The sequence below is a fragment of the Anolis carolinensis genome, chromosome 1 (assembly GCF_035594765.1).
Source record: "Anolis carolinensis isolate JA03-04 chromosome 1, rAnoCar3.1.pri, whole genome shotgun sequence".
Taxonomy (NCBI): domain Eukaryota; kingdom Metazoa; phylum Chordata; class Lepidosauria; order Squamata; family Dactyloidae; genus Anolis; species Anolis carolinensis.
In genome coordinates, this window is record NC_085841.1 from 72,094,612 (window position 1) to 72,363,189 (window position 268,578).

The 268,578-nt window shown below is 39.4% G+C and overlaps 5 protein-coding genes across 16 annotated transcripts in view; 1 reads left to right on the plus strand and 4 right to left on the minus strand.

The window, feature by feature from the left end:
* The window catches only part of tulp4 (TUB like protein 4), a 114,444-nt gene extending 94,379 nt beyond the window's left edge, over window positions 1-20,065 (minus strand). Inside the window, exon 1 of the mRNA XM_003215770.4 lies at window positions 19,881-20,065. The gene's annotated coding sequence lies outside the window, so the exon portion shown is untranslated. The remainder of the gene's footprint in view (window positions 1-19,880) is intronic.
* A 22,806-nt stretch (window positions 20,066-42,871) lies between these two features.
* gtf2h5 (general transcription factor IIH subunit 5) lies at window positions 42,872-47,113 on the minus strand. 2 transcript variants are annotated; one of them, XM_008123483.3, is made up of 3 exons: window positions 46,963-47,113; window positions 44,315-44,370; window positions 42,872-43,794 (listed from the first exon to the last, which is right to left on the minus strand). In XM_008123483.3, exons 2-3 carry the CDS (start codon window positions 44,347-44,349, stop codon window positions 43,614-43,616), a joined length of 216 nt encoding a protein of 71 aa, XP_008121690.2. In that variant the 5' UTR covers window positions 44,350-44,370; window positions 46,963-47,113; the 3' UTR covers window positions 42,872-43,613. The 2 variants fall into 2 exon arrangements, with proteins under 2 accessions (XP_008121690.2, XP_003215819.3); XM_003215771.4 differs by having other exon boundaries at window positions 46,933-47,101.
* Window positions 47,111-85,226, plus strand: serac1 (serine active site containing 1). 5 transcript variants are annotated; one of them, XM_062976831.1, is made up of 18 exons: window positions 47,174-47,233; window positions 50,175-50,266; window positions 50,366-50,417; window positions 51,809-51,845; window positions 53,265-53,401; window positions 56,923-57,012; window positions 58,108-58,239; window positions 60,433-60,554; window positions 62,378-62,506; window positions 65,688-65,801; window positions 66,477-66,639; window positions 69,830-69,980; window positions 71,135-71,276; window positions 74,578-74,678; window positions 78,407-78,504; window positions 79,577-79,759; window positions 82,379-82,522; window positions 83,781-85,226. In XM_062976831.1, exons 3-18 carry the CDS (start codon window positions 50,378-50,380, stop codon window positions 83,918-83,920), a joined length of 1,923 nt encoding a protein of 640 aa, XP_062832901.1. In that variant the 5' UTR covers window positions 47,174-47,233; window positions 50,175-50,266; window positions 50,366-50,377; the 3' UTR covers window positions 83,921-85,226. The 5 variants fall into 5 exon arrangements, with proteins under 5 accessions (XP_062832909.1, XP_008121656.1, XP_062832901.1 ...); XM_008123449.3 differs by lacking the exon at window positions 50,366-50,417 and having other exon boundaries at window positions 47,112-47,233; XM_008123456.3 differs by lacking the exons at window positions 47,174-47,233; window positions 50,366-50,417 and adding an exon at window positions 47,492-48,658.
* Window positions 85,227-88,659: 3,433 nt separating this feature from the next.
* On the minus strand, window positions 88,660-163,006 carry synj2 (synaptojanin 2). 4 transcript variants are annotated; one of them, XM_062976818.1, is made up of 27 exons: window positions 162,435-163,006; window positions 154,883-154,969; window positions 144,040-144,310; window positions 140,911-141,136; window positions 128,182-128,265; window positions 126,896-126,957; window positions 125,032-125,128; window positions 121,228-121,400; window positions 120,381-120,462; window positions 120,029-120,178; window positions 119,846-119,945; window positions 117,773-117,964; window positions 116,412-116,493; window positions 115,509-115,649; window positions 114,284-114,476; window positions 110,883-111,041; window positions 109,481-109,637; window positions 107,375-107,492; window positions 102,695-102,913; window positions 99,745-99,823; window positions 96,257-96,425; window positions 95,385-95,543; window positions 94,303-94,437; window positions 93,664-93,770; window positions 93,010-93,118; window positions 91,984-92,195; window positions 88,660-90,848 (listed from the first exon to the last, which is right to left on the minus strand). In XM_062976818.1, the coding sequence occupies exons 1-27, from the start codon at window positions 162,556-162,558 to the stop codon at window positions 90,057-90,059; spliced, it is 4,479 nt and encodes a 1,492-aa protein (XP_062832888.1). In that variant the 5' UTR covers window positions 162,559-163,006; the 3' UTR covers window positions 88,660-90,056. The 4 variants fall into 4 exon arrangements, with proteins under 4 accessions (XP_062832888.1, XP_062832875.1, XP_062832884.1 ...); XM_062976805.1 differs by having other exon boundaries at window positions 107,375-107,489; window positions 119,780-119,945; XM_062976814.1 differs by having other exon boundaries at window positions 91,996-92,195; window positions 119,780-119,945.
* A 13,284-nt stretch (window positions 163,007-176,290) lies between these two features.
* snx9 (sorting nexin 9) lies at window positions 176,291-241,149 on the minus strand. Of its 4 annotated transcripts, none has more exons than XM_008123505.3 (19): window positions 240,938-241,149; window positions 212,758-212,844; window positions 210,946-211,020; window positions 209,220-209,333; window positions 201,465-201,548; window positions 198,512-198,665; window positions 198,062-198,212; window positions 196,409-196,493; window positions 195,712-195,837; window positions 195,428-195,545; window positions 191,075-191,205; window positions 190,301-190,404; window positions 186,682-186,785; window positions 184,744-184,821; window positions 184,275-184,351; window positions 183,218-183,307; window positions 182,139-182,253; window positions 180,972-181,063; window positions 176,291-178,222 (listed from the first exon to the last, which is right to left on the minus strand). In XM_008123505.3, exons 1-19 carry the CDS (start codon window positions 240,947-240,949, stop codon window positions 178,175-178,177), a joined length of 1,845 nt encoding a protein of 614 aa, XP_008121712.1. In that variant the 5' UTR covers window positions 240,950-241,149; the 3' UTR covers window positions 176,291-178,174. The 4 variants fall into 4 exon arrangements, with proteins under 4 accessions (XP_008121712.1, XP_008121707.1, XP_003215821.1 ...); XM_008123500.3 differs by having other exon boundaries at window positions 198,062-198,215; XM_003215773.4 differs by lacking the exon at window positions 201,465-201,548.
* Window positions 241,150-268,578: the final 27,429 nt, after the last annotated feature.

Here is a 268,578-nt window from a genome sequence, read left to right on the forward strand (position 1 = left end):
TATCTTTAGCTTCCTCTAACTTTACACATACACACATACAGTAAAACAAAGCTTTGGTTTAACCCAGTTTTTATAAAATATCTAGGGTATGAATATAGGTAACCAGAAAAGTGCCGACATTGGTAAGTGGCAGCCTTCCAAAAATGGCAACTTTACACAGGAACTTCTACATATAAGTACTCTAAGAAATGATACCATGTGTAGCTGAGATGATGTCCCATCGAAAAATCTGCTGTTATTACACATTATATACTTGTTCCCACAACTTATAAAAGATGCAACAAGCAGTAATATACAGTAGAGTCTCGTTTATCCAATGTAAATGGGCCGGCAGAACGTTGGATAAGCGAATATGTTGGATAATAAGGAGAGATTAAGGAAAAGCCTATTAAACACCAAATTAGGTTATGATTTTACAAATTAAGCACCAAAACATCATGTTATACAACAAATTTTACAGAAAAAGTAGCTCAATACACAGTAGGCTATGTAGTATTACTGTATTTATGAATTTAGCACCAAAATATCACGATGTATTGACAACATTGACTACAAAAATGCGTTGGATAATCCAGAACGTTGGATAAGCGAGTGTTGGATAAGTGAGACTCTACTGTACATGAATCATAAGTTTGTTATAATCACAATAATAATTGCTATTTCTTTCCTGTAGAAGGGAGTTTCCAACAATTAAAACAAACTTCTCTTTCATTGTATATTACTGCTTGTTGCATCTTTTATAAGTTGTGGTAACAAATATATGTTTGTGATACCTTTATTATTGTAATAGTGAATTATTGTTTTGCTGATTCTTGGGCATCCATTTTCTTTATATTGCACATTATATCTCATTACAGTAATGTCAATTTTTGCTCCGTCTAAATAGAGGTCCCCTATTTGCAATCATTCTCTTGCTCTTTCTCCACTACCAAAACATTTTTCCTTTGTTTACTACTTTCTGTTGAAATGCAATCCTATATATTAATAGTGAACTCATTCTCCAAGTGCCTGTAATGGGATTATATATGCACAAGACACGTATCAGGAAGCAAAAACATTAAAAAGAAGTTCAGAAGGAAGACTAACTGTGTGGAAGAGCAAACAGCCCATTGAGAAAAGAATATTCTCGGTGGGGAAGGGGCACTGACTGTTGGTGTTGCTACTCGGCAAATGAGGAGAGTCCTCATCCAAACTGTGAATGCAATGAGTAGTCCACACACAGTGCAACATTTTACTACAGTTCACAATTCTTAAATTCTAGTCCTCATTAGTGCCAGTTGCCTTTTCCAACATTACACTTTAAATGTTGAACATGTAACAGATTTAAAAACAAAATTGTTACTGTTACATTGATTTTTTAAATCTCAATTTATCTTTACAATACAGTCCTGGCTTCTGGAATGATTCGTTTTCTATCTTTTTATTTTTGTACATCTGAATACTATTTTGTGTGTGAGTTTATTTGAAAAATGTGATTCGTCTTTTTTGGGTCAATACCTCATGCATACAGATCCACGAGAGCTAATTGTTCTAGATGAGCATACAATTGGTAAGGGAACAGTTTGCAAGGTCAAAAACTAAGTTGCCAAATAGATTTAGTGTCCCAAGTGCTTTCAATTGGAGCAGTGTTTTCTGTCTTTTCTTGTATGCAGAACCAACAGCGTACTTGGGGGAGCTATTATTCTGACTGCACCATGAAAGAGTCCAATCTGTGCATGACCTTGACATATAATTGGAATTCTAGTCCAAACAAAACACTCAGCAGGTGTCTTCTTTTAAATGAAACTACTCAACAAAAGGGTTGTTGTATGTCTTTCGGGCTGTGTGGCCATGTTCCAGAAGCATTCTCTCCTGACGTTTCGCCCACATCTATGGCAGGCATCCTCAGAGGTTGTGAGGTATGGATAAACTAAGTAAGGAAAGGAAAGAATATATATCTGTGTCCAAGGTGTGGCAAGAGTCCTTTGTCACTGGGAGCCAGCATTAATGTTTCAGTTAATCACCCTAATTAGCATTGGAGATGTTTTGTCCCTTGCCTGGGGGCATCCTTTGTTCAGTCAAGCCTTCATTGTGTTGGTTCCCATCTACTGTTTTGATTTTGGAGTTTTGTAATACTGGTAGCCAGATTTTGTTCATTTTCATGGTTTCTTCCTTTCTGTTAAAGTTGTCCACATGCTTGTGGATTTCAATGGCTTCTCTGTGTAGTCTGACATGATAGTTGTTGGAATGGTCCAGCATTTTTGTGTTCTCAAATAGTATCCTGTGTCCAGGCTGGTTCATCAAATGCTCTGCTATGGCTGATTTCTCTGGTTGAATTAGTCTGCAGTGCCTTTCATGTTCTTTGACTCTTGTTTGGGCGCTGCGTTTGGTGGTCCCTATGTAGACTTGTCCACAGCTGCATGGTATCCGGTAGACTCCTGCAGAAGAGAGAGGATCCCTCTTGTCCTTCGCTGACCGTAGCATTTGTTGGATTTTCTTCGTGGGTCTGTAGATAGTTTGTAGGTTGTGCTTCTTCATCATTACTTAGTTTATCCATACCTCACAACCTCTGAGGATTCATTACTTAGTTTATCCATACCTCACAACCTCTGAGGATGCCTGCCATAGATGTGGGCGAAACGTCAGGAGAGAATGCTTCTGGAACATGGCCACACAGCCCGAAAGACATACAACAACCCTGTGATCCCGGCCATGAAAGCCTTCGACAACACATACTCAACAAAAGTTCAGAATTTTCCACAGACCACTTTCCTTGATGAAACCCTCACTCAACATCCATTTGTGCCCTAACTTTATTTGTGATTGTAAAGAGCCCCAAACCTAGTCATCTATGGTGAATAAGTATCACACATAGGTGACCAGAGTAGATTCTGTATATTTAAAAGTTGTTTCTTTTTCAAAATCTCTCACTACCTGTATTCCACACAAAAAAAAAAACCCTCTAGTAAACATGTATTTAGATACGAGCACTGTGGAAAATGGAGCCCCCGGTGGCACAGTGGTTAAACCCTTGTAACTGTAGGACTGCTGATATGAAGGTTGGGTTGCTGACCTGAAGGTTTGCCAGTTTGAATCCAACCCAAGGAGAGCGCGTATGACCTCCCTCTATCAGCTCCAGCTCCATGTGGGGACATGAGAGAAGCCTCTCACAAGGATGGTAGAGCATCAAAACATTTGGGCGTCTCCTGGGCAGCGTCCTTGCAGATGGCCAATTCAACTCCAGAAGCAACTTGCAGTTTCTCAAGTCGCTCCTGACACACACACAAAAACCTGCGGAAAATACGTGTTTTTATAGGCATTGTAGGAAGCTGCCTTCTTTCAACTCTTCTAAGAAGACTTGATACCACTTCTGCGTTGAATTTCATTTTAGCACGTTATGCACACTAAAGGGAAATTAATATACCAGGCTTCCTATATCTATCAACATCCCCTTCATAGATTACCGGTATACAGTGTGGGTTTCAATATTTAATATCTCCTTCATTTTTGTTTTTAATTTACAATACCGTAGCATCATATACAGTATATATGGGGAACATAACACTACATTATATGTAAAATCTTTTCAAAAATATTTCAGGAAGTTATTAAAACATCAGACACTTTTGTGATTTGGGCCCACCCTGTATTAAGCAGGATCAACTGTAAACTGTTATATTTAAAGAAAGGTGATTTATAAAATAACCACTGATTCTGGGGTTTTAAACCCAGAGGAGGCACAATGTAAATATAGTTGTTACAAGAAGATCAAGTGTATTTGAATATAAGCATGCTAATTAAAAAGACCAATAAAATGTTAGATGGAAACAGATACACAGAAACAATGCTTGATGCAATAAGCTCTTTTAAAGGACCAAAGGTACCTGTGCTCCAATTATACATTATAGGAGAGGAGCTTAATGAAATGTACAAGTTACGCATGGGGACCCCCCTTAATTTTAATCAAATCAACTCTTCTAAAAGTAGCAAAGGGCACTGCAACAGAAAGCAGGGATGCTTCCCTCACCCACCCCACAATTTGAGAGCTTGGCTCTAGCCCTCTAATTTCCAGAGTAGAGATATCAGAGTTCTCCACACACCTCTCTATCTTGATAAATGCCTCCTCAAAAGAAAACAAACCAATAGAGTCAATGGCATAGGGAGGGAGGCGGGGGCGGGGGGGGGGGGGAATGAAATGCACAGATATAGGATGGGTGACACTGGCTTGAAAACAGCCCATATGAAAGGGATACAGGACTCCTAGTAGCCCACAAGCTGAATGTGAGTCAACAGTGTGATGCGGAAGCTTTAAAAACCAATGTAATTCTAAACTGCATCAATAAGAATCTAGTACCGAGATCAAAGGAGGTCACTCTATTCTGCTTTGGTCATACAGTAGAGTCTCACTTATCCAAGCCTCACTTATCCAAGCCTCTGGATAATCCAAGCCATTTTTGTAGTCAACGTTTTCAATATATCGTGATATTTTGGTGCTAAATTCGTAAATACAGTAATTACAACATAACATTACTGAGTATTGAATTACTTTTTCTGTCAAATTTGTTGTATAACATGAAGTTTTGGTGCTTAATTTGTAAAATCATAACCTAATATGATGTTTAATAGGCTTTTCCTTAATCCCTCCTTATTATCCAAGATATTCGCTTATCCAAGCTTCTACTGGCCCGTTTAGCTTGGATAAGTGAGACTCTACTGTACCTCACTTGGAATATTGTGTTCAGTTATGGGCAGCGCAATTATACTGACAAGCTGGAACATGTCCAGAAAAGGGCAAATAAAACAATCAAAGGTCTGGAAACCAAGCGCTATTGGGAACGGCTGAGGGAGCTGGGTCTCTTTAGCCTGAAGAAAATAAGGCTGAGAGGGGACAGGACAGCCATATTTAAATAGCTGGAAAAAATGTCACGTCACATAGAGAAGGAGGCAAGCTTGTTTTCTGCTGCTCTGGAGACAAGGAAATGGAGCAACTGATTCTCTGAAGTTTTATTTTAAAAAGGCTGGATGGCCATCTGTTAGGAGTGCTTTGATTATGTGTTCCTGTATGGCAGGGGGTTGGACTGGATAGCACTTGGAGTCTCTTCCAATGCTATTATTCTAATTTAACATTTCAAATCATTTCTAATCTATGGCGACCCTAAGATAAACATATCATAAGGTTTTCTTGACACGATTTATTCAGAAGAGGTTTGCCATTGCCTTCCTCTGAGGCTGAGAGAATATGACTTGCCCAAAGGCAACCAGAGGGTGGCCATGCCTGGGTGGAGAGTCAAAGCCTGGACTCCAGAGTCATAGTCCAGTCCTCAAACTATCATAGCACATTGGCAGCTACCTTTACCCACCTAATTTTTGCTTCTGAGAACCACAAAGACGTCAGCTGTTTATTCCCTCAAGGTCCTGCTCCATTACCACTAGAAGCAGATAGCACAGTCTGAAACAGCTATGTTTCTCTCGAAATCAATAAAATTGTCCTTGCAAGGAGGGAGGAGGAAAGAGAGGCTGAGAGACTGAGCCTCACTGGCTCTTGGGGAAAGAGCTCACGTCAAGCAATTGCTCAATGCAAAAAACATATAGCAAATGCCAAAACAAATCATCCATTCCTGCCCTGCCTTACCAACCACATAATGAAGGCATAACCATTTGCCTAAAGAGCCCACACATACATACACACAGAGGGAGAAAAAAACATGTGCACAGCTAATTGGGTTATCCGTAATTCATCATTCTCCCAATGAGACACTCACTGTCTACTTTTTTTAAAAAAGGAAAAGGAGTGACATTAAGATCAGAATCCAATGGTAAAACTGATACTAATTAGATATTTTCAAAGGACTGAATTCCAGTAAAAGGTGGCTCTATTTCAGTGAAGACTTTTGATGTAGCTATAAAATGTGGAAGCTGGTGGCTGAGATTCACAGACAATACATGATCCAAAGAGGTTGCCTATCATTATCACTCTCTCTAATCTATCAGTCCAGGCTCAATCAAGCAAACCAAAGGTGCCTCGGACTATCTTTGGCTTGTTAATTTCTTTTATTCTTTCCCTACTAATCATTCTGTGAACCACTTGATCGTTTGTTTATTGTTGGTCGGTTCTCTACAAAACTATGTTCTTCTATCTTTTAAGTGACACACTAGAATCAAAACAGCTTCCACGCCCTGGTCCTTAATTCTCATTTCCAGCAATTAAAGATTGTTCTTACTGATTAATATTGGTGTTAAAAGCTTTAGCTGTTTTAAACCAATTAAAGCTTGCAAGCTGTAGTGAAGATAGGAACTTGTAGACCTAGAGTGTCAAACAAGACTTCAACATCCAGGCCTCCAGCTGTCCCAAATTCCATCCCATGGGAGTTTCTTTCCTTATAACACTATTTTCTCTTGTTATTTCAGTGTTTGGCTGCTGCGTTTTGTTGTACCTGTGGGCAGAGAGCAGCACCTGCCGAAGCAGCAGGGGCACCTGTAATGCAGAGTAAAAGGAACCCATCACATGCCCCATTTGTTATGAATGCAAGAAAGGAAAACCTGATTGCATTGTTCACTGGCATACTACCAATACAGTACTCCTATTTCTTTCTTCCCAAAAATCGAATAAGTGGACTATCATTGCAACCTTTAATTCGTTTAATCAGTGGTTTAGTCAGGTAATGCTTTAGGACTACTTTTAAACAGTAAAGGCACACAATTTACTGGTAGGTTTGACCATGAAGGAGATGATTTCTAAGACTAAAACTGGCCCTCCTCGCTTGTGGATTTCACCTTCACAAATTTGATGATTCAAGGATTTGATTAATATGCTCTAAGAATCTCTAGGTCCTCCAACACGACTCTACAGTCAATTTCTATCATATAGCTCCAATCAAAAACCTAGAGATTCTTAGAACATACCGTATTAATCAAATAAATATTTTACAAACACCAGCTTCAGGAAAATGTATTTTAAGCATATGATCAGCTTATATTAATATTCTTAAGTACCTCTTGGGCCTTATTTTTCTTGCCTTTCTTTTTTGTCCTTTCTTTGTATCCATGCTTTTTAAAAATCTAACAAAAGTGTGGGGGAGGAATTTACTTAAAAAAATAAACAAAGTGAAAGCAATCTTGATTTCTCCACAAATCCTCTGGTCAAATATTCTCCATTTCAGTTTTAAAAGCTGCACAACAGGCAAGGTTCTCTAAAGAACCACATATAAGAAAGTTAATAGTAATTATTACTCAGTCTTCAAGCATTTAGGTGTTTGACAGTCACCTTCCACAAAACTCAGTTCCTACATAGCAATTATTTTCTGAATCACTAAATTCAAATTGTTCTATGCAGTATTTATGAAACAAAGATTACCCATCATAAAGCTGATACTGAAAAAGTCAAGGTGTATCTTTTATTGGACCCATAAATTCAGACTTTTGCAAGAATCCACAACTCTTTATGAATAGCTTTTCACAGGAAAATAAGAGGTAAGACTTTATTACCTACCCAAGTGATAGGCTGCCTACGTGCTTAGGCTGGCCCATGAGCAAATGTGAGGTTGGTTACATGAAGGTTATGTTACATGAAGGATACTAATTGTGCATCTCACCCACCAAAGAAGTACAATAACTCAGAGAAAAATCACCAGTTCAATGTAGGAAGCCCACATGGCATATATGAGATTTTATTAAACTGTCCAGACTCTCCTAGAAAACCGCAGCTTCTATGTGGAGTCTCAAGGCAAGAAAGGTAGATAGAGGAGGCAAAAGAATGGTTTACCTCAAGGAAGCGTTCTTGCACCAACCTTGTTTAACATCTTCACAAACAATCAGCCCCAACCACCACTCACAAAGAGCTTTATATATGCTGATGACCTTGGCCTTACAACACAAGCAAAAGATTTTGAAACAGTTGAAAAACAACTCACTAATGCCTTGAAAGATCTCTCCAGCTACTACAAAGAGAACCACCTGAAGCCTACCCCCGCCAAGACACAAATGTGTGCTTTCCACCTATGTAACCGTGAAGCCAACAAGAAATTGAAAATTACCTGGGAAGGCCAAGAGCTCAAACACTGTTTCCATCCTAAATATCTTGGTGTCACCTTAGATCAAACACTAACATATAGGAAATGCTGCATGAACACCAAGCACAAAGTAGCTCCACGCAACAACATCCTGTGGAAACTTACTGGTAGCGCATGGGATCCAGACCCAAAAGTAATAAGAACATTAACCCTGGCCTTGCCAGGAGCCCCCCGTGGCATAGAGGGGTAAAGCCTTGTGACTTGAAGGTTGGGTTGCTGACCTGAAAGCTGCCAGGTTCGAATCCCACCCGGGGAGAGCGCGGATGAGCTCCCTCTATCAGCTCCAGCTCCATGCGGGGACACGAGAGAAGCCTCCCACAAGGATGGTAAAAACACCAAAACATCCGGGCGTCCCCTGGGCAATATCCTTGCAGACGGCCAATTCTCTCACACCAGAAGCGACTCAGGTTGCTCCTGACACGGAAAAAAAAAGCCCTGGCCTTGTCTTACTCAACTGCTGAGTATGCTTGCCCTGTTTGGCACAAGTCTGTCCACACGAAGCAGGTGAACATAGCACTGAACGAAACATGAAGAATAATCACAGGATGCCTTAAACTTACACCTGTTTATTAACTCTACAAGCTAGCTGGCATTTACCCCTGCCCCCAATGTGCGACAGGAAGTTACTGCTAACTGTGAGAGAAGTACGGTTGAACACTGTGAAAGCCACCCACTGTATGACTATTAGCCTCCTCCCAGTAGACTCAAATCAAGGAAAAGCTTCATGAGAACCACCACTCCTCTCAATGTTCCCCCAGCAGAAGCAAGAGTATCCCTCTGGGCAACTAAATCAGGCAATTCCAACTGGATGGACCCCCACAAGGGTCTTTCTCCAGGGGCAAACCAAGAATGAGCAATTTGGAAGTCCCTGAACAGACTCAGAAATGGAGTGGGCAGATCAAAAGACAATCTGGCAAAATGGCACTACCTAGAAGAATCCTCCACCTTGTGCGACTGTGGAGCAGAACAAACAATTCAGCACCTGTATGCTTGCCCACAATGCCCTGCCTCATGTACAGAGGAAGAATTGTTGAAAGCTACAGACAATACGGTCGCTGTTGCCCATTTTTGGTCAAAAATAATTTAGCCACTTGTGTTCCCTCTATTTTTATCAGTTTTATGCTTATTTGTGCAGTGCTTTTGACACGAAATAAATAAATTGAAGACAAGATGATGTGACCTTAAAACAGTTCATCTGCTCTCTTTTTTAAAGAAAGTATTCTCAAGATTGTATTTTTTTAAATCCCTGGGATAACACAACCTGAGAACGCACAGCAATTGAAATTTTATACCAAGAACTTGCTATCAATGGAAACAGCCAAAACTTGCCACTGGCAAACACTGACATAGGCAGGGCTTCCTTCCTAAACCAAATTCACTCCTCAATAGCCCAGGTTGCACTTCCTATCCAGTACAAGTTTAACAAATAAACCCTATGAAAATCATAGCCATAAGAAGCAGAGCATATATTCTGCAAAGACAAAAAAAAATCAAATCATCAATTTCCTAGCAACTCAGGTAAACAATTTCAATTTAGCAGAATTATAAGGTTCCACAACTGAGATCCAAGAGATGGGGAACCTCCAAATGTTGCTGGATCCCAATTTACACCAGTCTCAACCAGCAGATATAATGCGAGAAGACAGATTCTCCACCTTTTCTTAGGGACCTGGGATCCTTTCAGACTACACAATGTTTTGCAGTTCATCTGCCATGACAATATCCTATGGAATTCTGGGCTCTGTAGAGCAGAAGAGAAAATCCAAAGAGCAACAAAAACATTTCTCTCAAAAGCAAAACAAAGCATACCCTCAGGATCACATTAGTATGCAAACCAAGTTTCAGAGATCTAGGTTTCATGATTTTGCAGCTGTGATGAAGACAGACAGTTACAGGGGAGTCAGTACACTGTGGAAGAAGAAACACCACTGTTTCCAGAGAAAAGACCGTACTGTTGCTTGATGCTTGTTGCGTTTATTGCCTGCTGCTCCTCTCTCATCTGAACCCCTGCCTGTGTGCAACACAGCTCACAAATTGTAGTAACCCAATTTCTCTAAGAGTGAGCCACCATTTTCATGATCTATACTAAAACTTCTTAAACTTTGTCAACCCCTGATCCTTTTTCACCAATATATAGGTATATAAAATAGGTATTCAAATTTTTTTTAAAAAAAATTGGATGGTTAAATCCACTAGCCCAGGGCCATGAATATGGGGGTCATGAAAATCAGTGTATGTCTAAGTTCCAAGTATATAAAAACCAAATCCCATAGGTGGGCCGGGATTTGGTTCCAAGACCTTCCATGGGTACCAAAATCCATGGATGCTCAAGTCCCATCATATACAAGGGTGTAGTAAAATGATGTGCCTTATATCAAAAGGCAAAGTCATGGTTTGGTTTTTGGATGGATATCTATATCTATTGCTATACACATACACACACACACACACACACACACACATATACTCATACACTGTATTTCACCACATAATATTTGCACACACACCCTTTCTCCCCCAAAAGGAGGGAAATGTGCTATTATGTAGGTTGTAATCATGTCAGGAGCAACTTGAGAAACTGCAAGTCACTTCTGGTGTGAGAGAATTGGACATCTGCAAAGATGTTACTCAGGAGACACCCGGATGTTTGATGTTTTACCATCCTTGTGGGTGGCTTCTCTCATGGTCCATGTATGGGGTGATGCAGCTGACAGAGGTAGCTCATCCGCTCTCTCAGGATTTGAACCGCCCCGGCGGTCCTGCTGGCACAAGGGTTAAACCCATTGCGCCTCAGGGGGCTCCACTATTATGTAGTGAAATGGAATAATGCTTTCAAGCCGTAAATGGTTAAATCTGTGGATATGAAGGGTCCATACTAATCCAAGCCAAGTTCTGCGGTATGATCCTTAAGGTATTTTAAGGTATGCTCCTTAAAATAACAACAACAAAAATAGATTTCCTTCAAGCAAAGGGAGACAGTTGGGGAGAAGTTAGGGCAATAAATGTCTGGAGGGACTGGCAGGGATCTCCTTCTCGGCACTTATGTATTTCCCTTGTCTTTCCTACAATCCGTAATGCTAGTGTGTCCACAAATCGATTTAATTTATTATGTTAATCTACATGTTTTTATTTTAAAAGACTAATATTAATGACATATTCATTTTTAAAAACTAATACCATACTGAGGGGATGTGGTGCATGCCATGGGGCATCTTGCAAGCTGCCCCATTTTGTTATAAATAACAACTTACTGTATGTACTAATTGTGCATTACAGTATAAAATGGCTTACAACTGTAATTTCAAAAACAAGGCGCTTGGAAAAACCAGACAAAGAGGGGGAAAGAATTTGATCTGTCCTTAAACCTCATCACCCATACATTTGGAACATTCAAGGGTAACTTGAGGATTTTGACATTTCTTCATCTTGTTCAAATCACTGACACGCAGTAAAGTATGTAGTTTTAGCTTCAAGTACTAAAAACATTCCTTATTGTTTTTGTAAGTATTTTTGTGCAAATATTGACTGCAATCTACATGCACTTAGGTCAAAGAAAGCGACCCCGAATTCAATGAGATTTAGGTCAGAATAAAGATAACAAGCAGGATTCATACTAGAGACTATGAATAAATTACCAGAACATCTCAAACATCTTCATGTTTTATATAGCACAATTTTTTCTAGGTTTTTGAATAGTGACTCATCTATCACCGTGGAGTGCACCTCCCCTTCAGTTCCCTTCCACACTCATTTTTTTGATCTAGCCTTAACCTTTCTCTTTCCTCTTATTATCAAGACTGCCTACTAGATAATCTAATGCTTTCCAGTCCCCTCCTTTATTTGGTAGGCTATGACGGCCATCACTATAGAAATTTGATTGCTGTAATAAAACCAAGAAAAATCTTAATCATAAAAATGGCTATCTTTCCATAAATGTATGTACAGTATAATGTTTTCTTGCTATTTGACTTCAATAGGTATTATGAAGTGTCATACACACTCATATTGCTTTAAGACAGCTTTTTAAATAAGACCACAAAAGTTACACAAGCAAAAGATCATTAGCCAACAGAAAAAGCTTCCTAGATGTCTATCCTTCAACAACCCACACAAAAGAGAGTATGATGGTAGGGAGGGGCAGAGTACAGCCATTGATTACTGTGGCTCAAGGTCCATGTGAGCCAAATTCCCCAAAGGAAAATTTCCAGGTTCTGGGACAGAACACCCCTTCCCTCTACAACTGGCCCACTCCGCTGCATTGAATCTTTTGTTGTTAACAGCTAGTGGGCAACTGGTAAAATATTGTACACACTCGACTGTAAATTGACAAATTTTCATACAGAAAAATTAACTCTGAAAACCCAGGTTGACTTATCCAATGCTGAAATACGATCCCTGGGGAAGGTAACAGCAACCCACCCCAGTATTCATGCCATAAAAACTAAATGGATCAGTACAACCAGAGAAATGTCGGTATATCATCAGAAGATAGGACTCCCAGGTAGGAAAATGGTCAAAATGCTACTGGGGAGGAACAGAGGACTAGTTCAACTAGCTCCAGATGTGATGACGCAGTTAGCTCAAATCTGAAAAGAAAGGTAACGGCCAACAGTGCTGGAGGAGAACGACAAATCCGATGTTCTAAAGATCAAGACACTATAGGAACCTGGAATGTAAGATCTATGAGCCAGGGCAAACTGGATGTGGTTATTGGTGAGATGTCAAGATTAAAGATAGACATTCTGAGAGTCAGTGAACTGAAATGGACTGAAATGGGCCACTTCACAACAGATGACCACCAGATCTACTACTGCGGACAAGAAGAACACCGAAGAAATGTAGTAGCCTTCATAATTAATAACCAAGTTGCCAAAGCAGTGATTGGATATAACCCAAAAAATGATAGAATGATCTCAATTCGAGTTCAAGGCAAGTCGTTTAACATCACAGTGATAGAAATATGCGCCCCAACCACAGCTGCTGAAGTAGAATTAGATCAGTTCTATGAGGATCTGCAACACCTACTGGATAATACACCTAAAAGAGACATTATTTTCATTATAAGAGATTGGAATGCTAAGGTGGGCAGTCAAATGACAACCGGGATCACAGGCAAGCATGGTCTGGGACAGCAAAATGAAGCAAGATGTAGGCTGCTAGAATTTTGCCAGGAAAACTCACTGTGCATAACAAACACTCTCTTCCAACAACCTAAAAGAAGGCTTTATACATGGACTTCACCAGATGGTCAACACCAACATCAGATTGACTACATCCTTTGCAGCTAAACGTGGTGGACATCCATCCAGTCGGTGAAAACAAGACCTGGAGCTGACTGTAGTTCAGATCACGAACTTCTTATTGCACAATTTAGAACCAAACTAAAGAGAATGGGGAAAAGATGCAGACCAATTAGATATGATCTCACAAATATTCCTAGTGAATATGCAGTGGAGGTGAAGAATAGATTTCAGGAACTAGATTTATTGGAGTCCCAGAAGAACTATGGACAGAAGTTCACAACATTGTTCACGAGGCGGCAACAAAGTACGTCCCAAAGAAAAAGAAAACCAAGAAAGCAAGATGGTTGTCTGCTGAGACACTGGAAGTAGCCCAAGAAAGAAGAAAGGCAAAAGGAAACAGTGATAGGGGGAGATATGCATGAACTTGAAGGAACTGGGGGCAGCGACTGCCAACAGAGAGCTCTGGCATGGACTGGTCCATGAGGTCACAAAGAGTCGGAAACAACTATGTGAATGAAGAAGAAGAGATTCCTTATTCCTATTCCAAAGGAATACAGGCAGTCTCCTAGTAACAAACATCCAAAATACGAACGAAACATAGTTAAGAATGGGGATTTTTTTTTTATCATGTCATAAGCAAATTGAGAACATACAGCAAGTTGCTTTTGGTGTGAGAGAATTGGCCGTCTACAAAGATGGCACCCAGGTGACGCCCAGATGTGTTACCATTCTTTGGGAGGCTTCTCTCATGTCCCCTCATGGGAAGCTGGGGCTGACAGATGGAAGCTCACCCCATCTCATGGATTCGAACCCCCAACATTTAGGTCAGCAGTTCAGCCAGCACAAGGGTTTAACCCATTGTGCCACCGCAGCCCCAAGAATAGGATGAGACAACAGGAAAGAGGGAAATTCACTCCTGGGAGAGTTATCATGGGAAAAAGAGGTCTCCACTGAAGCTTACTCACCAATACTTATTTCCACAACAAGACAATTTTTTTCAAAATCCAATTGTCACAGGGACAGAAAATGAGGTGAATACTTTTTAACAGGGGCACAGACAGTAAAACAAACATCACAGGGGTGTTAACCCATATATATGTATTTGGCTGGAGTTCTTAAAAACGTACCTGTTCCAACTTACAAATTCAACTTAGGGACAAACCTACAAAATCTATCTTGTTCAGAACTTGGGGGCTGCCTGTAAACTGAAGAGTACTGAAGGGGTCTCTTAAATCTCCTTGCAATTGAGGTAAAAGCACAGTGCATACCAGTTTTAAGGCAGTGGCAAGTCCACTCCCATATTCCTTCGGGCTCAGACTGCTGGTGGCCACCCCAGGCTTCTGGCCACCCCAGGATTATGCGGTGAAAAGAGGTGGCAGGCAGTTTTTAAAGCAGGAAGTTTTAAAGTACAAACCAGACAGTGCTGCATAGTGTTTTGATTATTGTAAGCGTTTCTACTTGTTTAATTGATTTATTATTAATTGTAATAACTATAGACTTAATTCTAGTTTATATGTCACAGGTTTTTAAATGAGTTTTTAATAATGAGAGCTGCATTAGATTTTGTTCCAAGAGAAAGAAACAGGATATAACAACAATAACGACAGCAGCAGCAACAACAACAACAACAACACTGGCCAACACACATTTTGGTGCCTCGAATGTTAGCTCTGTTTCTGAGTGTATTTGACCCAATGATTCAAAAATGGCACCAGTTTTCTCCTATCAACACTAGTGTTTGGAATACATAACATATGCCATCTATCAATCGCCATCTGCTTACCCACAGAAAACCATGATAACACATCAAGAAACTAGGGCTGGTGCAGTCTAATTCAGTTATCAGTGTCCCAAGTAACTCTAGGAACAGGCCTAAAAACCAAGACACCAAGATTTTTTTTTATTTTGGGGGGGGGGGGGTTGAGCTGTGTAACAATAGGATGTGGTGCTCTTGACTGTCATCAAAGAGGCTCCTGAAGAGCTCCCAGGACCTGTGAATGGACCAGGTGCATATGTCTCATTAGACCAATGCCCCCCACAAGCTGGGCTGGAGATCAGAGGCACCCCCTTCTCCTGGGGTAATGCAGGCGGTGGCATTTCTCAGTGCTTGGAGCAGGAAGTATGCACATTGTCTCTGCTTTTTCTAGTCAGTCTTTCTTAACGCCTTTGTAATGTTGGGTGTGCGCTTGTGTAAAAGAAGAAACAGCACACTCTGTTCACGTTCTGTTATGATTTATATGGCAGCCATGTTGTGTTTGGATGGTGTTCCTTGGCAGGATGAACATGCTACATGGCCTCTGTTGTGCTCTTTCTGCAAAGAGAGACTGTGTAAAAGTTGCTTGCAAAAGGTCTCCCATTGCACTTCTTGATGCATGGTATTTTCATACAAACAGCACCAAAATATGGAAAAAAGAGAAGTACGTAAATCACTCCTTGACTCCCAAATCTTGAGGACTTCACTGTCACATAAACATTGAAAAAATCTTAGTGAAACTTTGTACAGCTCTATCTTAGGATAGCCCCTATGCTGCCTGTCCTTTTCAACAATTTTTTTACATTATTTGTTACATGCCCTACGTTTTGCCTCCAACATATTCACAGGTCAAAGCAAATTCCATAATTTGTGGCCTAAAACTTACCCAGAGCTACCCAGATTAATTTACAATTGAATACATATTGTACAAGACTATTTTAAGATGTATACAAATACATATTATCTTGTTAAATTACTCTTTGTTCAGACCTATCCTATTTATTCTTGAATAGTGCTCACTGCTTAGTGGATAGCTTTTACTTCACACTAGGGTACAGTTGTTATATTCAGAGTTACAAAGGAACCAAGATTTTACCATCAAATCAAATGCAGTACATTACTGTATTTTCATTGACAATGTTTTAATTTACCAAACATGGGAGCCACACCATGGTTCAGGTATTATGCAAAACACCATAAACAAGTCTTGCAGCATCTTAAGCTTCTGCAAATTAGTGCCCATTTCACCAGGTGGACCTGTTTTGAACTCTTAAACCCCAATAAGGTAATTTTAATGTTCTGTGACACAAGACTGTTTAAATATTACAGTACTTGGCATTTTTGAAAAAGCCAGATTAACTTCATTCTAAAATGAAACCCATGATGCTCTATTAAAAAATACACTCAGGGCATTTGTGGAATCTGTGTCTATCTATAAAGGTAAAGTTGTCCCTTGACACTAAGGCGAGTCATGTCCAACTCTGCGGGGTGGTGCTCATCTCCATTTCTAAGCCAAAGAGCTGGCGTTGTCCATAGACACCTCCTAGGACATGTGGCCAGCATAACTGCATGGAGCGCTGTTACCTTCCCGCAGAAGTGGTACTGATCCACGCACATTTGCATGTTTTCAAACTGCTAGGTTGGCAGAAGCTGTGCCTAACAGTGGGAGCTCATCCCGCTCCCTGGATTCGAACCGCTGGCCTTTTGGTCAACAAGTTCAGCAGCTTCAGCAGCTCAGTGGTTTAACCCGCTGAGCCATCGGGGGGACGCGTCTATCTATAAAAGACAGTAAATCGGGTTTTTTTAATGGTGTTCATTGATATGATGTGAAATGTGGGGGGCTACGTTTTGCAGTTCAACATCTTAAATTTCACAAACAAGCCTCGAAAAGATGACATTTAAAACCAATCTTAACCATTTTTTGGTTTGTTGCAAACATTCACCTTCTTTATCAGACACTCTCATTTAAAACAAACAAACAAACAAAAAAGCTTATGACTCAAAGAAGGGTTTGCCTTGAGCTGACAGAGGAAATGGGCCTGGTAGTACAAGATATGGTATAGAATTGTTTTCTTTTTAAAAGAAACGTAATGGTTCTCACTGAATGACTCCTTATATCCCACTGGCTACTATACAGCCAAACTACTTCACTTTTTTCTGAGAATGTAACAACACTGATACTAACTGAACTGGAATAAATATTATCTGCAAACAAAAGGAGGACCTACTCTAGCCAACAAATTACCATTTACCTTAAATGATAGGTTTTCATTAATGGTGTTAAATGAGAGACAAAAGCCAACATCAATGCCGAAGCCACAAATATCACTCGCTATGCTTGATCTGGGAATGTATCAAAACACCATCTGTAGCAACAGGAAAACCATACAGAAGAGGGCCTTGGGTGGATCTACAATGTAGAATGAATGCAGTCTGACACCACTTTAACCACCATGGCTCAATCCTATGGTAATTCTGGGAGTTGTAGTTTGGTGAGGCACCAGCACTCTTTGGCAGCGAAGGCTAAAGACCTTGTAAAACTATAGCATTGAGTCGTGGCATTAACTTTGTTCGTGGTTTTACTATACATTAGAACTGTATTCTCAATTCGCTTCTGACACGATAAATAAACGAATAAATGGCATCAAACTGCATTCATTCCACAGTGTAGATTAACCACTTCTCAATTCCAGATTCCGTTTCCTCGGGGTACTAGTGTTCAAGCCTTTTCATACCTGAACCATCCAGAATCACCAGAAAGAAATAAAAATACAAAAACGTCTGGCTCAAAAGACTAGGTGGCCTTTCCAGGAGGAGTGAGGCCCCCATAGGTCAATGAGACCAGCCACTTTTTCAAGCAACACATCTTCCCTTCTAGTGTGACAGTCGCCACCAGGTACACCTTTGTAACACTGGAGAGTCCATCCCTATGCAAGGTTAGAAAACAACATTTCTCAGCCGGCTACAAGCTCTTGGAAAAAGAGACCGCTTTGCTGCAAACCCCAGCCCTCCATTTCCCCGCCAAACAAGGGGCTTCATTCCAGACACACACTCTCCTCTTCTATACATCTTTTTAGATTAGAGGCTAGACAAAAACACAGATGTATGGGGAGGGAGGGAGGGAAGGAACCAGGTGGTCCAGCAGAACAAAAGAACATGAAGCAGAAGCCACTTGGCTCTTGGTGTGAGTGTGCATTTCCCTCCCCCCCCCCCCAATCCACCCACACAAACATACACAAAAGACCAATTTCTTCCTTCTTACTCATTGGATACCCTTCAACCTACCAACCCACCCCTCTGGGCAATCTGGTCTCCATATTCCCATACACACACATAGATAGATATAAATACACACACACACACACACATATAAATATATACATAAACACACACACACACACAATACCCATCTCTTTAGTCTTCTCATTAGACACCCTTAGACCCTTCAAACCCACCCACTCCCCCCTCTGGGCAAACTCCATATTCCCATATACAGACATACATATATAAGTATACACACACATATACATACATACATATACATACATACACATATACAGACATATATACTATATATATATATATATATATATATACACACACACACACACACATACATATACAAATATACATATACATGAACACACATATATAAACACATATATTGTATCTAGAAACACAAATGAATATATAGGTACTGTTCCATAATCTGGGCGGAGGTATGCCTATATAATATATAGAAATATAAACACACCCAATATTTATGTATGTTTGTATATATAATATATGTGTGTATATATGTGTTTGTATATATACACACACACACATATTATATATGCAGACTCACAAATAAATATATAGGTATTGTTTCATTGTCCAGGTGGAGGCATACCTATATACTATATATAAATATAAACATACACAATATTTATGAGTGTTTGTATATATGTGTGTGCATATGTGTGTTTGTATATACAAACACATACAAATACAAATACACACATATTATTATATGCAAACACACAAATATATAGGTACTGTTCCATTATCCAGGCAGAGGTATACCTATATTCTATATATAAATATAAACATACACAATATTTATGCGTGTTTGTATATGTGTGTGTTTGTATATATACACACAAAAACACACACATATATTATGCAAATACACAAATAAATATAGGTACTGGTCATTATCAGGGCGATGGTATACCTATAAATTATATATAAATATAAACAAACACACATATATTGCATATGCAAACACACAAATAAATATTGGTACTGTTCATTATCAGGGCAGAGGTATACCTATAAATTTAAAGAAACACAATATGTAGGTGTGTTTGTGTGTATATGTGTGTGCGTTGATACACACATTTTATATATGCAGACACACAAATCAATATATGGGTACTGTTCCATTATCCGGGTGGAGGTATACCTATATACTATATATAAATATAAACACCTATAAACATATATACATATATCCTACGCACACACATTTCTATTAAACAGAGAGAGAGACAAACAACCCATTGCCAATCCTCGGTGGAGCACAAAAGAGACAACAAACCAATGCACCTGGATGTGCACAAAACAGCAGAGGGAAAGGAGAGGGGAGCATAAAGACGTCCAGGTACACACACACAAAACGCACACGATCAAAGCGACCCTGCATCTTGCAAAAGGGAAGCAGGAGAACGGGAGGAGAGAAAGAGATGAGGGAAGGAGGGGGGATTGCAAAGAGCTGCTGCAATCCGAAGGCGGGTGGGAAGGAAGGGAGGGAGGGAGGGAGGGAAGGAAGGAAGGAAGGGACGCCTGGCTGACCTCTCTCTCTCTCTCTCTCCAAGGAGGCTGCTTCCCCTCGCCCAGGCTGCCTTGCCTTGCCTTGCCTTCCTCCTCGCCAGCTTGGTCCCCGTTCCCGACAAGCCCAGCCTGGCTCTCCCGGCCGAGCGGCGGCGGCGGCGGCTTCTGCTGCTGCTGGGCCTGGCTCCCTTTCACGTGACGCAGCCACATGATCTCACAGCTCGCCTTTCGCTCAAAGCCCCGCCGCCGCCGCCACTGCTACGGCCACCGTCTCGCCCGCTCCCTTTCTGGAACGCCGGCGAGCAGCGCGGCTCTTGAGCGCGTGCAGAGTGCGCTTTGGTTTTTGCCCCGGCGTCGCGTGGATTGGCCTCCTAGGATGCAGCAGTTTGCAGTTTGACACCACTTTCAATGCTATATGGAGTAATGGGAGTTGTAATTTTACAAGGCCAGAACTACACCTCCAGTGCTCCTATAGCATTGAGCCAAGGCAGTCAAAGACCCCCTTCCCCCCAAAGCTACATATAGAATCATGGAATCACAGAGTTGTAAGAGACCTCATGGGCCATCCAGTCCAACCCCCTGCCAAGAAGCAGGAAAAATCATTCAAAGCATCCCCGAAAGATGGCCATCCAGCCTCTGCTTAAAAGCCTCCAAAGAAGGAGCCTCCACCACACTCCGGAACAGAGAGTTCCACTGCTGAACAGCTCTCACAGTGAGGAAGTTCTTCCTGATGTTCAGGTGGAATCTCCCTTCCTGAAGTTTGAAGCCATTGTTCCGCGTCCTAGTCTGCAGGGCAGCAGAAAATGAGCTTGCTCCCTCCTCCCTATGACTTCCCCTCACATATGTATACATGGCTATCATGTCTCCTCTCAGCCTTCCAGCTTGTCAACATCTCCCTTAAATTGCAGTGCCCAGAATTGGACACAGTATTCCAGGTGTGGTCTGACCAAGGCGGAATAGAGGGGTAGCATGACTTCCCCTGGATCTAGACACTATACTCCTATTTATGCAGCCCCAAATCCCATTGGCTTTTTTGCTGTCACATCACATTGTTGGCTCATGTTTAACTTGTCAACGAGGACTCTAAGATCTTTTTCACACATACTGCTATCAAGCCAGGCATCATCCCCCATTCTGTATTATTGCATTTCATTTTTTCTGCTGAAGTGAAGTATCTTGCATTTGTCCCTGTTGTCTGTCTAGTTAAGATCATTTTGTCTAGTTTGTTAAGATCATTTTGAATTCTGCTCCTGTCTTCTGGCGTGTTAGCTATCCCTCCCAGTTTGGTGTTGTCTGCATATTAGTCTGGCGTGGCTTGTTTTTGACAAATCCGTGTTGACTATTAGCGATGACCGCATTTATTTCTAAGTGTTTGCAGACCCTTAATGATCTTTTCCAGAATCTTGCCTGGTATCAACATGAGGCTGACCAGACGGTCATTGTTTGGGTCGTTCTTTTTTCCCTTCTTGAAGATAGGAATCACATTCGCCTTCCAATCTGATGGGACTTCTCCCATTCTGCAAGAACTCTCAAAGATTATTGCTAGTGGTTCTGAAATAACTTATTTATTTATTTACTGTATTTATACCCCGCCTTTCTCACCCCAAAGGTGACTCAATAGTTCCTTCAGTACTCTTGGATGTAGTTGGATCTATACCAGGCATGGGCAAACTCCAGCCCCCCAAGTGTTTTTAACTTCATCTTCCACAATTCCTAACAGCTGGTATCTCCCTTCTAACCTCCGCTGGAAAAATCCTCATAAGAATCCTTGCAAACCTTCTACTTGTCTCAGAAGATACCCTCCCAAAATCTCAGAACGGCTTCCGCCCCTCCAGAGGAACAGTGGACAAGATCTTCACTGCACGACAGCTCCAAGAAAAATTTCAGGGAACAAAATCAATCTCTGTACACAGCATTCATTGACCTTGCAAAGGCTTTCGACACAGTGAATCGCAGTGCCCTCTGGACCAGTCTCTAAAAAATCGGATGCCCTGACAAATTTGTGAACATCCTGCAGTTCATGAAGGCATGAACGCAACAGTCTTGGACAGCAATGGCTCCCAAAGCAACCCATTTAAGATGGAATCAGGTGTCAAACTGGGATGTGTTATTGCCCCAACCTTATTTTCCATTTTCATCGCTATAATTCTTCTTGTGGATGGGAAGCTTCCCACAAAAGTGGAAATTATCTCTCGGACAGATGGCAAGCTATTTAACTCAGCAGATTGAAAGTCAAAGTAAGGTCACAACAACATCTGTTACAGAACTCCAATATGCCAATGATAATGTAGTCTGTGCGCATTCAGAAGAAGACCTACAAGCCACTCTAAACACCTTTGCAGAAGCATATGAGAAGCTCGGTCTCTCATTGATCATCGGGGGGGAAAAACAAAGTACTTTTCCAGTAATCACCAGCCAATCCCTCTGCAATACTAGAAATACTGCTTAACGGTGTAATGTTAGAAAATGTTGACCTTTTCCACTACTTTGGCAGCCACCTCTCCAAAAAAGTCAACATTGACACTGAAATACAACACTGCCTGAGCTCTGCGAGTGCAGCATTTTTCCAGATGATGCAGAGAGTGTTTGCGGATTGGGACATCCGTAGGGACACCAAGGTGCCTGTTTATAAAGCTATTGTCTTCCCAACCCTCTTACACACCTGCGAAACGTGGATGGTCTACAGACATCACACTCAATTCCTGGAACAATTCCATCAGCATTGCCTCCAAAAAATCTTGCAAATATTTTGGGAAGACACTCAAACAAATGTCAGCGTGCTGGAAGAAGCAAAGATCACCAGCATTGAAGCAATGCTCCTACACCATCAACTCCGCTGGACTGGCCACATTGTCCAAATGCTTGATCACCATCTCCCAAAGCAGTTACTGTACTCTCAACTAAATAATGGAAAATTGAATGTTGGTAGACAGGAAAGAGATTTAAAAATCGGCTTAAAGCTAACCTTAAAAACTGTGGCTTAGACATCAAGAACTGGGAAACCCTGGCCCCTGAGCTCTCTAACTGAAGGTCAGCTATGACCAGCCATGCTGTGGAATTTGAAGAGGCATGAATGGAGGGCAAAGGGGAGAAACGTGCCAAGGGGAAGGTGCGTCAAGCCAACCCTGACGGGGACTGCCTTCCACCTGAAAACCGATGTCCTCACTGTGGAAGAACATGCAGGTCAAGAATAGGGCTCCAGTCACCTACGTACCCACCGCCAAGACACTACACTTGGAAGACCATCATACACGGACAACAAGGGATCACCTAAGTAAGTAAGGAAGGAAGGAAGGAATTGTGGGAGTCCAAAACACCTGGAGGGTTGGAGTTTGCCCATGCCTGATCTATACTATAAAATTAATGCAGTTTGACCCCACTTTTAATAGCTATGGCTCAGTGCTATGGAATCCTGGGAGTTATGGTTTGGTGAGATTCCCAGGATTCAACAATATTGAGCTGGGTCATTTAAAGTGGTGTCAAAATTAATTCTACAGCCTTGGGGATGCTGCCAGACTGTAGAATTAGTTCCAAAAGAAACCAGGCTAGCCTGATTTCATTTATTTTTTCAATGCAGCAGTCTTTTTATAGAAACAAGCCTTCATCTTTTAATGGGTTCTTGACATGCTTTCATGGGGGCCTAGTAGATTTTTACCCTTGGTTTGTCTATTAAGTTTTTATTATTACAGTATATATGGTCTTAGTTGTCAATTGGTTTAATTTGCATGTAAGGCACTTTCAACTCCATACTGGGAGAAAAGTGGTATATATATCCATAAATAAAAATTAAATAATATATATTTATAATGATACATAACTGTAGTGTATTGTTACAGTACTGTTAGCCCCTTGATAATTTTCTTAATAGTATTGTAATGTGAAACAGCTCTAAACTTTCAAGGACTCTGCGTGTACCAAGTAATCCCTTTTCAGTGTGTTTTAGTGTACAGTAATGTGTTGTGTTGTTTATAGGCTTTTCATTTTTTCTGGAGATTTAAGAGCATCACCTTGCTCCCTATATCATTACAATGTCGCTAAATCTGATGACACATCTAAAGATTAAACTAGTTTATCTCAGCCTTCATTGTTGTTATTGTCTTGGAGGAACTCCTGAAATAATTTTCTAGTCTTAGGGAACCCCTGCATAAAAATTATATCCCATAATTTAAATGTTTATATTCTTTCAGTTTCCTGCAAAACCCCTAGCAAACCCTCACAGAACCTAAGTTGAGAAATCCCTTTTAAAATATTACATAAATATAATGGTGAAATTGACTTCCTTTGAGGAGAAAAGGCATTTCCTCTTTCTCCTAGTCGGAGTCACTCTGCCTAACCTCACAGAATTTAAGGAGTCTAAATTGCAAACCATGTCCAACATAAGAATTCTGAGGGGGAAAGGACACTTTTAAATAAATGGCAAATGAAAAAAGAAAACATTGAGGCAATGACATATATTTTCACGATCTCAAGAATTTTCTTGGCCAACCTTCATGGAAAATAGACCAACACCCATTGAAGTTTATAGCGAGATACATCAGTAGGTAAATAAATTCACTAATCACAGTTGGAATGGAAAAATTCAGACTTCCAAAGCCACAAGCAAAACTTGGCAGTTGTGGAATCAGAGGAGAATTACAGAACCAGTGCTTCAGGTTGTTATATTCATGACTTGAGTTGTATACAGATTTGCTGCTTTGATAATCTGGATTATATGTCAGTGTAGAAGGAGCCCAAGTCAGCCTGTCATTAGGACTTGAAAATGCAGGACTCTTGCCTCCTTAGTTGGGCCTGTCCATCTGGAATGCAGTCTTCCTTTTTTCCTGCTGCCTTCTGCCTTACCAAATTTATTGTCTTTTCTAATGAGCTATGTCTTCTTATGATATGACCAAAGTATAGCTCTCCTTGTTTAATAATCTTGGCTTCTTGAGAGAACTCAAACTTGATTTGCTCTAGGACCCACTTATTTGTCTATTTCGCAGTCCATGGTATCTACAGAACTCTTATCCAGCCTGGTTTATTTCATTCACTGTCAAGCTTTCATAACCATACATAGAAATTGGAAATCATGTTATATTGCAATGTTGGTTTTATTGTTTATGTATGGTTGATCTGTATTGTTTTAAAATGTTGTGAGCCGCTTTGGGTCCCTCTTAGGGAGAAAAGCGGGATAATAATAATAATAATAATAATTATTATTATTATTATTATTATATGGGGGAGTGGGCAATCTTAGCTCTTGTATTCAATGATATAACTTGATACTTCAGGAACCATTTCCTTCATAGCGGCACTTTCAAATCCTAGGCCCCTTCCACACAGCCTCGGTATCCCAGGATCTGATCCCAGATTATCAGATTATCCCAGATTATCTGGCAGTGGAGACTTGTCTTATCTTGTTTAAAGCAGATAATCTGGGACCAGATCCTGGGATATAGGGTAGTGTAGAAGGGGGCAACGTCTTCTGATTTTGTAACCGCAGTTTCCATTCTGACGAATGACTGAGCCAAGGTATGGAAAATCTTTACTTCAATGTATTCATGATATAATTAAGAGGTATGTTAATCAACTCTGGTCATTATTTTTGTTTTCTTAATGCTTAATGATAAACCTGATTTTGCTCCCTTTTCCTTGATTTTTTTCAGTAATAATTCCAAGGTTTTCTTATTTCCTACCAATAGTATGGTGTCATCTACATATCAGGTTCCTTCTTCCAGTTTTCATATTTGCTTCCGCTGAGTCTAATTCTGCTTAAGATATAATGTGTTCAGCATATAAATTAAACTGATAGGGAGGTAAAATGAAACCTCACAAGATTCCCATGCTAATTGGAAGCATTTCCATTTCTCAAGATTCTGCCTTGACAACTGCTTCTGGTCCAGAGTAGAGGTTGCACAACAGGATAATCAAATGTTGTGGCATACCTATTTATTATTTCATGATATACACAATCAAAGGCTCAGATTATACTCTATAAAACCCAGCCTGATTATCATCTTAAATTGGTGTGTTCTATTGAACTAATCTGTCATCCTTTCTTTTTTGTGTGTGTGTAGTTCTTCGGTGTATTCAGTTTCATATTCAGGAACTTGTTTCATTTTGGATAGCCTCATCATAGGGGTATTGTGGTAAAATATGTTCAAAAGGAAGTTTACCCTGCCTCTCTCTGGGTAGTACTAAGAAGTGTGAGCTATGGTACCACTGCCATCAACTCAGAGATCCTCTGCCAGTGTCAACCTCCACTACCGCTGCTCTCTACTAGCAGTTTGCCACAACTGGATCCTCAACAGAAGCCTGACATGCTGACCCTACCAGAAGCATCACATCCACCAGCATAGTATTATTAGACATCTCTAATAATAATTGAGCCAAAATTTATATCATTCTTTATAGCTATTTAGGTCATTCTTATATGCTGGAGATGGGATTTATATGGCCCTCCAGATGTTGCTGAACTCCATCTCTTAGCATTGTTCACTGTTAATTATACTGACTAGACAAGGAAAATAGGATCCAAGAACATCTAGAAGCCCTCATAATTTCACTCCTGTCCTAAATACTTGTTTCTGCTTTTCCAGAAGCTTATAGTGGTACAAAAACCTGTAAAGCTGGCTTGAGTAGAGTTGTTATGGGAGAAAAAATGAGTACAGCAATATACCATAGGCAATGACAGCTGCAAAGAGTTCTTACCAACTATGCCATCAACTGTAATCTAAATAGCATAAAGCTTCCGACTCTGTATATGTAAGTCCTGGGATTTTGCTGAATCAAGATGTATGAATTACATTGAATATTGGATTTTTGTCTTCTTTATACAGTATTTTCTGCATAGGATGCAAATAACTTAAAGGTACCTGTTCCAGCAGGAGCCCCTGATAGCACAATGGGTTAAACCCATGTGCCGGCAGTACTGCTGACTGAAAGGTCAGTGTTTCGAATTTGGGGAGCGGGGTGAGCTACTTTCTGTCAGTTCTAGCTTCCCATGCAGGGAGATGAGAGAAGCCTTCCACAGGATGGTAAAACATCAAATATCCAGGCATCTCCTGGGCAATGTCCTTGCTGACGGCCAATTCTCTTGCACAATAAGCGACTCGCAGTTTCTCATGTTGCTCCTGGCACACAAAAATTTTGATTCTGTCCAATCTTGGAACAATCAGGTCTTGTTAGTCCTTGTGTTTAAAATAATCTTTATTAACTTTTAGTTATTAACAGATGTTAAAAGAAAAGAAGCAAAAAAGAACTGTCCATGGGGGTTGTGAATAGATGGGGTAGGTATGGGTAAGGATAGGTATACTGGGGGGGGGGGGAAGAGGGTGCGGGTATGGATGGGGTCAGTGTGCGGGGGGAGGCATTTGATGATGTGTACTTCCAGGACTGCTCCGGGGTCATTTTGCATTCTACCTTTCTTTTCTTCTTCTTATCCGCTGTCTTCCATTGTCTCTTCTCTGGTTCCGGTCCGGTACTTCTTCCTAAGGTTAATTCTTCCTCATGCATTATAAGATTTTCTTTCTATTTAAAAAACTTTCTACTTTATTCCAATCCGTTTCCTTTCTTGGTCTTCCTTGTTGTTTGGCCAATAGATAGGTCAATCTGTCCATATTCTTGATTTCCGCTACCTTTATTAGCCATTCTTCTATTGTAGGACCTTTGCTCTGTCTCCAATATCTAGCAAACACTATCCTGGCTGCAGTCGAAAGGAATGTTAAGATCTTTTCATCATTCAAACCTGCTTGGATTCTTGATATATTTAATAAGAATATTTCTGGCAGTTTGGGTAGCTTCTTGCCTAATATTTTTTGGGTGTATTCGTGAATCTTTATCCAGAATTCCTTTGCAATTCTGCAAGTCCACCACATATGATGGTATGTTCCTTCTGTCTCTCCACATTTCCAACATTTTGTACTATTGTTTTTATTTATTGTGCCTAATTTATTAGGGGTAAAGTGCCACCTATAAAACATCTTCCACCAGTTTTCCTTCATACTATAAGCGTACGTGAATTTGATCTTCCTATTCCAACAATCTTCCCATTCTGCCATTAAAATGCTCCTTCCAATATTTTTAGCCCACTTAGTCATGCAGTTTTTCACTATTTCAGTTTCAGTATTCCACTCGTTTAGATATTTATAAATTTTTGAGAGAGTTCTATTGTCTGAGATCCATACTTTGTCCCACTTATTCTCCTTATCCATAAAGCCGTGACTTTTATCCTTATTAAAGAATTCTTTTAATTGCCAATATTGCAACCACGTAATATTACTGTACTTATCTTTTATTTCTTGTTGTGATAATAGCTCATGTTCTTGTCTCTCTTTCTTTATTATTTCTCCATATCTAGGCCAGTCTGTCCACCCGAGAAGTCTTCTCTGGGATGCTTCTAGGGGGGAAAGCCATCTGGGTGTTCTGTTGTACATTCTCAACTTGTATTTACTCCATGTTTTGATTAGCGATGATCTGAGGAAGTGATTGTTAAAGCTCTTCTCTTTTTTAGTTTTCTCATACCATAAGTATGAGTGCCATCCGGAACTAAGGTCCCATCCCTCTAAATTTAGTAACTTCCTATTTTTTAAGAGTATCCAATCTTTTATCCAAATTAAATTGCTGGCTTCGTAATACATTTTTAGATCTGGCATCGCGAGGCCTCCTCTTCTCTTATCGTCTGTTAGACTCTTCATTTTTATTCGGGGTTTCTTTCCCTGCCAGATAAATCTGCTTAGATCACTTTTCCAGTCTATAAAACTTTTATTAGATCTCAATATGGGGAGGCATTGAAATAAGAATATCATTCTTGGAAGAATATTCATCTTCACCGCTGCTATTCGGCCTAATAATGATAATTTCTGAGTTTTCCAATTCTCTAGGTGCTTTTTTATTTTTTTCCAATTAGTTTCATAATTGTTCTTTAATAATTGTGAATTTTTTGCGGTGATATTGATTCCCAGATACTTAATTTTTGAGGTAATTTGGATACCTAATTGATTTGCTATTTGGTCTTGTTTTTCCTTTACTATATTTTTTGGGAGGGCTTTAGTTTTGGTCGTATTAATTCTTAGACCTCCTACGTCTCCGTATTCCGTAATTACTTCAAACCATTTTTTGCTATTTTTTTCGGGGTCTTCAATAATACAGACAATATCGTCTGCATAAGCTCTCACCTTATAGCTTGTTCCTTGTATTTTTGTTCCTTTGAGGTCCTTGTTTTCTCTTATATTATTTAATAATATTTCTAATGACATTATAAAGATGAGGGGTGACAGAGGGCAACCTTGTCTCGTGCCCTTTCTAATTCTTATTTTTTCAGTATCTTGCTGGTTGATTGAGATTTTTGCAGTTTGATCTTGGTAGATTGCCTCTATAGCATTTTGAAAATAGTACCCTATGTCCAATTCTTTTATTAATAATTTGAAGAAGTCCCAGTTGACCCTGTCAAAGGCTTTTTCTGCGTCTATGGTTAAAAATAATACTTCTTTCCCTACATTTATGTCGTAATATTCTATTAGGTCCAAAATGATTCGTACATTATCTTTAAGGTGTCTGTTTGGGAGGAAGCCCACTTGATCATCTTTTATCTTGTTAGTCCTTGAATAGAAGGTCACCAACAAATAGTTGGTGCTACAGGAGGAAGGAAATGGCCAGACCACCTCTGAGTATTTCTAGCCTAAGAAAACCTTATGAAATTTATAGGATCATCATAAATCAATTAGTGACTTGGAAACACATTTTTTTTACATATTTGCAGACCTATCTGAAACTGCGTAGAGGACCACTGGAGTGAGGTTAGAAAGCATGAGATTTTCACTCTTGGTAGCTTTTCTCCATTACTCTAATGGCAATTTTCTCTTCTTGTCTGCCATCCTTTTGATGTTTTACCTATCACATACTTTTTAAGGCTTTGGACATGCAATACATTTAGCATCAAGGACTCATTTTCAGGTGAGTATCCATTAGTGTTGTGCATTTGTATGGAATTTGTTTGTTTAGTTTAGTTTCATTAGTTTGTTTAATTTTTGTATTTGTTCCCGTTTGTGAAAACGGGGTGCCTATACAAATAGAATTTTTTTGTCTTGCTTATGAAAAAACAATTTTTTGTGCCATTGGTGGCAATGGGAGGGCTTCTGGTGCTTGCCTCCTGCTCAAATTTAGGGCTAGAGGGGTGAAAATCGCCACACATGAAGGGCATATTGACCCCTTTTAGCCCACCAAATTGGGTCTTCTCTCAATTTATAGCAATTGTTTTTCCTTTTTATAAAGCATATGTTTTATGTTTTATATTTTATACTGTATTTAATTGGTTGTAATATATTTTTATATGTTGTTGTTTTTTATGATGTATCGGCATCGAATTGTTGCCAATTGTACGCCGCCCTGAGTCCCTCCGGGTGAGAAGGGCGGGATAGAAATATTTGAAATAAATAAATAAAAAATAAATAAATAAAAATATATAATTAAGGCAAGCAGTCAGGCAAAAACCCAAAGCCCAAAATCCCAGTCCCCACCAGTGCCCTTACTAGCAAGGCAAACAGCTACGGTAGGCAAGGCACAAAAGAAAAAAAGGCAAGTCAAGCAAAGACACAGCAACCGCAACCCCAGCCAGCCCCAACACCGAGCAGCAGCAGCAGCAATGGCTGCTTTAGGGGCAGTTCCCCTTTTATATACCCTCTCTGCCCACCCCACTTCAGCGATTCCTTGGCCTCCGACTGGCCAAGGATAACCTCCTCCCCACCTCCTTCTCTGACGCATGAGGACATGATTGCAGGCATAGAGGCCATGTGGCCAGAAAACGAAAGCAAGCACGATGACTGTGCGGCTTTCATTTTTGTGTAATCTCCTTCCGTACAAAAATGTAGTCATTCATTTCATGTAGACAAATGGTCAACACAAAACAAATGCACAAAGGAAATTAAGGAAACATATACTGCGCACATCCCTAGTATCCATGCTACTATAACAAAATCAGTAAAGAGTCCTGTTGCACCTAAAACACTAACATAGGCATGTTATTTGACATAGGCATTTGTGAACTCTTCAGAATGACATTAGCCCTATTTGCTCATTTTACAAAGTGTTTTATTGCAACAATACACAAAGAGAGGAGTCCAGCAGCTCTACCGTTCACCATCTCCAGCTCCCTTGTTCTCTTCACCTAAAGAGTGAAGACAGCTTCCTCTAAACATGATGCTATTCAAATAACTGGAACAAAAAGCAGTGCAAAAAATTAACGTTATCCTTGTGAAGAGAGTAATGGAATGGGAGAGGCGTGGGGCTGGTTATGTTCACCTCTTTTACTCATTTCAGCACAATTCCTGAATAAGTGAGCATGGCTTTTAACACCTCTAACCAAACAACCACTGTTTAGATCAGTGGTTCTCAACCTGTGAGTCCCCAAGTGTTTTGGCCTACAACTCACAGAAATCTCAGCCAGTTTACCAGCTGTTAGGATTTCTGGGTGTTTAAGGCCAAAACATCTGGAGACTAACAGGTTGAGAACCACTGTTTTAGATCATCACCTGCTAGTATGTTCTGGATTTCCGTTTCCCACACATCTATCACACAGCAGCTTATATATTAATATTTACCAACTGAAGCTATACTCCATGGATCTGAAGAAATAGTCTAGAATCCATGAATCCTTAGGCAAATAAACACATTAGGCTGGAATCCTGTTGAATAATTACAATGTTATGAAGTAGACTGATGACATAGTAAATATTACAATTCACATTTACAGCTGTGCCACCATTCCAGTGACTGCAAACGTCTCTACCTCCTGGTCAGCTACATCAACCAAAGATGTTCTGAAATACTAAAGAGTAATAGATCCAGCCCCATCCCACAAGCAAGAATTAAAGTGATCCTAACAGCAAGAGACCTTATGATAGGATCTAACATGCCTTACTCACCATGCCTTGTTGGCAGGAGAGGGTTGCTGTATTATTGTCCAGCATCTCACCTTCAATTGATGCAGCTACTTAGCTTCTTAAGTTTGGTTTTGGAGGGTTGAATTGTCAGAGCTCTGTTGTAATAGTTATGTCTGACAATGGAGGAGCATGTCCGTTAGATTAAGATATCACAGCACAATTGCATCATGTTACGATTTCTGATTCTGAAGTAAGACCAAAGTTAAAAGTTTATATCCAAAGGAGAAAAACTCGTTTGGCATAACAACAAAAGAAGAAGAACAGCAGTCTTCACTTAGTAGCACAGAAAAGTCTTGTCAGCACAGATTTGTACATGGGCAACAGAAACATAGTTCTTCAGTGATTACTGTTGCTTCATGGAAATGGTTTGTGAGTGCCCTCCTGTGAAAGTAATGGGTACTATTGGTGTCTGAGTTGGTGTCCTAATAAATTAATTGTAAAAGATCTTTGTTGGCCTTGTTTCAGGGCCACTGCTGAACTGATTTTAGTAATTATATTCTACCCTGAGATCTGCTGCTTTAGGGCAGATTAGAAATGTTTAATTTGATGAATAATTTCCCTTTTGCAAACAAGAAGAAAGCCAGTATAGTGTAGGTGAAATATGTTTCCCCTTTCCTCCTTTTTTGAGCAAATTGCTTTTACCAGTGCTGCTGATTTAAACACATAATGGAGAGGAGGAGAAAATAAATGTTCATGTCTTTATTCAAATGTTATTTTATCTTTTCAGTTAACTTTTTTGTTAAACCCCTTTCCTACCAAGTATGAAATTGCTGTAGCATCTTAGTATTACTGTATATGAGGGGAGATTGCATAGCCTATAAGAGCCCCTTCCAACTTCCTTATTCCATTTAGTACCTGGATGGGATACTAATGTCAGGTGCTATATATCAGAAGAAAGCATACCATCTCGGAATATTCCTAGCATAAAAAAGCCTTTTGAAATCCACAGGGTCATCACAAATCCTCAGGCAACTCAAAGGAACATGCACATGCATGAGAATTATACAATTACAGTGTGATTCCTGTACCACAATTTCATTTATCTGTGTCTGGCAAAATATGTCCTGTATTTATTTATTCGTTTACTTTGCTTTATTTATTTATTTAACTTATATGTATACCCTGCCTTTCTCTACCCCAAGGGAGGCTCAGGAGGTTCGAACACACAAAAATGAAAACACAAAGGTACTGTGGAACTTCCGAATCCAGACTGACAAAGTTCTGGAACACAACACACCAGACATCACAGTTGTGGAAAAGAACAAGGTTTGGATCATTGATGTTGCCATCCCAGGTGACAGTCGCATTGATGAAAACCAACAGAAAAAACTCGGCCGCTATCAGAACCTCAAGATTGAACTTCATAGACTCTGGCAGAAACCAGTGCAGGTGATGTTGACAAGCTGGATAGCGTCCAGAGGAGGGCGACTAAAATGATTAAGGGTCTGGAGAACAAGCTCTATGAGGAGTGGCTTAAAGAGTTGGGCATGTTTAGCCTGCAAAAGAGAAGGCTGAGAGGAGACATGATAGCCATGTACAAATATGTGAGGGGAAGTCATAGGGAGGAGGGAGCAAGCTTGTTTTCTGTTGCCCTGCAGACTAGGACATGGAACAGTGGCTTCAAACTACAGGAAAGGAGATTCCACCTGAACATCAGGAAGAACTTCCTCACTGTGAGGGCTGTTCGGCAGTGGAACTCTCTCCCCCGGGCTGTGGTGGAGGCTCCTTCTTTGAAGGCTTTTAAGCAGAGGCTGGATGGCCATCTGTCGGGGGTGCTTTGAATGCGATTTCCTGCTTCCTAGCGGGGGGTTGGACTGGATGGCCCATGAGGTCTCTTCCAACTCTACTATTCTATGATTCTATGATTCTATGAAATGGCACTTATATAGTGCCTTGAAGCGTAAAAACGTAAGCTTGAGATAAAGTAGGATTAAAATTATTACATACATAATAGCACAATTAAAATACATTCCAATGTTAAACACATAACCCAAAAGCAAAATAAATTTGTTTTATACCCCCTGGAAACATATTCCCAACAGATAAGGGGGTTATGTAAGAGAAGGTCAATGAACTGCAAAAGTGTCTTAAAAGGGACAAAGCCAGCTTGCCGTGGAAACTCAATAAATACAATTACAATACAATTAATAAAAGGCTCAATAGATAATAATTCCCAGGACTGATCAGTATGGTCACAGAAGATGCTTTTGACATTGTACATATAGCCAGGTGCTTCTCCACCATCTTTCCTTCTCTATCAGCCATTAAAGGGTTGTGGGGCGTGGGATCACAGAAGGTATCCGCATTATCCCCCCAAATAACATTTCTGTCCTCAATAAAAATTTCTTTCAACCTTAAAACTTCTAGCACTGCAGAGAATGAAACATTTAAAATAATTCACTCCAAGTATTCTTTTGGTAACTTTGGATGCCTGAATTGTATTTCTAAATAGTCGACGGATGTTTTAAGTTTTTGCAATCTTAGATATTTGGGGGTTGGATAAAAATTCCATTTGAGATTGTAATTGCCCTCATTTTGCCCCTCTGTAGCTGTATTCTGATTGGGGAGGAACCGAATAGGGAGGAACTAAGCAGCTTCTCCTACTACTAGGACTACTAGCCGTCAAACAAAGCAAAATAACTTAAGATTTATCACATTAAAAAGTGCTTTGGTACACTACACAGCACATGTGTTTGAATTATGAAGTCCACACCCAAAAAATATGGTCTTTAAACCAGTTCCTGGGAATTAAGATAAACAATCAGCACTTCTCATGTTTGCTATAAGCTCCTATAAGAATTAAAGAACTTCCCTCCCAAAAAATCCTGTTGCTGAGGTTGTTGACCCAATATCCAGCTTGTGATCTGCCCATGAGCAACTGGTTGGCTGCTTTGGGAAGAGAAGGCTGGCAAGGCAGAGTGTCTAACTAAGAAAGTTTCTGCTTGTGCTCATAGAAGAGAGCTGTAGGCAAGTAACACAAAGGGAATAAAAAATAAGCCAAATTAGGTCTGGGTATAAAGAGAAGAATAGACACCGCTGATGGTTAATGAGTGTGGACGAAAATAAGACTGCTAGCTAAGAAAGGAAATGAAAATGATAATTTTTGCATCTTCTGTTCAAGCATTTCAGAGCAGAATAATTATACACACACACACACACACACATATATATATACACACACCATATATGTAACCTGCAATCTGCTCTGAGTCCCCTCAGGGAGACAGAGCGGAATATAAATAAAGTATATTATTATTATTGACACAACGACACAGTATGACACAACAAACAAGATAGACATGCTGGATTTCGTATCACAAAATCACAAGTTGAACACTTCCCAAGTGTTTAGGACTGTGTGATGTATTTTCAGATGATGCGCGCAGATCCCAGTAGGGTGGCTTTTTGCAGTTGGCAGATCGTAATTTTGTCAATGTCTATTGTTTCCAAATGTCGGCTGAGATCTTTTGGCACGGCACCCAGTGTTCTGATCACTACCGGGACCACCTGTACTGGTTTCTGCCCAGAGTCTTTGAAGTTCGATCTTGAGGTCCTGATAGCGGCTGAGTTTTTCCTGTTGTTTTTCATCAATTCGACTGTCACCTGGTATGGCGACATCAATAATCCAACCCTTTTTCTTTTCCACAACTGTGATGTCTGGTGTGTTGTGTTCCAGAACTTTGTCAGTCTGGATTCAAAAGTCCCACAGTATCTTTGTGTGTTCATTTTCTATGACTTCTGCAGGTTTGTGATCCCACCAGTTCTTTACTGCTGGGAGGTGGTACTTGAGGCATAAGTTCCAATTAATCATTTGGGCCACATAGTTGTGCCTCTGTTTGTAGTATGTCTGTGCGATTTTCTTATAGCAGCTGAGGATATGATCAATGGTTTCGTCAGCTTCCTTGCACAGTCTGCATTTTGGGTCATCAGCTGATTTTTCGATCTTGGCCTTAATTGCATTTGTTCTGATGGCTTGCTCCTGGGCTGCAAGGATCAGGCCTTCTGTCTCCTTCTTCAGTGTGCCAAGATGATGATGATGATGATGATGATGATGATGATGATGATGATTATTATTATAGAAGTAAGACCAACTTGCTATCAGTGGCCACTATAGTCATATTGCACTTTTTTGCATTTTATGGATGAATAGAACAATACAATTTCGAACCCCCTGTACATTATTATGCCACCAAATATGAAGACATGCTAAACAATAAAGCATAAATAAAAGATTGCTACAAGATTAGCAATTTCACATTTGATTTCTTTCTCAGTGCTTGGGTGGAATGTTTCCTAGTGATTTGTTAATTTCTAATTTGTCAAACTCTAAACCTTTATTTGTAGTTCATTCTGTTTTGATATTAGAAAGTAATAACCATGTCACAGTCTATTTGATAACATGGGGCAGATGCCTTGTTGACTTTCATGTGTTCAGAACGGGTGAGCAAAACTGTGTCTTTTAGCCAGTGGTTAAAGGGGCCCTTTTTGTCCTACAAACTCCAGCCAAAGAGCCAGTGTCCATGCTGGCTGAAGAAGCAGTAGTCCAGGGAGTTATAGTCCCCCCCCCCCAAAAGTTCATTTTCTAAATTTTGTTTTTTACTTGATTAATCTTCCTTTTTCATCCAACCATGTCAGGACCCAGGCTGCAGAGCACCAATAACCTTACACAGAGGCCAGAACCTATCTAATATCTTTATTAAAGAAATATATAAAGTCAATAAAAACAAGTGAAGAATATAGTTCAGAAGCAGACCTTTCAGATGAGGTCAATTATAGTCCATAAATGTATTGTCCAATATAAGATATTAGAGTTCAAAGTTTTAATCCACTTGACCGAAACACACACTTTGCCAAGCAATAGTGTGGGGAAATGACAGAGTCTTTAAAGTCCAATGTAGCTTGACAACAAGGCTGGATAATAAACTTGATTCTTGGCTAGATCAAAGACTTGGAACGAGGCAAACATGAAGCATGAAGCAAGGTCCGTGGCAAAACGCGAAACAAGGCAGGCTTGGAACTTGATCCGGGAAGCAAGGAACAGGGGTTACGAAGTCCACACACGATCTCTCTCTTCAAGCTGATCAATTGACTCCGCAAAGTTCCCCTTGCGGCAAACACCTATATAGGGTCTCGTTTTCCCGCCAACAGAACACTTTCCCTAGAGAACGAGAAGCGAAACCCAACTCTGTCCAGATGCATGACTCCTTAGAATTTCCCAAGGGAAGCAGACCTAATCAGCTAGTTGTTTGGCAGCGATTCTCAGGCTCCGGCGATTAGCCTCTCTGACTCCTCTATCTCTATTATAATTGTCCCTCCGGGGAAACGGGGGGGAATTCTGCCCAAGGCCTGTTTGGCTAACTTCTTGAGGGCAAACATCCTCCAGGTGGAGAGGCTCCGACTCTGGTTGAAACGGCGGAAATCCCATGTTTTCCTCTTCATCTGTCACCATAGTACTAGGAACAGGACTACAAGGCCCATGAGTCATCACAAACCATGATGTAGGAGAATCTTAGCCACAAGGACGGTGATCATTTGAAGATACACCTTGGGTGTACAACTCCTATGAAACATTGCCTTGAAAATCTAAATGCATTTAAGCATTAGCCATAACTATATCAGATCTAACTGGTATTGCTGGAGTCCAAAGAAATCAGGAAAGGCTATTCTCCTGTTTTCTACACAGTCCTTGTAATATCTGATTTTCCTGCTTAATTACTGCTGAGCTGAATATCCTGCCTCACTGAATTAGTTTCCTCTCATTTGTGTTCTAAGTAAATCATTAGTGTAATATAATACAGAACTTACATACACGAAAGCAATCTAATATTTCCATTAATATATGTTTCACAGGTTGTTGAATTTTAAGCATCACTTTGCTTGCATGAGGAAATGGCAATGGATTAGTGGTAACTGCAATGCCTGGGCTTCTCCTTTGGGATTGGAATGTATATTGAATGCTTGCAATTTGTTTTCCATATCTGTTGGCAGATTTTAGTTAAAACTAGAGTAGATTCTGTCTCTTTAGCTTGAAGCAGTTCTGTTGGTATGTCATCATTCCTAGCATTTCATTTTTCCCAAATGTCCCAAGTACAGTTTCCATTGCACTTTGTTAAACAGGAGGTTCATCTTTAAATTATTCTTTCGTCAATCAATCTGTCGTCCTTTTATTGTGTTTATATTTTTACTTAGTCAAATATTGTGTTTGGCCGGGTTTCTTCTTTTCTTTTTCTTTTTTTTAAAACAAGGAAATATGTTTCATTGTGTCTATGTATGTGTGTGTGTGTGTGTATGCGCATGCATGCACACACACACACACACGCACACACATACTTTGCAGCACCTATTACCTAGTTAGGTTTATCAAAACTTATTACTTTTTTAAAATTATAAAACATATAAAACATACACTTTCACACATTGCACTTGCCCAGCTCCATAATATCAATTCTGATCTATACATTTTATTTACTTATTTACTATATTTATACCCCGCTCTTCTCATCTCCAAAAGGGACTCAGAATGGCTGAACCATTGCACCCGAATAATGAAATACCGAAAAGGCAGTTACTGTTATTACATTGTCATAATAGCTCATCTTCAATGCCTCCCATTGTTAATATTAATATTAATGACTTCTGGATTACTAAGACACTCATAAAATTAAATTGATTACTAGGTTTGAAGTTTTGCTTTTTAAAAAGCTTAAATCTTCTGAGGATTGTAGTTTATTTTTAGAACATTGTGTGTCATATCAGTGGGTAGGCTTCTAAATACTTTAACAGAGAGGGCAATTAAACAAATCTGCTTTCTTCTGTGCAAGTTGCAATAAATACCATACTCAAATTAATACAATTGTCATTGTGGAAGGGGGCATCTGAAAGGCTGGCATAAAATAAATTACTCAACATTCATGACACCAAATAAAAAGGAGGATAAAAAGACAGAGACAGTAAATGCACTATCAGAATCTCAAATCAAATCTGCAAATAACTGACTATAGCATATTTTATTCTGTTTTAGCATGGATGGTTTACAGAAAGAATATGTAACTGCACAACCATTCTGTTGTAGTGGAATTATATTCTGAATCTCTCAGTTGTGGGATGTCTCTCATTTCATATGGTCATTGTTTTTATAACTCTGATGTTCTATAAAATACTGATGCTTGGATCAAACTTTATCTCTCTCGTCCAAAGCTGTGAGTAAGGTTGGACTGAAAGTAGTGCTGGGACTTAGTAGATCCTCTGGCCAAATTTGTTGTTTGTTGTCTGTTTGCCTGCCTGCTCAGTTTTGGGCTCATCTTATGTGTGTGTCCCACCTGGAAGAATAGCATTGGATTGATACTGCAGTCCTGCCTAACAATTATGCCATTACTTCCATAACTTGTTGTTTTTTGAACTACAGATAATTTCAGTATAAATGAAATCCTAATTCAAAATAGCATGAAGCATTAATTGTATATATAGTACGCAGCTGGTCCTCTTTTCACATGCAAGCAAGTGTACAGGCTTCAGTCCTGCCTGGGATCATTATCTATATCAACCTTGCACAACATATGGCCTGCAGACTGTATGTGGTCCGCACAAGGCATTGGTGTGGTCTGTCAAGTGCCATTGCCTGTCCAGCTGCCTATTTTCCTTGCAACAGATGTCCACTTTCCAGCTGCCCTTTTCCCTCACTGCCACTTGCCCCAGCCACCTGCTCGCCATTGCCCACCTGTCTCTGAGAAGGAAGGAGTAAGGGAGAAAAGGAAAGGGAGAGAGAAAGAAATAAAGTAGGGAAAAGAGAGGAGAGGAGGGGCGGAAGAGGAGAGAGAGAGAGAGAGAGAGAGAGAGAAAGAAAGAAAGAAAGAAAGAAAGAGAAAGGGAGGGAAGGAGAAAAGGGATAAAGAAGGATCAGTAGGGAAAAAGAGAGGAAAGGAATTTGTAAAGCATGGTGTTGTGGTTTGAACCTCGGACAATAGGTCTGAACCTACTGGGTAACTTTAGGCAAGTCACACTCACTCAGCCTCAGAGGAAGACAAACACAAATCCCCTTTGAACAAATCATGACAAGAAAACTTTTTGGTAGGGTCACCCTAAGTCCAAAACAACTTGAAGACACACTAAACAATCTTAATTAATCATTAATTATACCTTACTTGGAAAGTGAGGTGCTAAAAACCTGTTTGCGGCCCCAAGAGTCTTAGCCTATATAATTGTGGCCCCTTACTGCTCACAAGTTGTGCAGGCCTGGGTTAGCCTATACAGTTTCCTGGCACTAAAGAAAGATTCTCTTCTGATACCTGACTAGGTTACATTTTCCAAATTAAACTTTGTCGTGCATATGATAAGTAAAATTGACCAAGTTGGAGAACATCGTATAATTGATGAAAACAAGTGAAATATCTGATAGGACCATTCAAAGATAATAGTAATAAAACCAAGATCATGCAAGTTATCCATGGTTAAAAGAAAAAGTTAATTCCTCTCCCTGGTTTATATTCTACATATTAAAAAAACCAGAAAATATATCAAATACAGACTTACTGTATTTTTTAATTTTCTCCTAAAATGTAGCAAAAGCTCCCCTTACTGGCATATGCCCTTTAATAAGACTTTGAGAGAAGTATGTGATTGTTTGACTTGAAATAACAAAATATTTGAAATATATTTAGGGATATGTCATGCAATGGAGATTAAACTTTAAAGTCTTATTCTTATTTCCCTTATCTATGGGAACAAGATCAAAATGCAAAGAACATATTCTGGGGCAAAATGATAGGAAGAAAGGAACTGGTAATATGAATTATTAAATGAAAGTGCTGACCTTGGATCTTTATTCAATGCCAATATCTATGCAGTTTGATAAAGTGGTCTTAACTTTCAATGAAGTTATTGTAATGGTGTTATTATAATTTCGAATGAGAGTACCATTGACATGTGACAGGCTATGCTGATTTTTGGAATTTTGTTTGCCTGATTTAAGTTCTTTTGGCTGTAATACTTAGGTATTATAATGGTGTGTTATGCCATTGGAGGTGGACTAGTTCCAGGCCTGCAACTAACCTAATTATAAAGATAGGTTTGAAAGCTTGAGATAAAATTAAACAACTGGCTTATAAAAAAAATCCATCATTATTGGGTTGTTGGCTGATGCAATCAGATGGAAGAAAGCCAAAGAAAACAACCAGATCCAGAGCGACTTATCTAAGATCTCTGCTTTGTTTGGATGACATGATAGGTAGTGTTGAGATCTTTTAGCTGATTGCTAAATAGAGGGTGGACAGCCTTTGAGTAGCAAAGCTAGCCCTCCTACAGGCTGCAGCAGCCTAATAATATATAACTAAAATTCTTACAAGTGACACACTCTCTTCCTTTCTTTAAGCTCCTTATCCAATATCGAACAAAATAATAATAATAATAATAATAATAATAATAATAATAATAATAATAATAATAAACTTTATTTATACCCCGCCACCATCTCCCCAATGGGGACTCGGGGCGGCTTACATGGGGCCATGCCCAGAACAATACAATATAACAAAATATAATAGAACAACAAATCATAGCACATTAAACAACACAATAAAAGAAAATATACACTACATTAAACAAGGTCAAAGAACAATAAAACCAAGGGCGGGCCACATGAACACTAGATTAAAACTCGAGGTGAGAAAGGAAGTAGGAGTAAAAACCACAGAGGACAGGATCATAAAGTGGCGGTGCGATCTGGAGGACAAATATTGAAGGAGAGCAGCAAAAGGAATGTATGAAGTGATTACTCTCCAAAGGCACAACGGAAGAGCCAGTGTAGAACTAATTGTAAACAGACGTGCTTATAGTGAGAGAATTTTGTTTTTCAGTAAGAATATGCATAGACTGATTAAAGGTCTTTTGAAGCTGGGGAGCTCATGACAACATGTTTATATTTTTTTATCTGATAAATATTAGTAAAACACTACAACTCATTCTTCAGTTGATTTCCTAATAGGTCAAGGCTTAAGGATACATAAGAGATATACAGATATATGTTAATCCATCTATTGGAGAGAAAAAAACATTTTTTTCCAACCTTGGAAGCTTAGCTAAATATGGCAAATTCCAGAAAACAAACATCTTCAGACCGACAGCTATAAAGCAGATAACCTTCAGAACTAAAAAAAAAAGAGGAGCCGGAAGAACAAAACATCATGCATTATTGCATGAGGCTATTAATACCTTAAAATAATGGGCATTTTAAAAGATATGAAATGTTATAACTGCATTGCATAATCATTATCACCACTTAACAACTGGCATGCATTAAATTAATGGGAAAATATTTGGCTCAATGGAACCAGGTGAAGAGATGCATATTAACCACTTCAGAGCTATGACTGGAAACTTGTTTAATTTGTTTCTCTATCATTTCTGACATCAGAAATTAGCTATACAACTCTTCATTATGATACTGATCCAGACTATGAATCAGGAACTGTTTCATAATCCAGTTACAATGCAGTTTGTATACAACATAATCTGAGTTAGAAATTGAGGAATATATCACAAATAAACAAAAGCCTTTTGTCCACACATTAGTAGTTATGCCCTCTTCAAAGAAATCCAGTCAGGCTCCTACAGATATTGGGTGTACAGCTTGGATGAAGTACAACATCATTATTTTATATTTTTTCACTGCATTATTATAGTGTACAGTATAAAAAACCACTGTACTAAAAAGTGAAAATAAATGCAGACAAGATAAGTTTTGTGTTTTAATAGTATAAACGATAGCATAACCTTATATCTGTATTTTATGCTTCTAGTCACATATTCACATGTAATATTTATGTTGATATTGTACATTAATTATGCCTCTGGATGATCAAAAATACTAGAAAAGGCTCTTTGTTTCATGATTATGCTACTTATTAGCTATTTATAATTACAGACTGTTCCAGATAATTGTGAGCAGAATTTAGTGTTAACGATTAGTGAAAGAAAGGGTATAAAGACCAAATCAAAATGATTCACAAGAATACTCTTTCTAAGGCAGCAATCCTACACGTATTGACAATGGAGGATGCTCACTGAATTCAAAGATATTTTTCAGAGTAAACAGACATAAAGCTGGGTATAAGCACTTTTATTATTCAGTATGAGTTTGTTATCAGGCTTTTCAAAACAGCAATAATTGCTGTAAATATCAAAAGAAAATAGCAACAAATGTTTCAAAATGATGGTGCAGTTTCAAAGCATTTTTTTTACAATGTCAAAATGTTACAATTACACAAAAAGGTAGAAACAGTATAGGCAGTGTTCAAGATTTCCTCTGAAATGCATGGCAGCCTGTTTCTTCAAATTGTGAAAACTCTTTGGCATTGGTGGTTCAATGACTAAAGCTAGGGGTTGTTTATGGCCTGGGAGAGGCATCTAGCAAGAATCATTTGAAAGTCTATGAGCCACCCTTTCAAGTGGTAAAGGTTTCATTTAGGGGCAGTTTGTAGTAGCAGAGATATAGCAATTTCAAATTGAGTCCATCTTTTTGAAACCCTGTAATTAAAAACAAACTTCTAATAATTGCAGAGAGCATTGTTCTTCCACTTCACTCACTCCATCTCTGGCACACAGAAGAGATTAATAAAATGACATGTAATGACAGTCACTTTATTTTCACCAGAACTGCAAATACTTCACACATTGAGGGGGAAAAAACCCCCTAAACACACAATCTAAATAAATAACAGCAGATTTATGAGAGGGACCACATCTATCCAGACTGTCCCAAATCAGTCACCAGGAAAATCTATACAGAGAATTTCAGTTCCACATCATAAGTACACTGTGGAAGAGACAATACTTAACCCACTGTCTATTTCTGTGTAATGGGAAAAGAGTTCTGGTCCATTAACTCTCCCACTTTCTCCTGCAGGCAGTTAATCATCTCAGCTAACACGAAAACGTGTGTTTCATCCAAGTCTTGTATGATGAACTTCTTCCCCAGGGCATTTGACTCATCCAAGTACAGCAGGAACTGCTTCATGGCTGGGTCACTATGAAGATACAAACACATATAATGTCTTACCATATGACATGTCAGTGAAGTAAGCTGACAAACCCTTAGCACAACTAAACTTCTGCATGCTCAGAAGGAATTATTATTCAATAGTAGTTTGTCACTTCACAGTCATGAACTTTAATCCACTCTTTGGAAGAATGACTGAACAATCATTTATGCAAACAATATAATCTTGCTGTCAATAATGACGTCTTCTGAGATTATTGAGAGAATTGTTAAAAATTGTTAAACGAGAACTGTTAAGGCAACATAGTAGTTGATAGTTATCCCAAGGACTATGAATGGCTAACAGCCAAGACTGAGAAAACTCTTAACATTTTTATGTCAAGGGTTTTTTTTTCTGAAGAAAGAACTTGGCATTATCACTGTAAAAAATACTTCCAGTATTCTGATGAAATCCTTATGAAAGGTTTTCCTATCAAATGTAATCATCCACTTCTTATAGGCATTCTGCATGTTTGAAATATGACTGATTACAAATATGTTGCGCTTACCATTCTATAAGTATTCCTTTCAAAACATTCACCATCTTCCCAAAGGTGTCAGGTTCCTAAAGCAACAAGTAGGAAAACATTCAGTGCGGAATAAAAAAAACACTACACATTTATACATTGAACATTCCATTTAAATCCTATACATGCTTAGAAGTGAACTTATTTTGAATAGCTCTATGGCCAGGAAGTTCTTCCTTACCACAAGGATTCAGGTGGAATCTCTTTTCCTGTAATTGGAACCCATTGCTCTGAGTCTTTGGGCAAGGGAAGGAATCTCAAGGTAAGAGCTCTCCCTTGAAAGGTGTCCCTATTTCCCTCATTTATGAGAGTTGATGTTTTTTAAGTGAATGCTATGCTCTGTCCAACTGTAGTGGATGCTTAAGGCACACTGCACAGTAACATCTCCAGGGCCCACCATCCTGTGTCATCGAAAGGGGCTGTCCTTATAGCTCTCATGGTTTGGGCCAAAAATCTGGGAGTGTGTTTTCAGGAATACAGCCTGCAGAATTGTTCATCAAGGATACCCACGGATTAGATAGCCTCTACAAAACTGAAACACTGCATGTAATTAGGATTTTTTTGTTTCTCATTTGACTGGAGATGGGTGAGATCCAGCAATGCTACCAAAAACACTCTTCTGGATTTACTAAAGCCAACTGAAAGGGCAATCTCTCATCAGCAAAAAAAAACCTCAAACTGCAATACAAGTTGAGATTCCCTTATCCAAAATGCTTCGAACCAGAAATGTTTTGGATTTCAGTCCTGTCCCTGTCCCCATATTTTGAAATACCTATGTATATGTACAAAAAGTTAATAATAAATAAATAATAATAAACTTCATTTGTATCATGTCCTATCTCCCCAATGGGGACTCAGGGAAGTTAACAACATAGTTACAGTGGCAAACATTCAATGCCAGTAAGGTGCAACCAACAAATAATATTACACGGCTTGGGCCCTACCTATCTCCGTGATCGCATCTCCTCCTATGAGCCAGTGCGGACCTTGAGATCTTCCGGCGAGGCTCTTCTCGCACTCCCACCACCGTCTCAAGTGCGGCTGGTGGGGACGAGGGAACGAGCCTTCTCGGCAGTGGCCCCCCGGCTCTGGAATGCATTGCCAAAAGAGATCAGGCAATCCCCTACATTATCCAGTTTCCGTAAGGAACTGAAGACCTGGTGGTGTCGGCAGGTTTTTGAGTAATTATATTGGACTACCGCCGATTTCTGAGCCTGAATATATTGCACAAGATTTCCCTAGCCTAAAATGATACATTTTAATATATTGAGTTTATGGTTCCCGTCCCCTTGATCTGGTCATGTAAGTGTAATTTATTGTTATAATTGTATTATTTTACTTTGTTTAATAATGTGTATTATGTTGTTATGTAATGTTTGTGTTGCTTTTATGACTGTAAACCGCCCTGAGTCCCATCTGGGAGATAGGGCGGTATATAAATAAAGTTTTATTTTTTATTATTATTATTATTATTATTATTACAATAAATTAAATAATAACACATTAAACATCAACATCAGACAATAATAAAACATTACAGCAAATTAGACAGCACAAGATTGTTAACTAATTCAACTCTTAAAACTAGACTTAGATTAAATTAAGATTGTGTTGCTGAAGGCTTTCATGGCTGGAATTACTGGGTTGCTGTGGGTTTTCTGGGCTGTATGGCCATGTTACAGAAGTATTCTCTCCTGCAGTTTCAGTCACATCTATGGCAGGCATCCTCAAAGGTTATGAGTTGTGTTGGAAACTAGGCAAGTGGGGTTTATATATCTGTGGAATGTCCAGGGTGAGAGAAAGAACTCTTATCTGAGGCAAGTGTGAATGTTGCAATTGATCACCTTGATTAGCATTGAATAGCCTAACAGCTTCAAAGTTTGGCTGCTTCCTGCCTGGGGAAACCCTTTGTTGAGAAGTGATTAGCTGGCCCTGATTGTTTCTTGTCTGGAATTCGCCTGTTTTTGAGTGTTGTTCACAGATATATAAACCCCACTTGTCTAGTTTCCAACAAACCTCACAACCTCTGAGGATGCCTGCCATTGATGTGGGTGAAACGTCAGGTAAGAAAGCTTCTGGAACACAGCCATACAGCCCAGAAATCTCACAGCAACCCAAAAGATTAATAAAATTTTAAAAAGATTAAAATAACAGAGTAGCAGCCATTGCCATGTTCCAATCCATTTTGTTTATGCCAAATATTTCATATGTCCTTCTCTCTATATGCTTGTGAGCATTAAAAAGTTTTTAATTGTTTTTTAAAAAGAGAGCAAGGAGGGGACCTTTAAAGAAAGGTCTCCATGTACATTGCAGAATCAATGCAGCTCGACATCACTTTAACTGCCACGGCTCAATGCTATAAAATCATGGGAGTTGCAGTTTTATAATGTCTTTTGCCTTCTCTGCCAAAGAGAGTGGCTGCCCCTTCACAATACAACTCCCATGATTCCACAGCACTGAGCCATGGTGATTAAAGTGGAGACAAACTGCATTAATTCTGCAGTGTAGATACACCCATGTACGTAGAAGCCGCTTCTACGGCAAGGAACAACCAAGCTGGTGGACAAAAGTGGGATGGAATCACAGGGCCGACAGCTCACCAAAGCGAGGAGACACGAAGCACTGCCAACCTGCTCACGCTCCCCCCGACGGGCGGCGTCGCCTTGACAACGGAAAGGCTCAGGCGCGCCTGCTGTCCAGAAACCGGAAGTGGCCGGAACGGATGTCCACCGCTGCGATAGAACAGTCGACACTTGCGCATGCGCCTTGTCGATTCGCCATCGGATTGGACGGGGCCTGATTGGCTGCGCGTGCGTGGCTGGCTGTCCTGTGGGCGTGGCCGCTGGCCGGATTTACGCCTGAGGAGCTTGGTAGCCTGCGACTGGCGGATGAGATGGACAGGTAGGAGGGAGGGACTCGCCCTGAGGAAGGCCCGGGCTTCGGGGCCTTAATGGCTCACTAGCACAGCCCAGAGGGGAGCCAGCCACCTGGGAGTACTGCAATTTTTATCCTTTTATTATTTTAGACCAGGCATGGGCAAACTTGGGTCCTCCAAGTGTTTTGGACTTCAATTCCCATTATTCCTAACAGCCTACTGGCTGGTAGGAATCGTGGGAGTTGAAGTCCAAAACACCTGGAGGGCCCAAGTTTGCCCATGCCTGTTTTAGACTCTACTTTTCTGCCCTGGGGCACTGTGTGAGGCAAGCTAGTCCTCTAGGTGTTTTGGACTTCAACTCCCAGAAACCTCAGCTGCCTCGGCCAATTTTATATATATATATACAATATAATTTACAATAAATATATAAAGTGGACAGGGCGGGGGCTAGTCTAATCTTCTTGGGAAGAGTTCCAGTATTGGCTGGGGCTGGGCTGTGGCGCAGGCTGGTAAAGCAGCCTGCTGCAATAAATCACTCTGACCAGGAGGTCATGAGTTCGAGGCCAGCCCGTGGCGGGGTGAGCACCCGTCAGTTAAAAATAAAAAATAGGCCTGCTCGTTGCTGACCTAGCAACCCAAAATATAGTTGCATCTATCAAGTAGGAGATAAGGTACCACGTATAAAAAGTGAGGAGGCAAATTTAACTAATTTACAACGTTGTAATGAGGAAGTGCGGTCAGAGTGGATTATGAAGCAGCTGCTCCCCCTGTGGCCAGAATCGAAATCCCCTCAGGAGAAGGTTAAATTGCCTCTGCATCTGCCTGTCTTGGTTCTATGTATATGGGCATTGAATGTTTGCCCTGTGTGTGTATAATGTGATCTGCCCTGAGTCCCCTTCGGGGTGAGAAGGGCGGAATATAAATGCTGTAAATAAATAAATAATAAATATTGGATCACACATATACTTCCCAAGTGTCTAGGACTATGTGGTGTATCAGCGAATAATGTGTGCAGATCTGAGTAGAGTGGCCTTTTGCAGCTGACAGATGGTAAATTTGTCAGTGCAGATTGTTTTTAAATGTAGGCCAAGGTCTTTATGCACTACACCCAGTGTGCTGATCACCACTGGGACCAACTTTACTGGCTTGTGCCAATAACAACAACAGCAACAATAACAATTATTATTATTATTAGTGTATACATTTTGAGATAATCTTTCTATAGTGAGGATGGGTGAATCTACCTTCCTTGTATATATATATCGGATGAAAACATGTTGAACCCAAAGGTAGGGTGAGGAGCATTCAGTAGAAGTCTTTCTCATTTCACCTGGATAAAATCTTCAGTCTGTCCAATGCAAGATTTTGAAATTAGCCACCACACTGCTGTGCGTGGGATGTGTGTCCTTGGGAGTGTTTGCTACAGAGCAGTTAATCTGGTTTATGTGCTGGTAAGTGAAGGTTTACAAAACTGAAATGTTGCATTCAAAGAGATGTGTTGTTTTGCTTTGAAGACAGTGGCACCTTTCATATGAAGCTTAATCACCAACCTTTTTGGATGTCATGTCTCAGATGTAACCTGTATGAAAAATATTTATTTATTTATTTATTTATTGGACTTGTATACCACTACTCCCAGTTTGGCTTGGAGCGGTTTACAGAAATAGATTAAAACAATACACTTAGCTTTAAAATAACAATAAAAACAATAAAAAACAACAATAAAAACAGACATAGCCCCGAGTTTTTCACCCATTGAAAGCTTGTCGGAAGAGCAAGGTTTTGCAGGCTTTCCGAAAGGCAAGTAGATAGTTCGAGTTTCAACTGGCAAGGCATTCCATAAATGAGGGGCTACAATCGAGAAGGAAACAGCTGCTTCCAACTATCTGTTGTGCTTATGAGACAAGGGGCCCTTCCAAACAGCGACACAACCCAAAATATCAAAGCAGACAATGCACAATATCTGCTTTGAACTGGATTATCTGAGTCCACACTGCCAGTCCACAGTTCAATGTGGATTTTATACAGCTGTATGGAAGGGGCCACGGTTACTGAAGCAGATGGGCTTTTTCCAGCCTTATCTCTGTGTACAGACAGGTTGTTTGCCTTTGCTTGACGAGCTATACCTAGCTAGATTTACTTAGGGTACTCATTCAGGTTATCCAAGCTACCCAAGGTTTAAGCAATTGCACTGTCTTTACCCTTAAGAAAGTTTAAGCTTTGTACTTTCTGAAAAAAATGTATTACAAGGAAATAAACTTGCAGCTTTATGTCTTTAGACATCCATTTTATATCAAACAATCAGCTGTTACAAGTATATTCTTTATGGCCTTTACAAAGAAGTAGCAGTGTTAGTCTCTTGTATCATAAAAAGAAAGGAAGAGAGAGGGAAAAGATTGTAACATCACCTTTAAATCTAACTTTTTTGTAAAATAATTCTCATGGGTTTTCATGAATGTAAATCCACTTCTTTGTACTGCATTCAAAGAATGGGGTTTTATATCCACGAAGGCTCGTGCAAAAATAGAAACCAGTTAGTCTTAAAAGTGATGCTACATTTTTCCGTCCCCTCTGCTTCCTCTTTTTTACGCTCCTCGTTATTATGCTTCTTATTATAGAGGTCTATCATATCACATAGACATATAATCATCATCATCATCTTTATTTATACCCACCCCCTCTCCCCGAAGGGACTCGAGGCAGCTTACAGCATTGGGATGCCTTTCCATATACATGGAAAACTATGTTTAAAGTTCCTTAAGATGTTTCACATCCTTGGGAATACTTATTGTTATAAATAAAACATTTCATACATTTCGTTTAAACATTTCTAAAATGTGATACTTGTAAAATGCTATTCTTTAAGACACACTAGGGCAAACACAGGAGACGAATGGGACTAGGGCATAGGAGAAAGACATTTGGATGTGGACCTACTTGTTAAATTACCATTTCAAACTTTTGCAGAATGCCACTGGTTTCTTGTTGTGGGAATTGCTGTAGAAAGATAGGAACTCTGGGTTCAGCCTGGAAACCTGACCAATCATGGAAAAATATCAGTAAGTGCAAATCAATTATTATTATTACCCTGAAGCAGGGGCCAGAAAATGCCCCTATCTCCACACAAACCAAGCCCAATTGCTGTTTTTCTTCTACAGCCACTTTCAGAAATGGTGACAGGAAGAGAGGACATTGGCAAAAGAAGTAAAGGTATTTTTTCTTTTCACCATTTTGAAAGTTATTGCAGAAGAAAACAGAGGTATATGGGATATTTGTGGACAATCATTGTATTTATTATTGATTTATTTATGACACTTCTATCCTGCCTCTCTCATTTTGCATATTTTCAAGTGTGGGGGAGGTTTCTACATTATTATAGGAGGCTTTTGAAGACTAGTGAGAAGCTTCAGCACTCAGAAAAGTTGGACCCAGGGGCTGCATCCTGGTCTCAGAGTAAAATATCATTAACTATTTTATGTGAAACTGTCTTAGAGGGAGATGTTCCATGTCCTGGTAACTTTACTTTTCTGATGGGAAACATCAAGGAATTCAAGGAATATTTTGTAGTCATAATTGTGTATTTATGGTATTTTCATTGCACATGCTTTAACAATGGAGGACATGTGTCATTTTGACCATTGAAGTTTTGGCTTTCATTGTTTTCTGCTGCTAAATAGTAAATTCACAATCTTTGTATATGCCTACTGTAACTATCTGGGGAATCTTAATGTATTTTTTCTGAATAAAGCAATATTTTAAAAAAAGTAGCCACAGTTATTCGGTAGTTCTGATAACTTATGCTAGAAATGAACAAACTTCCCTTTTTGTTACACACTGTGGAACTGTAGCAGTATGAGGAAAAATGGAAGAATGCTAAAAATTGCTTAATATAAAGTTTCGTTCAAAATAATCTGAAAGTGGTAGAGCCCTTTCCATATCAGAATAAATTGTTAACAGTTACTATTAATTTAAAACTTTTCAAAATGAAGGTGGAAGAGGCATACATGTGAAAAAACAACAAAATAAATTATTGTAATAGAAATAAATAGCTAATCCTATAAACATTTACTCAAATTAAGTCCCTTCCATTTGATTTGGTGAACTTCATTGTTGAGCTCTAATACCTTTATAATGAGGTTTTTTTTAAAAAAAAACACAACAACAACAACATTGGATTGCATACTTACAGAAACTGCACTCCTATGCTCTCCAATCTTTAATCCTAGGAGTAAACACCATTGAATTTGGGAATATTTACTTTGCCATGAACACTCTAGGACAGTGGTTTTCAACCTGGGGTCCCCACATGTTTTTGGCCTACAACTCCCAGAAATCCCAGCTAGTTTAACCAGCTGTTAGGATTTCTGGGAGTTGAAGGCCAAAAACATCTTGGGACCGCAGGTTGAGAACCATTGCCCTAGAATTTTATTGAAAATTAGCTATACTTGTGTTATAACCTTCAGATATTAATTTTAGTGGGATCTAGGAATAACTAATTAGCCTCTACCACTGCTTTGTCATTTCTGATGTCATGGGGAACTCATACTAAAATCTGCCTTTTTTGCATGTATATACTGATGCTGAACATTTTATTTTTTAAGGTAAAATTGTAAAGGTAACTGGATCACTTATTCTTGGGTAAGTGTTAATTAGAAAGTATCTATTTTCATTCATACAGTTCAAATTGAAGTGATATTATCTTTGTCCCTCTGCCACTGAATTTTAAAATGTTACATATATTCATTTTTCAGCTTTTACTATGTAGTACAGTCAGTTGTAACCAATAATGAAGGCCGTTTCCAAAATAAAAGAAAAACAATCATCATTTTACACTTGATCTGCTTGAACAGTTTTCACATTTGTTCAGTCAGATACCCTTTGAGCCCGACTAGATATTGCTTTTTGTTTTCTCCAAAGAAATGTAGTGCTGGGTCTCATCTAACGCTTAATTCTACCAGATGTCTCTACTTATCTCTACTTCAGCTTGATTTCCTGAGCCCAGGGAAGTCCATCTTGGTTTCTTCAGTTATACAGCCATATCAACACCTTGCATGATGCCTCCAGCAGTGTATGGGAATTAACAGTGACCTGCCTATAATAGATAGAGATTCCTTCTTTCACCCTGCTCCCCATATAGATACTTTGATCAACACCTCCCTCCCAAGTTGTGAGAGAAAATATTCACATGCTACTGCAGAAAGATGACTTAAAAAGAGTAGCATTTCACAAAAAGAAAAAAATGGGTCACTTTGATTCTCAGTGTGATTTGAGTGAATCATTGCATCAAACCAAAGAACTTTCAGATTGTAAATTTGTAATTTATTCTTCCTCTGATTTATTATAGTAGGTTTTCATGATACTTACTTCCACATTGAATCTCAGGTCATTAAGATTTGCAGTGGAATCCCAGTTTTTTCTGTACAAAATACTCTTTTGGTCTATTTATGGTCCCATGTGTTTTCAAAAGTTCTGTGTTAGAACTGAGAGTTTGAAAATCTTCCCATATTTGGACAATTGCTGTTTATGACATCATCTAAGCAATGTTTATATGGGATTTAGAAAGAACTGTGGCACTTGAAGTCAATCAAAAGAGATTAGTCAATAAATTAATTAAAATCAAAGATCCCATTCACAGAGGAATTTGCCCGCTGCATTTTTGCATAATTCCATATTCTATCTCTGAGTCAAGATCTAATGATAATTTCATCTCTTGGTTTGGATGGGACCCTTACAATGCAGTTGCCTGGTTCAGTTGTGATGGGAAAACTCTGGTTTAAAAACCATTATAGCTTTATTGAATCTGACCATTAAAGATAAGAAGAGCAGTGGAAGACAATGAAGGAGGGTGTGCACATGCACATTGTTTGTTCTGGTTTGATAAACTATGGTATATTGGACAAGGACTGCTATATCTGAACCAAGTTATTACATTGAACATTCAAAGAACTGTACAGTACACAGAAATGACTTTAGTTTTCACTTAAGAGATCATCTGTTTTAAATTTGTACATTATACTTGTTATAATATATTTTGTTCTTTCCGCCTGTCTTTTTAAGCGGTTGTATGTTTGCTGCGTATGAAGTTCTGGCTTTAAAGAAATCGCTGTCTTTTGATACTCAAGTTGCACAGCAAGAAAAACTGAAGTCCTACATCTATTTACCATCAGTTTCTTTAGATACCAATGGATATCAAGGTAAGGGACTATTGTGCTACTGCTTCAGCCAGAAAGATTTGAGAGAGCAGCTTAAGAATAACAGTGATAAGAGAGGACTAACTTTATTGGCATTACCAAAGAGTTTTGTCACACTGAGATTATTGGAGAAATGTACTATATATACTCATGCATAAGTCTAGAATTTTTAATCAAAACTTTTCCCATAAACCCTGAATTGACTGATCCATGGATCAATGTAAGTAACACTTATCAATAAAGGAACCACACCTTTCTCTTGAGTAGAGTGGTGAAAGACGAGAGCTTAGTCTATCTCAGAAGAACTTAAAAGGAGCACCAACCCCTCTACTCTTTCCACTGTGGTGCCACTTTTAGTTTTTTCAAATGCCTGGGCAGGAAAAGAGTGGCAGAAGTGGCTTTTGGCGCTTTCCCTTAAGTAAATGGCAATAGAATAGAGCAGTGCTTCTTTTAGGTTCTCCATGATGATAATGCTGTACCTTGACTTTAAAAAAAGGAAACATCTGTTTTCTGACTGAATAGTAAAAAGCCTTTTTTGAATACTTGGGGAGGAAAATGGCGGCAGCAGCCATTTATGTGAATTTTGAAATGGTGCAATGATAACTGGAATGGCCTGGACTATGATATTGGATTATGTGATTTAATCATTTTAATGTCGAGATGTTTTTCATGGTTTTAGCAATTGTTTTAATGTATATGTTTTATTTGCTGGGATATAATAATAATAATAATAAAACTTTATTTATACCCCGCCACCATCTCCCCAATGGGGACTCGGGGCGGCTTACATGGGGCCATGCCCAAGACAATACAATAAACCATAACATAATACAATTAAATAATACATTACATAAAATAAACAGTACAACATAAGATCAAAACAGCAATATAACACGAGCGGGCCGCATGAATACTACATTTAAAAACTAGATTAAAAATTAAAACTCTGGGTGAGAAAGGGATCAGAATAAAACCTCGAGGGACGGGACATCAGATAGTGAACCAGTCTAGAGGATAAATATCGGGGGGGAGTAGCATAGAACATTTACTCTCCGAAAGCACACCGGAAGAGCCATGTTTTTAAATCTTTCCTGAAGGCTAAAAGGGTGGGGGCTTGCCTGATTTCAATGGGCAGCGAGTTCCACAAGCGAGGGGCCACCGCAGAAAAGGCCCTCTCCCTTGTTCCTACAAGGCGAGCCTGAGATATAGGTAGTGGCGACAGGAGGGCCTCCCCTGATGATCGGAGAGGTCGGGCAGGTTTATGGTAGGAGATACGGTCACGAAGGTAGGCGGGTCCCAAACCGTTTAGGGCTTTATAAATGATGGTCTGCACCTTGAATTGGGACCGGAAGATGAACGGCAGCCAGTGGAGCTCCTTAAACAGGGGAGTAGATCTCTCCCTGTAACTCGCCCCCGTTATTAGTCTGGCGGCCGAACGTTGGACCAGCTGTAACTTCCGGGCCGTCTTCAAGGGAAGCCCCACGTAGAGCGCATTACAGTAGTCCAGTCTAGAGGTAACTAAGGCATGCACCACCGTGGTCAAGTCAGACTTCATGAGGTATGGTCGCAGTTGGCGCACAAGTTTGAGTTGTGCAAAAGCCCTCCCGGCCACCGCCGACACCTGCGCTTCAAGCGTCCGCGCTGAATCCAGGAGGACCCCCAAACTGCGGACCTGTGATTTCAGGGGGAGTGCAACCCCGTCCAGCACAGGTTGCCACCCAATACCCCGATCCGACGAGTGACTGACCAGGAGGGCCTCTGTCTTGTCAGGATTGATCCTCAGCTTGTTTCTCCTCATCCAGTCCGCCACAGCGGCCAGGCACTGGTTCAGCACCCGAGGGGCTTCCTTGGAGTCAGGTGGGAACGAGTAGTGGATTTGTGTGTCATCTGCGTAGAGATGGCAACACCCTCCAAAAGTCCGGATGACCTCTCCCAGCGGTTTCATGTAGATGTTAAAAAGCATGGGGGATAAAATAGACCCTTGCGGGACCCCACAGGTCAAAGGCCAGGGGTCCGAGCAGGTGTCCCCCAGCTTCACCATCTGGGAACGGCCCTCCAGGAAGGACTGGAGCCACTGCAAAACAGTGCCACCGAGTCCCATCCCGGAGAGCCTCCCCATGGTCGATGGTATCGAAAGCCGCAGAGATGTCCAGGAGAACCAGCAGGGTCACACTCCCCCTGTCCAGTTCCCTGCGGAGGTCATCCACCAAGGCGACCAAAGCCGTCTCAGTGCTGTGCCCAGGCCTGAAGCCAGACTGCGAGCGGTCCAGAAAATCAGTGTCATCGAGGAACTCCTGGAGCTGCGTGGCCACCACCCGCTCCAGAACCTTGCCCAAAAACGGGAGGTTGGAAATTGGTCTGTAGTTGTTACATACAGATGGGTCTAGCGAGGTCTTTTTTAGTAACGGTTTTACCACCGCTTGCTTAAAACAAATATGTGTTGTATCACATTGAATTATGCCTTTATGTGCGCTGCTCTGAATCCCCTTTAGGGTGAGAAGGATGGGATATAAATATGCCAAATAATAAATAAATAAATAAATAAATAAATTGACAGCTGGCTCTCTGAAGCAGCTCTTGATGCTTCCTCCCCTCACTCCATGGTATGATCATATCCATGGATCATACAAAAATCCATAATTTTGGCTCAAAAACCTGTAGTCAACTTATACATGAGGTCAGTTTGTACAGGAGTCTAAATGGTGTTCCATTAGCAATTCTCAACATTTGATCCTCCACGACTGTTTTTTTATAATGCTATGAAAGTAATGGGAATGTTAGTGGACAGGGTACAGATCTGGGAAAAGAAGGTGAGATGACAGATTTCTATTGTATTTTAAATGTTTAAATATAACTAATTAAAATGTAAAAAACACACAAATTTGATCTTCCAGATGTTTTGGATTTCATCTCCCAGATGTCCCAGGCAGTATAGGCCAGGAATTTTAAGAGCTGAAGTTCAAAATATCTGGCCAAAGGTCAAGAACTGCTGTACTACAGCCAGGGTTATTCCTGTGTCATTTAAAATGTTAACTGAAGAAATCTTTTTGTTCTCTTACTGGAATTCAAAAAAACAGAGCCTAGAGCAGCCATGGGCAAACATCAGCCCTCCAGGTGTTTTTGGACTTCAACTCTCATAATTCCTCACAGTCAGTAGGCTTTTAGAAATTGTGTTGAAGTCCAAAACACCTGAAGGCTGAAGTTTGCCCATACTTAGTCTAGAGGCAAAAACTCTGATGAGTGCTCTATTGATATTATATCCTCCTTCCTCTCTATTCCAATAAACTGAGACAAATAGACAAGTCTTGGCTGAAACTGGCAGTATTTGGCTCATAGAGCTGATACTGGTGCCAATAATACCCTTTCCCTAGGGTTGTCACAGTCATGCCCAGAGGCTTTATAAGGGAAACAAAAGCTTTAGCATTTTTTAAGGTAAAGCCAATATTCTATTCATAATAAGTATGTTCAATGAGATAGGACCTTAATGTATTTTGGACTGTCTCTAATGTATATTGTTTTTGTAGGCATTACCTACCAGGTGAGAAAAGAACTTCACAGAGCAGCAAGGAAAATTCTAGAAACAACTGCTAGAATTTTTCGAAGACCATTTGATGGTACGTTTTACAGAAACAAGTGAATTTTCAAATCTACAATACAGCTGACTACTGTTTTTATTTCTATAATGCCCTGAGTACTTTATAATTAGGATATTATTGTGAAGACTTAAATCCCACCTTCTGTGTCTCTTTTGTTTTGAACTAATCTGAGCACACCAAAACCATACCTTTCTTTCCTGTTCCTTGATCACTGGGCTTCACCTTGCATCGTGGATTCTTTGTAGAACTTCTGCAGTGCAACAGAATCACCTTGTATAGCACTCTTTCCCCACCTTTCTATTTGTACTATCTAGCTTGCCAATTTGCTATGTGGCCTCCCTTTTTTATTGCAGAAGCTTTAGCTCCATAACAGAACTAGCTGGCCAAATTTATATATTTTTGAGGATAATAAGTTGATTTACTGAAATGTGTATCTAGAAGAAAGTTTCAGACACCATGCCCGTATAATGTCTGGCTACCCTCAGCGAGGAATGTGGCAACCATAGCAGTTTATGCAATGCTTTCTTCATAGCTGGTCATCTGTAAAGCAGCTGGATGGAGTGAGCTGTTAATTTTTGTGAAGCATTGTAAAATAATAATGAGAAAGACATTTATTTGTGTGAGATTGATACTGGAGCTATACTTATGATACATAGTTTCTTCTTTATATAGTGTGAAAGGCTGGATCTTTTAAGGACACAGAAGGGAGCAATGCTAACAGTTGTAACTGAAAACAAATATTCACTTACTTGGTTGGGATGGCATGTGATGATAAATTCAATGGTAGTAGATTATTCCTAAATGAACATCACAGTAAGTAAATTTCTCAACTTCTTTGGTGAAGAGACTGCCCATACTGATAAAATCACAGATTTTCAAAGTGTTACTAAACAAGGAATATTGCCATTATGGTTCTGCTGTCTATAGAACACTTTATTCTGTTTTGTTGCATTTTGTGTGCATGCCTATGTACTTGTTCATTCCAGAAATAATGCCATTCCTTATGCAGTATGTTTTGAAATTTTCTGGAAGAGATTATGTTTGATTCCTGTTGGTAATGTAGAGGAAGTATAATAATCTCAAATTGTTTTTGTTTATTTTGTGGTGGTGAAGAACGCTTCAGCACATTTGATGCAGAAGAGCATGAGTGTGCCTTGTGGTTGCTTGTGAAAAGAAGTCAGTCAGGAGATAAAAAGGTCCGATTAAAAGCTGTAGAGGAACTGGCCTCCAATCAGTATTGGCGTGGTAACGTATTCTCTTAAAATAGGTTTAGTATTTTATCTCACAACTGTTAACTCCTAAACAATGTCATGGAAAGAACTCTCTGAACAAGAATAAATTGAAGCACTGCAGTAGCATTTACATTTTAGTGGAGCATATACAAGAGAATTTCCAGTCGATTCAAGAGTTATATCCCTTGGAACAAATAGATGTATAAATATTCGTGTTTTATGGAGTTATTGTTTGGCTAGAACTCAGTAATATCAGATGCAACTTATAGTTATCATTGCCGCCACAATGTTAAATTCAGGCACAACTCAATTGTGTGTTGCAATTAGAGTTGACCCAAAACTGATATTTCAGATTTTCTTTGAACTTGAACCTGAATGAAAAATAGTGTGGGGATTGTTTACATTTTGACAAAAAGATTGGTTATTGCTGCATGTGAAATTATAACACATTTTCAGCTTTATTCTGTTTTTACAAAAATTAAATATAAAAAACAAATCTTCACCTCAAGGACAATTTCAGTAGTGTATATAAAAATTATATTTCTGTACAATAAAAATGCAACCTAAAATCTTAAATTCAATATAATAAAATCAAAATGCATTAAAACTATTTTAACCAGTTCCTGTATCTACATATACATGAATTTAGATTAAAATGTCTTGGCAGATTAAAAGAAATAACATTGTGCCGGGGAGGAAAATAACTTTGGTGCCATGCATGTTTCAGTGTCAAGGTATTTCAGACTGACTGTCATCTCATGGAAGATGCTGTTTCCTTGATAAGTGTACTCCTTCTGGTGTCTTTTATTATTGTAACACTGTAGAAGATTGAGTTGGACCCCATCTACATTGTAGTTTGAAATTGCATTACAAACTAATAAATGTGATTTTGATTTATACTGGTCAGTTTTTATTAAATATGTTCTAGAAAGTGAAAAAGGAAAACAATACAACCTTGTTGGTCAGGAATTTTGGATATGACATTTGTTTAATGGTTGACTTATAAATTTTATGGTAAAGGAAATGATACTTGTTCAGGCCTTGGTGGTGGGGTTATGTGTTTATAAAATGTTCATTGTTTTGTGTTCTGTTTCACTGTAAGTTGTTTGTGTAAATGAAAATTAATTAAAACATTAAAAAAGAAGGCAGATGTCATCAAAACAAAACAAATGAAATTGTATTACATGGCCCATTAAACTGCATTATCTGAGTCTACATTGACCAGATAATGCAGTTTCAGCCTATATTATCTGGCAGTATAGATGGGACCTTGGGAGAAGATGTGAACATTAGAAGGAACCTTTTAAGAGTAAGAGTGGTTTTACAATGGAACCAATTACTTAAAGAGTATGTTTTTGTGGACAAATATGAAAAGAAGCTGAACAGTTACCTGCTGGGGGTGCTCTTGCTGGAGTTCCTGCATTGGGCAGAGGGGTGGATTTAGTGGTATATGGACACTTTCCAACTCTATATGATTCTATTATTTACCTTTAAATATATGTCTCCCAAGCCCTGTAAGGCTTTTAAAATAAATACCAACACCTTGAATTGTGTTTGGTAGTAAACTGGCTACTAATATAACTCCCCAAGAACTGATGCAAATCAGTGACAGCTCTAGTAGTTAATGTTATATGGCTTGGAATTTCTGGACAAATCTTCAATGTGTTCACATTTATATTTAATGTATGGAGAATTAAACTGCCCTCAGTCTAAGTGCCTGGTTTCTGAGTTTTTAAAAATATTAATTTGCTGTTCCAATTTTAATATACTAAAATCTAGTACTATTTATTGCTGAGTTTATATTGTTTCTGACTTCCATTTCACCCCTACTGTCCGTAATCTGTAAAACCTGTGACTTACCTCTGTCTCTTTTCTTATCTCTGCTTACAATTGCCTCTAAACCAGTGGTTCCCAACCTTTGGTCCTCCAGTTGTTTTGGAGTTCAACTCCCAGAAATCCCATCCAGCTTACCAGCTGTTAGGAATTGTGGGCGTTGAGGTCCAAAGCACCTTGAGAACCAAGGGTTGGGAACCACTGCTTTAAATAGAGGGATGGTATATTTTCCCTTTTCCTCCATCCATTGTCAATGATCTTATACCCCCTTTACAGTTATTAATTACAACAATTGTTTGTTTGGACTTTAGAAGAATTTTTAAACAAGGGAAAAGATTTAAAGTTAGCTGTATCTTTGTTTATTTTAACACAGATTATCAGTATAGAACAGCTGCCCAAGCCATTGATGATAGAACAGCTGTTGGATTAGCACGAACTAAAGATGTTGACCTGCGATTTTTCCTGTCACCTGTTCTTTTACGAAGACCAAAAGGCGTATGTATAGTAGTAACCAAATAGTAAGCAGATGATAGCCCTTGTTCAGCAGTGTCTTTTTACTGAAATATTTCAGAACTAATGCTAAAGAGTTAACCAGAGGCTGAATATACATGTTCATATATGTCAACAATGTATTTTTAAATTCAAGGATTTAATTTGACACAATTGTTGATAGCCTTCATTAAGAGCTGGTCCTGAAGAGCCAGAATGCATTAGATGTTCTTGAAAGTTATCTAACCACATTCTTTCTAATCTTCCTTCTTTCGGACCACCTATTGAATTGAAATATATAAATAAAAAGTTAGAAGCCTAAACCACTTAAATTTTTTAACAGTCCTAATTGTGGATTTGCATTATTTGCCAACTACAGAAATGTCTGCTATGTATTCAATTATATTGATACTAAGTGCAATTACTGCGATTTTTCAGGATTTTACTTGAATGTAACTTGAATGTAATTATGTACTGTCTTCTTCTAAGGTTTGAATCTTAATTTTATTGATATTTGTGTTTCCTTCTAGCCTCTGAGGAAAGCCATTTAATTCAGTATACAGGCCAAAACATGTTGGGCTTTCTTCAGAATAGAACAACCATTAAGGTTTTTTTTATAGTACAAAATATACACCATCAATAAGCATGTGGATATTGTCTCTTCCTTTGCTTGTGGGTAGCCTTGGTTATCTAGTCTCCATAGTTATTGGTGACTAAATGACTAGGAATTAAATGAAAAAGCAAAAACAAGGCCCAGGTTGAAATAGCACAATGAATGTGTACACTGTAGAATAAATGCAGCTTGACACCCCTTTAACTGCCAGGGCTCAGTGCTAGGGAATCCTGGTATTGGTAGTTTAATGAAGCACCAGCACTCTTTAGCAAAAAAGCAAATGCTGAAAATCTTGTAAAACTACAATAATTCCATAGCATTGACCCATGGCAGTTAAAGCGATGTAAAATTACATTAACTTGATTGTATAAATGTCCCCCTGGAAGCAGTTACATCCAATAAGTTGCATTAAATTTAGAGGACAATCAACCTATAGTAAAGGCTCCTCCTTCAGATTTCCTGCTTCTGTATTGTTGCATCATAGCCTTGCATGTTGGATGCAAAGGAACACAGATTGTGTTGGAGTCTATAAGACTACTGAAGAGGGACCACTCTGGTGTTTTGTTCCCAATAAGATGGTTATGGCTACACCAGAAGGTTCTGATGGCAAACATGAGATGTTCCAGGGTTGATATTGTCCTGAGACTTGTGTACAAATACTCTCATTGCACATCTGTATTCCTTCTGCGCTCCCATTACTCTTGACCAGTCTTAGCCCAATGCCAAATATTCAGCCTAAACACATGAGCTTCAAAGTGAGGCTGTTGAGCAGAAAAATCTGCAGGGGCCTTCTACTCACATGTGCTCTAAAATGGCTCCATGAAATCAAGAATCCAGATTTTTGCTGAGGGTTCTATTTACATCCCAGCAAATACAAGTAGAAACCTCCTTCAGACCTGAGATCAGAGAATGAATGGGACTTGCTTTCATGCTCTTCGCCTTTCCCCTTTCCCCATTTTTTAACCTCATGGAAGTAGGATGAATTCCCCTATATAAGGGATTCTTGTACTCAGCAAGGCAAGAAAGCACTTGAGGAAGTTGGCTGTAAGAAATGTAAAACCCCTGACATTAAGGCATAGAAAGACCATTTTTGAAGGACTAGCTTACTTTCATCAAGTAATGTTATATCTCCAGTCCAGCATTATCGCATCATTTAATGACATGTAATATCACAAATGATGTTAACAGGAGTGTGCTTTTTTGCTTTGTCTTATAGGTGTGTTCTTTAGAAGATGAACTTCGTCTACTGTTAGCAGCTTTACCTCAGACAGACCTTGACCAATGTGTACAATATTTTACATCTTTAGCTTTAAGAGAAAGTAGTCAGACTATTGCTGCACAAAAGGTATATCCCTAAATTTGAATGATGTTTAAATAAATCAATGACTATATATATTAAAAATCTGTGTATGTTGTGTACAATTATTCCAATTTGGTGTGAGCAGCAACTTCTGTAGAGGGATAGCAAACAGCAACTTTGCATGAGAGTTCAGAAAGAGGTAAACAAAGTGAACTTGTATCTTTTAGTTAACACTCCCTGTTTTGAGGAGCAGCTGAAGATTACTTTACCAAATGTATAAAAAATAGAGTAATACTCTGTAGTATCTGTTGAAAAACAAACTCTGCCAAGATTGTAAGGTCTAATGAATTCCTCCCTTCTCTTCTGGACAATTACAGTTACCATGGTCAGAAATAAAAAAGCAAGTCTATGATGGTTGGAAGTTTCTTAAAGTTGAAATATTGAAAGCACAATAGCAAACAAATTAAATAAGAAAGAAAAGTTGGAGCCAACTGAAGAAACAAGCATGACTTGAATAAGAAACGGAGATGAACTTACCTTTAATTGTTTTTACCTCCTTTGTCAGATTTAGCACACTCTAAACTTCATCTTTAACACACTCTAAACTAACCTTCTCCCTAGAGTGTGCTAAATCTTATAAAAGAGATTAAAACAATTAATAGGGTTTCCCCAATTAAGTTCTAGAGGAACAGGAAAAACTAAGAAGCATTAGATCCACTACACAGAAAAGATATGTTCAGCCACTTCAGTTGTTGATAATAGAAAAGGTTTTAGAACAGATATTTGATTGTTGTTTTAAAAAATAGAATTACAAGCTTGGTGAAAGTGAAGGGTATTGTGGCACTGAGGCTTTCAATATATGTCCCCAAGTGATATTATTTCATACATGCTGGGACAATGTGGGCTGTTTAATAATGCTACTTGTGGGCAGATTTGCAGGTGGGTGACATGGTCAAACTCAGATAGTGCTTTATTTATTTCATGTCAAAAGCATTGTCAAAAGCAAATACATTTTAAAATGATGAAAAAAAAGGAAATCACAAGCAACTAAATAGCTTTAGACCAAAAACGGGCAACAGCAACCGCATTGTCCGTAGCTTTAAACAACTCCTCCGCCGTGCATGAGGCAGGACATTGTGGGCAAGCATGCATATGCGGAATTGTTTGTTCTGCTGCACAGTCACACAAGGTGGAGGATTCCTCCAGGTAGTGCCACCTTGCCAAGTTGTCTTTAGATCTGCCCACTCCACTTCTGAGTCTGTTCAGGGACTTCCAAGTTGCTCATTCTTGGTTTGCCCCTGGAGGAAAACCCTCATGGGGGGCCATCCAGTTAGAATTGCCAGGTTTAGCTGCCCAGAGGGACACCCTTGCTGTTGCTGGAGGAATATCAAGAGGAGTGGTGGTTCTCATGAAGCCCTTCCTTGATTTGAGTCTGGTGGGAGGAGGCTGATAGTCATGCAGTGGGTGGCTTTCACAGTGTTTGACCTTATTTCTCTCACCGTTAGCAGCAGCTTCCCGTCGCACGTCAGGAGGGGCAATGCCAGCTAACTTGTAGAGTTTATCAACAGGTGTAGGTTTAAGGCATCCTGTGATTATTCTGCATGTTTCGTTTAGTGCTATGTCCACTTGCTTCGCATGGGCAGACTTGTGCCAGACAGGACAGGCGTACTCAGCAGTTGAGAAAGACAAGGCCAGGGCTGATGTTCTTATTACTTGTGGGTCTGCACCCCATGAGCTGCCAGTCAGTTTCCGCAGGATGTTGTTGCGTGCAGCTACTTTGTGCTTGGTGTTGATGCAGTGTTTCCTATATGTTAATGTTCGATCTAAGGTGACACCAAGATATTTAGGATGGAAACAGTGTTCGAGCTCTTGGCCTTCCCAAGTAACTTTCAGTTTCCTGTTGGCTTCACGGTTACGTAGGTGGAAAGCACACACTTGTGTCTTGGCAGGGTTAGGCTTCAGGTGGTTCTCTTTGTAGTAGCTGGAGAGATCTTTCAAGGCATTAGTGAGTTGCTTTTCAACTGTTTCAAAATCTTTCGCTTGTGTTGTGAGGCCAAGGTCATCAGCATATATAAAACTCTTTGTGAGTGGTGGTTGTGGCTGATCGTTCGTGAAGATGTTAAATAAGGTCGGTGCAAGAACGCTGCCTTGGGGTAAACCATTCTTTTGCCTCCTCCATCTGCTTTTCTGGCCCTGAAACTCCAGATAGAAGCTGTGGTTTTCTAGGAGGGTCTGGATAGTTTTCGTAAAATCAAAGTCCCGGGTAATATGGTAGACTTTCTACAGCATTTTTCTATGTTGCACCGTGTCATAGGCTGCCATAAGGTCCACAAAAACTGTTCCCGTAATGCAGCCTTTCTCATAGCCTTCCTCGATATGCTCAGTCAGATGAAGAATTTGACCTGTACTCAGATAGTGCTCACCAAGGGCTTCTTGTCTACTAAAAAGCTTTTGCTGTAAATCAGTGGTTCTCAACTTGTGGTCCCCAGGTATTTTGGCCTACAATTCCCAGAAATCCCAGCCAGTTTACCAGCTATTAGGATTTCTGGGAGGTGAAGTCCAAAACACCTGGAAACCCGTAGGTTGAGAATCAAGTCGCTCCTGACACGAAAAAAGTCAAAACTTCGGTAGATCCTGCACTGGCAGAAGTAAATGGCAACATTTCCAGCTCTACTGTTCTGTAATGTTGAAGTGGAGGGCAGAAGATTTTTAAATTAATTCTATCTTTATGTCTTTGTTCACCTGCATTACAAATAAGTTGAGAATCTATTCAAAACTTTGGAGACTCACTTCTTTTTAACTATTTTGTATTGGCAGGAATTACAGTTTGTTAGTCAATTATTTCGTTACTGTAATTTCAGATGTGTATATGTCCTGGTCATGGGACATCCCTTAATCTAACTTTCTGGCAATAATGGTTCCTGTCACACAAAACAATATTTTTAATGAGATTACCTTTTGTCAAATAGATAGTTACATTTTCTGGGTTTTTTTAAAGTTAAATTAATAGTAAATATTCTCATAGGTTGCCTAGGAAATGCTTTTAATAGCAGAGGAGATCCACTGAGTGCTCTACCAACACTAGTTGTAGCAGTTAGTGAAAGTTGGAAGTTGTGGCCCTGTTCCCTTTACTTAAAGGCTTTGTTATAAACAACAGTGTCAATGAGGATTACTTTACTGTTCTGAAGTGAATTGAAATTTATTTCTAATTCATTTTTTTTTTCAGGGCGGGTTATGGTGTTTTGGTGGAAATGGGCTTCCTTATTGTGAAAGTCTCAGTACTGTTCCTGCAAAGACAGTAGAACTTTTCTGTCTGCAAGCTTTGGTACAACATTCCAAGGTAATTCATATGATAACACCAGACCTAAACTTGGAGATGTTTTTTTTTTTTAATTTGGATGTTACTATCTTGCTTTTCATGACCATGGATGGCAGGAAGAACAGTCTACCCCGTTCCAATCTGTGGCTTTATCAAAAGTCAAAAGATAGATAGATAGATAGATAGATAGATAGATAGATAGATAGATAGATAGATAGATAGAGACAGGATTAAGTTGTTAAGACTGAAACTAAAGAAGAGAGGAAGAGTGCCAATAGACCACTGGTTCCCAACCTTTGGGTCTCCAGGTGTTTTGGACTTCAGCTCCCACAGTTCCTAATAGCTGGTAAACTGGCTGGAATTTCTGGCAGTCAAAGTCCAAAGCACCTGGAGGCCCAAAGGTTGGGAACCACTGCAATAGACAGATAGAGTTTAGACTAGAGAGCCCAGTTTCATCCTTCCTCATTGTTACTGTTTCCGAACTCAGGCTTAAGAGATGTCAGATACTTATTTTACATAATGTATTTCTTATTTCAAATTTTGAATGTCACTGAATGTATAATATATTTTCCATCTGTTTCCTGCAAGACTCTTAATGATGAACAAATTGCCCTTTCATTATCATTTAATGTCGCAGTATAATTTTATAATTATGGATGTTTATAGATCATTACTGTGTTTCCCATATAATTTCAGGTCCCTAGTCATTGTGATGGAATTGAATCAAATAGAGGGCTTCAGCTGCTGCAGAAACTATACTGTCTTCGTAGAGATTCCCCCAATATTCAGAGGAATATCATTCACATAATTGGAAACATGGCACTAAATGAACAACTTCATTCTTCTATATCTCGTGCAGGTAGTGCCAAAGCTAATTGGTCTCATCAGGGATAGAAATCAGGAAAACATAATTCTCTCTGCATTTTTCTTTGTTATAGATTGAGGTGCTTTTAATCGGCCTAAATTCAAGTGTGAAACTGTATACAGTAGAATCTCACTTATCCAACATAAACGGGCCGGCAGAACATTGGATAAGCGAATATGTTGGATAATAAGGAGGGATTAAGGAAAAGACTATTAAACATCAAATTACATTATGATTTTACAAATTAAGCACCAAAACATCATGTTATACAACAAATTTGACAGAAAAAGTAGTTCAATATGCAGTAATACTATGTAGTAATTACTGTATTTACAAATTTAGCACCAAAATATCACAATGTATTGAAAACATTGACTACAAAAATGTGTTGGATAATCCAGAACATTGGATAAGCGAGTGTTCGATAAGTGAGATTCTACTGTACTTGTCAGGTTACCTTTCCTTATCCTGGGGTTCCTGTTCCTTCACTGGAACCCATTCGGGGTTGTTTTAATATCGTGGTTCTAATAAGGGACTGTCATCTACATTTTCAGGTCTTTAGTGGTTATGGTTGGGACGCAGAATATTCCCTGACAGTAATAGGCTGAGATAATGTTTAAACACTAAAGAGTAAAAGGCCTCCCTTTAACTATAAGTCATTTGGTTCATTCTGTTAGAAACATATTCTTCTTTACGCTTCCTTACACTTTTTTGTGCTGTTCTGAATCTCAAATACCTCAGTGCGATGCATGAGGTGTCTGAGATTAAGAGCGGAGTTGTTACAGACTATAACGTGAAACATGAAAAGTGGTGATTGGATAACCTCAATAGATCTCACAGATCTGAAATAGATATCCATATACCATTGATTTATTCAAACAGGAAATATTTGAGATTTCAAATATCATATAGACATAATGAGTTCAGAGCTCTGCCATTTGGCCAGATTTCAGTCCTGAAGATTTTAATACCCATAGTGGCTTTTCTACAACAAAGCCATAGTTTTTTCCCATATCTCGCTGCCAGTCTATTTGGAGAGAAGATACATGCAAATGCTTTAGTTATTTCTTATAATGCCAGAATGTTGTATCAAAGAGCTTCGAAGATGTTGATTGCTAAGTGGTTAAAAGCATATGATTGTGAAAGAAAGTTAAGACCAGTGAATGTGTGGCCACATTCAACAACAAATATATCTGTAATATATGTGTGATGCTGCAGGATGATCTAAGGGCCCTTCTAGACCGTCCCTATGTCCCAGGATCTGATCCCAGGTTTTCTGCTTTAAACTGGATTATATGAATCCCCAGATAATCTGGGATATACATAAAACCTGGGATTAGATCCTGAGTTATAGTGCCTGTCTGGAAGGACTCTGAACCTTCCACTTTTGTCAGAGATTACAAGTTGGATAAATATTATTCAGTGCAGGCATCTTTTGGCAGAATTTTGCCTCAGACAGTAATTAACAGAAAGTAGTTCTACCTCAAAAAAGGATGACTTGTATTAGTCTTAATCATGGTGAACCTTGCTTCTGTGCCATCCTGAGATTGAGAAGTTGGATTTATCATGAAGATTCATTCCAGAATGGCAGGAAGAGCAATCCACCCACTAAAAATGAAAGAAAGAAATTAAAAACAGATTTGTGTGGAAAAGTTGGTTTGTAAAATAATTTGTTTTTGTTTTTTGTGTGTGTGTGTCAGGAGCGACTTGAGAAACTGCAAATCACTTCTGGAGTGAGAGAATTGGCCGTCTGCAAGGACATTGCCCAGGGGACGCCCCGGATGTTTTTGATGTTTTACCATCCTTGTGGGAGGCTTCTCTCATGTCTCTGCATGGAGCTGGAGCTGATAGAGGGAGCTCATCCGCGCTCGCCCTGGGTGGGATTCGAACCTGGCAGCTTGCAGATCAGCAGCCCAACCTTCAAGTCACAAGGCTTTAACCCACTACTCCACCGGGGGCTCAAAAAAAAAAAACTTGAAGGTTGGGTTGCTGACCTGAAGGCTGCCAGGTTCGAATCCCACCCGGGGAGAGTGCAGATGAGCTCCCTCTATCAGCTCCAGCTCCATGCTGGGACATGAGAGAAGTCTCCCACAAGGATGGTAAAAACATCAAAAACATCTGGGCGTCCCCTGGGCAACATCCTTGCAGACGGCCAATTCTCTCACTCCAGGAGCGACTCAAGTTGCTCCTGACATGAAAAGAAAATTTTGGTTAGATAGGGGTAGATAATAAAACTTTCAGACAAGAGAGGGGGTCAGGTCCTAATGGTCACAACTGAAAAGAATATGGTCTCTTACCTTGTTTAAGATATAGCCCAGTCATGGAGGAGTGTTCCTTCTGTCAACTTTTTGGTTTTCACAGTGATTTTTTTTTTAAAAAAACCCACCAATGATTGTCTCCTTATTTTAAAAAAAAGTGTTACAGGTAATGTAACTAGTATCTCAAAATTTGGGAAGTTGCCTATTTTAATGCTCCCTTCTTAGTAAAGAAAGGCCAAGTTGCATACCATCTCCATCCATGAAAAATATTGGAATATACATTGCACGCCAATATACAGAGTTTGATGTACTACTGGTCCAACTTACTTGTCTGAATGCATTTCCTCTTATGAGCCAATGAGAGCTTTAAGATCTGCTGAGGAGGCCCTGCTCTCGTCCCCACCCCCCTCGCAAGTGCAAGTGGGGATGAGAGACAGGGCCTTCTCAGTGGTGGCCCTTCGGCTGTGGAACTCCCTCCCCAGTGACGTCAGGCAGGCCCCATCACTTCTGGTCTTCAGAAAAAAAACTAAAGACCTGGCTCTGTACGCAGGTGTTTGGAAAATAATGTATTGCAGATTTCGACTACAGCAATCTGAATATTATAAGGACTAGAAATTAATCAATAAATATGAATTTTAATCTGTTTTTATTGTCCTATGGATTTTATTTGTTTATAAGTTTTAATTGTTTTTTTGTTGATGGGGTACATTTTTATTGTTATGTTTATATGCAGCATTGAAATTTTGCCGGAGTTTGTAAGCCATCTTGAATCCCCTGCGGGGTGAGAAAGTTGGGTATAAATGAAGCAAATAAATAAATACTATGGCCCAGGAAAAAACTATATCACTTGAATCTGCTTGAAGATTGGCTACTATCAATCGCTGATCATTTGATGTAAACATTTGCTCATTTTGATTGAACTCTAGGTTGGATTTCAGTATTAGCACGTATGATGAAATCTCCACATGTTATGGAATCCTCTCATGCCGCCAGAGCCCTGGCCAATCTAGATCGGGAAACAGTGCAAGAGACATATCCAGATGGAGTATATCTTTTACACCCACAATATCGAACTAGGTAAGGATGCCTCATATTCTTTCCCCTTTCTGCTTCATTAGGTACAGTGAGTCCACCTGGTCTAAAGATATTTTGAAATTACGTATTTAATTTTTCAAAGCATATTTCACTCTTCAGTCGAAATAGTTTGCTGGAATGGCTCACAAGAGATACAAGACATATGCTAGCATATTGGCATGGGATAATTAGTTCCCCAGGCAGCCAAATAGTTTATAGTCTGGTTCTCTGGGGAAGGGAAGATTGTTGGTTTTCTACGATTGAGACCTCACATAGGGAAGATTGAGGATTAGGAACAGGGCCCAGACTGCAAGGAACTAATAAAGGAAAACCTAGAGGCAGCTGAAGGGATACTGCAGAGCAGACCTGCGGAAGGAGAGTGAATAAAAAGGGTAATCAAAGAGGACACTTAGGGCAGTTCTATACAGACACTTTAATGCAGTTCCAAACCACCTTGAGGACAGGGTGTCCACAAGACATACCCCCCAATGCATATTGCAGCACACATCAAATTGCAAATAGAGCATTTAAAAACCCATTTTAATGAGACTGCAACAAGCCAAAGAATTTGTTGTAGCTGATCAGAGTATATCCTATGCAAGGCTTGAAACTGGGTTTGGCTGTAGTCATCTGCAGTGCATCAGCGCATCATAGTGAAATTATTAAGAAAAAACATCCCTGCATTTTCCAGGAGCTGTCTAGCTGTGAGTATTATGATTCCTGGATCTGGTTCCAATCTACAATCAGCAGATATGGCTACTGTACCAGCCTTGAACCAGTTCCTGGAGTGATTGTGTTGCTGCTCTGCAGTAGAACCGGTTCCTTTTAACTCAATTTAAAGGGGCTGTTTAGAACCAGCCAAAGGAGAAATTTTGCTATACTAAATGCCATGTGAGGCTGTATCCTATGGAAGCAGATAGGAAAACCTGCCCAAAGGGAGTGATTGATCGCTCTAGAATGTAGCTTCCATCAGGAGAGCTCAGTCAGTTGTCGTTTCTATACTTACAACATTATGAAGATCTAGCAACCATAAGGGCCCAGTTAAGGCTGGAAGGTGGTAGCAGGCAAAACATAACGTTATTAAATAGATTTGATAGGAAGTTTGTTGTTGCAAATTTCTAGTAATATCTGTTCTTAAAACTTCTCTCCATTGTCAGCGACCCCATTAAAGCAGATGTCCTTTTTGTTCATGGCCTTTTGGGAGCAGCCTTTAAAACATGGAGGCAGCAGGATGTTGACCAGCTTGCCTCTGAAAAGGAAGTGGATACAGAAGATGATTATAGTGAATGCTGGCCAAAGGTATGGGACTTTATCATTACAGGTCAATGGTTTTTTTTTCCTATTTAAGGAAATAGAGGAGAGTGACTGAAATCATTTTGACATCCTGTTAGCTACCAATTGTCACAATCATGAAGCCCATTTTATTGTGGGAGATTTCAATAGCCATAGCTGTGTCTGGGGCTATGACAAAGATGATAGAAATGGCGAAGCAGTTCTAACGTTAATTGCTTATGTTTTATCTTTTTGTATTGTAGATTGGCATTGAATTTTGCCAGATTGTGAGCCGCCCTGAGTCCCTTCGGGTGAGAAGGGCGGGATAGAAATGATGGAAATAAATAAATAATAAACGTGGGCTGACAATAGTAAAATGAGCCTCCTCCATGACAGTAAATTACCACCATCTTTCAATAGCGGCCAATGGAAGCATGATTATAACCCTGATCTGATTTTTGTAAATAAAAGCATAATCCACCAATGCATTAAAAGGGTATTAAACCCGATACCCAATACTCAACACAGACCAATATGCTGCGTAGCCTATGCAGCTGTAAGACCAAAAAGTGTCCCATTCCGCAGAAAATATAACTTCAATAAAGCTAACTGGACAAAGTTTACAGAGACCTTGGAAGCAGCTATTTCTGATATAGAACCTTCTATAGAAAATTATGACCTGTTTGTAGAAGCTGTGAAAAGATCCTTGAGGCTCTCAATCCCTAGAGGATGTCGCACAAGCTACCTACCAGGCCTAAATGAAGAATCGCTAAATCAGCTACAGGATTATCTCAGAGTATTTCAAGAGAATCCATACAGTGATGTGACTATAGCAGCAGGCAAAAAACTATCTACAGCCTTAGCTAATGCTAAGAAAGACCACTGGATAGTGCTGCTTGAGAACTTTGACATGTCCACGAGTAGCTGAAAAGCCTGGCAATTGTTGAGACGCCTGGATAGTGACCCTCTGGTCAACCATGGACATGCAAACGTAACACCATACCAGATAGCTCACCAGCTAATTCAGAATGGGAAAACCAACTGCAGCAGAGTAAAGATGAAAATCAACAGGGTGCCAGAACTTGAAACCCACCAGTTGTCATCTCCTCTAAACCTGAAAGAACTTAGAGAAGCCATCAAGCGATGTAAAACTGGTAAAGCACCTGGCCTAGATGACCTGATGATGGAGCAAATCAAACACTTGGGCCCCAAAGCTGAAAACTGGCTTTTGAAATTCTACAATCAATGCTTGGCACACAAACAGATTCCCAGAGCATGGAGGAAAACTAAGATCATTGCCATTTTGAAACCTGGTAAAGATGCCTCCAATGCCAGGAACTACCGACCAATCTCCCTCTTATGTCATCTATATAAAGTTTATGAGAGGATGCTATTAAATCGATTAGGACCTGTCATCGAACCTAAGCTTATTGCACAACAAGCAGGTTTCAGACCAGGGAAAAACGCTACCAGGGAAGGCTATGAGAAAGGCTGCATCACGGGAACAGTTTTTGTGGACCTTACGGCAGCCTATGACACGGTGCAACATAGAAAAATGCTGCAGAAAATCTACCATATCACCCGGGATTTTGACTTTACAAAAACTGTCCAGACCCTCCTGGAAAACTGCAGCTTCTATGTGGAGTTTCAGGGCAGGAAAAGTAGATGGAGGAGGCAAAAGAATGGTTTACCCCAAGGCAGCGTTCTTTCCCCAACCTTATTTAACGTCTTCACGAACGATCAGCCACAACCACTAATCACAAAGAGTTTTATATATGCTGATGACCTTGGCCTAACAGCACAAGCAAAAGATTTTGAAACAGTTGAAAAGCAACTCACTAATGCCTTGAAAGATCTTTCCAGCTACTACAAAGAGAACCACCTGAAGCCTAACCCTGCCAAGACACAAGTGTGTGCTTTCCACCTACGTAACCGTGAAGCCAACAGGAAACTGAAAGTTACTTGGGAAGGCCAAAAGCTTGAACACTGCTTCCATCCTAAATACCTTGGTGTCACCTTAGATTGAGCACTAACATATAGGAAACACTGCATGAACACCAAGCACAAAGTAGCTGCACGCAACAACATCCTGCGGAAACTTACTGACAGCGCATGGGGTGCAGACCCACAAGTAATAAAAACATCAGCCCTGGCTTTCTCAACTGCTGAGTACGCCTGTCCTGTCTGGCACAAGTCTGCCCATACGAAGCAGGTGGACATATCACTGAACGAAACATGCAGAATCATCACAGGATGCCTTAAACCTACACCTGTTGATAAACTCTACAAGTTAGCTGGCATTGCCCCTCCTGACGTTCGACGGGAAGTTGCTGCTAACTGTGAGAGAAATAAGGTTGAACATTGTGAAAGCCACCCATTGCATGACTATCAGCCTCCTCCCACCAGACTCAAATCAAGGAAAAGCTTCATGAGAACCACCACTCCTCTTGATGTTCCTCCAGCAACAGCAAGAGTGTCCCTCTGGGCAGCTAAACCAGGCAATTCCAACTGGATGGCCCCCCATGAGGGTCTTCCTCCAGGGGCAAACCAAGAATGGGCAACTTGGAAGTCCCTGAACAGACTCAAGCAGAGTGGGCAGATCAAAAGACAACCTGACAAGATGACACTATCTGGAGGAATTCTCCACCTTATGTGACTGTGGAGCTGAACAAACAACTCCGCATATGTATGCTTGCCCACAATGCCCTGCCTCATGTACGGAGGAGGAGTTGTTTAAAGCTACGGACAATGTGGTCGCTGTTGCCCGCTTTTGGTCTAAAACTATTTAGCTGTTTGTGGTTCCTTTATTTTATCACTTTTGGACTTGTTTGTTATGCAATGCTTTTGACATGAAATAAGCTACATGCCATTAACATGGTTAACTAAATAATTCCATGGAAAACCAATTGTTTTATAATAACATGGAGAAGGGGTTATTTTATAACTATAGATATAACAAGAAACAAGTAGAATCATAATGCTATAATTGTGGATTCCCAAGTCCTAGACTCATATCACACTAGTTCTATGACATGATGCAATGTTCTCATTAATATCAGGAAATATTAGTCAAGGGCCTTGCAAAATCTGCCTTACCTTGGAGGATCAAGAACATTAAAAGCCATTGTTAGCTTTATGTGGTTTGACCAATACCCTTCAGGTCTCACCAGAAAAATCTCTCACAAACATATAGAGTTCGGTATAAGACAGAATAACCCCCTCCCTGCTGACCTTTCTGTACAGGCTAAAGTTTGAATTGTTTTATATAATGATTACCTATTAATGCGTCGGTTGTATTGTGTTAATTTTGTGATTGTTTTATGTTTAGACGTGGTTAGCATCTGACTGCCCCTCACTTAGAATTATATCTGTGGAATATGACACCCACCTGAGTGACTGGAAAACAAAATGCCCTGTGGAGAGCTACAGGTAACAAATGAAGTGAAAAACAATGTAATAATTTAGTAATAATTGTATTTGGGATGGCCACTATTTTCCAAATATGTAGTGTATAAGCTTTTGCATTCTCTGAAATTCTTCATCAGCCTAACTGGTATAAACCAAGAAAGAAAGGAAGGAAAAGATACCCAGATGCCTTTATTCTTCAGCTGGACATACTCCAAGCACACAGATAACAATTTTAAGGGAGACTGAAGAATGTTCATTTTGTAATATGTGACTGAGTAGGTTTTCTTTGGTAATAAGCAATAAGAAAGGGGGTAAAGTTTTTGAATAGACTTTCAAAACATTGATTCACTTATATGAAACACAAAATCTGAAATACAAAAATCTGTTCAAGAGCATTGAAAGAAAATGCACTGAAACATTACTGTTTACACTTCATCAATATTTAGTGACAGTACAAAGTGGCCTACATACAAAGAAATGTTGATAAAAGTAAAAGACTCTTTAGAACTAAGGAAACACGAAGATATAAAAACTAAATACAGTAGAGTCTCGCTTATCCAACGTAAACGAGCCGACAGAATGTTGGATAAGTGAATATGTTGGATAATAAGGAGAGATTAATGAAAAGCCTATTAAACATCAAATTAGGTTATGATTTTACAAATTAAGCACCAAAACATCATGTTATACAACAAATTTTACAGAAAAAGTAGCTCAATACACAGTAATGCTATGTAGTAATTACTGTATTTACGAATTTAGCACCAAAATATCATGATATATTGAAAATATTGACTACAAAAATGCGTTGGATAATCCAGAACGTTGGATAAGTGAGTGTTGGATAAGTGAGACTCTACTGTATAAAGTAGTTACATGGCTCCAATATCTGCAAATCAAAGAATATTATAATTTGGACAGGAAAATTGGATTTAGTGAAAAGGATTACTTTTGGGAAAAGTTACTAAAATCAGAGAAAAAATTAATTGCAAAGTTGTACAATAAGTTGTTGGAATGGGCAACCGAAACAGAAGAAATAAAGAATTCAATGTTGAAATGGGCCAGAAATATAGGGAGACCAATAATGCTGAAAGAATGGAAAAAGATTTGGCAAAGAAAATTGAGAATTAACTGCAATGGATTTACAGGAAAATTGGCTATAAATGTTACATAGATGGTACATGACTCCCAAGAAATTAGGATTAATGTATAAAAATTTGGATACTAGTTGCTGGAAATGCAAAGATAAAGAAAGCACATATTTTCATATGTGGTGGTCATGCGACAAAACAGTGGAATTTTGGAAAACGATACATAAAGAAGGTAAAAAAATATTGGGAGCCAAATATACAATGCGACCTGAAATATATCTACTGGGAATATACGAAGAGGAACTCACTTTAGATGTAAATAAAGAAAAACTACTTATTTACTTAGTGACAGCAGCCAGAATGGTTTTCGCAAAAGAATGGAAAACAGATAGCTTACCAACTAAAGAGTTATGGCTAAATAAAGTCATAGAAATTAAAGACATGGACAAGTTAACTTTTTTGCTAAAGAAGAATAATGCTAAAGGTTTAAAAATGACAGACTGGACACAATTTGAAAAGTATATTAAAGAGTCCTATCAAGTTTAGGATTTTGAACTAAAATTACTAGACCTACCAAAAGGGAAAGATGGACTACAATTAAGAGACTTAATATTCACCCAAGGAAAAGAACAATGGAAGTCAAAACATCCCTTTTAAAAAATATTTTTCTTTTTTATATTACTGTATATACTCGAGTATACGCCTAGTTTTTCAGCCCTTTTTTAGGACTTAAAAAAACGCTCCTCGGCTTATACTCGGGCGAGGGTCCTGGTAGGCTTATATTCAGGTCAGCTTATAGTATATATGGTATATTTACTATTTTTATCTATTATTGTTGCTATTGTTACATTTATTATTTTACTCTATTAATTATTATTATATTTATTATTTTACTCTATTATTGTTGTTACTTTTACATTTATTTTACTCCATTTTTATTATTATTAATACATTTATTATTTTACTCTATTATTACATTCATTATTTTACTGCATTTATTATTACATTTACTATTATTACATTTATTATTTCACTCTTTATTATTAAAAGGATACATAAGCACATTTACATTGAAGAAGATGAAAATAATGATTTAATCAGAGTTGAACAGTCATATCTTAAATTACAGTTTGATGTAAAGATTCAAAAACATTTACACTACTGATGCCTCAGTTAATGTAATTTTATTGGTATCTCGGCTTATACTTGAGTCAGTGTTTTCCCAGTTTTTTTGTGGTAAAATTAGGTGCCTTGGCTTATATTCGGATCGGCTTATACTCGAGTATGTACGGATATATATATATATATATATATATATATATATATATATTATTATCCTTTTTATTATTATCCTTTTACTTTTTCTACTTTTTTATATTTTTTCCCCTTTTCTCTTCTTTCTATTCTTTCTATCCATCTTTACTATAAAATCATATGTTCCTACTCTATCATTGTATTCTATACCTAAAACTCCAATAAAAATCTATTATAAAAATATATATTTAGTGACAGCTGAATTATTAAAATTTATGAATTTGTGAAAGTATTATATGTGTACATCTTATTGTACTTTTTGAATTTAGCACCCAAAAATACATTAAAAGAAGCTACAATATTGAAAAAAGTGCTGCTCTGTGTGATCTAACAATCACCCAGTTCTTTTTGGGACTGCTGAAATAAAGGAAGGGAAGCACCCCAGTCCTTTTAGAGCCACTGTTATAGTTAGATGACCCAAAATAGTATCTGAATACTGCATAACAGGATCAGAATAACTAAAAACTCACAGAATTGTAAAACAAGTAACTTAGGGCAAACCGTCGCAATTTAGTACATTGACTTCTGTGAAATCTTTCATGGATTTAAGACTAAAGTCTCAAGCACTTCTGGGAAGTTTCTAGGATTATTTTTGGCATGCTAGCTTTTAAAGACTGAATTTATAATGACCCATGAGACAATATCTAGAAACTCTATTGAGTTGTAGAATTTCACATGCACTTTTGCTGTGGCTTTTCAGATGGAACAAATCCCCATTGATCTCTGGAAGCCCTGACAACTAAAAAAGAACCTTTGAATATGGGCCAGCTCAAGCTGCTGTCTTGCAAGCACTTATCTTGCTTGAATCCCACTGGGAATGAAATATCTTGACTATAGGCAGAATTGCACCCCAAATCTCTTTTATTTGTGGTGTTTAAATTGAATGTGAAGTAGTTGCCTGCTACAAGCATATGCAACCTAAGTGTAAGATATTGTATTTCATTTTGATTTCTAGAATACTTCTTACACATTCTGCCTTTCCACATATTATATTGTCTTTTAAATAACCCATATATATCTCTCTCAGACCCTCAGTGTTTTCGAGAGGGTTCTAATTAATGAAGTTCATATGTGTTTGAACTTGTGTGTTCTAATTTGTGAAGTTCATGTGGAGTATTGCCCCAACCTGTGGTGCCTTAGGGTTGTCCTACTTGAATGAAATAATTCATCTGTCACTTCTCTTGTGACTCCATGCTGTAAGAGAAGATAGATCAGGCATGGCCAATCTTTGGACCTCCAGGTGTTTTGGACTTCAACTCCCGCAATTCCTAACTGCCTGGTTCTCAGAAAGCCAGAGCTCCTCAGAGCTGATCGCCTCTCCCTCTCCCCCCCCCCCTTCTGCAGGGAGTCTTTGGCCTACAGGAGTACTGAACTTCTGAAGAAACTGAGGGCTGCTGGTATTGGAGACAGACCACTCATCTGGCTATCACATAGCATGGGGGGCAAGTAAACAGGATGCTTTCTTTTTTATTTATATTTATTTACTCAGCTGTGATATTCCATAAGATGTAATGCAAACCTCCATGTTGAATGTGTGCATTACAAAAAAAAAAAAGGATTTGCTGTCAAATGTAATGTGAGGCGATGATTATTGTGAAAAGACTTTCCCACCAGCCTTTTCATGGTCACTGCTTCCTCTCCCTCCTCTGTCTCCTGCTGGAGTATTAACACATATGGGTTCAGGTGTGCGATCCTAACGTGCATTGAATCTAATGCACACCTCAATTTTAGCAATATAATCTAACCAAAAAAGGTGAGTGTTTGAAGTAAATATGGTACTTCCTTTTTTTACATTTTCATAAGTGTGGTTGATACAGCATTTAAGGCCTAAATCACAGTAAAAAATTAAGATTTGTTTTCCAATGAAGAAAAGATAGGCATTTTAGGGGGAAGGAAAGAAAAGGATGAAGTCAGAAAGACAGACAAAGAGTGCTCAACTATTATGGGCCAAGTAAAGCAAAATATTAACAGTTTAGAATAGTAGCTGTCTCTGAAAAATACCGTAGACTCCTGAGTAATCTTTTCCCTATATTTTTTTTCCTGATCTTCACCGTAGTATTTAATGAGGTTCCAGTGAAATTCATTTGGGGATGCTGGCATGAAAACCACATGTTGAAAGCCTGGGATTTGGTTAAATCTGTTTTACTTATATATTTGAAAAAATGCAGATAAAAATTTAAAAACCAAAGCCAAACAGTGTTTTAATTTGGCATATAAGGGCTTCCCTTGGCTTTCTTGAGATATTCTTACCTTCCAGCCTCATCTAACAAACACAAGCAAGAACTAAGATCTGTATTTTCCAGGTTTCCTGATAGTACACATATATCCATTTAGAGTGTACAGTTTTTTTCTTAGTTTCATGAAGGCCTGGGGCAAAGAAGAACCATGAAATTACGTGTGCCCTGTGAAAAATCGAATTCAGTTTAGGAGTGAGGATTGGCCCATGCACAGGGCTACCTTGTCTGTCTGGGACACACAGAGCTGACCTAACTTCATGAATACATTTGTCTTCAGGTCTTCTAGTCAAGAAAATGCTGTTGGATGCTTCCACGGACCCAGGAATGGACTGCATTATAAATAATACTCGAGGGATTGTGTTTTATAGTGTTCCTCATCATGGCTCCCGCTTGGCTGAATACTCAGTAAATGTTAGATTTCTGCTCTTTCCTTCTGTGGAGGTTAAAGAACTCAGCAAAGGTATACATGATTCAGAGTGCATAGAATTTGTGCATGCTTATGTCCACACTTGCCTTTGTGGATTTTCAACTAGCTCTGAAATATATTTGAAACGTTTATGCTTATTTTTTTCTCAGCAAGGCAGAAGATCACTAATTGTAGATAAAAACATTTTAAAATGATATAACAAAGCTTGAACTTAGTGAAAACTGTTAAGTGAGTGATTGAGTTGGAAAGCAGAAAGGAAGTGGGCATATCAACACTACAAATTTATATTTGTTTTCTAACAGTTCTTGTGCTTTCCTGTGTTTCCTAAGCCAATAATCTATATACAGTAGAGTCTCACTTATCCAAGCTAAACGGGCCGGCAGAAGCTTGGATAAGCGAATAACTTGGATAATAAGGAGGGATTAAGGAAAAGCCTATTAAACATCAAATTAGGTTATGATTTTACAAATTAAGCACCAAAACTTCATGTTATACAACAAATTTAACAGAAAAAGTAGTTCAATACGCAGTAATGTTATGTTGTAATTATTGTATTTACGAATTTAGCACCAAAATATCACGATGTATTGAAAACATTGATTACAAAAATGGCTTGGATTATCCAGAGGCTTGGATAAGCGAGGCTTGGATAAGTGAGACTCTACTGTATATAAAAGGGTAATGAAATTTCGGCCTAGGACAAAACAACAAAACTACACATCCCAGAAACACTAAACTTGGCAGCACAACCCCTCATCCATGCCTCTACGTTCATACAACAAAAAGAAAAGAAAAATAAAGTCCTAATTAGAGGGAGAGGAATAATTGTTTTTATCCCATTGCTGCCAGTTACAAGGCTAAGCTCCGCCCAGGGGACAGGCACAGGCCTCATTTAGGCCTCTTCCACACTGGCTATAAAATACAGATTATCTGATTTTAACTGGATTATATGGCAGTGTAGACTCAAGGCCCTTCCACACAGCTATATAACCCATTTATAATGGACTTAATGTCAGGGAAAGACCTTTACCCTTTACCTTAACTACCACCAATTCCTCAATACTTTATTTCCCATACCACCATACTTCGCCACAGCAACGCGTGGCCGGGCACAGCTAGTAATAATAATAATAATAATAATAATAATAATAATAATAATAATAATAATATATTTATATTCCGCCCTATCTCCCAGAAGGGACTCAGGGCGGTTTACAACAGTAATACACAGCATACAATACATAACAATATAAAAACAGATTATTACACAAAATAAAATGTTACACTAAAAATAGCAATCAATGATAATCACAACAGGTTCCAATTGGGGGGGGGGGGCGAGGGTCCATAATCCCATAGGTTAAACATGGTCCATAATCAGGAAAGATGAGACTATGCAGTATATATCGGGTCAAAGTTGGTGGGCTAACCAAAATGGATTCATTCGTACACCTGCTGAAACTACCAGGTTTTGAGCTCCTTATGAAAGGAATGCAGAGTAGGGGCCAACCTAATCTCCTTAGGGAGGGTATTCCAGAGCCGGGGTGCTACTACTGAGAAGACCCGCTCCCTTGTCCCCACCAACCTCGCTTGGGATGGCAGCAGGGGCGAGAGGAGGGCCTCCCCAGCAGATCTCAAGGATCACACTGGTTCATAGGGGGAGATGCGATCATGGAGATAGGCAGGACCTGAGCCATACAGGGCTTTATAGGTCAAGACCTGCACCTTGAATTGGGCCCGGCAAGTTATCGGCAGCCAGTGGAGCTACTTTAATAGGGGCGTTGTGCGCTCCCTATATACAGCCACAGTTAGAAACCTGGCTGCCGACCTTCGAACCAGCTGGAATTTCTGGACCGTCTTCATGGGCAGCCCCATGTTGAGAGCGTTGCAGTAATCCAGTCTGGATGTAACCATGGCGTGGACCACCGTGGCCAAGTCAGACTTCTCGAGGTATGGTCGCAGCTGGCACACAAGCTTTAACTGTGCAAAGGCCCTCCCGGCCACCGCTGACATCTGGGCTTCAAGCGTCAGCAATGAGTCCAAAAGGACCCCCAGACTGCGGACCTATGCCCTCAGGGGGAGTGCAACCCTGTCGAGCACAGGTTGCCACCCAATACCCCGATTAGTCCCACGACTGACTGTCTGGATTAAGCTTCAACTTGTTAGCCCTCATCCAGTCCGTCACAGCTGCCAGGCACTAGTTGAGGGTCTGGGCGGCTTCCTTGGAATTCGGTGGAAAAGAGTAGTAGAGTTCTCCCCACCTTCCCAGACTTGCCACTGAAGTCAAGGTTGAGGGAAATGACTGTCAAATGAATATGCTTGTTCATAGCACAGCTTCTCATATATGAGCATTAGTTTACAAGCTGGGTATGTACAATGGAAAGAATTAGCAACATCTCTCTCTCTATATATATTGCAAACTTCAATAAAACCAATGGAGATTGTACAGTGCATGATCCACAATGTATATGTTGCTTGCAGGTGCCCTACCAGCACTAATTCCCTGAAAGCAGAATTTCACATTGGATTTGTCTTACTGTACTGAAATCCATTTTTCCTAATACATTTTCTATGAAGGAATATTATAAATAGATTTTTTTTCAAGAAATCAATGAAGAAATATGGATTTAACTTGCTTTCTTGTTCCTCCAGATTCTCCTGCTCTCAAAGCACTGAATGATGACTTTCTGGCTTTTGCCAAAGAGAAGAATCTTCCTGTATTGAGTTTTGCAGAAACAATGCCAACACGAGTTGGTCGAATGCTGAGCCTGCATGTGGTGCCAGTAGAATCTGCAGGTCTGACATTCCCTGAATAGTTTCTTTAATTGCTCTTTTAAGGGTCCCATCTTTCCTATGAAGCAATAATCATTTTATTTTCTGTAATGCTGATTCTGCCCAATTAGTTTTTTATTGCTATTTATGGGTTACATCCAGATTCTGTCTGTTAGCGACAAAGGGACACTTTCCACGTGTTATCTGGTGCTAAAGAAGAATCCAAATGGGATAGAAGAGGCTGTAATCTTGTTGATTAGTCTCCCCCTAAAAATGTCCCCTACCCTGCCAAAGACCTACCTACCAAAGAAGGTGGGCCTCCAGGTGTTTTGGATTTCAGCTCCCAGAATTCCTGACCATTGAACAGGCTGGCTTGGGCTTCTGGGAGTTGGAGTACCAGCTTCTGGTGGGCTACAGGTTGTGCCGGCCTGATCTATAATATTCAGGGAGATGGTGTTATGGTTGCAGGGGGAAATGCAAATTAGCAGTTATCTTTCTGTTCTTTGATAGTGTTTTGGATGGAACAGTATATGTAGAAAATAATCTGGACCCATCCCATTAGGGAAACACAGGTCTTGGAAAGGCTAAATATTTACAAGAGAGATCTCTCATCCTTAAAACACCAGATACAGAAATTACACATTAATCTATAGAATTGTATTGGGTTTATTTCATAGACCTCATGTTTCATAGACCTTGGTCATATTTCATATTTCACAGACCTCATGTATACAAATTATGGTTTATTATTTGTGTATGTAGATTTAGTACCACATTTTTGGAAGGTGAGACTTAACTGCACATATATGCCATGGTGAATCTTTAAACCGATGCATGCTTATCCTGATCCAGAGATAATTGTGCATAATATCTTATTATAATTTACTATTAACAGACTTGTAGCCGTACACATATAGCAAATAGTAATATGTATGTACAGTTGCTGCCCCCCTCCATCATTCAGGAAAAAAATTCCCAAAAGGAAATCTTGATTTTGCCGTGTTCAGAGCACTATTCTGTTGTTGCCTTCCCCCATTTCACAGATCCTCAGGTTCCCTCTGATACTTGTTTGAGCCGTTCACCATTTTATATATGGGACATGATTTTACTACATCATTGTATATAACAAGACTTGAGCACGCATGGATTATGGTATCTGCAGGGAAGTCCTGAAAAATTCAAAACCTAGCAGATACTGAGGACTTACTGCATCTTCATACAGACGATTGTTGCTATATGTGATAAGCCTTGCCTTTCATATGGCTTTTCTCTCTCTTTTCAGATTTAGGCATAGGAGAACTCATCCCAGTGGAAGTGAGCCACTTGAATATTTGCAAACCAAAAAACAAGGACTCTTTTCTCTACCAACACACTTTAAAATTTATTCAAGACGCTTTAGCACAGGAGCTGGGCAAACAATGAACTGTATACTTTTTGCTTATTTTGATGAGATATCTGATTTAATTTTGAAAAACTCTTGTTTTGATAATGTGGCTGGACTGACAGAGATGCTTATGTTATTATCATTGTTCAGCTGAATGTTTCAAAAGAATTCCTAATAGCAGGCCCCTGGAGCATGAGCATAAATGCCGAGTGCCATCCATCTTAGACAATCCATGGCACTTTTCTCAGACAATCCATGGCTTCCCTGTGTACTGTGTATGTTTTCCTGTAATGATAAGGATCGATAAGGAAGTAGTTACTTGAGTTTCCTTTGGAGGCTTTGACTCTCTCCTAGGAAATGTACAAAATATTCCGTTAACACTTCTCTTTTCCCTTTGGGATCACCCTCATCATCCTTGAAAGCCAGATGTACAGATCACATGCATTCTGTTTGCCCTATTCTCTTTTGCTCTATTTTCATTTTAGTCATCTATGTAGAGCCAGCCTTCTATAAAGGGGTTAGAGCTGCAAGAATTCTGTGAAAGTGGACAAACAGTGAATTAAAAAAAGTTATTTTTATCTTAGGGAAAAAACCTCTCTTAAGAATCTCTAGATCCTCCAGTGAGATTGTGGCCCACTTTTGACATAAGTTGACCATAGGCTTGGGCTGGAGGACCTACAGATTCCATGAGAGAAATCACAATCAGATTTGTGAATAATCGAATCTACAAAGTTATATGACAAATGTAGAGGGTTGTCTGAATACTGATCAGGGACGAAACGAGTGAGTGCAAACCATTACTTTCTCTGCATATGTGATGTCGGTAGTCAATACACTGAAATAGTATACCTGTTTTACCCCAGAAAGTTGAAATCTTTTTAACCATCAGTGCTTCTGCACTGAAAATGGTAGACCATTTTATAAGAAATACATCAAAGTATAGTCTCTGTAGCACTATTCCCTTGGCACCTGATTTTTCTGCAGTCAACTAGAATCCTGTGTGAAGGAAAGAAACTTCCAAATGGTTTTATCCTGCATGAGAGGCTGCATTAATGTAAGAAGCATTAGAACTACTCCTTTGATTGATCCTCAGTGACATAATTCAGGCATTCCATCAAACTGTGGGATGTTTCAGATAATCAGGTAACTTATACTAAAGACCACTTCCCTTGTACTCCATTTGTTTAACACTCCCTTCTTGAGCTGCACTGGTCTCTACATATGAAGCAACAGCAGCCATAAATGATGGTCAACTGATAGGAAATCATTACAAACCATAACTCACTCTGATTGTTGTTGATTTGCCAGTTTCCAATAATAATAAACCATTATTCGGGCATTGCAGTAGGCCCTGGTGAAATTTCTCTCCACCATGACGTATGATATTTGCATTGAGCCAATTCCATATTTAAAATGTGCCTTTTGTTGTCAGAATAGAAATGGTCATTGATAACAACCTTCTGCTTCACTTTCTATAGAAGTCATTCATTTTTAACTGTTGGAGCTACTGAAAGCATGCATTTCTTCCCTTGTTAATACATAGTAGGCAACTTATACTGTAATAATATTTGTCCAGTGACTAACCACCATTATATATAATTTTTAAATAAAGCCAGAAAAAAATTAATCGTTGAGAAGCTGCAAAAATGAATTACACATCTTAAGACCTTAAAATAAATTTATTTGATCTTTAAATTATTGCCATTTGCAGTTTCAACATTATGCACCTAAAGGCAGAGCTGAGAGAACCGACATGTAATTTGTAACCCTTTGTAATCACAAGCTGGAAAAGAATTACTTTTTGCCTGTAATGGCTAGAGGTAATTGACTACTTTTTGGGGAGAGGAATTGGAAAATATTTTCAAATTAAAATGTTTCCCTGTGTTTTCCATCTTTATTTTGCCCAGAGGATGATGTCACTGCTGCCAGAAGAGAAAAATATATATGTGAGTGTCTATGGAGAATGAGAACGTCTGGCTGTCTTGCTCCATACATCAGTACAGGGAATGCATTTACATTGGTTGTGCTGGTATGAGCAGTGTATTTGGGTTTTAAGGAGGAAATGTTTTGTTACATACCTGAGATCTTCTCAAGCATGGTATTAGTCATTTTTGGAAGAAACTGAGATGGGGAAGCAAGAGGGATTGAGTGGTTGCTTCCATGAACCCACCCAAACCCTTTGTGTGCATTGCATGTGGTCAGTGCATAGTTTGCTCTGCTGTGACTGTGCAGGTGCAAGAGGGAAGGCATGATTAGAGATGGCAGGATTCAGAGAGCCTTTTCCTTGTTATTTTTCAGTGGAGTTAGCAACAATGTGGCGACCTTCTCTTAGGACTTTGGTAACATGTGATAATCACTTTGGTCACCAGGGTAATGAGTAACATTACCAGTTTTTAAAAAGTAGTTTCCAAGAATATAAAATACAGCTGCAAAATTAAAGCTATAGAATACTCTCTTATGTGATTAGCCAACATATGATGATTGAGAGCTGGATATGTAAATTGTTTTGTGTGAAAACTATACAAACAAAATATTTGAAAGCTATTGTGTCTTAAGTGTAGTTTCATTTGTGCTAGCTCATCTATATATGCAAGTAGGGGATATTATAGATCTGAGGTAGGAATCATGCAGCACTCCAGATGTGGCTCCCAGTGCCTACCACTGACTGCATGAGCTAAGGCTGCTGGGATTTGCAATCCAGCAACATCTGGAGGGGCACGTGCTTCTTGCCTGTGCTGTAGGTACTGGATGGACAAATCCACACACGAGAACTAGTTCTAAGCTAAAAGAGTAGCATCAGGCTTGAATAGGACTCGCGGTGGTACAGTGGGTTAAACCCATGTGCTGGCTGAACTGCTGACCTAAAGGTTGGGTTGCTGACCTGAAGGTTTCTGGTTCAAATCCGCGAGACGGGGTGAGCTCCTGTCTGTCAGCTCTAGTCTGTGGGGACATGAGAGAAGCCTCCAAGCAGGATGGTAACACATCCAAGTGTTCCCTGGGCAACGTGTCTGTAGATGGCCAATTTTCTCACACCAGAAGCGACTTGCAGTGTGTTCTCAAGTCGTTTCTGACATGTTAAAAAAATTAGGCTTGAATAAAAAGAGATATGGGTTTAGAGCATGACACCCCCTCCCCCCACTATAATTTTTTGGGTATCTCATCTGCAGTAATAATTGTCTATATTTAAATGTCATTTCTTGAGTTCTAGATTTTTAAGACTGGAAGATGCAATTCTGATTACTCCTCAATAAAACATTTTGAAAGCATACAAGCCATTTGGGATATCTAATCTTTTATTGTATGGCATATGGACTAGCTAGATAGTCTTGTTGCTTTTTTAGTTGTTCAGTATGAGTAGCATGAGCTGCAATTATTTGCACAAAGGATGCTACTGAAATTATGTATGTTTTAATGAGGACGCTTTCTGTAGTCAGCAGTTGTAGGATATAGTGCCGAAGGCTAATTCAAGTGGAGTAATTAAAAAAAATCATTTGCAATGTATCAACCCACTTAAATTGGCTTTTCTTGTAATGCTGTTCTTGTCATGCAAATGAGCTGCCACAAACCTGTTAAATTATCTTTCTTGCAGAGAATGTTGGCATTTTTTATAGGCCAGGCACCTTTTTTCCAAATAGGCCTTGAATTTTATGTTGAGATGCAGCCATAAATATCCGGAGATATTTTTGGTTTCTTTCTAGATGAGAGCAATTAGTGCTCTGCAAAATCTCCTTATCCACTTAGGATACAATACAGCATTTTGAAAGTTTGCCTTCTATGAAGTTGAAGGAATGAAAAAAAAAAAAGATGTGAAAAAGTAGAGAATAAAATGCAATGGTATTTCTGTACAAAGCCCTGCCACAGAAATACACCTGTGCAGAGGAGCTGAGAACAGGCATGAAGTAGTGGTTTGAGTGTTGAAGTTAGATTTTGGGAGAAAGAAAACAAATCTTGCCAAGAAAACCCTACAAGAGTACCATTTTAAGGAGAATGCGGGTTGGAAACATCTTGAAGGCATATAACAAAACAAAGAGAAAGGCTCCCTGTTCATAGAAATCAGCTGTCCAATACAGGCAGTCCCCAAATTATGAACAAGATAGGTTCTGTAGGTTTGTTCTTAAGTTGAATTTGTTTGTAACTTGTTTGCTGCCTGTACTTGGTTGGTACGCTCAGCTTTTGTTGTGTTCCTCATCCATTTGGAAAGACTGGGAAATTAAATGCAGATTGAGTCTCAATTGTAATCCTATAAGAGCTGGAGTCCTTTGGTGCTTTATGGCAGCACAGGGGTGTTATTCCTAAACAGTGTACTTTTTGCAGGGCTGCCCAATGGCAATTATGGGTTTGGAGGGAAAGCTAATTTGGGGTGCCAGGAGGGCAGCTTTTGTCTGAGCCCTGTGGCTTTCTTCGACTGCCTCACTTCATGCCATGATACTTGCTGCCATTTTACTCCTACCACCTACACTGGCCGTCATACTAGTCAACAGCATTTCCACCAATTTCTCTTAATTATAATATTTTTATCTTTATGACCTGTTTTTGTGTATCCCAGAATCACCCAACTAGCTTGTTAGAGAAGAAAAATAGACAAAGTGGACTTTTGGTGTCATCCAGCAATGATTGGTTCCATTCTTATATCAATTGTAATCAAGTAACAAAAATCAGGGAGGATTTTGTAGGTTTCTATAGCTCTTAATTCTGGGTTCATTATTGAGAGGCACAGGAGGAAGTAATATGCAACTAAGCTAAGTCTTTCCCCTTCTGTAAGGAACAAAGTCCTGTCTCTTTTTTAAAAAGTAGTTTAATAGTATTTACAGCTTCAATTCAAAACAGATACACAATACAGTCCCAAATACATAATACAGTCTCTGTATATGTATTATTTAAAACCAATTAAAAGAAATTAATTCTATATTGCTTTATTAAAATACGGAGTCCTGCCATTAATAAATTATCAGTCTTAGGTTTTATAACTTCACTGTGTGATTTCCTTGTAAAGTATTCCAAGTTTCTTTCTTATTTAATTAGTGTGCATAGCACTCTTTTCACTCCATATAATGTTCACACTACATTTTCCATTTGTTTCCCCAATGATCCTACTGACTGTGAAATAACCCGGTCGTGCTTTTAATATTGGGCCTATTCTTTGCTACAGAGGCCACTTTAATATCTCCATGTGACATTTTCTAAGCATATTATCTTTTTCTATAGCAAAGAGTGGCATGTAAGCAACATCAGCTCCCAAAGTCATTTTATCATCTCCAGGGCATTTTTTTTTCACTCTTGAATATCCCCAAATACACTTTAGAGAGAATGGAGAACATTCCCCTGTGTTTCAAAAACATTTTCACAGTTTTTCAAAAAAGAAGAAGAAGAAGAAGACTGTGTTGTGCTCTTAATTCAAAGCACAAGTGGAACTATGACCACAGGGCACAATGATAGGATATTACAGTAACATCTTATAATCAATGTGCTCTGAAATACAGTTTTCTGTTCATTAGGCTACTCAGGTCTTCTAGAAGGATAGCCTTCCTCAATCCTATGACTACCCTTGCTACACTTGTAAAGTAGCCAAGAATGACTTGGAAAAATCACTTTTACACCCACCATCTTACATACTGTAATCTCCAGGCACAATCAGAAAATGTTATCCCTTGCAGGAATTGATGTATTGCACAGAGCTTGCTGGACTGAGCCCATTTGTTTAAAACTTCTTCCCACACCACACAGACACGAACAAGCATAAAAAGAAAAGGGCAGGCAGGATCTCGGATATGTAAATTGAATCAAAACATGTTTACCACAATTAAATCGCATTTAGCTTAATAGAGTTCTTTTCCAGAATATGTCTTCAGACAAAAGAGTCGCAACAGACCATCTCGTCTAGGCTCTTCAACAAAATACAGAATTTTCTGCACTATTTTCCTGGCAAAGGAGCTGGAACCTCAGGCACAGCATGTAAGCAACGTGCAAATGAGAAATAATTGTTGCAGTAGCAGGTACTGCCACTGATTTTACCACAGGAATTAAATCAGAATTCACAGAGAGGAGGAGCATATAGTACCATAACATTTGTGTGCATCTTGTCTCTGAAAGTAAACTAAATTGTATGACAAAAATCTTGTTTCATTATTACTATTGTTGTTGCTGTTGTTATGCTGAAAAAGCAGGAAAACATGCTCATAATTTTGAAACCGAGTTTGTGTCTACACTGGAGTTCTGGGTTTGCGTGATGGAAAGTAGTTCATTTGGTCCTTGGGACCCAGCGTCACTGTTGCCATCTTCTCCAAATGTAACCCAGTGGCTGAAATCTCTTGAACTGGATAGTTTCAAGTCTTTTGGATCATGGCTGGGGCTGTCTGTCAAAGGCTGATAAACAGCAAAGTCAACTTCTAGGTCTAGCAGATTGGTATTTCTCATAAAACAATCACTGTCTGAAAGTTGCTGCGTGGTTGGGGGGACATGCTGACTGCCAACTAACCCTGAAGTGTGTGGCTTCAACATCTTGGAACCATTGTTGACTGGACAGGGTGCGACTGCTGTTGCAGGAACAGGAGAAGCACTGGGAGAGAGTGGGAGTGCGTCAAAATCTTGATTTTTACAGTAATACTCTGATGAGCTGCTGTTGTTGGAATTAAATGTCAAACCCTTAAGAAATAGGCTGTTGCTGCTCTGGAGTACCTGCAGATGAAAATCCGGGGGAGCAGATTTCTTCCTCCTTGGTGGAATTGATGGAGTGTCTGTGAAGGTCTGCGAAGGAATTGGAGAACTTTCCTCTAAAAGGCAGAATGCAGCCGGCTGCCTTTCACTGCTCCTCCTCTCCAGAGCTTTGTTAGGGGGAATTGTTCTCGGTTTAGGGACAGGAACTACCCTTGTTGGACTAGTAAGGACACTGGCTTCAACATGCGATTCTGGCAATACGAAGGACTGGTGGGCTATTGACTGCTCACATGTCTCTTCTGGAGATGAAGGCTATAAAAAAGGGGGTAGTAGTTAAGTCAATTACAATTCTACCAACTTCATGCTGAGGATTTTTCCAGACAAGCCAATGTTTCAAATGTTGGGCTATTATGTTCTGAATGTTATATTCTAGAATTTCTCAAACTATGCTCCTTCAGATGTTTTGGACTTTGGCTCCCACAATTCCTAACAGCTAGTAAGCTGGCTGGGATTTCTGGGAGCTGAAGTCCAAAACACCTGGAGGAGCACAGTTTGAGAACATCCACTCTAGTCTTAACACTTCTTTCCCTTGCATACAGTCACACAAAATTATGGGGGTTTACCAGCTCTTTTTTCTGCTTGATGTTTAGTTAAGTATAGGGTGGATGAGGTTTCTTTCCATGAATTCAATACCTTTTTCACATTCTCCATCTCTAGTATCCACATAACACCTTGTACATTTATTTTTATTTTAGTCCAAAAGTGTAACAGCAGTTTATCCCTATAAGAGGAAGAGGGGCTAGAAAAGTTCACTTTGGTAACTAGAAATGTAATGATGGAAAGAAAATAAGAGAAAAAGCTCCATGGCAAAGGCCATGGACATCATCATTAGGAACAAATCTGGTCAAGAAAATTCCATGAAAGGTTTACTTTAGTGTCTTCATGAGATAAAAATTACTTCAAGGCACATTACAACATAAGTAGACCCACTGAATCCACTAGATCAGTGGTTCTCAAAGTGTACTCCGTGGGCCCTTGGAGCTCGAAGCATACTGAGGGGTTCCGCAGTTTCCTCCTCCTCTCTCCTCCCCCTCTAAGCTTTCCCTTTCCTACTCCTTCCCTGCCCCAAAGCCTTTTTTCCCACCTCCCTCACTGCCCAAAAGCCTTTTCCCCTAGCTTTCCTTCCTTCCAAAATCCTATTTCCCTCCCACCACTCAGCTTTTGATTATGCTTTTTCTGCATGGCAGAAGGGAGTTGAACTGAATGGCCCGTGGGGTTTCTGATTCTGAAGTTTGGATCATGAATGGTAGTAGTGGGAGCGGGGAGGGCAGGTACAGAGAAAATTTCAATTCTTGGTTATATTGCCATAAAGAGTCTCCCAAACCATGCCACCTGAATGCTAACAGCTTTGAAGCATGAGCAGTATAGACTGATGAACAGATCTTACCCCAACACTTACACATCCAGGCCTCCCTCCCATTCTTTGCAAGGGTACCGGTTTCTTCATAGCTGGAATTTTGGGTGGAGGACGCTGAGGTATGAGCGACTGGGCAGATGGCAGACTGTGAAGCGGGGCTGTTTTTGAATTGCTGGGGACGGTGTCAGGTTTTGTGGCACTCTGAGCTCTTTGAACAGGTGCCACAGTTTCCTCTGGTGTTACTGAAATGCAAATATGATAATTGACAGGTCATTTAAATTGGGCATACCATCCCCCAATTTGTGTTATGTTAAACAATAGTTTTGCCCATTGTTAGTAATCTGGCACTAAAATGTTCGGCGGATTTATAGAATGCTATTATACTTGCTACCAATAAGTTTTTATAATCTTCCATAATAATCTGGACAAGCACAATTGCTACTATTAAGTTTTAGTAATTTTCCATGATCATTTGGCCAAAGACAGTTCTAACTGCAAAGTTCCCTATTTAATAATACGAGATAGAGCACATACTCTGTATGGTAAAGGCCTCCTCCCCCCTCCACTTCCTTCCATCTCTAAGTTGAGCTGAGGAAAGCTGTCTGAAACTCTGGAGAGCTAATGGTAGTGAATGTGGTTTGCAGCACTAGGCTACCTAGGCCAAAAATCTGATTCTCTAAAAGACAGATTCATTTCTTCCTCTATTTTTATACAAAAAAAGGTATGGAAAATACTAATGGCTAAACAGTCTTGTTCAATTACAGGAATTGTTTCCACTTAGTCTATTGCAATTTTATGACTTCAGCATTTCTGATCATGTGTAGAATATGAAAAAAAAACCCTTTAAAAAAAGATGTTTTATTTTCTCTCCACAAAGGAGATTGTACAGGGTTCTAAAGGTGAGCTATAGATTCAATAAATAATTAACAGGAAACCAAGTACAGCACAAATCAGACACTTCTGGGGAAGAAGCTTGTCACAAATATGGAAGAATGGTGCATGACCAAATAAACGATTGCCATCAAAGTCCTTAGTAGGGAGTTTAGTTTGCTTTACCTCCTTTTGCTTGCATCAGACATCGAATGGCTTCCTCTGCTTCCTCAGGAGTAGTTGTTTTGATTTGTTTGACATTATAAGGTTTACTGATTCCAGTTCGTGATTTTGGCTTGCAAGAGTTAAAAAGAAAACACAAGAGGGCAAAATTAGTTCAGAAGACAGCCCGGGCTGTGGCGCAAGCTGGTGAGCAGCCAGCTGCAGCCAGCTGAGACCAATCACTCTGACCAAGAGGTCATGAGTTCGAGGCCAGCTCGGAGCCTGCATTTGTCTTTGTCTTTGTTCTATGTCGAGGCATTGAATGTTTGCCCCTTCGGGGTGAGAAGGGCGGAATATAAATACTGTAAATAAATAAATAAATAATATATGCAATGCATATCTTTTAAGCCGAGTGTATCTGTTTCCGCAGAATGACTAGCTTTTCCTACTAGTTACACATTAATGCAAGTTCATCTGAGCCATATGAAGGATAGCTGTTCTCACACAGTTCTTTCTCCCATCCTTGTAAACAACCTCTATAGATGATATAACTTCACAATTTCAGTGGGAACTCCTACACAAACACTGCACTTGGTATATAAATTGGTGTGCTGTTCCTGGTTACTGGTTTTCATTTGTTTGTTTCAATGTTTGGGACAATTGTGTCAAGCTACTCACTGGCTGCTGTGGTGCCCCTGGAAGGAGCTTTGCTGTCTGCAAGATGGAGGGGAGGGAGTTTGCGCCACTGGAGGAGATCAAGCCATCTGATGAGGATTTCTTAACAGCTGCAAAAGAGGTGCATCAAACAGTTTTAGGGTTGAGGAGCAGGACATGCCTTCAAGTTGCCTATTAAATTATGTCAACTCCATGAACTTTATAGGGGTTTCTCAGGCAAGGAATAATCAATCAGAAGTGGTTTGCCATTGTTTGCTCTGAATATAACCTAGAGTCTAACACAAGAAATAGCAGGTGGAGTTGCCCATAATGATTAAGTGAATGGAATTATTAAAAAGATTCGTTTCTTAATCTCCAGGATGTCACAAGTCTCTGAGCTGCTATTGCTCACATAGTTTCTGCACATCTAAAGAATACAAATATGATGCAGGCCCCAAGAACTTGCACATTTTGCACAGTCACTAGAGCATGCAGCTTTTCCTGGCATAAAACTTTGATGCGACTGGGTGCAAAATTGTTTTCACACAATCTTGCTTGCTTCCAAATGAACATATTTTAAGACTATAATCTGAAGATTATGGTAATTTAGACAATGTTCATAGCACAGAGGACACTCTGTGGAGCAAAACCAAGAACTCTTACTTGGAGGAGGGGGTCGCTGTGGTGGCTGAGGCTGCCGAGGCCGACCAGGGACAGAAAGAGACCTGCTTGGAGAGTTTCGGCGAAACTCCCCACTTCCTTCTAGCTCTTGTTTTAGTTCTCCCAGGTCAGCATCATCTATGGAACATTTGATAAAATAAATCAACAACAGAAAACTACTGATGCAGAATGTTAGCTCACAAAGGGAAGTCAAATAAATAAATAAAAAACCTTTAATGACACCTGCTTGCTAAATAAGGAAACATTTAGTTACTCATTTTCAACCCAAATGCATCAAACCAAGCATCTGCCTTTGCCACTGGCCTGTGGTATTTCTAACCTGGGATGGGAATATCTAGTCACAGTGGAAATCTACTCAGCAGAAGTTCTAGACCAGTGGTTCTCATCCTGGGGTCCCCAGATTTTTTTGGTCTTCAACTCCCAGAAATCCTAATAGCTGATAAACTGGCTTGGATATCTGCAAGTTGTCGGACAAAAACATCTGGGGACCCCAGGCTGAGAACCACTGTTCTAGACGTTCATTAGCTTTCTATGCATTGAGTTTTGGCTATACAGCTTGTTCTGAAGATACACTGACATACAACTTTCTGAAAAAAGACTAAGTGTGTATTAAATGCATATCCAACTCCCATAAAACATACCTGGTGCACAAATGTTCCTGCCTATCTCACACAGCCTGAAAAAGTAGACTGGGGTAATGTGAAAGGGGTAAAGACAGTGGATCCCACCCATGGTTATGTGAAACCTCAGGAAGTTTTTAAACGGCTGGACGGCCATTTGTTGGGAGTGCTTTAATTTTATATTACTGCCTGGCAAGGGTTTGGACCAGATGGCTTTTGTGGTCTCTTTCAACTCTGATTCTATGAGTCTAAGTCTAATGCCAAACAAAGAGTTCAGCAAAGGCTGGCTCTTGACACCTTGATTATAACGGAATTGGCATTATGTGCTCATACACCTATTATCCATCTTCTTTCCATAGGACTATCAGACAGAAAGGCGTGTCTCAATTGTTCGTATTGACTACTATGGCTATACATATTCAATGCTGTATCTCTAAAGACCACCTTTATGCAGCTTTCTCCCAGAAGGATAAGATTTGTTTGCATGCGTCACACAATCAGGTCCATCTTGCAAATCGTCCACTATTGAAGCCATGTCTCCTGCAGAAGGATACTGATGCACCATGTCATCCAAATAATCGTCTTCATCATCTAGGATATCACCTAAAACAGAACACACAAAAAAGAAACGATTGACGGGAAACTGAGGGAGGTGTTTTCTGTTCTTGTTACCCTTGTTACAATTTCTCCCAAAAAGAAAAGCATCTAAAAGAGATTTGGGGTGGTATTGTTTCATATAGCTAAAAGGGATTAATGAACTTTCTTCAGAATGCCACCCTAACAAATCTCTTCTGAAACAGTTTATTAATAGAAGCAGCAGATAAATCCCAATTCATGCATCTAATTTAGGCTGCAGTGGCAGCAAATCCCACCTCAGGAAATGTAATGTCAGTGAAAGGCCTGGGCTTTGACTCAATCTGAAATACTTTAAGATCAGATTGAAGATTAGTCATCATGGCTACATTCATATAGACATTTACTTCTGTAAATTGTATTATGGAATTCTATAGGATTCACTTCTGGACAGATACACACAGGATCCACATCTTGCTAAAGTTAGTTTTTGAGATGGTATCTTCTAGGATTCTTTAGTCAACATGGACACTGGCCTTGCTGGTGGAACACTGCTGGGAGTTACAGCCCCAAAAGGTAATTTTTGCAAGCTTGATAGGATTATACTGGAAGTACTGCAGAATGGAACAAAGCTTTATTCTTCACATTTGTGATTCCCAAGATACCAGGTAAAAATACACACAAAGAAAAAGGCCGAGAGAAATCAAGTGTGCACACCTACATCTATTCATTGAACTATATACCTTCTGATTCATAATCTAAACTTGAAAAGTCAAAATTTTCCTCCAGTAGACAGGAATTTGCTGTGGGTGACATGGGAGCCATGCTGTCTCGCTTCCTGGTGATCTCCTCCTGCAGGCCCTTCAGCCAGTCCTTGGTTTTAGGCCAAATCTTCACAGTCTTGTCTTTAATCTGCATCACACACAGAGAGAGACAAATGATGAAATATTCTTGCATCTTGGGCAATCAGACTGGTATGGATAAATATACCACACATAGGACATTATTTCAACAAACTAAAGACAAAGACTTCAGCCATATGTTTGTTTGTTTTTTAAAAAAAAAAACAGGGTTGAAGCTTTTGATTCATTAATTTGGTAATAATTAAACTAGTATTTTATCAAAGGGACATCCTTATGACATACAATATTTTAAAAGATGTATTTTGGCTTGTGCGTTCAGACCAATATCCTATCCATGTTCATGATGATGTTAATACAAGGCACTAATATGGTATGCCATTTGCCCTCATAATTTCCTAACCACAAGCTTTTTGAGGTCAAAAATAGCAAACAAGATTAATCTTCCAAGGACTCCATGCAGTCACTTATTGCGTGTCTTCTTTCTACTCTAGACTATTTGGCCGACCGCATCCCCTTGTACAAATCTGCACAGATCTTCAGAAGAGGCCCTTCATCTCAAGTTCAGTTGGTGGGAATGAGAGAAAGGGCCTTCTCAGTGGCTGCCTCCTGCCTCTGGGACTCCCTTCTGCCCAGGGAAGCCAGAATGCCCCCCTCCGTGCTGTCCTTCAGGCAGCAGGTTAAAACCTTTTTATTCAGGCAGGCTTTTGAAAAAGGTTTTTAAGATCGCCAGGGGCTGCTGTGATTTTATATGCTTTTAATGATATTCAGTACTGTTTTAATACTTGTATATTTTAAGTTGTATTGCAATGCTTTAGTTGTGAGCCGCTTTGTGTCACCGTATGGAGAGATAAAACGGAACATAAACATAATAATAATAATAATTAGTAGTAGTAGTAGTACCGGTAGTAGTATTTTTGATAAACATTTCTTACCAGGAAATATGGCATGCAGGTCCACTATGTGTTGGAAGACAAAATGACGTACTTTAAAAAACTACTATGATATATTTTGTACCCTATAACTTAGAGAATGTCCAAAGTGTGGCCCTCAGATGATGTTGGACTACAGATCAGAACATGCTTTTCCATTCTTTATGATGAGTCTGACTGGAATTGCAATCTAACCACATTGGGAGAGTAATGATTTGTCCACTCCTATTATAGATGTTCTGTACAAACATAAAAAACCTTTATCAAATGACACTTTCTGAATCACTCCTATAACAACACATTCAGCTACAATTCTCCACTAATGCTTCTTTTTTCTCTGATGAAGAAACATAACATCTTTCAAGATTCTGTACATGGAGGTTACACCACACAACTGATCAATGTTATGCTTTTACCAGAAGTGGATCATGTACAAGGCAGACAAGGGAGCCATGCTTCCTGCATTTGAATATATCCCTACTGCCTATCTCTTACTTGTGAACAGCATCCAAGACTCAAATTAGGGCAGAGAGGGGTTCAACCCTTAACCTCCTGTTATTTTCCACTGAACATTTCTGATGGCAGAGTTACTAATAGCAGCACTTAGAGAGTGTTTAGTGTTTAGCATGACCTCCAAATGGTCAACAATGTTTAAAGCAAGAATGCATCAAAATTTACTCGGATAAGGGCACCATGACATTTCTAACTCTCTCTAATAAACACATGCAAATTGCTCCAATATTGCTTTTTTTCGATAGCTGAAGTAATATATATCTGAGGGCTTGTTACCATATCTAGATGGGGAACCAGGTCCATTCATAGAAATATGGTGTCAGATAGCACCACTTAGCACTATGAATCAGCAATATCATGTTGACAACTCTATAAGAACTAAATATTCTTAAAGCATTTCAGAAACCTGATTAAAATTAAGAGTTATTGCTGGCCCAATCTAATATGTACTCTAATATGTTGCTCCCTTCACTCTGAAAGAGAAAATGCCTTTGCCTGGAAAAGAATCCTTCCACCTGGAAGCCCTTAACGACAGTTTTCCTTTAAAATAAGGCATGCACACCACTCCCTGGGTTTGGCCCCTCAAAAAACACAAAGGACACTGGAACCAGCTTTATGTTGGGGGGTGGCATTTAGAGGGTTCAGGACTAGAAAATTAATTTTCTGTAGAATTTTCCAGAGCTTGCCAGCTCCTGGTTAAAAGCAATAAGGCCCAATTCTTCCATTATTTAGTGCTGCATCCTTCACCACCACCTGTAAGATGACCTTTCATTTATACGTGCCCTACATTTCCCAGCAGTAAGCTCATACACATGGGCTTTACTTTGTTTTGACAACTTTCTTTTTAAATAAGGAACTGTTGAGTGTTTGATAGTTATTGCTTGTAACATATACAGTAGAGTCTCACTTATCCAATACTCACTTATCCAACGTTCTGGATTATCCAACACATTTTTGTAGTCAATGTTTTCAATGCATTGCGATATTTTGGTGCTAAATTCATAAATACAGTAATTATTACATAGCATTAATGTGTAATGAACTACTTTTTCTGTCAAATTTGTTGTATAACATGATGTTTTGGTGCTTAATTTGTAAAATCATAACCTATTTTGATGTTTAATAGGCTTTTTCTTAATCTGTCCTTATTATCCAACATATTCGCTTATCCAATGTTCTGCCGGCCCGTTTATGCTGGATAAGTGAGACTCTACTGTACTATTAAATGGCTAAAAAGGAAAGCAGAGCCTGATTTTTGGGGCCGGATTAATGTCCATGACCTATGCTGCACCTTTAGAAGATTAATATCAAAGGCCTTGGGCACTGAGGTAGGGACAGCAAGAGAATCTCCCATTGGCTCCCTGTAGCAAAACTCTAAGAACTATTTCGATTCAACTAGAGCTCCATTTGGAACATATTCTTATCTGGACCCACAAAACTTTGAACAAAGTAACATATTAAAAATCATTTTCAATGTATGGGTTTTGTAGATAGATTTTGAGTAGTTGCTTAGAGTGTCATTCCAAATTTACCAGTATGCCATTGCTGACCAATTTGCCTTGGCATAAGTTTCGGACAAAGACTCTTTCCTGAAAAGGCTGTTTTAATACACATATTCCATTTTTCACATATGAAAGGTATTGTTTTGGTAAGTTATGATCTCTACCAGTCTGATTTCCAAAGTGTTTCTCTGGAGATCACTGTTGCAGCTGTGTCAATTTGGTCAATTTGAAACTATATAAGCTGTTTTTCAGAGATATACCATCTGTGTATGAGAAGTAATGTCTATAGAAAAAAATCTCACATTCAGTGGAATCAAATGGAACAGTGAATGTGAGCACTTAAAATCCAGGCATAAGGTTAAATGCTACCATTATACCCAAGTGTCTAAATAATTACAGTCAATTTTATATAGATTTTTTTTACCTTGACACCATCTACATCAAGAACTTGAAGAGCAGACCTGCTTTCTGCAAATGTAACCAACATCTGACCTCCATTGATTCTAACAAAAACAGAGAGAAAGAAGAGATGGCAAATCAGCTTTAAATAATGCTTATTGCCTTCAACATTTAATCTCATAAATAGCATAATGATGATCTCTAATGGTTTCCAATAAATAAACAGACAGATAGCTGGATAGACAAATAGATTAATGAATCAGTGCATGAATAGATGCTTTTTGGATGTATGGCACTAGGTTTATTCTCATGCTGATTAAGAGGGAACTACTATGCATTTGCATCTGCCAAATAGCTGATATACTTATTATTTATCATGTCAGAGGTGAATTGAAGATACAGTTATAATGTATTTAAAAACACAAAGCTAAAAATTTGGCATTATACTAGATTTCCTTTGACCAGAAGCTGGCCACTTGGAGTGCCTTGCAACTGATATACTAATAAAGTCTCATTGTTGAATCAGGCAGATTAAGCCCATAACCCAGAAGCAGGGGGAAAAAAAGCTCTTTTCATGTAACATCCAGTTTAGATACTTGTACATCTTGTTTAAAAATGGGGCACCCGTGAAAGTGAAAAACCACTTTTTTTTATCTAAGAGACTATCTCTCTAGGAATTTGTAAGTCTTCCAGCATGACTCTATTATCAATTTTTGCTGGAAGCTGACTACCAACCACACTGGAGCACCCAGAGATTCCCAAAAAGGTTCTCTCTAGAAATCTCTAGCTCCTCCAGCATGATTGAAAGAAGTTGAGTTGTACTGGAGAGTCATACTGGAGGATCTAGGGATTCCTAGGGAGAGCATTTTTAGTCAAATCTGTGAACATCAAAACCACTAATGTGAAATTATGCATGCATACAATGCTGCTTTGCAGTAAGCGGAAAAACTAACTCTGTTATACCTTTCAAAGACACAGACCTGATAGTCAGCCAACTCAGCTGGATCTAAGGTCTCATAAAAGTGCAATGAACTGTTATTTACTTAATTATTAGCCTGATTTAATGTATGAGATGGAGTGAAAGGTTTGTGAGAATTGATTTGTTTGCCTCATTTACCAAAATAACTTGGCTGGCTGTGGGTATTATGAACTTTGAACTGGGCAAGTGAAAGAGATCACCATTTATGATTCTTTCTCACAAATCAAAATATCTTGGACCATCACTTTAAAAACCAACATTTTTCTAGAAACACCATCAACTTTTTTAAAACATGCTGATTAATATGTGTTTCTTTGTCATTAGTAATTTTCCTATTTTTACAGGGCATGTAAACCCAGAATTCTAGCATGGCTCTTCACTATGGCATCCAGTAAAATGAGAGTTGGGTTTAGTAGGAAGGGAATAGCTTGTATGGAGAGTATATGTAAAACCCATACCCTATTGGCATTTAATACCGATTATAATTAAAATGGGTCATTTAACACATTTTTGTAACTGAGATGATGATATATTCAGTATCAGCAGAATGCATTTTTCTATTCCTTATATATAGCCTGTCAAAATCAAAATTCTACCCCATTCCAACAACAAGAAGCACAAATAAGATTATGGGAGAAAATCTAAGGCAAGTCAAAAAGAGTATATGGATGCTGTCTTATATATATTTGGAAAGTGTATTATAATTCTTTGAATTATTGGAAAAGTCTGTCCAGAGATATGGTTGCATATCTCTTGGCTAATGCTGGGAAAGTAAACAGCTCCAACAAAATGTTATTATCAAAGCATCCCACCAAAACCTCTTTAGCTGAGGCAGCTGAGAACACCATGTGTCGAGCTGGATTCACTAGAATTAGAGTGGAGTCTACTCAACATCAATAATTCAGAAATGCAGCTAGAATACAAGAAATGGTGTGCACATTTTAAAAAACTGACATGGCATGATATATTTTTGCCCTAAGGTATCACTCCAGGGCAATCCCTCAAGCTTGCCTGTCCAGATCTCTGTGGGTGACTGCCATCTCTCAGTTGAACAGACAGACATTCAAAAACACTGATCAATCATTTCTTAGGTATGGTGCCCCAAAATATAACACATAGTTTATTAGGGTGCTGAAATATCCTGTAACTCTTACTATATTAATAGTATGTCATTACACAGGAATGTTTTCAGCAATGAACACTGTCTAAATTCAATCCTGCTGTGCACACTTGGTTGTTATTGACCTATAGCCCAACATTTTGCTCAAGGAGCAAAAGAAGCTTTCATTCATAGAGACTTCTTCCATTTCATTCACAGCTGCCTTTTAAGTGATAAGGTGTAATTCTGTCTTTGTCTGATCTACACAGGACAGAGGTGTTCTTGGGTTAGGTGAAAGGCAGAATTCGGAATATGGATTCAACCTGTGCTAGAAGGATCATATCTCTCTACATGAGACTGGAGTTTTAAGGTCTTCAAGAAAGGCTCTTTTCTTTATCCCACCATCTTTTTAGGCTTGATAGATGAAGGAGAAGCCCTTCTTGGTTCATGCTGCTAGACTTTGGAACTGCATGCAGACTAGAATGGGTCTCTCGTTCCCAGAAAATGAAGGCTTTTAATGATCCTCTGAAGATGCCAGCCACAGATGTAAGTGAAACTCAGAAAAAAATGCTGCTTTTTGGCTGAACTCTAATGGCATATTTATGCTCTACTTTAATTAATTTTAAATGACTTTAATTCAACAGAAATTTACACAAGGTGCTTTGAATTCTATTATTGGAGAAAAGGTGGGATATAATTCAGAAGGAGGTGAAGGGGAGAGGAAGAAGAGGAAGAAGGTGAAGAAGAGGAAGGGGAAGGAGTGACGCAGGACCACCACCACCACAATCTCAACTACTACAACCCCTTTCTTCTGTGAACAACAGCAGATGCATCGTGCAGAGAAGCAAAAAGGTTGGATCCCAGCCACTATTCTCTTTCATGAAAACAGTATTTTACCTGACAAGGACGACAATGCCGTAGGTCTCAAAGATCTGCATAAGCTCAGTCCGCAGGTCTTCGGGAAATTCATCTTTCTCTTCAGGGGATGGTTCCAGCAGTGTCACCACTACAGTGGCATCTAAAGGACCTTGGATAGATGACACTTCCTGGAATATCCTCTCCCGAGCCACCTCATCAACCTCTTGGACTTCCACTTCCACAATAGCTAGAACAGGCCTATTCAGAGGGAAAGGTGAGAGCAATAAATGGTGTTTACAGGGGAGATACAGAAGGAATATCTGAAATAACACTTTAATATGTTAATTAAAAGCAGTTGCTTAATGTATCTGAGATCACTCAAGGCTATTTTATGCAAAGTTTTGTTGCCCAGTTTCTCAAAATATTAGATAACTTTACTTATGAAGTACTGTACAGACATTATTGAAGACATTGAAGTAGATCTGTTGAGTATTAGTTCTTAACAGGAACTTTGGTAATAGAAAAAAAAGAAAGAAATAACATGGAAAGAATAATAAGAATACCCTAGGCCACAAAAATAAAGAGTAGTTCAACATCTTTCAGCCATATTTTTCTTCAAAAATAACAATAAGATCACGAAACAACTAGGTCAGATATACTAACACATTTTGAAGCTTTTAGAAGCCACTTGAAGGCTTCTTCCAAAATGCATCCAGGGATTACTTCTTTCTCCAGACCCCACTTCTCTTATCTTTTTTGGTGGTCATAGTTTTAGATCTGTGCTTTTTTGTATGCTGGAAGGGAGATAGTGGAGCAGGTTTAGCCTTACTGCTCTCATTTTTTCCCTGTTTGGCATTCATGCATGCCTAGCAAGTGATTCTGGGAGAAGCCGTTGCTTATCTTGCTTACTGAATACAGCAACATGAAATTACAGAAGGATGAACCACAGAAGAGTAGAATCTCATTCTTTCCCACCTCAAGCTGAACTCTTTACTGCAGATACACTATTGCAATCCAACAAGGAAAGTTGGTGCTTCCCTAGCCCGCTATCCTCCCACTGCTGATGCTGCTGAACCAACAGGAACAAAAGGGTTGTGCAGGCAAAAGAAATCACAAAAAAAGAACTGCATCACACCTGTATAGTGAATCTTAGCTTAGATTTTAAAAGAATTTGTCAACTTAATTGCGCAAGAATACACAGAAGTATGTGGAGAAACTATAAACAATTAGTCATAGTAGACTGGTGATTCAGAAGCCTTTGTTTGCCGTATTGACAAGCAAAGTCCTGAAACCAGGAAATCCTGCTTCTGTCATTGCTGGAAAGTATCCATTCAAATACTTCCTGAGTCAGGAGGTGTTGTATGCTGCTACTGTGTTTCCCTGAAAATAAGACACTGCCTTATATTTATTTTTCCTCAAGAAGACACATTATGGCTTATTTTCAGGGGATGTCTTATTTTTGTATGATACAACAATATGCATTTATGGGATGACCCCTCCCTGGGCTCAGTAGCAGACTGCTTGCTGAAGCTTTTCCCCACTACCCTGGTGTTTGTATGAGGTGAGAATGACGCACAGACTGTTGCTGGTCAGTGTTGGAGAGCAGCAGCTTTACTGGTATTTGTGGGGGTGAGAGAGACCCACAGATTGTAGCTGGTTGGTGCTGGGGGAGAGAGACCCACAGTATTGAGTAAAATGGCAGCCACAGCTTTACTTCTCCCCCCTGAGGACACACAATATCTAAAACAGATATAATCTTGAAAGCAGATATAACTGATTTTAATGTTTATGTATATTTGTAATTATTGTATGTCCCGGCATGGAGTGTTTGCTGTATATATGTTGTGTTCTGCCCTGAGTCCCCTCCAGGGTGAGAAGGGCAGAATATAAATGTTTTACATAATAAATAAATTAATAAATCAGAGCCGTCCTGCTCTTCACTTCACTGAGGAGACTTACTTTCACTTTCTATGTCTCCCTCTATGCCTCAACTTGCAGCACGCACAGAACGACTGGGACCTGACAGGGGGAGCCAACCTTGTACACTACATAGCCACGCCTATCACTATGTCTTATTTTCGGGGTGTGGCTTATCTTGCGCAAATGCTTAGAAATCCTGCTACGGCTTATTTTATGGGTATGTCTTGTTTTAGGAAAAACAGGGTATGTGTATTTTAAATTGATTTTAATGGTTTTAATTATTCATTTTAGGTAGTTTGAGGTTTAATTCTATTTTAATGTTAATAGTCTGCAGGTTTCAAATTGTATACAAGGAGTCCCCAAGTTACAAACCTCCGACTTGCAAAGGACTCATAGTTAAGAACAGGAAAGCGACAATAGGAAGTGAGAGAAATCTACCCCTTGGAAGGAAAATTCACTCCTGAAAGAGTTATAGGAGGGAAAAGGGTCTCCACTGAAGATTTATCATCAATCCTTGTTTCCACAACAGGGCATATTGTTCAAAATCCAATTCTCACAGGGACTGAAATTTTTATTTATTTATTTACAGTAGTTATATTCCACCCTTCTCACCCCAAAGGGGACTCGGGGCGGATCACATTACACATATAAGGCAAACATTCAATGCCTTTTAACATAGAACAAAGACAGAGACAAATGCAGGCTCCGAGCTGGCCTCGAACTCATGACCTCTTGGTCAGGGTAATTTATTGCAGCTGGCAGCTGGTTGCTCACCAGCCTGCACCACAGTGAGGTAACGTCTTCTAAACAGGAGCACAGGCAGCAAAACAAACACCACAGGGGTGTTAACTCTTCCCTATGCTATCCAAAGATAGATATATAGATATAGATATACGGCTGAGATTGCCACAGTAAATATGTGCAGCATACATAAAACGATAAGCTCTGCTGACAGAGAGAAGTTTTCTCTATAGAGAAGCTTTCTCTATAGACTTAGGAAAACATACTCATATTTTAAATATAGACAATGCAAATCAGATTTGTGTTTTTGTTGTTGTGTGCCTTCAAGTTGTTACTGATCTATAGCAACGCAAAGGCAAACCTATCACAGGATTTTCTTGGTAAGATTTGTTCAGAAAAGGTTTGCAGAGACTCAGAGAATGTGACTTGCCCAAGGTCACCCAGTAGATTTCGTAACTGATCCCAAAAGCCTTAGTCCAATGCTCAATCACTACACCATACTGACTCCGTGTTCAGATGAATATAAAGCTCACCAGAAAAAAAATGAAGATAATGTGTTTTAGAAAGAAATTTGAGTTCTATTTGTATTACTATAGGAAAATTCACTTTTCACACTATGCAAAACTCTCCCATGAAGCAGCATGCAGCCTTATACCCATTAGGACTAAAAGGAATCCTGATATAATCTGAGGCCCTAGAAAATTACTACTATGAGCTAAAAGGATTCTCACTTTGTTTTAGGCTTGAAGAGAGTGGCAGAAAGGTCATAAACAAATAAATACAACACCACAACAGGGGTGTTTTGTGAGACCTTGTGTGTTTCCAGTTCTGGGGAAAATGCAAAGAAGGATAACAATGAAGAAAAAAAAATGCTAATGCAATGTCATTATTTTCACAGAACACAATTTGAATTCTCAAAGCAAATACTAAAATCTTTGCAAGAATGATTAATCTTCAAATTACTTTATGAAGAAAATAAATAACTGTAGAGAACAACAACTGTGGAGCTTTCTTCTCAGTTTCTTCCATTAATGTTTTAGATTATTCAATCCACAGAAGATAAACAAATCGTACATTTTCTCTCTGGGCCCCCCACTGAACATAACTGGATTACCATTATATAATTAGAAGAGGGAACAAGGACTCCTAGCAATTCCACAAAGGGATAATCACAGTTGTTGATTTGAGTCTCACGGGATAGGTAAAGGGAAGTAATTGGAAATAAATAAGATTCAATATGCTTTATTTGGAGCATTAATAGGTGAAAATCTAAGATTATCAGCCAAATGTGATCACTGAAATAAGCCAAATGTGATCACTAAGATCAGGGTATTTGTATTTCATTTTTCTTGCTCAGGTAATGATAAGGCATCCTAACTGTATGTCTTGGTGAAATTCCTTTAAAAAATGTTCAGTGCTAAACATTCAGTTAGCCTATACCTGAGCCCAAAATTATCTGCACGCATTCTTTATCCTATTATGCACAATCATTACTTATGAATATTTGCAGTCCCAGATTGAGCCAGATTGTTGTTTCATCTTGGTCAGTACTGTCCACTTTGCATGGCAATTAATCCTATTATCCTGAGCTAGTATCTAATCTGAGATCCCTTTAACTCAATTTTTTAAAATAATAATAATTATTTTATCATGTCAGAAGCAACTTGAGAACATACTGTAAGTCGCTTCCGGTGTGAGAGATTTTGCCGTCTAAAGAGATGTTGCCCAGGGGGCAGCTGGATGTGTTACCATCCTGCTGAGAGGCTTCTCTCAAATCCCCGCAAGCTAGAGTTGACAGACAGGAGCTCACTCCATCTTGTGTATTCGAACCGGCAACCTTCAAGTCAGCAACCTAATCTTCAGATCATTGCAGCATTGCAATTTTAACTCAAAATGCCAAGGATTGATTCAGCACTTTATGTAGGCAAAGAAGCATCTGCCCTACTGTTTCAGGTATGCAATAGTAATAAAACAAACATGCATACTACATACACACGCAGACAGTGAAAAAGCAAGTTTTATTTTACTAAGGTCACGCTTCCATTAAGAAAGTGTTACCTGTGGTCACTGGCCTGTAGTTCAGCTCTTCCATAATACATCAAGGCACCAGGAGACCAGATAGGCCTGATTTTGGTTTCAGCACTGAGATCAGTGTCAAAAAGATTGATTTCTCCTGCTTTGAAAATGAAAGAAAATCAAAGTTCAGATTCAGAATTTAAAACCAACAGGGAATATTTTAGAGAAAATGACCTTGCAATCACTTGTCTGTATGATGAAAATTTATGCAGCACCATATAGTACAGTGGGACATATCAGGATCCCTAATTATAACATCTAGATACCATTGGCTTTTTTATTCAATTTAAGGCAACAGGTGCAGGGAGCAGCCTAGCATTTTGCATATTAATAATTTGGGATCATTGAGGGTGGAGTTGCTAAATTGAAATCTACATAAGAAGGGGAGTAAATCCAGTAAAGGTATAACAAAATAGGAAAATTAGTCACACAATCATGGACAACTCTATTGACAGCATATACATGACTCAAAGCACATAATGTTAAGCCAGATTTCAGTAGTATGTGCATGATTCACACCACTTCCCATCTTGATTCCTTTTCAGTTTCCTAATTTTGATTATGTAAGAACTAGAAATCTTAATTTAAAATGAATTCCAGTGAATAGCTAAAGTAAACACATATATATTTTGACCTTGACAACACAAAGATGATGATCATAAAATTAAATCCTAGGCCAGAATTACATATAAACCAAGCCAAAGTTAGCTGGGGTTCTGATTTGCAGACAAAGATCTGAGCAAGATGAGACTTCCTTAATTATTTAAGTATCATAACAACTTGATGCATATGCATAGAGTATTCTTAGTGCTAACTCTGATAAGTGGAATCAAACTTTGTATGTACAAGAGCATCTCTATACACACCACCACCATGGCTTATGTCCTCCTTTTGGACCCCCTTCTTCCTCCCCGGAGGTAAAACAGTTTTCAAAAAGAAAGATAAAGGGAGCTGGCTGGGTCTGAGGCTTTTCCTCTCTTACTTCTGAGATGCAAAGCCATAGACCTAACCAGCTCCACTTGTATTTCTTTTTTTAAACTGCCTTATCTCTGAAGAAGAGACTAGGTCTGGGCTCTCCCTTCTCCATCCTTGGAAATATGAGAAGAAAAGCCCCGGACCCAGTCGGCACCACACAATATTTTCTTCACATGATGGTTGCACCCCGCCCTTTTTAAAGAAAAAAGTGTGACTATTACATGGTGAATTTTAAATAACAACTCAAATTACAAACTAAGCAGATTGTGTTAACTCAAAAATAAAACAATTTTTGGTTGTCTCTACGGCATTAAATCAAAGATTTAATGATTTTTTTGTTTTGCTTCAAGACTGATTAATAGCTCAGAATTGGAAAAACATTGATCACCTCTCAGTTTGAAGCCTGGCACTAAAAAAAAAAAAGGGGGGGGGGGAAATAGCGCTTATGGAAAAATTAATATCTACCATAGAAATGACCAGATGGGACCTTCTTTTCAACATTATTTTATTTTGTTAATTTCACTAATAACAGGGAATTTCCACCTCCTCCCCAATCATATTTGGACCTATGGAAAGATGTTTTAGTTGAATGACAAATTCACTGTTATTTTCCCATGTTGTGCACCTGTGAACCAAAGATTTCATAAATCCTGAAAATCCTTCTTTTGGGAGAAATAATATGCAATGCCTGGTGAATTTCTTGTTTATTCTATTTAAAAATAGTTATATCATTACATTATATTGTACTGTGAACAAAACCAAAAACCTAGAAAATAGTTTCGTGTTGAGTTCTTTCTTGTATCCCTACAATGTTTTAGAAGGAATTGTCGGTGTCATTTGTCCATATTTCACCGCTCCAATCAATGGAGGATAATATAGCATTGAAAGGAAGACACAACGGAATTATATTTTGGCATGGAAATTATTTAACTACTAGGCAAAGAAGGATAAACCCATGAAAATCATCATGTCTAGCTTCACCTTTTGACATTGGTCCCAAAAACCTAAAAGTATAGCACTCTACAACTACTGTGTGGTTAACATTTATCCTCTCTATGATGCAAATCATTTTTTAAAATGAGAAATGTATAAATCAATAATGATCCCACCTACCTGTTTTATCAATAGGGAGTTTCTTCCTCCACCAAAGAACCCTGTCAGTCCAGGCTGGAGTTCTACATTTATCACTGGTATCATAAGCCTCTGAACCAACATCATACTTGTATGTTGGCCCAAAGTTTATAGTTCCTTCATGAAAATCCCTAAAAATCTATGAAAGAAATCATTTGTTATTCTAAAAATTGTGTTACCATTCAAATATATTATTTTTAAAAAAATAGTTTGCAAAGGACTACAGATGCAAGGATAGTGACCAGTCTAATTTAGCAAGCCCACCACCCATATGTTCAGGGTTGCATTCTCAACAAAGCAGAGATGCAACTCCACAAAAGTCTTTTACTAATACACAAAAATTAGGATCAGGGAGCAGTGTGAGGATCAGGACAAATTCTGCCCCCCTCAACTCTTTGTGGACTCCACCTTCCCCACAAAAGACCAAATACAACTGTTTTATCTCCAGATCCCCTCAAAATAGCAACCAGAAGGGATACCATGCCCCCTCCTGTCACCATTTTGAGAGAGATTGTGAAAAGAATGGAAGTATTGAGTAGTTCTAAGCAGAAGGTGCTCCATGCAGTCATGCCGGCCACATGACCTTGGAGGTGTCTATGGACAACGCCGGCTCTTCGGCTTAGAAATGGAGATGAGCACCAACCCCCAGAGTCGGTCACGACTGGACTTAACGTCAGGGGAAAACCTTTACCTTAAGCAGAAGGCAGTTTTCATACTTTGGGGGACTTTCTGCATAATTTTCAGACAAAAACCATACAAAAACAGTGATTTTTTAAAAAAAGATGTAAGATTTGTGGGGTTGAGGAACTGGTGGGTAAACTGTAAGACTGCATGCAATCCAAGGGCTGAACTTTCTCCATCCCTCTTTGAAATTATCCTAGATTTAAAACATATATTTGCTGTTTAGCTGTTAAGGATTACATCTTTTAAATTTCTGTATTATTTAAGAAAGGTCCCATTGAAATTTTAGATAAAGTACCCTGATTAAAATATTTCAAAAGAAAGGCAAATATTGCAAAATAAACATACAAATAAAAGCAATTAGTTGTATATTATGGATCTACAGAATTCCAGGCTCTAAGATAAGTGTTATATCTGCTTTCTGATAAGTATCATCTGCTTTCCTTCCATCAGAAAACTAAAGACAGAACATATGGTGTTCCATAACAACTTTCTATTACACCTCAATGTTTAATTTAAGCTTTACATCCCTGAAGACCATGTCCCATAGACTGTCATCCAGAACCTGGAAAACACAGAAGTTCCCAGATTTTGGTATCTATAGTCACAGAAATGACTTCTGCCTTCAGCTTAGTTAAGTGAACGTCTTTTGGCTAAATGTCTGCTTCATAGTAAATGCTCTTAAAAATTACAATGCCCTTACTTTTCCATTGGATTTCTGCTGCTGCAGTTGGTCAAATTCCAGGAGTGTTGTCCAGTCTTGCCGTTTGAGAAAATAAAATACTTCTTCATAACTCAAGTCAATGCGATAGTTAAAGTCACCACACCAGAACACATAATCATGAGAAAACATATTTCTTCCCTGTTAGAAGAGACGAGATGATATTTTAACAGGCATGATAAACAAGTATATTTCTATCTTATTGATTGCTATGTCAGAAATGTTTTCATCAAATGATACAAAGACTGGAAAAATGGGGCACTATACTTCTTGATGCAGCATCAATTTTGGTACTGGGCACCATTTATTATTAGAAAAACAGAAATTGATTTATCCAATAATCTCGAATAATCATGATTATTTAAAATATTTCAAATGCAGAGCTCTTTTTATTTTAATGAACACTTTTTTAAACTGGAAAAAACATGTTCTTATCAATTGAAGGCTCTGGATTAAGTGAATTTAAAATGCACCTCTTAAAACTGGGGCCTGATGCTCTATTGTCTCACTGGTAATATTAAACCAAGCATTTAGGAGCCCAAAAGAAAATCCCCAGGTCAAACACAATCCTATCTCTGCTTCCTTCACTGCTCAATTGGACTCAAATAGCTCATCCTCATCCTTTTTTGTTGCAAGTGTTTCATTCTGTAATTGGTAATTTAAAGTTCAATTTAAGAGCATGTGCTAGTCTTGTCAATACAAATAATCATAGTTAAAATTACTCCAGTTGAAAAGTATCAAATGCATTTAGAGTCCAATGCCATTTGTCTTAAGATTAACAAATATTTTTTCATTACAGCAACACTAGAGGGCACTGTTAATATATATTAAATACAGTATATAACAGTTACACACCGAATTTACACATGTACAGGACAGAACAGGCATAGGCAAACTTTGGCCCTCCAGGTTTTTTGGACCCCAACTCCCGTAATTCCTAACAGCTGGTAGGTTGTTAGAAATTGTGGGAGTTGGAGTCCAAAACACCAGGAGGGCCGAAACTTGCCCATGCCTGGGATAGAAGTTAGTTACGGTAATAGACTACTGGTTACTAAAGGGAAACATAAGAATTGTTTTACAGAGATTCAAAACATATTTTAAAGGCTACTTCAAAAGACCAACAGAATTTCTAAACACACTAAAGTAAATGAATATACTACAGATCCCATACACTGAAAATAACCAGTGAACTGATGGTTGTTTATTAATACAGCAAACAAATGTATTCTTTGGAAGGGTTTCTATTTCTACAACTTACAAGATATTTCTATCTCATTTTTTTATTTCAGAAAGATACAAACTAAGACATAACTAGTGAAATATAAAACCACCAACTAACAGGAGTACCTATGTACAACCTATTAGAAAGAAAAATTCCCGGCACACTTGCAGAATATTTAAAGAAGCTCAAGAGAGAAAGTATACATAGTACAACTATAAAACTTGCTTACCCTATAATATATAAACTAACTTTACATAGTTTTAGGATGAGGTTAAAGTTCTACAGCTCTAAATCCAATTACTACTCCTAACTACATACTGTAAACCCATTGAATCAACTACTAAATAACAAGTAAACATTTATGGATTAATCAATTTATTTAATCCTACTGATTCAGAGTGTCTACTCTTGATGGGGCTAGTAACGGTATTTGGATCTTATACAGTAAAATGTTGTCATATAGGCTGTATGAGATCAATAGAAATAGGAGGACTATAGTTTGTAATGGCCCCCTCACTACTAAACATTAGTCATGTACACAAAATTTGTTCCTATCATTTGTACTGTTTCTTTTGTGTCTTCCATTTCTACGGAAGCAAGAAACAGGAAGCCCACTCCCCACACGGAAATCTGCTTTCATGTCAAGCCAAACTGCCTCCTTGCCTGCATGTAGGTAGGCTTGGAGCTAGGCTGCAGGCATGCTCCGGGCCTGCCTGCATGTCCCATCACACACAGACTCTTGGAGAATGTGGTGGTTGGCGGGCCCGAAGCGTGCCTGCATCTGAGTGCCTCGTACTCTAGAGAAGCAACAGCAGGTGCCAGGTAAGAAGAATGCCAGGAAGGGGAACCAGTGGGGACGCCCCCCCCCCCGCCATAATGGTCCGACTTTCCGGGCCCCAAACTGAAAAAACTCTCCAGATTTCGGGAGGCTCTCGAAAACGGATTGGGGACCCCAACAAAATGGGGCAAGGTTTACTCCAAAATCACAAGACTACTAAACATATCCTGTTGATAAACAGAAAGATACAAATTGTTTACAGAGATTCAAACATTTTAAAGATCTCAAAAGAAACGCAAACATTTATAAAACACACAACATAGTAAGGTAGGGTCTTGCTTATCCAACCTCCACTTATCCAACTTTCTGGATTATCCAACACAGTCTGCCTTTTAGTAGTCAATGTTTTTGTAGCCAATGTTTTAAATACATTGCAATGTTTTGGTGCTAAATTCGTAAATACAGTAATTACTACATAATGTTACCGTGTATTGAACTGCTTTTTAAAGTCGATTTGTTGTAAAACATGATGTTTTGGTGCTTAATTTGTAAAATCATGCAATTTGACATTTAATGGGCTTTTCCATAATCCCTCCTTATTATCCAACATTTTTGCTTATTTTTCTGCCAGCCTGTTTATGTTGGATAAGCGAGACTCTACTGTAAATGAATGTGCTAAAAATCTTATACCCTGGATTATATAACCTCTTTTTTATTCTACTGATCAACAGGGTACAAAGGTTCACATCCAGCAAGAGAGCAAATCTAATTAGGTTCCACACATTACCCTATGTAAAATCTAGTTAAGGACAATATTTGACTCAGATTGGACCTGTGATATTCTCACATTGGTTGTGTGACCACCAAGTAACTGGCATTGCCTCAAAAATGTCCTCTTTGTGGGGAAAAGGGACTGCAGATGTTGCAAATCATGCAGTGAGTCAGATCCAAACAGGCACTGAATAGAAAAGGAAAAACAGGGTGTGTCTCCTGCAACTGATTCTGACCATTTCTTGTGCTTCAAAGGCCCTGCATCTTACTATATTTTCTTTAATATCACTGGTAAAAAACAGCCTTGGTGTACTAGTATGAATAGTTTTTACAATTTCAAGAAATCGTGGTCCAACATCTACCTTGTTCTGTAAATCTGATTCCTTCCCTCCAGATTTCTAACCTTTGGTATGGTGTTGTCAGTTTTATACCAACAGCCAAGAATTTCAGATTGTAATGTATTTTTGTATATCTAGCTAATATTTATGTAGTTTTAACTAAATAACCCCTTAAAAAATCAAAGCTTTGCCACTTGACCAATCTTAAAAATAATGTACAGCCCTACAGCATTTGCCCACTCCTGTCAGAAATAAAATATTTCTCAGGCCTTACCATGGGAAAACTCAGCTTCTGAGTAATTTCTTTATAGTCCTCATTCCGTTCTTTCACCTGAGATTGACCAGCTGTCAGGTGACTGCATATAAAGCATAAACTGGTGCTATAGAACTGGAAACGGATGGCAACTGCTCCTTTATTACCAGTTTTCCCTCCCATACCAGTCTTCACAGTGTCCAGTGCAACATCCCTGAGGAGAAATAGTAAACACACAAAACTAAAAACAAATCTCTACTTGAAAACTGAAAAATACCTATGCTTAAGATAAAATTCTTTATGAGCATAGGGGAAAGTCTTGCAAGCAGGACTATGGTACATTGGATTCTCATTATCTGTGGGGCTTTGTTGCAGGACCTCAGCAAGAACCAAAAGAAGGCATGCAGTGGCATGATGGACATGCTCTCGGGTATACTGCTACCATGATGTCAGATATAATGAGAACAGTGGGAATGATCCAGACTTGGTTCAATGCACATGGAAGTTGCTCTTGTAGGCTGGGTCTGATGGAAACTATGGGCCAAAACATCCAAAGTGCATCAGCAGTGGTACATCATGAATGCTCAAATGCGACTGCGGCTAGTTCTGACAGGGTCAAAGCAGTCATTATGTACTTAGAACCAACACATAGTTACTTCCTACCATATAACCTACACCCTACGGTTTTACCACAATGGTTAGTCAATGACATTGATTTTCTTCATATGTTATTTCAGTTCTAGGGATTAATAAATCTACATCTCTGGGCCTTTACACATATGATTCAGGTATTTGATTCTACAGTACTTGCTATTGAGGATAAGATGTACTCTTGATGCCAGAATGAATGAATCTCATGAGCAAGACCTATATATCCAATCCTCAGTTTGTATGTGAACTAAGCCTTGGTCTCATCATCATCATGTATCTAACCTACCTACACAGATTATGTATAAACTAGTTTTAGTTAGCTAATCCTATTTAAGAAGCTCTTTGGTCAATATAGCACTACGCTAAAAATTCATTGTGAAGAAAATGGCAGGAATTGTGGTATCTTTTAAAATAAATAACAGACAAATTTTGTTCCAAATTTTAAAAAGAAACTTGTTTTTTCAATTCCCTCCTAATAATTATTTCCCCTTGTTTTCTAGCTATTTTGACAAATGCGAGATTGCTATGAAAGAACATGCACATTTTCCCTCAATCCCAGTAGCAGGATATTATCTGCAAACATATATATATATACCTGATGAAGGGAACATGGAAAGGTCGTACAAAGATAAAAAGGCAAACACCAACAAGTTGTGCTGATGTCAATAAAATGTATCGGTGTGTCCTCGAAAGAGCTTTCTGAAGCTGTTCACCCCACATCTTCCTATTAGTTGTGCTGAAACAAATAGAGACCAGGTTAAAATTTTGTTTTCAACAGGTGGTGATTTTTAAAAGGGGTTTTCTACATGACATAAAATAATAATATGTAAATGTAAAGCTTCCAAGATAAAAATTCTGGGCAGAATAAAAATAGAGAACTAACAAACCAACAGCACATATGGTTCAGAATATCATGAATGCCTATTTTAAAAGATTTTGTAGAGGTTTTTTTTTTTAAAGGCTTAATTTGATGCTGAAATTACAATGAAGAAGGTGCCAGGTGAGCCTCTTTGAGGGGTGTATTTCACAGTCAGGACATTACAGATTAACAGAATCATAAAGTCGGAAGAGACCACAAGGGCCATCCAGTCCACCCTCTGCTATGCAGGGACACACAAGCAAAAAACTCCCGCTTTGCTTGGTTGGGGCATCTGGAGCAAGGACTGTGAAGAGTATCTAATTGTTTGAACAGATGCATATGGAAAAAAGTACTTTTTAGGTTCCAAACCATAATGGGTTTAAAAATGAGCCCGGAAACAAGACTAGACACCGGTGCAGCCAGTGATATGACCTCAATCCCCAGCCCTAAATTAACAGCCTTGCAGCCAACTGCAGTTTCTAAACTATTTTCAGAGTTAGTCCCACAGTGAATACACAGTTGTCAGAGCACCAGTCACTAAAATACGGCTACCAGAGGTATACAAACTATGTGAAACTATGTGAAGCCATGCCAGTATACAGTATGAAGTTTACAGTTGACAATTCATTTTAAGCATACCTAGCATTCACAATATTCCCAGCATTTAATTCCACCATCTCCTCAAATCCCACAGCAAATATGTCAGCTGGACAATGGTCATCTATGGAAACAAGAGAGAAAAACACATAATTTGATTTGATCATTCTATATAACTATTTCATTTTTAAAATGAGAGCAACATGCTAGTAAATAAAGTGTGGGTTGTTGTGTGTTTTCCAGGCTGTATGGCCATGTTCCAGAAGCATTCTCTCCAGAAGAAGAGAATGCTTCTGGAACATGGCCATACAGCCCAGAAAATACACAACAACCCTGTGATTCCGGCCATGAAAGCTTTCGACAACACAAAGTGTGGGTTTTGCAAGGATAGATTTTTATCCCTAGTTAGTAATACCTTTAGTTCCCCGTTTCCACTGTCTAAATTGTGGTTCAAGCATGCAGATACTGGTTGATTAGATACAGATTTTATGTTTTTATTGTTATATTTTGCAATACTTCCTTTCAGATTGTTATACTAATGCTGGTGCCTTATGTTATGTGTAGACTAAGAAACACCAGATGCTGTGGGAAAAAATTTAGAAGAAGGCAACAGCAGACCAATCCAGAGTATTCCTTGCCTTGACAAAGCTTATGAAAATCATAGAGTCAATATAAAGCAACAACAACTTGAATGCAGGCTAGGGATACATTTTAGCTTTCTCATTGATGTGGAAGTACCATAACTATTTTGAGTAAGTTTTAAAATCCTCATTTTAGGGGAGAGATGTAGGAAAGGTCTTGTTTTCTGACTCAGCCAGGTTGTCTTGGACTATTTATGTACAAACCTGAATCCTGCAATAAGAGACATGGCTGCAAGCGACAGCCATGATATTCCACCCAACCCTCAACTACCTTTTCTCAGCTGCAGCCACCAACAATTTGGCTAGTTCCTGGTCAGCAGAGAACAGGAAGAGCAGTAGACACGTACCCAGCTATTTCCCTATAGTTGGGTGCACAGCAATAGGCATTCACAGAGACACCTCAAGGGATCCTCTGGGAGACCTTGCTCATGAAATCATTGTTCTACATCTGTCTATAGGAAAATAGCTGGGTTCAGTGGGGGCTGAAACTGCAACAAGGTGGATTGGAGAGATTTTGGTTGTTGCACAGTTATTAGCGTATTCCACCCTCTACCATGACAAAAAAAGTTATAATGGCATAAGCCCAACTAACACTATTGTAATGCATCATCAAGATGCCCAAGTATCCTAATTTTAGACTTTTATAACTGAGTTAGATAGTGTGTGGAGGGTGGAGAAAATAAAGAACAACATCATGTTTACATGTTTGAAACTTTCCTTCTAGATTCTGTTGTTCAAGGTGTGTCTATGACTCTTTGTTACCTTGAAATTCTGAGACTCCAGAGAGTTTAGGGGAATCCAGCAACCAGTCCGTTAATTCACTGGTTCCAAGGATATTGCTCTTAAACTGTTTTCCTCCATTTACATTCCAGGTCCCCATGGCAACACGGATTCTCTTGAAATTAGTGAATTCAAATTGACGCTCTGACATTGATTTCAAAATGCTAGGAGTCACTGATGGAAAGAATGGGAAGAAATAGGAGATGGGATTTTCTGCCATGAAATAAAAAATGAACAATGGGATGATGCCTACTATACATTGTGAATCTATATATAATTTTTTTTAAAGCAAAAAAAGCACAAATTTATAAGAGGCCTATTGCATTGTTAGCATGCCTTTAATCATTTTTATAACAGTACTATAGTACTGTTATGCTTCTATGTACTATGTACTAGTACTATACTAGTACTATACTACTATGCTTCTAGTACTATACTTTGTAATCAAGGAAGAAGATTACATTGGGGAAGTAATCTTCCTCCATGGCCACCAAAATCCATAAATGGCCACATGAGTAAAAAAGAGGAGCTGTTCATTGTTTATTCGTTCAGTTGCTTCCAACTCTTCATAAGCTCATGGATCAGTCCACGCCAGGGCTCCCTGTCAGGCATTGCCATCCCCAGCTCCTTCAAAGTCAAGCCAGTCACTTCAGGGATACCATCCATCCATCTTGCCCTTGGTTGGCCTCTCTTCCTTTTTCCTTCCATTTTCCCCAGAATCATTCTCTTCTCCAAGCTTTCCTGTCTTCTCATTATGTGGCCAAAGTACTCCATCCTTGCCTCTAACAGCCTTCCCTCCAGTGAGCAGTCGGGTATAATTTCCTGGAGGATGGACTGGTTGGATCTTCTTGTTGTCCAAGGCACTCTCAGAATTTTCCTCTGACACCACAATTCAAAAGCATCTATCTTCCATCTCTCAGCCTTCCTTATGGTCCAGCTCACGTATCCATAGGTTACTACGGGGAAGACCATTGCTTTAACTATGCAGACCTTTGTTGCTAATGTGATGTCTCTACTCTTCATTATTTTATCGAGATTGGTCACTGCTCTCCTCCCAAGAAGTAGACGTCTTCTAATTTCCTGGCTGCAATCTACATCTGCAGTAATCTTTGCACCTAGAAATATAGTCTGTCACTGCCTCCACGTTTTCTCTCTCTATTTGCCAGTTATCAATCAATCTGGCTGCCATAATCTTGGTTTTCTTGATGTTTAACTGCAACCCAGCTTTTGCACTTTCTTCTTTCACCTTGGTTATAAGGCTCTTCAGCTCCTCTTCGCTTTCAGCCATCAAAGTGGTATCTCACAATATAATGATGAGATTACACAGTTTATTTTATTAATGTTGCCAAGAGAGCATTGATTTGGTAAATACAAATGTATTCTCCATATTTTCTTGTTCCATCCATTGTATTTCTGGCCAGGAGAGCAGCACTGGCAGGGCTATTAGTACTGTAACACAATTACCATCCCAAGAATCAGAACAATTATTCAATAAATGCTAAGACTTCCAAACCATAGACATCTCTTGCCCACTTTGGTACCAAGTTAACACAAGGCTCTTCAATCCATGCTTTTGAGGCCAGTAATTATGGTTTGATTATGATGTAATGATTGGTAGATTTCTGTATACTTTTTCATCTTGCTGAATTGTTTATATTTTTAAAAAATTTCTATCCTCTGTACCTTTCCGTGTGATCTCTAGTAGATATAAGATGGGATATACTATATATATTTAATCAAATTTGAGATTTTATAAACAAGCAACTCAGTTTTTGTGCAGTTCTCAATTTTTTTCTATATTGAGGGCTTGCATGCTTCCAAGTGCGCATCAGCATGAAACTGTACAGTGCAATAAAATATATTTACATTTACCATCTAAATACTCGTTTCTATTACTATTAATTCATCAATACTTATGGAAATGTTAATGTGAATGATCTGTCTGCCCATCAATACCAAAATATTAAGAGAGATCTCCCTCTTGCTTACTCAGCCATGCTGTGTGGTCCAAGAGCATTCTCTCTTTATCTGCATATTCTTCACTGTAGAAATCACCTGTAAGCAGTAAGTCAATGGCTTCCTGTTTCACCCCATCAAAAAAGTTTGACTGAATGGTTCGTGACATTGAACGGGCACCATCCTTGAGTTTCCCAACCTGTATTACAAAAGGATTCACAATATTAATTTCAACTATAGTAAGAATTTCCAAGAATGGGAAGGTCTGAGTTTCTCCTGTACCTTAGCTTTTCTTTCCTTTGCACGGCTGCCTGTAAAAATCCTACTCAGGTTGTGTCCATTGTGAGTCCACATTGCCTTATATGACTCCAGAAAACGTTCAACTATAGGCTTGGAGTTTAAACCCAGGCTCCCTAACTGAGTAAGCAGGACCTGGATGAGGGAAACAAATGAGAATGCAAATAACAAACAAGGTCTCATCCTGTATCATATCCTATATGTGTACTGCTGGTTATGGTTGTAAAACTTTTGCTTATTAGAGTAGGAATTTTCCTCAATCTCATGAACAACTGGTACAAACAATGTATTCAGGGAAGGGGGGATTTTAATATAGAATGTCTGATTAATAACTCACCTCAAGGGCTATGAAGGACTGGACAGTGTTAGTTCGACCCAGGCAATCCAGGCAATTCGTTCGCAAGGTTCCCATCTGTTGGCTTCAAAAATTAAGTTAAAGAACTAAAGAAATCAGCACTGAATATCCCACTGAATATGCAGAAACCACCATATAATTTTTGAACTAAAGATTTAGGATTCTGCAATCAACTACATTTTAAAAATCAGAGACATGATTATATAGAGATAAAGGTTATATATTAATTCCACTTTTGTAATTAATGTTCATCTGGGAGTCACTGAATTAAATATATTATGCCATTGGAGTGCCATCTTAGCCAAGGTTATAATCCGTTTACTTCAAGAACTGGATTCATTCTTCATAACTCTGTCCACTTTACCGATGGTAAACAAATTAGGGCTTGAGTGTTTAGGATTCTGGACCACTGGGGTTCAAATCCTTGCTTAGACATGGAAATTCATGATGTTACCTTGGGCAAAATCTCTCAGAGGAAGGCAATGACAAATACACTCTGATCAGATCTTGCCAAGAAAACTGCAATTGGATTGCTATATATCAGGAATGATTTGGAAAGCACAGAACACTAACAAGAAGCAGGACTGAGGGAGAGTAGCTACCTAAGGTCACAGAAGAGTCAATCTCACTAAAGTCTCCCAGACTTATTTATTCCTCCACAAAACTTGCAGAAAAAAGCAAGCGTTTTCAGTACAAATAATTTCTTGAATTCAAAATATCAGTAAGTTTGAAAGCAAAAAAGAACTGTGATCAACACCTGTCAAATCTGATCTTGGAAAATCTGATTTAACAACACAAATATGTGGCATCATGGGGCTAGGACACTCACCGGGAACTTGCATTCTCGCCTTTTGTGAAGACGCCAAATTCTTCCCAATGCAACTTTAGTTGAGGCCCCAGCAAATTCTCCAGCTTCTCCATTTTCCCACCTTTTGCAAACTGATGGTAATCAAAGTTAATCATGGGTGTGTCAGCTGCATGGGATGATGCCCAGAGCAACTTCTAATTGGAAAAAAAGAAGGGGAAAAATATTTTTTTAAATCCTCTTTCATTACTTCATAAAGAAACATTTATGATAATATGAATTGAACTGTGTTGAACCATTTACGGACCGTTACGAATCGGATATAAATCTCTGAATATGTTTTTAAAACACAAATATTTAGTTCCTTCTATGTTCCCGAAGAGTCGGTGTCTCTGTGTTTATAAACCACTTTAAAGTCAAGCTAGGTTGGGTGCCTCTGGAATTTTCTACTACATGAAGCATTAGATAAACAGCTATGTGGCCATTCAGTACTTCTGAACAGAATTTTGCATTTTGGATTTGCTATCCAGATACCCATATCATGTCTCTCATGCATTTGTAAACAGAGACTATCATTCTGGAAAGCAATTAAATTATTACTCCCATGGAAAATAGGATTACCACTGAGTTTGGGGCACCTGATTGAAAATATATCTAATATATGATGGATGCATTTACCGAAATACTACAGGAGTTGGTAGAAGCATGCTGTAGCGGTTTCAGTGTTGCACTAGGACTTGCGAGACCAGGATTCAAATCCTTGCTTAGCCATTGAAATGTACTGGTTGACCTTGAACAAGCTGCACTATCTAAGCCTTAAAGGAACAAAATGAGAAATCCTCATCTGAAAAATCTTGTCAAGAAAACCTTAGGTCACCATAAGTCGGAAATGACTTCAAAACACATATATGACACAGCATTACATGATGTAACATCACTTCAATGAGTTACCAAGTTATCAATTTCTAACCATTTTGAGCCAGAAAAAAAATCTAAAAAATATTTCTGCAAATGGAGACTAAAATCTAATTTGGCCTTACACTGTAGGGTCACCATCATGCGAATAGCTGAGACTGGGAGCTGTTTGCGTTTGTGTGCTGCGAGAAGCATCTAGCAATAATCATTTGAAACTGAAATATCGTGATTTCAAATTGGGTCCATCCTTTTGAAATGCCTTGTATATTGTCTCTGTCTCCATGATGCCCCCACAGAGCATGGAGATTTTAGAACTCTCAAAATCCCTGAGCCATCACCACTAAAAGTACCTTTTTCTGAGCGCTGCTCCCTAGCTATCCTGCTGACCATTCTGCCTCTTCCTTGAATTACACTGCATAACTTGCCCATAGAGAATTTATGTCTTCCTATTCTCCATCCCATCAAAAAACATGATTGTTGATGTATGCCTTCAAGTCATTTCCAACTAAGGATAACTTATCAGAATGTTTTCTTGGAAAATGTTGTTCAGAATGAGTTTACATTTGCCTTCCTGAGAGAGTGTGACTTGACCATGGTAACCAATGGGTTTCCGCAGTCAAGCAAAGATTTGAACTCTGGTCTTTGGAGTTGCAGTCCAATGCTCTAACCACTACATCATGCTATCTCTGTGTAAAGCATGTTGTTTGTTTAAAGTAAAGGTATAGGTAAAGGTTTTCCCCTGACGTTAAGTCCAGTCGTGACCGATTCTGGGGGTTGGTGCTCATCTCCATTTCTAAGCCGAAGAGCCGGCGTTGTCCGTAGACACCTCCAAGGTCATGTGGCCGGCAGGACTGCATGGAGTGCCGTTACCTTCCCACCGGAGCGGTACCTATTGATCTACTCACATTTGCATGTTTTCGAACTGCTAGGTTGTTTAAAATACTTCTTTAAAAAATTTCTTACATTTTAAGCTGTATTGCAGAGGGACAACATTGATACAAACGTTTAGGCTTAAGATCATAAAATTATTACAGCCTCCTCTCTGTCAAGGATTTGTTTGCTTACACCAACATTATTACCAATCTCATCTTAAAGTTCAACTGGCACAGTTCCAAAATAAATTCAAAAAGAACAGGCAACTGAAGCACTGACTATGTAAGGGCTGTTTACAATTGGGAAGGAAGCTTGCTTCCCTGGTTTATTACTGCCCTTGGATAGGTTTCTTTGGTAACTGCCCACACTTCAATGACTATATACGGACAGCTGTACACATGGTAGTATACTTTGGAATTGCATCAGACTAAACCACTACTGCCTCAGCATGAATCACTGTTCAAACGTGTTGTGTCCAACAGTGCAGCTGCATTAATTGTTAACTGCATAAAGAAATTGTGAATGATCATTTCTAACTGAAATTATAGATATTATTTAGAGGAATGGATGGAAAATCATAGGAAAAATATAGAAGAAGCAATGCTGCACTCACACTAAGATTAAATATATGCCATTTCTACACCAGAAGACCAGCCTGCATATTGAAGACATGCTCCAGAGTGGAAGAGGGGGGAAAACAGACAACTAGAAATCCACATTTAGGGACTGTGCTGGTAATCAGGTCCACATGTCACCCCCCAGTAATAGGCTGAGTTCTACCAAGCGGGAAAGTGAGAAGAAAGCATATTCTGTCACAGCTAAACAGATAGAGCTCTTCAGAGAGCAGTGTCACTGCATACTTTATAGAGCCAAACAGGATGCAAATGCCAGGTCCTGAGATGCTTCTTTGTGGAAGCCACCATGGGCCAGCTGTCTTGGAAGATTCCATGGTAGGAGACGGGCCTCAGAAATGGGGTGGGTTGACTTGTTTCTGGTCACGCTCCTACTGTGGGGGGCATTTGCCCCACTTGCACTCAACTTCCTGGTGCAGCATAATGGCCTCGCATAATGGAATTAATGAACTCACAAGGGGGTCTGGCCCCCAGGAGACACCCACACAGACACAATAGCAAGGCAACACCATCACAGACCCACCCCAAGAATATGTAATGAACATATTCTGAACAGTTCAATAGTACTTTGAATCAGTCTTGAATCAGGCATGTTTGTCTTATAATTCTATTCAAAGATAGCTGAAAAGATCCATCTCACTCAGAAACACACATGTCACTCACCAGTTCTTGGGTGTCCAAACAGCTGTTTGGGTCGAGCTCATCTCCAGGCATTCCACCTAACTTCCCTCCATATTACATGACAGAAGCTAGGTCTTCATAGTAGCATCTCAGTAGGACTTGATGACCCTCTCCGTCTCTCTCATAGTAATTTATTCTCCCAACAACTCCAACTCTGTCATGTGTACCATCTGTGCGCCCAGAAAAGGTTGCCCTCCACAATCCAGGCAGCCTGAACAAGCTGAAATCCAAAGGGCTATTGCCCCTGAGCTTACCAAACTCCCCATAGCGCAACAGGACTTCTGCATAATCCCATTACCCATTATGTCTCCAGTATAGGACTGCAGCCTGCATTTCTTCCTACCCTGACAAACACTGTCAGAAATTCAATTCAGAACACCTGGGGCACAACCCAGCCCTATTTACTTTCAGTAAAATAATCCCTTCTTTGATTAGCTTAAAAGAGATGGTTATGTAATACAAGCATTTGCCTTTGAAATTATGGTATTAATTATTAACATCAGAGACTCTATTACATTTTAGTAAATATACATTTATTTGGGGAACACAATTACAATAATCTTAAGAGCCACATCAGCATAATGATGCCACATTAAAAAAAAAATTCACCTATCCAGAGGTGAGATGAGCATAGCTTTATATTATGACATTTTCTTTCTTATTTTTGCTACAAGCAAGACACTGAAAGAAGAAAAAATGGCAAAACGGCACATCACTTTGTTTTTACCTTGAAAGCCCTGTTGAGCACATCCTCTCCACCTTTGCTTCCAAGCAGATTAACAATCACTTGCTTACCATATTGTTCTTTCAGAAGCACCATATGCCTGAAAACGTCACAACAGGGTTTGTTTTTTAAAAATGTAAGACAAAACGTGTATCTTAAAACACATGCAACACATATCAGACATTACTTTATAAACCATCTCATTTTCTGAGATACCAACTTAAGTGCCTGATTTACACCTAGACTTTTTGAGTTATTCTACCAGCTGTTAGGAATTGTGGGAGTTGAGGTCCAAAACACCCGTAGGGTCAAAGTTTGCCCATGCCTGAATTAGATTGTCCTCAATTTCTACAGCTAGTCATCTCTTCTTCCCCATGTCTTTGTCACATGTGCCTAGATGCACTAATTTCTAAGAGGCCATCTAAACCAGCAACTTAATTTAGGGTCAGATTATAGAAGAAATGCTCCAGACTGGCCCTGAAAGTGGCCACACACTCTATCCCCAACCTGCAGAGGTAGCAGGATGAAGTCCAGCTGGTCAAAGACCATTTCAGCCCCTTTGAAATGTCACTTTATTGGCTGTGTCACCATCATCACAGGCACCTTATGCTGACGAAGCATCCATGCAATCAAGGAGTGGCCTCTACAAGTGACCTCTTCATCTCATGTTCTTCAGCATGTGGTACAGAAGCATGCTACTTTTCATAATGGTGATCAACAGCCATGCTGAATAGTAGCCACTGATGGCCCCATAATTCATCTAATACCTTTTAAAAATCATCCAAGCTGGCAGTCATCATGACATTTAGCAACAATGCATCCCATTAATATAAACATTCTAAACTGGAACTCAAAGGGATGAAACTGTCCTACTCCAACACTGCATTTCTCTCAAAAGCAGCAAGTCTAACCATCCCAATTACTAATGGTAGACAGGGTATTATGGAACTGGACTATTCCACAAGTACAATTCCTGAAGCCTGATTTAAAATAATCATTTCAACAAACCTAGTAACATTACAGGCCTCACAAGCAATAGTCCACATTGGGCAGACAGCTTCTTCCACCAATTATATGCCCCCTTCCACACTACTTCTCTCGGCTCAAAAGTCAAGTGTAGACATAATGATCTGTAGGAGAAGTAACACAGAACACAGAAGAAAGAAAGCTCCAGAGCAGTGATTCCCAAAATGGGCGCTACCGCCCCCTGGTGGGCGCTGCAGCAATCCAGGGGAGCAGTGATGGCCACAGGTACATATATCTTTCTGTTTAATTGCTATTAAAAATTAAAAAAAAATAATTTCCAAGGCGCTGAATATTTTTTCTGGATTGAGGGCGGTAGGCCAAATAAGTTTGGGAACCACTGCTCCAGAGGGTGATGCCTCAACTTATCTCAGATTCCTTAATCATGGTTATGGCAAACACTGTTTAAGGTAAAGGTTTTCCCCTGACATTAAGTCTAGTCGTGTCCGACTCTGGGGGTTGGTGCTAATCTCCATTTCTAAGCCGAAGAGCCGTAGACACCCCCAAGGTCATGTGGCCAGCATGACTGCATGGAGCACAGTTACCTTCCTGCCAGAGCAGTACCTACTATCTACTCCCATTCACATGTTTTCTAACTGCTAGGTTGGCAGAAGCTGGGGTTAACAGTGGGAGCTCACGCCATTCCTCGGATTCAAACCAGCAATCATTTGGTCAGCAAGTTCAGCAGCTCAGCGGTTTAACCCACTGCACCAAAATATGAGTTTCGAGGACAGATTTGATGGAAGAAAGGTGTCATACTATACAGATGTTCTGGAATACTCTGGCATGCAAACAACAATATTAGACATTATTGCATTATCTGCAGTATAACAATTAATCTTACTTGTCAAAAGCAGGAGCATTAGCTTCCAGGCCTCTGGTAAGTTTCAGGTGATGGGAACCAACCTAATTGGACAGTAATGAAAATAAGCACTGTTTTTTTCCATTTTCATTTACATAATATGTTTCTCTGTTATCACTAACAATTGCATTGGCAGAAGGTACTATCAACAAAGAAAAGAAAATGTATTACCAAGTCAGGCTGAAAAATGTAAATATAGCTGTAATAATAGCTACTTAATAGATGAGTTATTTTCGGATTTACCTTGTCTAGAGTAACCTATACTATTGCCAAACTGATTTTCCATAGGTAAGACTGTTGGGGTTACTCATGAACAGAACTAATTTGCTGAAAGATACAGACCTTTATATCCCTGAGCGTTTCCTATTCTATATTCAAGAGATCATTTAAGCATACAAGTTTGTCAATCCAATGTATTTGTATAGTTATAATTGCTATTCTTACACAAGGATAATGTCTTAATTACTGCAGGATAAAACAATTAAAGCAGAATAACTGTATTTTGCTATTTTCAGTCAGTGAATTTTTATTATTCCAGAGGAACTTACAAATAGGCTCCCAACTTATAAAAATGACTGATTTTGAGGCTTCATTATTTAAATCTGTGTTTCCTAAAAGCTGATTTTCCACTTGTTTTGGACTTCAGCTCCAAAATTCCCTGATCATTGGCCAAGGCACTTGAAACTTTGAGAAAGTGAAGACCAAAACAAGTGGAAAAATAAGAGTTTGGAATGACTAAAGGAATGTTTTATTTTCCATAAATCTAGAAACGACCAGCTTCAGAAGTGCTCAACAGACAGATTGATTCTAATGCGTGTAAAAAAAAATCCAGAGATTTTGGGGCTCTTACCCATGTTGATGAAACAATTGTATGAAATAGTGCAAGTAAGTGGAAAATGATAAGCCCCTTTTCCACATGTCACAAAATTTTTGATATTGTGCCGAGGAATTGCTGAAAACCCCTGCCTTTCTGAGAGCATCACATTAGATTCTGGTATACTTAATGTCACCTGCAGTGGCTGATGTCACTAAGTGCTTCCACTGCTTTCTTCTGCTATTATCAGAAAAAAGAGTCCTGCTTTTATGTGACAGGCTATATTAAAGCATCAAGGAAGACAACTCAGCCTCTCACACAATTAAGATGTTGACTTTTTATTACATTTATTTAAAACGTGAGTTTCTCACCTCTCAGCCTATCAGGGCATAGTTATCTGTAATAGAAACTTCAAGTAGAGCACTACATTTCTTCATGGGTTTTTGTTATTTACCTGCAGTCCAGGTTGCTCCCAAAATAATGGAACTGAACCTCTAATCTGAATGAAGGATGAAACGTCCTTGTCCAAATAAATTGCCTGTAAAAATAATTTGTTTTAGATCAATGCCAATTTTTGATAATTTCTCAACCACATACTATACACAATAGATAATAATAAAACTTTATTTGTATTCCATCCTATCTCCCCAAGGGGACTCAGGGTGGATACTTTATTTTTCTTCTCAAAAAGCAAATCTAGGCATCAGTCCAATTTAACTGAAAAGTACCTTTAAATTTACAGGAAGTCAAAGAGTTCATGGGAAATAAACTCAAACTCACGATTAGCCAAAAAGGGAGCATACAAACAAAATTTATTTATTTATTTATTTACAGCATTTATACCCCGCCCTTCTCACCTGGGGGGAATCAGGGTGGCTTACAACAGTTGGCAACATTTAATGCCAATAACATAATAATAAAACAAAAACAGTATATATCACCAATTAAAACTATAAAAATACATCATTAAAACACATTGTAAAACTTAAAACATATATAAATTAGATCCATTTGTCTAAAACCTCATGCTTCAGCCTTAAATTGGACCATGTCGACATTATCGTATTACTCGTTAAAAGCTTGTGCACACAGCCATGTTTTCACAGCATTTCTGAAACCCAGAAGGGTTGGGGCTTGTCAGATATTTGTGGGGAGGGTGTTCCACAGCCGAGGAGCCACCACTGAGAAGGCCCTGTCCCTCGTTCCCACCAGCCATGCTTGTGAGGCAGGTGGGACCGAGAGCAGGGCCTCTCCAGATGATCTTAGGGATCTAGCTGGCTCATATGAGGAGATATGTTCGGATAAGTAAATTGGGCCAGAACTGTTTAGGGCTTTATAGGTCAAAACCAGCACTTTGAATTGGGCTCGGTAGCATATCGGCAGCCAGTGGAGCTGACTTAGCAGGGGGGTGGTACACCCCCTGTAAGCTGCCCCAGTTATTAATCTGGCTGCTGCCCGTTGTACTAGTTGGAGCTTCCGGGCCGTCTTCAAAGGCAACCCCACGTAGAGAGCATTGCAGTAATCCAAACGGGATGTAACCAGAGTATTGAGCACCGTGGCCAAGTCAGACCTCCCAAGGTACGGGTGCAGCTGGCACACAAGTCTTAGTTGTGCGAATGCTGCCCTGGCCACTGCTGAGACCTGGGGATCCAGGCTCAGTGATGAGTCCAGGAGAACACCCAGACTGCAAACCTGTGTCTTCAGGGGGAGTGTGACCCTGTCCAACACAGGCTGTAACCCTATACCCTGTTCGGCCCTGCGACTGACCAGAGGACCTCTGTCTTGTCTGGATTCAATTTCAATTTGTTTGACCTCATCCAGTCTGACACAGCGGCCAGACACCGGTTCAGGACCTTAGTGACAGGTGGGAAGGAGTGACAGAGCTGGACATCATCTGCGTACAGATGACACCGCACCCTGAAACTCCAGATGATCTCTCCCAGCGGCTTCATGTATATATTAAACAACATGGGGGACAGTACTGACCCCTGCGGGACCCCACACAACAAAGGTTGTGGGGCCGAGCAGGTGTCCCCCAGTGATACCATCTGGGAACGACCCTCCAGGAAGGACCGGAGCCACTGCAAGACAGTACCTCTGAGACCCATCCCCACAAGGCGTCCCAGAAGGATACCGTGATCGACGGTATTGAAGGCCGCTGAGAGGTCCAGCAGAACCAGCAGGGACACACTCCCCCTGTCCAGTTCCCGGCGTAGATCATCGACTAAGGCGGCCAAGGCTGTCTTGGTACCATGTCTCGGCCTGAAACCAGACTGCACCAGATCTAAAAAATCAGTGTCTACCAAGAATGCCTGGAGTTGTGCGGCCACCACACGTTCCACGACCTTGCCCAAAAAGGGGAGATTGGAAAAAGGCCAATAGCTATCCAATTGAGTGGGGTCCAGTGATGGCTTCTTCAACAGCCGTTTGATCAAGTCAATTTAAGGCTAGCTGGAACAATGCCTTCCCTAAGGGAGGCATTCACCACCATCTTCACCCACTCAGCCAATCCCCTTCTGGCTTCTCTCACCAGCCAGGGGTCTAGGGTGCATGTGGTAGCTCTCACTTCTCCAAGCACCTTGTCCACATCCTCAGGCTGAACCAATTGAAACGAATCCATCAAAATGGGACAAGCAGGTGTTCTTGCTACATCCTCAGAAGCTGTCATTAATATGGTGTCAAAGCCAGAGTGGATCGAAACGACTTTGTCTGCAAAGAACTGAGTAAATGCTTCACAGCAGGCTGCTGAGTTGTCAGGGATCCCGTCTTGAGGGACAGGATATAACAAACCTCTGACAACTTGGAACAGCTCCGCCAGACGGTTCTTTGCGAATGCAATATTAGCTATAAAGCAAGAGTTCTTTGCAGAGTCTATTGCCGTGGCATATGCCCTAAGATAGGAACATAGCAGTGTTTGGTCACACGCACTCTAGTCCCCTCTTCTTTCGCTTCATCACTGCTAGCTCCTCAGTAAACCAAGGCGATGGTTTAGCTTGGGTACTCGAGAGGGGACATTCCGGAGCGATCGTGTCTATTGCCCTAGTCGTCTCTCCATTCCAGAGAGCAACTAGGGCATCAACAGAATCACCAACCGAGGTGGTGGGAAATTCCCCAAGAGCTGTCAGGAAACCGTTCGGATCCATGAGCCTCCGGGGGCAGACCATTTTAATGGGTCCTCCACCCCTGCGGAGGTTAGGGGGTGCAGCAAGTCTAAACCTGATCAGGTGATGGTTGGTCCATGGCAACAGAGCAATAGTAAGCTCCTCCACACCGCCATTTTCCTCTCATCCATGACAGAAAATCAAGTCAAGCGTGTGTCCTGCTCTGTGGGTGGGACCAGATACTAGTTGGGACAGCCCCATGGTTGCCATGGTGGCCATGAAGTCCTGAGCTGCCCTGGAAAGAGTGGTCTCGGCATGGACATTGAAGTCCCCCAGCACAATGAGCCATTGGGACTCCAATGCCAGGTCTGACTGCCAGGGAGACTGTAGTTCAGCGGGGTGGTCGGTACACTAACGGAATCCCTAATCTGTCCCAGTCCCCTACCCTCAGATGGGCACATTCAAACAAGGTTGACTGTGGGATGGGACACCTGGTCGGGGGGGGATGGACTCCTTATAGACTACTACGACCCCTCCTCCCCGCCCTCCAGATCTTGGCTGGTGCTGCACGGTATAACCTGACGGTCAAAGCTGAGTGAGGTTGGCTCCCCCAACCTCATCCAGCCAGGTCTCTGTTATGCACGCCAGGTCTGCCCGCTCATCCAGGATAAGATCCTGGATGATCGCTGTTTTTCCGTTGACAGACCTGGTGTTCAACAGCACCACCCTCAAACTGGAGGGACCGCTGTCAGACCCGAGGCAGCGGGGCACCAAGAACCATACACGGAGGCCAATTTCTATCTATCTATCTTTATTAAGTAAATATATAAAAGTAATAAAAACAAGTGAAGAATATAGTTCAGAAGCAGACCTTTCAAATGAAGTCAAATATAGTCCAAAAATGTATTGTCCAAGAAATGATATTAGAGTTCAAAGTTTTAATCCAATAACCGAAACACACACTATTGCCAAGCAATAGTGTGGGGAAATGCCAGAGTCTTAGGAGTCCTAGGCAGCTTGACAACAAGGCTGGATACAATCTTGATTCTTTAAACAAGGTCTGTGACTAGGAGCAAGGCAAACAGTGATACTTGAACAAGGTCCGTGGTTAAAAAACAAGGCAAGGCAAATCTTGAATACTCGATCCGGGAAGCAAGGAACTGGGGTTGCGAAGTCCAAACACGATCTTACTCCTGAAGCTGCTCTGTTGACTCCGCAAAGATTCTCCCGTGTCAGGCACCTATATTGGGGTCTCGTTTTCCCGCCAACAACCTCTTTCCCTAGAGAACGGGAAACGAAACCCAACTTTGTCCAGATGCAAGACTCCTTAGAATTTCCCAAGGGAAGCAGGTCTAATCAGCCTGTTGTTTGGCTGCAATCCGTAAACTCCTGCGATTCTGTTCCCTCACTCCTCTGTCTGCAGAATAGGACTGTCTCCTAGGGAACGGGGGCGAGGAATGCCCAAGGTCTGTTTTACTGAGTTCTTGGGTACAAACATCAACATCCGGCAGGTGAAAAGATTCCGGCTCTTGTTGAACCGGCGAAAACCCCATGTTTTCGTCTTCATCTGTCACGATGGCACTAGGAACAGGACTACAAGGCCCATGAGGCATCACAACCGCCAACCTGGGCACCCAAATTTATTATATCAGGAGGCCGTTTTAAATCTAAAAGCACTCTCCTTCTTTCCCTAGGCCGAATGGGTTACATATAGGAACATATCTCTATGATATGCCTACCTTTCCATATGAATCTATTTGTTATATATAAATGAGGGACCTTCTGCAGATGATAGTTTCCAAACCCTCACAGACTATGAAATACCATGTTTCCCGAAAAATAAGACAGTGTCTTATATTAATTTTTGCTCCCAAAGATGCGCTAGGTCTTATCTTCAGGAGGTGTCTTATTTTTCCATGAAGAAGAATTCACATTTATTGTTGAACAAAAAAATGAACATTTATTATATACTATACAGTAGTTGTCATCACAAACCAGCATAACCAGACAAATTGTGAGTCCTATCAAGAATTTCCTGTTATTACCATTATTTCCATGTACAACACTCTATGATACGTACATTTACCAATCCTGCATGCTCTGGTGTTCCGTTCGGCCTGCATGTTTCCAAACAAAAACTTTGTTAGGTCTTACTTTCGGGGGAGGCCTTATATTTAGTAATTCAGCAAAACCTCTACTAGGTCTTATTTTTTGGGGATGTCTTATTTTAGGGGAAACAGGGTAGGAATTTCACCTACTGCAATTTCCTCTTCTCTGCAATCATACAGGAAACTAAAGATAAAATCTAATCTTTTTAATGTGGGGTTATTTTTGCCATGAAATAATTCATACCTACCTCAAAAGGTGGGAATTTTTTGCCCCCTTAATCTTATCTCACAAAGAAGCCAAAAGTGGCTAAAAAGCCAAAAATATCAATGGAACGTGACAAAATGGTTCTCAGAGCAGAGAAAAATGGTCCCTACCTCTTCACTCTTAGCAAGTCCAGATCTACAAAAGTATGATTTGGCAACAATGTACGATAATAAAAGTCAGAGGACCATCAGAAATCCTCTTATGTTGAGTTTATTAACTTTACTAATATGTTTTATCCTGATATTTTATTGACTTCCTTATTTTCAGACAAATACAAATAGATAAATGTATTGTATTGGTCTATAGTTAGCAATGAAATCCTGGCACCTTTGCATCTGCGATATACAATACTGGTATCACTGTTGGACATAACGCCAAATGACTTTTTATTTCAGGACAGAAATAGTATCAGATAAGTTACCCAAGAGTTTTCCTTCTCAAGCATGCTGAACAGGCCATCTTGTTTGGTACCAGTGACATCACTGGAAAGGACATTTGAGTCCAAGGACCATCATTAATTTACACAGCACAGTACAGGTAAACGTCTTCATGAACATGGTGGGTGTTACGGTACTGACGGCAAATGTTCCTCATAGCTTAAAGTAATGAGTCTCTCCCAGCAAAATGTACCTGGAAATGTCAGGGACTGAACTTGGAACTGCCAGCAGACAAATCGTGTACTTTATTGCTTAAATACTGTAAAAATGAAGTTGTGCTCCTCCTTTTTTCCACACACACTGTGATCTGCCAAACTCCCTTTAGTATCCCCACCCGCCCACAGTTTAGTTCAGTCCTTATTGCCAATTCCTCCTGGTTTCATCTGTTAAGTAAACAAAAATTACCAAATAAGTCAAACAGGCTAACTCTTGGACTCAGTGTAGAAAGCAAATAGATGCGAAATTAGCTGGTTTTGTTTTCTTTGCCTAAGCAGTAAGTGAGTCACTACAGTCCCCAGAAAGGAAGAAAATGACTCACAGTAAAGCTAAAATGCCAGGAGGCTAACTCAGTGGGAGACAAAGGAATACTATTTAGACATAAAAGCACTGCCTGGAGATAAAGCTAATTGTTTCTTTCTCTCCTTAAACCAGGAAAAATGTCAGAACTAATGCAATATAAAGGGGTCAAAGAACCTTCTCTGGCATCCAGAATCCCGGGGTGCTATTCATTTATGAAAAAGCAGAGCCAACGTGACACTGTGAACCAAGTGGAAACATTTTTTTCCACTGAATTACAAGCAGCCAAGTTATTACTTCATTCCTGATTATCCAGGCCCAAATTCCATTTCCCCAAGCTTCTGGATTTATTTCTGTATATATAATGCATGGATGGATGTGTGTGTGTGTGTGCATGCATGTGCATGCCTACAAGTTGCCTGTTGATGTAAGATAGCCTTATGAATGTCATAAGGAGTTCTTAGGAAAGAAATATTCAGATTATTTTGGCAGTTCCTTCCTCTGAAATATAGCCTATAGCAACCTGGTATTGATTAGCAGTCTCCCATCCAAACTGCAGGAACTACAAGTTTTATAGAGTTGTCTTATGGGCCTTCACCCCAAATATTTTATCAGAGTTCTGATGAAGAGTCTTATCCCAAAATATGTCCTACCACTGTGAGCACTGTGTTTATATGTTTGAAGGAAAGAGTAAGAGAAATTTAAGATGGTGATTCTTAACAGGCTTTCATGTCTGCATTCACTGGGTTGTTGTGAGTTTTTGGGGCTGTATGGCCATGTTCCAGAAGCATTCTCTCCTGACGTTTCATCCACATATATGGTAGGCATCCTCAGAGGTTGAGGGGTCTGTTGGAAACAAAGTAAGTGAGGTTTATATATCTGTGGAATGTCCAGGGTGGGAGAAAGAACTCTTGTCTGCTTGAGGCACGTTTGAATGTGCCTGCCAGAGATGTGGGTGAAACGTCAGAAGAGAATGCTTCTGGAACATGGCCATACAGCCCAGAAAACTCTCAGCAACCCAGTCTTTCCATGCTCACACATATACCCTTCTATTTGTACAGACAAGGCTCCCTCTTTTGTCTAGCCACGTTGGCACTGGAACTGCTCCTTGTTTAATACAGATGGAGAGGAAAAGGGGCAAGTCAGCTGCCCAGTCATTACCATTACTTGGATAAGTGTGTTCCTTGATTTGTTCCAGCTTGAGCATTCAGCATTGGAGAAAGAATTGCTGCAAACATCCAATAAGATGGTGAGGATCATGTAGTATCTTTCCCAGATGTGTGTAAGAGGATGCCGGGTTCTTCTAACTGCATAGCAAGCTGCTCACATCAAAGTATCAGCAAACCTTCTCCTCTTTTTTGCTCCTAGTTCCCCTACATTTGCTTTGAATTATGTCCAGTCTTGGTTAGGTTACTCAGGGAAACTGAACCATGTGTCACTATGTATCCTTACCGTCATTGCCATAAAATGTTCTGGTAGACTGATGTGATTCATTCCAGGAAACTGCCGAGTCAAAATCCTTGATCACTTCAGCGCTTTTGTTCTAATGTTCCTATGGCAAGAGACCAAACTCTTCTTCCCACTGGTGTCTTTTGCTCTTTTTAAAACAAATTCTATATTCTATATATAACAGGGAGGGAAATCCTAAGAACACAAAGCTCTATTATGATGTACTGCTTCATCTCCGGACATTGTTTTTCAAGTTATAAATCTCTCCAAGTTTCAGACAACTACCTGGCAAGTATAAATACAAAAATAAATTGATCCTATTAAGGATACACTGCTCCACAGTTATGTTCAAGTGTCTGCTAATCCATCAGGAGCCAAAGCCATCTTTTTATCATACAGTTATAAGCTCCGTATTTCATTGTTCTTGCTCAACCCTGCTTGCCCAGTTAATTGCTGCAGTCTTTTCTAATCTGCTGAAAAATGATGTTTTGAGAGAAGATAATTGGACTGCCAAGATGTGCCACTGTAAATCTAAGCCTCTCTGATCATCTCCGTGCCTCTGTGTAAGTTCTTCTCATTCAAAGCAGACAAATTTAACATTTGTAATTTGGTAGATAATATCAATTCTGGTCCAAGTAAGCGTGTGTGTATTAATATATTTCCCCTATGTCATGAGGCTAATGTTTGTTCTTGGTTTACTCAAATTCATTACTCCTCAACTCTCAAATGGTTCAGAATTTGGCCAGAATAGTTGTCCATAACCCAAAATTAATTTCATGTAATCTATTAGTCAGGAAAAATGGAATGTACAAATATTGGATGAGTAACACCTGGCTTCAAAGCAATACATGTGAAAAGGATCCGGAGCCTTAAACCACAAAGTCTTAGACCACAAGATGCAACAGTCTAAAAGGTCAGAGAGCTGCTCCGCTATATCAAGAGAAGCCCAAGATCCAGAATGAGGGAAATCATAGTATCACTTCCAACTTCCAGGAAATTTTCTTAGGTTACCCTATCTTATGATGGATTTACACTAATCATACAATGCAATTTCAAATTGCATTATATAGTCAGTCTAAGTGCATTGAACTGCATTATGTTAAGCAGAGGCTGAACAGCCATCTGTCGGGGTGCTTTGGTTGTGTGTCCTTGCATGGCAGGATTGGACTGGATGGCCCTTGTGGTCTCTTTAAACTCTATGTTTTGATATAGGTCTACACTGAACACATAATGCAGTACCAAACTGCATTACATGGGTGTGTAGATGCAGCCTTTTCATTCCACCAGAATCTCCTGCTGATCATGATTCCTCTTACTCTTCTATTACAAAGTATGAAGTGCTTTGGAGGATGGAACCATAACACACCAAATTGAAAAAAAGGGGGCAAAAATATCCAAAATTCAGTTTTAATCTAAAATCAAATGCAAGATATTATTATCATCATAGACTATCTGGGGAACTTCTACTGATGAAATGTCTGTATAGGAAGTTCCAGAAAAAAGAGTTGGTAACCCAAATCTACTGATTGTTGAATGCAACTGCTAAGTACAGTTTTTGGGGTACTTCCTAACATCAATAGGAATGGGACGCTGAACAGGTTGCAAGGGGCATGGTAGAACCTTCAACATAAATCCTTTAAAAAGTGGATTAGATTATCATTTGATTGGATAGGGGTATAAATATTTGTTCCCTAAAGAAAATGCTCATCAATGGAGCTGCAGGGTTAGATTACGACTAAGAAGTGCCATTGCAGAAATCTGATGTTTCTGCAAAATTATTTTCCCTTTGAGAGAATTTAGGTATTCTTGTCATCTGATACCAGACAGATCCTTATAGTACCGGAATTAAATTTTAGTCATTAATCTGAAGTCAGTCAACAGAAAAGTTAATTCTGAAAACTGGATGTCAATCCCTCTCTCCTATCTTGATCCATACCACAAATTATGTTAAAATATTTCTTTTTATTTGGTTGGTGTTATCTTAACTTTAACATGTATAAAAAAATCAGGTTTACAGATGTTTCTGTGCATCTAATAACTACCTACAAAAGTTTTTAAAGAGAAAAGAAAAATGCTGCTTTTTATTCTCACAATGTTATTCAGACTTGCTGAAGAAAGATAAAAATGCCTTGTAAATGACGCACAGACTGTAAACCACATGCTGGGCATGCATAGAGCAATATTCTCTATGTTCTCTTTCTTTCTTCAAAACAATGACACAAACTGCTGGGATTTATTGATATTTTGGTTTTATATGGATAAATTTGCTAGACCTTAGAATACATCTGCTTCTGACAAAACAGATTACTGTTTGATCAAGAAGTTGTGACAAAATTATCCACTTGTACCTTTTAGGTGAAAGATATTCAGAATTATATCTTAGCTTTTCTTCTCCCAAACTAAAAAGTAAGTAAAAACAAATTGACACAAAGGAATGTACTTCTTGGGATACAGACAGCTCTTTCTTGGACTGTATGTTGGAAGACTTTCATAGGCCAGAGATCCATTGAATATACATACAATTTATGTTTGGTTGAGCCAATATCCCAAGTAACACTGGCGATGCTGAAATAGCTTCTACTAATAAAGGCATGATGCCTTCATAAATCTCAGTCCCAACAAATGTACTGGTCACATCATGAAGCTCTTACACACCACTTACTGAAGGAAGCTAAGGAAAAGTATCCTTGTTCAGGAACATCCTCGTTCCTGAGATGTGTAAAATTAGCCCCATGTCAAGATTTTTCTCACTTAACCATTCTCTTAAAAAGTCTTAAAGAGGGAAACAGAAAAGGATAATAGATATTTCCTTAGTTTCATTACAGAATTTGCAAAGAAAAAAATCTCCACTAATTTTAGTGAGATGGTCTACAACAGTAGTATCACTGCATGAAGATTATGTGTCACTATCCAGATAAATCTCACAAAAACTCTTGTACAAGGACAACAGGAAAAAACAGAAACAATATCTATTTGGACACATCTTTGGAAAAGAACAGTGAACAATATCATAAAAAACTGAAACAGCTAGTTTTTTCCACTTTCTCTGTGTTGCTGTGTAACTGGAACCAAAACCTCAAAGCATCCAAATGTTGAAATATTACTTGTTTTAATTAACACCTAACACAATATTCTGGATAAACAAAACACAATGAGACATGTGTATAGCATACTGATTAAAAAGGAGTGTGACTTATTTCCTGATTCAGTTACTGTAGAGAAAATTATCCTTGGTTGTGTCATTAAAAAAGCATACTTGCCTTCAAACAATTACTTGCCTTGTTCTCTTTTAAAGAAACCCTGGTGTGCTATAGATGCATTGCTGAATTGTAAATTCAATGCCATGCAAACTAACAACAGGGAGCTCTGGGTAGAATCTACAACAACAACATGTTTTGAACCTCTACTGACTCTAATTTAGCTTATTTGGTCAAAAGCAGCCCTCCTGGCACGCGTACTAGTGTGTTTAACCTGGCTCTGATATGGTCTTGCAAGCGTCATGCAAGTGTAACACTGGAGTAAGAGAGAATATCGCCACTGTATATGTACATCTCTGATTAGCATGACATTCAGTGCTGTCTTGGTGACATAGGTTAGATTTTTTAAAAATCCACCACATGAGTACATGTATACCTTTCCATGAAATACTTACATTTATACTTTTATATGTGAATGTGCATAGATTACAATGTCTTTTCATATTGCTCAATTGCAACAATGTCCATTTATATTTTAAAAACCACCTCATCTTTGCCTAGTCTGTACATAGCCCTTCGCATTGTTTCTGCTTTACACAGTACAAACCACAGTACAAACCTCTGTGAGTGTAGGAGATAATCCCACTTGAAATTCCCTGGCTCTCATTTGCCCCTTGTGATAAATGGACAAAGCAGTGGTTCCCAACCTGTGGTCCATGGACCATCAGTGGTCCCCAAGAACTAAAATATGGTTCGTGGTCTCACCGTTACTACACCGTTGCAATGAGAGCGACTGGTCTCGTGAAATCCTCTTAATAGTGCCGAGGAAACAGGGATGTCAGGAGGGGAGAGGCTGACTACCCACGAAAGGCGTGACTCAAGGCTTCTGACTGCTGCTTCTCCTCCTCCTCCCTCCCTGAGCGGACCCATTCCATGTGGCGCCTGAAAGCAGGAGCGCCTTGATGTGTTCATTTTTAGGCCTGCTCCTGGAGTTATTTGGGGTGCTGATTCAGAAAATTGCATTCGATAGACCACATCAGCTCTCAATTATTAAATATAGGTTTCTATGGGCAAGCAGATGGCGACTACTAGATGGCATATGTTCTGTAGTTTTCTGAATCGATAACCAATATAACCAAACCAAATCTAAAGTTGACCAAAAACCAATTCATAACCCTTTTGGTACTAATGTTGGAGAGTGGTCCCTGGTCAAAAGGTTGGGAACTACTGGGATAGAGGAAAGACCTCCAAACTGTCATAAAATGGGGCAGTGGAAGAAGGCTCAGGATATGACTTGCCAGAAGCAGCAGCAACAGGAAAAGCAACAGGAAAAGAACCAGCCAGGCTCCAGCCCCTTAGATTGCACCAAACTAGGAGAATGTTCTTATATCTCCCCATTTATTCTTCCTTCCTCCCAACCTGCACCAGTATTTATGAGATATTATGCAAGATCAAAGCTAAGACTGAACTGCAGTACAGATCATGTGTTAACAGTACAAAAATACCCCTGGAGTATTGGGGGGGGGGGGGTCAGAATAAGGGGCATTCTCTTTTAGTTCTAGTGAGGGTTATAAATCTGAGTAACAGGGTTTGCCTTCTGTGGGACTAGTGGTGGAAGTTGATATTCAGAAATCACTTCAATTCTTGCTTTACCTGTTCTAAGCTATACTGGCATTTCAGAAAGGAAGTTCAAATAGGAATTTGGTGCAACCTATCATCCCATAGGAAAGCTGGGCAACAACACTGAAGTCTATCATGCTTCTGTTCTTCTACACTCAAGTGTCGTCGTTTCTAATTCACTTAAAACAATACTCCTTGCAGAATGCATAACTTTTCAATTGTAAATCAAAACCCATGAGGGAAAATATGCAAGCCATCTAGCCAACAGATTCTAACCAGAGGTTATGGAGTGGGTGTATTATACTATAGAAATATGCAATGGATAAAGAATTTAGAGGGAATGAACACTGTGGGCTGTTACACATAATTTCTGAAAAGCATTTGCAAAGCTCCTCTCATGTTACTTGCTGTTGTAAAAGTTCTCCATCACTACCAGTTCAGGAACACACTTGAATTATTTAGAGCCATCTGAGCCATCTCATGCACTTACCTGTTCCGTCTCCACAAAGTTAGAAACGTGCCCGTCATCACTGACTCCTCGAATGAGAAATCGGGCACCAGCTCGTTCACAGCTGATCCGGGAAATGAGGCAGACTTTTGCCTTCTTATGGGAGGCATACAGAGTGCGAATGTCTACCACGCCACAGATCACTTTTAGCAGCCAATCAGAGCAATTCACCTGGTAGTGTTTGAAAGGGACATGCAGCAGTTGGTTCCTGAGAAATGCAAGAATACAAAGAATACACTATCACTATACATTTTATATATCAATCTTCAAGTGCCCTAAATATGGCTGTGCAAGTAGACTTCCCAGCCACACTGGTTTATAGAACATATCACAAGCCTGCTAGGATGCAGTAATATAGAAAAAAAAAACTTTAGAAATGATTATTTTAAGGTGGGAAGAATTTTTAAAGATATCATTTTATAGCAAGATTATATGGTGTGGGCTGTGACCTGGCATTTGTCAGGTAGGTATACTTATCCATCCACATCCAGTGAGGCTAGGGGCAAAGGATCCTCATGAATGTGGATGACCCACAAATATCTGAGTCAGGGGGTGGGTGAGTATTTTATGTATTTTATATAGGTGTCTAATGGCTTTAATGGTTTTTACTTTATTTTTAAATAGTGTTTGGTTTAATTCTATTTTAATGTTTATGGTCTTTAGGTTTTATATTGTATATTGCATTGTTTTTAGCACTGTTTGCCACTTTGAGTCTCTGTTAAGAGAAAAAGCGCCATACAAAGAAGAATAAGTAGTACTACTAGTAGGCAAGTAAAGGTAAAGGTTTTCCCTTGAAGTTAAGTTTAGTCATGTCCGACTCTGGGGGTTGGTGCTCATCTCAATTTCTAAGCCAAAGAGCTGGCGTTGCCAGTAGACACCTCCATAGTCATGTGGCTGGCATGACTGCATGGAGTGCCGTTACCTTCCTGCCAGAGCGGTACCTATTGATCTACTCACATTTGTATGTTTTCAAACTGCTAGGTTGGCAGAAGCTGGAGCTAACAGCGGGAGCTCATCCCACTCCCCGGATTTGACCTGCCGACCTTTCGATCAGCAAGTTCAGCAGATCAGCGGTTTAACCCGCTGCACCACCGGGTACTACTAGTAGTAATAGTTTGAAATGCTGGATGTTTAGACCAAACTGCAGCCCTCCAATTGGACTACAACTCCTATAATGAAAACTATGAGCCTAGATCCACTTGACTAGTTCCAACCAGAGTAGTTTCACTGAATCAACAGAACTTAAATAACTATTGACTGACCAAGTTCTTAATAATATGTTGATTTTACCTGTGACTAGCTACTGCATTTAAACCAGTATGTTTCAGGCTATCGTATCTGGACAGCACCTGATTAGAGACGGCTAGGTCATGCCAAAGACTACTCTTGTCTAACATCCTGTTTTTCAGAGGAGACAGCAGGCCATAAACACAACAGCACTTCCTTTTTGTTGCCCACCAGCCACCAACCAAGGCATACTGCAAATGAAACCTGAATTTTCATGCAGAGAAGCAATTCGATTGGGTAGTTTTGTAACTAATGGCTGATGGACCATGCACTGCATTTATTACTCAACTTTATTTTAGGACTCAGTGTTAGAGGGAAAATGGACAAGAAATCTAACAAAAAAATTTCAAAAGCCTTCAGCAAACTGAGAATACTTACGTATACAGACCACACTGAAGGTAGAGCAGAAAAATTAAATAAAATCCCTTATCAAAACAACCTTGTGCCAGGGCATTTAAAAATTCAGTTATTTATATAGATTTAACATTAAGGTAGGTTTGAAACATAGTCCCAGCTTAATTTCTTCCTGCACTTGCCTGTGCTATTACTATTTACATCCAGTCAGCCACAAGAGAAATCTAATGTACAGATGCAGCTGCTTTGGGTACCTCTCTTCTAAATATCATTACCACAACATACATTATGTAAGGTTTCCACTTATTTAAAATAGCTCAAAGAAGTAGAATTACAATTTTTTAAAGGGACATATACTTCTGTGTATTACCTAGGCTGCAGATATTTAGAATTTGAATAAAGCATATTACAAACAGTGAATTATATCTCAGGTTTTAAAACTTCAGGATACTGGGTAACCAGAGCAAACTTCACGCTTGGTTTCACACAGAAGTTTCCACTCACTAAGGTGGACTACATGTGATCCCCCACCCCACATCTTTCTTCTAGCGGAAGTTTTCTTCTGTGGACTCTTGTAAGTGTAAAGAAGGGGTAGCTTTTTGTGTGTCTGTGTCAGGAGTGACTTGAGGAACTGCAAGTTGCTTCTGGTATGAGAGAATTGGCTGTCTGCAAGGACGTTGTCCAGGGGACGCCCGGATGTTTGATGTTTTACCATCCTGTGGGAGATTTCTCTCATGTCCCTGCATGGGGAGCTGGAGCTAACAAAGGGGAGCTCACCTCACTCTCCCTGGATTCGAACCGCTGACCTGTTGGTCAACAGGGATTAACCCATTGTGTCACAAGGGGCCCAAGAAGGGGTAGTTATTTTGCACAAATATTTCCTTTGTGCATGAAACAAAATTTGTGGCACTGAATCACAGATAATAAGATGCCACTACCTCAGCCTACCATGTGGATAATTTAGTAGTATTTTGTATGCTAGAATTCCAGATAGGGATGCTTCAACCTGTATAACATGAGGGTGTACAGGTGTCTGTGTGCATCTGCCTTCAAGTCACATGTTGACTATAGTGAGCAGATACATTTCATAAGAACTTGTTAAGAAAGAAATAAGAGGTGGTTTTGCCAGTTTTCTTCTCTGAAATATAGCTCCCAGCACTTTGTATTTGTGGTATTCAAGTACTAAGCATACTGTTCAGCTTCCAAGATCAGTCAATAACTGGCTTTCCGCATGTATGTTTCTTGCTGCAGTGGACAACTTACAGCCTGTCAAATGTTGTTTCACTGCAACTGATATAACCAGTGGTGAAGGTTAATGGAAACATTTGGATGGCCACATATTCCATCCTTGACTGAAGTGTTGAAAGATACCAATCTTCCACAAAAGCAGCACATATAGCAAAAATCCCCAAAGTTTTGGAGTCACAGATGTCAGCCTTTCAAAACAAGAAAGTAGCATGCAAAACTAACCAGAAGAAGGGGTTTCCAGTTTGATAGTTGCTGTCGCCCTGCTTCTGGGCTCGGACAGTAAGATCAAAGTTTGATCCTGTATTCGGCCAAGAGAAGAAGAACACCCCGGAATTTAAAATTTTCTTCAGGGCAGAAACACGATCGTCTTCCTTCGTTTCTTCCTGGAGAGGACAGATTTCTATTGCCGTGATCCTGTAAACCTCAGCATCAAGGATTTTCCCCACTGATGTACAGCCTGTCACAAGGACCAGGAAATGCAAAGTGTTGTTGCCTAGAAAATGACAGGTACATTACAGTTACAAAGGAATACAGATGGCTCTGCCATTCTAAGCTTTGTCTGCAAAGGCAGTCTGTCAGTCTCCTGTACTACCTACTGTGTTATAGAAGGAGATAAATAAGGCCTTGCTGATGCTCGCGGTTTACCAAAGGCCAGCCCTGAGATGAATGAAGCTAATCTGTCAGAGACTCACTGTAAATATGGCAGAAACCTAGGCAGGCATGATTAAATCCATAAATCTTTAGAAGAACATTTCTCTGCTAGACATTATTTATGTATTATATTTCTCTACCACCCCTCTGGGAGTTTCAGAAAACAAACTTTGAAACCAAAAAATGTAGGGAACATGAAAGGGGTAACAGAAATCTAAATCATTTCAAAAAAAACAATAGCATAAGATCAAACCCAAACAATGGCTGCACAAAGTTCAAAAGACACTCACTTTTGCTTACCTAGTTCACCTTTTTTTTGGTGGTAATTAGAAGGACTTTTGAAGATGATACAAGGCCTGGGGAGTATATTTGAAAGCAGAAAATCCTTCTGTTAAGAACAAGAAGAGGAACTGCCTTTACAGATAAAGCTCTTCCAGACTGCCCAATATTGCAGTAAATGCCAGGTCTTGTAATGGTTATTTCTGCCTTTCATGTAGTCATCCCCTAAATGTTCAAAGGGGTTGGCTTTGGTTTGTTGCTGCTTCTAGTAGTATTTAGTACTATCCCACAATCCACATGTTTCTTTTTAACCATGATTTTTCTCAATTGAGCCAATTGGAGGAGAGGAAAAGGTTGCACGCCTATCCATCTTGATGAGCGTCATGCATTGTGGGGCGAAAATCTGGGCAAGTCTGGCAAAAAAAAAAGGGAAGGGGAGAGGGGCGAGTCACCGCTATCCATGTCTAAAGCCATGAAGGCCTTCAAGGTTCAGAATTCCAGCGTCAGCTATGTTGGCCACCCTAACCGATGACACTTCGCAATAAGGGGGAGATAAATAGCGATCGAGCACCATCAATAGTATAGTGATCTAACGCTACTCTACTCTCTCCTCTATCTCTGCTGAACTGGATGCGCCTCAACTGCGCCCCCTAGAGGACTGCGTATGGCTCGAGCCGCCCCTGACTCCCAAATGTCTATTTCCCCCAAACTCCACCAGTGTTGACATTTGGGCATATTGAATATTTGTTCCAAGTTTGGTCCAGATCCATCATTGTTTGGGCTCACAGTGCTCTCTGGATGTTGGTAAACTACACCTCCAAAACTCAAAAGTCAATGCCTACCAAACGCTTCCAGTATTTTTTGTTGGTCATGGGAGTTCTGTGTGCCAAGTTTGGTTCAATTCCATCATTGGTAGATTTCAGAATGCTCTTTGATTGTAGGTGAACTATAAATCCCAGCAACTACAACTCCCAAATGGCAAAATCAATCCTACCCAACCCCACCAGTATTCAAATTTGGGCATATACGGTATTTGTGTCAAATTTGGTCTAGTGAATAAAAACACATGCTGCATATCAGATATTTATATTATGATTCATAACAGTAGCAAAATTACAGTTATGAAGTAGCAATTAAAATAATTATATCAGGGTCACCACAACATGAGGAACTGTATTAAGGGGTTACGGCATTAGGAAGGTTGAGAACTACTATCCTACAAGAACTCAACAAATCCCTCCATATTTTTTCAAAAGGATCTATAATTGTAAAAAGAAAGCAGAGTGAGAAAAAAATAATTGGGATTTGAAATGGAAGGGGAATAAAGGAATAAAAATCAGCAAAAAAAAACAACAACTCCATAGCAGAAATCCTGAGGCTTTAAGTCAGTCTGTAAGAGATGCATCAATGCTTGCAAAATGAGAACATCCAATACAAATATGTGCTTCCATTCCACTAACTGCTTTTCCTGGGACATATATGTGTACTGGGTTGGTCTTCATCTTTTTATATAGAGAAATATGCTTCTCTAGCAAGTATTCCATTATTATTATTTTTGTTTCAGTCAGTTTCTCTCCCAACAGAGGAAAGCAGGGCTAACTGTAAATTAAGAAAGAAACAGCTGGGCAAAGCTGTCATCTATAAAACAGGCTATAAAAACAGTGGCAAGAGAGACTTGAAAAAATTATACAAGAAAGGGAAAGAAATGCAACTGCAATTGCAACCAGTGTGTCCGCTGGCTGCTCTCCAAAGGCTATCTTGCTCTGAATATTTATTTCATAATTCTAGCTGCATTGCGCATGACCTAATTTGCAAGTACTGTACATCCAATCACTTCATATTACCAAATAGCCACGAAAAACTTCCTGTTACCAAACATAAAGTAAAATAAATCCAAACAAAACAAGCATTTTCTTCCAGATCACTGGTACACTTTAGCCCCAGAGTATCCAAAGTCCAGTTAATACGCAATTTACATTTCAGTTCATAACCATAGCTGAGTCAAATACAGAGAATAATGTAGGGAAACACCAGGTGCTGTAGGCTATATTTAAGAGGAAGGAAATGGCCTGTGAAAACCCTATAAAATTCATGGGTTTGCAATATATAGATAGTTGATGTGAAGTCACATACTAACACACAGCTAAAATCCATTATAATGCTTTTTAAATGATCACTTTAAAAACAGCAGTATTTTTTAAGTTGAAAAACATTCAACACAAGAGCATTTAACACAAGCATGTGCCAATTTAAAAAATAACAATTCCTCAATTGCCACCACTATCAAAAGCCTGTCTAAAGCAGATAGTCTTTGCTTGCTTGCTTGCAGGAAGAATGAAAAAAGACACGGGGCCAATCCAGCCATCTGGGGAAGGTTCTATAGCCTACAAATGTAATGTATTATTTGCTACCCTCTTTACTATTTGTCCAGTTCCTTCCTTGCTTTTGTAAGACAGAAAGGGAAAGGGTCCATAAAGTGGCTATCACATGTTATCCATGTTCTCTGGCTGCACAAACTGAAGCACATCCATTCAAACAGAACAAGAAAATGCAAAAGTTATATCTACTGGACCTATATCAGAATGTATTTGAGTGAAAGTGTTGTGTTATATATTAAAGGATGTTATACTGATGAAGAACATTCAGAATGAAGGCAATGAATTGCTAACGTATTAGCTCAACTCTTGCTGTTAATCACAATGAATGAAACAGCTCTTAGGATTCTGCCTCCAAAGGATTCTTGCTGTAAGTAGCCCACTAAAGGCTCTCTGTCATCTCCATTTGCATCAGCTACACTCAAGTTAGCACCATAAACAAAAGGCATCCTGAAAACTAAATTTTAAGCCCTTCTCCCTCCTTTTTTTTATCAGTATGCAGTGCAGTCCTCAAAAGTTCTCTTATGATACAGCTGAAAGGAGCCAGGATTTCTGTCTTTGCTTTGTCACCATGGATATTTAAGATGCCTTCAAGGTTTTATTTATGAAAAGGGTGTCTTTATTAGCGGATGACATAAAAATGCTACCAGCCATGCAGGCAGTAAATCACGTTTTATTATTCACTCAAATTTTCACCACCTCAATATATAATGTTAGTACATTTTTAAAATTGTAATGTCCATGATATTTCTCACTGCACTACTCATTACAATTTACTATAAGAATACCAGGCGGTTGAGCTCAGGGAGGAGAGCTGTTATCCAATTTTTAAAATGCAGACAAAAGCTCCCACACAGCTCAGCAGGGCAAGCCTCAGTTCTGTCTGGTATTTCCAAAAAGTCACTATAGGAAGTGGGGATGGCTGGCATCCAGCCACATGTGCCGGTTTCACACAAAAACATGGGCCATTGAGGAAGCCCACAGCATTAGGGGCAGCAGCACATGAACATTCACACCCATCCACAAAATTAATATGTAACGGAAGTTACTGCCACGGACAAATCCAGATCATGCACTGCAAATGAAAATCTGAGATTTTGTAAGAGTCATGTGAGAAACAGGAAGACAGGCAACAAAAGTAGGATCATATGTGACAAAACCTTGGGCAGAGTGGGGAGGGAGCTCAAAAAGGTAACATGAAAGGAGTCAGTTGAAACAGGAGTCTTCAAAAATGCAGAAAAAAGGCATGGAACTGAACTGATTTTGTTGGCACCAGATCAGAGCCATAGGCAGCTGTACGTAACACAGGACCTAAAATAAATGCTCCTGAGTTCATTTAAAACAGCTGGGAGTCTTAAATCCAGCAGGCTCTCTGCTAGCCAGACTCCTCTGAAACCACAGAATAGTGAGAGGGCATATGCTTTGCATGTGGAAAGTCACAGGTCTGATTTTCAGTCTTTCCAGCCAGTACTGGGTAAGATCCCTGCTTGAAACTCTGGAAAGACATGGCTGCCAGCCAGCAATAGGCATGAATGAGCTCAATGGACCAACAGCTTGATGCCATATAACAATAACGCTTGATTTTCCTTATGAAAGAAGACCAAGAGCCCCTGTAGCTGGTTGAATCCTTTTGAACCCAAGTTTCAGACCCTAATGCCCCATTCAAAGGCGTTTCATAGTTCATCTATAATTTCAGCAATATGTTCTGTTCATCAAGCCTGTTATTTTAGCACACCTCTGCATCCAAGATATTGCCCAGTGTATACGGAAGGCTCATGTGACTATTTTCACAGCATGCATTCCTCACTGAACAGTTTAGACAAGTGTATTGAGTCCACATTTCTCTAATGACTTCACAATAGACACATACAAATGTAGGGCAGAACAGCAGGTGGAGAGATTCCTCCAGGTGCAGCAAAGCCTGGAATGGCTCTGTCTCTCTCTTTGGGGCGTACAAATACCAGTGATTCTGCTGGGAGCTGTAGTCCAAAGGAAAGTCACCACTCCTTGTTCTGTCCATTCTTCTGAGACTGCCAGGTACTTGGTGGTCCCTGTTGCTAGAAATCCTTTTTAAAAATATTCATTGAATATTCTGCCTTCCTCCCAAGATGGGATTTAAGGAGGCTTACAACATTTTCAAAATGTTAAGCTAAAGTATTAGTTTACAAAAGGTAAAAAGAATTAAACAGTGACAGTTGAATTTTTAAAATATGATTAAAAACAGTTAAAACGTATTTGAGACATAATTTGCAATAAAAAATGAAGGAATGTACCACACTGCTCTGCACACACACTACTGTTCTATAATTATAGAAACTCCTTGGTAGTTCACCTGAATTTACCCAGGCATCCTAACTTACAATCGCTTGATCAGTGTAGCTTTCTATGGTAAGCAAAGTACATCAGTTCTAGGTCAGACTGCTGGCCTTCAGCTTGCCCTCAATCTTAAAAAAAAAAACTTCTCCACTGCTATCATACATTCGTCAAGCCTCAAACAGCATTTCTCATTCTGCTGTTCTCTATTCTCTTGCATTAAAAGTCCTATCTTGAAGATAGGAACTTCCTCTGAGTCAATTTGGTGGACTATGCAACAATGGCTTTTATTTCTGAGGGCAAATGTTTGAACCATTTGCGGAGCAACTGGCAGCACTGGGTTCTGTTCTGTAATATAGCCAACATCACTGAGATCAAATCTAGCTCCTGTCAGTGACCATCTATCTTTCCCTAAACCAAGAGAAATTCTGCACAGAAGTTCTGATCCGCAAGAACATATGTGCATCCTTTCTAACACATTACTGCAGTGCCTAGAGCTAAAAATTATGAACTTTTTAATATATGCATTTAAATACTTCATAACTTTATCTACAAAGTCTTACCCTGCTGCTTTAACACACTGTGGCAGTAATCCTGGGCTGACTGTGACTGTGACTGTGACGGTTCTACCAAGCTATTGAGGTTCTGGCCATATTGCGATGGGTAGGTTATGTGTTTATGGTCCAAGGACCAGTTTAGTTAAATGCCGAAGTTCTCGCCACAAAAAGGTTGCACAAGGGGAGAAACTGGTCACAAAAATTATGAACACAGTGACAGCACCAAACAGATATGAATGCGTGGGACTACAAACAGCCATGAAATCTCAGCTTATCAAGGAAACCAAGATGTTTCAAAACATGTTCTTAAAAACAGAGAATTTGTGTCCATTTGATATCCCAGTTCAAATACCAGCAGAGCTATTAAGATACTTATTTGTAAGCCACTTCACCCACAACTTTGCTATTACACACTGAACTTAATGGCAATACATAAAAGACTAGAATGAATGTAGCAAGCCGTATCAGCTAATATAAACACGTTTGAGGCTCAACCCAGAACACCCTTGGCTATTCATTGTGCTTCAGCCTATCCCAACAAAAGTAAACAGTAAATTATTCTAGCTGAGAAATACTGTTTTTGTTTTGTTTTTTTGAAAAATGACCCAACCCCTGTGATCACCTTTATAAAATATATACTCATTATACATTCATGCAAAATCTATATTACAGTTCAAATGCAGAGAAACAAACATCTCATGTCTTTGCATTGCATGGGAAATAAGGGTTGAGGATAGGATATTCAATGTTGCCAGTCTCCACAGAGCAGAAATAATCATCAACTACGAATTCATTCACAAGTGTTGATTTATGAGGGGATGTGCAACCTGCAGTCCCCTGAGGTCTTAAATATACATTCCCTTGGGTTCTCTTGTCTCTTGGCTTCCAATGAATTTTTCACCACAATCTCTCATTACATATTTTTCCCAATTCCTGCTAGTGGGGAAGAAAAAGCAATCGGTATGGGAATTTCTGGGTAAAGAATAGAGAAACTTTTCTTTCTCCCAAAGATTATGCAAAATGAAAAGAACGCTCTCACTTCCTTTCCAATAAAAAGAAGTATGAGCACATGTAAGGTATGTGTATATGTATAACCTATGTGCATAAATGTACATATACATCCCCCATCAGGTATCACATGTGGTTGCAGGAATCCGCTCTGCATTCTGTCACCTCTTGCAACAAAAGGAGAGACTGTTCTGATTAAAATTTAATCAACAGTTCTTCCCTTAATGAAGTGGATAATTTCCCCTTTCACAGCAGCTCCCTAGGGATGGGAATCAAAGTCATTAATTATTCTGCTGAATTATGCAACACTTCCTGTCTGATTTGCTAGTCAGTTCAGGCATACTGCCCTTTTTGTCTGTTTTATAGGCCAAATATTTGGATTTAAGCCTGTCTGCTCTCCATGTTGTAACTAATACATATTTCAAAAGATTTAAAGGATTGTCCGACTTGTAACTGTATTAAATGTCTACAGCCAGATTTGGAATTGCTCTTTGTCATCATAGAAAAGCATATTGTATTTTCAAAATATAATATGCACTTCTATGCCCCACAAGCACCTATTTCATTTAGAGCCCCCACCAGCACCAGCACCAGCACCACTTTCAGTCAGTTAATAAACAAGGCCCTTGCAGCAAGTGGCCAAGGGGATCGGCAGACAGTGGGAGTCACATTCAAAGGAAATCAGTGCCTCCTGTACATTAAAAGTCACTTAAAAAGGAAAACATGTCACAAAAAAAATAATAAAAAAGAGCAAGTGACTTGGTCATTACTTAAAGTAAACACTGCCTCTTTTTATGTGCTGGGTAGTTTTCAGTAGAAAGTAAAGTACTGGCAAGATGCTAGGGGTCAATAGGCAGCATGACTCCTATGGGTACCCACAAGTCTGCTGCAACAAAACTACCAAGCCTCTGGTGGTTCCCCAAACACCACCAAGTTTGGTCTACCATAAGCCCCCACAGGCTGCAATTTATTTAATAAGCTATATGGAAGGTTGCCTCAATTGGCAGAATATTATACAAATGATTGGGTGTGTGGGAGATATAACGGAGCTAAACGATAAGAGTCACACTTTGTTCATACCTTTTTGTATTATTATGTTCATTCTGCATCTTGTCATTTGTACTTTTGCATTTAAATTCCCCCACACATTCACAACCCACCTAAGCAATTATTGGCATTTGAGGAAAAGGCTCTCTCTCTGAGGAAATGGGCAGTAATCTATAAAAGTGCTGTTTTGCATTTCTTTAAATTTGGGGATGGGGCTGGAAATTGCTGTGGACCCGAATGGCAATAATGCCCCAGGAAACAGACTTTAAACATACTTCATTCTGCAGAAACAAGCATTCCTCTTTTGGAGGAACATTTTGTATTTCACAGTGAGACTACAAAAAAGATTTCACTAGATGAATCGTGTAAGTTTTTGTAACCATGGCATACAAACACATTTCTAGCTATCTTTTAAAGCTATAGACCTTGATATATTTCATTATAATTAGCAACCCGTATTCTAGCTTACCTCAAATTCTTTTACCTACAGAAAAGCCAACAAAAGGGCAAGGCTAGAGATCAAATTAGTTGTACAACAATTTCTCTGAACAATTTCATTTATACTTTGACATTGCTTTACTAGATTTTTATCCATATTACACACACACATCTTTTTCTAAGTGACAAAGAATCACTACATCATCCACCCCACTGTTATATCCCTCCCATTGCCCACAATCATTTATTTCTTAATTCAAAAGAGAAGAAAGAGAGCTGAAGCTGAGATGATTCAATGGCTATACTTTCTCCCCAGGCCTAAATGGGATGAGCAGCCTCTTTTGGTGAATCACTAGCAACCCTAATTGTGCAAATGGATGTAACATAACAACCTCAGGGTGAGTGAATGGGAGCCATATTTATTGCACTGAAAATGTAGTAAGCAGGATACCCAAATGATAAAACCAACAAAAGAAACAAAATTGTTAATTAAAGGGCTAATGTCTTGGTTAATCATGATTAACTATTGATATAAGGAATTCCTGTAACACAGTGGTTCTGCACCTTCGGTCCTCCAGAATCCCTTTGGTTCTCAAGAATCTTAAAAGATTCTGGCTGGTGCCTGTGGGATTGAACCACACAATATTTGGAAGCTCACAGTTAAAGAACCACTTCTGAGATTAAAAACAGAAACATAAATTTCTATTATAAGATCTTGTGGACTATAGTCTACTTTATCAGATGTAAAAACCATTGGCATTTATTAATAAAGCTATGTGGAAAACACAGAAGGAAAAACATACTACCCAGTGAGGCTGCTGACTCTTGACATGAAAACGGTCCTTCTCTAGGATTGCAACATTTATATAGACTGTTACATAAAGTCAAAAGCCTGCCCTTGCACTGTATCTCTTTGCCAGGAAAAGCCTCTCCTTCTGCATTTCTGCCTGTCAGAGGGGTCAGAGGCTCTGTCAAAAAGATAAGGGGTAGAATCACTTTCATAGCTTCTAGTCAGGGAGAAAGAAGTTCAGAAGGTGTCGTTTCTCTTCTGCTCCAGCATTGTAATTTGAGAGTTTTCACCTATTGGGTGTAACCCTTCTGAGAGAAAGAAAATACACGCAGGTACAAAACCAGGACTAATGGAAAGAGGGCTAAAAGACAACAGTCCTCTTAAGGAGTGCACCAGGGCCACCATCGCCTTTTATTAAGACTTTATTCCTTATTAGTTCAACCAGTTCAATACAATGAGCCAAACTTTACAAAAGGCATTTGAACAAAGGGCACGGCCAAACATATTTTCCATGACTCAGCTTCACATTAAATAGATACCTGAGAAAAGAGCAGTGGCACTTATAGGCAAGCTTTCTCAGGCAACTCCTAATCTTTGGGAGTGCCTTTCTTTTCCCATAAAAAATGAAGACGAAAATATACAGCTGGTCAAGCAGACCCAGGTTTTTACTTCCCCCAAAAGCAGCTTTTGTCAATTATTAATAGACTCCTCAAAAGAAGTCTGTTCTTTTATAGCAAGCATGGCCAAACTTCGGCCGTCCAAGTGTTTTGGACTTCAACTCCTACTGACGCATTGTCCTTCACTGGTATTGAATATAATTCTATTATCGGATATTTCTGCTGTGCTGAAGTGATGTAAGATCTTGGTCAAGTAAGCTAAGTGCAGCAAGCGTTTGTATGAGCTTTCATGCTGTCTGTTAACTTATAACAACCTCATGTATTTCATAGTGGTTTTTTAGGAGAAGAATAGTCAGGGGTGAAATAAAAGCTATATCGCCAGGCAGGCCCGTAGCCAAGATTTTGGTTTGGGAGGGGCTGGGATTTTGGTTCGGGGGGGGGGGGGCTGAGTCTGAGTGAGAGAGGATCTGCCCTAGCAAAGCTTTTGTATTGTTATCCCAATACCCCCATGAATATGAGATATATTGAGCATGGTGATCAGATCATGATATGAATAACCATAACAGTTTAAATAATAAATATAAGGCCTTCTTGTGGACCACTCTGAGAATTTCGGGGGGGGGGGGGGAGCCGCTCAAGCCCCCCCCCCCCCACCTACATGCCTGTCGCCAGGTATTTCTTTCTGATCCCCCACGGAAATACTAGCCAGGCCAAACCCTGCTTAGCTTTCATAATCAAATGGAAGCAACCCAGTGTAAATAAATATGCCAACAAATTTCATAAAAGAAACAAGAACTGTGTGTAGCTTGTCAGATGCTACTATGATATCTTTTGCACAAAACAATGAAAATAATTATTACTGAACAGCTTCCCATTAATCCAATGTATCCTCTCTATAAAGTAGTTAAGCAAAAAAAAAGTTAACAAAAATGTCTGATGCATGATTTTTCTGTTTCCTCTACAATGTCATTCAGTTGATGGTCTACTTACCAGATTTTAACTGAAATTCTCCTAGGCATCCATAAGCATCCATGAGCTTCTCATATTGCCCTTTGATTTCTTCTTTTTCTTCAGGAGCTACAGAAGGACAAAAATAATGGTAAGCACATTGGACAAAAGAAAAGCCAAAAACCCGCTAATGAAAGCCTCCATTAGGAATTTTGCAAAACAGTGCAAGTTTCTGAGTAATTCAGAATTCTACGGTGAGAAAAGAGACCACAGAGGTGGTAGTGGGCATTTTTCGTCTCCACACCTCTTAAAGCCATCATCTTGCATCATGCCACTTCCAGTTTCATTTTCAGCTAGGTTTTCTTCCAAGTACATTAGTAGGTAAAGGTTTTCCCCTGACATTAAGTCTAGTAGTGTCCGACTCTGGGGGTGTTGCTGATCTCAATTTCTAAGAGTCAGAGTTATCCATAGACACCTCCAAGGTCATGTGGCTGGCATGAGAGAGATCAGGCAGGCCCCTACCCTCCTCTCCTTCCAGAAGAGCTTAAAAACCTGGCTCTTCCAAAAGGCCTTCGATGTTTAATTGTTGCTGGATTGATCTATCTGTCCATTCCATAATAGTCCCATTGTTGTTGTCTTGCCATTTTACACCACACTTTATTGTCCATTCAACTGTGAAATTTCCTTCCCCATTTCGTAACACTCTGCACTTTGCCTGGGATCTACGATTTGATCTCCTGTTTTTAACAGTGTATCCTGCTTGTTGATTTTAATGATTGTTTTTATGGATGTTGATGTTTTATACTGGGATAATTGTTTTATTGCTTTGTTATTGTTATTTGTTTGTTTTATCGGGCTAGGCCCCATGTAAGCTGCCCCGAGTCCCTTCAGGGAGATGGGGCGGGGTATAAAAATAAAGTTGTTGTTGTTATTATTATTATTATTATTATTATTATTATTATTATTATTATTAGTGCATGGAGGACCATTGCCTTCCTGCCAGAGCAGTACCTATTGATCTACTCACATTTGTATGTTTTCGAACTGCTAGGTTGGTAGAAGCTGGGGCTAACAGTGGGAGCTCACCCAATTCCCCGGATTCAAACCGCCAACCTTTTGGTCAGCAAGTTAAGCAGCTCAGCGTTTTAACCTGCAGCGCCACTGGGGGCTCCACACATTAGTATTTTTGGGAAATCAAAATTGCTCCATTATTCTGAGTTATTTAAAATTGACTTGGGGGGTCTGGGGTGATATAATGTTGAAAATGTTAGTATTTGGGCAATGATGTGTTGTGCAACAACATAGTGGGACATGCAAAGGAAGGTTTTCTTTGAAAGCCAAGATGAAAAAGCAAAGATGAAAAACTGGTTGGGCAATGTGATGTGTTTCCCCACCACCAAACTGGTGGTTGCAGCTTTGACACCAATTAATTGCATGCCAGCGCACACATACAGCTTGTTTTCAAACAGAATCATGGTGCCACAATTGTGACTCAGTTTGAAAAGAAGGTGCATGTCCCTCACACATCTTGTTTTAAAAAGAACCCAAAGAGTAGGTGGTTGTCACTGACATGTCACAAAATTGAGCAATTTTGGAAGGGCCCATGTTGGATTAGTGCTCTGGGAATCGGGTTTCAAATCCCATCTGAGCTGTGAAAGCCTACTGGGTGACCTTGGACAAGTCTCTCATTTTCAGAAAGCAAAGGCAAGCTCTCTCTGAACAAATCTTACCACGAAAGGCCCATGATAGGGTTGTATTTGGAGCGTCATAATTTAAAAATGGCAGAGACCTCAAAAATAGAAAAGTGTAATTCCTATGCACACTGCACATATCATACGTGTAGTGCAAAAAACATGAAAGAATGATACAATATTTAGAACGAAGAACAATTTTAACCAACATAAACTTAATATTATTTCAATTGGAAATGTGGGCCTGCATTTGGCTAATGAGATATTAGTCCAGTTAATTAGGATTGCTGTTGTTGTTGTTGTTGTTGTGTGCCTTCACGTCATTTCAGACTAAAGTTTAAGGTGGAAGCTGGGTAAATGAACTTGGAGGGACGCATCTGTCCCATGGGCCTTAGTTTGGGGATCCCCATTTTAATGTATTTTGTTTTGGTCTAGAGAGGAAGATATGAGAAGTGCTCAAAAAGGTACCATCCTTTCCTTTCCTCTCAGAACAAAGACCATCATATTCCTACAAAGGCATATTAGCTGTAGACTTAATTGCCAGATATTTTAGGGTTTATCTGAAACTCTGGAAGGCAGAGCTATTACCACTAGACACACAACTAGGAATCTGTATTGTGATTTAGGGCTTTCTCACTAAAAGGGGAACAGAGCTGTTCCCTGTATAAAGCTTTCTATCTGTGTCAATGTGCCCAAAGAACATGCACTGGGGCCAATGAATTGGGATATTTCAAGATCCATTGGACAAAAGAATCGTTGTCTTTAGCAGTGTAGCAATATATGACAAACTGCAAAAATACAGCCAATAGTTTGACATTTAAAAATGTAAACAAGAGTTTAGGAATGCAAGCATTTTTAAACTCTGCCATATCACGCCTCATAGGGAAAAATGCATTAAAACCACAGAATTCATTCTTTTGTTTGGACCAGTAAGTAAGCAATCTGTTAAAACAGCATGCTAATTATTTCATTAAGAATTAATTGGTGCCAAAGTTTGTCTTTAATTAGCTCAATATATGTGAAGGTCTGGAAGCAACAAGAGAACCAACAATGTCCATATTGTTGAACATTTGGGAGATAACACAGAAACTACAGAAAATGCAGTTGTTGAACTAGAATTCCCAGAAAACAGAGGCCCTTTCCACACAGCTGTATAAAATCCACATTGAACTGGATTACATGGCAGTGTGGACTCAGATAATCCAGCTCAAGGTAGATATTGTGGTTTATCTGCCTTGATAACTCTGGGTTATATGGCTGTGTGGAAGGGTCCAGTGTCTGAATCCTTCTCAGCAGTGGAAACCTACTGAGCAAGTCACATCCTCTCAGCCTTAAAGCCTTAAAGGAAGACAAAGTTAATCCTCCAACTGAATAAATATTGTGAAGAAAACTTTATGACAATAATCATGATTTTGTGTTGATTTTTAAACATTTTATAATTAATGGGCATAAGATTAATATTTATAGGTACACTTATCCTTTGCAAAATGACATATAAAGAACTGTTCAGAGTTATAACACTTCTACAGTGCAGAATTAATGCCATGGTTCAATGCTATGGAATCATGGGATTTGTAGTTTTAAAAGGGCTTTAATTCTTTTCTTTTTTTGCCAAAAACTTCTGGTGTCTCACCAAGATACAAGTCTTATGATTCCATAACATGGCAGTCAAAGTAGTGTGAACATGCATTAATTCTACAATGTAGATGCATGCTGGGTCTTCTGAGAAGCAAAATCTATCCCAATCTTGCTCCTAGCTTCTATGTTTGCATGAAGCCAGAAGGGAAATGCTCATATCTAGAATGAGTGATGTTGATTATGGAATTAGACCCAATCTTTTTATTTTTGATAGCCATTTGGCTTTCTAGAGTCACTGACTATCCTGTAATTTGTCCTGTTGTTTCCTTCCTTCTTCCTCAGTTTTTGGACAAGCCCTGTTATCCTTTTCAACTCCGAGCTGGGAAACAATTGGCAGGGAACCCCTTTAGCCACCAATTATGTGGGGGCAAATCCTCATGAACATAGCTGGACTTCCTTCTGATTTAAGGATTTAGCTACTGAAATCAAAATCTAACGGTTATTGCAGTCTATGTCCACAATCCCAGCAGAGTGCAAGACTTCAAGGCTAATGTAAATTAAGAATATACTGCGCCTGGAATTTTCTATGTTGGTGTAGCACACTGAACTCCCAAAAGCACACTGCAACAATGTAAAAGAAATGGAACTGTATCCTTAAAGGGTTCTCAAGTGAAGCAAATCTGATTCAGAAAAGAAAAGAGAGGCAGGCATACAGAGAGAACCATAAAATATTAATGATTCTCACTACCACTTGCTGGGGAACATAAGCGGAAAGGTGCTGCAGCTGATCCAGCACAGCTCTCAAGTTCTTAGTTTAATATTAATCTTTAAAGCACAGGTGGCCAGACTGAAAGCTTGGAGGATCTACTTTGGTGCTGATTTCTTTCTTAAACCCCAAGGTCAGCCAACTGGCATTGCATGCAAAATAACAGAGGAGGCTAGATGCTTAGAATTAAGGAAGAGGATGTCTGCTTTCTTTATCAGTCCAGTTCTCTCTAATACAAGTTCACTCCTGGTTTGTTTTCATTTTAGCAACTTAAATAAAGCTCTGAGAAGAATTTTGGTGTTTTTGCTATTCTTTGCTGACCTACTGTAGACTATCAAGAGATCAATGAAAGCCCTATTTTAAAGTAAATGTAAATAATATCTGCATTTTTGGTTGAACAAAGAAGCCATCAGTATTGTATTTGTGCATATGAGAATAAAGGTTACACACAGAAAGGTCTTCATGTAGAATAATAGAATAATAGAGTTGGAAGAGACCTCATGGGCCATCCATTCCAACCCCCTGCCAAGAAGCAGGAAAATCACATTCAAAGCTCCCCCGACAGATGACCATCCACCCTCTGTTTAAAAGCCTCCAAGGAAGGAGCCTCAACCATACTCCGGGCCAGACAGTTCCACTGCCGAACAGCTCTCACAGTGAGGAAGTTTTTCCTGATGTTCAGGTGGATTCTTTTTTCCTGTAGTTTGAAGCTGTTGTTCCGCGTCCTAGTCTCCAGGGCAGCAGAAAACAAGCTCCCTCCTTCCTCCCTATTACTTCCCCTCACATAATTATACATGGCTATCATGTCGCCTCTCAGCCTTCTCTTCTGAAGACTAAACATGCCCAGCTCTTTAAGTTGCTCCTCATAGGGCTTGTTCTCCAGACCCTTGATCATTTTAGTCACCCTCCTCTGGAGACATTTCAGCTTGTCAACATCTCCCTTCAATTGCAGTGCCCAGAATTGGACAGTGTGATTCCAGGTGTGGTCTGACCAAGGCAGAATAGAGGGGTAGCATGACCTCCCTGGATCTCGACACTATACCCCTTCATATCCTAGCAACTCCCTCAGCCAAAATGGCGCCCAGGGCACAGGCAGAGTGCATTTAGGCCTGATCCACACTGCCTATAAAATACAGATTATCTGATTTGAACTAGATTATATGGCAGTGTAGACTCAAGGTCCTTCCACACAGCTATATTACCCATTTATAATCTTATATTGTCTGCTTTGAACTGGATTATCTTCAGTCCACACTGCCATATAATCTACTTCAGTGTGGATTTTATACAGCTGTATAGGAGGAGTCTCATATAATCCACTTCTAAGGAGATAATATAAGATTATAAATATAATATGAATTAATTACTGTGGTATAATAATACAGAACAATATAATCTCTAAAACCAGGACAGTAAATAAAGAGCAACACTCTGGAATCAGGGAAATTGGGAATTCCAGAAAGGAAACAAACGGGACCAGCTAACACTTCCCAACAAAGGATTCCCCCAGGCAGGAAGCAAACAGGCTTTGAAGCTGCAAGGCCATTAAATGCTAATCAAGGTGCCTAATTGCAGCATTCATACCTGCCACACCAAGACTATTAATTGCTATTCAAACTGGCCAACCAAAGATTCCGCAAGGTAGAAAGCGGCCAGGCTTGCAAGCAGCAAGGCTATTCAGTGCTATTCAACCTGGCCACCCAAGATTTCCTCTAGGTGAAAAATCCCCAGGCTTTGAAGCCACAAGGCTACTCCATCCCATTCAACCTGGCCTAGCAAGGATGCCCTATGTAGAAAGCAGCCAGGCTTTTAAGCTGCAAGACTATTCAGTGCAATTCAATCTGGCCAAACAATGATTCCCCTACAAAGGAAGTAGCCAGGCTTCAAAGCGGCTCTTTAATTAAGGGTGCTACTCTAGCTACTCCAGAACACGGCCAGGCTTTAAGGCTGCAAGGCTATTCACTGCTATTCCATCTGGCCAACAAATAATTCTCATAAGCCACAACAGCGTGGCCGGGCAAAGCTAGTAGTAATAATCATAGAGTTGGAAGAGACCTTGTGGGCAATCTAGTCTAATCCCCTGCCAAGAAGCAAGAAAACCAAATCCAAAGCATTCCCGACAGATGGCCATCCAGCCTCTGTTTAAAAGCCTCCAAAGAAGGAGCCTCCACCACACTCCAGGGCAGAGAGTTCCACTACTGAACAGCTCTCACAGTTAGGAAGTTCTTCCTAATGTTCAGGTGGAATTTGCTTTTGTGTAGTTTGAAGACTTTGTTCCGCATCCTAGTCTCCAGGGCAGCAAAAAATAAGCCTGCTCCCTCCTCTTCCCTATGACTTCCCCTCACATATTTATACATGGCCATAACGTCTCCTCTCAGCCTTCTCTTCTGCAGGCTAAACATAGTACAGGCCACTTCTAGAGGTGCATTCTACACTGGAGTATTAATGCTGTATAACACTGCTTGAACTGCCATGGCATCGTGGGTGTTGTGGTTTTACAAGGCCTTCTCTGCCAAAGAGTGCTGTACTGTGAGTCCCTTCAGATGAGAAAGGCGGGATAGAAATGACGTAAACAAAATATCTCATCAAACTCCAACACCCAGGATTCCACAGCATTGAGCTAGCGCAGTGAAAATGGTGCCAAAGGGTGTTAATTGTACAATGTAGATCACAAGTGTCAAACTCAAGGTCCGTGGGCTGAATCCAGCCCTCTGTGACATTTTATACAGCCCTCCAGATGTTGGACTTACAACCCCATCATTAGACATCATGGCTAGAGCTGATGCGAGTCATGATACAGTGACATCCAGAAGGTTGGAGTTTGTTCTGTTTAGGCAGGATAGTGAGGTCTGAATTTAGATGCAATGTTTGTGAATAGGATGTCTGACTTTAAATACAGTAGAGTCTCACTTATCCAACATAAATGGGCCGGCAGAATGTTGGATAAGCAAAAAAGTTGGATAATAAGGAGAGATGAAGGAGAAGCCTATTAAACATCAAATTAGGTTATGATTTTACAAATTAAGCACCAAAACATCATGTTATACAACAAATTTGACAGAAAAAGTAGTTCAATATGCAGTAATGCTACGTAGTAATTACTGTATTTATGAATTTAGCACCAAAAAATCATGATATATTGAAAACATTGACTACAAAAATGCGTTGGATAATCCAGAACGTTGGATAAGCGAATGTTGGATAAGTGAGACTCTACTGTAGTTTGATAATCTTTTCCCAACCTCAGAGCACACAAGTGCTGTTTGTTGGAGATATCAACCATCTCAAGCCTCTTCTATTGAATGTTTTGTCTGTTTATAATGTGTCATTTATTTCCTGAAGTGTAGGTCTTCAGGAAATAAATGACAGCTGCTAGGAATGGTGGGAGTTGAAGTCCAAAACACCTGGAGGGCCCAAGTTGGCTCAAGCCTGCTGCACAGCCAACCTGGAGGGCCCAAGTTTGCCCATACCTGGGCTAGGGACAGCTTGGGGATAGGGCTCCCGGCCACGCCCCCTCAGTCTGGCCACGCCCACTCCCCCCCCCCCCCCGCGCACTCACCGAGGGTGGCCATGGTGCCGGCTTCCAGGAGGAGGCAGTCGCGTCTCCCGCGGGCCTCGAGCAGGGCGCTGCCCACGGGCTCCTGCTTCCAGAGCAGCCTCAGCAGCCCCTTGCTCAGCGCCATGGCCCAGCCCTGGGGCTCCCATGAGGCGGAGGAGCAGGAGGAAAGTGGGAAGGCGGGAGGGCGAGAAGCAAGTCCAAAAACTGGGGGAAAAGTTTGCAAGAAGGGAGCGGAAGAGGCGCAGGAGCCAGGCGCGGCGGCAGGGCGCCGAACCCCTTCCCTAGAAAGCGCCCCGGGGCCAGGAGAGGCTCCTCCTCTGCCTTGATGCTGGAGGAAAGGCCAAGGATGTGAATCAGCCCGAGGGAAACACTCCTGGCTCCGTTTCCGGACTGGCCGTTTCCTCGTTGGAGAATCCCTCCCAGCCCTCCTCCTCCTTCTCCTCCTCTTTTTCTCTTCCTCTTCTTCCTTCTCTCCCGCTGCTCGCTCTTTCCCTTTTTTTTTTCTTTCTTCAGGAAACTTTCGGGAGGGCTCCCAAGTGGCTCGAGGCTCCGCCCTCTTTCCCTCCTCTTGGAGAGACAGGTGAGGGAGAGTGGAGCTCCCCCTCCGCCCCCTCCTCCGCCCCCTCCTCCCAGGCAGCTGCAGGGCTTCCCTCTGGCGCCCCCTAGAGGCGAGGTCCCTGCAGGTGCAGAGCTGCCCCGGAGGTCGAGGAAGGGCAGCAGTGGGGAGACAGGCGGGGGCACCAGCCCTTCCCTCCCTCCCCTTGGTCCACTTCCCGCCCTGAGCTTTATTTTTTTCGTGTCAAAAGCATTGCATCATAAATAAGTTTATAAGTGATAAAATAAAGGAAATCACACGCAGCGAAATAGTTTTGAGACCAAAAGTGGGCAACAGCGACCGCATTGTCCGTGGCTTTGAACAACTGATATCAGGGCTGTAGCCAAATAATAATAATAATAATAATAAAACTTTATTTATACTCCGCCACCATCTCCCCAACGGGGACTCGGGGCGGCTTACATGGGGCCATGCCCAAAACAATACAATGTAAACAGCATATAAAAGAACAGCACATCACAATACAATAAGCAATACAATAAATAATATCATTACAAAATAAAACAAGAAGACAATGAAAACAAGGGCAGACCACATGAACATTAAGTTAAAACTCGGGGTGAGAAAGACATAAAAATAAAAACCACAGCGAACAGGGTCGTAAGGGAGTGGGGTATTCTGGAGGATAGATATTAGAGGGAGCAACGGAAAAGAAATATAAATGGTCCCCACGCCAAGTAGATGAGAGTCCCTCCACAACTACAAGCACTGTCTCAACCAAATTTTGACAATTTATTCGCACTGTCATTACGGTACTTGCAGCAATAGCCCATATAGTGGAAGCAACCAAGTTGGCCCATTCATAACTGGCAGGCAAATCCTAAGGCATGGGAGGGGGGATTTAAAGGCCCTCATGAAGGAGTCCAGACTTGGTGGGGGTGGTTGACAGGGGCAGAGCTGAAGGCTATGTGAGGCTGCACTTAATAATAATAATACTTTATTTTTATATCCCGCTCCCATCTCCCCCAGGGGGGCTCGGGGCAGCTCACATGGGGAACAAGTCCAATGTCATATATAATAAACAGTCAATATAAACAATAAAACCATATAACAGCATAAAACAAGATAAAACACTTGATGAACCAACCTGGACACAGCATATTCTTTGAGAACATAGAAATGCTGGACCACTCTAACAACCACAATGTTAGACGAACCAGAGAAGCCGTTGTAATCCACAAGCATGTGGACAATTTCAACAGAAAAGAGGAAACAATGAAAATGAACAAAATCTGGCTAGCAGTATTTTTTTAAAAAATTCTAAAATCAGGACAATAAACAAACAACAACACTCTGAAAACAGGGGAATTCCAGACAGAAAACAATCAGGGCCAGCTGACACCTCCCAACAAAGGATTCCCTCAGGCAGGAAGCAGCCAGGCCTTGAGCTGCAAGGCCATTAAATGCTAATCAAGGTGATTAATTGCCACATTCACTCTTGCCTCCAACAAACAAGAGTTATTTCTCCCACCCTGGACCTTCCACAGATATATAATAATAATAATAATAATAATAATAATAATAATAATAATAATAACTGAATAACTGAATAACTGAATAACTGAACTGTTTGTTGGAAATGAAAGCTATGGACTTGTCAACAGAAGAGGAATTTTCCAGGGAGACTCATTGTCGCCTCTGCTTTTCCTTATTGCCATGATCCCTCTGTCAACAATCTTACAAAAAACAAATCTCGGCTATCAAACATCTAAGAAATCTCCCAAAATTTTGCATCTGATGTACATGGATGACCTGAAGCTGTATGGGAAAACGGAAACTGAAATCCAGTCTCTGACTAACACTGTCCGAATTTTTAGCACTGATATCGGCATGGAGTTTGGTTTGGACAAATGTTCGACAGTGGCATTGAAGAAGAGAAAAATCATTGAAAGTGAGGGCATAAATATGCCTAATGGCCAAACAATACAGTGTCACCAGCCAGAGGCCTATAAATATCTGGGCATATTACAGCTGGACAACATCAGGCATGAACATGTGAAAACTGTGGTCAGTAAAGAATACACACAAAGGGTCAGAAAAATTCTCAAAAGCAAGCTCAATGGAGGCAACACCATCAAGGCCATAAACATCTGGGCCATACCTGTCATAGGATATACTGCTGGCATCATACATTGGACACAGGTGGAACTGGACAATTTGGATAGAAAAACAAGAAAACTCATGCCCATTCATCATTCACTGCACCCTCGCAGTGATGTTGACCGGCTATATCTGCCTAGAAGATCAGGGGGCAGAGGACTCTTACAAGTAAAACAAGCAGTCAAAGAAGAAGAAGAACATGCCCTGGCAGAATATGTAAATCAAAGTGAAGAACCTGCTTTGATTGAAGTCAAAAATCAGAAACTCCTCAAAGCAAAGCAGACAAAGAATCAGTACAAGAAAACTGCACTACAAACTAGAGCTAACAACTGGCACAACAAAAACATTGCATGGAAAGTTCCTTGACAAAATTGAAGGAAAAGCTGACAAGGAGAAGACCTGGCTATGGCTCACAAATGGGACCCTGAAGGAGAAGACAGAAGGCCTGATCCTTGCAGCCCAGGAGCAAGCCATCAGAACAAATGCAATTAAGGCCAAGATCGAAAAATCAGCTGATGACCCAAATTGCAGACTGTGCAAGGAAGCTGACGAAACCATTGATCATATCCTCAGCTGCTGTAAGAAAATCGCACAGACAGACTACAAACAGAGGCACAACTATGTGGTCCAAATGATTCATTGGAACGTATGCCTCAAGTACCACCTGCCAGCAGTAAAGAACTCGTGGGATCACAAACCTGCAAAAGTATTGGAAAATGAACACGCAAAGATACTGTGGGACTTCCGAATCCAGACTGACAAAGTTCTGGAACACAACACACCAGACATCACAGTTGTGGAAAAGAAAAAGTAAGATGTAAAATGGCCGTGGCATGATAGGACGTGATTTAATGGGCTCCAGTATTTTTGTTTTTCCTACTCCCTCAACTGGAAATGGGAAACAGAAAACGCAATAGGACTAGCCCTGAGTCAACAACACACCACAAGGCTTCTAAACAACTGAAAATTGATGAACTCTTCCGGGAAGGAAAAGAAAAAGGTTTGGATCATTGATGTCGCCATCCCAGGTGACAGTCACATTGACGAAAAACAACAGGAAAAACTCAGCCGCTATCAGGACCTCAAGATTGAACTTCAAAGACTCTGGCAGAAACCAGTGCAGGTGGTCCTGGTGGTGATGGGCACATTGGGTGCCGTGCCAAAAGATGTCAGCCAGCATTTGGAAACAATAGACATTGACAAAATTACGATCTGTCAACTGCAAAAGGCCACCCTACTGGGATCTGCACACATCATCCGAAAATACATCACACAGTCCTAGACACTTGGGAAGTGCTCGACTTGTGATTTTGTGATAAAAAATCCAGCATATCTATCTTGCTTGCTGTGTCATAATAAAATATAATAATAATAATAATAATAATAATAATAATAATAATAATAATAATAATAATAATAATAACAACTTTACTTTTACACCCCACCTCCATCTCCCCGAAGGGACTCAGCGTGGCTTACATGGGTCGAGCCCAAATAAAAACAATAACAATGTAAAACACAACAAATGGAAAAGACATGTGCAATTATAAAATCTAAACATTAACATATACAGGTAAAATGACAAACTTAAAAACATGATTAAACACAGAAAAGTTTTTTTTTTAAAAAACGGACTGGATAAAGTGCACCATACTAATTTCACAAATGAGGTAGCTGATAAAGTGCTGCAAATTCATGAGGGAGCAACTTGGGATGGTCTATTGGAAACTAGGCAACTAGAGTTTATATAAGTGTGAAAAATTCAGGTTGGGAGAAAGAATTCTTGTCTGTTGGAGGCAAGTGTGAATGGACAGCTTGATTGGCATTAAATGGCCTTGAATATTCAAAGCCTGGCTGCTTCTTACCTGAGGGCAGAGGCAGTCTACCGGCGAGGCCAATTAGGCGCTCACCTGTGGCGCATTATTACCGGGGGCGCCATCAAGGCGCCCCCGCTTGCGCTGGGAGTCCTGGCCCACCTAGGCCACTCGGTGCGATGCCACACAATCGACCGAGTGGACGGGTGGGCCTTCCGTGTCCACATGGTCAATTGGAAGGCCTGCACATGCGCACAGGCCCATCGACCATGCTTTTTGGGCAATGGGACTGTGTGCGTGCGCAGGTCTTCCAATCGATTGCTTCCTTCTTGCCAGGAAGGCGCTTCTCGGCGCTTTGCAGACCAGAGAAGCGGTGCCCACTTCTCTGGTCTGCAAAGCGCTGAGAAACACCTTCCTGGCAAGAAGGAAGCCGTTCCTCGGGCCTTGCAGACCAAAGAAGCGGGCGCTGCTTCTCTGGTCTGCAAAGCTCCGAGAAACACCTTCCTGGCGAGAAGGAAGCCGTTCCTCGGCGCTTTGCAGACCATAGAAGTGGGCGCCGCTTCTCTGGTCTACAAAGCTCCGAGAAATGCCTTCCTGGTGAGAAGGAAGCTGTTCCTTGGCACTTTGCAGACCAGAGAAGCGGGCGCCGCTTCTCTGGTCTGCAAAGCGCTGAGGAACGCCTTCCTTCTCGCCAGGAAGGCGTTTCTGGGTGCTTTGCAGACCCCTCCCCTCCCTGCTGCTCAGCCCCCCTAGTTTGGGGGAGGGGGATTTGGGGGGGGGGCAAAATTCAGACTGCGTACTATAAAAAATTACCCAAGGACGGCTCTGCCTGAGGGAATCCTTTTTTGGGAGGTGTAGCGCCTTTTAGATGAAGTTAAATAATGGACTACAAACCATCACAAATACCATTTTGAATGGGATACATTGATTTTATCTCTAAATTGGATTTATCATTCAGTGAATTATTGAATGCTAAAACAGAGCATAGATAAAATCTATTGCTTCATTGGGTCTGATCTAGTTAGGCCTAACAATATAATCTAGACTCTATTCTGTCACTTTTCTGTTGAGAATAACATATGTCCCTAATTCTAACCTGTACTGTTGAATATAATACAAGTCTTTAATTGAACAACATTTCCATGAACTTATATGTCACCATAATATGCAAATGCCTTCAGGGTTACTCTGGAATGATGTTTCCTCAGGTATTGCACCCCAAACCTTCTTAGAGCTACTTAGAGTATCTTGGAGCTACTGATGACATCTTTATCTTTTGAACTCATGGAAAGAAGTCACTTGAGTAGTTTCAACAACCTCTACCCTATCATCCACACAATAAATTCATTATTTGACACCACCATAAGCTATTTGCCAAATACTTAAGCATCACACTACTTATATTCCATCAGTCCAACTGAAAAAATTGATTGATATTCATGAAATAACATGCTGAAATAAAAAACCCATAGAATATGTCTAAGACCAAACAACACAACACAACGATACAGTGAATGGAGAAGCTAGCATTTTGAGTAATTGGGGATGGTGAAGGGGCAACAACTACATTCGAGTAATTTCTCAGTATGTCTGTTCCATTCTTCCTTCTTCTTCCATTCAAGTCATATTGTAAACTATTCCTTCCTTTCAGAATTGGGTCTGGCCTGTGTTTTTAAAAGCTTTCTAAACATTATGCTTAGTCAGCTGTAAACAATACTGCTGTTATTTTTCTTGCACAATTATTGAATACAAAAAGTCAAACAGCTCTCTTTGGTTTACTCATACAAATGCTTCAGTTTACTCATCTTTGATTCCCACCCATTACATTTATTTGTTAGTCCACATATCATAAAAGATATATACCATTATTCCCTCTTAAATCCTGTGGTCCAAACTAGATGTGACATGCAGTCCTGAAGACAAGGGAGGGAGGGGCTATAGCTTAATGGCTGAGTACATGCCAAAAAGTTCACAGGTTCAAACCTAAATAAGTGTTCATTATAAACTCTGAGTGAAATCTGCTGTCCTCTCAGTCTGCATTTTGGTGCAATTAAATCTTTAATTTAATGCAGTCATTATGAAGCTTTACTTAACACCCAGCCTATTGAAAACTTTATTTTAGACCAAGCATTTCTGTCTCTTTCAAATCTTTGCCAAATTTTATGCTAACTTTATTCTACAAATCCTGAATTTTGTGCCACCACCACAAATATGAAGCTTACCAGTGGCAGCTGGACAAGGAATACAAAGCAAGAACTAATCCCAAAATAGATTCAATAGCTTAATTATACTAAAAGGTGGCATGACATGGGAACTATCCACTGAAACTCCTCTAGCTGAAAGGGCTCCAGGTGAATATTCAGTACACAGCTGTATCCTGATCGAAGCTATAATTGAGAGGCTGGGAAATTTAACTTTGTACTTGCAAAAGTTAGTGAAGACTTGTAAGAGATACCGAGGAAATGGGATGTTGGAAGAAAGTTTTGAAGACATCACGGACTGTCAAAGAGACAAACAAATTGATCTGAAAACAAATCAAAGTAGTACTGTCACTAGATGCCAAAATAACTAAATGAAGCTCTCACATTTTGGATGCATCATGAAATTACGCAACTGACTAGAAAATATTATAATGCTGGTAAAAGTTGGATGAAATAGAAAAAGAGAAAAAACACATTAGAACTGAACTGAACTGACTAAAATAAGGAATCTTATTCTACAGCATTGAGTCATAGCAGTTAAAGTCCTGTCAAACTGCATTCATTCTACATTGTAGATGCAATCTCAGACTCTTGGAGCTCTCTCATTCATATGGCTGTCATAAGTCCAATCTCATATGACACCAAAAAACAAATGTATGCCAAACTCATTGAAAGCTCCATTGATAAGTGAAACACACTGAATGGCTGTACCAAGTGAACTGTCTCCTAATCTACTGTAATGATTTATTATAATTATAAAATGCTGGGTTTTTTTTATTAAAAGGAAAACATTCCCACACATTTATTTCCTTATGTCCTTACCTGCAAAAGCAGGCCATAGCAGATGGGAAACTTTTCCTATGAAGTTTATTTTCAGCACAGCAGGTTTAAAGCTTGAATGTTTCATCTCAAAACTATGTGCAGATGAGTAGGTTTTAGCAAGAAAATATTGATTTAGGCAGCAAGAATGACCAGATTAACAGAACTTTGCTTTTTTGTGATTCTTCAGATGTAGCTGTTTTATAAATTGATGGCTTGCAAGCCATAAGAGTCAGGTAGAATTTCACATTTCAGCAGAATGTGTGTGTGTGTATTTGTATATACACACATATATAGAGAGGTAAAGGTTTTCCCCTGACATTAAGTCTAGTTGTGTCCAACTCTGGAGGTTGGTGCTCGTCTCAATTTCTAAGCCAAAGAGCTGGCATTGTCCGTAGACATCTCCAAGGTCATGTGGCCAGCATGACTGCATGCAGCACTGTTACCTATTGATCTCCTCACATATGAATGTTTTTGAACTGCTAGGTTGACAGAATCTGGGGCTAATAGCAGCTCACCCCGCTCCCTGGATTTGAACTGCTGACCTTTTGATCATCAAGTTCAACAGTTCAGTGGTTTAATCCGCTGCACCATCGAAGGCTCTATATATAGAGGCGCCTGTGATTCTAAGATGCACCTCATTTTTAAAGACGTTTATATGTGGGAAAGTGTACCCTATAACTGTATAGTTTTAAAAAAAACCAATAATATGTCTGCTTGCATTATTTCTTGCAAACACAAGATATTAATGGGCCTTAAGAGTGTTTATATCCATTCTCCTAATTTTATATGCCTTACTCTTTTGAAGTGTGAATGTCCAGTATACTAGCATTGTGTCTATACCATGGGTCCCCAAACTTTTTAAGCAGAGGGCCGGTCCACAATCCTTCAGACTGTTGAGGGGACAAATTATCATTTGAAAAAAAAATACAAACAAATTCCTATGCATACTGCACATGTCTTATTTGTAGTGCAACAACAACAACGAAAGAACAATACAAAAAATGAAAACAATTTTAACCAATGAAAATGAAAACAATTTTAACCAACATAAACCTATTACGATTTCAATGGAAAGTTTGGGCCTGCTACTGGCCAATGAGATTGTCAAGTTAATTAGGATTGTTGTTGTTGTTGTTGTTGTGTGCCTTCAAGTCATGTCAGACTTTGGCCGAGCCTAAGTCTAAAATTAATTATTTATTTACTGCATTTATTTACTACATTTATATCCCACCCTTCTCACCCCGAAGGGGACTCAGAGCAGCTGTATGTACATACCATATATTATATGATTAGCATAGCACAATATTAGCATTATATATTAATATATTGAACTATACCACTACACTATTATATAATATGTAATATATAACATATAATTAATATTTTATATGGTATTACTATTATTATTGATATAATTATTGATATATCAATTATTATTGATATAATTATTATCAATATTATATGTATATACAATATATTATATTATTAAAACTGATATAAAAATATTATATTATAAAACTGAGGGCGGGGGCCAGGTAAATGACCTTGGAGGGCCGCATCCGGCCCCCGGGCCTTAGTTTGGGGATCCCTGGTCTATACTGTAGAATATTAATAATCACAGATGGAAAACTATGAATAACATGTAGGTGGTCTTATTAGAAAAAATTTTTTGGGAGAATGATGGGGAAAAGGTGTGATTATACTTCACAATGATTCTAAAACAGGCATGAGCAAACTTCAGCCCTCCAGGTGTTTTGGACTGTCAGGAATTGTGGGAGTTGAAATCCAAAACACCTGGAGGGCCAAAGTTTGCCCATGCCTGTTGTAAAACATGAAATTTTGCACACACTGGAATTATGGGGATCCTTCCAAAGGATTCCCATTGAAAGCCTTTAGACACCTACCTTGTATCATGATGGAAGATGAAGTTGTGAAGTTGGATAAGAAAAGCATTTCTCTCCCTATCCTGCCCTTGTAAAACCTTTCCTTTTACACGTACAATATAAAGTTCAAGTTGTGAGTGCCTCAAATTGTATCCAACAAAGGTTTGTATATCTGGAAAGAAGCAGGAAGACCTATGCGCCTATGTTTGGAATATACTTGCTCACATTGTTGCCTTCTCTCCAGCTAAGCAAACCACCTATGCATGTGGCCAAGAAAGATAACCTTGCAATATATAAATGCTAACAAACTGCACTCCATGGCAGAGTAGTATTATAATAGTTTAGTGCTGGGTTCCTTTTTTATCACACATGTAAAAGAAAAACCTAGAAATAGTTGGTTTAACTACTGGTCCAAATTCTCAGTAGTAATCTATCAGGTCTACAAAGTCATGAATCCAGGACCTGGGCAATTTCAGGAGCACTGCAGGAGGCTGATATAAAAGAAAGACATGGAATACAATGGCCAAAAATTAGATTTTGAAAAATCATGTCTCTGGGACTAGTCTACTCATAGACTAGTCACTCCTAATTCAGATAGATAAGAAATCCTTCATTGGATCATTTAATATGGGATGTTTCTGGCCCCAATGAGAATTTTAAGGCTTTATTGGGTTTTAAAACACTTCATGTCCATAGAAGTGTTTATAGGTACAGAAGCAATGATATTCCACAATGCCCCATTGCTAGAAAGCATATCTTTATATGAGATAGAACCATTGTTCGAAGAACCCAAAATGTAACCAAGATATATGCAATTGATTTGTTGCAGTATAGACGCACATTTTGGCCCTGAAACGTTTTGGCAAATGGATGCAATTCTTGAGGTGGCTACACCATCAAGTTCCTACTTTAAAGGTCTAATTCTGTGTGTATTTTTAAAAACAAATTTGCATCTGAATTTGGGTGAGGCATAGAAACCCAACTGCACCAAAAAGGAAGCAATGGATGCACACTGCAGGTTTCATCAATCTCATAATGTGATCACGATGTTAGTTCAGTAGACAAATGGCTTTACTTATCATTCACATTTCATGGGTGAAGGGCAGGTGAGCTTCATCCTTGAGGATATACCTTGAGGTATTAATAGAGTTTGGGTAGTGAAGGCCTTTAAGTTTTATCTAAGGCCTTTCCCATTCAGATGGCAACCCACAAAGCAAAGATGTCCCTTCCCACTCCCTTTTCTGCCTCAGCCAAGCCACCCCTCTCATCAGTCACAAGGATACTACTGTGTCTTCCCACGATTGTTGAAGGGACTACACAAAATGATGGACCAGAAGCATCTTCTGGATTCTGTTATCTTCTAGTTTGTCAACAGGCCATGTAAATTTACCCTATCAGCTCAAATATAGTTTCATATCTTATGCAAACACACAGAAGACAAGTTATCACTATAAAACTAAAGAAGAATAAATCCTAAAATACGTGCTTCAAACAGTAGGCGGTGTGAATTAAACTTTTTTGTTCAGTTAATAAATTGCTCTCATTAATAACAATTTATTGAAATCTCATTGAATTGCATCAGCATGAACAGGCAATCAGTGGAGAAACCACCCACTGAGCTTCAATTACTGTAATAATGGTAGCTATTAAAGTACCTCTAAAAGAATGAAAAGGGAGAAAAAACTCTCCATAAATTGTGATTTGTATTTCCAAAGCTGGCTTTGTAGATACCATCCTTCTGGGATTACACACTTATTTTCACATTTATTCATAGGACTTTTGTTATTATGAGTCATTGTATGAGGCCAGCAAGATCAGGAAATTAGGCACACACGTATCCCCACAAATATGCACGAAGAATATCTACAACTTTTACATGCTCATATGCAAGACATAAATACGGCCCTGTATGCTTGATCTTGCTAATCAAGTTGCTTAGCAGCTCGTTCTTGGCAACATAAATTTGCATTTTATCTCTAGGCATAATAAAATAGATAGAGTGAAAGCCTTCTATAAATTTACTAAGGGTAAGGTTTTATTCAGTGAGCTTCATCAGGTCAATATACACATTAATTGCATTTTATTCTTGGGTAGCAGACTGCACACTGTTAAATTCAAGATGATGGGTTTTTTATGGTATCTGTTACAAGTTAAATGCCACAGTCCTAAAACCACTTGTCTACAAATGGCCCATTTAAAATCTGAATCATGCATACCATCTGAATGAACTACTTCCACTCACAAATAAAATATATGAGCAATCCAAATTTTGAGATGCAATTTACAGCTGGAGCTCTTCTCCCTTTAGCCGTGATATATTAATGATGGCCTTCAGTCTATACCAGCCCATTAAGAAAATTTGACTAAGTAATTTTTCATGGAACATGGCCATCAAACTTGATGGAAACATCATTCACAAACCAGAATGGGCTCATGTACCAGGTTTATGTTACATTAATGGATATTTTACTTGAATAACTGAATCTCATATCATATTTGACACTGTCCAGTTTTCTTCCTGCAAAGCAAGTGAGAGAATGCCATTGCAGAAAACAAATACAAAGTGGTCAGTTTGTTTTCATGGCAATTTCTTGAGGTCAAAAATACCACACTCTTGCAGAATATTAATATGGGTCAATATGCTACATTAGCTACTTAATATCTCCACTCCTTATTTCCCATATCAGGTTCCATCTGCAAGAGGGGTAAATATCCAATGAGAACCGCATCAAACTGGAACGTAAGTCCAGATAGCTCTGTGCACAGTATGACTACTATAGCCACAGAACTGTTTAATCCACATCCAACAAAATTAATCCTATTTTTTTCTAGAACCTTTAGTAAGATTCTGTGGTATTCCTGTGGTGGACGTTCTTCATTTCAATGGGATTTGCTACTATCCAGTTTTGTGTGTCCATGTGAACTCTGGCAATGATTCCTCTACAGATACAGGGATTGTACTGTAGTTCAACCTAAAGGCATTGCATCATATGTGTTAAGACTATTCCAGATTAGAAATTGAAAATACTTTTAAAGTTTAGGACTGTCAAAAGGAGTTAGAATGCTATTTGAATAACAACTTCAGAGATCTTAACAATTTAAAACAGGCTTCTATATATTATATCTGCAGTTCTGGTGACCCCTCAACAGAACATCCTTATGAAATACTATTCTTTTTATGCGAATAAACTTTAAATACGTTTGGCTCTTTCTAGTTCATTCAGTTCTGCCCTTTAATTAACTTGGGTAACCTGCTGCTATGTGACAGATAAGAGACATCACTACTTCTGCTCTAATATCTCATTTCAGATCAAAGTATTAATTTTGATAGTAGGAGATCTTTTGTCTGGAAAGAAACCATATGTGTTAAATAAACTGGGATCTTGGATATAGAATGATTTTCAATTAACATTCTTTATTTGGGTGAGCCTCTGTTATAAAGATGATCATCTAGGCCATTTTAAATTAATATCCAAGATGTGAGCTTTCCAAATCATGATGCAGACATTCTAACTATATGCCAATACAATATTTACTCGAGTCTAACACTCACATTTTTGACTAAAATACAGATATTTTAAATCAGTGACTTTGTACGCACACACACACTATTATATAATTAACATACAGCAGAGTCTAAGATACTACTTAAGACCATGGGCCCTCAAATTACAACCCATAAGAACGGATCCGGCCTGCTAAGGATTTTTACCCAGTCGTCACCAGTTACCCAGATCCTGCCGCCACCACCGCCGCCACCACTTGCGCCTGCCCCCTGCTCCAGCTGGGAATGTTGTGGGTTTGTGTGTATCCTTTCTTCTCTCATCTTGTTTTGGTCTTGTTGTCCCAAAGGTAAGGCAGATTGATGGGACAGCACAGAAAGTGTGGAAAGCAGGAGAAGGAGGGATGAGAGAGAAAAGAAAGAGGAAAGATGGAAGGAAATCCTGGGCTTAGGGGGGAAAGGATTCCAGAGCCAAATGGTTGAGAACCTCCAGGTAGATTTTCGATACAAATGGTGGGCAGGTGACAGGAAGGGAAAAGGGGTAGAGTGGGGATACCACCTCGCCACCACTGCCATCTCACTCCCTGGAGGGGCACAAACCCAAAGACACCAAGACCCACCCCCGATTTGGGTATTTCCTATTGAGCCATGAAGACTTCTCTTCCACTCATTCCCACTTTTAGTTTTGTTTACTAAATTAGCTAGGAAAAAAAGTTGAGGTGAACTCAAGAGTTTGTGTGGTATTTTGAGATATTCTAAGTTGGTTACAACAGTGGGCTACACTGAACACTGTGTAGAGGGAATTCTGGTCAAACAGGGTTTCTGAATCCTCAGGATCAGATGCAAAACGGAGAGAAAAGTATCTTCTGTCAGGGGTTTCTGTTGTCCTGGCAGAGGGACATCACAGAAAAGAACATGTGAAAAGAATGTTCTCTTTATTAAAAAAGAAAAAAAAAATCTGAGTACAGAAAGGTGCCACAACATACTTGATGAACATTATATTTGAGTTTACCACTGTTACTATATATGGTCCTAGAAGAAAAAAAACAATCAATTTTATGTATAAATATTTATTATCAATTTAAAGACTTAATTTGCCAGAAAGTTAAGGATTTGCCTATTCCAAGTTGTCTTGCGATGCGCATGGTTTTTGTAACTCTCTCTTCTGTATTTCTGTTCCCTGTTTGCCTGTTTAAGATGCTACGTCTGAGACTTTTATGTCATCAGGATTAACTCAAAATTTGGTAAAAAGAAATTCCCAGAGAACCAAGTTACAAAGATTCTGAGACAAAAAAGTGAATATACAAAATGCTGAAAAAAGTGGTGCTTTGAAAAAAGTGCCTTCGAATTTACTATACATTTGCAATAACTTCAAAAAATGGCTTCTACATGCAAGATAGATTTCATTACATTTGGTGTAAAACATTTATACATATTCTTTACAATTTGTACAAATATTTCATGGCTATTATCATAACACTTGATGGAATTTTGGATGGCAAACTAAAAGATAAGAAAGCATGTAAAAAAATATAATTGAAAACCTGAAAAAGCACTTGAGCCAGGTTGACACCGCATTTATACTGTTTCAGTTCAATTGGCCTGGATTCTTTATTTTAAAAGTTATTAAACAGAGGCAAATGGCAATGGCACATAAATCAGTAGAACTTAATATACCCATCAATGAGAGTTGATATGTTGTACATAAAGAAAATGTTTGTTTTAGATGAGTTTCTGTTCAGGATGACGGAAATTCCTACTTGGCATTATGGTCTGTTTGTAGCAACAGCTCCACTCTCCATTCAATCTTCTTAATAGTTCAGCCTTTTACAGGTCACTGTCAGTATATGACAAAGGTGGTCTTGCACCTGGTCCTGAATGTACTATTTTGAAACTGTTTTCTTGACATTGTACGTTGACACATGAATGGCTGTTTCCTATGGAAAACCAACGGCTGCTCTTGTGTTTTAAATGCTGGGTCAAACCATGACCTACACCATGAAAGTGACCTTAGCATATTTTCTATTGTGTCAGTGATGATCAACCATGAGTGATTAACGATGCTACACATTTGTTGAAGACACGGTGAAAGCTTGTAAGAATACACAGTATTGACTATCACTGGAAAGGAGCAGAAGGCGCATGGCTTTTAAGAGTTATTTGACAAGGCAATATTCTCCAGATATTTGGAATGGCTGCCTTGAAGTCCAACCTTCTTTCCTATAGAGCTAGGCAAGCTTTGAGGCATCAATGTTACAAGGACAGGATATTAAATGTCTTCAAAAAGGGGGGTACTGTATATTACAGAAATTGAATGCAATGGCTTTATCAGAGAAAGGTCAAAGCTTTGCTCAGCAGCACAAATGTAACCAGAATTTTACTTGGCTGCTACCAAGTGGTTTGTCAGGTGGATAAATGAAATTACTTTTTTGTAAAAAAACAAAAACAAAACTGATTTACATCTCTCAACAGATCACTAATTTCTAATTGGATAGCACTGAATACTTTTCAAGACTTTGGGAGCATGTGTCTTTTTGTAACCCATTTGGCAATTCAGAGCTCTATCGTATCACATTCCAGTTTGGCTTAGACATAACAGAAAGGGAAAGCACTCAGGATAAAAAATATACATAAATATCCAAGGCATTTAGGCTAAGAAAGTAAACATCTCAAGTTTTCACTTTTTTTGCATCTCATTTTTAAAGGCTTTTTAAGATGGCAAAGGCATCTTGTATTTGCACTGCCCCCACCAAAGATCAGGAAAGCACTTTGGAGTTTTTTTTCCTCTTCATTATCCATTATCTACATCACTGGAAAACGGCTGAGAGCCTGCCTCAGCTTCTGTGCAATCTGAAAGAGAAGAATCATAACAATGAACAAAATAAGATCTTAGGAGATTGGATGTTGAATAACCCATTAAAATACATAGTCAGCTTTGCTCGACTAACATTTCACTTTTTTTCCAGGCAGGTAACTGAAGAGATTCCCAGGAGCAACAACTTCATCTGACTTGAAACAAGATCTATTTGATAGAACTGGGAAACCATTTCTGTGTAAAAGCAATGGTGAAATTAAACCACCAGATGCCCAAGAAAGATTGTGGTTGAGCAATTAATGAATACACTACAATAATTATATATAATGGATACAATTAGAATAATGTGGAAGTACTGTAATATAATTGACAGTGCTGTATTTTTATAATACTATGTAAGTAATGAGAGGGTTGGGGTGTAGATCTGGGAACAGAAAATGTGATAAGACTACTGTAATATTTTTAAAATATTTTGGAATGTTAAAATATTGATTTAAAAAATAAATATACAATTTGTTTATTGCTATATGGTACAATCTCCCATTTTCTGTTTTCTGATAGTGGAGTCTGAAGAGGACCCAGTCAGCATTTGTAATTAAACGGCCACATGACCCCTTTCTCCTTCACCAGAGTGGGGCAGGGAGTGCATAAATCAATCAGTTCTCAATCTCACTGGATGCAGAACTATCATCTGAACCACCAGATATATTTTTTAAAATAAATATCATTTTATCATGACTTCCTCCTATGCATTTCTTCCCTTTTAAATACTTTTTAAAAATAGTTTTTATTGAATTTAAAAATTTTCATACAATAATTACTTTTATCACATAGCAGATATATAATGTATCATACAATGCTTGCATAATTATTTTATATCTATTGTTGATTTATATCTACTACAATGTTAACATTTGTCCATCTATATTTCTTCACCACTGTGTATCCCCCCCTCCCACCCCGAGCCACTTCTTATATATTATCCAACCAAAATCTCATTTCTTCCTGAGGCGGTAGCCCTCCATCCCTTTTTTGAAGTCCTTTCTCAATAAATTTTCCCCATACATCCTCAAAATCATTTTTTTCCATATCCCTCTTTTAACTTTTAATTTGCATGTTAGCTTATCATTTATTCCAATTTCTATACTTCCTTATACCATTCTTCAATCTGAACATTTATTACTTTTCTCCAGTTCCTTGCTATAAGCATTCTTGCTATTGTCAATAAATTTGTTATTGCTTCTTTTTCTTTTTTTATCCATCTTATTGTTATTATAAATTGATAGTAATGCAATACTAGGGCTTCTTTCCAGTTTGATGTTCATTATATCCTCTATCTCTTTAAATATTTTATACCAAAATTTCCTTACATATTTACAATGCCACCACATATGTATATATGTTCCCACTTCCTGACAGCCTCTCCAGCAATTTTTTGGATGGTTTTTATTAATATTTGACATTTTTAATGGTGTTAAATACCACTTTCAAATTATCTTATAATAATTTTCTTTAACTCTTATTGATACATTTTTCAAGTGCCTTTGTTTCCACAATTTTGACCATTCCATTTCATTTATTTTCACCTCTACCTCCTCCTCCCATATTTCCTTAAGAGTGGTATTTTTTTCTCTCCTTCTTTTATTCCACCCAATATTCTATAGATTCTACCTGTTACACCTTTCAATTTTTTTATAATCATCTGTATCCCTTCCATTTTGTATTATTTGTTCAAATTGGTTAGGTTCCTTCTCCTCTTTATTATTTTTTACCCAATTCTTATAACATTGCTCTAGCTGAACACCATGGAACCATGTCAATTTTGTTTCCCCAAATTCTTCCTTTATCTTTTCCTTCTTCATTCCACTCTTAGTCCAGTCCCCTATTTTGTCTAGGTTTTTTCCCCTTAATACTTTATCCATTATATTTTTTAAATTTTTGGGGAACTTCCTTTCCATTATAACTGGAATTATTTTTGAACCCTCCGGTATTAACTTTTTCTTATATTTAATCCATATGTCTAATACATTCTTTAACATTGGGTTTCCAATTTCCCTAATTTCCTTTCTTGTGAAATCCTTAAAAAATATATTCCGTATTTCTTCCTCTACTTTTTCAGAATCTATTTTAACCATTCTATATCGTCCTTGTTTATCATTCCTTCAATAACCAATCTTAATCTATTAGCTTCATAATATTGTTTTATATTCCCTTTTGAGAAACTTTTGGGTTGGGAAAAAAGAAGGCGAACCAGACAAATACTACATACATGTGTTTCTGCATATTTCTAAGGCACAGAAGGGATGAAATGATAAGGAATTGTGTGGAATAACTGCACAGAGCTTCATCATTATTCCTTCACTGAAAGGAATGAAAGAATCCATAATGAAGTGCCAAGTACAACTCATAGAGTATCCTAGCCAAAAAGCAAGCGGCAGCTGCACTGCCTTGTCATGCGAAGCACAGGAAGCACCAGTCGCACCAAGCTGCATTTTCTGAGGAGGAAAGGAAGAACTGTTTCTCCAGAAGCCTATTATTATTATTATTATTATTATTATTATTATTATTATTATTATTATTATTTTTAAAAAAGGAAGTTGCTCACTTCTGGTGTCTTTTGAAAAAGTCATGGATAAAGTCACTGTCTCCTTAGCCTTTTAAATGCACATTTTAAGAATGAAATGCAAAATCTGAGAACAAAAACAGTGTGCATTTTAGTAATCCTTTTCCTTCCATATAAAAAAAGGAAGAGTTCAGCACAACTGACAGCAAGTTGCAACTTACCGTTTCATAGAACTGTGCCTGCTGCTCCAAATACAAGCGCATCACACTATTGTAATCATAAATTCGGTTACTGTGAAAATGATTCATCTCAGCTGTAATCAAATAGTCAAATCACCACACATTAAAGGTTAAAACCAAAATGGAATAAAACTGTACTTATTACAAGAATCCAAACAAAAGGCAAAATTTCCCGAATTACAGTAGCAATAACAACATGCTTGCTGCTTCAAACTCACTTTGCTCGGCCTTATCACTTGGATATTCATATAAAAAGACCAACAACAAAAAAAGCATGGGAAACTTTTCAGGCTTAAGGGTGTGGTATTCACAACTTGGAGGCACTACCATACTAAATTGCTTCATTATACCAATCACTGCTAAAGATATACTTCAATTTGAGCACTGCCATTCTTGCAGAAATCACAACCTTTAGCATTTTAATCCCAGTTCTTCTGAACTTCTGAACATGGGCCATCCAGTCCAACTGGGGGTTGGACTGGATGGCCCATGAGGTCTCTTCCAACTCTACTATTCTATGATATATGATTCTATGAATATATTTTTGCAAATTGCTGCTTTTGGACAAACATATTCTATTGAATCTATTATATCATTCAGTGAAATATATTAACTTCCACACTAAGTAGTTATTCTAGTCGCTTCCTTTTGAAGATCTGAAAACAGATCATGAAACACAGCATGGAAAACAGCAGTTGTATAAAAGCAACAGAAAGCTTGGTGATGAAATAAGCATATTTCCGAGAGGGGGGAGGGAGAGGATTCGTTTTTATACTTAATTATATCACACTGTTCAAATGCTCTATTCAATGTTTTCAAAGTATTATATTTTAATATGTTCTATGCTAAGAGACACATAATAGTGTTCACTACCAAATGGTATCATTTTCATTTATAATAGTAAAATGAAACTATTTCTATGAGAGGTTAAAAACTGAGAGGTTAAAAACTTTTATGGCTGACAGATATGAACAGATAAGCAGTCCTGCCTCTTGCTTTAATTTGGGTAAATCCTAATTCTGTCCCAGAATAACTACCAAATTGAAGCCCCTTCATGTTTGCTGTCCATCATTAGTTTTGCCCTTCTCGGTCTCCATCCTTTTTCATACCCAATGAATATAAGAAAATAAAGCACGGGAACAGGCATACCTTGTAGTGCATATGACATTGTGCTTGAGCGTTTCTGCATGTTGTGCTTATCTTGTGGAGTAATTTTGCTGGTAGCAACTAATTTATCACTTTCCTTCACTTTTTCTATGGCTCCCTGTTAAGACAAAAGCAGCACACAATGCATCGCTGAAATAATGGCTACAAAGACTAAAGAAATCTATAGCAACGCGTCATTTATATTTTGTCTTAAGAGTAATTTCTTTTAGCTGTGCACATGCACATAAAGCATCAATGCCTTCTTTATGAGAAGTAGAGAATTTATTTACATAAACACAGTAAAGGACTTCCAAGACCTCAGGTTGTCGATGGGACTATCTCTAAGACATATATAGCAACTCCTGGAATGAGTAGGGGCAGTACTACCTACTGCAGTGGTGCACACCTGTGGCCTTCCAGATGTTAGGGACTCAAACTCCCTATCCAGCTTGTCCAATGGTCAGGAATTCTGGGAGCTGAAGTCCAAAACACTTGGACGCCACAGGTTGAACACACCTGATCTAAGGGGGAGGGGGGAATCATGCTAATGAAGCATTATTATGACTCTACATTTCCATTTATGTAAAACATGCTTCAAAGGGCTTCTCATAAGATCTCATAAGATGATCTTCCAGGTGGAAATGTAAAGGGGAGGCAGACTATACACTTACACTAAAACAAGTAAGGCATGAAGTTACATTGCAGTGGAGGGGAGTTAAGTTCTCCCAGCAGGATAGCCATTCTTCTACAGTTGTTGGACTGCAGTTGTGCAACAACATTCTTGTGCAGTTGTGCTCTCCTGCATCTCCACAGAAATATGGCTGAAGGTCTTAGGGCCAATAGCCTCTCTTCTCTTGGCTCTACTGGTTCAAGAGGCACCCCTCTTCCCTCAATACTAAATGGCAGTAACAACACATCTGGAGGCCACCGTCCAGTGATGGGGAATGGAGAGGAAATACTGACTACCTCCTTCTGCAAAATTCCAAAATGGCGGGTTGGCTACAGGTTGCATCCACACACTTTCACCCAAACAACAGTATTTGAGTAGAAAATAAAAAAGAGTGACAAAAAAGGCTCAGTACCTTATGAGCACCTATGATATCAGGGAAGCAACCAAGAAATCCTTTGTATTCATGATTTGTTTCCATTAGAAAATGAAGATCCTTCTTTGGCTGGCAAAGAAAAGCACTCAGTAATTAACTCCACAACATCTGTACGTTTACAAGAAAAATCATGGCAAGTAAGAACGATAGCTTCAAAATTTTGAGCACTTGAAGAAAATACTTGTTTTCTGTTATATTTTAGATCTGTCTTTAAAAAGTTTTTCCCAAACATAATGTCAAGTAATGTATGGAAAGTACTATTTCTGTTCCTTTTGAGTTGCCTGTCAATTTATGGTAACTCCATGAATTAAACAGGGTTTTCTTAGACATGGAATGATCAGAGACATATTATTATTAATTATTATGTTATGATTATTATGTGTATTTATATCCGCTGTTTCTCTCCACATGGAGTCTTAGACTAAAAGCATTTCAATAAATCTTAAAATATACGAATATTAAAACAGAATTAAACAAATAGTATTAAAAACAATTGTTAAAATCCATAAATATATTCAAAACTAAAAACCACAGCAGTCCCTGACTCGATCTTAAAAACCTTCTTTAAAAGCCTGCCTGAATAAAAAGATTTATCATTGCATTTCCCTGATATGCAGTCTTCAACATCTTGTATTCACTGGTGACCTCCCATGCAAATACTAACCCAGGACTGACCCTGTTTAGCATTCAAGATCATACAAGATCTGGTGATTTTAAATGTAATACTCTGTATTTTATCTAATATCTGTTTCATCTTTTTTTTAAATGTGCATATGGTCTGCAAAGCTTCAGTTCCTGTGGCGGGAAGACTGAATTTAGCCACTGTTCTTTATATGGCTGTATGTGAGGAAGACCAACAGCTACATTGAGATCTAAACATGCACCCTTTTGTGTACTTCATTTTCATTCAGTGTACATATAGAACCCAAGCAAAATGATAATAATCAACTATATTATTGATAGATTCATACATTACTTTGGGCTTTCCATGGATTCTACAGACATATCTGTCAATATATTATTAATACATATTCACCTGTTCTGCCACAAGACTGGCAATTTCTTCATATGTTTTTCCTGCTTCTGTAATTGCTTCATTGAGGTCAGTTTCGCCTAAAAACAAAAGTGACAGAGAACCTTTCATGTCAATCAGTACATAGCTCAAAGAAAAATAACCATAGCTCACCTAGTTGAAGTAGCTGAATTGTAAAACAGCATTTGCTGGATATATTCTAACCATCAGTAGAAGAAAATGCATAAATATTCCTAAACCTAAACCAAGACTTGATTTTAAAAAAATGTAAGTAAGAGTTGAATGTTAAGATAAATGACAAGGACAAGAGCCTACGGTCATACCACCCTGATAAGGACAAGAAATTCATCAGAGCAAAATAAAATCCTTTAAATTATTTATTTGGCCTTTTAAACCAACCTAAACAAATACATACATTTAAAGTAAACAAAAGACTATCCAATTAATGATGTCCAAATATCACAAATAATACCTTGGTACCCGCTGGTACTGAAAACCAGGGCTAAACCCTGTAAAGCTTTTCCTATTTTCTGATATTCCTTCGGTAATGCTGAAAGAAAGAAGATTTCACCTTAAAATAGAATCCATTAAAAGTCTGCAAAATGCAATAAATGACTGTAACTAGAAAACACCAGCACAACAGGCAGTCTTATCAAATCAATTCACAGTTGTCCCTGTACTCTTTCACTGGCTGGGTCCTTTTTACTTTCTCTGAGGTAGTGCCAGTCGTTTTCTCAGTGCCATTACTTTATTTGCTATCATCATTGGGCTTATCTTGCTCCTGAAAACAATTCATCTGTTTGGCGTCGGGTACGTAACATCCTTTAGTCAGCATTCTGTTATTGACACAGCTATACATTACACAACACACTTAGAATGGCAATGGGCAATAGCTGTATACCAGTGACAATGATATAAGTGGAGTTGTCCATGTGGGACTGTTGAAAACTAAAGAGTCATCTGTAAATATCTCATTGCCCTGACACACTGCACACAACTGCATAATGGGTTGTCAGCCATACAAATTCACCACTGAACCACATTAATGAGTATTCAGCATAGGGGTTACAGAAAGAAACTCTGCTAGCAGAGATCTGTGTTATGATGAAGCAATGTAGCATCTTGGTATATCACAGGCCTTCAAGCACTGCTTGACTACCAAGCAAAAAGTGGGTGCTAGAAATAACATCATACGAAAGCTGACTGGCACAACCGGGGGATCACAACCAGATACAGTAAAGACACCTGCCCTTGCACTTTGCTATTCTGCTGCTGAATATGCATGCCCAGTGTGGAATACATCTCACCACATTAAAACAGTGGCTGTGGCTCTTAATGAGACATGCCACATTATCACAAGTGAGAGTCCACAAGAGGCAGGCTAAAACTCGGAACCTCAATCAGTGGCTGATATTGGAAGAGAAACTCCCTCCTGGGCACACAGAGGACTGGGCAATTTGGAAGGTGCTGAACAGACTGTACTCTGGTACTACAAGATGCAGAGCCAATCTTAAGAAATGGGGCTACAAAGTGGAGTCCATGACAAGCAAGTGTGGAGAAGAGCAAACCACAGACCACTTACTACAATGCAGTCGGAGCCCTGCCTTGTGCACAATAAAGGACCTTCTTACAGCGACAACTGAGGCACTCAATGTGGCCAGCTTCTGGTCAATGAAAATTTAGTATAATGCCAAGTTTTTAATTTTGTGTTTTTTTATACACTATAACTGTATTCTCAATTTGCTTCTGACACAATAAATAAATAAAAAATACTCTGTATCTTGCTACAGATCTATTAAGTAGGCTAAGAGACTTTCAACAGATACACATCAACAACTGTTCATTTATGAAACAGGAGGCGTATTCCACAATGTCTGCCTTAAATCACTGAATCCACAAATACAACTAATTTAACACATTTTCTAGAGAAATAAACTAGCGTTTAAAATCAAATCATTCAAGGAGGTTTGTAAGGCATGTATCACACTGTGCATCCAAACAGGACATAAACAATGATACTTTTGTTCAAGATCCCACATCCTAAACAAATCTGGTAACCTTGGCATGACCTGTAAATCTAGTTGCACTAAAGAGGATGTCTGTACTATTTTACTGGGCTCATTTAAGGGAAACATATCTATGCTCCAGTACAATATGACCAAAACTATTTAATTGTTGGACAAATCTCCCTTAAAACTTTCTTTATCACATTCAGTTTATTTTTCAAATATTTTTTTAATTAAAAAGCAACCCACCTCAACAAAATAAAATGCAAATGTCAAAACAAAAATCTCATAATTGTGGAGTATCAGATTTACTTTATGAATGTTTTGCACAGACATAGGAAAGTTGCACATGATACAGAGAAATGTGCAATTGTAATGGCAGCTCATTAACCATAGTTACTTACGTCCTGTACAACGTTTCCAGTGTTCATGGCCAACTGTCAACAATTCCTTAACGCCATCATCCATAGCTTTGGTGAACCTGCCAACTGCATCACATTTCTGTTCACTGTATGACAAAAGAAATGAGTCTTCTTTCTATGGTGAATTCAGAGAGGGTTTTTTTTAAAAAGAAACAATCTTTAAATGTAAACCTATATATTTCCTCCTGTGTTTCTCCTTTGTTTTACAATGCCTAGCTCTATAGAACTCGCTTCACTAAGACTATTTTCTTGCACCTAGGAAACAAAAGAACAATCTGGGCAAATCATCCTTTAATAGTGATGATATTATACATCAATTCAAAGTTTAAACAAGAAGTAATATTTTATTCTGTTGAAGGAAAAGATGAATACCAAGAACATTGATTCGCAATATATTATCCTTGGTCCAGTGTAGCGACAGTACTGCCAGTTTCTTAACAATAGATTCAATATTGTGGAGCAACACTGTTCACCTTAAAACATCAATGAACAAATCTGAGTTCAATGGAGGAAAGGCAGGACATAAACAAATGGATAAAAATGAGAAATCGCAAGAGGCTCTTGATGCTTTTGATAATAATTAGCCCCAAGAGGAGAAAGGGGTTGAAAAATGTACCATTTAATTCCAAAGTTCATCCTTCATCTCCTATAGAAGAACAGGTTTCTTACCTTTGACGGCAGTTGCCTAAATGGTTATTTGTGAACTCATATAAATGGTTAATGTTGTTTTACAGCAATGGTTTGGCACTTTTATAGCGCTCAGGAATGCAATCTGACAGGAGTCCTATGCACTCACTTGCATCTACCCAACTCTTCCCCTAGTTTATTGTGGTCTACCACACTGACAACCATTAAGAAACAATGCAGACACACTTGAGATGGTATTATGTGAGTTCACAGATAGCCACTTTAAAAACCAGGTGAAGCAATCTGTTCTTCTTCTTTGTGGTGTCTGACTCACACAAATAAGGGGGCTGCTTTGCCAAACTGATGTAATGCTTTTCCAAATGATGCCTCCTTGTTTCTGATAGAGATCACTGAGGAAGTGATGAATGAAAGTGGAGAGTTCAGTTCATACTGAAGCACTACAAATGTCAAGAAGATCCTACCAGAAAAGCAAGGGCACTTGATAATGCTTTTGTAGAATATCTCCTAATATGTTGAGATAGTAGCTTACAAACTAAATTGAATCTGCAATTCATTTCACGAATTCTTTTGCTGATGAAAGACTAATGAATGGTCAAAAGGAGAGAAGAGAACATTCAAAAGCACTTGTGTGTGTATGTATGTGTGTATATATATATATGTGTGTGTGTGTGTGTGTGTACACACACACACACACACACACATATATATATATATATTAAAGGGTAATGAAATTTCGGCCTAGGACAAAACAACAAAACTACACATCCCAGAAACACTAAACTTGGCAGCACAACCCCTCATCCATGCCTCTACGTTCATACAACAAAAAGAAAAGAAAAATAAAGTCCTAATTAGAGGGGGAGGAATAATTGTTTTTATCCAATTGCTGCCAGTTAGAAGGCTAAGCTCCACCCACTTGGTCTGCTGTCAGTTAGAAGGCTAACCTCCACCCACTTGGTCTCCTAGCAACCCACTCAGGCCAGGGCCACTTCAATCCGGCCTCTTCCACACTGCCTATAAAATACAGATTATCTGATTTCAACTGGATTATATGGCAGTGTAGACTCAAGATGAGCACCAACCCCCAGAGTCAGACACGACTGGACTTAATGTCAGGGGAAAACCTTTATCCTTTACCTTAACTACCACGAATTCCTCAATACTTTATTTCCCATATCACCATACTTCGCCACAGCAATGCGTGGCCGGGCACAGCTTGTGTGTGTGTGTGTGTGTGTGTATGTTCAAAGGTCAAACTAATACCATTGTTGTGCTTTGTTGTGCTCTTGAATAGCCTTCTTTGATATGAAATCACAGAATAACTGTTAGCCTCTTTTGAAGACAATTTCATTCTCAAGATTGAAAGATAGGGCAGAGAAAGGAAGAAAGCCTGAGGTAGGAACTGAAATCAATGGCATAACCAATGTAGTTGAAAATCAAAATGCAAGTATCATTTTGCAGAAAATGAAGCAGTAACCAAAAAAAAAATTAAATAAAGTAGAATCTCGGTTATCCGACCTTCGTTTATCAAACGGTCTGTATTATACGACGTGCTTGGCTGCATTTCATCTTTCTCGGCAGGCGTCCGACGCTTAGAGGGGCTTGCTGTGCGTTGCTGAGAAACAGCTGTTTTTCTAGGCAGCAATGCACAGTGGACCTCTCCAAGCGCCAGACGCTTGACCGGGGGGGGGGGGGGGGAGGGGAGTCTCATCCCTCCCACCAAGCACCTGGTACTTTGAGAGGCCCGCTGTGCGTTGCTGCCTAGAAAAACAACAGTTTCTCAGCAACAAGCAGCTTTTCCTTAATCCCTCCTTATTATCCAACATTTTTGCTTATCCAACATTCTGTTGACCCATTTATGTTGGATAAGCGAGACTCTACTGTATGCGTATCAGAACAGGCAACTTGGAATCGAAGGCAAAGTGTGTCATCTGGATTCCTAAGGCGAAAACCAAACAAACAAAAGAGATATCTGGCACGTTGTCTTCAGGGATGAGGAATACTGGAAGTGAAGGCATAAATGCAGGGGAAAATAAACTTGGCAATACAATGAGGACTATTTGGAGGAGGAAGAAACTCCCATCTTGTTCTCAGATGTATGCAGCTTTTGGCTGTTATTTATCTAATCGTTAATCTTGAGGCTGGAAGAATCATTTTTACAAAGGAGATTTTGGACTGTTACTTTCACTTAAATGAGAGCATGACTGCAAAGCATTACTGGACCTAGTAATGGCCTTTGCCTTGCAATCAGCTAGATAAGGCAACCTGCCATTCTGGTGATTATTAAGAAAATTTTAAGAAAATTAAATCCCATTTCCTAACCCTTTCCAGAAGTTTGTTGGGTGGGCAGAGTAGGACTTTCTCGCATCCCAGAAAAAAGGTGGGGTATAAAAAAACAACAACTGATCAACATGTTGAAAAGCACAAAGAGGACTCTAGAAGAAGGAAGAACTTACAGAAGTTTCAAACTATGCTGTTAGCGCTGCAGGGCTTGAAAAACAGAAGTGGGAATAGATTGTGAACTACACTTGACATCGAGGAGGCTGTCCCACCAAAATGTATCTTTGAGTTATATCAAGTTAGGAATCAATGCTACTCAGGCTCAGAATTACCCATTTGTGTGAATTGCAGAAATTACAAAGAAGAACCACAGTGATATATGCATTGGTCCAAGGATATTGTTCTCAGAATCACAAGATATAGTAAGGTTACATGTATCATGTAGATGTACACTGTGATATGAGAATACCTTCAAGACTTCAAAACTGTCTTTCCTGGAGGCAAATCCACAATATTTAACTACATTTTGCTAAGAGGTGCACAAGGTTTTGGATCCTAGAGAAGGTATTTGTTCATAAAAGATTAAAGATGCATTAAAATATATTTACACCTTTTCATCAAGTGACAGTATTTTTGCAATATCATAATGAAGAGGAGGAATCCAACACCTTACATTTCTATCATATCCAAGTCAGGACCTTCTGGTTCCATAGTAGAAAAGACCATAACACCCACAATCTCATCTTTTTCTGCCTTCCTCTTACCCGTTTTCCATTCCTAAGGGAAAGAGGGGGGAAAAGCCAAGGTGAAAGAAAAACACATTAAGAACTGGCATCCTGAATAGCTTCATAAGCACGGGCAGGGAGGGCTCTTTAATAAGTGATGACTAAAGCTGTGATTCAGAAGGGTAGTTGACTTACCACAAATTCAAACCTAGAATTCTGAGAGAATGCCCATTTTGCACATTAGCTGCTTTTGAAAATAAAAAGTTTCAGAGTAGATTTTTAAAATTAAATCATAGGGGGCTTCTATTTCAATAACGTGTGAAAACTTCTACAGAAAGAGCGTAAGTTTTAACATAAACATGGAAGGATATGACCTACACCATCTATCCTAGACTTAGCCATACTTTCACAGTATCTGATCTTAATATTCATCCACATAATACACAAATTTTAATAAAGGAAGATACTAGTATTCATTGTGATTTCCCCCCCTACAAAATAACACATTTCCTACTCTGAAACCATTTTCCCAATACAAATGGAACCATCAGTGTTTGTTTATAATTTATGCACCAAAACCCTTTACTTAGGGAGCATGCATCCCATGGCCCTCCAAATATTGCTGGTTTATAAATCTGAGCAGTTTTAGCTAGAAGAGTCAATGATAACATATCATATGATCTACAGCTAGATAATATCTAGAAAATTACAAACTAAGTTACCTTTTCATCACGAAAGCTAAGGAACTGTTGAAAAAGTTCACTTTCTGAAACTACTGGATGTCGACACATTCTGGTCATCCAACCTTGTAGCCTTTCCATCCGCATCTTGATGAATTCTTCCTCAAAACGCCCTGTTAGCCAACAAATGGTAGCCGTTGACACTCACTATTAATGGTAACTTTTCCACTCGGTAAGGCAAGTCATTTTGAAATCAGTATTTGTAAATTATGGAATACTCTGAATCAACTCAAAAGCATGGCAAAACACACATTTTACAATACACCTGAATTCTATTTGGTTTTGCACAGCTAGCAGATATACAGTGCTGCATGTATTGTTGAAATTTACAACAGGAAACATTGTTGATTGTTAAAACCAAGATGCACCTCAGCCAAGGCTTGTTTGACTTAGCTACATTTCATTTCTGTTTAAGAACCCCATAGTAAATGGTAATAAATTGTTGGTCACTTTATTCTAGAAAGTTTTTGTTGTAGTTGAGCCAGTGAGTACTGCTGCAAGCAGTAGTATGAGTACCAGTAGGGGGGAAAGGGCTAATCGCGAGCAGGTGTCAGATGAAGAACAGCAAAGGAAAAGGATTCGGGATATACTAATGGCACCTACTGATGAAGACACATTCGAAGGGATTTCAAGTGGCGGGGAGTTGATGAGCGAGGAAGAAGATGTGGTGGATGGGAATAGAGGCACTAAGAGAGTTACTCCGGAGCAGGAATCAGATGAAGAACGAGAGAGAAACAAGATTGTCCTTGTGGACAACAAGTTAAACATGAGCCAGCAATGTGATGCGGCTGCTAAGAAAGCCAATGGGATTTTGGCCTGCATCAATAGGGGTATAGCATCTAGATCCAGGGAAGTCATGCTACCCCTCTATTCTGCCTTGGTCAGACCACACCTGGAATACTGTGTCCAATTCTGGGCACCGCAGTTGAAGGGTGATGTTGAGAAGCTGGAAAGCGTCCAGAGGAGGCCAACTAAAATGATCAAAGGTCTGGAGAACAAGCCCTATGAGGAGAAGCTTAAAGAACTGGGCAGAACTGCAGAAGAGAAGGCTAAGAGGAGACATGATAGCCATGTACAAATATGTGAGGGGAAGACACAGGGAGGAGGGAGCAAGCTTGTTTTCTGCTGCCCTGCAGACTAGGACACGGAACAATGGCTTCAAACTACAGGAAAGGAGATTCCACCTGAACATCAGGAAGAACTTCCTCACTGTGAGGGCTGTTCGGCAGTGGAACTCTCTCGCCCAGACTGTGGTGGAGGCTCCTTCTTTGGAAGCTTTTAAACAGAGGCTGGATGGCCATCTGTCGGGGGTGCTTTGAATGCGATTTCCTGCTTCTTGGCAGGGGGTTGAACTGGATGGCCCATGATGTCTCTTCCAACTCTACTATTCTATGATTCTATGATCCGGGATATATTTACTGCTCCCACAGATGATGAGTCATTTATGGGTTTTTCTGGGAATGATGGGTCTGGGAGTGATGAGGATGGGGAGGACAAAATGGATTGGACTAAGGTACAAGAAATAAGGGATATATGTGCAGAACCAACTTCTAGTGACACGTTTGTGGGGTTTTCGGGACATGAGGATTGGCAAACGGGAGATACATCCAAGTCATGGGGAAACCTAAGTCTTGAGAGGAGATGGAGGAACTGGAGAAATGGAAACAGGGTTCATGTGTGAAGACAAGGACAGCTGTAAGAGATGATGATACTGGGTGCACATTTGAATCTTAAAGCGAGGTGGAGGCCAGCTCATCATCGGATAATGATGTGTAAGTTAAAAGTAGGTTCTGAAATGGGGAATCTTTACAGAAGGCAAAGTGTCAGTATTGTGTGGATTTGTCGCTGCCTGTTTTCCTGTTGGGTTTTGGGTTCGGGTTCTACAGCCTGGTGTTCGTGGTTCCTGTGAATCTTCAATTTGGACTGGCTTATCATGTGGCTCTCTCCCTTCCTGGACTCTTGGACTGATTCGACTAAGGCTCTGTTGGTCCACCTTGGAAACTATGCTTGGATTGTCTTGAGTGTGGTTTTCTCCCTTCCTGGGCTCTCGGACTAATTTGACTACGGCTCTGTTTGACCACTTTGGATACGTTTGTTTGGACTTCTTCTACCGCAACTCTGGGACTTCGGCTGGTTTTGGCAACTCCTCTTGCATTTATCCCTTTTGGTGCAGAGCTGGCTGTTGGAACTCTTTCGTTACAGTGCTGTTTGTTTGCTGTTACTTTGACTGTGTTTTTAATCCGGGTTTTCCTTTCTGTTTAATCCGGGTTATTTTCAGTTTGCCTTTTGGAGCCCAGTTTGGGCAAGTTCTTTGAGTTTTGGCCAGAGACACTGTAGTTAAGTCTTTCTGAGCATATTTTGTGTTGTAATAAACCTTTTGTTGGACTAAATGGTGTGTGTGGCTCTTTAAGGCCTCTGAGTCTTGACAGTTTTGGCTATGGAAAATTAGAGAAAAAAAGTTATGGCCACTGGCAGAAAGATGGGAGCAAAACAGCAGGAATAATATCTGGTAACTTATCTGCTGAGGTTTAGAAAGCCAGCATACACTGGCCTTAAAAAGAGATGGGAACCCTATTCAAATGTGCACCCAGTATCATGCCAAGAATTCTAATTCTTTTCCATCAATGAAGTATTTGATTAGATTCCTCATTTTAAGATCTGGATGAAGATTATTAAATGGAAAGTCAATTTGTTCAAGACAGAAGCTGGCAGTAAAATATTTATCTTTTCAGCAGTAAGGGCCCCTTCCTGATGGGCTCTTAACCCTCTTAAAGAAGCTTCAGGGTGCTTCTGTGCTGACTTGCTACTTCAGTCTTTTTTATGTATAAATTACATTTTCTTCAAACGTGTTCACAAAAAATAGACTTGTCAAAGTTGCAGGTGCTAAATACCTGATCAGAATAATACTTTTTTAAAAAAAGTTACAGCTTTCTAGGTATATTTCATATGGTTGGTTTTAACATTTAAACTTCTACGTTGTTCAGTTTGAAATCCAATTGTAGTGGATTGCTCCTCCTGGCCATCCCGAAAAAGAACTATTCTTTCTATATGTCTATTTTTGTGATGGTGCTCCTCTCTGCCCCTGCCATGGTGATGTGGCAGGTTGTATTAACATCTGGGCATTCAAGTTCTTGACCCAGCTAAAGAATTTCCTCTCAAGAAAAATCCCTGTGATTCTTCCTCTTTAACCTTAGAGAGCAAAACAATTAATTTACAGGTTAAAATTTGGAGATCCTCCACCATTATTAGAAATGTTACTTTGATCTTTGCTTCACATGCTTTATCATTTCATCTGCAAAATTGTTCCTCGCTGCATTATACCTTTAAGAAATGGATTGCACTTTTTAGTGCTTTGGGCTACAAAACAACTATCAAATGTAATAACCATCACAATAAAATAGAAGGCATCAACATATCACTTATGCTGCTTATGACAGTAACCAGTGTTACCACTGAAAAAATATTTCCTGATGAACAGTGTATCAGAGCTAAAAAAGCTAATGAGCATACTGATTTTTCAGTGTTTTCATTAACAAAGTAGAAGAAAATAAGCACTAATTATTGTTTCCTTCATCTGGTACAATCACAAAATGGCTGGAGAGGGGGAAGAGGGTGAAGAAGAATGCTGTAAATGTCAAGTGATCAATTTCAAATGAACTCAAGACTCTCACTGCTCCCTCTCCCCCGTTTTATTCTAAGTTTGTGTCCTCATTTTATAAAATGCTGGTGGCATTCGAAGCTTGAAGCTAACTAAAGGAAAATCTGTAATTTCCTCAGTTCTGAGTTTCCTTGGCATTCATCCTAGTATGTCCATCAGTGTTCAGATTTCTTTTCATGTAGTGCATGCTTGCATTTTCAGCACTTCGTAGTTACAGGGCTGTCTATCGAAATCTTTCGAGATACCTTTTTATAAATTTCATCGCTCCACCAAAGGCTTACAATTCCTACCACACAGTACTTTGACACCTGTATGCAGAATTACTTTAGATCATCTCATATTTTTAAAAATCAAGCCAAGTTCCAATCCCTTAACCCTGTAATTTATTATGAAATTTCAAAACCCAATAGAAAGGCTATCTTTTGAAAGTGTTGCCCTGTTAAAAAATAAAATCTTAGAATATTTTTTTCAGCAAGCACAATATAGAATGTATATTAAAACAAAGTGGGAATAATTAATTATTTAAACATCTATACTTGGAAAGAAAAATGCATTAAAAGGTAGTATATGTCAATTTGATTGTGCCGCAAAGTGCTGAACAAAAATCTAGTCCTGGTCCACGATCTTTATTGAAAATACATTGTTTTCATTTCTTATATTCAGCTTTAAAAGGTTACCTGTAACTTGTTTGTCTGGAAGTGATGGAATTGGAATGGCTGATCCAAATTTAATCAAGAGTCGTTCATATAACCAGTCAAAGTGTTTGTATCTGTGGTTGACAGATCGATTAGTGTTCTGTGAAACAAGTGAACAAAAGAAAAACCTCATCTTATTAGTCTTACAGAAAATATATATTTACAACAGCATAATATATATGCATTAGCCAATATTATTTAACTCCGTGATGCAAACCTTAGATAAACTATAAAGAGTAACTAGACATTTTGAGGTGAGCACTTACTGTACATGTGAGCTGATATTCGATGTAGCTCTTAAGACCATACATTTTAGAACCTTTTTTGGGGTCAGCCACAACACAGTCAAATGTAGAGGTAGGATAAACCCACATGGGACCATAATCTCCAATCTACAAGGTAACAACAGTTTTTATCAATCATATGCATAGGTATTTAGAACTAGAAGCAATCAATGTACTCAAACATAAAAATTGAGTAAGACTTTCTTATAACCTAGGAATGAGATGTAATGCCACAACGGATTCTTATGCTATATACATCAGGTAAGTAATTGACTCTGTACAAACAGCCTTTTAGGATCTCTCTCTTTTTCTGACTTAAGAATTATAAACAATACATTCTGACTTATTCCACATCATTTCAACTAGATAGCACAAATATTTGAAGTAATTCAGCTTGATTGTGCTGTAGAAGATACAATCAAGCAGAATTAACTCAGATAATTTTAATGCTTTTTAATGCTTTTTAGTATAGTAGGAGGCTCAGTTTGCAGGGAAATGCTTCAATGCTACTGAGTCCTCCTGAAAAATCAAGAAGTAAGCAAACAGTTCCGCATAACCAAGACTATAAAGATTTTTCACTCAAACTGCCCTTACTGCTTTAGTAAATGTTTGAATTTTGAAAGGGTTCGTATCAGCACTTTCCAGAGATATAAGGATATATTAAAAATATAGAACTTACAATTATAGGGATTTTTTCTTTGGGTTTTGTTAGTTGCTTTGCCAACAGGTACTGTTCCACTCCAGGTTTTGCAAATCCAGGAAATCTGATCACAGAAATAAAGTGACTGAGTCCTTCTTTCACGGGCACATTGCTAGATTCAGAAACACCTGCCATACTTTATAGATGTGGTCTTTTAAATGAGTTGAACGAACCTATTACTGAAATCTCTGTGCGAAAATGATCTAGTTACAACTGTATTAGAAGTAAGGGAATTAAGTAATCTCTGATTTGTCTGCCTTCAGCCAATCAGAACAAACAGAATAAAAGAACAGTTAGTACCAACTGTCACTGCAGAATCATTTCAAAAGCCTCTGAATTCTCCTCTGTCATTTGATAATCTAACAGTTAATGAACCCAAACCAACCACTAGTATAAAAAGGGACGTATACTGACATTAAATTCCATTAAATCAGAGGATCTATTTTAGTTAAGATTAATTCAAACTCCTGGGTGAAGGCCGCTGATTCCCACACATCACTCCTGTCACAATCCAGAACACATCATCCACCAACCCAAAATGCACAAACCCTCATCTCCCACCTCGCCATTAGCAGGGCCACTATGTCATCACTTCCAAATCACATTAGTTTGGATTATATCACAATGTCCTGAAATCAATAGAACAGGACAGAATGCAGTGTTGTATAAATGGACAGGGAAAGTTTACAGTTCTCCTGAAAAAATGTATTTAAAAGGACAGGAGAGTCTACTTTATGAATTGGGTCCAGCACTAATCTGTTAAAACAATTGTAACTGGATGAACACATCTAGAGAATGAGAAGACTATGCAGGCAACACTCCATGAACATGGCTATTTTGGTAACACCTGAATATTTTAGTCCCAGTTCTTAAACTTTAACAAGGTGTTCAACCCTGCCATAAACATATACAGGGAGTCCCAGAGTTACAAACATCACACTTACAAATGACTCTTCATTCAGAACGGAGGTGATACAACAGGAAGTGAGAGAAATCTACCCTTAGGAAGGGGAATTCATTCCTGGAAGAGTTACCATGGGGAAAAGGTGTCTCCACAGAAGCTTTCTCGCCAATCCTTGTTTCCACAACAAAACCATTATTTCAAAATCCAATTATCACAGAGACAAAAGAAGTGAAATCTTCGAAAGGGTCACAGACAGCAAGACAAACACCACAGGGGTGTTTGGTTAACGCTTCCCTATGCTGTCCAGAGCTCTCTCGCTCTCGCTCTCGCTCTCTCTATATATGGCTAGAGTTAAACTTTAAAATGTAGCTGTTCCAACATACAAATTCAACTTAACAACAAGCCTTTGTAACTTGGGGACTGCCTGTACACATCCAAGACTACAATTTTGACTTGAATTTCTTTCAATTAAATGCTATTGAATAATCAATTTCCATCAGATTTGCATCTTGTGTAGTGAACTTCAGCCCCTGAAAGCATAGGTCATAACGATTTTTTTCAAACTTTAGGATACTAGAATTCTTTTTCTGCAGGAAAGCAACAGAGTTATCCTCCAAAAAACTACATTAGAAGTGCACTACAAATTCTGACTACAGAAACCAGTTCTAGCTTGCTTCATAATTCTTCCTTTAGTATTTTTTCACCCCATACAGATCTGGGAGTTTTACTTGTTTAGTGGCAATTTCATAGCAGCCCCTCGGCTATTTCCACGCTGGAGTCCTGTTGGGTCTGAAGGTTCTGTCTCTTTATAGCCAGGATAGGGTGCAGCTGCCGATTTAGGGTCATCCCAGTCATCATCCCAATCATCATCATCAGCTGCTGCTAAAAGGGGATGATTGCCAACATCACATAAACAGAACAAAAAACTAACAACCATCCTTCAAGTTTAGTAGCACACAAATTCTGATAGAGCTAGAAAGACCAAAACAACATTTTGAGGCAAAATGGCATGATATTGACAAATAACTAATATAATGGGAGGTCTCAGTTCTTAAATACATCAATAAGTCTATCTTCTTAAGGTTTTCCCATTAATTTAATAGGCACAAACAATCCTAAGCATATTTTTCTAGCAACGCACCACAACCCTCAAGAATAGTTACAGAAATTCTGCTAACCTGGACCTTGGTAAGCTTGTGGGTGACCAAATGCTGCTGCATCCCAGTTGTTTGTAGTGCTATTTTTCTGCTTAGCTTCAGGTTTGGATGCCCAGCCATCACCAGCTGTTGCATTGTCCCAGTTTGACCAGGGGTCACTTGCATTGCTAGAAGCCTACATTAAAAAAAAAGATGTGAGAAAACACCTGGACTTTAAGGAAATATCATAGACAAGAAAATTCTGTAACAATGAATATGTTGTATATCTGTTGTAACAATGAATCTTTGAACTAACAGGACCAGCCTAAAGGTAAATAAGGCACACACATAGTTTCCAATGGAGGTAAAGGTTTTCCAAATGACAACAGAACCTTCTTTCCCTGTGAGCCTATTTAAAGTGGGTGCAGTAAAGAACTCCCACAGACAAACAATGCTCTTAAGCTAGATAAAGGGACCATGGTGTGTGTAAAATACAAAAAAAAACACACCTCAGGGAGGATACCCAGTTCTATTTCTTCCTTACAACTGCTGCCAAGAAGGCTGTGGTAGCACTGAATTATCTGCAGGAAAAGACTGGCAATGAACTGGTTGAGGCTTAATCCAGAAAAAAATTAAAGTTTCCTGGTCAATAAAAAAATGAATCTGAAGCTGGAATCGCAGCCTGTTTGAAAGGGGTTGCTCACCCTTTGAAAGGTCAGTTGGATCAAGTGCTGCTCCTGGAAATCCAGATTGCTGCACTGGTTACACCCTTTCTTAGAGAAAGTAGATCCATCCATAATGGCTTACGCCTTTTTTATCTCATAATTAGATTTCTGTAATATGTTTTACATGAGGCCACCTTTGAAAAATATTTGGTCATTGCAGCCTATCTATTATTATTATTATTATTATTATTATTATTATTATTATTATTATTATCACTACTACTACTACTACTACTACTACTACTATTATCTTTATTTATACGCCACCTTTCTTTTGAGAGGACTCATGGCACCTAACAACCACACACTTTAGTCAATATAAAACAAAGCAAATACAAAAATTAAAAACAATTTAATAGTATTGTGTGTTTTAGGTTAAAATACAGTTAAAATATACCATTTGAAATGCATTTTAAAGCACACAATTCCCTCCAAAATCCCACATTTTTGAAGACACATACACACATTTTAATCTACATGCCTTCAAGTCTCCTGTCAATTTATGGTGATTACATGATTTTAATGAAGATACATATATCTTGATCCTTGCCATTCCGTTATGCCCCTGAAGTAACCAGAAAGTAGAATTCATGCAGCACATTATTTTATTATACAAGCAGGCTAGACAGGGTATGATTGATCCAATAATTACTCTACCAGGAAAACAGGATCCATTTATGTCATTCTTTTATGAAAATATAAGAATTCTAGTGTGACTTTGGTTGTTATAAAAAATCTGAGGCATCAGGATCACAGAATAGTTAACTTCTGTATAAGGGGGAAATGTCTGAAATAAGCTCAGTCTGCATTAAATCAATTGTTACCTGTGCTCTTAATTTATCTTATATGTCATAAATTTATACTTGGTGGGTCTCTGGACTAAAATAAATAATTATTATTGTTGTATATATTTTGTGATGTAACAAAAAGGCATCTTCACTCTGTTTGGACAATTTTCTTTTTATCCACTGTAAAAGAAAAGCAAACCTTTGGTTTATAGATAGGACACCCTTCTTTACCTACTTCACTTGCTTCTGTTACAAAATAACAGGTACTGTAACAGAATCCCCTTGAAGTCAATACTTATGCCACTCTCAGTACAGATATAAACAATAAGTTCTACTTAACCTGTTTTATGACAAATTGCCAAATAAAACTGTTTATGCAGAGGCAGACAGTTGGATCTGTCTAGCCCAGTAAGACTATGGCAGTGTAATGCAATCATTCCACTGGCACTGATCGTGAAAACAATCATGCACAGGTTGATGACAAAGATAAAAGTTTAAGATTCTGGGAAACTGTGTTGTTGAAGGCTTTCATAGCCGAGATCACAGGACTGTTGTATGTTTTCTGGGCTGTATGGCCATGTTCCAGAGGTATTCTCTCTTGACGTTTCACCCACATCTATGGCAGGCATCCTCAGAGGTTGTGAGGATTCTGGAAAACTGTTATTAATCAGAAGAGGCAAACCTCAGATATACGGAGCCCTGATATGACTCAACATAAGGCAGTTTCATGTGTTTATTCATTTTCAAACTAAGAAGATTTTTGTTTTGTTAAACACAGCAATTACCTAAAAAGACTTTTCCATGATATAATGATACTCACAGGTCAAACTACAATGGTTGTGTAATTATGGTATGTCAGCGAGAGGTTGGACAAGAAGCAACTATTCAGAGTAAGAAAGGGGAATGCCTCCTGGGGAGTGACCTTTGTTAACAAATCTACATACTGAAATATCTTGGGACAGGAAAGGATCTCTGTGGGCTCTCTCTAGTGACTGACTCTCCCCAGTGAATACTTAGCATTTCCCCCCTGATAAACAGCAGGTTCATATCTTCAAACAAACATCATGAACTGCTATGATGGTTTGGTTAATTGGTGTCATTATTGTATTATCTTAACATATTAAATACTGAGACAAAAGAACAGGAGAAAGTAAATAATATATCCTTTAAAAAATCTCATCTCACTTATAGAGATAACAATAACATCTTCTAACACTGGTATAAACAAACAAATTAAAAATGTTTTAAACTGAGTTAACCATTTAATAATTTCCTGTATCTTCACCAAATACCAAGACTCTAGCAATGACTGAACTCACACATCCCTATAATACCTATCTAATGCAGGTTGAGGATGTACTCCCCTCTTTTTATATATTTGGAAAACAATAGTGTTAAGGTAGACTTGCAAGAAAAAAAAATCACAAGCAGGATGTGGGAATATATTCTGATTTTACCCTTCCAGTAATGCTAAAAAGTTACCTTTCTCGTAGAAGGAGTTGAAGGTGGAGAATGTGGAAAAATTTCCAAAATAGCTGTATGATTGGCAGAAGCCAGAAAATCCACCTTAAAAATAAGAAGCACTAAGTAAAGAGAGAAAAAAGCAGCAGTAGGAAAGCCTATATCAGTTTAGAGACCTGTGGCACATGCAGACTGCTGTAGGCAAGCAGATTTGCTGAAACATATACACACCATTAAGATTCTTGTACGCAAAAGTAACATGCATGCAAGAATGCATCTTCTCTGAAAATTGAATTTTGGGTTTAGCACCGTATTTAGGCCACACTATCACATTCAGATTTTATATATTACAAAATGCACAAAGGCAAAACAAAAAACAAATAGTTAAGAATGAATTGAAATAAAACCATGCAACATACTGCAAGACATACAGCCATGCATCATCTTCAGTTGTAGGACAGGTTAGTATCTCTTATCTGAAGTGCTTGGGACCCAGAGTGTTTTGTATTTAGAATTTTGGAATATTTCTACATACACAATGAAATATCTTGGAGATGAGATCCAAGTCAAAATATAAAATCAATGTATGTTTCCTTTATACCTTTATAGACACAACATTTTAAATCATTTGGTGCATGAAACAATGTTTTCGTGCACTGAACTACCAGAAAGGAAAGGTGTCACTACCTCAGTCACCCATGCAGATAATTTCAAATTTTGGAGTATTTCGCATAATGGACTTTCAAGCTATATTACCATACCAGAAAGGCAGCCTGATCTGCTTACAAATGAAGTTCATCTATACAATATTCACACCGTTAAGTATAAGTTCATGGACATTCAATTTTTTAGTGTGTTTTTTTCATTGCACAAGCATTATGTGTTTATTCAGTGTTCCTATCTCAACAGAATTATAAATGTATTATTACACTTATAGATACATCATATAAATGCTCATTTGTTTATCCATTCTACCAGAAACATTATGAGAAAACACCATTATGTATGGAATATGAAAGGAACTTTGAATATGTGCAATTAAAACAAAGAATATACCACAGTATTTGAAGGAGTTAGTGGAAAAAAAACAGAATAAGAAAATGTCAGAGTCCCTTATTGTGCTGGGCTTAAATCACAATGACAAGTGATTTCCTGAAAAACTTGCCTGGTGTAATAGATGTGGCTCCCTACCTTCTGAGTATTGTCTAGATAGGCAAAAAGCACTCTATTTATATATTCTTCAAGAGTAAAATTTCAGGAAATTTACAATAGACATGAGGATTTATATCATTTTATGCTATTTAGTGCTGTTAATTGCCATCATATCATCTGCAACATACGATGAGCCTATGAATGACAAACCTCCAGAGCATTCTGTCATCAATAGCCCTGTTCAAGACTTGCAAACCCAAAACTGTGGCTTCCTTGATCGAGACTACCATGCTGTTTATTGGTCTACAAAGCTTTAGACTGCATTTCATGGAAGGATAATTCATACCATATAGTGATCATTTAATCTCAATACACTGATTCTACATGTATAACAGAAGTTCATGGTATTACACAGGTGTTTCCTGTTTTGGCCTGTCTTTCTTATCACAGACTTTATATTACATAGTCTTGGGCAAAATATACATATTACATTGTAAGGAGATACATGGCACTGATACTACATTGCATTGGTAAATAAGTAATATATTACACCATATTTGGGGTGAATGAAAGAACTCTTTTAACTGCCATGACTCAATGCTATGAAATAATGGGAGTTATAGTTTTACAAAGCTTTCTGCCATTACACAGGCCTATGTGTTCTACTTATTTTGTTCCTTTTTCAGGATTCTACTATTGTTCTTGTATTAGGCTTACTACTCTTTGGATCTGGTTGCACCATTTATTAACTACTGTTCTCAACTGAACAATTCTCTCTTAATCATTTTTCTTATGTTATATTTTTCTTTCAGCCAGCTAGTGATACTTCAGCTCACATACTCTTTCACTGTCCTTTTACCCAGGCACATATCTTACTAAATTTAGACTGTATTGTTTCTTAACCAGTACATACTTTCATATTAAAACTATTCTATTACTCACTTGAAGTTCTGCAATGCCCAAGTAAAAACTACACATACTGCTTTCCAACTTTTTTTCCATGTCTAAAGCCATGTGGTAATATCTTCAGACAGCAGCTAAAATTACTTTTGGAACTAACAAACTATACATGACAGTGAACAAACACTCTTAAAAATACTGTAAGATGTAAAGTAACCAATCAAAATTTATTACACAACCATGGAAGCTCTCAGCCTCAGTGGAAATATTGTTATTAGTTCTCACTTTAAAAAGTAATCTCATTCAAAAGGTACTGTAGAATCATAGTTTAGTTCCAGACTCTGCTGGCACATTCACTTGGGGTGGGGGGTTTAAGAAGATTCATGTGATCTTCTTGTTGCTTTGTTACATTTGTATTCCACTAGTTCAAAGCAGAAGCTTACAAAGTAGGTTGAAGATACAGGAAATTGAACTAATTCATTCAGAAATATAACGCTTTTCATAAGGGCGTGAAGAAGACTTAAGTAATGTTCGTGTTTTAGACGAAACACAATTTCTTATGATGCCTGTATTCAAATGGTGACCAATTCTCTGAATAGTTTGCATGGAAAAAAACCAGCTTGTTCTCTGATCTGTTAGGACCTTATAAAACTGACTCGTATCAACTATTAGGCAGTTTAGAGCAGGCCCTTTATATGATGTTGAATTGTAACCTCTAAGGCGCATACCTCACCACTGGGGCTGCTGGCTAGTGTTTCTGGGAGTTACTATCGAGCTGTATGTAGAGAACCAAATAATTCCCACCTCCGTTCAGAGATTTAATTACATACTAAACCTGAATTAGGAATTTCAGTCTACAAGCTGCATGCAGTACCCAATTCTTTTCTGTCGTTCCCATGACCCCCTGGTCCCAAAGTCCCCAGCCCTCCAGAGGAAGAAAGCCCCACTACAGTAGTGGACTTTGGGTACCACATTTAATCTAATCATCTCTTAATACTAGTTCTCTTGTCCAGCTAAAACTATAACTGAACATTTGATGAAAGTAAAAAAAAAAAAAGCTAAGTAGTAACTTTAGCAGACTACAAATGCTACAAATCACAGGAGAGTGAAATAGCTCTAGTATTATATTTTATTACCATAAAACAAATCAGAAGATAATGAGACAATCACCAAATACCAAATTCTAAAGCTTGGAATGTGTCAGAACAAAAGATTTAATATAACATTGCCATGGAACGACAAGATTAAACCGCAAGGCATTCTATATAAACTGGAGTACAATTATTTAATGACTTTGGAAATGAGAGGTAAATTTTAATGAACAATAATTTTAGTCTTGTTGTCACTAAGGAGGCTGTTCAGGTTCTGGACCGGTGCTTGGCCACTGTGTTGGACTGGATGAGGGCCAACAAATTGAAATTGAATCCAGACAAGACAGAGGTCCTCCTGGTCAGTCGGAAGGCCGATCAGGGTACTGGGTTACAGCCTGTGCTGGATGGGGTCACACTCCCCCTGAAGGCGCAGGTGCGCAGTCTGGGGGTGACCCTAGACTCACTGTTGAGCCTGGAGCCCCAGGTCAGCGATGGCCAAGGGAGCCTTCGCACAGTTAAAACTCATGCGCCAGCTGCAACCGTACCTTTGGAAGCCGGACTTGCCCACGGTGGTCCACGCTCTCGTTACATTCCGTTTTGACTACTGCGACACACTCTACGTGGGGCTGCATTTGAAGACTGTTCGGAAGCTTCAATTAGTCCAACGGGAGGCTGCCAGGTTAATAACTGGAGCGGCGTTCAGGGAGCGTACTACTCCTCTGTTACGCCAGCTCCACTGGCTGTCGATTAGCTACCGAGCACAATTTAAGGTGCTGGCTTTAGCCTACAAAGCTCTAAACGGTTCCGGCCCAGCTTATTTGTCCGAACGTGTCTCCCGCTACGATCCATCTCGAAGCTTAAGATCATCAGATGAGGCCCTGCTCACTGTCCCGTCAGCCTCACAGGTGTGGCTGGCGGGGACGAGAGACAAGGCTTTTTCAGTAGTGGCTCCCTGCCTATGGAACGCCCTCCCCAGTGAAGTCAGGCAGGCTCCCTCCCTCCTATCCTTCTGTAGGAAGGTGAAAACTTGGTTGTGGGGCCAGGCTTTCAAATAAGAATCAGCAGCGCCAATTATTATTATTATTATGTACGCCAGAACTCAATTGACAGACCCAGTCTTTTGAACTTGAACATGTCCATTTGTATTTTAGAATGTTTTTATGAATGTTGATGTAAGTTAATAATTTTTAATCTGCTTTATAGTGTATTGTATAATTTTTATATGTGTGTTTATTGTAAGCCGCCCTGAGTCCCCTCTCGGGTGAGAAGGGCAGGATATAAATGTTGCAATAAGTAATAAATAAATGGAAGTTTTCCTTCCTTTTCTTTTTCCATGGTGAATTGGATGTTTGGGTGGATGCTGTTAAGGTGGTCCAGGAACTTGCTGAGTTCTTCCTCTCCATGGCTCCAAATTGTGTCATCTACGTATCTGAACCAAACAGTTGGCTTTTTTGGTGATTTCTAAGGCTTGTTTTTCAAAGTGTTCCATATAGAAATTTGCTACTACTGGGCTGAGAGGGCTCCCCGAGCCACTCCATCTTTCTGTTCATAGAATCCATTGTCCCACTCAAAGTAGGTAGTGGTGAGGCAATGGCAAAACAGGGCTGTGATGTCTTTTGGGAAGTGTAGGCCAGAGTTGTCATAGAGATTTAAAATGGATAGGCCCATCCTCTGAGGAGGCTCTGCACCTTGAAGAGGGGAGACAGGAGCCAGCTGCAGCAGCTCTATCTCTGAAATGGGAAAATATCTTCCTGGGATTCTCTGTTCTAAGAATCAGTAAAAAGTATGGGGTACCCTCAAGGTCCTGAAGTGCAAATTTCAAGGGGACAGCAAAGGAAACTCAAAATACAGTTTTGTGGATTTTAGTGGATTTCAACTAGCAATATCTACTACAGAAGCAGCAAATCTTGAGCCAGATTGGACTTGGACTACTCAGACACACTTGAGATGTGCAACCTGGTATCATCACACTGCTGAAAGAAGGAACTCAGACCCATCTATAGCCATGCCACAACTTGCAACTTCCCAAATAGGATGCAATAAACCCTTAGGTCTAAGTCTAGTCGTATCCAAACCTGGGGGTCACCTCAATTTCTAAGCCAAAGAGCCAGCATTGTCTGTAGAGACCTCCAAGGTTTATTGTTTATTGGCATTGAATTTTGCCAGATTTGTAAGCTGCCTTGAGTTCCCTTCGGTGACAAAGGCGGGATAGAAATGACATAAATAAATAATAAATAAATAAGGTCATGTGGCTGGCATGACTGCAAGGAACGCTGTTACCTTCCTGCTGGAGGGGTACCTATTGATCTACTCACATTTACATGTTTTTGAATCATTAGGTTGGCAGAAGCTGGGGCTAGCGGCAAGAGCTCACCCCGCTCCCCGGATCTGAACTTCCAACATTTTGGTCAGCAAGTTCAGCAGATCAGCGGTTTAACCTGCTGTGCCACCGAGGGCTCCTATATGTAGTGGTCTATAAACTTTGCGACTAATAGTCACTTATATTATATTCCATCAAACTTACTGAGAATGGAATGAAAATAAATTGGGGAACATATAGCATTAAAAGAACTGCTTCTTCCTATAATCCATTTAGCTGGTAAACCCCATTTTCCAGTCTCTTTCAAAAACTTGGTTAACCTGTCCATGAGCTGTACTAAACCAAACTGAAGTTTTATAATACTACTGCTTGTTAAATATATGAGCTAAAGGAGCACTAAGTTGTGCATATATTTTATTGATATAGAAACAGCTGCAGCAGTAGTTATTTCTATGATGGTAATAGTATGTGTAACTATTTGCAGGAAATGACACGCTGCTACCTGAGAACTAATCATCCTAGCCTTAGTAATAACCAACCTCAAACTGCATTGTTTGCAACAATCCAAGCATCTTTTCACAAAACCTGAGAAACTACTTGCTTTAAACCTTTTTTTGAAGGGAGAAATAATAAAAAATGAACCCATGTTCTGATTGTGTTAATCATGGAACTCACCATAAAGTGCCACCCCTACTTTCATTCTATGGAATCCTTAGAATATAGTACAGGTAGTCCCCGACTTACAGGCATAAGACTTATATACAACTCCTTCTTAAACGGGGGTGAGGCAACAGAAAGTGAGAGAAAATCTACCCCCCAGAAGGGAAATTCACTCCTGAAAGAGTTATCATGGGGACAAAGTGTCTCTACTGAAGCTTTATCACGAATCCTTGTTTCCACAACAAGCCAACTTTTTCAAAATCCAATTCTCAAAGGGACAAAAAATGAGATGAAAACTTATAAACAAGGGCACAGACAGCATAACAAATGTCTCAGGAGTGTTAAAACTTTTGCTATGCTATCCAAAACTCCCCCCCCCCCCCCCCCGTCTCTCTCTGTATGTATGGCTGGAATTATACTTAAAAATGTACCAGTCCCAACTTACACAGAAATTCAACTTAAGAACTAACCTACAGAACCTATCTTGTCTGTAACTTGGAGACTACCTGTACAAGTTCTAATGCTGCCAAACACTGACCACAACACAACCAAATTCAACATCTAGGGAAGTGAATAGAAGGCCTAACACGGTCATATTTAATTTCAAAAGAAAACCTTTACAGACATTAAAGAATGAAACAAATTAAAGTTGCAAGAATTATCGGATCAAGGAGGCTATAACAGCAACTAATATAAAATGTCTGTCTCACACAGATTAGGAAACCAACAAAAGTTTAAGGCTGATGCCAGCATAGGTGATGAAAGGAATCAAAGAGGCATTCTTGTGTGAATGCATTAGGTATTTTTGTTGTTCTGTTATTTACTTCCAAAGCATCGTGCACACTAATTGTGTTATCTAAAATAAATAATATTATTATTTGCGAAGACCCGAAAAACAAAGCCGTCCTTTAAAAAGTGGAAGTATTGGTGAAGTAAAAATAAGGTCTAGTTACAAATTGGCATTAAATAATTCTTCTCCAACAGTACAAAAAGTGACAAATTAGATGGAGGATAGGTTTTTCTATGATGAGCATGGAACCTCCATGCTCCGAGTCAGCATATCTCTAAATAGGTGAAGGATACAGAAACCTAAGAAAAAAGAAAACCATGGCCTTTATGAATTACGCAGGAATCTATGGAAGTAACTACAGTAGAGTCTCACTTATCCAAGCTAAACGGGCCGGCAGAAGCTTGGATAAGCGAATATCTTGGATAATAAGGAGGAATTAAGGAAAGGCCTATTAAACTTCAAATTAGGTTATGATTTTACACATTAAGCACCAAAACATCATGTTATACAACAAATTTGATAGAAAAAGTAGTTCAATACGCAGTAATGTTATGTTGTAATTACTGTATTTATGACTTTAGCACCAAAATATCACGATATATTGAAAACATTGACTACAAAAATGGCTTGGATAATCCAGAGGCTTGGATAAGTGAGACTCTACTGTATTTACCTATTGCTGAATTCAAAATTGTTTAGCTTGACCCAGCAGAATTCATATGCTCTTCTCAAAGGAACTCTGAGAAGTAAATGAGTTCTCAAACTCTGTACAAGCGAAATGAATAAACATCTTTGACCCTGGACAACTTGTCATGCTTCTGGGATTCAAGATAAACATGCTCAACAAAAAAAATTATGCTTACTTGACTAGGGTTTTTTGCAGCTTGTGAATTACTCTGGGTAGTACTTGTGGAGAGGCAGTCAAAAAAGGCTTGGTCAGCTACTGAAATTCCATCTTTGGCACTTTCATGTAGAATCTGGAAAATAGAAGCTGCTGAAAAAATGTTCCTAAATAAAGCATGTCATTTTATATTCAAGAATAAACTCTGAACTGTAGTTGGAACATGCAGACATCCTTTACTATACACTTACCTTCCCTATAATATAAACTGAATGGTTTAAAAAAACATATTTTTCCCATTGAAGAAATTTTTATTACAAAAAGGCAATCTATATACACATGGGCTCGTCCTGTCATAACACAAACACAGCAACTCAGTGGTGGCTCCCCGGCTGTGGAACACCCTCCCCAGAGATATACGGCAAGCCCCAACCCTTTTGAGTTTTAGAAAAGCCTTAAAAACATGGCTCTGCACCCAGGCTTTTAACGAATAAATGATAAAGACGACCCAGATTGTTATATGGATAAAGTTGGAGGATGTTGGACGAACGGATTTTAAGCATATGTTTTATGTTTTATATTTTATACTGTATTTAATTGGTTGTAATATGTTTTATATGCTGTTGTTTTTAATGATGTATCGGCATCGAATTGTTGCCAATTGCATGCCGCCCTGAGTCCCTCCGGGTGAGAAGGGCGGGATAGAAATATTTGAAATAAATAAATAAATAAACTATAGTGCACAAGGGAGCTCTGTTTCTCCCTCTTTACTGTAATTTCCATTCATGCAGTTAGCAATTCAAGACATTGCTGGGCAAGTACAGAGAGATACTTGTACTCGATTCCCACATTCATTTTCAATTTTCCTTTCTCTCTTCAGTCAAGAAATGTGTAGAAGAAATAGAGGGGAAAAGGTTGGATGGAGATACAGGTGGGTAGATGTGATTGTTTATACCTATGGATCAGGATGGGCAAAGGGCTGTAGGAAAATCTTATGCAATCCTTTCATGTGCATTCATTGTGCATGTAAAAAAAGGATCCTTTACTTAATCAAAATAAGTTCTTGTGATTAGGGCACTTAATACAGCTTATTTTTAAAAAAGAATATAGCATAGGTCTCTGGTATTTAAAAATACAGAAATAATGAAGAAATTCTGACCCATTCATAAAACACAATTATCATGCTTGCATTGCAACGATAGACTGGAATTCTGACGTTTTCTGAATAATGCAACAAACAACAGGTTGCTCCTGTAGTAATGAGGAGCAACTAAATTGTGTGTGTGTTTGTGTGTGCTGTGTTTAATTCATCACCTGTTGCTGGACTGCAATTCTCATGAATTCCAGCCAGCACAGTCAGTGGTGAGAGATGCACTCCAGCATCTGCCATGCCTTTCTTTGCCTAACTCTTGAGTTAAACAACATGTTTTAACCATTATGACATAAAGAGAGAAGGAACTCTGGATTCTCTTTCCTCAAACAAACCATTACTGGTTCACAAGTCACAAACAAGCTACAGGTCTACATTTCATCAGGGGGAAGTTGTCAAACAAGAATGACTAAACAATGTACAGAAACATGCTTGATCAGTCATAAGTTCATTCTATAATATCAAGGGTTATTGAGCCACGTGAACATGACCAACTATGCTATATGAAATTTCTAATTTTTAACACTACTTTTGACTGAATGGGCAGCCGTTACATTTTTAGTGCTCTGATTAACACTGTTGCATCATGTTATCTTACTTCAACATAATCTGTTGGAACCAATCCCCGTTCTCCTTGGCTGTTTTTGCCTTCTAGCCAGCCTCCACCTACATCCTAAAATAACAACAACTAGTGGTTAGAATGATAAAACAAAGAAATTACATTCATTTCTAGAAAATAAGCTTTTCTATACTTAGCATGTTAAGCTGCAATATCACGTTTTATTTCTTTCACCCTACAAATCAGTTTTCTCAATTATCTTTCCAGCCACCATAGAAGAATTGTTAGTTGACAGAAAAATTACTTAATTCAGTCTAAACAGTCAATTTCCCAGTTATTGAGAATCTGATGCCACATCTTCCCAGTCTAATACTTCCTTCAACTATACTGGCTATATGGAAATCTGTAACAGCTAACGCTGCAATCCGATCACTTCTTTATTTGGGAGTAAAATGTGTTAAATGCAGTGGGATTTAATTCTGGAAAAACATGCATAAAAGTAGCACCACGTATCTATTACTGACTACTACAATTTGCAAGTGTATATACAGAGTGCATCTATATGCAACTCAAACATATTTCAACAATACAAAATATTAAAACTCAAATTTTAGCATTGACAATCATTTTTACAGGCACGTTTGATGCCTGTTTGTTGTAGTAGAGCCTGTGAGTAACGTTACAAACAGTAGTATGGGTGCCAGAAGAGGGAAAAGGGTTACTCGGGAGCAGGAATCTGATGATGAGCAGCAGAGAAAGAGGATCCGGGACATACTTACAGCACCTACAGATGAAGAGTCATTTGAGGGATTCTCTGGGGACGATGGGTCAATGAGTGAAGGAGAAGGAGGAAACACCATGGATTGGACTAAGATAAGAGAAGTGCAAGCTATTTGTGAGGCACCAACAACTAGTGATACTTTTATGGGGTTCTCTGGGAGTGAAGACTGGCAATCAGGGGATCCAACTGATTCTGGGGGGAATTAAGTCTTGACAGGAGATGAAGGAATTGGAGGGAGACTCAAGGGAATTCACGTGAAGAGCTGGGAGCAGCTGCGGGGGATAGTGATGGGGCAGTGGTCAGTTCATCTTCTGATATTGGATTGTAGATAAAAGTGGGTTCAGGGATGAGGGGTCTTTGCAGAAGGCAAGGTGTTGATGTGCGTTCGTGTGCTGGGTGTTGTGTATTGGGAAAGTTTCTTGTAGTCTTGCTGCTGCCTGTTTCATGTTTGGCGTTGGACTCGGATCTGCAGTTTGGACCTGAACCAGTTTGGCTAAAGACGCTGCTTCTGCGGACACTGGAGCAACGCTGTTTTGGATTCCTCCTGCTTTGACCTTGGACTTCGGCTGACGACACTTCTCTTCTTGCAACTCCCCTTGTTAACCATTTGTGTACTGTGCCTTTTCGTTTTGCCTTAGAGCGCTTTGTTTGACTTGTTACTCTTTGCATCCAGTTAACCTGGATTACATTTCTGTTTACCTTTTGGACCAGGTCTGGTTTGGATTTTTGAGTTTTAACCAGTGGAACTGCATTTAAGCATCCCTGCGTCCTTTTTCTTTTGTTTCAATAAACTTTGTTTTGAAGTTACTTTTAAGTCTGGCCCTTTAAGGCGTCTGTGATTCCAACACTGTTTATAAAGCAAACATTAGATCACTTTCACCATTACTGGTTTCCTTTTAAGTAAATTATCTTTCTATCTATCTGTCTACTATTCTAGTTATTTTCCATTAGCCTCAAAAGAAAAAAAGAAAAAAAGGATATAGTTTTTCACATTGAGAAACAGAATTACTCAAATTTTCTTCAACAAAATTCCAGGAAGCAAGTTAGCTGTTACCCCAATTTCCACTTACCGGGTTGGTGATTGTGATTATTTCTCCTTCATTAACTGTCAACTCATTATTTCCAGGTTCTGCAGCAAAATCATACATAACCCGAGCCTGTAGGTGTGTAAAAATGAAATATCAGTGACACATCCCAAATCAATTTCATGGAGCTGAGTAGGTGGTGAGACCTTTATTTAATAGCCCGAAACCTCTTTCAAAGTTATTATTTTATATAGAAAGGTATGAATGTAAATCTTTTAATGAATTATAGGATAAATTTAGCTTACCAATTATACCTAACTGGCAATTTCTGCAATTTAAACACTTCCTAACACCCATTTTTTAAAAACTGGAAGATTGCAGCATCTACTCTCACAGAGCTAATTAATCATAGAATCATAGAATAGTAGAGTTGGAAGAGACCTCAAGGGCCATCTAGTCCAACCCCCCGCTAAGAAGCAGGAAATCGCATTCAAAGCACCCCCGACAGATGGCCATCCAGCCTCTGCTTAAAAGCTTCCAAAGAAGGAGCCTCCACCACATTCCGGGGGAGAGAGTTCCACTGCCGAACAGCCCTCACAGTGAGGAAGTTCTTCCTGATGTTCAGGTGGAATCTCCTTTCCTGTAGTTTGAAGCCATTGTTCCGTGTCCTAGTCTGCAGGGCAGCAGAAAATAAGCTTGCTCCCTCCTCCCTATGACTTCCCCTCACATATTTGTACATGGCTATCATGTCTCCTCTCAGCCTTCTCTTCTGCAGGCTAAACATGCCCAGCTCTTTAAGCCTCTCCTCATAGGGCTTGTTCTCCAGACCCTTAATCATTTTAGTCGCCCTCCTCTGGACGCTTTCCAGCTTGTCAGCATCTCCCTTCATCTGCGGTGCCCAAAACTGGACACAGTATTCCAGATGTGGTCTGACCAAGGCAGAATAGAGGGGGAGCATGACTTCCCTGGATCTAGACGTTATTCCCCTATTGATGCAGGCCAAAATCCCATTGGCTTTTTTAGCTGCCGCATCACATTGTAGGCTCATGTTTAACTTGTTGTCCACGAGGACTCCAAGATCTTTTTCGCACACACTGCTGTCAAGCCAGGTGTCCCCCATTCTGTATCTTTGATTTCCATTTTTTCTGCCGAAGTGAAGTATCTTGCATTTGTCCCTGTTGAACTTTATTTTGTTAGTTTTGGCCCATCTCTCTAGTCTGTCAAGATCGTTTTGAATTCTGCTCCTGTCTTCTGGAGTGTTAGCTATCCCTCCGAGTTTGGTGTCATCTGCAAACTTGATGATCGTGCCTTCTAACCCTTCGTCTAAGTCGTTAATAAAGATGTTGAACAGAACCGGGCCCAGGACGGAGCCCTGCGGCACTCCACTTGTCACTTCTTTCCATGATGAAGACGACGCATTGGTGAGCACCCTTTGGGTTCGTTCGCTTAGCCAATTACAGATCCACCTAACCGTAGTTTTGTCTAGTCCACATTTTACTAGTTTGTTTGCCAGAAGGTCGTGGGGGACTTTGTCGAAGGCCTTACTGAAATCTAGATATGCTACATCCACGGCATTCCCTGTATCGACCCAACTCGTAACTCTATCGAAAAAAGAGATCAGATTAGTCTGGCATGACTTGTTTTTGGTAAATCCGTGTTGACTATTAGCAATGACCGCATTTGTTTCTAAGTGTTTGCAGACCACTTCCTTAATGATCTTTTCCAGAATCTTGCCTGGTATTGATGTGAGGCTGACCGGACGGTAATTGTTTGGGTCGTTCTTTTTTCCCTTCTTGAAGATAGGGACCACATTCGCCCTCCTCCAATCTGCTGGGACTTCTCCTGTTCTCCAAGAACTCTCGAAGATGATTGCCAGTGGTTCTGAAATAACTTCCGCTAGTTCCTTCAATACTCTTGGATGTAGCTGATCTGGCCCTGGCGACTTGAATTCGTTTAGAGTGGCCAGGTGTTCCTGGACAACTTGTTTCCCTATTTGGGGTTGGATTTCCCCCAATCCTTCGTCCATTCCATGTTGCTGAGGTTGAAGATGGCTTTCTTTTTGTGAGAAGACCGAGGCAAAGAAGGCATTAAGCAGTTCTGCCTTTTCCCTATCCCCTGTCACCATCACCCCATCTTCTCCTTGCAGTGGCCCTATCGCCTCCTTTTTCTTCCTTTTTCTACCAACGTAAGCAAAAAAGCCTTTTTTGTTGTTTTTTATGTCCCTGGCAAGCCTGAGCTCATTTTGCGCTTTAGCCTTGCGAACCTTTTCCCTACAGGAGTTGGCTATACGTTTGAATTCTTCTTTGGTGATTTCTCCCCTTTTCCACTTCTTGTGCATGTCACTTTTGAGCTTTAGCTCAGTTAGAAGTTCTTTGGACATCCATTCTGGCTTCTTTGCATTTGTCTTATTTTTCTTCTTTGTTGGCACTGTTTGCATTTGCGCCTTGAGTATTTCACTTTTGAAAAACTCCCATCCATCCTTAACTCCCTTGTTTTTTAATATTGGCGTCCATGGGATGCCGCTCAGTAATTCCTTCATTTTTTGGAAGTCAGCTCTCTTAAAGTCCAGAATGCGTGTTTGACTTGTCTTAGTTTCAGCATTCCTTTGTATTGCAAACTGCAGGAGCACATGGTCACTTGCCCCTAAGGATCCAACCACTTCAACTGTATTGATCAGGTCTTCCACATTTGTTAAGATTAGATCAAGAGTTGCTGATCCCCTTGTTGCCTCTTCTACCTTCTGGACCATAAAATTATCTGCAAGGCAAGTGAGGAATTTGTTGGACTTTGTACTCTTGGCTGAGTTTGTTTTCCAGCAGATATCGGGATAATTGAAATCGCCCATGACTACTATATCTCTTCTTTGTGCCTGTTTGGTCAGCTGTTGACAGAAGGCTTCATCAAGTCCTTCATCTTGACTCGGGGGTCTGTAGTAGACACCCACGACAAGATCTTTTTGAGTCCCGGTTCCCTTGATTCTTATCCAGATGCTTTCAAGCTGGTTTCCCGGATTACAGTCTTGCATTTCTTCTGCAACGTAACTGTTTTTGACATATAAAGCTACTCCCCCTCCTCTCCCCTTTGTTCTATTTCTGTGAAAGAGGTTATAGCCCTCAATGGTTAAATTCCAGTGATGGGAGTCATCCCACCAGGTTTCAGTGATGCCTATGACATCGTATGTGTGGTGCTGTGCTAGGAGTTGGAGTTCGTCTTGCTTATTTCCCATGCTCCGAGCATTAGTGTAAAGACATGTAAGCCCCTGTGACCTCCCCTCGAACTGTTTATTTGGGATTATTGTGCTCTCTGTACTTGGTCCTTGCTGTGTTTGTGCAGCCCTCCGTTTAGCCTTTCGGCGGTTCCCTGTGGTCGTGGGTAATATAGTGTTCGCCAGGCTGTTGTTCCCCTCCCCCAGTGGATTTAGTTTAAAGTGCGCCTGATGAGGTTTGTGAGTCTGTGTGCAAAAAGATGTTTTCCTACTTGTGTGAGATGCACCCCATCGCTTGCCAGTAGTCCATCCTCTTGGAAGAGTAGACCATGGTCAAGGAAGCCAAAATGCTCCTCTTGACACCATTTTCTGAGCCAGTTATTGACCTGTACTATTTTTCCGGCCCTTGTAGAGCCATGTCCTACAACGGGGAGGAGGGATGAAAAGATCACATGTACATTATACAGTTTTAGCGTTGTTCCCAGAGCTCGAAAATCATTTGTGATCTTTTGAAAAGTATGCCTAGCGGTGTCATTGGTACCTACATGAATCAACATAAGGTGGGGAGGGTGATGGGGCTTTAGGAGCCTGCTGAGCCTCTGAGTGATATGGTGTATTTTTGCCCCCGGGAGGCAGCATGTTTCTCGAGCCATCCCATCCGGTCTGGAAATGATGGCTTCCGTTCCTCTAAGGAGGGAGTCACCTACTACCAAGACCTGTTTCCTTTGAGGATTGACAGGGTCCCTTTTGTGCAAGACAGTGTGTATGTCCCCTGAAGAGTGTTCCTGTTGAAGTGAATCATGTAGGTGTAAAGTGTTGTCCTCCTCCTCAACATCCCCAGTGCATTCATCAATGACAATCCATTGAGATACATCCGAGAGCCCATTACTCTCCCAAGGATGTTCCTGTTGCTCCTGGTCTATGATTGGGGATGGAGCATTTGCATGATTACATAAGTGTGACTGTGGTGATGCACTGTCCCTGTCAGGGCTATCCCCTGCGCATTGATCCAGGATGGTCCACTGAGTGGTATCTAAGAAACTGTGGTCCTCCACAAGATGTGTTTCCTGATTGTATGTTAATGATGTAAGAATTTCAAATCTGTTGTGTAAATGCAGCTGAGCAGAGGAGTTCTGTGGAGGCTGCCTGGTCCTGCGTCTCCTTCTATGGGTGACCTCCTTCCAAGCCTGAGGGTTGTCTACCTTTGAGTTGATCTCCCCATAAGGTTCCTGATCATGGTCTTGGTGGTGTTGGTGTGATGCAGGCTGCTGATCTACAGCAGCGTGTTGTGCAGTGTCCAAGAAGAGCTCGAGTGCCTGAATGTCCTTAAGGGTCTTAATACGGTGCTCGAGCTGTTGGATCCTCTGCTCCATCAGAGTCATCTGTTTGCATTTGGAGCAGATGTAGTTGTCTAGTTTTTGTGTGAAAAAGCGGAACATGCGACAGCTGGTGCATGTGATGGGAATGTTTTGCTTTTGTTGCATCTCTTGGTGAGCGTGGTGGCCAAGTGGGATCTTTGTACAGTTAAGTAATATGCACGCACTTTATGTGCAGACTGCAATAAACCACGTCTTTGTGTATTTGTTTATGTTGCTTTGTTTCCTGTATGTACTGCAAAGGATAGGTAGTAAAGGTGATAGGTGTACTGCAAAGGATAGGTAGTAAATGTCCTCCTGCTGCCTCTGTATGGCCTGCCAAACTTTATTTTCCATACTCCCTTTTTTATATAAATTAGGCATAGAAAAAATCAAGATTGAACTCACCCTAGTTAAGGATCTCTGGGGTCTTTAGAAAACAGCTCTTCAGACACATCTTTGCCTGCCCCATGATGAATTACAAGCAACCTGTCCTATTTTGTGTAACTATATTATTGGTATATAATAGTACTTCAGAGGTATAGAAGTCAATCCATAAAATGATTCTCTGCCCTCAAGAGCTAATATTGTAATAACAAACTGACAATAAAGAATTGGTGGTACTGTGAGTCCAAATCCCAAGATAAGTAGATTTTTTGTCATTATATATCATTCCAGATTGGGCAAGGGAACCTCAATACAAAATCACAAGAGTATATCAGCATCCTAAAAGATCTATGCAACCTGCCTCAATTGCATTACCATTACTCATAATAAAATAGTAAAGCCTACTAGTGAAGAGCCAGGTGAGAAAAAACTATGGGCTTAATGTCAGAGCTAACTAAAGAAAGTGGAACTTAAAATAAGCAAAGGTTTTTGAGGGAAGACACAAAAAGCATAATCTCATGCAAAAAGGAGTATGTACATAAAACAATAATCTTGCTTTAGTCACTCAGCAAGGAAAGCCAGAACAGTCATTAGAGGGGCAAAGTATTATACAAGTAGTCTCCTCTGCCCCTCTTAAAGAGCACAAAGCTTTGATTATATGTTCCTGCATGGCAGAGGGTTGGACTTAGTGGCCCTTGTGGTCTCTTCCAACTCCTTGATACTATAAGAAGCCAAGAACTGTTGTACAATTGGTTCTCTATATTTGCAGGTTTGACAGAGATATGCATTCAGCCCTATCATGAGAAGACATCACTCATTACAAAATGCAACAATGCTTAGTAAGGTAGAAGGAATTAGGAAAAGACGAAGGCCACATTACAGACGGTATTCTCAATCAAGGAAATCACGGTCTGCAAGACCTGGGCAAGGCAGTTGATGACAGGGTGACTTGGAAATCTCTCATTCAAGGGGTAGCCGTCAGTTAAAGTCAACTTTTCCTATTAACTGTACCTCACAGATTTCCTCTGAATGTTATTTTGTTCAAAATATTTTTACTGCAAACAACAAGAATGAAGAAGCTGCACACAGCTCTGTTCAGTGTGCCACAGACAGGGAACGGGAAACAGTACGGTATCTTCTTCACTCTATGGGGCTAATTAATTTTTACAAAGAACAGGAACTAGAAATCAGACTTTATATTTTATTTATGCTACCTTCACCTGTTTCCCAAACACAAAAACAAATGAATCTCAATGCTATATAGATTTAGAATACTACAGTTATGCCAGTATGCTCTTGCCCTCTACCTTTTGTGCTGCTAAATTAAAACAAAAAGTTCATATCTAATTCAGAAAAAAAACATGTTCAAATGAAAATGTAACTTCAGACTGGCCTCTTAGGAAAGATGTTATTTTATCGTTTCAATGTAATATTGAAAAGTGAAGGGAAGTTGAATATAAAATTTCTCCTGGTTAGATTTCTGGTCTTTACATAAGCCATTTTGCATAGGCCATTATTCCTGATGTATTTAAATGAAAGTTGTACTGTTTATTAATTAATTGTATTGGTTTCTTAAGTATTTATTTTGAATCCTATATGTTTATAGTTGCATTTTTATCAGATAATTTTCATGTTTCTTTTGTTGCTATTGCGTATGTTTCAGGCTGGAATTAGCTGCTTCGTGAAGAGTTCAAAATAAAGTAGAAATGAATGAGAAAAAATTATATACCGTATTAACTTTAAATTTGCTCAGGGTTAACAAAAACTCGGCCATGATATAAACAGTTCATTATTGTACAGGTCTTTAGACTAAAAATCTATAGCAGTGCAACAAAATGTCCTAAAAGAGATCAGTTTGGTCTCTCTGTTTATCTATCACTAAATTGGGAAATTTAGTGCAAGGTAAGCAGAGATACAAACTGAACTCTTTTAGGAGGACTTTCTAGAACAGTGGCCTCAGATTGAAAATATTATCTCTCATAAATACACCTGCCATATTTATTTATTTACTGTATTTCTACCCCACTCTATCTCACCTCAAAGGGGACTCAAGAGTGGCTTCCAGTTTTGGCAATTATTCAGTGCCACATTGAAACATAAAAGCATACAAATACACAAGACATTAAACTATAAAATCAAAATAAGGCACAAATACGATTAAAAACTGTTAAAAACATTGCACCTAATCCCGCAATCATAGTCCACGCTGCTTTGTTTATATCGACTCTGGATGTATATTCCACTGTAGTTGTGCTACTCCCCAAACGCCTGGTTCTACAGCCAGGTTTTGACTTACTTTCTGAAAATCAGGAGAGAGGAAGCTGATCTAATAATATTTCATTTGGTTAGTAAGTGTAGAGGTAGTACTGATATTGATCTTTAAAGATATCTTGATTCCAGACATTTTAGAATCTTCTGAATGGAAAACAACACTATTAAAGGACTCAGAAACAAATTTCAACTAAAAATGGTATCTCAAATTTCATCTTAGCACATCTTAAAGGCAGTCCCATGCTGGCTATTACAGTATCCAATCAGACTAATGTATAATCACATGTTCTATTGATTGAGAGCAACATGAGATTTGAGTGCTGGATGGCAATTCTAAAGGCCAGGGTTCTAATCTGTGCTCAAAAAAAGGCAAAGACAAAATTGTTGGAACTCAACCACATCCTGCATAAGTTTATAGTCCTCATCAAGGAAACATAGGCAGATGCGTTAGCAGGCATGGAAAGCCCTTCCTCCACTGCCCTCTTGTTTGCCTGTCTGTATTCTCTCCTCCTATTTCTGTTTGTTAGATTGACATTTCTCGGAGACACAGATCTTTTAATTCCAGACCACATGGCAAGCCTCTTAGTCCTTAGTTTTGTTCTTCTCCTATGAGCATGGAGAGAGACGAAGAGCTAGATAGCTAGGGTCTTAAATTTCCTATATAGAAATGTAGTTCTTTCAATAAAGTTTTTTGTAACTTTTACAGCTTGACTCTGGTCCTGAATTGCTAAAGCTCATTTGCTTGACTGCTACCTCAAGAAGCTTCTGATCTGTTAAAACTGCTGCTGTTGCTAATCTACATTTTAGATGCTTTTTCCTTTTTGAAATTATACAACAAAAACCCCCTGACAAACTCTTTCCAATAAGACCTTATGAAGGGTCACCTGAGTGCTGCCATAAACTAGAAATGATTTGAAGACATACAACTCAATATTAAGTTCAGGTGAAGGGTGAAATTGGCAAACATGCCAAAAATGTATATAGGCAGTCCTCAAGTTGCAAACAAGATAGGTTCTGTAGGTTTGTTCTTTAGTTGAATTTGTTTGTAAGTCAGAACAGGTACAATTTTCAGTGTAATACCATATCTTTTTATATCTATCTAGCTATCTATCTATCTATCTTGAGGGGGGGTGTGAGAGATAGCAAAGGGAAGGGTTAACGCCCCAGTGACGTTTGTTTTGCTGTCTGTGCAACTGTTCAGAAGATTTCACCTTATTTTCTGTCCCTGTGATAACTGAATTTTGAAAAATGTGTTTGTAACTTGGGGACTGTCTGTCTGTCTGTCTATACACACACACATATGTGAGGAAACTGTAATTTTATGTCTGATCAGGGATTGAAGATAACGATTAAATACTCAGTACAGAACAAACATGTGCCTTTCAGGAAGGCAATCCACTGCACTGAGGATTCATTCTGAGGGAACATGCATGAAACTGAGCTAGACTTATGCTTTTGGGAATATGTCCAAAATAACAACTATAACTGGCTCTGCACAGTGCTCTGATCCTATCTAATCTGTCTTTTGCCCTGTCCCTGCTTTCAGCACACAGCCACGGCTGTAGTTCATCCTACAAGACACTTCCCGGTTACAAACTGAGCCCCAAGGCAAAAAAAAGCCCCCCACCTCTGAACTACAGAAACAAATCCAGAAGCAGTCAGAATCTGCAGTTAATCCCCTCCCCAACAATTATTTTCTTTAAGGTTTTTATAATGTGTTTTAACAATGTTATTAACAGATCTGTTTATATTGTTTTGTTTTTATGATTGCAATTTTGGCATTAAATTTTGCCAATATTTGTAAGCCGCCCTGAGTCCCCTCGGGTGAGAAGGGCGGGGTATAAATGTTGTAAATAAATAAATAAATATGTGCCATTACTTATTTAGATTGTACATCAAAGGGTAGGAAACTGCCAAATTACTCATTTCAAAGACTTATGTTATAGTTGAAGGGTGGGGTATAAAACCATTATCACAAACAAAAAGAATGCTGTATCATATGCTACTGAGACGTATAGATCCAAGAGGGTTATGTGCTCCTTCACACTACTTATCCACCAAAGTGGCTTAACTGAAATGGATCCAAGTAATCAGCTAAAACCAGGGAAACCTCAAGCTGAGAGACAACAATATTTTTTCAATAATTTGCAAAAGAGACATTGATTGGTCAGCATGCAGGAATTTAATCATACTTTCTTTAGTCGTCAGAGCAGCCTTTTAAATATCTTTTGAATATCTGTAAGATTAGGAGGCTTTGGACTGCTGAAATTGACCATTTGCTTGTCCATGCCTTGATTATGCCATGTCTGGGTTATTTTAATAGTGTTCTGGCAGGTTTTTCTTCTACTTTTCTTCTTCCATTTGTTTTAATCTAGAACATGGCATTCATCTTTGATTTACTGGATTAAGCTATTGAGTTGTGTCTGAGGTTGCTAAAATATGTATAGATGGGTAGGGTTTCATTTTGGGTTGGAGATTTCATTTCATAAATATTTATACTGTTGTGGTTTATTGTACTTAGCCTTGACTGAATATGTTGATGTTGCATCCATTGATAAAAAGGGCATTATAAAATTTGTAATTATTGTTATTAAAACTAGTCTTTGTCTGTGGAGTCTGAGTCCAAGTGAAAATGAGAAAAAAGTCTTCACAAACTGAGCACAGAGGACAATATAGTGTACCCGGAACTTAAGAACCAAGCTATTGCAACCTCCTCACCACTTGACAAGGAGTTCAGCTGATCATGACCATTTCAAGTGAACTGCATTACTCCTACTTAAATATTAAGCAATACAACATATGAAACAAGAACAAGATCCATTCCTTGTATATGGCCAGGTTTCATTTGAGACATGCCCAACTGTCATGGAGAACTTGAAGTCCTCAACCACACTAGGGCTGCAGTAAATTTTGAGACCTACATTACTTGTAATTACACTTCACACAAGTGACACAATCTCAACTTCCCAGGTTGGTGAGGACAATAGAAGACAGCCTTCTCAGTGGCTGCTCCCAGACTTCAGAACACTCTCCCCTCCATTATCTTTTCACCAGCAGACAAATATTATCATGTTTGAACCGGTCCTCAGCCTTAGCAGACCAGGTGGAGTGATGTGCCATTGGGTGTGCTGTGTCTAAATATGTAATATGCAATTAATTTAAACATTTAATGTTTTAAAAGTAGTCAAATTGAATGTATAATTTAAAGATTATAAAACTTTTGTATTCCATATTTTAGAATTTTTAAATTTTATATTGTAAATGGATTGAGATCAATTTGAAAGAAAAATATGATATAAATCAAATAAATAAAGATTATTAGGCATTGGGATGGCTGTTGTTCAAACTTGTTCTAGGAAATGCTAGTGGGGTTTTCAATGTTTTGTACTGTGATGCCCTTGATTACAACAGCCTAACGAGTGGTGAAAGATTGCTCTTGTTTGTTGAAATCTCAGCACCAACTATGTATGTATCCTGTTCAACAAAATGCCCCTTTTGAGCACATCTGGCAGAAGAGATAGAATTGGCATACATCTTGCAATAATTCCTCCTCATCATTAGAACCATACGCTGATTCTATTCTGAGAAACCCAGCAGGCACAAATACAAGAAGTTAAATCTCTGCTCTAAATTCATCCAAGTTTAATTAATGCAGGTGAGATTAGCAGGGCTCTCCATGATAGGATTCTGGATGTAAATTTCGGATAGAAAACTAAAGTATTTAGCCTCCAAACCTTACTTCCTAGAATACATGGGAAGCAACAACATATACAGGCCTCAACCTCTCAAAATTCCCTAGGTTGCTATTTCTATAGCCAAAACAAAGGGTGAACTGCTTGTCCTCAAAACCTCCAGTAGCCCAATTTAAAAAAGTAGTTGCAGCCCTACCCCCCGTCACACATTTACTTTATTTATTTGATTTATATTTTGCCTTTCTCCCTTTGCAGGAACTAAGATGGCCTACAGGCTTTTAAAAATACCATAACATATTATTTAAATATTTGTTAAAAATAAATAACAGTTTAATAACAAAAGATTTAAAAAATACACAAACAAATAAAAACACAGGCGTACTACAAAACCTTTCTTACTTATTTTTTTTTCAAAGCCAGAACCAGACTACCGCTTTTCATATGGTGACAGTCCATGCACCCCAGAGGCAGAAAACTGGCCCTTGGACTTATCATCACCACACACGTTGGCTAAAGAATGTATAATTCTGCATAGCTATCATTTTATGAAGACCTCCAAACTGTATTCCAGGATTATGCACATCCAAATATATGTTATTTCCTCTCTCCATCCCTGGTAAAACTATGAGGGCACTGAATCAGATCTTTCAACTGGTACAAAACCAAAAAACACAGCCTATTAAGGAAAGTACAGAATAATCTCTTTCTACAAACCAAATACAGTATGTGTACTCTGTATTAGGAAGAGAATATCAGTGAAACAGTTTATGCTTTCTCTTTCAAGGAGATATCTAGCCCTTAAAATATGTTGTTTTATAGGTAACTAGCTGTGCCCGGCCACGCTGTGGCGAAGTATGGTGGTATGGGAAATAAAGTACAGTAGAGTCTCACTTATCCAGCGCTTATCTGGATTATCCAAGAAAAGAAAAATAAAGTCCTAATTAGAGGGAAAGGAATAATTGTTTTTTATCCAATTTCTGCCAGTTACAAGGCTAAACTCTGCCCACTTGGTCTCCTAGCAACCCACTCAGCCCAGGGGACAGGCACAGTTAGGCCTCAGGCCTCTTCCCCACTGCCTATAAGATACATATTATCTGATTTTAACTGGATTATCTGGCAATGTAGACTCAAGGCCCTTCCACATAGCTATATTACCCATTTAAAAGCTTATATTATCTGCTTAGAACTGGATTATCTTGAGTCCACACTGCCAGATAATTCACTTCAGTGTGCATTTTATACAGCTGTGTAGAAGGGGCTTCATATAATCCAGTTCTAAGCAGATAATATAAGATTATAAATATACAGTAGAGTCTCACTTATCCAACATAAACAGGCCGGTAGAACGTTGGGTAAGTGAATATGTTGGATAATAAGAAGGGATTCAGAAAAAGCCTATTAAACATCAAATTAGGTAATGATTATACAAATTAAGCACCAAACATCATGTTATACAACAAATTTGACAGAAAAAGTAGTTCAGTGCTCAGTAATGCCATGTTGTAATTACTGTATTTACAAATTTAGCACCAAAATATCACAATGAATGATACCCCTAAGATACCCCTAAGAATCATCCAGTTCAATTTCCTTATATCATGCAGGAGGACACAATCCAACCACTCCTGACAGATGGCCATCCCTACTCCTCGAAGATTTTCCGGTAGGCCCCACTTGTCCCCTTTCTTGGAAGCTAGGCTAGTTGGAAATTCCAGCAGTCATTTGGACTTGGGGAGTTGACTAGACTCTCCAAATGATGTTCCAACTGAGCCAGATTCCCTGGGGGGTGGGAACCGGGTGGGGTTTGGTTCCATCGAGGTCGTGTGGGGGAGGAGGAATTGCGGTCGACGGATTCCCAGGGAGAAGCGCAACAGAGTTCTTGCGACCCTGGAGAAGGATAGGTGTGGTAGCCTCGATGGCAGCCCCTCCGGGCTGAAGGTCCTGCTGCTCAATGCCAGATCCATCAAGGGTAAATCATCTATTATCCAGGATTTAATCCTGGATGAGCAGGCGGATCTGGCTTGCATCACCGAGACCTGGCTGGATGAACTGGGTGGAGTTAGTCTTTCCCAGCTTTGTCCTCCGGGTTTCGGGGTGCATCAGCAGGCCAGGCTGGGAGGGAGGGGAGGTGGGGTTGCGGTGGTCTTTCGGCAGTCCATCGCCCTGGTCAGATGCACCGCTTTGCAACCTGCCAGGTTTGAGTGTCTCCACCTGAGGGTGGGTACCTGGGACAGTTTGGGGATTCTGCTGGTGTACCGTCCACCCCGCGACACAGCAGTCTCCCTGCCTGAGCTAGCAGAGGTGGTCTCTAGCATGGTGCTGGGTTCCCAGCGCCTGGTGGTGCTGGGAGATTTCAACATTCACGCTGAGGCCACCTTGACAGGTGCAGCTCAGGAATTCATGGCCGCCATGACGACCATGGGACTGTCCCAAGTGATATCGGGTCCCACTCATCAAGCTGGACATACACTCGACCTGGTTTTTGTTGCGGGTGACGGTTTGGTTGGAGTGGAAGAGCAAACTATCCTTCCATTGTCATGGTCCGACCATTATCTGATCAGTTTAAGACTCACCACACCCGTAAACCTCCGCAGGGGTGGTGGACCCATTAAGATGCTCCGCCCCAGGAGACTTATGGATCCTGAGGGATTCCTGAGGTCTCTTGGGGATCTGTCTGCCATGGAGCCTGACGATCCTGTCGATGCCTTGGTCACTCGCTATAACAGAGTTGTCCAGGGCTATAGACATGATCGCCCCCGAACGTCCACTCTCGCTACGTGGAGTTGCCCCAGCCCCCTGGTTTACTGGGGAGCTGGCGGAGATGAAACGTGCGAGGAGGAGACTAGAGTGCCGCTGGCGGACAACTCGTGATGCATCTGACCGAGCACGGTCTAGAGCCGCTATTAGGGCCTATTCCGCGGCGTTGCGAGCAGCCAGGAAGGCTTTCTTGACTGCCCGCATCGCGTCTGCAACAACTAGATCCTCAGAGCTGTTTCGGGTTGTTGGGGAGCTCCTCCACCCTCCTCAGGCTGGGGGGGCACCTGACATCCCGGCAACTCGGTGTAGCGAGTTTGCTCACCATTTTGCAGACAAAGTCGCTCAGATTCGTTCCGACTTAGATGCTGGCCTTGTTGCAATGCCAGGTGAGGTAACCGAGGCTTCTGTCTGTTCGATCTTGTGGGATTCGTTTCAGCTTGTGCAGCCTGATGATGTGGACAAGATTCTTGGAGCGGTGAGGGCGACCACCTGTGCCCTTGACCCTTGCCCATCTTGGCTTTTAAAACAGGCCAGTGGTGGGTTGGTTGATTGGTTTGTGAGAATAATTAATGCCTCTTTGGAGCAGGGTAGATTTCCATCTAATCTAAAACAAGCGGTGGTGAGACCTATCTTAAAGAAGGCCTCCCTAGATTCGACCAACTTGCATAACTACAGACCAATCTCCAACCTTCCATTTTTGGGCAAGGTCTTGGAGCGGGTGGTTGCCTCTCAGCTCCAGGGATTCTTGGATGATACGGATTCTCTGGACCAATCGCAGTCTGGCTTCAGGCCTGGTTTCAGTACTGAGACGGCTTTGGTCGCCTTGGTGGATAACCTCCACAGGGAGCTGGACAGGGGGAGTGTGACCCTGCTGGTTCTCTTGGATATCTCAGCGGCTTTCGATACCATCGACCATGGTATCCTTCTGGGACGTCTCTCCGGGATGGGCCTTGGGGGTACTGTTTTGCAGTGGCTTCAGTCCTTCCTAGAGGGGCGTTCCCAGATGGTGAAGCTGGGGGACACCTGCTCCGACCCCTGGCCATTGTCCTGTGGGGTCCCGCAAGGTTCTATTCTGTCCCCCACGCTTTTCAATATCTACATGAAACCGCTGGGCGAGGTCATCCGGGTTTTGGAGTTCGGTGCCATCTCTACGCGGATGACACCCAACTCTACTACTCTTTTCCACCAAAATCCAAGGAAGCCCCTCAGATACTGGACCAGTGTCTGGCCGCTGTATTGGCCTGGATGAGGGCGAACAAGCTGAAGCTCAATCCTGACAAGACAGACGTCCTCCAGGTCAGTCGAAAGTCCGATCGGGGTATTGGGTGGCAACCTGTGCTTGACGGGGTTGCACTCCCCCTGAAGGCGCAGGTCCGCAGCTTGGGGGTCCTCCTGGATTCGGGGCTGACGCTTGAGGCTCAGGTGTCGGCCGTGGCCGGGAGGGCCTTTGCACAACTAAAACGTGTGCGCCAGCTGCGACCATACCTCGAGAAGTCTGATCTGACTACGGTGGTCCACGCCTTAGTTACCTCTAGACTGGACTATTGCAATGCGCTCTACATGGGGCTGCCTTTGAAGACGGCCCGGAAATTGCAATTAGTTCAGCGCTCGGCAGCCAGGCTTCTAACAGGAGCAAACTACAGGGCGCGTTCTACGCCTCTGTTTAAGGAGCTCCACTGGCTGCCGTTTGTTTTCCGGGCCCAATTCAAGGTGCAGGTTATCACCTACAAAGCCCTAAACGGTTTGGGACCCACCTACCTTAGAGACCGCATCTCCCCCTATGAACCTGCACGATCTCTTCGCTCTTCGGGGGAGGCCCTCCTCTCGCTCCCACCACCTTCGCAGTTGCGGCTGGTGGGGACGAGAGAGAGGGCCTTCTCCGCTGTGGCCCCCCGCCTCTGGAACTCACTCCCGAGGGAGATTAGACAGGCCCCCACCCTCCTTGCCTTTCGAAAAAGCCTTAAAACCTGGCTTTTCCAGAGGGCCTTCGACGACTAATTTTTGGGGGTTGATTTGTCTGCCCATTTAATTTAATTAGAGAGTGTTCTGCCATGATTATTGATACCTTGCTGAATACTTCTGCCTACGAAGCTACAGAAGCCCTCTATTTCGGCCTAGAACTGTTTTATCTCCTTGTTTTTAACATGTGATGTATGTATTGATTGTATGACTGCTTTTCATGTTTGATTTTACAATGTGTAATTTGTCACTGTTTTTATTATTGTTGTGAGCCGCCCCGAGTCCCCTCGGGGAGATGGGGCGGGATATAAGAATAAATTTATTATTATTATTATTATTATTATTATTATTATTATTATTATTATCTGCACAATAATAATACACATCGAATCATAGCATCAGACAGTTAGGAGACACCCCTAAAGGCCATCCAGTCCAACCCAATTCTGCCATGCAGGACACAATCCAAGCACTCCCAACAGATGGCCACCCAGCCTCTCAATACTAATACTAATAATAATAATAATAACAACAACAACATCATATAATCCTAAGGTTTGGAGTAACCCCTAAGGATCATCCAGATCAACTTCCTTCTACCATGCAGGAGGACACAATCCAAGCACTCCTGACAGATGGCCACCCAGCCTCTACATAATAATGATGAAGGGATGATGATGATGATGATGATGATAATAATAATAATAATAATAATAATAATAATAATAATAGAAGCATTGAATCCAAGAGTTTGGAGAGAGCCCTAAGGGCCATCCAGTCCAACCCTTTCTACTATGCAGCAGGACACAATCCAAGCATTCACAAGGCATGGACAACATATAAATACTATACAATACTACACAGGGACATAGACCCCCTCTACCCTCACCACTTTCACAGTACACAAACAACCAAATGCATACTAAACATAAAGACAACCATACAACAGACATTCAATACCACCAATACCTCAACAAGTTCTCACCAACACCACCAGACAATGCCACAGCAACGCTTGGCCAGGCACAGCTAGTATAATATAATATATAAACATTTCCTGAGGATCCATTAGAAACTTTCGCTTCAAAAAGAGCTACATGACTGAAAAAGTTAATTGCAATTGCAAAGGCAATTGCAAGAATATGGAATTAAAAGGATGCAGCTAAGTGCCTAGGAAGAGGAAGAGGTAAAAAGCATAGAATTCCTAGAACGCAGATCTCAAGCAGGCTGTAAAAAGAAAGAAGAGCTGAAATATTTTGGGTGTGTGTGTGGGGAGGGGGAAGGTTGTGTAGAACTTTGAAAGTTAAAACAAGCTTGTATTGAATCCTAGAAATAATAGGTTGTCTGATTGAAGCCACTAAACATGTTTTGAATATTTCTGACACAAATAGAAATGACGTGCTGGAAAACAATTACTACTGTTGCCGAGTAGAAATAAGCTCTTCAGAAAAAAAAACTTAATGCAACATGCTTCAAATCTTTGCCAGATAAACGTCCTGAAGATTTTTTCTCTGCATATTGTTTGTAAAACCTCAAAAATTGTGAAGAATGCTGAAATTATCTTTTAATTGTTGTTTCACTATTATTTTACAATTAAATTGCATTCTTATTCATTGTCTTAAAATGTGCAAACTGCCTAGAACTACTGTTGAAGCGACTGATGGGAATATAAAGCAGTTTTTCACCATAAAAATGTGAACACATATGGAATGTAAAGTTTTTAAATTTTTGACAGAGTTCAAATCAATTGATCTTGATATAATTTAAATTGATAGAGTTTAAGATTTAAATTACATATATCATATTTTAATGTGATTGTGGTATTTTTTGAAACACTATTGAACAACTGCTGAACAAAGCGGATTGTGGATCCAGATTTACTCAAGATTGGGTTGTCGTATGTTTTCCGGGCTGTATGGCCATGTTCCAGAAGTATTCTCTCCTGACGTTTCATCCACATCTATTGCAGGCAACCTCTGAGGATGCCTGCCATAGATGTGGGTGAAACATCAGGAGATAATACTTCTGGAACATGGCCATACAGCCCGGAAAACATACAACAACCCTGTGATCCCAGCCATGAAAGCCTTCGACAACACATTACTCATGATTGCTCTGTATGCATGTTTGAATTCTATCCCACACTTCAATAGGGATCCTTGGAAAAAGGTGTGATTTGCTTGGTCAGTTGGAGGGCAATTCGTAAGCAAAGTAATGACGGCTGACATAAATCATGACTAATATAAACAGTAGATTGGTTTAACAGGCAAATATTAATACTGATACCTTATAATCCATAATTGCTCTGTCCACCTATCCTTTCTAGGTAATCAGAGCACAGAAAAGCTTTCATGAACCCTACCTACTCTCCAAAAATGGGAAATCACAACCTCCAAATTCCATTTTTATTCAAGTTGTGATGACCAGTTATGTTTTTCAATGTTTCAGAAAGGTAATGTTTGGGGGAAGTTGTTCTGGCCCTACACTAACACCATCACACAGTTAAAGATAATTTAAGCGATAGCAGATTGCCAAAGACACTTCATAGGTCACTTCACAGATCAGCAGAAAACTGAATTTTAGATATGATATATTACACTGGCCTTTATTCATCTTATCTTACTTATATCCAAGGTACATCTAGATTAGCCAGCCAACACACTCTAAACTCCATCATGTAGTTGGGAAAACCTCTGATATAACTTTTCCTCATACCATGATAGAACTCAATCTGACCCATGTCATCTCACTTACAGTTGTGTACTGATTTTTGTTTTCTTTTCTCACCTGCACTTCTAAAAAGTGAAGCTGTTGGAGAAAAGGGAAGTGCAATGCATACAAACACCAAATCAAAAAAGGAGGAAGGCAACATTGCTTTTCCAAAACAAGGAAGTGATCCTTCCATCACAGGAACAACCAGGTGACCAATATGGCCCAAATTTGGGGGTTAAAATACAAATTTCAAAACCCCTAAAACAGAATAAACTGGAGATTTTTTAAAGGACTTAAAATCAGCAAGCATTGAAAATAGTGTGTTCTAGCAGCATTGGGATCGAGATATGGATCAATTATTTAACCAACGTAGATTCAATCTTGGAGTTCTCTCACTCATAGCACTGCTATAAGTTCACTCACCAACAATTAGCAACAACACAAAGGCATAATCCTTACAAGCAGAAAAGAACATCAAAAAGGTATACCAATTTTATTATATGTCTACTGTATAAACAGCTAGTGAAGCATACTAGCCAACTACATGAGCTGTGAGGTTCCCTACCAAGTAGACACTATCTCCAAGCCTCCAACCTCCACATTCACTACATCTAATCATACAAACCTACTTGACATGGTGGTTGGAAGAATTTCTGACACATCAAAAACAAGTCATGCCAGACTAATCTGATTTTTGTTTTTTTGATAAGAGTTACAAGCTGGGTAGATGCAGGGAATGCCGTGGTTTCAGTAAGGTCTTTGATAAGATCCCTCATGACCTTCTGGCAAACAAACTAGTCAAATGTGGACTAGGCAAAACTATGGTTAGGTGGATCTGTAATTGGTTAAGTGAACGAACCCAATGGGTGCTCACCAATGTTTCCTTTTCATCCTGGAAAGATAAGTGGACTGCTGCATGATTCTGTCATGGGCCCGGCTCTGTTCAAAATCTTTATTAATAACTTATACGAAGAGTTAGAAGGCATGATTATCAAGTTTGCAGACAACACCAAATTGAGAGAAATAGCTAATACTCCAGAAGACAGGAACAGAATTCAAAAAGATCTTAATAGATTAGAGAGATGGGCCGAAACTAACAAAATGAAGTTCAATAGGGACAAATGCAAGATACTCCACTTAGGCAGAAAAAATGCAATGCAAAGATACAGAATGGGGGAGGTCTGGCTCGATGGCAGTACATGTGAAAAAGATCTTGGAGTCCTCGTGGACAACAAATTAAAAATGAGCCAACAATGTTATGTGTCAGCTATGAAAGTCAATGGCATTTAGTCAGAAATATTAAAAATATAACAAAGTGATTAGGTCGAGGCCTGTTAGTGGGCCAAAGCTAAGTGTCATCCTGAGGCGTATAAAGAAGGCCTAGTGTGAGGAAGCCTGAGTGTGAGAAAGACCTGGTGTGTGAAGCTTCGGTGAGAAAGAAGCCCAGTGTGGAAGCAAAGATGGAAGTATAAAGAACTTTATCTCCATTATGGAAACATTTTTGTAAATAGTACAACCATATTATTTTGTTATAAAGAAAAGCCTCATAAGGAAGAGATAACATGGGTTGTGTGTTTTTGTTCTTTTTATTACTTTTGGCTACTGGTGCTGGGTCATGCTGCTGCTAATAAATTACTCTGCTATACGTTTATGGGGTCTTTTGTTAATAAGCCCACTTGCCCAAAACATAGGAGTATAGTATCTAGATCCAGGGAAGTCATGCCTTCTATTTTGCCTTGGTCAGAACACACCTGGAATACTATGTCCAATTCTGGGCACTGCAACTTAAGGGAGATGTCAATAAGCTGGAATGTGTCCAGAGGAGGGTGACTAAAATGATCAAGGGTCTGGAAAACAAGCCCTATGAGGAGCGGTTTAAAGAGCAGGGCACATTTAGCCTGCAGAAGAGAAGGCTGAGAGGAGACATGATGGTCATATATAAATAGGTAAGGGAAAGTCATAGGGAGGAGAGAGCCCGCTTGTTTTCTGCTGCCCTAAAGACTAGGATGCAGAGAATGGCTTCAAACTACAGGAAAGGAGATTCCACCTGAACATCAGGAAGAACTTCCTAACTGTGAGAGCTGTTCAGTAGTGGAACTCTCTGCCCTGTAGTGTTGTGGAGGCGCCTTCTTTGGAGACTTTTAAACTGAGGCTGGATGGCCATCTGTCAAGGGTGCTTTGAATGCGATTGTCCAAGGGTTTGGACTGGATGGCCCATGAAGTCTCTATGATTCTATGATATCCAGAGTACTTCAAATACTCAGTCCATCGCACTATTAATATTATCCCCACCTCAAATGATTGTGGATTTGTGTATCTTCAAATATCCTGCTGATTTACTAACGACCCCATGAATTTCATAGGATTTTCTTATCCAATGAATATTCAAGGTAGCATTACTAACGACTTCCTTTGAAACATATCCTATAACTCCTGGTATCCATGGCATTACTCCCAGCCAAGTAATAACTAGGGCTTTTAAAACATCTCATCTCTTTATGTTTGTTTTAAATTCAATATTGTGAAATACTGACATTTCAGAAGTAGGTAACCCACTCAGTAAAACATTTTAAAGTCAGTGTGGATTTTCAGCACTGTTAAATAATCTTTTTTTAATACTAAAGTGTTAAAACTATCCAACAGGTCTCAACAAATTTAGATTCGAAGAATTGTTAAGACAACATATGCTACTTGGAGCTCCGAGTATTTACTATTAAATAAGTTCAGAATGTAAACAAAACCAATTCCCCAACACAAAACATTTCCTTATTCTTCAGCATTTCCCAAAGTTTCTGAAAAATTTTTCTCTATTATTCACCAAGCAGTTTCATTTGAATAAAGAACAGTGTGCCCTAACCTTTGCTTCTGCAGAGCATTTCAAATAAAAGATGCCACAAGCCTCTTGTTTACAGAATCAAGTCGCACTCGTTTGGCACTGAAACAATGACCCTTCATTTCCTTTGAACACAGCGCAGTGGTCTGTTCCAAACACGGAAATGAGCACCAATCGGGCTATGTTGCTGCTACTGCCTAAGCGGAAAACTATGAATAGCTCTGGCTTCCAACTACTGGCAAAGGGAAAATTACAGTGCATACAGTGTTAAAATGCTTTACAAATGCAATTCTATGTGAAAGTAACATCAATGAAGCACGGTACTTTAGCACCACATTTCAAAAGCAAGTAATACCTTGCATTTTACATTTTGATAATAAAGTAGAACATTCTTTATTACCTAAAAAGAAAATGATTCAGTTGATAACATGATTGTAATTCAGTTAGTTAACAACATTAAGAATAAATAACATTATCACAGTATTCCACTGAATGTTTAGTAAAATGGTCTAGGAATTCAGACTACCGTGTTTCCCCGAAAATAAGACAGTGTCTTATATTAATTTTTGCTCCCAAAGATGCGTTAGGTCTTATTTTCAGGGAATGTCTTAGTTTTCCATGAAGAAGAATTCACATTTATTGTTGAACAAAAAAATGAACATTTATTATATACTGCACAGTAGTTGTCATCACAAACCAGCATAACCAGACAAACTGTGAATCTTATCAAGAATTTCTTGTTACTACCATTATTTCCATGTACAACACTCTATGGTACGTACATTTACTGATCCTGCATGCTCCGGTGTTCTGTTCATTGGGCATGCTTCCAAACAAAAACTTTGCTAGGTCTTACTTTTGGGGGAGGCCTTATATTTAGCAATTCAGCAAAACTTCTACTAGGTCTTATTTTCTGGGGATGTCTTATTTTAGGGAAACAGGGTATAAACAAGCAATCTTCATTTCAATGTCACTGTAAATCAGAATGAGTAAAAAAGCATAAAGTGAACCCCAAACGCTTGCTCCTAAATCTTCTCTGCATTTCACCTTCTGACATAGCTACAGCCACATTATTCGTGGATGAACTTGCAGATATTTTGTATGTCAGAATATATACAGTAGAGTCTCACCTATCAAAGCCTCGCTTATCCAAGGTTCTGGATTATCCAAGGCATTTTTGTAGTCAATGTTTTCAATATATCATGATATTTTGGTGCTAAATTCGTAAATACAGTAATTACAACATAACATTACTGCTTATTGAACTACTTTTTCTGTCAAATTTGTTGTATAACATGATGTTTTGGTGCTTAATTTGTAAAATCATAACCTAATGTGACGTTTAATAGGCTTTTCCTTAATCCCCCCCTTATTATCCAAGATATTCGCTTATCCAAGATATTCGCTTATCCAAGGTTCTGCAGGCCCGTTTAGCTTGGATAAGTGACTCTACTGTATATACCACCTTGAAGCTATGCATTTGATGACAGGGATATTTTCATCAGGAGTTTCTTCTTCCCTCTCATCATTATCATTCTCACAATTTTGAATCACCAGTCATGCAATCCGTGGCTTCTGGAATTTGAAGTTCCAAATACTTGCATTGCCAAAAGTCTCCCACTCTTCTTCTTCACTGGTTCCTTATTTCTCAGACAGATTGTTTCCGAGTCCCAGCCTACATGATATCTTCATTTCCTATTGCATCTTTTAAAAAGATCCTTGCCTATTGAAGAATCTTTGCTTTTGAAAGACAGCACCAACATTTTTGTGTATTTCTGGTTGCACATTTTCTCTTATTTTCAAATATCATTGACTTCACATGCAAGCAGGTATAATTACCACTGAAAACACTTAAAAAGTTATTTTTTGTCATAATCATAAAGATTGACCAACTTTAAATTTTGTTTACTTGCTGTTTAATTTTTAATAATTAAGCTTTTGTGAAATATTGAAGACATTTAAATATATAAGGAGCCCTGGTGGCGAAGTACGTTAAAGCGCGGAGCTGCTGAACTTGCAGACCGAAAGGTCCCAGGTTCAAACCGCGGGAGCGGCGTGAGCAGCCGCTGTTAGCTCCAGCTCCTGCCAACCTAGCAGCCTGAAAACATGCCAACGTGAGTAGATCAATAGGTACCGCTCCGGCGGGAAGGTAACGGCGCTCCATGCAGTCATGCCGGCCACATGACCTTGGAGATGTCTACGGACAATGTTGGCTCTTCGGCTTAGAAATGGAGATGAGCACCAACCCCCAGAGTCAGACATGACTGGACTTAATGTCAGGGGAAACCTTTACCTTTTTTTACTTTAAATATATAATTTAAAAACCCAAGTAGAAAAATAAACAAAAAAACTAGTATGGCTACAAATCTTAGCTACACATCTGTATTCATAATTACTTTTAGTACACTATAACTGTGCAATGTGAAGTAGTTACAAAAAGGTAGCATTATTAAGTCATCTCATAATGAAATGTAAAGAGGAAAAAAATGTTTCTTGGCCATTTTAGACTAAGAGTTCAAGCTGAACTTGTTTCGAAATTACTTTTTTGTTATTATATTGACCAAGATAATTGAAGGGAAAAATCAGGGCAGATGACAGAAAAATATTACTCAGCAATTATGCCTTATTTTTAAAAATCAGACTTAAGTCATTTTTTCCTTTCCTGCTTGAATGCTGACTATTGAAAAACAGAACAAACTATGCAAAACTTGATCTTCTGAAGAAAATGATTACATTACTCAATTTGGACAAAACTGCTCAGAAGATCACATGGGTATGATTATTTATATGCGTAGCCCATTGTGGGTGGTGCATGATGAGTCTAAACTGAACTGCTATGTACTCTACCCATACTTAAGCATGGGATTTCGACATCTTCATTTCACCTCTACTCTGTACCTTTTTAAAGTACCATACATTTTTTTACCTGATAAAAACCTTTGGTTTTAAAAGCTGGCATGCATTTTTGTGTGTTTTTGGTTAGCCTAATAAAAGTTGTATCATCATATGGCCTTTGGAATTTGTTTTACAGTCAACACAGCTATTCCTGTGTTTGTATAAGAACAAGGCATTTCCTCTGGGATTTTACCTCAGCTAGTCTCACAATGAAAATGTAGGAATGGGTCTCTATAACAGTATTTCTCCTACTATGCTCCTCCAGATGTTTTGGGCTTCAGCTCTCACCATTCCTAACAGCTGGTAAGCTGGCTGGGATGTCTGGGAGCGGAAGTCCAAAACACCTGGAAGCGGAAGTCCAAAACACTATTCTATAGTCATGTTTAGTTGTATGAGAAGACTAAGTCACAACAGACCCTCAGCTTATGAAGCACATACACCAAAACACACACACACAGCTGATAGGCAATATAGACAGGAAATAAAAGCTTTTGAACTTTAATGTTTGTTTTGCAAGTCAAACCCAACAAGCCACAGATAGTGGAGACATGTCCACTACAAAACATGGTTTATAGACCAGGCCCAATTCCACTAAACATAGTTAAGAATAACCACGCAACATTGAACCACCACAAATAGCAGCAGAGGTTTCTGATCTCATCTCCAAAGTTACAGAAAATCTGACGGGAAGCAGACACTGTGAACTTAAAAGTTTACTGAAATTCATTGCACTGTGTTAAACTATGGTTTACCACAGGGGTTCTCAACTTGTGGGTCCCCAGATGTTTTGATCCTCAGCTCCCAGATATCCTAACAGCTGGTAAACTGGTTGGGATTTCTAGGAGTTGTAGGCCAAAACACCTGGGGACCCACAGGTTGAGAACCACTAGTTTAGGATAATGTCCAAACATCAAGACTGATTCTGCTCTACTTCTACCATGTGTTCAAGCTAAGCCAAAAAAAATCTCTGAGATTTAACAACTCACCTATAAAAAAGAAAGACTCTCTGCCAATTGTAAGATTATAGTTTATCACGGCAAATAGAAAATATTATTAATAGTCCTATCTATCCGATTTGTTGTTGATCCAGTTCTTTGGGCTTCATGCAAATCTACCATTTGCCAAAATATATGATCCTGGTATTAATAAACTATTATTAATACTATCACACTATAATTACCGATTGAGTGACTGTTTAAATTCAATACCTTATGTAAGAACCAAAATATTAAAAACATATCTATATTTATGTTCTATAATAAATTCCAAAACAGGTATACAGAAGATAAGAAGTTACTGATTACTCAATTATTCTCCTTTTGTAGGTCAGGTAAATGACACATCTTTTTCCATAGAGTGATTTGGAAATACTCATTGTAAACATGGACTGGCAACTATAGCTAATATATGAGAAAGATCAAAGGAAGAGGAAGGAAAAAGGGTGCATTTTAAAATACTTCTTGGAGAATGTTACTTACTTACAACTAAACATTAAAAGTAGTAACTAAACAAGTAAAACATACATTATTAACCCACAATGATTTTGAAACACTTCCTTAACATTCATCAACTCCTTCCTTGAGACCTCTAAGCATTCTTCCTTTCCCAATGAAAGTATTTTTGAAATGTATTCAGAAGTATTTTTGAAACGCATGGAAAACCAATGTAGGCCCCAACTCGAAAGGGAAAAAACACCGGCAAGTAAAACCAAATAGACACTACAGGACTTATGACCAAATAAGTATATATTGGACAGCAGTATTACGTTCCCTCAGATATATGCTATTTGCACTATACAGGCAGTCCCCAATATACAAATGACTGTTAAAAACAGGCACGAAACAACAGGAAATGTGAGAAATCTGCCCCTTGGAAAAATTGTCTCCATTGAAATTTTCCCAAAAAACCTTGTTTCTGGGTTACTGTGAGTTTTCTGGGCTGTATGGCCATGTTCCAGAAGCATGTTCCAGCACATCCCATTCCTCGAATTCGAACCGCCAACTTTTCAGTCAGCAAGTTCAGCAGCTCACCAGTTTAACCCACTGGGGCTCCTAAAATGGCTAACACCAGTGTAATTTAAGATGTATTGTAGCAGCCATAAAATACAAGTGGGTGTCTAATCAGAAGCTTTCTCGGCAATCCTGGTTTCAATGTGTTGTTGACATTGAAACTCACAGCAACCCAATCCCTGTTTTCACAACAAGCCCAATGATCAAAAATCCAATGATCACAGGGACAGAAAGTGAGGTGAAATCTTCTGGACAAACACATATATACAGTAAAGTCTTTCTTATCCAACATAAATGGGCCGGCAGAATGTTGGATAAGTGAAAATGTTGGATAATAAGGAGGGATTAAGGAAAAGCTTATTAAATGTCAAATTAAGTTATGATTTTACAAATTAAGCACCAAATCGTCATGTTTTACAACAAATTGACAGAAAAAGCAGTTCAATACACGGTAACGTTATGTAGTAACGGCTGTATTTACAAATTTAGCATCAAAACATTGCAATGTATTGAAAATATTGCCTACAAAAACATTGCCTACTAAAAGGCAGACTGTGTTGGATAATACAAAACACTGGATAAGCGGAGGTTGGATAAGTGAGACTTAAGCAGAAATTACACTATAAAATGTACCTGTTCCGACTTACAAACAAATTCAGCTCAAGAGCAAACAAGACTCTATCTTGTTCACAACTTGGGGGATGCCTGTACCAAGAACTACAATCTTTCAGAGTTAGAATACTGTATATACTGACTCTTCTGGGCTTTAGAAAAACCTAAAGACATGGCTATGTGCGCAAGCATTCAATGAGTAAGCACTATGATCCGGCATGGTCTGAACTAAGGTTTACGTATGAGGTTTCCGGGCGAATGGGTTTAAGTATTTATATATTTTTAAGTTTTGTATAATGTTTTTATTAAGGACTGTTAATCGATTTAAATGTGTTGCTGGATTTTATTGAATTTTGTTCTGGGCATTGAATTTTGCCAATTTCTGTAAGCCGCCTTGAGTCCCCTCGGTTGAGAAAGGTGGGGTAGAAATGTTGTAAATGAATAGGTGAAGATAAAGGTTTCCCCTGATATTAAGTCCAGTCATGTCTGACTCTGGGGGTTGGTGCTCATCTCCATTTCTAAGCCGAAGAGCCGGCGTTGTCCGTAGACACCTCCAAGGTCATGTGGCCGGCATGATTGCATGGAGCGCCGTTACCTTCCCGCCGGAGCGGTACCTATTGATCTACTCACATTGGCATGTTTTCGAACTGCTAGGTTGGCAGGAGCTGGAGCTAACAATGGGCGCTCACTCCGCTCCCGGGGTTTGAACCTGGGACCTTCCGGTCTGCAAGTTCAGCAGCTCAGTGCTTTAACACACTTTGCCACCGGGGCTCCTTTGTAAATGAATAAATAATAAATATTGCCGCAGTGGCACCCAACAACAGATACAAAACAAAGGATGTGTGTAAATGTGTGCACACACCTGTCAGCTTATGGTGAGCCCACTCATTTCACAGGGTTTTCTTAGGAGGTGGGTTTGCCAGTTCCTACCTGGACCGGCTTGGGCCTTCCAGGTGTTTTAGACTTCAACTCCCACCATTCCTACCAGCCTCAGGCCCTTTCCTTTTCCCCCTCAGCCGCTTAAGCGGGTGAGGGGGAAAAGGAAGGGGCCTGAGGCTAGTAGGCTGCTGGGAATGGTGGGAGTTGAAGTCCAAAACACCTGGAAGGCCCAAGTCGGCCCATGCCTGCTCCATAGCAATGAGCCATGGAGCAGCTGAAGAGGTATTGATAGTGAGGCCTCAGCAATCTTTGGGCAGAGAATCCCAAAGGCCTTGTAACACTACAACTCCCATGAGCCTGGAAAACAAATCCCTTCATAATACTTCATAATACTCCCCAAGGCTGGCCTAATAGTGGGCCTTTCCTTGGGCCGTTAATGGCCAAACTTCCAACCACAACACTCCTTAAGTTGACAGGGAAGGCCGCGCCTCTGGAGCCAGGCACAGGATCCCCTCAAAGCCCACCCTCGTCAGCAGCAAAACAAAAACAACAGCTACACACGCCCTTCATGTGGAGGCAACCACTCTCAGGGGGAAGCAGAACGAGAATGGCGAGCGGAGAGGCCTGAGGAGAAAAGGGCTAAGTGGGGGAGTCCTCACCTTGGTGGCCATGGCGAGTGGCCCCAGCCGGGGATGCGCCTCCTGGCTCCCTCCTCCTGGGCCTCGGCGGCAGGAAGGCGAGCAGGAGGAGGAGGAAAGGGAGGTTCCTTCCCTCCCTTCTTCCCTTCCTTCCTTCTTTCCCTCCTCCTCAACCCAACTGAGGGGGAAAGAAAGCCGCCTCTCCCTCTCTCTCTTCCTCCTTCTTCTTCTCCCAGGGGCGGGGTTTGAGCAGAGGGAAAGAAAGGGGCGGGAAAGAGATCCACGTGACGCCCGAAGACACTCGTGGGCCGCCGCCCACCCTTTCGGAAGAAGAGCCTCTTTCCTGCTGCTGCTGTTGCTGTTGTTTCTCGGGCCTCTCTTTCTCTATCTACACTGCCAATGTCTGAACCAACCCAGGTTATCCACTTTGAACGGCATTACATGTCTCTCTCCACAACGGCCGGTTCAAAGAAGAGACAGGCCTTTCCCCAAAGTTAGGTTCTGGGTTGCTGTGAGTTTTCCGAGCTGTAGGGGCCATGTTCCAGAAGCATTCTCTCCGGACGTTTCGCACACATCTATGGCAGGCATCCATGTCATGGTTTGCAAGAGCCTGCAAAGACCTGGGAATTGATTTTGATACTGTTTCTTTTCTGCTGCTGCAGAAACAGTTTGCACAAGGTTGTTGTATGTCTTTTGGGCTGTGTGCCATGTTCCAGAAGTATTCTCTCCTGACGTTTCGCCCACATCTATGGCAGGCATCCATGTCATGGTTTGCAAAGACACTGCTGTACGTGTTAACTGGAAAATGAAGCCGAATGGCTGAGCCTGCAAAGACCTGGGGATTGATTTTGATACTGTTTCTTTTCTGCTGCTGCAGAAACAGTTTGGACAAGGTTGTTGTATGTCTTTCGGGCTGTGTGGCCATGTTCCAGAAGTATTCTCTCCTGACATTTCGCTCACATCTACGGCAGGCATCCTCAGAGGTTGTGAGGCATGGATAAACTAGGCAAAGAAAGGAAAAAATATATATCTGTGGAGAGTCCAGGTTGTGGCAAGAGTCCTTTGTCACTGGGAAGCCAGCATTAATGTTTCAGTTAATCACCCTAATTAGCATTGGAAAGGTTTTGTCTCTTGCCTGGGGGGCATCCTTTGTTCAGTCATTAGCCGTCTTTGGGGCTCCTCTGCCCTCAGAGTGTTGGTTCCCATCTACTGTTTTGATTTTAGAGTTTTTTAATACTGGTAGCCAGATTTTGTTCATTTTCATGGTTTCCTCCTTTCTGTTGAAGTTGTCCACATGCTTGTGGATTTCAATGGCTTTTGGACAAGTTTTTCCATCCTGATTACTACTGAGAAGGAAGCAGTGTACTCAGAGAGAGGCCTTGCTATTTTTGAGGCCTGTTTGCTGCTGAGAAAAGAGGGTGAAGAATCAGGACTATATTATTCTTTGAAGCAGATTTGTAGACTGAGAAAGGGCTGTTTATGACTGGACTTCTGTAAGTGATCACAGGGACCATTGTAAATACTACTGTTTTTTGATCTCTGGGAATCAGTAAAGTTCCTGTATTTTTGTTCTGCAAACCTGAGTGGCATGTTATTGTTCTGCAGATGACTTTGAAGCGCGGGCACACATAAGAGCTTCTGTTTATCATCATCAATCCATAACAATCCTCAGAGGTTGTGAGGTCTGTTGGAAAACTATGCAAGTGGGGTGTATATATATATATATATATATATCTGTGGAAGGTCCAGGATGGGAGAAAGAACTTTTGCCTATTGGCAGCAAGTGTTAATGCTGCAATTAATGGCTGCAAGGCCATTTGATGCTAATCAACGTGGCCAATTGCAACAGTCACATTTACCTCAAGCAGACAAGAGTTCTTTCTCCCACCCTGGACATTCCACAGATATATAAACCCCACTTGCCTAGTTTCCAACAGACCTCACAATCTCTGAAGATGCCTGCCATAGATGTGGGTGAAACCTCAGAAGAGAATGCTTCTGGAACATGGCCATATAGCCTGAAAAACACAGCAACCCAACTCAGGGACTGCCTGTAATCTGGATTCAGAAACTGGATTATATGGCCATGTAGATGGGTCCCTTGTCTTTTCTTTAATTCACCCTTCGCTCCACACCTTCTGGATTTCTCCAGAGGAAGTGTTCTCCAATTAGAATGTTGACGTGACATATAGTTTTGAAAGCTATGTGGAATTAGAAATATATATATATATATATATATATACACACACACACACACACATATATATATATATATATATACATATACACACACACACACAGTTTTCATGAGATGGGTTGCGTCCCCATACATTTCATTATATTTTTTAAATACATGATTTATTGCGTATTCCATATAACTCGGAGGTTTCACATTATGTTTGTGCTACACACCTACACACTAACACAAAGTTTTCCAAACTGTCATGACACATGAGTGTGCTGGCTGCAGTGTGTAGGAAATGCATGTTATTGGTTTACAAATTATGTATTTTAAAAGTATAAAAATGAAAGCTTTTCATAAAAGATGTTGTGTCCCCATACATTTTCTTATTACAATGTATGCGCCCATATCTCTTATAAGGCATTAGTTTAACCTCTGGTTTGCTAGTAAAACCAAATGACTGTGTCCCAAAATAATATGTGTCTAAAATGTGTGCCACCCACATGAAATGTTTGGAAAGCTCTGATTCAAGGTATGCAGATAACAGCATGCTACTTGGAGAAAACAGGAAAGACTTGATGGTAGTCACTGAAGGTTTACAGAAAACAAAACGTAACGACCACAGCAGATTTACAGAATTCTAGATGATTAAGACATTGAAAGGGTGTTAAGATTTTCCATATCTTGGCTCAGTCACTCTTCAGTCAAGAAAGCAGCTTTTATTGTCCCCTAATACCAATGCAGTGCAACCCCCTTATCCCTGGGGAATATGTTCCAAGACCCCCGTGGATATCTGAAACCATGGATAATAGATAACCCTATAGTTGGATTCTTCTTCAGCTGGAAGCTTCCTATTAAATAGCATTGGATGATCTAGAGACGCCTCCAAACACATCTGGGGAAGGATGTTTTTAGAGCATGGGCAAGTGAGCTCATTGATATCAAACATGGTTAAGTGAGCTGTGCTGTATTACTACGGTGGCACAGAGTTGCTAACGCTACAGCCATCCCTTTCCTTTTGTGCAGGGAGCACCATGGTCCTGGAGAGTTGAGTCAGCGCTGATGAGAGCATTTCGCAGTGGTAAAAAAATACATAGCAATAGTTGCAAGCATTTCTAAGTATGGGTTGCAATTCCGTGACATCTCAGACAATGCCTCAGGAAACTCTGCCCACAGACCGAATGTTTCTACTTAAGCTGTAATAGTCAGGCCAGGATTAGTCAGTGGTGGCTTCCTATCATAAGTTTGCATTTTCAGGAACCTCTATACAAAAGCGGTCTGCTAATAAAATTAAGTCTTCCCCTATTCTAGATCTGTTACACAGCTTATCAAACTTAGGGTTTATGATTCCTCTTCATTTTGTATAAAACCTTGAGATCCACAAACCAGAACCTTGTTAGGCTCAGGTTGGTACACATACTAAAACTAATAAAACCAGATATCTGATCTTAGGAATTTGTGATCATGACCACATCAAAGCTTGCAAACACTTTTACATAGATAGGTAGGTAGATAGATAGACAGATATCTAACTAGGTTCCATTGTGTCTTTCTCTCCTCTACAAAACATTCTGCAGTTTGTATCTTATTCCTTAAGTGGCTTTTTGAAGTCAAGTTTGTAGTCTTGCTACTAGAATAGAAAGGGATGTTCACTGCAAATCTGAGTGGAGTACAGAGTGAAAAACACTGGTGACATAATTAAATCCTCATGTCCCATGTTGCCATGTGATAGAAAAGCATCCAGAACTAAGCAAAAAAGTTAGAAAGTGCTTGGCTTAGGAAAACCAAGTACATTTCCCTGTCAATTCTTGTCAACCTTTCTGAAGGCCTTGTCATTTGAATGTTTTCCTAAACCTGCATTGATTCCTTACATATATAATGATATATGAGTATTAGGCGTGAAGGTGAGTGCTTTATTTCCCATGGTGGTTGTTCTCAATGTTTTCTACATCATTCATATCTGTGCTTCAAGAAAATTTGTGCTTCAAGATGCAATACATCTTGGGGTATTTAGCCAAAATCAAATAGAAGTGTCCAAAATGCTTTTGCGTCTCGTCTCCCCCATCTATCAAATGAATGATCCACCGCGATGATCTATGCAATTCACAAAATGTTATTCTAAGTGAATGTGCTACTCTTGAAGGGTTAGGTATAAGAAGTTTTAGGAAGTACATATGCTATTCTGACTACTACCTTTAGTCAGTATAGTCCTTATCCATCTGGTTCTTGATGAATAAACATTTGAGGAGCTCTGCTGGTTCAAATCAATTTCCTGTTTAGCAAATAATTCTGTTCTGACAATGGTGGCTAATGAGATATATATGTGTACAAGAACAATATGAACACAACAGTACCCTTCATATTGTGATCCTCACTCAGTAGCTAATATTCAAACGTATGAGTGATTGAAGTTAAAAACTTACGTTTAAATATATGTTCATACTAGGCTACTTTGTACCTTTCTTCTGCATCTATTTGCCAAATGAAATAGAAGAAATGCAATTATTCCACATTGATTAGGCTCCCCAAGCAACTAGTGCCCAAATTTGTGGCAATAGCTCTTGTTGAAAATCTTTTTAATAAGATATACGGTTGATTATCAAATGGTGACATGTAAAAATTGGTCGGTTATTTATTGAATTCAAATTTCTGTTAGAAAAAGAATGCAAACAAATGATTAACTGAATTGCTAACATTCCAAAGAGTCTAACTGGGCTTGGTGCCACTGTGGATAGCTTTTGGTCAAGGGATCTGGTATTTTTTGTTGTCAGCAATACTACTGTCTCTGTTACTCAGCAATCTTCTTCTTCTCCTAACACTGCCAGATGTGCTTTATCTGACAATTACTGTAAGCACACATTTATATGCAGAGCATAAGATAGTACAGCCCATGGTGACATCTTCACTTAATGGCATGTGTGTGTGTGTGTGTGTGTGTGTGTGTGTGTGTGTGTGACCTTATCTGTCGCTTGAGGAATCTGTATAACAACCAAGTAGCAACAGTAAGAACAGACCACGGAACAACAGACTGGTTCAAAATTAGGAAATGAGTATGGCAGGGATGTATACTCTCACCCTCCCTATTCAACTTGTATGCGGAACACATCATGCGACATGTGGGGCTTGATGAATCCAAGGCTGGAGTTAAAATTGCTGGAAGAAACACTAACAACCTGATATATGCAGATGATACCACTTTGATGACTGAAAGCGAGGAGGAACTGAGGAGCCTTATCACCAAGGTGAAAGAATAAAGTGCAAAAGCTGGATTGCAGTTAAATGTTTAAAAAGCCCCCAAGATTATGGCAACCAGACTTATTGATAACTGGCAAATAGAGGGAGAAAACATGGAGGCAGTGACAGACTTAGTATTTCTAGGTGCGAAGATTACTGCAGATGCAGACTGCAGCCAGGAAAGCAGAAGACATTTACTTTTTGGGAGGAGAGCAATGACCAAGCTCGATAAAATAGCGAAGAGTAGATACATCACACTGGCAATGAAGGTCCGCATATGTCAGGACCCAGGCTGCGGAGCACCAATAACCTTACACAGAGGCCAGTCTCTATCTAATATCTTTATTAAAGGAATATATAAAGTCAATAAAAACAAGTGAAGAATAAAGTTCAGGAATAGACCTTTCAGGAAAGGTCAAATATAGTCCAGGAAAATAATGTTCAATATGTGATATTAAGGTCCAAAGTTATAATCCAATAACCGAAACACACACTTTGCCGAGCAAAGTGTGGGGAAATGACAAGGTCTTTTAGTCCATTGGAGCTTGACAACAAGGCTGGAAAACAAACTAGATTCTTGGCAAACAAGACTTGATACGAGGCAACAAGAAGCAAGAACAAGGTCCGTGGCGAGGTCCGGGGAACAAGGCAGGCTTGGAACTTGGTCTTGGAAACGAGGAACTGGAGTTGCGTAGTCCACACACGATCTCACTCCTCAAGCTGATGAGTTGACTCCGCAAGGTTCCCCTTGCGGCAAAACACCTATATAGGATCTTGTTTTCCCGCCAAGGAACACTTTCCCTGGAGAACAAGAAGTGAAACCCAAACTGTGTCCAGATGCATGACTCCTTAGAATTTCCCAAGGGAAGCAGACCTAATCAGCTAATTGTTTGGCTGCGATTCTGGCGCTCCGGCGATTCGCCTCCCTAGTTCCTCTATTATAATTGTCCCTACGAGAAAACGGGGGAGAATTCTGCCCAAGGCTTGTTTGGCTGACTTCTTGAGGGCAAACATCCTCCAGGTGCAGGGGCTCCGATTCTGGCTGAACCGGTGGAAATCCCATGTTTTCCTCCTCATCTGCCACAATAGTACTAGGAACGGGACTACAAGGCCCATGAGACATCACAGCATAGTTAAAGCAATGATATTCCCCGTAGTAACCTATGTGTTGCACCTCAGGTTAGCTTCACCTTGCTATATACACCAAACTGCACACAGGTTGAAGTCTTTTTAGTTTATTAGAAAATATAAGATAAAAGGTTCTTTAAAAGCAAAAGTAAAGTTCCAAAAAATTGTTACAAAATAAAGAGAGAATAAATCCGGAAATCACGAGGAATAACCAAGGTCCCAATAGAGCATGAAAAAGTCCCAAGAACATGAACACAAAAGCTGCAAGGTAATCCAGGAAAACGAGAGGTTGCTTCTTGGTTGAACGAAAGTTGCTTTGACAAAGGTTTGTCTCCAAACACATTGCTTTAATACCCTTTGCAAAGCATTAAAGCATTTCTTTGGCCTCTAGCCTCCCTTTAGTTTGCAATTCTCACACTCCTCCAAACCCTGAATTCCAAACGGTCAGCTCAATCTAAGGAACCTGTTTCGTCAAGGTCAGCCTGCTCGTTAGTTTGCTGAGCCTCATTATCAGACTAAGAACTGTCCTCCTTTTCCAGGTCCATTTGCACCTGGCTAGTTTCAGTATCAACAACATCATTCCTTGATGTGGGAAAATGAACTAGCACTCCCTGTTCCTCATCTTCTATAGCAGGGGCATTTTGAACCTGATTGTGAACCTGAATCCCATCATTCTCATCAGAGTCAATCTGAGGTTCCAGCTGAGTCACAACACTATGGATGTGAGAGCTGGACCATAAGAAAGGCTGAACAAAGGAAGATAGATGTGTTTGAACTGTGGTGTTGGAGGAAAATTCTGAGAGTGCCTTGAACCGCAAGAAGATCAAACCAGTCCATATACCATAAAATAAAGCCCGACTGCTCACTGATGGGAAGGATATTAGAGGCAAAGATGAAGTACTTTGGTCACATAATGAGAAGACAGGAAAGCTTAGAGAAGGGAATGATGCTGAGGAAAATGGAAGGAAAAAGGAAGAGAAGGAAGACCAAGGGCAAGATGGATGGATGTTATCCTTGAAGTGACTGGCATGACCTTGAAGGAACTGGGGGTGGAGATGGCCGACAGGGAACTCTGGCGTGGACTGGTCCATGAGGTCACGAAGAGTCGGAAGCGACTGAATGAATATACAACAGATATATATACCACATGCTATATCTCAGACTGTCATACTTTTGACCACACGTCTTTTTTACCTTTGCAGAACCAACTTGTGCACAAACAAATATATATACAGTAGCTATTAATAGGTTTTTCAGTTTCTTGTTCAGATTGTTTGTATGGTTTGAGGAAGAAGAAACTAGATGTAACCTAAAGTTCTTCATAATTATCAGTATACTGATAACAAACTGTATGAAACATGAAAAATTATCTATCTGTAAGAAAATCTTCTGTAAGAAAAATCAAGGATATTAAGATGGAGAATCCACAGCATATTATAAAAGGATGGAATCATACCACTTTTGCAGGTTTGCTCTCAACGGTAGATCTGGCCTGGAAATAAAATGACAGATTCATTCATTCATATAGGAAAAAACTATATATGAATTGTTACAAGGAAGAACACTTTCCTTTTTAGCAACAATTAACTATTTATATTCATGGTTCTTATTTTTTCACTTCCTTCAGCTTATTTATATCTCTCCCCAAGGGACACTTTAAGGTCATGGTATTTCCTTTTAGGTAATAAGTTTCCTGAGAGTATTTTTAAAAGTTTTTCAGACAGGGCAGTTGTGGTACAAAACAATCTGCTCTTCCTCTTTCATAATTAAGAAGTTATCTCTTAGCTTGATTACATCCCCTGCTGTTTGCAAAGGACCCAAACAGTACCCATCATTTTAATCAATTGCACTTCTATATATTTTTATACCAATATAACAGTTAAACAAAGGCTTTTTAATGAACAGATTAACACAGACAGTACCTTTCTTCAGTTTCGGCCCCAGACTATTTGCAAAACCACATCTCCATTTACAAACCAGCACAGGCATTGTGGTCTGAGGAGGCCCTGTTCTCGGTCCTAACCCTGTCTCAAGCGCGACTGGTGGGGACGAGATCTTCTCCATGATCATTCCCCGCATCTGGAACTCCCTCCCTAAAGAAGTAAAAATACCCCCCTCTCTCCTTTTTAAAATCCACTTATGCACTTTGGCTTATAGAGAGGAGGAAGAATAGTATATCTTCATACATTTCCTTGTTTACACACTGGAATTCCACCTGAGTCCAGTTGTTTGCCTAAAGTCATTTCCTATTTTAATGTTTTTAACTGCTAGTCAATTTATGTAGCAAATGTTTGGGGTGTATCATAATTTGTTTACTTATAGTATTACTTTAATAATTGTTCCTTTGGGTTTAGTTATAAGTTTTATATTGTGATATTTATTGTTTTTGATTTTATATGCTGTTTGTATGTTGTTGTTGTTGTTGTTGTTGTTGTTATATTCTACAATTCTTCACTGTATAAACGTAAAGGTAAAGGTTTTCCCCTGACGTTAAGTCCAGTCGTGACCGACTCTGGGGGTTGGTGCTCATCTCTATTTCTAAGCCAAAGAGCCGGTGTTGTTCGTAGACACCTCCAAGGTCATGTGGCCGGCATGACTGCATGGAGCGCTGTTACCTTCCCGCCGGAGCGGTACCTATTGATCTACTCACATTGGCATGTTTTCGAACTGCTAGGTTGGCAGGAGCTGGGGCTAACAGCAGGCGCTCATTCCGCTCCCGGGATTTGAACCTGGGACCTTTCGATCTGCAAGTTCAGCAGCTCAGCGCTTTAACACACTGCGCCACCACCAGGGGCCACCACTGTATATGCAGTCAAAATTGGATGACTTGCTCAGTTCATTTGGTATATTTTAGTTATACGTTAATCATATGTGTGTTTGCTCCTGTCACATAGTGTTGGTGCTGGTCATTGTAGTTATACCTATACTGCCAGACTTAAAACACATGTTTCTCTTATTTTTAGAGTTTTCAGCATTTTTCCAGTATACAAAAGAATCTCATCTCTGCAGCAACGCATCACATTTTCATAATTTGTTGTGTTGCTGTGTGCGTTCAAGTCATTTTTGATTTATGGTGACCTTATCATGGTAAAATTTCTTCAAAGGGGAGTTGTCTTTGTGTAGTTTAACATTCAAACCACTCCACTATGTTGGCTCTCCCAATTAATTTAATTAAATAATTCAGCAAGAATTACTGGAACTACAAACAGATCTTCAGTAGTGATCTTAGTCCCAAGTGGCATAAATCTACGGAAGTGATTGGAACTTGGCAAAACAATACTTAAGGAATGTCAAGTTATTCAATGGGTCTGCTCTAGTGGGGAACTAACAATTGGATTTAGCATAATTAAAATGTTATGGCATTTTATTATTACCTAGATCACCACATGTTAAAATTCCCAGTCCATGATTCAAGTTTAATGATTTTTTTTTTGGATAACTGATTCCAAATGATTCCAAAATCTGGGTATAGTATATCAATTTTAGAGAACATTACCTTGTAATTATTATTGCATGATAGAAATGAATTTACTCTTTTATCATTATCTATCACTTAACATTATTTTTACCAACCAATTTTGTCATACTCAAAACAGGAATTATTAATGATCTTTTAACAAAACATTTTGGTGAAATATCAAGAGCCAGCATGGTGTAGTGGTTCCAGAGTTGAACTATGACTTTGGGGGCCAGGATTTGAATTCCCACATGGCCATGGAAACCCGCTGGGTGACACTGGACAAGTCACTCTCTTAGCTTCAGAGGGAAACAAAGGAAACCTCTTGAAAAAATCTTGCCAAGAAAACACCATGATAGGCTTACCTTTAGGGTAATCCCCAAGTCAGACGTAACTTGAAGGCACACAACAGGAACAATTGTTTTTTTTCCTCTCTAGATAAAGATATTTAAATGTATTGCACTAATATAATGGGGGTATTGCAAAAAAAAAAAGTCTATGTATATTTCATATATTAATTGTTGGCATTCTTGCAGACCTTGACAATCTGAATTTCTTCCATCAATATAAATGCACTTTGGTCTGTCTGTCCAATTAAGGACTCTACATTATTCATTGAGTTCAGTATTCATTATCTATTCAACATTCATAACACAACACAGGTAGGGAAATGAGTGATATAAAATTAGGCACATTTCACTACTCAGATTTTCCAGACAGAATGCAATTCAAATGCATTAGTCTCAAAAGCACCACCCTACATTTTAATAGACATCAGTTTGTAAGCTCCACTTGCCAGTAGTTGGTACATGTGTGTGTCGCAACCATGGTTTGAGTGCCATCAGTTTGGTGTCATGAACATAAGAAGAATACTCCAGCACTTTGGTCCCATAATGGCTAACTAGAAGCTCACAATCAGCCATGAACACATCTTCTTTTTCATAATTCCTAATAATTGATATTTAGAACATGCTGTCTTCTGATATTGGAAGCAATATGCAACTATCATAACTTGTAGTAACCACCAATAGGCATGTTCTCCATTAATTTCTTCTTTGTTAGAAGACCTTGTCCTGTCAGTACTACTCGGCCTGAGCGACCCAAAGGGAAGTGGAAGAACACAGTGCAAGAATGGCATCATCTGAGGTCTGTTCTCCCTGAACTTCCTGGAATAACAACACAAACACATGTATATTTGTCCCTTGTTAATTTGATGTTAAATTATGAAATAAGTCATAAGCACTTTGCATGAATGTTTCTTTGTAGTAATGTAGGATGTTATTCTCACTGACATTTTCTTCTCACCTGGGAAAATTGTATCTTCACTGATTATGACTCATTAAATTGTAAAGTAATTAAGGTAGACAACCCCTAAGCAGCATCCTTCGGTGATCTAAAAGAAGTGTGTGGGGTGGGAGGAATACTATCAGTATCTGTTGTAACCCTAAAGCTATACAGCAATAGGTAAAAAAACTTATAATGCATTTGGAGACATAAACTTAACAGCTTCAGGAATAGATACTGTATTTTGTATAAAGAATTACAGTGGAAACTAAGGGCTCAATTGAGGCCTTCCGCATTTGGTGAGCAGGGAGCCAATGGTTTCCGCCGCCGCCGCCACTGCGGGCGCCTCAACGGCGCCCCCAGGGAAATGCACCACAAGCGGGTGCTTACATTGGCCGCTATCATTGGGCTGGCACTGACTGCCAGGGGTGCAGTGGAGGTTCCAGACTGAGCACAATCCAAAGACATCAACGGCGGATCAGGCAGAAGATAACATGGTACATGTTACAACAGCTTTTTTATTTTGTGTCAAAAACGTTGCATAATAAATATGTTTAAAAGTGATAAAATAAAGGAATCACAAACAGCTAAATAGTTTTGGACCAAAAGTGGGCAACAGCAATCGCATTGTCCGTAGCTTTAAACAACTCCTCTTCCGTGCATGAGGCAGGGTATTGTGGGCAAGGATACACATGAGGAGTTGTTTGTTCAGCTCCACAGTCACACAAGGTGGAAGATTCCTCTAGGCAGTGCCATCTTACCAGGTTGTCTTTTGATCTGCCTACTCCACTTCTCAGTCTGTTTAGGGACTTCCAAATTGCCCATTCTTGGTTTGCCTCTGGAGTCAGACCCTCATGGGGGGCCATCCAGTTGGGATTGCCTGGTTTAGCTGCCCAGAGGGACACCCTTGCTGTTGCTGGGGAAACATCAAGAGGAGTGGTGGTTCTCATGAAGCCCTTCCTTGATTTGAGTCTGGTGGGAGAAGGCTGATAGTCATGCAGTGGGTGGCTTTCACAATGTTCAACCTTATTTCTCTCACAGTTAGCAGCAACTTCCCGTCGCACATCAGGAGGGGCAATGCCAGCTAGCTTATAGAGTTACAACAGCTGTGAAGGCAGAAGAAGGCTGCAACAGATTGAGAAGCCACCTTCGTCATGTTAACCACACCACTAGCTGAAGCCCTCACTCTGTGAAGACTGTGTGTTGATCAGCTGTGCACCAACCTCCACACATTAAAAAAACTCACGCATAGACGTCTTCCAAGAACCTGGAAGGCCATCATACTCAGACAACGAGGGATCGTCTAAGTATGTACAAACCAGCAGACTTTGGTGGGGGGCAATGGATGGTGAGATTACATCTGCACTGCCCCCTGAAGCTTTGGGGACTGGTGCAGCAATGATTTCAATCACTAATGCAGATCTGGAAGGAAAAAATTTCTAAAATTTCCTGACCACCATTTCATCTTTGGAGACTAGGAAGGCATGTATTGATCAATGGCTTGAAACAGAGGGGATTTAACCATAAGTAATGGGTCACAGGAGAATTCCAATCCTGAAGGTCTAGAGTATAAAGGCAAAAGAAAATCCTTTGTTTCTCAGATCTACAGGCTTTACAGAAGATTGATCTCACTGCATGTTCTATTTCTATGCCGAAACTGCTATAATAAACCCTTGTTTTTCTCACCCACCTAACCTATGTCTATTTTTGGCTTATTCATGAAGAAGGCAAATGCTGTGGCACCTATGAAAGGTGTCACCAACCACTCCCCACTGGTTCTGGTTTCTAGACTTTAGGGGGAGCGGGGGGGGGGGGGGGGGTTGGCATGGGGAAATTGCCACTGCTATGCTCCCAAAATCTTCAAGGGGCAGCACAGTGGCAAAGCCAGAGTCTGCTAATACATAGACCTTGGTGGGTCTTGCAGATGGCAACTGAAATTGCCACCATTCAGCACCTGAAATTGTGGCAACCCCATTGTGAATAATCAACCTGCAAATGTGAATGGCCAACTGTATATCGAATTGTTATCTTCATTTTTTCCAACCAAATAAATCAGTAAATTTACCAAATTTACACTGTGTTTCCTGTAAATGGGACTGACAATTGGAACTAGGCCTTATGAAACATGGAATTATGATAAAATGATGTTAAATATATGTTACGACAGTAACATCACATCAGTTTTGTTGATATTAATATGACGAGGTTAAACATATATTTCTTCAAATGGAAAGTCAGGCTAATCCAAATTGGTAAAGACTTTAATAATAATAATAAAAAAAACCTAGACCTCCTCACCTCACGCAGCTATCCATGTTCAGGAAGGCAGAGATTGTTATCATACAGAAAAAGAATGAGCTCAATCATTTTTCAAGCAAGTTTGATTGCAGAACAAAAGGTTTTATTAGGGCAAGGCTTCGCCTGTGGGATTTTATCAGACAATGCCCTTGCTTTCCTACTCTCATTTCCTATTCTACTGCATGCAAAAGGAAACTCAAAAGACAGTCCGTGTCAAGATGGAACAAAAGAAAAGTGTGAAATTGCTAATTTTAGACAGAGAGCAACCTCAGTGTAAGAAAGAGAATAGAAAATACAGTTTACAGAGATGTTGTCATTGCTGCTGAAGCTACTACTATACTATGCAGATATGAGAACAAGTTGCTGAGAAAGCAAAAAGATAACAAAAGAAAATGTATAATGCTCAAAAAGTTAATTACAATTGGTCCTCTGTATCCGTGTAATGGAGGAGGTTTCCTGGGGAGCTAATGCAGTCCTCTAGCCTCCCACAATTGTCTACACCTCTTTTAAATATTTTGTAGTTTTTTGGAAAGTGGAGCTATACTATCATATCTTACATGGTGAGAACACGCACAAGAACCAAATAATTAAACTGACAGCAAAATGTAAGAACATACTGTTGTCTACATTCCCTAAAGACCCCCACATTGGTTCTCTGGAATGTCAATGATGAAAGCATTGTGTTTTCCTTAGTTTTCGTTCAATTTTATTTCTCACAATCAAATCTGTATGGGTGAACAAATAAATGCTCATTTTCATCCCCTTACAAAGAGTGCATAAATTATGTCACCGGCTAAATTCACTTCTCAGATCTACAAAATAAATACTCCTGGGAGTTCAGATAACATTCTCACTGCCTAGCCTCTCTTGTGAAAAGAAAAATGAAATTGTCTCAGTATAAATGGTTGTACCTGGACTTTGGAATACTGTCCTTGTGGAAGATCAGCTGGTGCGGACATTCCAATCTTTCTGGCAACCCACCAAAGCATTTTTGTTTGCACAGGCATTTGAAATTGGTTCAATACTTCTACATGCTCAATGGTGATGAAGTTGTGTAATCTGTGTTATTTGCTATAGTACAGACTGAGTACCTAGAAGTATAATTTAATCTCCAAGATGTACCTATTATGTACGTATATGCAAATATAGGGATTCCAAAATCCATAAAATTTCAAAATTGAAAATATTTCTGATGTCAAGTATGTTTGATAAGGGATATTTACCATGCATATATTTTTTTTATCGTATACTGCTCTGCAATTCATTGGAATAAAAAGTGATCTATAAATGTACGACTTCCGGATCCACAGGGGATCATCTCTGGACCTCATCTGAATCCATGAAACCATGAATAATAGCAAAAGCTATTATTTTTAATAGGATAAATGACAGAGGTACTGAGAAGAGGATTTAGCTTGTACAAAAAGTCATAAGTGAATAACAAAATCAGAATAACAACAATATTTATTACAGTTCATAGACCCGTCAGTGAACAACAGTCATTAATAAATTCTCCCATCTCATTGTCCAAGATTAATATACATGGTTTCAAGTAATACCCCTATCTGAGGTTAGTTTCTTTCTCAGCCTTGTTGCCACTGGGAGGAATTTTGTCACTGTGAGGGTCACCCTGTGGCACTTGTCCTCTAAAAGATATCTAACAATCCTCTGGGGGGATGGCTGGTCATGCGAGACAAAATTGGATATAAAAGTTGGCTATGTTGCACTGTGTAATAGTGGCACTTCAATAAAAGGTGTTTTATTGTTCCTACTTCATTTCCTTCACAGGAGCATAGTCTTTGGGAGTAAGGAGTTCCAGACAATCTGCCTCTTTACTGCTCTGAGGGAAATACGCTTAATCTCACCTGTGTAAAAAAAAATCTGTGATATTTGATCACTGTATATGAATAAGAAAAAGAACGATAGTTCATGTTGATGAGTCTTTTGATTATACACATTTGTATGTGATGGGTAATACTGCTACTACTACTACTACTATTAATAACAATAATAATAATACCAATGCATTTTTGCTCTTCTTACAATTGTTTTCTTCTTGGAGTAGATAAAGTGGGGTCACCAACTACAGGCTTCAGTCTCCCTAGTATGTAGGCCCAATACAATTTGTTTTAAGGCATTACAAGGCTGTATTTATGCAGTGGTAGATGATAGCTAACAAATCCTGAGCTGACATAGGCATCATACTCATTAACATGGAAGCCATCAGGTGCTCCTATATTTATATGGTCATGCCCATATTCCATTCCATTAATGGTTTCAATAAAAGTCCAATATAAAAACTTCATTTCCCTTTCATATAAACCTATTGTGTTTGCATATGAAGAAACAACACTTTAGTGTCAAAAACAAGGCCAGCTGTAGTTTTGGAAAAACCTGTTTTAATGGCTATATAATTGTTGAAAATAATGACTTTGGAGCAGAAAAAAATATTGCTAAAGAAAATTGATTCTTTAGCAAACAAACAAACAAACAAAAATCAGGAGAAATTCAGACAGCTTTATTTGGGATTGTAGTTTATAAATTTTGGAACAATACTGTATATTGCAAACTGGACTCTCATGAAATTCTTCTAATGAAAGGCATGGATGAAAAAAATGTTAGAAAGCCTCATGCTGCTTTTCCCCATCACATAAAGAAAATCCACTGACACATTCCTCAACAACATGGATAGTACTCTGCATTTGTGACCACCTTTATCTTGACAAGTATGTTATTTTTTTCTCCATTCCTGTGAATATAGCCAAATGTCTTCAAATCTCTTTCAAATGCTTACTTTTTGCATTGTGAGATCATATGCCTGTATTTTACTGATGCATAGAATCTAGTGTATAATAGGCACCGTAAAAATATTTAATTATAGTGTGCAAAAAAAGAACAGGCAATATTAATTGGTTTTCTTTCTTTAAAAGAAAAAAAAAGATATTTCTAGACTACTCCTCAGCATATCCTTTTGACACAGCTAACAATATAATACCCATAAAAATAAGATCATCATTCAAAAGGCACTTATCTGAAGCAGCCACACTGAAGGTAATCCTAGCCCCACTCCAAAATTATAGATTTCCCCACTGCAAGTCACAATTTAAAAAGTGGCTGTGAAATTGGAATATTTTGTCGAACAAAGTTTTCTCTGCTGCTTCATCTAAAATATAGGTCTACAAATTTCACAAAATACATTTTCAGCAGTACAAGATTTAAGCAATCATAACATCCCAAACATTCTTAATTGTGACATAATAATGGAATCATTAATTTTAAAAACTGTCAAACAATATGAGGATCTAGTTACATTTTTTGAATCTCTTAAGACTTCATCCTACAGCTTCTAGGCTCTGTTTCTATGCTCTGTGAAAACAGAGCCCCAGGGGAGTCCCATGGAGACCATCACATGACAAAAGGACACTCCCGGTGGGACTCTCCAGTTCCATGTACTGCGGAAATGAGCCTAGATGTCATTTTCAAGAGGCAGAAAAGCAGGGGAGAGACGATATGGTAAGAACGTTGAATGGATGGCCATCCCAGAAGATGGGGGGAAACAGGGCAGATGGGGTAAACTGGTTCCTTCCAGTTACCTCCACCTTCCCCCTCTCCTGCTCACCCTGCTAATGGGATGAGGTCCTTACATTCACATTATGGCCAAGATTCTGCACTTGGAGATGTATTAAGGATGCATCAACACTACAGAATTAATACAGTTTTACCCCTTTAACTGCCAAGACTCAATGTAACATTATCCTGGGATTTGTAGTTTGGTGAGTCACCACCATTCTTTGGCAGAGAATGCCAAAGAACTGGATTTTCACCTTTAAACTCTTAATATTGGACATTGAACTTTATAATACTGGACTATATTTGACCTTTCCCAGAAGGTCTATTGATGGACTATATATTCTGCTTATTTTTGTTCTATTTTTTCAATTCTATAATAAAGATATTAGATTGTTTATTGGCTTGGTGTCTGGTTTCCAGTGCTCTCGCAGCCTAGAGTATCACAGTGTCAGTGTTAGCTGCATGTCATTTTTTCTGAACATCCTGAAAAATACTTTTAGTGGCTATGGCTAGATAAAACAGTGAGATGTAGAACTTTCATATGATGATGAAATAATAATGGAGCATGGCTTGAATAACATGATAGCAGCCATCATACAAGGTGGCATGACATGACCTGCAATGCATAGGTAGCAACATTATGTTACTTAAACACTTTCCTACTTATAACATACAACTTATATTCTAAAGGCAGAGCTGTTGACAGTAGAAATATAGAGAAATGTGAATTATGCAAAGCACATGCTCAGATTCCTTTTAAAATGGTGAGCTGAAGAGGCAGTCATATAGTTATTCTACCATCTTGCAGTACTTTAAAAAAGTATAATAATCATTATTGTTCTATTTTACGACAGTTTAGCTGCTGAAAGTATGTAGGGTTATGGGGGTTACAACTCAAGGACACCACAATTTCTGTTTATCGCTGCAGTTGTGGCTTTTAATATCCCTTATGGTTTTGACACATTCCAGAACTGACAGCACTTCTCCTTAGCTTCTCTATTCCCTTCTGCATTCCTGCTGCCCTTACTTAATAACTCTGCCAAAATAATCTAACATATCTAGATTCTGATGGGGGATTTCTGTCATTATAGAAGATGCCAGCTATCATGAAAGCCCTGTTGATTTTGTTTTGCCGATACCTTTTTCGCCCTTGGGTTTGGTTTGCATGCTTAGGAAACAAAAGTTATGCTCAATAAGCTCCCAACAATATATGCTGGAAGACTCCATACTTTTTAAAGCAGCAATGACCTGGTTTCTTTGTACTAGAGGGCATGTGGTTGCTCTCTATACTAAGCCATTGCTGTTCAGCTTTCATTTCATCCCAACACTGTTTTTGACAGCAGCAGGCAACTACCATAGAAGGTCAGATGATGGTTACATGCCACTGGCCAAATTGTCAGTCTCTTATGCTCAGTTCCAGTGTCAGGGAAAAGGCATACTCAACCAGTTTTTGGCATGATGATCAGCATTGCAGTAGTAAATATGAAAACCTGTGAGTGCAGTGCAGATATTAAAACAAACATCCTCAGAAAAATACCAGAAGATGGTGGTCAACACTGATGTCAATGACAATCAAAACTATGTCTTTTAGATTTTAGGTTGCTTTTGTTTTTTGGTGGCTCCGGGTGGCACAACAGGTTAAACCACTGAGCTGCTGAATTTGATGACCAAAAGATCAGAGGTTCGAATCCGGGGAATGGAATGAGCTCCCGCTGTTAGCCCCAGCTTCTGCCAATGTAGCAGTTCGAAAACATGCAAATGTGAGTAATAATAATAATTATTTATTTGACCAGTCATATGACCATTTCAAAATACAATACAAATAAACACAAGGCAAAAAGGCAGAGAAGGCAGCAGCTGACCCTCTGTTTACAGTTAGAATCTTATTTTCCTGATTCTTCATTCAGGAAATGTGCCCTTTTCTTGATAGCTTTCAGGATAAAAAGGCTTACGGTACTCTGATTATGGTGGATCTTTCTTGTCCTTGCAAGAGGAATGTTAGAAAATCATTTCTGTTAGGGGGCCTGAAATTGGATAGTAATGGATGTAAATATCTGTATCGGAGTTCAGTATATGCTGGACAGTCAATCAAAAAATGTTCGATATCTTCCACTATTTGATCTCCCCAAACACAAAATCTCTCACTTTTTGCGATGTTGCTGTAGCGAACAGTTTGCATAATAATACCAATTTGTTCAAACCTAGCCCTGGTATATATTCTTCTTAGGGGTAACGAGACTGGAATAGTCAGATAGTGTTCTAAATGCATGTTTATTTTGTGAGAAGCTAAAAACTTTGTGGCAGAGGACCTACTTATGCTTGCTAGGTCCAATTGAGCATAGATATCATGAGTGCGTTACATAAGCACTTGTTTTGTCCTGGGTCCTAGATCGTTCAGAAATTTTAAAGGAAGGCCAGTTTTAGCCATCTCATTGTTTAAGGCCACTACCTATGTTGACTTGTGGACATGCTGGTCTTGATCCTCTAAACATAGGCGAAGAAGTCTACTGGAATTCATCCGATTTATTTTTGACCAGTAATTGAATTGTATCATTAAAATTTGAGCTTTTACGGGGAGCATTCCTAGCTTTGCCCTTACTGCAGCAGCAAATGTGAGTAGATCAATAGGTACCGCTCCAGCTGGAAGTTAACAGTGCTTCATGCAGTCATGCTGGCCACATGGCCTTTGAGGCGTCTACGGACGCCAGCTCTTCGGCTTAGAAATGGAGGTGAGCACCAACCCCCAAAGCGGGACACGACTAGATTTAATGTCAGAGGAAAACCTTTACCTTTACCTTTGTTTCTTTAAAACAACAAAACTATTGAAGGGAGTTCCACAGCCAAGGAGCAGCCAATGAGGGCCTTTCTAGACAGCCATATAACCCAGAATATCAAGGCAGAAAATCCCACAATATCTGCTTTGAAGTGGCCATATATCTCAGTTCATAGCAGAAAATGTGGGATTTTATTTAGCTGCGTGGAAGGGGCCTGAGAGAGCTTTTCCTGACATCCTCACTAACCATGTTTATGATGATGTTGAGACTAAGAGAACGCCTTCTCTCACAGCTTTTTCAAATAGATATGATCCTTAAAGATCACTTTGAATTCTGCCTGGAAGTAGACTGGGAGCCAGTGAAACCTTTTCAGCAGGAGGGATCTATGTTCCCTATAACCAGCCCTAGCCTGGATAAACTGAAGTTTCCGGTTTCCAAAGGCAACTCCATATATATTATAGTCATCCAAACAGGATATAATCAGGGTATGTGTCACCATAGCTAGAGCAGACATCTCCAGAAGCAGGTACAGCTGGAGCAGCAGTTTTAATTGTGGAAGCAGACTCCTGGCTATACTTCATAACCAGAGTAATTCATTTAATCGTGTTTTTTAATTATTAGGTTTTAATGTATGCATATTGCGCTAATTCATGTTTTAATCTGCCTTGGTTACCTTCTGGCATAAAGATGAGTTGTTAATCCATCAAGAAGTAAATGTAGGTGGGGGGATGAAAACCCTCTCCTAAGTATTTACAATTTTGTTTCCACGTCCAGTTTTCTATTGCATATTGAACAGCGAAGACTTTTATGTATGTATAATTTTTCATCTTCACCTCTAGTCACCTCTAACACAATGATCCCTACATCTCAGCAAGCAGAGATGGGCGGCTTAAGCCTTCCAATTTTTGTGTATCTGTGTATATCTGTATATATGTAGGCACGTCTTTCCCCCAGTCAACACTGAATGTAGTTCCAAAGCTTTAACTTGCTGTGCACCCCTATCCCAAATGTCAAGCCCCAATTTATGAAGTAGAAATCTGAGGTCCATAAGATTCTAGAAATATTGTCTGGCTGAATACAGAAATCTTGAGGTTCAGCTATAACAGTGGTTCTCCACCAGTGGGTCCCTAGATGTTTTGGCCTTCAACTCCCAGAAAGCCTAACAGCTGGTAAACTGGCTGGGCTATACAGTAATCAGAAATCCATAGGACCTGCCTTACATAGTGATCAACTGCAGAATCCAACACTCGTCTTCTCAGAGTAAGCTCAACTGAATTTGATGAGACTGAAGTTCACATAAACCGCAGAGGTTTAGAAATTAATACTCCAAGAAGAACTGAAAGTGACTGAATCTAGGAATATCCACAGTAATTCAGGAAACTACTCTTTCATACAGCCTTTACTTAGGAAAGTGAAAACAGTCAACTTAAAATGATGGTTTATGTGCCAGCCACATAAAGAAACAAAAAGAAAAAAAAACCCAAAAGGGCACTGTAGAAGTATTTAAAAAAGGGAACAAGAATTGAAATCCTGGAGTAATCAGATTTGTCACAGATTTATGAGCAAGATTTGGTGGTGGTGCCTTCTGGACTAAAACCAACTGTTAGCACTGAAAACAGTCTATTTTTACTCCGGTGGAAAGGATCCTGGTGTATTCATGTCAAAATGTGCTGCTTTATTTGCATGCATTAAGAATTATGTTTATCTTAAAATGTCTTTAAATGAAAGGATGTGTCAAGGAACGTAACATAGGCTGCACTTTGCCTATCTCTGTTGTACATGTACAGTATTTTAATTACAGTAGAGTCTCGCTTATCCAACCTTTGCTTATTCAATGTTCTGCATTATCCAACGCAGTCTGCCTCCCGCCGAGATCCACAGCTTTTTTTTAGGCAGCAATGCACAGTGAGCCAACACGCCCAAAAACAACACAAGTACAGCCACACTCCCAAACAAGTGGCAGACTTGTTGTAAAACATGATGTTTAGGTGCTTAATTTGTAAAATCATAAGGTAATTTGACGTTTAATAGGCGTTTCCTTAATCCCTCATTATCCAACATTTTTGCTTATCCAACTTCCTGCCGGCCCGTTTATGTTGGATAACTGAGATTCTACCGTAGCTTATGGAATGTTTGGGTGTTGCAGATTTTAACCATTTTGTTTCTTTGGATGCCTCAAGTGCATTTCTAAACATCAACTGCAATATGATAAATTTGGGGAGTGAAAGTCAATTTAATTGGGGGATAGAATTCTTATTTTGTAAGAGCAGTGCACTCATCATCTCTGTCCACCATCACCACATCCCTGATATTTACCCTGGCAAGATCAATGAAAACATCGCAGCAGATGAGTGAAATGGGTAAAAATGAACTTGAAAAAAGTTTACAATGAAGCTAGTGCTTCTTCCATTTTGCCAGTTCTTGTCAGGTCCTCCTGTTTCTAGTTATTTCTTATTGTGCTAGCGACCTTATTAATTAAACACAGATGTTGTATAGAGAAAATAATTCTACCCAACATCTTAAATATTAATACTCAACAAACTGTCCCATTTAGAGTCATCCCACAGATTAATGTACTCTGAATTACAGTTCTTAGCCCAGCATCATCCTCTGCAGGACCTATGCTACTGAATCATTTATCCAACAGAAAACCACTTATAAAACACTTAGCTGTTCAAATTAAGCTTTCAGTATATTTTTAAATTACTCCTAAGAGCTCCTGTGAAATATAGAGATACTGTTTCTAAGAGATGCCTGTCAGATAATTAGACTTCTGCACACATGTAAATGATTTATAGGGCAGCTCCATCTTTGAGATATGCCCATATAACTCTAGCATGTGCAGTCTAATGACACTGACATACTGTTTTATCTTTGGTTAGAACAGCATATGCCCTATAGCAGGGGTCCCCAAACGTTTTAAGCAGAGGGCCAGTCCACAATCCTTCAGACTGTTGAGGGGCCGAATTATCATTTGAAAAAAAAATACAAATTCCTAAAAACAAATTCCATAGTGCACATGTCTTATTTGTAGTGCAACAACAACAATGAAAGAACAATACAATATTTAAAAATGAAAACAATTTTAACCAACATAAACCTATTAGGATTTCAATGGAAAGTGTGGGCCTGCCACTGGCCAATGAGATAGTCAAGTTAATTAGGATTGTTGTTGTTGTTGTTGTTGTTGTTGTTGTGTGCCTTCAAGTCATGTCAGACTTTGGCCGAGCCTAAGTCTAAAATTAATTATTTATTTACTGCATTTATTTACTACATTTATATCCCACCCTTCTCACCCCGAAGGGACTCAGAGCAGCTGTATGTACATACAATATATTATATTATTAGCATAGCACAATATTAGCATTATATATTACTATATTGAACGATACCACTATACTATTATATAATATGTAATATATAACATATAATTAATATTATTATATGGTATTACTATTAGTGTTATATTGTATAACATAAGATTATTATCAATATTATATGTATATACAATATAGTATATTATTAAAACTGATATAAAAATATTATATTATAAAACTGAGGGCGGGGGCCAGGTAAATGACCTCAGAGGGCCGCATCCGGCCCCCGGGCCTTAGTTTGGGGACCCCTGCCCTATAGTATTTGAACTAAGGCGGTGTAAGGGGATGTGAAATGATACCAGCTTACTCTGAATCACATCCTTCTGCAGTTATATTCCACTGGAACCGAAAAGTTACAGCAGAAAAATAGCTTTTATTAGGAGACACACAGTCAGAGTGACATCTCAGCTGCACTAAAAGACAGGATGTCATCTAACTCAGTAGCTAATCACTTCACAGCATTAGGAGTGCCTCAGCAGAGAACAAAGTTTATACATCAAGTTCATGAGCCTGCATTTCCATCTTGCATCACAACTTGATCTACCACTGAGGCTATTTAGGAAAAAACATGACATGTCAGCTCTTTCTGTAGTGATGATTCAAGGATGTGTGGAAAAGTTGTACCATCAGAACCTCCTCCTGTAATTATTTGGTAGGAACTTTAAAAGACTGTAAGAGTCTGTATAAACGGAACAGAAAGAATGTGATATTTAAAAAATACTGAAATGTGGAAGGAATTGAAAATGATAAATTCATCTTTCCAAGCTTTGAGTGCTTAGTTACTTGAAGTTTGGGTTTAAATCCCTCACTGTGGCAGTGACTTACAGTTGCCATTTTTTCCTTAGTTTTTTTTCACTGAAATTTTCTTCATTTTCACACATTCCTTTACAAATTATGCCTTTGGAATTTGCTTGTTTGGAAAGGAATTGACCAAAATCAAAACAATCTTCTTCTGGTTTCTTGACTTTAGGTTTCATTTTTACTAATGTCTGAGCCAAAGTGTGAAACAATATTTACAATATTTTAATGGCTTAATTGTCTTTTAAAGATACGTCAGTTATCTGTGGTTATCATTTTTGATTTCTTGAAGTTCAACTATAAACTTGCCTTTGCACTTTGTTCCTTGGCTTTCTTCAGTAATTGTTCTAACTCGCTTATTTTTTGATTGTAGTATCTTGATCTTAAATTATTGCTGTTCCTTCCTCCAGCTCGCATGCCTTCTTCTCCTGTCTAATCCTGCTTTACATATATTATACTCCGCATACAAGCTAGAGTGATATAATGTAGCCTTGCCTACACTCTTTCCAATTGGAAATCATTCCATTCTCCATATTGTTCATATTGACAAGTAGCCTCTTGTCCTGAGCACAGGTTGCACATCAGGAAAATCAAATATTGTGGCACATCTTTTTCCTTAAGGGCAATGCACAGCTTTTCATGATCTACAAAATCAAATATTTTGTCACAATCTATCAGCACAGGCTGTTTTTCTTTTGAAATTCTTTGGTGTCCTCTGTTATCCACAGTATATTTGCAATATGATCCTTCCTTTGTTGAACCCACCATAAATATTGAAGATTTCTCACTCCATATATAGGTTAAAGTCTGCCACAGAATTTTGAGCATTACTTGCATGGGAAAATAATACAATGATCCTGTGGCTACTGCAATCCCTGGTGTCCCCTTTCTTTGAATTTATATTGAACGTGTCCAATATGTAGGTCAATGCTTTATTTTCTGAATTTTTTGACAAATTAGAGTACATTATGTCTCTACTTTGAAGCAGCTCTATAAGTATGCTATTTGTTCCTCTTGATTTATTTCTCCTAAGAACTCTGAGTGCATTTCATTAAGACTGTGCCTGAGAACACCACATTTAATTTTAGCAATTTAAAACAATTTATATAAAAAGATCGAAGGGCTGGAAAGTGAAATAATATTTTATAGGTATTTTAAAGTTTCTTAATTATATTTTTATATCTCATGCCATCATTGCTTTAGTAGTCATGCTTTAACCATCACATACACCTCTTATTTAATAGCCATGTTATAATGGTTTACATTGATATGCTGCAACCATTATTCTTAAGACTACCCCATATTATACACTACTTACCATTTTTATAATCATGCATTGGTTTTCACCATGATGCCTATCTTTTCAATAAATGTTAAATTTACTTTACTGGTGATTTAGAAAAAGCATCCTAGTTTTCATTCCTTCCTTTGGATTGGTCATCATTTTCACACACACATACACACACACTATATATGACTCTGCCAAATGAAGTATCAATGTTCAACTGGAATGCAACTTTACATAGGACTTCTTCTAAAACATTTAATCTCTAGATAGTTCAATTGGGGGGGGGGAGTATATTTATGAAGGGAAGGGTTCGCCTGACTGGTTGTTTCATTTTATATGCATATATTCTATGTGTAAATTGTGTTGTTTTTAAATTTCTTGGGTTTTAATGTAACTGCTTATTTTATTGTATGTATGTTTAATGCATCAAATTGCTGCCAATCTGTAAGGCAGCTCTGAGTACCCTTCGAGGTGAGAAGGAGTGGGTGTGGCTCCTGCTCAAGAGGGTGGAGCTGAACCTCTCCCCTAGTCCAAGATGCACGGTTGGGAGGTGGAGGTGGGCGGGGCAACAAATGGGCAGCCAGGACTGGGATGGGTGGAGTTACAAGTTCTGAGGCAGGGCTGAGCTTCTATCTCTCTCTTGCAGTGCCTGCCAGGACACAGGGGGTGGGGCTAGAGGAGGGGGCGGGGCCTCTTCCCAACAAGTGCCTTAGGGGAGGTATACAGATGCTCAGCACTGTCTTGTGCTCTTAAGAAGAGGCCCCGCCCCTAGCTATCCTTTAGTCCTAAAAGCCCTCTCAGGAGAGGCTCAGCCATGTCTCAGACTCTTGGGAAGAAGCCACGCCCACTCCTCCAGCTCCGCTTCCTGTGTGCTAACAGGCGCCTCAGGTGCTCAGCCCTGTCTCCGGCACTTGGGAAGAGGCCTCACCCCTCGTTTGTCCCCGCCCCGTCTCCTAATAGGTGCCATCACCACGCCCCTGGATCGCTGCAGCGCCCACCAGGGGGCAGTAGCGCCCACTTTGGGAATCACTGCATTACATCATGATGAAGTATTTCTATAGAATGTAAGGACAAACTTTGTAAACCAATTCTGCAGAAATTGTCAGATCTCCTTCATCTATCATGAACAGCAAGCTACCCAGAAAGAACTCCTTTTTCCTTATGAATTCAGGATTTCAACACACTTTGAAATATGTTTGTGAAGGTTCATATATACCATACATTCCATTCTTTTTTGTCAGTGAATATTATGGCATTTCCAACTTCCCAATTTGTGCAAACAAAATTTGTGCTTTAAACTATAATCTATCAGCGGCTGCTACTCTCTAGCCATTTATTTATCCAATGGAACTCAATTCCTTCACAAGACACAGGGAACAATGAAAATATTAAACAAAACAATGCAGTTTATAAACAAAGAATACTACTGTTGGGATCACCAACTGGTAAGGAAGGTTAAAAGTCATGTATATCCTTCTGAAAAATGAAAGAAGGTGACTTGAAGATAACACATATGGCTAGCAAGCTTGGTCTGTGTTGAATTTGCTGTGTGCCTTCAAAGCTATAACACATCTTTCTGTAATCTTTGAAAGCTTCCAGCAAGAATAGAAAATGAACTAAAACTAACTAAAATGTATGAAGACGAATTCAAATATATACATTATTTACAGGAGAATTATTAATTGACCAAAGTATTGCATTTGGATTACAGGGTTATTGGCAATAAACAAAGTGATGTGTCTCCCAAAGCAAACCAAAATTATTATTTTTTTGCAAGAGTATAGTATTTTGTGTGTAACTCAATGCAATATAAAAAGTGACTAATTTCTCATTGAATGCAAAGTTTATATGTGCACATGACAAGATTTTCCAGTTTCACTGAAACAGACACAAAGTACAAGTGGTCCCCAGGTTACAAACAAGAGAGGTTCTAGATATTTGGTAGGTTTGTTCTTAAATTGAATTTGTATGTAAGTCAGAACAGGTATAATTTTAAGTGTAGCACTTGCCAAATATTTTCCTTAGTTTTGGATGGCATAGGAAAAAGTTAACACCCTTGTAATGTTTTGAAAAATTTTAGGTTTTTGTGGAAACAAGGATAGTGATAAAGCTTAAATGGAGACACCTTTTTCTTTTCCAGGAGTGAATTCCCTTCCTAGAAGTAGATTTCCTCTCACTTCCTGAGTTCTCTCCTCTGTTTCCAACTAGGAGTTGTATGTAGGTCAGATCTTTGTAACTCGGGGATTGCCTATATATCTCAGTTCACAAGATA

Excerpts from the sequence above, each read along its gene's own strand:
- gtf2h5 (XM_008123483.3), bottom strand. The coding sequence starts at position 44,349 with ATGGTGAATGTTTTGAAAGGAATACTTATAGAATG. Across the intron at positions 43,795-44,314 it reads AAAGGAATACTTATAGAATG|TGACCCAGCCATGAAGCAGT; the intron begins GTAAGCGCAACA and ends GTATCTTCATAG.
- serac1 (XM_008123449.3), top strand. Across the intron at positions 50,267-51,808 it reads CCAATCATGGAAAAATATCA|GTAAAATTGTAAAGGTAACT; the intron begins GTAAGTGCAAAT and ends TTATTTTTTAAG. Across the intron at positions 53,402-56,922 it reads AGATACCAATGGATATCAAG|GCATTACCTACCAGGTGAGA; the intron begins GTAAGGGACTAT and ends TTGTTTTTGTAG.
- synj2 (XM_008123492.3), bottom strand. The coding sequence starts at position 162,558 with ATGGCGCTGAGCAAGGGGCTGCTGAGGCTGCTCTGGAAGCAGGAGCCC. Across the intron at positions 111,042-114,283 it reads AGAAGCTGAGTTTTCCCATG|GGAAGAAATATGTTTTCTCA; the intron begins GTAAGGCCTGAG and ends CTCTTCTAACAG. Across the intron at positions 92,196-93,009 it reads TCTGATGCAAGCAAAAGGAG|TAACACCAGAGGAAACTGTG; the intron begins GTAAAGCAAACT and ends TTTGCATTTCAG.
- snx9 (XM_008123500.3), bottom strand. Across the intron at positions 195,838-196,408 it reads AAGAAAAAATCCCTATAATT|ATTGGAGATTATGGTCCCAT; the intron begins GTAAGTTCTATA and ends GTTACCTTGTAG. Across the intron at positions 184,352-184,743 it reads CAGTACCAGCGGGTACCAAG|GCGAAACTGACCTCAATGAA; the intron begins GTATTATTTGTG and ends TTTTGTTTTTAG.